This window comes from Malaya genurostris, chromosome 3 (assembly GCF_030247185.1).
Source record: "Malaya genurostris strain Urasoe2022 chromosome 3, Malgen_1.1, whole genome shotgun sequence".
NCBI classification, from domain to species: Eukaryota; Metazoa; Arthropoda; class Insecta; order Diptera; family Culicidae; genus Malaya; species Malaya genurostris.
The window spans coordinates 284651833-284907756 of record NC_080572.1 but is presented as its reverse complement, the minus strand read 5'-3'; the positions used below and the strand labels follow the sequence as shown (position 1 = coordinate 284907756).

At 37.3% G+C, this 255924-nt stretch overlaps 1 protein-coding gene across 1 annotated transcript; it reads left to right on the top strand.

Annotated features, from left to right (window-relative positions):
• Nucleotides 1-22468: 22468 nt before the first annotated feature.
• Nucleotides 22469-133667, top strand: LOC131437135 (putative uncharacterized protein DDB_G0291608). Its single transcript, XM_058606302.1, has 6 exons — nt 22469-22908; nt 22969-23534; nt 70455-70988; nt 71056-71160; nt 80097-80200; nt 132508-133667. Exons 1-6 carry the CDS (start codon nt 22904-22906, stop codon nt 133162-133164), a joined length of 1971 nt encoding a protein of 656 aa, XP_058462285.1. The 5' UTR covers nt 22469-22903; the 3' UTR covers nt 133165-133667.
• Nucleotides 133668-255924: the final 122257 nt, after the last annotated feature.

Sequence of the window (255924 nt, the reverse complement as noted above, 5' to 3'; positions counted from 1 at the left end):
GAAGAAGAGTTCGCAAACACAATTCCTGGTAATGATTGTGACTGCCTTCGGTGAAATGAATCCGATCCAGAAATGGAACTCAAAATAATTCCCAAGTGATATTCGGACACATTTTGATTAATTTTCAATTTTTATCAGTGGGACACATTTAAGGATTTTTAAACCTAAGACATTTTATGTGTTTTTGAACGAATATTGTGAGAATAAGAGGATTTGTTTGTGATTAATTGTAATAGACCCTGGTTGGTGGTTCAATGGTCGTACAAGCCAGTTGTTGTATGTTCGAGGCCCGACCTGGAAGCTGATTCTGTACGTTAATAATCGGCTGCGAAGTCTGTTGAAACAGAAAGGCCAAATTCCACAAAAGGAATGTAATGTCAGGACTTTGCTTTTTTTTTGTAATTATCTGAATGGATAGTGAGTTTAGGCATAAAACTTTCACGTTTATTGTTTCGTAATAATAATATTTTCTTAGATGGAGTGTTTCACCCTCACTTCCCCTACGTTTCATAGTCTAACTTAGTTCGCAGTTGCTCAACAATTTTACTCAATTATGTTTCTTCGTTTGTACATTATTTAAAGCTAATATACTAATTTATTCGTAAAGTCGATAACCATACGATTAGAACATTCAAAAAAACATTTCTCATCGAACGTTCCTTTACGATGGAACAATTATTTAAAACTATCTTCAAAGGCGCATTTATCACTAGAAAAGTATTACATTTAATATGTATCATAAACGAAACATGCATGCAATGGATGCTAAATAATCTCGTTAATTCAGCTCCGTTAAGCTATATCCAAGCACAAAACATCAACTATTATAATGCCAAACGCAATCCGCCGGCGTTCCCCCTGCCTGTCCCTAACGATCTGCCAAATTGATTCCTAAACGGTGACGACCTCGTTTTCAAGCCCGAAAAGATAAAACGATTAGCTCTTTTACAGGAACGATGCCACTGCACCGCTACTCGATTGTATCCCGTGTCGGATGTTGTAGCAGATGCTCGTCGTCGTCGTCAAAAAAAAAACCAATCCGGTAAAATAGTCCGACGCTGTACGCTATACGGCATCATACGCATGTGGACCTAAAATGAGGAAAGTACTCTACACCCTCTAGATTCGTGAAGACAGAAAGTCAAAGATATCGCCCTGTGCGGTGGGTTGTTAGTTTTTTCCCCTCGGTCGAAACCTACCAATTGGCTACGGTTTCATCGCTATTGAATAGCTTTTCATATTCCATTATATTGCAATTACATGCATCCGAAAGTCTGGAACGCTTGACCGGGACGATGAACTGAGCTGGCAACTATTCAGCGATGGATGATAGTTTTGGGAAGGCTCGTGTTGATTTTGAGAATATTAACAGTGTTGTTTTTTTTTGCTCTGCAGCTGATCATCGCCTTGCACTCTTTGCGAAATTATGCGAGTTGACTTAGGGGGCGGGAAGGGTCTAACACTTTTGAAAAATCATTTATTTTTTCTTTGTATTTTCTTATAGCGAAAAATTTCAAGAATATTCTGTGGAATTTTCAAGCCTAAAACAAAACAAAACTCAGCAAGTTATCTATCCTTGCTTATCTCTTACTGCCCAAGATTTCTGCTTCGAATGACTTAAAATCTTGACAAAACATTCAAGTTTTAGACCCTACGGGCTCCCTAGAGTAGTAAATTGCTTTCTTCGGTTTTTAGACAAAAAAACTTCAAACGCGTTTTTCTCGAAAGCAACTTTTGAAAGTCCGTGTCCATCACCATTCGAAAACTACTGCACCATTTTTTTTTAATTTTGAACACACTTTCTATTTGTGAAATATCAGACCCAAACGTTTTCCTTCTTGTTGTTTGTTACTTTGGGAAGATTTTACAGCTACAAAATAACGGATTTTTTCATGAAAAGTGGTAGTTTTGACTTTAAACAACCAGCAGAAATTTAAAAATAAATTAAAAATAATCAAACAGAAACGTTGGATTCTAGAAAAACATCTACTCTATCTATGCTGCCTTGATTTGTTGACTTCTGATTAGTCTGCGGTCTCAAGACGAGCTCTTCTCCGACTTATTTCTCAAAATTTTTCCATGAAAAAATTACAAAATGCTGCTCGAATAATGCTTTGTATTATGCAAAACGTTGGAAATTATTTTGTTGAACGTAGCTCTGAAGAAAACTCGCAAAAATGATGTATTTTTTTCATCATTTTAACCCATTCGCTCATCCATTCGCTTGCTGGATAGTCACTTTTGTATGTGTGCGGTGTGTTGATGCCGTGTTCACTTGAGTATATTGAATACCAATTAGCTGTTCATTTTTATTCTCCGGTAACTAACAAGCCAATTTAGAACAATCGACGATGGATTTTTCGGTGATTTTTTAATGGATTTGTCTCTTTAAACTTGATTGGAAAGCATTACTTCAATATTGCGTGTGTGTTTAACCTATTCCAAGCCTCACCTTCTGGCAGTGGTTCATAGAAAAAAGATCTTTCCATGTGTTTTGTTTATATATGCAAATAACTTTCAGGACCCAGGGAGGTATTGATTCAATCGAGTTCCGATGACCCATTTCATATATAGTATATAGTTCAATTTGAACTGCTCTGCACTGACGAGTCTAAGACGAAACGTAAAGATACTGAAATTGGTTATTTGCCCTAGCACAAAATAAAGTTAACCCCTAAATGAATATTCAAAAGTATTTTTCATGTTGAGTCTTTTTATTTTCTCACAACAGTGACCACGCTTTTATGTAACAGACTGTAAATATTACTTCATTTGATACATTTATCTAAATAATCTGATTTTTGCTTTCTCATATAGAAAGCCTATGCAATCGCTGTAAAAACCGACTTTACAACCAAGGCCCGGAGGCCCGGATGCTAAACCATTTGAGTCAGTTCGCCGAGATCACAAAATGTCTCAGTAATTACTAAACCGATTTTCACAAACTTGAATTCAAATGAAAGATCTTATGGTCTAATATAATTTTTTTGAATTTTGTCTGGATCCGATTTTCGGTTCTGGAATTATAAGATAATATGTGCAAATGTATGAAAAAATGCGCCCTCAATTTTCTCTTAAACTTAAAAGGACTTGAAAATTTTAAAAAAGTCCCAGAGAAGTTGATTCAGATCCGACTTCCGGTTCCGGTATTACAGCGCGATTAGTGAAAATTTTTAATTTTATGAGTATTTGTTCACAAGTAATGGCGAAACGAGGTGCACATTTTTTTATGTGGAACACATCTTTATTTTCTATATAGTGGTGCAAATCAGAAACTCAAAAAAAACTACACGTAGAAATGTGGTCAGCTTTTAAACACTTACAGCTCAGTCTATTTTGTATCAATTATTAATATTATTTCATCATTTGATAGGAAATATTTCTACGTTTCGATTTGAATGTTTCAAGCCACGTATTTTCAATTATATATGATAGAAATTTTGATTAGTAGCGAGCAGTGTCCTATTTGGCTGCTAAAAATCTTTGGTATACCGCATTTCCCTGCCATAGACGACGGTTTTGAAGGAGTAAGCGATGTCTCAAAAAGAGAGCATCGCTATGATTGGTCAATCGATGCAAAAGCGAAGCTGTTGGAAGCACGCGAATCTATAAATAGAAGCGAAATTAAAGCTAAAGTTTCAGTCGTACTCGTAGCATGCTAGAGGTAGGTTGGTGCTAGACAGCAAGATAAAAACGTGCCATAAACCGATTTGAAGCTTTGTGAGCTGAGGCCAGTTGTTAGCGTAAAACCGTGTGGCTCGCTGTGCGTATTACATTTCTCGCCATGCTCTCTAGTAAATGTGTAAAAAGACTCTCGACGTGGCCAGGTGGCCAAGAAAGTTTTGATATTTTCAGTTACAAGTTTGACTACATCACATAAAATCCATTAAAGCTATCGCTTGTTTGGCAGCCTTGCTGAGCCGATTTTATTTCTCTCTCATGTTTCGTTACGTTACCAGGATACAAGAGCAGAAAAAAAAGTGCCGCCATAGAAATGGACTTAACATTACAAAAATAACATTCACTTAATTTTTATCGCGACAACATATATGTTTTTATGCACTAATCGCATCTATACTAAATTATCTAGACATTGGGCCGTATGAATAAAATGTAGTAAAGTCTGTTGTTTGTAGTATCTATTCAAAACAAAGTCCACAGAGTATAACGCGGTTTGGTATGAATAAAAAACAAGTTCGAACATGTAGTTAATGCTACTTCCGAATTTAAGCATTTACTGCATATCGTATCGACACAGAGCCGGAAAAGCTGGCATAAGCATGCACAAAGCAAAACACGTACTTACATCTGTAAAAATGCCACTTTTTCATTTCTGTACTTCACTTTATCAGCAAACACACGAGTAGCAACCTCTAGAGCTACCTACCGAAAATTTGTAGTAAATACTACAGTTTGTAGACTGTTTTGACAGGAACGTGATCCACACGTAGCATTTACTACCGAAATTCAAGCATGCTACGTTTTATTCATACGGCTCATTGTCTGGATAGATTTTTCATCCATGCTTTTGAAGGCGAGATATTCAATGAACAAGTTGAAAGTTGTCGTTTTCAGCTATGCAATTCTTCCTTCAGAAAAAAGACCTTCCCGACCGCTAAAGTCAAACAATCATTCTGAAATTTTCACAGAATAACTAATTTTCTAAGAGATTGTCAGTTGGGTTTTTCGATATTCGTCACCGTTTCTGAGAAAATCAGATTTGAAGCGAATTTTCACGCTTTAAAGACCTTTAAATAGTCCTATACACACTGGCCTCAGCCCTTAATTGGTATGCTCTGATCTTGTGTCATGCAAGCTCGGAATTCCATGTTAAGTCGTTTCCCCGTGAGAAATTGACAACTACCCCTGGATAAATTTTGAGTGCTTAAGATTAATTTCTAATTTATATAAGATGAACTCGATTGATAATGAGAAATAGTTTATCGCTTCAACCGAAATCGCAGAATGGCAGAGAAACTTAACGCTAAAAAAACTGCTTGCATAAAAAACTTGACTGGTACAAGAAGAAGAGGAGCGCAGCGAGCAAGTTGCATCGATCAAGTGGAGGGTGATCTCAGAAGCATCCGTGCCTTGAGTGGCTGGCGACGATGTTATGTGGAGACGTATGCTTGATACAACAAAGGACACCCCATGCCTATAGCTGTTAGCAACAATAAAAAACTTGAACACAAGCTTGGCGAAGAGAAGCTTAATTATCGAAATCGCAAGTATGCATGCATTTGGGATAATGGTGTAATTTCGTCGGTTATAAAACAAATGCAAATCAAGACAAATGATGTACAATGTTGGTTCGGATTGTTTGAACATTTTGATTGTAGATCATTAGAAATTTTGGTTGCCTTGTTCCATATCAATGGCTCGAACATCCCCATGGGGCTGATCGTTGTAGTTTTTATTAAACTTACAGATAAATTCATCTAAGTAGCAGATCTTGTTAGTTAGTTAATGTACGGAACTCACTTCGATTTCTCAGCAACGGTTAAGTCGATTTTCACGAATTATAATTCAAAATAAAGCTCTCATTGTCTTTTAATATACTGTGCAGTTTCATCCAGGTCCGAAATTATAGGGCGGTGAGTGTCAATACATTTAAACTGTAATTCAAAATGACGATGCAAAACTAGTACGCATCGAAACGTGCGGTTTTGCTCCGTTTGCAGTGGGCTTTGCTCCATTTCGTGTAGCGTGCAGGGTTGCCACATTCAAATTTATATTTTTCAGGTGAAAAAAATGTAAATTTCTTATTCTTTTATTTAATTTGTACCTACTTGTTATTGTTATTACAAGATCATGCTTTTCTATAAAAGTATAATTATTGCCTCATACAGGAAGTTTATGCAATCACTTGAAAAATTGACTAGTGAAAGTTTATCGAGCTGAGCAATGTATGCGTCTGTGCGTGTATGTGTGTGTCAAATAATGTCACTCATAAAATAAAAAATCTCGTAGTCCCATAGATTGATATTGAATTTCACTCCGTGATTTAGAGCGACGATGCAAAAAAGGGTACAATTCTTCTAGATTTCTCTTAAAACTGATTCAATTCGTAGGCTATATTAGTTACTTACTAAACGAACCGACTTCGACTATACTGGTTCCAAGTTAACGGTTCCAGAAGTACCGGAAATAGTGGCCAAAAAGTTTAAAACGAGACTCACTCAATTTTCTCAGCGATGATGTGAACGATTTTCACAAACTTAGGCTCAAATAAAAGTCTCATAGGTTGCTGTTTAATATCATCCGGGTCCGACTTCCGGTTCCAGAACTATAGGGTAAAGTGTGTTTAATAATTTAGTGCGGGGATGGAAAATAATTCTTATTAACTTGACATAACTGTTTACAAATTGAAAACGTTATGCTAGTTTATACCAAAAGAAAGTTTGTTATTTTATTCAAGATTGAAAAAAAATTCTTCACAAAATCGTGATATTATTGAAAATATAAGCCTTATGAGAAAGGCATCATTACACCACTAGGTGGATTAAAAAAGGTTTTGTAGTTTTGGCAAACGACTGTTTTCCTAAGATTGTAAATAGAACCTTAGCTTATGATCTTGCTTAGCACAACTCAAAAAAGAATCAATTCTTCTGACCTACATCGAAGAATTCGGTTTCACCAAAATCGACACGTAGGATCCACCACTCGGCGAAGGTGACTCTTGCGTTTCAGTTTTTGCTATCTTTTTTTTTATTCCTTTGCGTCGTTTCTGTTGTTGAACCGGATCAGTTCGGAACAATAAAAATTTCATTTCATATTTCACGCAATCGTCAGATGTTGGCAAGAACCGAAGCGAATCAGTCAGTCGCTTCCAGGCATTATCCTAGAAGGGGCAAAGTGACAGCTTGGAAGATTCTAATTGAAAAGCTCGACTCAACCGGATGGTGATAGAAAGAAGGATGAGTAAGAGAGAGAGAGAGGGAGCGAAGAAAAAAAAAGAAAAAAATAACTCGCACAATTGTATAATTCAATTAACGTGCAAGCGAAAAACTTTTGCGGTGCGCTTCTTTGGGATATGCCACTCACCGGGGCACTGCAGAGAAATGCAGATGATGTATGATGAATAATTAGATTGATGATGTTACGGTCGTCAAATTAGTGTTTTGTTCGGTTTCCGAGTGAGCGCACTGAATTCCGGAGTTAATTTCCAGTTTTGCGAAACTCTGTGCTGACAACTGTCACCGATCGATCGACGAACCGACCGACCGACCGAAGGGACAGGAGCCGGGATTTTGGACGCCGAACATACGGGTGCAAATTGAAAAACTGAATCCCGGACTGGGTGCGGCGAACTAAGTTAGTCATAATGAGGCGTAAAATTGCGAAAGATTGATTGTTTTGCGTTGCATTATGTCGAGTCGGTGTCAGAGACCATTCGCTAGAAGATGATAAAAGAGGCGCCTAACCATTGGATTGTAGAGATTGCTGATGTGATCGTTCGAATGTGACTAAATTGAATGGAGTGGAACTGTTGAATTCTGGTTCACCGCGACAAAAAAAAAAAAGCTGAAATTAAACATTTTCCTTCATCGTGGAAATTTCATTTTTCCTCTGGCAGGAGCACGTATGATAAATTAAAATGTAAGAATAAAACAGGAAGTGAAATCAAATTATGTTTCTCAAGCAAGCCTGTCGCTGGTTTTTTTCTTGCTACCACTTCATCTGAAGGTTCCATATTGAGTAGAAATAAAAAGTCGAAGAACACAGCAGAAGCAAATTAAAGGCAAGGGATCAACTTTGCCGTAGTACCACCGCACCGTTCACAAAAGGTAGCCACCCACTCACCAGCTCACATCAGACGGTTTGCCACCCAGCATGGGCCTATTGCATGGAAAGTTTCAGCCACCAAGTTGTAACGAGGAAATCCGATTGTGAAATGCGTGACGCTTCCTTGCGGAATCACTGGAGGAAGGAAAAAGAGCGAGAGCGAGAGAGAGAGAGAGAGAGAGAGAGAGAAAAAAAAAGATTATTTGGCGACATCTGTTGTAGACATCTTTTAATAAAATTTTCATTTTTATTGCTATTTAAGAGGGATGATAAAATATATTATTATTACAAAAGTTGAAGTAATAATAACTGGCGCGCTGATGGTGCGGTGTATGACTATACTGGCTGCCTCTTTTGTAAGCAAGAAATAAACGATAACAATAATAATATGACGAGGATATTCGAGGCAACGATGATGACGACAGTCGACAGGACAAAATAAATACATTTCCCGGCAGTCGGAGCGAACGTTTGACGTTTGGGCTTTTTTGGGGTCAGCAAGAGGGCGGGGAGGGCGGAGAAAGTTTTCCGAAGAAATCGGAAGTTGGGTACAAGCCATAAGACGGCATAGTTATGAATTGCCAATGGACATATGCTATAGTTGCGAGATTTACTCACTGGACAGTGCGAGGGAGGGGGTGCAAAAGTTACGGATTATGAGAGCGGAACGTTTGCTAGAAGAGGGTTACGGCGGTGACAGATGCTACTGACTTATTATTACGAGTTTCTTCAGCTGACAATTGCAATGATTTGATGTAGGTTGTGCTGCTATTAATAACTAATACTTCCTCGTCTCACTTCGGAGATACATTTTTGTTCTCGGGGAAATTAGAAACAAAATTGTGGCTCGCTGGAAATACCAAAGTAATATTTTCAGGCTACACAAAAAATTACATTTACTTTTAACAAAAAACCCGTTTTATCTTTGCCGACATCCGGGTAGTCAAAGTTGTTCATAACAAACTGTTGAGCTAGTGAATCTCTGAACTGTTTTCCAACAACTGGTCTCAAAAACCGAACGATGTATGTTTCGGCTTCAGCCTGAATGGGTAAAATCTGAGCAGTTGTGCTGCCCACAGCAACATGGTTGTAAACTTTAGCGAAATATTAACTTAGACTTTGTGCTTATGGAAGAAAAGTACACAGCTTTCATTACCTTCCATTAGACCAAGTATGTAACGAAATCAGCAAATGACTGAAGATTTTCATTTCGGTAATTATCTTCAAACTTTTACAGTAGGTATTTACAAGTGATTATCTACGAACACACTAAAAACTAAAAACATAAGACGTATTTAATACATTCGTGTCAGTTCGTTGAGATCAGCAAGAAGTAATGTTATCTAGATCCGGCTTCCAATTCCAGAGTAATGAGATAAAATGTTAAAAAAAATAAAAAGAATTGCACTGAACACTTTTTCACAAGCATAAATTTCAATATTTCAACGTTCTTATAACTTCATTGCCTGCTACTGAATTTTATTCGAACTCAACTTCCGGTTCCGGAGTAACGGGGTGAAAAATAGTAACAAAAATAATTGAGGGCGAGTTATTTCGACGGAAAGATTTTTTTTTTTTCAAAAAGAGCCATTTCACCCACAGAGCCTTTTCACCGAAAGAATCATTTCGCCGAATGAATTGTTCATTCGACTACTGATTTTGATCTTTATGAAGCAGTGTTGGTGATTGCCGAAAATTTCACAGAATCTGCTATATTGCTATCTATATTGTATTAAAACATTTTCAATCCGGTAGAAGATGCTACAAGAACTCGAGTCTCTCAATGCATGAACCGCGAGAGAATTTTTCTACATTCCTTCGCTCCACTTCATACTCTGAGTATTTCTCGGCCCTTAACAAAAAATTACAGTCTGATAATGATCGTTGCTGTGTGAAATTTCCCAAGAGAGAATCGCAAGTTCACAATTATCGCAGAAAATCATGTCGATGATTCAACTTGATGATTCTCATACTAGGTTGCAATATTTCAAAACCCTTGTGTGGAGCATTCACATACATTTTCATAAACACAACTTATACAAAGATTATATGCACATAGTTAGAATAAGCGGCAATAGAAAAATGATTCTATCGCAATTATCAACTGCCTGTAGAGAATCGGATCGCGAAACGAGAATAAGCGACCGTTTGTTGCTTCAGAGAAGATCCCCACAGCGGCGTGCTAACCTTTGATTCTCAGAAATGTCATCGAGAGAAATTCGCTCTCGCACTGGTGTCGATTCTATGTTAAATGAGCCATGCCGGGTTTTTGCTGTTGCGATGATTTCCAACTCTCTTTGATGGCACTGATTCAATCGTTGAAGAGTTGCCAGCGATCGTTCTTTGATACGATAAAAGCAATCCTTGTTTATGAAGGCTAATATGTTAATGTAACTTATCTGAAAATGGTGTGTCCCCAAAAAATCATCTTTGGAAATTCTTTTAGGAAGTATAAAATGGTAAATATATATATTTTTTTTGGTAAAATTTTTATTGGGCTCATTTGCGTAAGCTTAACGTGGCCGATTGTCTTGTTGTTAGGTGGAAAAGAGTGGAAGCCAGATTATGGGGCGGCCTGCTCCCCTAGGGTTAGTAAAGGAGTGTTAGGAGGATGGGACCTATACTGTATTTTTATTACAAATCATTCATTAATAGCTTGCGTCTTTTAAAGATCCTTTGCATTTCCGGGTTCTCGACGTTCTCCATATTGTGGTAAACATGTATGTATGAACCAATTGTTTGTATTAATATAATCGTGTCAGTTAAAGTTTGATTCTGAAAAATGTTAAAATATGTCTTGCCATAAAAATCAAACCCAGAGGTCGAAAGGTCGCACAGTGGTCCAAAACTGAAAAGGTGGTCAAAAGTCTGTATTGACTTTCACTGATTTCTAAAACCTGACGTTTCTTCGAAGAAGTATCACAAAATTATAGAACGCTTCTTTTGAAAGTGACACCTTAGTTTTAATTGAGGAAGTAGTACCAATTTCGAAGTACATTTTTTTTCTAGCGATTTTTTTATATTGCATTTTGAAGAAACAAACATTTTAAATATTTTTGCTTGAGATATAAATAATGGTAGAAATGCATTATTTTAGAAATATTCGCTTTATTTTAAAAACAGTTTTTTGGAATATCTACTAACAGTTCGGCTGAAAAGTTCGTATCGTTTAATAGAAACACACATTTTTTTGCCAAAATTCGTTTTTATTATTCAACATAATTGCCATCAGAGGCGATACAGCGATTATAGCGATCTTCCAACTTTTCGATACCATTTTTGTAGTACGATTTGTCTTTTGCCTCAAAATAGGCCTCAGTTTCAGCGATTACCTCTTCATTGCTTCTAAATTTTTTACCAGCGAGCATTCTCTTGAGGTCTGAGAACAGGAAAAAGTCACTGGGGGCCAAATCTGGAGAATACGGTGGATGAGGGAGCAATTAGAAGCCCAATTCGTTCAATTTCAGCATGGTTTTTCGTTGTTGTTTTTGATCGATTGTGGTCTGCATCTAGGCTAGCTAAACAGCTGAAATTGCCCAGAATTGCCGTATGGCGCGTTATCAAACGGTATAAGAAAACATTGACGACGATTCGGAAGCCTCAAGCCGATCGTCGGAGTCGAACTGACGACCGGAAATTGCGTGGTAAGATTTTGAAGATGATTAAGAGGAATCCTAATCTGTCGGACCGTGATCTGGCCAGAAAATTCGGTGCTGCCCATAGTACCGTGAGGGGAACTCGAATCCGGGAAGGAATCAAGTCGTATCGAGCTAGCAAACAGTCAAATCGGACCATGAAACAAAATAGTGTGGTCAAAATTCGTGCTCGGAAACTTTATGACCAGGTGCTAACCAAGTTCAACGGGTGTCTTCTGATGGACGATGAAACCTGTGTCAAGGCTAACTTCGGTCAAATCCCAGGTCAAAAATTTTACTTGGAAACGGCTGGGGGGGATGTTCCAGCCAAATTTAAATTTGTTTTTGCAGACAAATTTGCAAGAAAATTTATGATTTGGCCGGGCATTTGCAGCTGCGGCAAAAAAACGAAAGTTTTCGTTACAAATAAGACAATGACATCGGAACTATACCAAAAAGAGTGTCTCCAAAAACGAATTTTGCCGTTCATTCGATCCCACGACCATCCTGTAATGTTTTGGCTAGATTTGGCAAGCTGTCATTACAGCAAAGCCGTTCAAGAATGGTATGCAGAGAAAGTGATCCAGTTTGTTCCAAAAACCTTAACCCACTCAACTGCCCCCAGTTCCGCCCAATTGAGAAATACTGGGCAATCATGAAGAGGAGACTCAAGGCAAAGGGAAACGTTGTCAAAGACATCAATCAGATGACGACCTGGTGGAATAAGATAGCTAAAACGATGGACGAAGAAGGTGTGCGCCGCCTACTGAGCCGTGTTACAGGAAAAATTCGAGAATTCCTTCAAAACCGTGACGAATAATTTTATCCGTATTTTTTCTTAAAAGTTTGAAGAAAACGCTACATTTGTATAAAAAAAGATCTTGAATACAATAATAAATAACTGAAATACAGGCAATTGTCTTTGTTCCAATTCTATTTGAAGCAAGCTTTAATATGTCCAACACGTTCCTTTGATATCTTTAGGGTGTCAGCTATCTCGATCAACTTCACTTTACGGTCATTGAAAATCATTTTGTGGATTTTTTCACGTTTTCATCGGTAACAGCCTCTTTTGGACGTCCACTGCGTTCATCGTCTTCGGTGCTCATATGATCAGTACGAAATTTTGCAAACCACTTACGAATTGTTGCTTCGCCCGGTGCAGAGTCTGGATAACACTCATCAAGCCATTTTTTGGTATCGGTGGCACTTTTTTCATCAAAAAGTAGTGTTTCATCAACACACGAAATTCCTTTTTTTCAATTTTTTTCACAATAACAAAAGTAGCTACACTCAAAATGCAATATCTCACAAACTAATAATCAGACAGCTGTCAAATTTATACACGTATCTTTTGAAGGTTGGTACTAACTGAAAATGGTATGGATTTAATTCTAGTGGCGCCCTCTCATAGAAACGATACGAACTTTTCAGCCGATCTGTTACAAAGCTTTAGATAATATTTAAATAAGTAATTTTTTCAAGTAACACGACATCACCATCAGAGCATAAAATAAATTTTATGCGAAACACGAAACTAAGCATGCTTCTCTGTACTTAGTCACCACGTTAACGAAATTTGGAATTTATTACGTAAAATAAGTTGACGTTATTTGGAATTTTCAAAATAAAATTTTTATCGTAGGTTGCAAACATAGTTTTCCGACTTCTGCTCATCGAACCCAATAGAATAATACTCAAATTGTGATAGTTTGCAACGAATGGGGCTACCCCGTTTGGTTTGTCAAAAATCCATTTGGCATAATGGATATTTGGCAAATGACTATTGGGCATAATTGTCATTTAGCATAACAGTCATCTGACATAGCAGATCAACATGCTGCATTTTCGCGCGCGCCAAAAGACCATTATGTCAAATGACCATTGTGCCAATCTTAATTAGCTGAAAATATTTGGCCAATAATTAGCTGAAAATATTCGTATAAACCCAACTGTTTGTCCCACTGATAATGTTCGTCGTGTTAGTGACTCTATATTCCTACGTCCGTCATCTTCTAGCGAAGTCATTCTACTGATACAAAATTTGGACAATTGAAAGAGGCCCCGACATCATCTCTGCAAGTGTGCAAAAAAGTAACCCTGTTATATTTTCTAGAATTCTCTCTCAATGTTTCAATGTAATTGTTCAGACTGGCTATTACCCTGACTGCCTCAAAATGGCTAAAGTTATTCCTGTTTACAAGTCTGGTGATCGTTATGATTGTAATAATTATCGTCCTATATCGACTCTGTCTGTTTTCAACAAAATCTTCGAAAAACTATTGGTTAATAGACTTCTCGAATTTTTAAACAAACATAGTGTCTTTTATAAATTTCAGTATGGCTTTAGACAAGGTTCTAGCACACACACTATCATAGAATTAGTAGACAATATAATGAGCGAGATTGACCAAAAAAACATGATAGGTGCCTTATTTTAAGATCTCAAAAAAGCCTTTGACACTTTGGATCACAGTATTCTCTAGGACAAACTTCAGTGCTACGGCATCAGGGGCATCGCGAACTCTCTTATCAGTAGCTACTTGACAAACAGAAAACCATTCGTGTCCATCGAGGGCGACTGTAGCAATCTTACAGGGACTCCGCGGTTATTTGCCGACGACACAGCTCTATTTTATCCTAACAATGACATCAATGTTATTATAAACTCAATGGAGAGCGATTTAAGTAGTTTAGATCAATATTTTAGTGTAAATTTATTGTCCTTAAATCTTATAAAAACTAAATATATGATTTTCCGGTCCATAAGGAAAATAATACCAATCCATCGTCATCCTAAATTGGGACATTATTATAATTGAAAAAGTGGACTGTTTCAAATATTTTGGGTTTTTTTTTACCCCACGTTAACCTAGATTCACCATGTGGAGGGTCAAGTCATATGTTCCTAAGCGTGCACTTCTAAACTTTTATTTTGCTTACATCCATTCACAGCTCGTTTATTTGGTATTGGTGTGGGGTCGCGCCGCTAGCTCTCATCTAAAACAAATCCAAACTCTACAAAACAGATGTCTCAAAATCATCTTCAATAAACCCTTGCTGTTTTCAAGCTTATGGTTATACTCCGATAATACCTATAACATCTTACCTCTGGCATACTTATGTGATGTTCAAACAATACTGTTCGTTCATGATATCCTACACAACACCTCAACTCACCATAATTTACAGTTTCCAACTTTAACTCACTCTCGAACTACACGTCGTATTGGTAAAAGAAGGATTCTTTTTGTTGGTCCAAAAAAATATAACACACTTCCACTTGACATTCAAAGAACATCCAGCCGTGCCTTATTCGGGGCTAGACTGAAGTATCATTTTAAGCATAGACTGAACGAGATATTTAATTAATGTAGTTCTTTAATGTATTAATGTATTCCTTGTTTTACAAACTGTCAACAGTAATTATTTCTTGTATTTTTTTTAGTTAGCCTGTATCATTGTGAATCCCTTAAAAGGAAATCAATTCCACTGGGATTCCGCAATACTTTTATTAATAATGTTTAATTGCACATAATGAAAATACAAACATCTCAGCGTATTGTAACGTAAGACTTTCTTTTAGTAGAATTTTGCCAGATTATTTTTTTTGAACTGAGATTAGTTTGCGTCCACTACCAGGGTGCTTCACAAATTGAAGCTCTTTGGTGTGGGGGAGTGTGATGGGCAAAAAAAAGGCGGGTGGGTAATGTCAGAGACATAACTGGATGTCGTGAATACGAAAACAACTGACATGTTACTTAACACTTCCGAATATCAATTAGTTGATCAATTGCATGAATTATGCAAGCATTCCCCTTTTTCACATTTTTCGCAAAAACAAAGAAGGCTTCATTTGATCTCGATTACTATGAATTTCACACAGCGAAAAGTGCACAAATCAAATCAAACTGTTCTAGATTTGCACAAAACTAAAGTTTTTTACCTTCAATTTGCGAAGATGAAATTCTAATAGTTCTTTAGAAACTTTTAGAGCCATTAGAACGGCTCATTTTGTGCGATGCTCCCCACTATTGTCTTCTTTTCGTTGTTTTTTCACCAATGCAAACGACTAGCAGCTGTGACTTGACGCTCTTGTCGGAAGCGAAACTAGCTTTACAAACGACCCGCAATACATATGCTCGCAGTGGCGATAGAATCCAAACTGATCTAATTTTTGTTTAAAGGTTTCTTTTTACGTGTTTTTGTTTGTAGCTTTTTCACTAATGAGCGGTCCTAACGGCTATAAAAATAGCAGCATATGGAATTTTTAATGTCGATTATCTCATTTCGGATTTGCATTTCATTGAAAGAAACTATCAGGACGCTTTAAAAATACGAGAAAGGCCAACGCGCCTTATGAATACTCGTTTATACCTAACATTTCAGAAAAGTTTAATTTTGAATTATTTGGGATTATGTCACACAACTAAAAAAATTGTTATTAAATTGTGATCATATTTCCGATGGCATGTAGCAAAAATTATGTTGATTCGTTAGATACTTTACTGAGAAATCGAGATCATTCAGGTAGAGTAAAAATATAAACTGTCAGAAATTGCTTCCTTGAGGTACTCCAGGTTTTATGACAAAAAATTTCACTGAAAACGACTACGATCATTTTTTTGATTGCATTATAAGATAGCTTTTTTGGTCATTGGTTGCTTTATGAATATTTGCTTCAAATTAGTGGACAACGTTTCGAAAGTTTACTCCTTCATCTTCAGGGCAAAACGACTACAAATATAGTTATTATTATACGCCAAGTAGATTGCAGCATTTAAAACAACTGATACATAAAATGGTCAATCACAGCGGATTGGCGTGGGATGAATTTGTTGTAGATTGGCCGTTTTCAAATCAGTTATTTTGAATAATGAGTAATTCTGCGCCAAATCTTCCATAAAATACAAAATTCTGGCACGACACCATTCGATTTCCATGAAACTTTGCATGTGTGATCGGAATGGCAAATAAGGTATTTTTCACTAGTCTAGAGATTTTTTTCGTTAAATAGGGACTAGGGTCCACTAGGAGATTGATAGTAGCTATTAGCTCTCTTCGGACAGTACCAGGCCAAGATGCCGTGTGGAATCCGGCGGAAAAAATGAACCAAGAATAGATCCACTGGGTTCCTCTTCCATGTCGTAAAAGGAGACAATTGCAGGAGTTTCTTTTTCCTTTCAGATATCAGATATTTTCATTGTTTCACTTCTGATTACTCTATTTTATTAAATTATCTTTTCATTCAACCTATCAATTTCCGTTTTGCTTCGAAGAAAAGTTTTATTTGGAATGTTGTCTTCTTCCATGTTATTGATTGTCTTCCAGGATTATAAATTGAATGATAAAAATCAACTATTGCGCAAGTCCGTTGATATTACAAAGTTAATAACAGAGATAACATATATTGATATATTGAATACATAGTAATAAACACTTGATATTGATATTTCAAACAATAAATTAATATTTTTCTCGGTAGCCAGCTGCCCAGATCAACCAATATTACCAATTAATAATTTTAATAAATAATTAAAATAATAAAGCGGAAATAATAAAGAATCAAGACGCGCGTGAAATCTGTTGACCTTTATTTGGTGACTTAAAATGATTTTATAACAACTGTTTAGAATATGTCAATGCAATGAATAAACTATTTTGTCTAAATCCTATTCACTCGTTTATTTTGTTTTACGTAATTTCATTTATATAAAACAGGGCAGTTTTTATTCTTTACGCGATCGTATTGCAAATTTTTCTTCAGTTTCCACGAAGAAGAACTGTGAATCAAGACTTCCAGGGACTTCAATATAGGATATTGTTGTTGAAACGTTCACTCGGGAAGTCAGTGAGTTTAGTGGTGCATCCGAGCATCTTGAAACCGGAACATACTGAGTCGTGCGCGAATAGTACCAATACTGAAATTTTTACTAACAAATATCCTTCTCCCGTGACACTTGTGGAGTGCGCAGTAGTATATACGACCTCTAGTAACAACAAGTGTTGGACTAACATCCCTTCCCATTCCTTAGACGATCTACGTTTAGGCCTGGCCGACGCCGGTGCTGATCCAAGAATTCTGTGATTAACAGAAGATGTACATTGAAGGATGATTTACCAATCCCAGGTCGGATCATCTCGAAACTCTCTGTACAATTTCAGCTAATCCCGATCAGTAACTGAGTAGCAACCAGGGGTGGTCGCTCAAGCTCAAGTCTAGAGATTTTTTTCGCTAAAGACTAAATTTTGAAAAGTGTGTATGTGTTTTAAGCATCATTATTTTTAAACAATTATAACTCGAAATCTACAGCTTCTTTCAAGATTTTTTCAAAGAAAAAGTTGTAGAAAATCAATTATACTTTAAAAAAACTTATATTTTCAAAAATATCACTAATATAGTAATTAATATAGCCTTCAAATTGAACCAGTTTTTAGTCAAATCTAGAAGAAATTTATCCTTTTTTGCATCGTCGCTCTAAATGATGAAGTGAAATTCAATAGCAACCTATGGGACTATGAGATTTTTTATTTCACACACACTCACCCACATACACGCACAGACACATACATTGCACATACATTGAAAAATGTCAAATTATATAGAACACTTTTCACAAGTCAATTTTTCAAGTGATTGCATAAAGCTTGCTTCGTTTAGAATTGGAACAAACTTTTGCTCATATTGTTGTGCTCCTGGTGGACGGAATTCGGAAGCCTCAAGCAAATCGTTGGAGTGGAACTGTCGACCGGAAACTGCGTGGTAAGGTTTTGAAGATGATTAAGAGGAATCCTAATCTGTCGGACCGTGATTTGGCCAGGAAATTCGGTGCTGCCCATAGTACCGTGAGGAGAACTCGACTTCAGGAAGGAATCAAGTCGTATTGAGCTAGCAAACAGCCAAATCGGACCATAAAACAGAATAGTGTGGTCAAAATTCGTGCTCGGAAACTATATGACCAGGGTCTGACCAAGTTCGACGGGTGTCTTCTGATGGACGATGAAACCTATGTCAAGGCTGACTTCGGGCAAATCCAAGGTCAACAATTTTACTTGGAAACGGCTCGGGGGGATGTTCCAGCCAAATTTAAATTTGTTTTTGCCGACAAATTTGCAAGAAAATTTATGATTTGGCATTGCATTTGCAGCTGTGGCAAAAAAACGAAATTTTTCGTTACAAATAAGACAATGGCATCGGAACTATACCAAAAAGAATGTCTCCAAAAGCGAATTTTGCCGTTCAATCGATCCCACGACCATCCCGTAATGTTTTAGCCTGATTTGGCAAGCTATCATTGCAGCAAAGTCGTTCAAGAATGGTATGCAGAAAAAGGGGTCCAGTTTGTTCCGAAAAACCTTAACCCACCCAACTGCCCCCAGCTCCGCCCTATTGAGAAATACTGGGCAATCATGAAGAGGAGACTCAAGGCAAAGGGAAAGGTTGTCAAAGACAACAATCAGATGACGACCTGGTGGAATAAGATAGCTAAAACGATGGACGAAGAAGGTGTGCGCCGCCCAATGAGTCCTGTTACAGGAAAAATTCGAGAATTCCCTCGAAACCGTGACGAATAATTTAATCCGTATTTTTTTCTTAAAAATATGAAGAAAACGCTACATTTGTATAAAAAAAGATCTTGAATTCAATAATAAATAACTGAAATACAGGCAATTGTCTTTGTTCCAATTCTACCTGAAGCAAGCTTTAAACTTTCTATACGAGAAAGGCAATAAATGTACTTTTATAGAAAAGCATCGTTATCGTGATCTTGTAATAACACTAACAAATTGAATAAAAGAATCAGAAATTAACATTTTGTTCACCTGAAAACTATAAATTTGAATGTGGCAACCCTGCACGCTATACGAAATTGAACGAAGCACGCTGCGAACGGAACAAAGCCGCACGTACCGTCGCGTACTAGTTTTGCATCGTCATTTTGAATGACGATTTGAATGTTTTGACACTCATCGCCCTATAATTTCGGAACCGGAAGTCGGATCAGGATGAAATTGCACAGTATATTTAAAGACAACGAGAGCTTCAAATTGAATCATGATGGGTGAAAATCGGTTTAACCGTTGCTGAGAAATTGAAGTGAGTTCCGTTTTTGGAGATTTTCTTCACTATTATCGGTGCTTTCGGAAGCGAAAACCGGGGACTATTAGCCCCATAGTAGTTTTATATATTCACTAACTAGCAATATCTGTCAACTAGAATAATTTAGCAATAAGTTTTATAAAAATGTCCACCTCGTTTCGCCATCGCTTGTGAAAAAATCAATAAGAAATTGAAAATTTTCACTAATCGTACTGTACAACCGGAACCGGAACCGGAATCTGAATCAATTTTTCGGGGGTTTTTCAAAGAATTTTAATTTGATTCTTAGTTTGTGAAAATTGGTTAAGAAATTTCCGAGCAAATTGAGTGCGCATTGTTTTAATAAGTTTGCATATGTTTTCTTTTCATTTCGGAACCGGAAGTCGGATTCAAATGAAATTCAAGAAAATTATATGAGGCCATAAGACCTTTCATTGGAATCTAAGTTTGTGAAAATAATAGTTCTGAGAAAATGTTACATTATTTGTCACAAACGCACACTCACTGAGTCGAATGGTATATGACACTCGACCTTCGGGTTGTAAAGTTAGTTTCCACAGCGATTGCATAGACTTTCTATATGAGAAAGGAAAAAATATACACTGCAAAAAAAATCTTCCGAGTTTTCAAAAATAAAAAATAAAAAAAAATTCAAAATTACTAGATTTTTTGTCATATAATAACACGAAAAACGTTAAGTTACAAGGAAACTAATAAATAATAAAAAAAGTTAGAGAGTTTCTTGTTGATTTTCGAAAAACGATGTTTTTATAGGCATAAATGTGTCCGAGCAATCAAATATTGTTCTTCAAGCTACGTTCAATGAAAAAGTTAGTAGAAAGCTACTCCCTAAATACAGCCATGATCTAGATATATGAGAAACAAAATCGAGAAGATTGATATTTCATGAGAATACGCCCTTTTGATAAGTTAGTCTTCATCGTCAAATTTATTATATTTTTAATTTTGAATAAAGTTTTCTTTTACATCAAGACAATTGGAGCAGTTGTTACTTGACAAAAAAAATCACAGTTTTGAATGAAACCGGTAAAATTACACTAAATCAGCTGTAACAAAAGGCATCCATCATACATGCCAGAATGGCTAGAAAATGAATGACATATTGGTAACTACTGGGACTTGAACTGAGAATCATTAGATCGCAAAGAGCGTCAGTGTATCGACTGAGCCACAGAAGGACATATCTGCTAGGCAGGTAAATGGTAAATTTTCAACTGTTTTTACAGTGTTTGTAGTCATTTTGCGCTGAAGATGAATGAATAAACATTCGGAATGATCAAACATCCTCTTTTAATACAATCATTTTTTTAGTTTTATAGTGCACGATAACGAAATGCAGAAATGTATGCTTGGGTAATAATTAAATGGACTGCATAACAATAACGACAATAATAAATCTTCTTGTCATGTGCTTTTTTCATTGGTATCTACACAAATATACCAATATTTACAAATATGACGAAAAAATAAACGTACTGTTTGACAGTTTAGAATGTTAAACGCCGTTAGACGAAGCTCGATGGGACATTTTGAATAATTATCCCCAGCCCAAGCACGAACGATCCACAGGAAGTGCTCCAGATCACGTCTAGGGATAGTTTATTTTTCTGTTAGCAAAATATAACCGAACATACCGACCCATCATGAATTCATTCAATTTTCATCCTCACCAACCTCCTCCAACCCCGCCGATAGTACATCTGCACATAAGACGAGAGAACCAAGCGCCCGCCGAAGCAATAACAATATCAATAAAACGACATAACAAACATATTAGCAGATAGCAAGCAAACGATGATCTCGGATTACTTCCCACTCTACCAAAGCAATGGCGTAGGATCCACGGGGGCGGGAAGGGGGATTTCCACAAGATGGCAGGCAGAGAACGATAAAGTATTATCGCACAGGAAAAGTTAAATGAGATTATGCAAAACCCTGTCTCTATTGGCAGAACGCCAGCAATGCTAGGAGCAACAAAGAAAAAAAAACGAAAAAAGAAAAAAGAAATGCTCGAAAAAAGGATAAATTTTTATTGGAACATATATAAATGGAAAGGACTTTTCCCCATTGCCATCATTATCAGTTCTCACACACTCACGTCACGAGTAGGGGATTCTTATATTTATCAGCGTAGCGTAGGGTAGTCAAAGTCAGAGCATCTAAACACGTGCTCTTGTTCGTGTGAGCACGGCTCTTGCCTTTGAATGAGGTGCGATTGTGTAAGTTGCGAAATAAAAATGAAACCCTTAAAACGATATCGGAAGTGCGATACATAATAAGACGACTGGCAATGGCTTGCGAGAGGTGCACGAGGGATTTGACGTAGGCTCCGCCCAGTTTCGTCCTTTTTTTCAGCGAGCGTTATTATACCAATGGGAGAGTGAGAAATAGAGCGAGAGAGAGAATGTGCGCGTGTTCTAATTCTGAGAGAATGAATGTTTCACCCGGCTCTTGTCGAGATCCTTTTCATTTGTATTTCCGTTCACCAGAGCCTACTGTTCGGCTAGTGGATGGCTTAGAGCGGAATTCTCTTCCGTGCTTGAACAAGAAGGATGGGTGAATTATGAAGACGATGACTGCTCGCAGTAGGCGCAGTGATCTTTCGATGATTTGGTTTTCTACTCGGTTATGATTGGCTTTGGGAGGTGCCAGGAAGTTTGTTTTTTTTTCTCAACAGAGAAGTGATGTCAGAATTGTTTTTGACTATCGTTCCGAAAACCACGGATTTCCTTAGCCCTTTAGCAACCCGGTTCAAACTCGGCTTGAATATGAATATCAATACACTCGATCTCTCGAGGATAATCATCGACACCATCATTGCTGCCGTCATTACCTCGGTAAGACACCGATACCGATGCGAGCTTAGAGTGGGGAAGGGCGTTGACAAAGCGGAAGCACCCCTCATCGTCCAGGGTGGGAAGGACTACCGAACTGAACAGCGCAAAGTTACGTGTGATGGCAGCAGGCGCCGTTTTGTTGCAGGTCAGATGCTGTTTATCCTTGCTCCTATGTGCTGCGACCGTTTGGTTGCACGCGTGGTGAAACCTCCTTGTTTGAGCCTGTCGTGATTTTGTGCCGTTTCGACTTTCGACCCTCGGCACTACGGGTGAATGCAACCAGTGTGAGATCAGCTTTTCCCGGGAATAGAACCAACCGACAAATCCTGGGTGCAATCAGTTGACAATCGGACAATCGGAGAGAGAAAATATGTGTGTGCGCGAGGAGAAGTTTGATGCAATTTTGAATAACATTTATTATTATAGTTATTAGATTTTATTGATGCGGGATCTGTTAACGTGAAGGGTGGTACTTTCGATGACAAAAGGCGACGAGAGTGCCGTTTAAAGTGATTACTACGAGTATGAGGTATTTGGTCGGAAGTGTTTCTAGTGGTTAAATCGTTTCGATTGGTTTTTTCTGATTCAGGATGTCCACTGCGTTCATGGTCGACAGTATCCTACAGGAGAAGGATGTGGAGCATTGCTCCCTTAATCGGTTGCACTCGTCTAGCAGGATCAGTGCCGGCGGAGACTCGTCGATTGCTTCCGTGTCCGGTTCTGATAGCGAGTTCGAAGAGCACGTGTCCGATCTGAAGGATTCCAACAGTTTGTGTGATTCCCCGAAGAGTTTCAACAGTTGCCTCAATGTAAACAATTCATCCTTTTCCGACGATGAGCTGGGCCCGACGACGGTTCTCCGGTCCTACCACGGTCCCAGTACGAACGATGAAAACAATATGCTGATGGATTATTGCTGTGGCAAGTGTGGCCACTACCAAGCGGAACCGAACCCGTTGGCGGGTCGGAACGGTGCGAACGAGAAGGTTAGCTTCTCCGGTGAGAGTGATTACGAGTTTCGGTGTCAGAGGTGTGGTTTTAGTGAATTTATTGCTTCCAAACGGACCATACTGAAGGAGGCATCCAAGCCGGTACTGAAGTTCAGCGTATCGGCGATTCTGGGTGATAAGAAGGAGTGCGTGAAAGTACGAAATGGTAAGTTCCCATAGTCGCCTGTAAGATTTCTCGAAGTGACAATCATTTTGAGCTTGAAGTTTTAGCTTTCCCGATCATCGAACAGTAACAAGTTCATAACAAAAAAGGTTCTGATATAAGTCTGGTTTTGTTAGTAGTTCAAATATTGATTTTTTTTACAAATATCAAAAAGAAAAATAGTTTAGATACGATATTTTCATCGAGCTGTTTATGACACTTGTTCGAATACTGAATACAATGTAATACAATCTACTGAAGGTTGGAAAAATTTAGATAGACAAGATTTCACTCACCAATATTTAGAGGTAAACAGGACGTTCTGAATTACCGTTGGTCAATCGATGTAGGTCCATCTCAATGTTATTTTGTTTCGATTTTGGATACGGTAATACCATGCGAAGATAGACTGATTGCATCAAACTCTGATCGATTCAGGACCGATAGAGTTACCGAAAATGTCATTCAAATTAATTCGGATCACTAATCCCAACGCTGTGTTGCCGAGTAGTTTAATTGGCAGAACGATTCCCGTGTGGATTGGAGTCTTGTCTCCGTGACATTATTCGCAATATATTTTTGTCGTGAATACGACTTACTTTACTATGGGGCGCCTTTTCAAAATTTACCCTCTGAGAGTGATAAGTTTTTGATCGTGAATATCTCTTGTTGTATCTAACGAATCAACATAATTTTTGCTACATGCCATCGGAAATATGATCACAATTTTATGACAAAATTTTCAGTTGTGTGACATAATCTCAAATAGTTCAAAATTAAACTTTTCTGAAATGTTTGGTATAAACGAGTATCAAAGAGGATAATTCATAAGGCGCGTTTGCCTTTCTCGTATTTTGAAAGCTCATAGCTCAGTGATCTGTGGAAGGATTTATATATTCTAACTACCATTAGAATCGAAATTTTTCAACTTAAACGTGTATAGCAAAAGCATTGAAGTATTTCAATAGTACACTATTGAAAAACCTATCTCATTTGACCCATGTCAAGACCAGCCAATCAGAACGCGTTCTGAGGTAGAGAACAAAATATCTGCTGCTGCACAACAAATCGTTCGAGAAAAATGTTCCGAAAAGTGGTGAAAATCGTAGTGAATTCCTCAATTTGTTCCTTCTGAATGCTAGAAACGAATCCCTAAAGCACATTGATAGTTTCTTTTAATAAATTATGCAAATCCGATATGAAATAATCGACATTAAAATCCTGTATGCGGCTATTTTTATAGCCGTTAGGACCGCCCATTAGTGAAAAAGCTACAAACGAAATCACGTAAAAGAAAGCTCCTAACAAAAATTGAATCAGTTTGGATTCTATCGCCAATGCGAGCAGATGTATTTAGTGCCGTTTGCAAAACTACACACCAAAAAAATTTGAATTTTACAGGTGACCTAATCCCTCATACGATGTAATTCATAAAGACCTAATTTGTCAAATAACGGAAAATCTCATTTGTAATGACCTAATGTTAAATGAGCTTGAATTTTACTGGTTTCGACTGTAACTTGCAATCTGCTAGCAGGTGCGACTGTATGAATTGAAATGCACCTTTTACCAACCAAGCAGATGCATGCTCCTGTGGCTCAGTCGAATAACAGACGAACTTGTGATCCAATGATTCTCGGTTCAAGTCGCGACGGTTGCTCTCAGTATTTTTTTTTTATTTCAATGAATTCCATGTATGGTGTTTTAGACACAATATTAAATGTTCTTCCACGTAAATTTGCGTAAATTGCGACGCTCCATTTATATGCATCTAATAAGATGTAAAAATTTTTAAGTGTGTAGTTTCGCTTCCGACAAGAGCGATTACGTCACAGCTACCAGTCATTTGCATGGATGAAAAAGCAACGGTGGAGAGCATTACACCAAATTAGCCGTGCTAATGGCTCTAAAAGTTTTCTGAAGAACTATTAGAATTTGTTGTTCGCAAATCGAAAGGAAATATCCTCAGTTTAGTGCAAATCTAGAACAGTTTGGTTAGATTTTTGCACTTTCCGCTGTGTGAAATTCACAGTAATCGAGATCAAGTGAAGCCTTCTTTGTTTTTGCGAAAAATGTGGAAAAGGGGAATGCCTGCATAATTCATACAATTGATCAACTAATTGATATTCGGAAGTGTTAAGGAACATGTCAGTTGTTTTCGTATTCACGACATCCAGTTATGTCTCTGACATTACCCACCCGCCTTTTTTTACCATTCCACTAAGGAGTATATCGAAAATAAGCTATCCATAAAATTTTCTTTCAAATTATGATAGAAAACGATATTTTATTCAAACTAAAAATTGATCCTTTATTGTACGAGGTTAAACTTGAGCATAACGAAAACCGGCTGAAATTTTAGTTATTCCTTCACGAATTTTCGAACTTTTGATCGAACGCTCTTCATCAAGTTCCGGACAAGTGTTGCATCGCATTTTTTGGATGCTTGAGCCCAAATTTTTTTGAACTTCTGCATGTTCCCAGCTGCCTAACCAGTCTTCTTGAAGACCCTCTTCCCGACTGCTTCCCGAAATTTATACCCTTTTACACAAGCCAATTGAGAGTGGTTTCGGCATAGTGAGTCGACGCTAAATCCGGCCAAAACAGTGGAGGTGTACTATGCTTCTTACATAAAGGCAGCAATCTCTTCTGGAGACACTCAGATCGATAGATCTCTGCATTTATAGTTCCGGTAGTGTAAAAAATGGTTGACTTCAAACCACAGGAACATATTGCTTGCCATACCAGTACCTTTCGACTGAATTTCTCCTGTCCGCATCGCTCACATCTTCCCTAACGACGACAGTGAAGTATTGTGGACATGGAAGGATTTTTGAGTCCTCCTTTACATAAGTCTCATCGTCCATCAAAAGGCATGCATCCGGACACTGCAAAAGACGTGAATATTATTTCCGGGCCCTTGTTGCTGCTCGTTTCTTCTGTTCTACACTTTGTTTCGAAATTTTCTGCTTATTGTGATTTCGCCTTTTGATACGCTGGATCATTTCGACACTCGTTCCTGTTTTTTTGTTGCTAAATCACGTTTTGATATTAATTTGTTCTCATGATTAGAGATACCACTTTCGGGTTGGAAGAACCGAGTTTTCTGACTCTTCCTGGTAGCTCATCCGAAGAATAGTGTTCCCCAATCACATTAATGATGATTTTAACACTGGCATGATGAACTCCAAACCGCTTCGCCAATTCTCGCATAGTAATACCCTTCTCACTTAACCATGTGTCCAGAATCATAATTTTCACCTCCTTTTCAATACGCGACATTTTGAAAACGCAGAATTTCAACCGCACAAACCAGTAAACAAACGAAGGCTGGCAGCCAAACGCACAGTATGCTGTGATCTGAGCATAAAAAATCACAAATACATGCGTACAACACAAATGTATGTGGAAAGCTTATTTTCAACACACTCCTTAATCATCTTTTCTGAAGTTTTTTGTTCATTACAATTGTGATAAAAGTAGCAAAAAACAAAGACGTACGGCTATAGGAAACTATATGTTGAACAGTATTTTTGAGTCTTTGAGAAATTTATATAATTTTTGTTTACTTTTTTTTTTTATTAAAGGCCTTTATAAGTGAATGCCGTGGTGACCAAGTACAGCGAAGCATGCTTGGTTCTTCAAATTAATTGGGTTATCTCTTCATGTGTTTTCATATGCAGGGTAGTTTAGTTAGTAAAATAGTTTCCCCGGTTAAGAGTTTGCTACGGGTTCGAGTCCCGTCTCTGCGGTAACATTTTTGCGGTTCTCATTACATAATTGTATTCTGATGTCAATTTTCCAATCTGTTTTTCCCCCTTAGATACTGATCATATTTTTGTCGTGAATACGACTTACTTTACTATGGGGCGCCTTTACAAAATTTATCTTCTGGGAGAGTGATAAGTTTTTGATCGTGAATATCTCTGGTTATACTTAACGCAATAACATAATTTTTCCTCCATGCTATCAGAAATATAATCAGGAATTTGTGATTAAATTTTCAGCAGTGTAAAATAACCATAAATAACTCAAAATCTATGTTTTCTCAAACTTTTGGAAACAACGAGGAAAACTCATCACGTTTGCTTGCCTTTTTCGCACCAGGACGACGGTTTTGAGATAGTCAGAAACATATCTGTTCCGATGTTCTACTGGCCGAGTGCTAAATCTTAACCGAGAATTGTTCATTTTTTCTAGTACGTTAGACGGAACTGGATATCGTGCTGAGGTTCTTCCACCTCAAATGCTCAGGTGGAATCAATGTAACTCTTCTTCGCATTCGGACCTCGTGGCTAGCAGTAAACCAGCAGTAGCAGAGAACTGAAATTTTAGTTAAATTCAAGAACTAATCTCAGAAACTAGATTCTGGTCCACCTGAATTCTGAAGTTAATTTTAATCATACTTCTATTTAAAAATTTAATTCCAGATAATAGGTTCAGAATATAAAACTATAACTCTAGAACTGAATCCTATTTCTGGATTTTGAAAATGGTTTCAAATTTAGTACCTTATTCAGGGACTCGAATCCAGAGATATGATTTAGGATTTTGCAGAATTCATGAACAAAATTCAGGATATGAATTTTAGATCTGGATTCTAAAACTAAATATTAGGTCTGAACACCGAGCCTTGATTTAAAAACTGAATTGAAAACTAGAGTATTTCTGAATTTAGTTTCAGAATTTAATTCATCATTTCAGTTTCAGCGTTCATTTCCAGAATTCAGAACCTACATGTTTGAACTAAATTTTGAACATGATTTCTGGAACTAGATGCTGGAACTGAATTCAGCGGTTTTTTAGAACCACTAAAAGATTTCCAAAGGATTCTGAGAAGTGTATTTCTACTAATATCTAAATCTACAAAACTGTATTTGTTCCGTGTTATTTAATTGTATGGTAGAATAAGTTTGAAAAATGAAAAATATACACATGATCTTTATTGGCACATTGTCGCAAAGCTGATTTACCGGTTGCGACACCTGCCAATGAAAAATGGAACCAAGAAAAAGAGGATTCTTTCGGAAATTTTCATATCGGCAGTAGTGATTTGCAACATTTTTCTCGTTTATTCAATAGTACAAATAGATATCAGCAATAAAAGTACACTCGGAGTAGAAGAAAATCGATTTCAAAGTGATTACTAATACTTTTTTAGTTTAAACTACGATTAAACATGGAAAATCTTCAGAAATGTGTGAAATTGGGTAAGGTTAGGTTTTTTCGGATCAAAGTTTTTTTAAACAGAAACCAGTGTAATGTTGATTTCTCGAGTACTAGAATGTATAGCGATCGAGTACTATTTATTTTGGATACTTTACTTGTTATTTCCAGGCATTTGAAAAATGGTATCAAACCAAGTTTAATGCTCTATTCTGAATAAACGATAGATTTCGCACAATGAACTAAGATCAACATTACCACCTCAGAGTAAAAACTTTTTCTTCAACTTCTACTATAATTTTTCAAATGAATTTGCCCGTTTTCAAAAGAAATCGTTGAAAAGGTGGAATAATTAGAAATTTTCCTACCGATTTGACAGCACTTGCTGAAAGTATCATCTCTAAACAAGCAGCGCCTCTACATTTCAGTTTTGCGACAATATGCCAATCCAGAAGTGAGAAAGAAACATGTCAGTTTTTTTCGTATTCACGTCCTCCAGTTATGTCTGTGACATTACCCACCCGCCTTTTTTATAAAGTTTTTTCTCTTCGCTCTTTTGCACTTAAACTTCTTAACACGGTCGTTTAACAATAAATAATATTTTTTGTTGTATTTTTCCCTTGGAGGAGAAGTGCTTTCGCTGTTATCTAGCGAATGAAGGGGGAGCAGTGGTTCGCTATTCACGCTCCCGTCCATTGGTTCGGCATCACTGTTTTTGGGAGCAACAATTGTTACTTATTTCACAGGCGTTGTAGGTAGGTTGTTATCTTCAGCTGGTGTACTTTGTTCTATAGGAAATGGTTTCGTTGAGGGGATGAGGGGATGCTTCATTGTTGTTGGTGGCTGTCACAGGTGTGCTGGGGTTGCTTGGGATTAGTGTGAAGAAATCACCGTTGTCCTTTGGTGTAGTTGTCTCCTTGTTCAGTTTATCACATGGCTTACCGTAGAGAACAGCTTTTTGGCAATAGTGACATGTGGCCATCTGATTGTCATAGGTAACAAGTGATTTGCACGGGATTCTTGTATCCTGACCGAAAGTCACATAAGAAGGTATAGGCCTCTTCAAGCGCATGCGAAACAAACGTACGCCATTTAGAATACCGAGGAAAAAGTTCTTCCACTTTTCTTTTTTTATAGAGAGAATCTCTGAATATTGGGACATAATTTTGCGAATATGAAAATCGATGACGCTTGAGGGAAAATCATGCACACGCACTTCTTAAGTACTATTTTCCATATATACTGGAATGTTGTACTTAATGTTTTCGTGCTCCACATAGTGCACATTGTTTTTATAATACATTGTGCGAATTGAATTGCATCCAACTCATTATAAAACTGGATGTAAACAACAATATGTGTCTTATTGCATTGAAGTAAATGCACACGTTTAATGTCAAGATGCATTTGCTTCTTAAGCAAACCTTCAAGTTCTCGTATCGAAGGTCGAATTTTGCACTGCCTGAGGTCAACAATAATTGTATTCTTTCGTAGTGGCGGCGGTAGCTTTTGTTCGCTTGGTTCACTCATTTTCGAGGTCGTTCTGTTGTTCACTACACAATACTGTACTTGGTTTCTTCCGTCCCGAACGTAAGCGGTTTAGTTTTATCGACTGACTTGGATGAAATGTGAATGCAAACTGACTGATCATATTTAAAACTAGGTCAAAGTTCTAGGTGATTTTATTTTCAATATTTCCTGTGATCTTTGAACTCTTTTTGCTTTATACAGGACTCTTTAAAAATATTATTCGAATTTCCTAATGCTTCTGTTGGAAAATGTTTCTAAATTTTTTTCAAGGAAGCAGAACGCATTCTCGAAAATTTATAATTTTTTTACAAAATTTAGATTGATTATTTTTCTTGAAGACATAAATTATGTACTCACAAAATAAAACCTATTTTAATCCACCTAGTAGTGTAATGATGCCTCATATTACTCAGACAGAGATGGCATTTCACCAGAGTGATACACGCTAGAGTCAGATTTTTGCCACACTGAGGATGCAAAAAACGAAGCACCGCACAAAGAGGAAAGCGCACTTCTTCTCAGTGTCGAATAGACAGCATTTGAGTGTGTGCTTGTGGTTAAAGCAGCTGGCGCGAGTGAAACACATTCCCTTCGCATGAATCGCTCACACGCGCTCTCGTCAAAATACACCCAAGTGACCACTGGCGCGTGATGGTGAGCGAACACTTCTGTAAACTTCAATTAATAGAGAGTAGATCTGGCCTTGCTATGAAAAATTTGCAAGGAAAACCGAAAATTTTACGATAAATTGTTTTATTTTGCTGATTTTGCGTGTCCACGCTTCATCTACGAAAACCATACAGCAGAGTGCTCACCGGGGTGTACACCTCTGTGAAAGTATCTGCATCCACCTCAGAGAATTTATTAGCTAATGCTCTAGCACTTTGGTGCGATTCAGTGGAAGAGGTAAAAGTAAATAAACAAACGCACTCATGATGCGTACACACTTTACACAACAGTGTTGTATAAATGTGAAAGAGAAGAGCTCTCGTTGAAGTTGTCAGTGCGAGGGAAGAAATTTTGCTTGCTCTTCGTCACACAGAGGAGATAGACATCTCTGTACTCAGACCATCATAAATATTACTGTGGAATTCGCAAAAACAACTGTTCATTGAATAGAAACAGAAAAGTTTGTTCGAACGTAATCTAGCAAAGTCTATGAATCACAACAGCCCACAGTTCAACGAATTCAGGGATTCTGTATGAAACCGTAAGACTTTTCTTTTGAAACTATAAGTTTGTGCAAATCGATTTGGCCATCTTGAAAAAAAGTGAGATAGTTCCTTTTTACAGTTTTTGACCACTATTTCCAATGCTTCCGAAACCTACTTTCGATTACCGGAATAGCCGAAGTTGGTTCGTATGGCCAGCAACAAACATAACCTAACGAGTTGGACCTGTTTTGAGCCTAGTTAAAAACTTTTCCTAGGGCTAAGTGTTAAAAGCTATAAAGTTTTTAACGCTTGGCCCAGTAGTTCCGGAACCGAAAGTCAAATTCAGATGAAATTCAGTAATTTCATTTGGAATTATTAGACTCTCTACTTGAACCTAAGCTCTTGAAAATCGGCCTAACCATCTCTGAATAAATAGTCTGAGTTTCATTTTGGAGTTTTTGAACACTATTTTCAATCGGGAGCCAGGATAGTCGAAATTAGTTTGATAGGCCGTCTACTAATAATGACTAAGGGTTACAATAGTTCCGAGCCCAGTTTAAAAGTTTTTTTCCGTTTCTACAATGACCTCAGCATTTAACAAAAATTTCGTTCCCTGGGGAAACCTTTTCAGATTTAAAAATAGATAATAGTCGCTAGGGGCTAGGTTTGGACAATACGGGGGATGGTGGACCAATCTATACCACAAATCATTCGATTTTATCAGCACATGAAACTCGTCTTTTTTCATAGCATGAAGAAAACACGTTCAATTGTTAATATTCAAATACTAGTGGATAGATTGTCATTAAATTTGGCATTGGGCCAACTAGATGCTTGCTCTCAACACAAATAAACACGGTTCGAAACTATTCACGTCTTTTTTTCTGTGAGAGACGGAAGTGTGATGTCTAACCTGGAAGACGTGTGACAAGTATGGTCTCATTTGCAAAATACGACATCTCTTGGGTTCAACGCTTGCGGCACCCATTTTACAACCTTCTGAATGAACCCGAATGCTTTTCGATGCAGATAAATCTCTTTTTGTGTTACACCTAGTATTCCAGAAATCTTTTCTTGTCTCTAGCACAGATTTTCATGGAGTAAAGTCTTCAATTCTGCAAGTTTAAAAAAATTGGTCTTCCGAAACGCGTTCTTGTCTACAACAATGAAATTGCCTCATTTGAACCGTTTTAAACACTCAGCAAATTCATGTATTCCGTCTCATCGGTTTTCAGGAGGCAATGATGGACTTCCGTCGACTTATTTTCATATTGTTAGGTATAGAAACAGCGCTTCCCATGAGTGCCTGTAATTGAACGTAAAACTTGTCGGATTCGTGGTTGAAAATACGAGAAATGCAAAAACAGAAAGATGCAATGTTGGATGTGTGTGCGAATGGTTATTTATTCTTTTCTTCGAATAAATCTCAATCGTTTCTTTTTTTACTGAAGCGTGACTATTAATGCATAAAAACTGTGAGAACTCATCATTTCATCTAATTATTTATTGAATATCTACCAAGAGTTCATAATCGTAGCTTTACTTATCGGATTTGGTAATTGCAATGATCTCCCTTTAGTGATGCACTTAGAGTTAATTGAACCAAATTACTCAACATACTGCCACAGTACGAGCGGCAGCTGTTAGTAACGACAAAATTACGAATAATTAACCAACCACAACAGCTCAATAATCGGCGGTCGCTGCCCAATGACTGGTCGTGCCTCGTCGTACGTTGGCCACCCTCCAATCTGTCGCCTGCACTTCTGCACCCACCCACGCACAAACACACATTCACTGACATCTCGATGTCATCATTTAAACGCGAAAATTTTCCGTCCCACCACCTTTACTGGCTGGCCCGATTCGGTGACTGTACTGTCTTATCTTGTGCCGATAATCGAGAGCACGATGTTCATTTGTTTGCATTAAATGAGGTGTTAATTGCATACAAATTATATCTGCATGGAATCCCTCCGGAGTGGAAAAGTGTCGGCCGGATGCACAGGAACAAGTGAGTCCAGCTGCGCAGCGTGTTAACCTGTGCTGTTGTGGACAACGGAACGGTTTCGATGGTAATGACGTTTGTCGTTTCGCCGTTGGTTGGTTTTTGACCCGTACGACTGCCAGCTCAGGTCAGTGTACGGATGATCCGTACACATCCGCTTGAGACCCTTCGCTAGCTGAGGCGGATGGACGACGTTGACGCTATGACAATGCGATACACTGCCAACACACTCTCTGTCCGCGATGGAGTTTATAATCGGAATCACAATACATAATTATGGCTTGTTGGCTGGATTCGGTTGTTCGGTGGATTTAAGTAGCGCTGGTCTGTCAGAACAAGGGCAGTGCACTTTGTTAGCACCGTCGAAGAATGATGTGACAATTACCGTTGTTAATCCAGTGGTACGGGAACTTCGTTCAATGGTCGTTTCGTATGGCGATCCTTAGCATTTTGGTAATGATGTATAAATGCATTTTAGGATTCTGATATGTATTGCTCCGAAGGTCAAAATTGAAGGTCATGATTAAAAGATGAAAACTCCATGATTTTCTAAGTCAGAAAATGGTAGATAATAAGTAATTATCATTTCGGAAGCTTTTTCCACATGAATTAAGCAACTTTTGACTGTGGTACCGCCATCTATTGAAGCATTAGATTTAGTGGAACCGAAACTAATTTGGTAAGGATTCTCGCAACTCAAAATGACTTTCTCCTAGGCAAAAGCTGACAACTAGATCCAACCATACGAAAAAATATTTTTCTATTAATGTTAAACGGCCAAGTGAAGCTTAAGTGCATATGAGCCATAATAAAAAATCCTCACGAAAACAAAAAATTGACACTAATTTTTCTCGGAGATGGCAAAACCGATTTTCACAAATGAAAGGTCTTATGGTGATATGTGTTGTGATTTAATTCCATCATAAAACAAACCGTGAGATGTTCTCCTTCAACTATGCCATCGCAAATCATATATTGAATAGAGTTGAATGTTGAATGTGAAACTATCAGTCTATTGTAGAAAAAGCTAACAGACGGTTTTATGTTTGAAATTACCATATGATTTGATCATTATACTGTGCACTTGTTCGATCGCATTTGAAGTCTAGACCGGGTTTCTTTCATCGGCCTAAAGAAAGTCTCAGTCACAAAGAAATTCCCCGTTCCAGTCGATGTGTTGTTCTTTTAACGAATTTTTTCATTTATTTGAGTTAAATGAACCTACCAGAGGTTTTTATAATCTGCTGATACAATTCCTGGAAACGGCTAAACCGATTCCCACAAACTTAGATTCAAATGAGAGGTTTTGAGATACAATAAGAATAACCCAATTTTCATTCGGTTTAAGCATCTGGATCCGGAGGTACGGTGCGTAGTGTAAAAATGTCAATTTCACGAATATTGTTTTCATAAGCTAACTCTTTATATTGGCTTGAGAGTTTCTCTAGTTTTCTAGTTTGCATGACAGTCTGTAACCAAATAAACCATTGATAGTCCCATAAATGATCTACTGATTTTTATCCAAGTCCGACTACCGGTACATATTTTTCCAAAATGCAAATCATAAAAATAAATTTGTAGGTCATATTAGTGTATGGTTGAATGAACCGAAAGTCACTATGCCGACTAATAATCAAATGTGATAAAATGGAGCTCACTTCGCTTTCTCACATATGATTGAATAGATTTTCACTAACTTAAATTCAAATGTAGTATATCAATACAGTAGTAACACATGGATCAATAAGTCCCGAGACTAAAGCAGAGATGGCGCTCGTAGTAAATCAGTAACCACGTCTTTCTAGAGTACTAACCTTTGCTTGAAACGGGTCAAAATTTTAAGTCGATCCAACCAGAAACAGCTGAGTTATCGAGTTTGGAGTAAAGTCGTTTTGTAGTTTGTTTAAAAATGGAAAAATCCGAGTTTCGTGTTTTGATAAAACATTGTTTTTTAATGGGTAAAAACACCGTGCAAGCGAAACAATGTTATCCGGACTCTTGTCTATCAAAAGCAACTATTTGTCGGTGGTTCGCCGAATTTAAACGTGTTCGTACCGACACAAATGACGCGGAACGCTCGGGTAGACCTGTGGAAGCCGTTACACCGGAAAATGTGAGTGAAGTGACAAAAATTATAATGAAAGATCGTAAAGTGAAGCTCCGTGAGATTGCTGAGATGACACAGATATCAAATGGAAGTGTATTTACTATCCTTCATGAAAAATTGAGCATGAAAAAGGTTTTTCCAAGTGAGTGCCGCGATTGCTTTCGATGGAACAAAAACAGCAACGAGTCGATGATTCAGAAAGCAGTTTATCGCTATTTACTCGCAACAAAAAAGATTTCTTGCGTCGTTACGTGACCATGGACGAAACATGGATACATCACTACACTCCAGAGTCGAAGCGGCAGTCATCTGAGTGGCGCACAGCTGGCGAATGCCGTCCGAAGCGTCCGAAAACGCAGCAGTCAGACTTTGCCATGGCGTCAGGTTTTTGGGATACGCATGGCGTGATTTTCATTGACTACCTCGAAAAAGGTAAATCGATCAACAGTGATTATTATATTGATTTACTGGTGCGTTTGAAGGAGGAAATCGCAAAAAAAACGACCGCACATGCAGAGAAAAATAATCCTTTTTGATCAAGACAATGCACCCTGCCACATGTCGATGAAAACAATGGCGAAATTGAACGAATTGGGCTTTGATCTGCTTCCCCATCCCCCATACTCGCCAGATTTAGCCCCCAGTGACTACTGGCTTTTTGCTGATCTTAAAAAATGCTCCAGGGAAAAGATTTGGCTCAAATGAGGAAGTCATCGCTGAAACTGAAGCTTATTTTGAAGCGAAAGATAAATTTTTTTATAAACATGGTATTGAAAAATTGGAAAAACGTTGGAACCATTGTATCACCCTAAAAGGTGATTATGTTGATGAATAAAAAAAATTTTGCAAAAAAAATGTTGTTTCCATTGCTAGTCTCGGGACTTATTGGTCCATGTGTTATTATGCAATAGTAATCTTCGAAACTCTTTGATAAACATTTATAAATTATAGTATTTTGATGAATTTCTGCTGTAATTATTAGGATAAAATGAATAATATGAGAAAGGCATAATTAAACCACTAAATGGAATAAAACAGTTTTTTTATGGATTAATTCCTACGAAACCTAAGTAATCGAGGTAAGGGAACGGGTATAGCGTGATGGGTAAGTCGATGCCTTTCACGCTGCCCGCCTGGGTTCGATTCCCAACCCCGCACATAGGGTCAGAAAGTTTTTCTGGCCCGAAGAGGTGAATGACATTAATGTTAAAGCCTCTATAATTGAAACAAAAAAAAAAAAATAATCGTGGTAAATCTTTTTCGAGATAACCTAGGTTGTTGGAAACCCTAGAAAATTACAACACAATTCATGTTTGCAATGAGATATGATCTTATGAAAAATGATAGCAAGTAATCGCTACTTGCATTCGTGCCGTAACTATCGGATCGATCGGACGTAAATTCGCCTTTCTCCAATCGTGTATTGAGTTGATTTACTCCGTTATCAAGGTCATTCCATATTCAATTGTGTCTGCATTAGTGCGGTCGAGTCCCTTCTCAAGGCCGACTGTGAGCTTGTGTAAAGCAGCACTGCGTGTGGTACCGTTAGCCAGCGCCAGCTGGGCGCTGCGTATATATCGTTTACATATACATTAGAAACAGTGATAAATATATATAGTGATAACAAAAGAAACGTTTCATTGGACAGTGTAGTGAGAGACTGAAAAACGTGCTTTTTCCTCAATGAGGTTTTTTGCACTCTACTGGAAGGAATATTTACCGATTGCCTCGGACCGGGTCTTGGCAGCCGTTCACTGTTTTTGGAGCTTAAGCTAAGTAAAACTTTTTTTCTGTTGAATAATACCACTTTATTTGCACCCCGATTTTGACCGCACGGACACAAGTCCGTGATATGACAAGCTATATAAAATTGCCTGACCTTCGCCCAGATGATCGAATGGATGCTTCTGATGGCAATAAAGCTCGCATTAGAAGCTATCCCGATGGGCTTGCACTCCCGGCCGGACCGTATGCGGTTTACATCCGGACCAAAGCCAATGGTAAAAAATTGAACCTTCTAAGACTTTCAAAAGACCTGTCCTCGCGATACAATACTGTACAAAAAATTGAAAAAGTACGCCCGGACAAGCTTAGGTTCTTGTTAGCCAGTGCAAAACAGGCTAACGAGATCGTTCAAAGTGAGCATTTCACGCGGGAGTATCGCGTATACGTACCAGCTCGCGAAGTCGAGATAGACGGCGTGATCACCGATCCGAGTCTGACTTGCGAGGACGTTCTTAAGCATGGGGTAGGCGGTTTTAAAAACCACCTACTCAAGAATGTAAAGATACTGGACTGCAAGCAATTGCGTTCAGTATCGACCGCTGAGGATGGGACTAAGTCCTATATCCCATTGGACTCGTATCGGGTGACTTTCGCTGGCTCGGCTTTGCCTAATTACGTCCTCCTGGACCGAGTTCGTTTACCTGTTCGCCTTTTTGTGCCGTGGGTCATGAACTGCACCAATTGCAAACAGTTGGGACATACAGCATCCCATTGTTGCAATAAATCCCGGTGTATAAAGTGTGGAGGGAGTCATGCGGATAACTCCTGCAGTGGAGACAATGAAAAGTGTCTCTACTGTAAGGAGGGGCCGCATGACCTCTCTGATTGTCCTGCGTACAAATTGCGCCAGGATAAGATGAAGAGTTCACGCAAGCAACATTCCAAACGCTCATTTGCGGAAATGTTGAAATGTGCTACCCCACCTACTGAAAATCCTTACGCTTACTTGTCAACTGACGAGAGCGAATATGATGACCCCCTCGAAGGTATATCCTCTCATAAGCTACCTAATAAGGGTTCGAAGATGTCTTCAGAAGGGGTTCCTAAAACTACAGCAACAGGAAGTGATGGCAAAAAACCGGAGAAAAAAGATCCAGGCCTTGGAAAATTAAATTCCGAGCAGGAATTTCCATCACTTCCTGGGACTTCAAAACTCCCGAAAGTCCCTAAAGATCAGTCAGAAAATTTACTAGATACTGGGTTTGTTAAATTCTCTGATATCGTGGACTGGACTTCCTTCAATATTTCAGAACCTCTTAAAAGTCTATTGATGGCTTTTATTCCTACAGTTAAAACATTCTTGAAGCAGTTTACTGCCAAATGGCCCCTTCTTTCAGCGATCGTATCTTTCGATGGCTAAGCCACCCACCGAGGTCACGGATACATTCACTGTTATACAGTGGAATTGTACAAGTATCATCCCAAAAATAGATCCTTTCAAATTTCTACTAAAAAATCTGAAATGTGACGCATTTACATTGTGCGAAAATTGGCTAACTTCTGAAATACCCTTAAACTTCCACGATTTTAACATTATTCGTCTGGATCGAGATGATCCCTATGGAGGAGTACTTTTGGGGATCAAAAAGTGCTCTTCTTTCTATCGCATTAACCTCCCTCGATACCAGGTTGTCGCATGTCATGTTACAATCAAAGGCAAGGACCTTTGCATTGCTTCCATATATATTCAGCCAAGAGCCTCGGTTGGGCATCAGCGGCTCAGTGATATCATTGAGCTTTTTCCCGCACCGACGTTGGTTTTAGGAAACTTTAACTCACACGGTACGGGATGGGGCTGTCTTCACGACAATAACAGATCAGCTATGATCCATGATATCTGCGACAACTTCAATATGACAATCTTGAATACGGGAGAAATGACACGAATTCCTGCACCACCAGCAATACCAAGTGCGTTGGATTTATCCCTTTGCTCGACATCGCTACGGCTGGACTGCACGTGGAAGGTTATCCCTGATACCCACGGTAGCGATCATCTACCTCTCGTGATTTCAATCACCTGCGGATTGAGACCATCGGAGACAATCAATGTTTCGTATGACCTCACAAGAAATATTGATTGGAAATGCTACGCAAATTCGATATCTGAGAAACTAGAAACTACACAAGAATTTCCTCCGGAGGAAGAGTACACGTTTCTGGCTGGCTTGATTCTCGACACCGCGACTCAAGCTCAGACGAAACGAGTACCTGGCGCGAAAATTGAACGAACTGAACGCGGAGAGAGTTTCATCATTTATCGAATTTAGTAAAAACGGAACACCTGATAATTTTAGAAACTACGCGGCATTAGACACTAAAATGAAAAGCTTGATTAAAGCGAAGAAAAGCAGTTATTGGCGTAGATTCGTAGACGGATTATCGAGAGAAACATCAATGAGCACTCTTTGGAACACAGCCCGACGAATGCGCAACAAAAACACCTCGAACGAAAGCGAGGAATATTCTAACCGCTGGATATTCGATTTCGCTAAAAAAATATGTCCTGACTCTGTTCCGGAACAGACGATCATGCGCGTCGCCACATCTAACAGAAACGAAACACCTTTTTCGATGGTCGAGTTCTCACTTGCGCTCTTATCGTGTAACAATAAAGCTCCGGGGTTAGACAAAATCAAATTCAACTTGTTGAAAAAATTGCCTGACTCTGCCAAAAGACGTTTATTGAATTTATTTAATAAGATTCTTGAGAATAATATTGTCCCACATGACTGGAGACAAGTAAGAGTTATTGCCATTCAAAAACCAGGGAAACCAGCCTCCGATCACAATTCATATCGGCCGATTGCTATGCTTTCCTGTATCCGCAAGTTGTTCGAAAAAATGATTCTGTTTTGTCTAGACAATTGGGTCGAGAATAATGGCTTACTTTCAGATTCATAATTTGGCTTACGCAGAGGCAAAGGAACGAACGATTGTCTTGCGTTGCTCTCAACCGAAATTCAAATGGCATTTGCTCGTAAAAAACAAATGGCGTCACTTTTTGTAGACATCAAGGGGTCTCTTGACTCAGTTTCCATAAACATCCTATCCGAGAAGTGGCATCAGCATGGTCTTTCACGCATTTTGAATAACTTTTTGTACAATCTATTGTCCGAGAAACACATGTACCCGCATGGTGATTTGTCGACAAAACGATTCAACTACATGGGTCTTCCTCAGGGCTCATGCTTAAGCCCCCTTTTATACAACTTTTACGTAAACAACATTGATGAATGTATCAACACGTCTTGCACGCTAAGACAACTGGGGATTTCCTGGGGAAATACGGGAACACTTGCGAACATTATCTGAACGGTCTTATTCAAAATCTTTAGTCTGGGTCCCTTCGCATTGTTCCATTCCGGGAAATGAGGCAGACTCATTGGGTAAGGTGGGCGCATTAGAAGGTGATATTTATGAAAGACCAATCTGCTTCAATGATTTTTTTAGTATCTCCGCCCACGGAAGACCGCTCCAATCGATGACCAGCATGCGGGCCACCCGCCGGGCCTTCGTAGCCTGGGGGTGTTTCCCGCGGACCCACACGAACCGAAGGAGGCTACCATAGATATTTAACAACGCCATCTGGAAGACTCATGCAACATTCAATTCAACGACCACTGCCGATCGCCTGCTGAAAGCTGGATTTTCGAAAATCCGAGACGACATAATCTAATGATACTCTTCTAGTTTTAAGTTAGTCGTTAATTGAGATTAGAAAATACTCTTGGCATCTTAGAGCTTAAGAAGTGTGCCTAAAATACATTATATTATTGAATAAAAAAATTGCTACTTGCAAAAAAAATGGCGTCAAGGGACGCAGAAGAAGTGAGCTCATCACCGCATTTTCCAGATAAATATTACAGTCGGATTGCAAGTTTGTAATGGTGTTGGGAAGAGATGTGGAACTACTTTACATACAGCAGGAAAAATACTTAGCTTTTCGAGTATAACAATCTTATGCGTTATCGAAATACAAAATTATGGAATCTGCCAGCGATCAATTGTGTACCCATTATTTCAAAACTTGAATTCAAAGATGCTTTCATGATTAATAACAATTTTCACGTATTACCAAGAAAAACACGAACACTCAACGAACAGTAGATCCCGAGAGCACTCTTCGAATACATAAATAATATTCACCACATGCCGGCTAGCAAATTGTACCGAATTGCGGTTTCCCGCGTCGGTGAGACTGAGTTGACAGCGGTTTTTTTTTCTCCACGGTACGCATCCTTCCGTAAATTATTCGCACCGAAAATTACCATCGAAATCATACTTCCGTAGGTGATTAATTCTGGCAGCAAATGAAAACTCCATTCCCCTATACTTTCAATGGATGGTACAAAACACTTACGGCAGAAACATGATTTTTCCGGCCCATCAACGGACCAATACGCAAAAAAATCAAAATCCATTCATTCATTCATCCATTTCGGCAGCACAAATAAATTGTTTCATTTTTGTCCACTTTACAAGAGTAGAATATTGCGTGTTGTTAACACACATAAATTGATTCGCTTTGGACACCCACACCCAGTCGTGGTCGGGGGCGTTGGGAGGGTGTTGGTGGAGTTGGCGGCAGTGTCATAATTTTCCCACCATAAAACACAACCGTTTTGCGTTCGAGATTGTAACAAACAAAAGCGGGCAAAAATGATTATAATTACAGGCAGCAGCCATTTGCAGTTGCGCGAGTAACTTTCCTCTTTTTCATACTCTTGTTGAGTGAAGTGAAGTGCTATGCAGATTGGAAACAGCGAGTTTTAATATGTGTTTTTGTTGGCTGACCGCGGGTAACAACAACAACAACAACAACAACAACAGTGGCAGCGCAAATTGTTATGGGTTCTGGTAAAATTGTTTATGATGTGAATAATAAATTTTCTGTCCAATTTAGAGCTGAAACGCGGAAACGGAACCGGAACTGACGGTTGGTGCATTGTGGTTTACCACCCGAAAAACAAAAATTTGCTGGAAGTTGAAGAAAAAAAAACCGAAACAAAACATTCGCCCGAATAGCACTATAGTTTCGTTCCTGGGGGGTGCGAAGGTGGAGCGTTAGGCGCCGGAAGTGGATGTAATTACGTGTACATAATTTGCTTCCGGTCGCCTGGTCACCCCTCTGCGGGCTGTTTTTGCATTGCTTAAATTAATTGCTTATTAATTGTGTTGTAATTTGAATTAAATTATGCCGGGATGCCAATGTGGTGTATTACGAGTGCTTGAATTGATGAACATCAGTTTTTACATTCCGTCGTGCGGACGAAATTGTCCGATTAGGAGTCAATGAATTATTTTTTTGTTTCTTCCCAACATTTTCTCTTCTCATTCAGTAATAGCCGTTCAACCGAGAAGGTTGTGTATAGAAGCGTACAGTTTAATAACGCTGGTTAGTTTACACGCGTTAAATACGACAACGGTTGAACTACAGGTAGAGACCTGTTGGCAGCAGCCGTTAAAACGTAAAATCGTGCTGCATAAGAGAGCCCTAGTGCTGGGCCAAGCTGGTGAAGGAAACAACAAAGGGCGTTTCCCAAGCTCTACCCAGGCCACAATATACAGCCACAAGTGCTGAGCAGGAGAGTGCAAAGGCACATTGAAGAAGAAGAGTGCAAAGGCACACAGAAGCAGGAGAGTGCAAAGGCACACCGGTGCGAAGGCACTTCGGTGAAGAAGCATATCGGTGCGGAGCACAAGGAAGAAGGAGACAAGACAACTCGGTCTTTCCACTGCCATACAACACGCAGGTATACACCGGTGACCTGCGCTGGTTGCAGCTGGCGAAGACAAAAGTAAATCGGAAATCGAGTGGTGCTGGATGTCAGGTAGCAATAGCATCACATCCAACAATCAGCATCCAACAAGAACATCTAGAGCAACGAGGATCTACACGGCAGTGCAACGGAGATAGACAACAATTTCAAGGTAGAAGTTTTTTCTTTTCCTTTTGATTGAGTACTGTGTAGTGTTGGTTTCATTTTTTACTTTAAAGTTTGATTAAAAATTTTAATGTGATGGATGAATCCATGGACCTAAATCCTAGCATGAATCCTATACCCCCACGAACGAAAAAATATCAGGAGGGCTCTTCTGGGCCTTGGATAGTCTTTTTTAGACGTATATCAAAGCCATTAAACATTTACCAAATTTCTAAAGGTTTGACATCACGATTCTCTTCAATCAAAGAGATCATAAAAGTAAATAACGATAAAATTCGTGTTGTGGTAAATAATTTGAAACACGCGAATGATATTGTCTCTTCGGAACATTTCAATAAAGAGTATAAAGTTTACATACCCTCCAAAGATGTCGAAATTGACGGTGTTGTTACCGAAGCGAGTCTTTCGGTAGATGATTTACTCAAGCATGGTGTTGGTCGTTTCAAGAACTCTATGCTTGAGGGTGTGAAAATACTGGAGTGCAAACAACTGTACTCAGTAGTTTATGAAGAGGGAAAAAAAGTTTATCGCCCATCAGACTCGTTTCGAGTGACATTTGCCGGATCTGCGTTGCCGTCCCATGTCTATGTCGATAAAATTCGCCTCCCTGTTCGGCTTTTTGTTCCAAATGTAATGAATTGTACGAACTGCAAAAAATTCGGACACACAGCTACTTACTGTAGCAATAAACCAAAATGTATTAAGTGTGAAGGACCTCATAAAGATAATGATTGCAACAAGGAAATTGAAAAATGTATTTATTGTGGGGAAAGTCCTCATGAGGATATTTCAGTATGCACTGCATTTAAAGTGCACAAAGACAAAATTAAGCTTTCTTTAAAAGCACGGTCTAAGCGCACATATGCAGAAATGCTTAAAACGGTCATTGATGTCCCCCCTTTGGAAACCGAAAACGGGTTTTCAAATCTAGAGGAACCAGAGGACTCTGACTCTGACGAAAATAGTGAAGGTAATTCGTTTATCACTACCCAAGGGTCAGTTAAGAGAAAGAAGTCTTCTTCCAAATTACCAAAAAAGACACCTAAAGTTTCATCTTCAAAAAAAGATCCCCGTGTTAAACAAAAAAAGTCAAAACCAAAGACTGTGCCTCCTGGTTTGTCAAATTCACAAACCAATCCAGGATCTAGCACAGAAAAAGGTAATAATCCTGTGGGCTCCATTTCACAGCCACCAACAGGATTACTGAAGTTTTCGGAAATTGTTGAATGAATTCAATATATCTGAACCCTTAAAGACCCTCATAATGGCATTCCTTCCAATAGCTAGAAATTTTTTGAAGCAGTTATCAGCTCAATGGCCAATTGTCTCAGGTTTTGTATCTTTTGATGGATAATTTATCACCCGCCGCAAATGATACAATCACTGTCCTGCAGTGGAAGTGTCGAAGCATCATGCCAAAACTTGATTCATTTAAAATTTTATTGCATAGTCAAAAATGTGATGTATTTGCTTTATGCGAAACATGGCTTACTTCAAACATAGCTTTAAATTTTAATGATTTTAACATTATACGTCTCGATAGAGACTCTCCGTATGGTGGAGTGCTTTTGGGAATTAAGAAATGCTGTTCCTTCTATAGATTAAACATCCCTTCAACTTCTAGTATAGAAGTTGTTGCTTGCCAAATAAACATTAAAGGCAAAGATATTTGCATAGCTTCGGTTTATATTCCTCCAAAAGCACAAGTTGGACAGCGACAGCTTAATGAAATGGTTGAAGCCCTTCCTGCTCCACGATTGATTCTGGGGGATTTAAATTCGCACGGAATGATGTGGGGTTCCGTTTACAATGATAGCAGATCATCTTTAATACAAAACATTTGTGACAATTTTAGCATGACGGTATTAAATATGGGTAGCATGACACGGATCCCAAGACCTCCTGCACGCCCAAGTGCATTAGATCTATCTCTTTGCTCAACATCAATTCGACTAGATTGCACCTGGAAAATATTGCCTGATTTACACGGTAGCGATCATTTACCAATCATCATCTCAATTAGCAATAGCAATTGCATTGCTACTTCAGCTAGTATTCCATATGATTTGACAAAAAATATCGACTGGATTAAATACCAAAGTAGTATCTCTAGTATAGGGTGATTTTTTAAGAGCTTGAGAACTTTTTTAAACAATAAAACGCATAAAATTTGCAAAATCTCATCGGTTCTTTATTTTAAACGTTAGATTGGTACATGACATTTACTTTTTGAAGATAATTTCATTTAAATGTTGACCGCGGCTGCGTCTTAGGTGGTCCATTCGGAAAGTCCAATTTTGGGCAACTTTTTCGAGCATTTCGGCCGGAATAGCCCGAATTTCTTCGGAAATGTTGTCTTCCAAAGCTGGAATAGTTACTGGCTTATTTCTGTAGACTTTAGACTTGACGTAGCCCCACAAAAAATAGTCTAAAGGCGTCAAATCGCATGATCTTGGTGGCCAACTTACCGGTCCAGTTCTTGAGATGAATTGTTCTCCGAAGTTTTCCCTCAAAATGGCCATAGAATCGCGAGCTGTGTGGCATGTAGCGCCATCTTGTTGAAACCACATGTCAACCAAGTTCAGTTCTTCCATTTTTGGCAACAAAAAGTTTGTTAGCATCGAACGATAGCGATCGCCATTCACTGTAACGTTGCGTCCAACAGCATCTTTGAAAAAATACGGTACAATGATTCCACCAGCGTACAAACCACACCAAACAGTGCATTTTTCGGGATGCATGGGCAGTTCTTGAACGGCTTCTGGTTGCTCTTCACTCCAAATGCGGCAATTTTGCTTATTTACGTAGCCATTCAACCAGAAATGAGCCTCATCGCTGAACAAAATTTGTCGATAAAAAAGCGGATTTTCCGAATGGACCACCTAAGACGCAGCCGCGGTCAACATTTAAATGAAATTATCTTCAAAAAGTAAATGTCATGTACCAATCTAACGTTTAAAATAAAGAACCGATGAGATTTTGCAAATTTTATGTGTTTTATTGTTTAAAAAAGTTCTCAAGCTCTTAAAAAATCACCCTGTATTTTGAATTCAATGGAAGAGCTCCCTCCACTTGAAGAATATGACTTCCTCGTTTGTTCGATTCTGGAGGCCGCAGAACAATCCCAAACTAAACGCTTTCCTGGGCCAACGACTAACAGAAGGCCTCCCAACCCCTGGTGGGACAAAGAGTGCTCAGAGGCTAAACTCGCAAAACAAAATGCTTGCAAGACGTTTCTAAAACGGGGAGGAGGAACTCCTCAGAATTTTGAAAAACTTATGGTTTTAGAAACCAAGTACAAGAGCATACTTCGAGCCAAAAAATGTAGCTATTGGAGACATTTTGTCGAAGGTTTGTCAAGAGATACCTCAATGAGCACTCTTTGGAACACGGCCAGACGAATGAGGAATCGTAACGTGGGCAATGAGAGTGATGAATACTCGAACCGATGGATATTTGACTTTGCTAGGAAAGTTTGCCCAGATTCTGTTCCTACGCAGAGCATTATACGGGAATCTCCTCCAAATAATGGTTTTATTAATAACCCATTTTCAATGATGGAATTTTCTATAGCACTCTTGTCTTGTAACAATAACGCTCCAGGGTTGGACAGAATTAAATTCAACTTGGTGAAGAATCTGCCCAACCTCGCAAAAAGACGTTTGTTGGAATTGTTCAACAAGTTTCTTGAGCAAAATATTGTTCCACCTGACTGGAGACAAGTGAAAGTTATCGCCATTAAAAGCCGGGGAAACCAGCTTCCAATCACAACTCATATAGACCCATTGCGATGTTGTCCTGCATCAGAAAATTGTTCGAAAAAATTATTCTACGACGTCTCGACACTTGGGTCGAGACGAACGGTTTGTTGTCAGATACTCAGTTTGGCTTCCGTAGAAATAAAGGGACGAATGATTGCCTTGCATTACTTTCGTCTGACATCCAAATTGCCTTCGCTCAAAAGCAACAAATGGCATCTGTATTTTTAGACATTAAAGGAGCATTTGATTCAGTTTCCATTGATGTTCTTTCAGACAAGCTTCACCAACATGGACTCCCAGCGGTTATAAATAATTATTTGCACAACCTTTTGTCAGAGAAACGCATGCATTTTTCACATGGCGATTTGGCAACATTCAGAATTAGCTACATGGGTCTCCCGCAAGGCTCATGCCTCAGTCCGCTCCTCTATAATTTTTACGTGAATGACATTGACAGCTGTCTAGTAACCCCATGTACACTAAGACAATTGGCAGATGATGGCGTGGTTTCAGTTACTGGGCCCAAAGCTATTGATCTGCATAAACCATTGCAAGATACCTTAGATAACTTGTCCGTTTGGGCTGTTCATCTTGGTATCGAATTCTCTGCGGAGAAAACAGAGTTAGTCGTCTTTTCAAGAAAGCATGATCCCGCGCAGCTTCAGCTCCATATGATGGGAAGAATGATCCAACAGGTTTTAACTTTTAAATACCTCGGGGTGTGGTTCGATTCCAAATGCACGTGGGGAGGACACATTAGGTATCTGATAACGAAATGCCAACAAAGAGTAAATTTTCTTCGAACAATAACCGGATCTTGGTGGGGTTCTCATCCGCAAGATCTAATAAAATTGTATCAAACAACGATACTTTCAGTGATGGAATATGGATGCGTTTGTTTTCGTTCCGCTGCAAACTCTCATATTATCAAACTTGAGCGAATTCAGTACCGTTGTTTGCGAATTGCCTTAGGCTGCATGCATTCGACACATACAATGAGTCTTGAAGTTCTGGCGGGAGTTCTTCCATTAAAAGATCGATTTTGGGAGCTTTCATCACGCCTGCTAATAAGATGTGAGGTGCTGAATCCCATGGTAATTAATAATTTCGAACGACTAGTCGAGCTTCGATCTCAAACAAAATTCATGACAGTATATTTTAACCATATGTCACAGGAAATCAACCCTTCAAGATATATTCCTATCCGTGTCAGCATCCTAAGTGCCCCTGACTCAACTTTATTTTTCGATACATCCATGCAGCGTGAAGTGCATGGAATCCCGGATCATCTACGCTCGACGGAAATCCCAAAAATATTTTCAAGTAAGTTCAGGCATATTGACTCTGAGAAAATGTTTTATACGGACGGATCGCGAATTGAAGAAGCGACAGGGTTTGGTATGTTCAACAATAATGTTTCGGCCTCATTTAGGCTTCAAGAACCTGCATCTGTTTATATAGCAGAGCTAGCAGCAGTTCATTATAGTTTGAGTGTAATCGTCACATTATCTCCAAACCATTATTTCCTCTTCACAGATAGTCTGAGTGCAATTGAAGCCATTCGCTCAAACGCTGCTGGCAAAAATGAACCGTTTTTCCTGGGCAAAATAAAACAGTGCCTGAACGACATATTGAACAATAATTATCTAATCACTATAGTCTGGGTCCCGGCTCATTGCTCCATTCCTGGCAATGAAAGAGCCGATATTTTAGCCAAACGTGGTGCTATTGAGGGTGAAATTTATGAGCGACCGATTGCTTTCAACGAATTCTATAGCTCGTCTCGCCAAAGAACACTTGCCAGCTGGCAAGCATCTTGGGATAGAGATGATCTGGGTCGGTGGATGCACTCAATTATTCCGAAAATATCGACAAAGGCATGGTTCAGGGGACTGGATGTGAGTAGGGATTTCATTCGTGTGATGTCCAGACTCATGTCCAATCACTACACGTTAGATTCACATCTCCTTCGAATTGGGCTCTCCGAGACTAATCATTGTGCTTGCGGAGAAGGTTATCGGGATATTGATCATGTCGTTTGGACATGCGTGGAGTATCGTGATGTCAGATCTCAACTAATAAATTCTTTGCGTACCCAAGGTAGACTATCCAATATCCCAGTTCGAGACATTCTTGCTTGTCGTGACCTTTCATACATGAAACTTATTTATCATTTCATAAAGAAAATTGGAGTTTCAATTTAATAAAGGCCCCTTTTAAGACTTAGTTCTGCTTAGTTCCCAGCTGCGTCCATGAGTTCAACCAATAGCTAAATTAGAATAAAAATTATGTAATGATACAAACAAACTCGAAACAGTTTATGAAATTATCAACAAAATGTCTGAAAATAACAGCTTTTTTTTATAATTTATAGAAGTTAATCGTTTGGTTCAAATAATATTTCCGAGTAGATTTCATAATTAATGACGAGTTACCTAAGATGATATTTAAGCTATAAGAGAATATGTTTTAATAAATTCAAAACGTTGTGACTATGTTAGAATTAAATTAGGATAAGAATATTATGTAAAAGTGATGCTACGGCGAAGAAAAACTTATGTAAACTGCCTTAAGAAATAAAGGTATTTATGGAAAAAAAAACATTTTCTCTTAAAAGTTCTATTAATATTTCAACTTTCCATTGCACAAGTATACAACAATTGACTATGTGCTAGTGACATTAAATTGTCATTAATATCGATCCGAAAGCATTCTCCTAGCCAGCTTCGGGAAGTGTCCCAAAAAAAGTTTCCTCTATTGACGCACACTTCTCCGGCACATAAATGCGTCTCAATCTGTTCCAAGTCCCCCCTCCCAAACCTATCCAACCTACCAAGCGGTCGTTACCACAGTTTCTATTGTTCACATAGATAGCATATTCACGGGCATCTTCGCCTAACAACGACGACCCGCCTAAATTGAGTTAAATGCGAAAAACACTTAGCACGTAAACTGTACCAGATTTCGGTAGCATCAGTGACTCGTTGCAGCTAATATTTCCTCCTCCGAAGAAGAAGAAGGCCTAGCCAAACAGGATGATCCAGGCCAGGATGACTACTACTACTACTACCACGACAGACGCCCGTAAGTCGATGCTGAAATGAGAGAAAAACTGTACACCATTAGGGAGGCGTTTTTTCCGCCACCAAAATCTAACTGCTCCCCCTCCACCCGAGGAGAATCGATTTCGCACGCCTGTCGTCCCCGACTCAGTTTCACAGCCGGTTAGAGAGATCGTGAGGGGTACCGACGAGTGACTGCTTTTGGCTGGAAATAATATAATTTGCGTCAGCTGGCAGCTCACTTAGAGAATCATCCACCTTCCAACTTTTCCCGTGTCGTCGTCGTCGTCGTCGCCTTCAGTCACCGGCAGAGGAAAATACAGTCGTTTCTTGAGCCTGTCCGTGCGGTAGACCTTGAGTCGAGGTGAGGTTGGCGGTCGTTAGGAATATAAACATGTTAGAATGGTGGAAAATTCGGCACCCAGCTCGGGCGTAATTCGGTGTGTGTGAGTGCGTTCGAGTTAGGGGGTGCGATTTGGGCAAGGTAAGCGGATAAACACCGATTGCAACATTGGAGAAGTCGTAGTTGAATTTTCGTAAATCGATTTATACTACTGGTGCGCTAGCTTCGGGATCCCGTTTCTCTCCCAAAGGCTTGCTTGTCGAACTACCGAAAACGTTTAGAAAGATTAAAAAGAAGCTGGAAACGAGTTGTCCCTTGTTGAACGCTTGGTACAAGATTTGGCAGGTATGTTCCGGATAACAGTGCGGGTAGAAATTGTTTTGCATCGGACGTAGTCGGGATTCAAGAGAAAATGATTTTGATTTGCGTTTCGAACTTAAACACAGCTCCCTTCTTTGCTTCTTTTAATAGCACGTGCAATGCCTCGTGTATGCTTGATAAAACTATTTGCCTTTCTCATATAGAAAGGTTATGCAATCACTGTGAAAACCGACGTTTTACCCGAGGCCCGGAGGACCGAATGTCATATACCATTCGACTCAGCTCGACGAACTGAGCAAATGTCTGTGTGTGTGCGTGTGAATGTATGTGTGTATGTAACAAAAATGTGCACTCGATTTTCCCGGGGATGGCTGGGCCGATTTTCACAAACTTAAATTCAAATGAAAGGTCTATTGGTCTCATAGGTTGCTACTGAATTTCATCTGGATCCGACTTCCGGTTCGGGAGTTATAAGGTAAAATGTGCAAAATTAACTAAAACCGTGCAATCGATTTTTTTTACAAGCGAAGGTCAAATTTTCAAATGAAAGTTCTAAAAACCCCATATAATCCTACCAAATTTCATCCGAATCTGACTTCCGGTTCCGGAGTTACAGGGTAAAGTGTGTTAGATATTAACAGTTCGGCTGAAAAGTTCGTATCGTTTAATAGAAACACACATTTTTTTGCCAAAATTCGTTTTTATTATTCAACATAATTGCCATCAGAGGCGATACAGCGATTATAGCGATCTTCCAACTTTTCGATACCATTTTGTAGTACGATTTGTCCTTTGCCTCAAAATAGGCTTCAGTTTCAGCGATTACCTCTTCATTGCTTCTAAATTTTTTACCAGCGAGCATTCTCTTGAGGTCTGAGAACAGGAAAAAGTCACTGGGGGCCAAATCTGGAGAATACGGTGGATGAGGGAGCAATTCGAAGCCCAATTCGTTCAATTTCACACTGCTCAGAATCATCAATTCGTTGTTGGTTTTGATCGATTGTGAGCTCACGCGGCACCCATTTTGCACAAAGCTTTCTTATATCCAAATATTCGTGAATAATATGTCCAACACGTTCCTTTGATATATTTAGGGTGTCAGCTATCTCGATCAACTTCACTTTATGGTCATTAAAAATCATTTTGTGGATTTTTTTCACGTTTTCATCGGTAACAGCCTCTTTTGGACGTCCACTGCGTTCATCGTCTTCGGTGCTCATATGATCAGTACGAAATTTTGCAAACCACTTACGAATTGTTGCTTCGCCCGGTGCAGAGTCTGGATAACACTCATCAAGCCATTTTTTGGTATCGGCGGCACTTTTTTTCATCAAAAAGTAGTGTTTCATCAACACACGGAATCCCTTTTTTCCATTTTTTTCACAATAACAAAAGTAGCTTCACTCAAAATGCAATATCTCACAAACTAATAATCAGACAGCTGTCAAATTTATACACGTATCTTTTGAAGACTGGTACTAACTGAAAATGGTATGGATTTAATTCTAGTGGCGCCCTCTCATAGAAACGATAAGAACTTTTCAGCCGATCTGTTATACACAGTCATTTAAACCGGCGAAACAAAATGCGAAAAAAGTTTTCGAAACTGGACTAGCCATTATCAGTAGGCAGCTAAACAAACCAATTCCGGTTATCCTGGTTCCCGGTTTTCGATGAACGACCGGAGATAACAGTTATATGCTCCAAAATGGATCTCACTCACTCAATTGAACGAATCCTCGCACAAAGCGAATCGTGCAAAACCAACACATTGAAATCAGTGCTTGAGTGCAGTGGGCTTACGGCCTGTTTTGTTCGCTGGTAAAACAGACGCTAACTATGGATGGTTATAACCATGAGTATATTTAATTAACTAATATGAGTGAGGCATATTTGTGCATGTTGTTAAGGACGGTCAATTTATTCATTTAATTTAATGTATGTTGTGTTATCATTTTTGTACTGTTTTTTTTGCACTGTTTTTTGTGTTGTTTTTTTTTGTACTGTCATTTTTGTAATGTCCTTTTCTACTGTTTTGTTTTGCACTGCTTTTTTTGTACTGCAATTTTTGTATAGTATTTCTTCTACTGTTTATTTTTATACTGTCTATTTTGTACTGTTTTTTTTTTGTACTGCCTTTTGCACCATCTTTTTTGTACTGCCTTTTTAGCACTTTGATTTTTGTACTGTTTTTTATGTTCTGTCTTTTTTAAACTCCCTTTTTTTACTGTGTTATGTTTTGTACTGTCTTTTTATACTGTCTTTTTTGTACTGTCATTTTTGTACTGTCTTTTTTGTACTGTCATTTTTGTACTGTCTTTTTTGTACTGTCATTTTTGTACTGTCTTTTATGTTCTGTATTTTTTATACTGTTTTGCCTTTCTCATATAGAGAGGTTATGCAATCACTGTGAAACCCGATTTTTGAACCGAGTGTCATGTTCGGCTCAGTTCGTCGAGTACGCAAAATGTCTGTGTGTGTATGTGTGTGTGTATGTGCGTATGTGTGTATGTAACGTTTTTTTGCACTAACTTTTCTCGGAGATGGCTGAACCGATTTTCACAAACTTAGATTCAAATGAAAGGTTCTGTGGTCCGATACAAAATTTCTGAATATTATTTGGATTCGACTTCCGGTTCGGGAGTTATGGGGTAAAATGTGCAAAAAAAATGAAAACATGTGTTCCAACTTTTCTCATAGATAGCGCGACCGATTTTCGCAAACTTAGGTTCAAATGAAAGGTCCTGTGGTCCCATGCGTAATTCCTGAATTCCATGTAGATCCGACTTCCGGATCCTGGAATATAGGGTAAAGTGGGTTAAAAATTGTATACCATCACTGAAAATGGGGAAAAACCTTAAAAAATTTCTAAATCGACCTCAATTTTTTTTCCAATTGATGGTTTTTATCAGTAGACGTTCAAACAAACCGATTTCGGTTCTTTTCGAGAATCGAAGAAAATTATTTTGAAGAATACCACAGAATTATATACGATAGAATGATTGATATGAGAAAGGCATCATTTCACCACTATGTGGTTTAAAACAGGTTTTTGTACTGTCTTTTTGTACTGTCTATTTTGTATTGTATTTTTTTGTATTCTCATTTTGTACTGTCTTTTTTGTGCTGTCTTTTTTGTACTGTTTATTTTGTATTGTCATTTTTGTGCTGTCTTTTTCGTACTGTCTTTTCTGTGCTGTCTATTTTGTACTGTAAGTTTTGTACTTTAATTTTTGTACTGTCTTTTTTGGTACTGTCATTTTTGTACTGTCTTGTTTTTGTAATGTCGTTTTTGTACTATCTCTTTTGTACCGTTATTTTGTACTGTTTTTTGTACTGCCTTTTTTGTACTGTCATTTTTGTACTGTCTTTTTGTACTGTCTATTTTGTATTGTATTTTATTGTATTCTCATTTTTATGCTTTTTTGTACTGTTGTTTTGTTGTAATTTTGTACTGTCTTTTTTTTATTCGTGTTTTTTTGTATTATCATTTTTGTATTGTATTTTATGTACTGTCTATTTTTTATTGTCCTTTTTGTCCTAATTTTTTGTACTGTCTTTTTCGTACTGTCTATTTTATACTGTCGTTTAGGTACTTTTTCTTGCACCATCTTTTTTGAACTGTCTTTTTAGTACTGCCTTTTATGTCTTTTCATACTGTCTTTTTTGTATTGTATTTTTTGAGCTGTCATTTTTTTTATTGTCTATTTTGTACTGTCTTATTTTACTGATTTTTTTATACTGTATTTTGGAATTATTCTTTTTACTTAAAATGGTTTTAAATCAAATATTATATGATGATGATATTATTTGATGATTAAAATGATTTTGAATCAAATAATACTTGATAAGGAATGTAATTTTACCGCAGTAACCATGCAACACAAGCGATATGTTCCACAATTATTCAGGAAATTTCATAAAAAATCTAGATAAATCAATAAATAATATATAAATAATAAATAATCAATAAACTGGATGTAATCTGAAAAGCAAGGTTTACTTATCTGAATCTAGTTTTAGGTATCTGAAAAGCAAAGTTTACTTTATGATCTGACTTTCGGTTTTGGAATTACAGGGTGATTGGTGTAAAAATTCCAATTTTAAATTACTTACTCATTTTTCTCAGCCACATGTGCAGAGACCGCTTTCCGCGAGCCCAACACGCCAAAGATGTGGGTTGAAAGTATAGTGAGGTGACATGAGCCGCGACATAAAACGAATGCAATCGCGACTCACGTTTATCCCCCTGAACCAAGGTTTCGTTGATACCCTAGGAATAATGGAGTGTAGACATCGTCCCAGTTTGCCATTGCTCCATGAAGTTGAAGCTGTAATTGTGCTGGTTCTCGCTTCCTTGAAAATACAACCATCTCAGTTATCTCCGTACAGAACTCGATACCCATTTGAAGAGCCCATTTCGATAAGTTGTCGAGGGTATCTTGCAATGGTCCTTGGAAATCGGCAGCTTTGGGTCCTATAATAAACACAACGCCGTCGTCGGCAAGTTGTCTTAGTGTTCAAAATGAGTTGATATATTCATCAATGTTGTTTACGTAAAAATTGTATAAAAGGGGGCTTAAGCATGAGCCTTGAGGAAGATCCTTGTAACTGAATCGTATTGTCGACAAATCACCATGCGCGAAATACATGTATTTCTCGGACAATAGATTATACAAAAATTTGTTCACATTGTTTGTTTGTCTAGGAAAACTGATGCCATTTGTTCTTTGCGAGCAAATGCCATTTGAAGTTCTGTTGAGAGCAACGCAAGAATATGTACCTGAAAGCAAGCTATCAGTCTCGACCTGATTGTCTAAACGAAAGAGAATAATTTTTTCGAACAACTATCGGATACAGGAAAGCACAGCAATCGACCGATACGAATTGTGATCGGAGGCGGGTTTCCCAGATTTTTGAATGACGATAACTCTATCACTTGTCTCCAGTCGTGTGGGAAAATATTACCGTCGAGGAACTTGTTGAATAACGTCAACAAGCCTTTAGGTTGAACTTAATTCTGTCTAGCCCTGGGGCTTTATTGTTACACGACAAGAGTGCAAGTGAGAACTCTACCATTGAAAACGGTGTTTTGTTTGTGTTTGAAGTCGCGATCCGTTTCCGGAATATTTTTTTTTGGCGAAATCGAATATTCCTCGTTTTTGTTCGATGTGTTTAGGTGGCGCATTCGTTGGGCTGTGTTCCAAAGAGTGTTCGTCGATGTTTTTTTTGTTAATCCGTCAATAAACTGTAATCAGTAACCAGAGATGCCAGTTTTGCAGATTTGTCTGTAAACCTGCAGAGTGCGGCAGACATTTCTTGTTGTGCAGACTTTTACAGACTTTTGAATATCGTGTTTTTCGCAGACTTTCGTCAAAATTAACAGACTTTTGAAATAGTCGGCGAACTTTTTTTTTTGCTCACCAAATCAGTTTCGCGTATCATACGTTATAGAGATATTGATGCCACCAAGACATACCTGCTGACTACAGATTGTTTTTCGAATATACAGACTTTTGCAACCCTGTCTGAAGATATTTGAAATTTTTACCTGGCATGTCTGCCAGTAACCGAGTTTCTTTGTGCTAAGTAAGTTTGCCAATTTCTTGTCGAGTGTTCCATTTTTTCTGAACTTTTTGAATGCTAAAGATATTTTCGCGTTCAGTGATGAGCACTCTTTGTCCTACCACGGGTTGAGAGGACGAATGTACACGTTTCGTCTAGGGTTGGAGGTTGGTAAAATCTTCTACTTAGCAGGTCTTGTTAGTTGATGGCCAAATAATTCATTTCGGTTCCCGTTTTCGGAGAAGGTGTTAAAAATCCCAAAATTGAAATTACTTCAAGAAGTGTATCGAAAATAAGTTATCCATACATTTGTGTTGTACGCATGTATTTGTGATGGTTTTGTTATGCTCAGATCACAGCATGCTGTGCTTTCGTTTGTTTACTTGTTTGTGCGGTTGAAATTCTGCGTTTTCAAAATGTCGCGTATTGAAAAGGAAGTGAAAATTAAGGTTCTGTACACATGACTAAGTGAAAAGGGTATTACTATGCGAAAATAGGCGAATCGGTTTGGAATTTCCATGCCAGTGTTAGAACCTTCAATAATAAGTTTGGGGAACACTATTCACTGCCAGGAAGAAGTAGAAAACCCGGTTCTTCTATCCCGAAACTGGACCAGAAAGTAGCATCTCTAATCATGGAGAACAAATCAATGTCAACACGGAATGACCTACAAGAAGCAGAAAATCTCGAAACAAAGTGTAGAACAGAAGAAGCGAGCAGCAACAAGGGTCCGAAAATTGTATTCTCGTCTATTGCAGTGTCCGGATGCATGCGTTTTGATGAACGATGAGACTTATGTAAAGCAGGATTCAAAACCCTTCCAGGTCCACAATAATTCACTGTCGTCGTTGGGAAAGATGTGAGCGGACAGGTCGATTCAAGTGGATAAATTCGGTCGAAAGGTACTGGTATGGCAAGCAATATGTTCCTGTGGTTTGAAGTCAACCATGTTTTACACTACCGGAACTATAAATGCACAAATCTATCGATCTGAGTGTCTCCAGAAGAGATTGCTGCCTTTATATAAGAAGCATAGTACACCTCCACAGTTTTGGTCGGATTTAGCGTCCGCTCACTATGCCAAAACCACTCTCAATTGGCTTCCGGAAAAGGATATAAATATTGTTGAAAAATATCAATCCACCAAATTGCCCTCAGCTTCTACCCATCGAACGGTACTGGGCAATCGTGAAGAGGGTCTTCAAGAAGACTGGTAAGGCAGCTGGGAACATGCAGGAGTTCAACAAAAATTTGGGTTCAAGCGTCCAAAAAATGCGATGCAACACTTGTCCGGAACTTGATGAAGAGCGTTCGATCAAAAGTTCGAAAATTCGTGAATTTCATCCGGTTTTCATTATGATCAAGTTTAACCTCGTACAATAAAGGATCAATTTTTAGTTTGAATAAAATATCGTTTTTTATCATAATTTGAAAGGAAAATTTGTGGATAGCTTATTTTCGATACACTCCTTACTTCGATTTTTCGAAGACTGTTAGACCGGTTTTCGTAAACTTAGGTTCAAAAGAAAGATTTTATTATCGCATACATTACTATGAAAATTCATATGAATCCGCCTTTTGGATTTGGAATTATATACCGAAAAATTCTGGCTACTATGCAAACAAAGCGGAAATTTTGAGAAACCGTGCTAAAACTTCTCCAATATGTAAGTTCTGGTTCATGGGATGAAACTTACATGGGGATTGTTCATATGACGCGGGTACTTGTCGATGGTGGCCATACTCTTTTGTTCCTGAGGACCCGCGGGAAACACTCTCAGGTTAAGACAACCCGGCGGGTGGCCCGCATGTTGGTCATCGACTCCCAAGTAGCAATTTTTGTTATGCTAGCTTATTTGTGACTAGTTTGCAACCACAAGTTTAAGTTATTGTTACTAACATCTAACCACTAGCGTGATTCAAAAAGCGCAGTTTCTACTAGTTTCTATGTCGGTTAAAAATAAGTTGTCGTTACGTTGTAATGCCATACTGAAATAACTTATTTTCCATAACTTGAAAATAACTTATTTTCAAGTAAACTAGTTGAAACTTTGTTGCCATCGTCATTATAAACATTGAATGAATCCATAATGTTTTTCTATCAACAATAAAAAGACAGTATAGTATTTGAAATTACAAATTTGATGCAAGGTACAAATTTCACAACGATTTAAAAACTATCGAGCGGAATTAAATTTTAATTAACTGTTTTTTATGCGCCTTCAATCAAAATCTGTTTATGAAGATATGAACAATAAACAACGAAAAAACCTTATGCTTAGAATGCTCGAAATTAATCCAAGTAGAGTGATTTCTTATTTTTTCAAATTCATATATCATGATAATTGTACTATCACAATCGGTGGTTAATCCCTATATTGTTTTCTTCGAGTTTATAATAGTGCATAGAACAAAAATGACTATTCTGCCTTTCATTATTTTCGCCAAAAAGTAGTTTTGAAAAAAGTAATATCCTGGTTTTATCAATGTTTTGTACACTTCTTGCGACTCCATAGTGTGTTTGCCATATTCAAGCCAAAAAAAGTTTTTTAAGTAGCATTTCCGTTATCATTACGTTGGGAAAACCTACCAAGAGCTATCTGAATCAATGAAGAAATTGTATGTTATAATCTTGTAATATCTATGTTATTGCTTATTTATAATGGTTTTGCAACCTTTTTTCAACTAGTAGCTGAAACCATAGCTGTGATTAAAGATATGTTAGAATCAAGTAACGATAACTTACAAATGATAGCTAGTTCAATGTTTATGTTATAAAGAAAGACGGCCGTCACCTTGTTTTAACCAGCATAACATAAAAAAACATGTTTGTGCTCTTGTTGTAACATAGTTGGGCTAAGTGGTATCAGAACTAGTTACGGGTTGCTACTATTGGAGTCAAATAAACTTATTTTTAACTAGTAGCTAGAAGCATTTTTGTTATTAAAGATATGTTTGCATTAAGTAACGATAGCTTATAATTTATAATTAATTCAATATGACAAAAAGGAGTGGTGATTTGAAACCTAAATAACTATTCGTAACCAGTTATGTTATGAAGAAACATTGTTGTCACCTTGTTTTAACCAGTATAACATAAAAAACATATTCGTGCTCTTGTTGCAACATAGTTTGGACTTAGTCGCATCCGAATTAGTTGCGTATTGCTACTTGGGCTGGAGCGGTCATACGTGGGCGATGATGGTGATGTTACGGAAGAGAACGAAAGAAACATAAAGAAGTAAATATGATGGAAAACGGGTATGAGAAAGAAATGGCTACGAACGATAAAGATCTAATAAGTTGACATCAAGAGGGTGAAGAGACGGGTGAGGGGAGACGGAAACTAATTTATCATGAATTCGTTGGGGAAAAAGGTAATTAAAATTAATACCCAAGAATTTTATTGATTCTGTGAACAAAACTCACAGCGAGTAGACGTATTTGGTCTAGCATTAAAATTTATATCTTACCTTGGTTACGTCAAACACCAAAAAGCGAGTTGAACTTTAGCTCTTCCGAACTTTTCTCGTGACGTTTTTCTTCAACGAGTAACGAGTCATCTGAACTTCCCTGTATCGGCCCTCGAAAATGCCTCGTTCGGTGCTCGATAAGAAGTGTTTATAATTTTATGCATATGGCTCCGTGCTGCTAGACTCAATTCAAGAACCTAGTTAAACGATCTCATTTCAATTTTTCATGAGAATCGTGCGGTGGCAGACGTTCGCTACTTCCACCGAGCGTTTTTCGCATACATACATACATACATACACACATACATACATATCTGTAACACATTTGTATGGCTTCAGTATCCCGTTCTTGCACTACTGCTGGCGAATATGTCGGTAGGTAGGTACTGGAAACGGAGTCCCCCGATTTTATATCTGCGAGAAACTTGCATAAAGGATCTTCCTCCAAAACATGGTCCAGCAAATATCTGCGCGAACACATACGACAGCTCTCCAAAGGGGAAGGAACGAAGTGTCAGTGTCGCTAACAGACGACCATAATCATAAACGAGCTCACTTTTCTCGATTTGCTTTCCCGTACGCTCGGGAGGAAAACCATAACATCGTCGTCGTTTTCATCCTAGTTTTTCTTGTATGTCGCCATCTGCTCGCCTCGGGAAATTGCCGATGGGACAAGGCCGGTAGACGGTAGAAATCAAAGCGATATAAATTGGATGTACCCCCACCACCAAAACGGAACCATTCCAGGGTTCGGTTTGGTTTCTTTCGGCAGCTACTGGATCGATTACCGAGGTGCCCTTTTCTTATGACGACAGTGTCCCATTCAAAAGATCCAAAGCTGGAGGAATATTGATTCTTTCGGTTTCGATCTGAGGGGGAAAAACTTTTTCGGGCTTCGCTTCGAAAGTCAGTCGGAAGCAGTTTCTTCTACGAGCTTCTAATGATCCCATTTACCGTGGCTAAGTGTCGAATAAATTATTTCATGGGCACATAATCAATTGGCAGCTTGAATGGGGGGTGGATTTGGGGAAGTATGATGAAAAGTACCCATCGTGATTTCATAGGCAATAAATTTCCGATTTGGTGTACTTGTGAAGTGCATTATTTTTCAATCGAATCGGATCTGGTGCTTACTTGCTAAGAAATACGATCGCCAACTTTCCCAATAAAGTAACACACATCAACACCTTTTCATCGACAGAGCAGACAAGAGAGGCTGTTCGCGGGTGGCTGCTTCGCTAATCACATTGTCTTATCTTAATTGAGGGAAACTTTTCATACGTCAGTCACCTTTATTCACACAGCCAGGATAAAGGTAGCACTTTGGCGTCTATCCTGCTGAGAAAGGTAAGAATTCTTCTCACATTGGAGGTAAACATCATATCTCGTTTTCTACCGCAAAGTGGTTCAAATGTCTACGGGGAAATTTCTCTGCATTGTCGAGAACAGCTGGATTGGTTGTTATCGTTTATAATCCAATCAGAGTACCGAAGCACAAGGTAAATTACTACGTCTTGTCTATGCTAATGAAACAAACCTAGCTTTTACGTTTCCGAGAATTTGCTAGCAGGGACTGGATATCTTTACATGTAAGCCGATTAGAAGAGAAAAGCAAACCTGTTTAGATCTCATAATGGTTTTCAAAATTTTGCATGAATAGCTGAGAATAATCAAACGATGAATAAATTTGGAATGACAGATTTGGTTTTTATTATTTTACTATCAGTATTTTCTATCAAATAAAAATAAATAAATATTTCCTACAATATAAGAAAACTCGAGTCTTGATACTATCATGGATTGAAAATTTTAAACCCACTTTGAGATTTTGTTTGTGCGTTCGATTCATTTGATGCAATTTCTCTTAACTGGAATGTACTTTCTTTGCTAAAATCCAATATGATAATGATATGATATGATCTCTAATTTCTCGATAGTACGCTGGTGGAAAGATTTGTCCGTTACATTAAAATTGGCTTCACATTCAGCAATTGCATTTTTATTTGAGTTGAATTTCTTACAGGCGATCATTTTTTTTAATCAACGAAAAGCCTATAATCACTGGGGGCAGATCTGGGCTAAACGATGGATGAGAAAGCAATTCGAAGTCTGATTGGTTATATTCAACCATCCCATTCCCATCAGTTTGTGAATCGGTGCATTGCCTTGGTGAAAGAGTGGTTTTCGTTTCAACATATGAGGTCGTTTTTTCATTCAAAAGATCTAACAACGCTATGTAAACGGTTATATTTTTGCTGAATCATATCTTGTGTCATTATCAAAATTGTTCAGTTTGGTCTATAAATTAATCATAAATCGTCGTTTGATCTATAATTTAATCATGAATGGGCAATGGCAAAGTTGGATACGTCAACAAGCAAAATTGCCGCATCTTGAGTGAAGACCAGTCAGAAGCATTGCGATATGTTATATTCGAGTGTCAAAGTTGACTCATATTTACAGTTGAACTAAAGACTGTCCAAAAACCGCTATCATTTCGCAATGGTCCAAAATCTGTCAATTTTTATGGATGCGTCCTGTTGTTTACACTCTTCTCTAACCAACGTCAGCCGAAATCATTCAACAGTTCGAAAAAGATTGGAAAAAAGTGTCAAAACTTGTCGCCAAGAAGCCTGTACGGAATTTAATGAGGAACGTTCGCAAAAAGGTGCGCCAGCTAGTCTACAATGGCTAAGTAGCAAATGTTGAGAATAATATTCTGTTGTTGTAGTCTAATATTATCAGTATATCGAATAAAATTTGAATATCTAACTCTTGTGAATTATTTATAGCGAAATCAAAGTGCGTCCATACTTTCTGGGGCAGTCTTGACAACATGTTTAATGCATTCTGACATAGTTCCAAAAGTTGAAACTTGTGAGTATACACGTTTGCTTGAAAGACTGGATATGTTGGACACATATTTAAATGTTTTTTTTTGTGAAATTCGATTCTACATTCTTTTAAAATAAGTCATACACTGAGGTCTTTCTACGCAGTTTTTTATGCCGTTCTCTTCGCGGATCTCCGAAGTTACGCGTTTTTTTTATCGCGAATTTTCAAAGTTAAGTTTAGTTTAAGTCTCAGAAATGCAATGTCGACGTTTCACGAGATCTGGTTAGTTATCCCGAATTTTTTTCTTAAGTCAACTCTCAGACACTTGAACAAATTTCGCCTTCGATGAACGACCAAAAAGGTTGAAGCTGGGGTAAAATAAATGATATGAAAAAAATATTTAATATAACATAAAGTAAATTTCAACGATCACGTCGAATCTATACACGGAAAGACCGAAATCAGCGTTTTGCCGAAAAAAAAGTTGATTTTTTTTAATTTTAGTTAGTTATTTTTTGAGACAACCAAAAAAACCTTACTTTTGCTAAATTAAATTTTTTTATTTTTCATTCTCTTAATGATAAAAAAATATTTGTTAAATGGCTATTTTTTTAGTTGAATTCACCAATCAAACGTGCTGTCATTTCTTAGCTAAGACACATTTAATTTCCTTTTAACTATTTTTTTAGTTGAATTAGAGAAATAAAACGTTGTTTTGAACCAACATAAATGGTTGAATTGACTTCTGCAATCTGCAGCTATATGGCGCACTGTCACCGAAAAAACGTTAACACCGTAATGACTACTAGCCACTAGATGGCAGGTATAAATACGATGTTGTATTGGAGAAAAAGACATAAACGAAATATAAACTTCTATTTGAAAATTTTTCTTCTAAATCGCTGTTTTCTTCATTCGACTTCGCGAAATCGATTCTCTCACTGAAAACTTTGGGCACTCGGAAAACAATAACCGAATACAAGTAGTACACCGAACGGCGTAGCCCGGAAGGTTGAAGATACAAAAAACATCATTTGACATATCCAATTAGAGTGCAACATTCGAAACTCACTTCACTGTTCCTCGCAAAACATTATTACACACAATCGCTTCAAATGCCCACAAATTCTGAATAAATACACTTTCTACTAAGAGTTTACTCCTTTTTTACACATCGGTTTGGAAATTTATATATGGATTGTTTTAATGGATTGTTTTGATTTGACACTTCTCATGAGTTTTTGGCTAACAAACTTGTTATTAAAATCCAATTTCGTTTTTGTTTTCTTTGTGCTGTCTTTCAGTAATGATGGTGATAGATAAATAGAAACAAATTTTCTGATTTTAATAACAAAATTAGTTGTCAATGAGAATTTCGTGTTGGATTGAAATATTGCTGATTTTTGTCCAAGATATTCGCCAACTAAACTCATTCTTAAAAATAAGAGTTTTTTTCAGCAAAGTGAATTCTCAATTTTAAATAATTTTATAGTTATTATGGAAATTTTGTTGTTAAAATCAACTAATTCAAAAACAGTAATACGAATTAGGCGCAGAGCTGATTTCGGTCGTTCCGTGTATGATCTCAAAGGCTTCTAAGACACTTGGTTTTTGCCTTTCTCGTATAGAAAGGTTATACAATCACTGCACAGTGGTTCGAAACGGGAAATTAGCAAGACAAAAATATTTATGCTATTGCACAGTTCACACCAAATCGAACTGCACAGTATGAAAGTGTGCTGGATCAGAAGTGTGATCATAACTGCAACTGCTCTGTACTGACAGAACTCTGACGTCTATAACGACAACACAATCATATGGTTGTGTTTCTTTCTTTGTTTCTTTTTTGCTCGTTGTCAAATTTGTAAGCAGGGTTATCAGTTTTGCAGATATTGAAGAAAGCTGCATAGAAAAATTATTTTTTTCGTTGATTTTCTCAACTTTTTTTCGGCAATCATGATTGAACGAAAAGGATTGTGGTTAAGAAACTGTGTCAAAAGTTCAGCTTAGAAAGCAATCAGCAATATTAAATATTATTTTTTTGTATTTGGTGACTTAACAAAATTTGTTTCTATTCAACTGGTGCATCTTTTGATGTAAAAAATCATTAGGGTGACCCATGTTTGGATTTAAATCTGAATACTTACTTTCTTAATTGGATTTAAAAATTATTACGCTTCACAGTAAAGTTGTAGGAAATTTTATTCTAAGCAACTTTGCTGAAGAATCCATCCTCCTATCTCTTCATTTGACCGAGTTTCATCAATTTTTCGGAGTAAAGTAATACCATTTTTTGTTCTAACTTATTAATGAAAAGTTTTAGGAGAAATTCCCAATTTAGCCCAATCAAGAGTTCAGTATAAGCTACCGTTCAAAAGTTATTTCGTCCAAAACTAGTCCACCTTCTATTATAAATATTCAACAGGTTCCAGATCGATAAAAACTTATCTTATATGGTTCCTGAAAGGTCATAAAATACGGAAAGGTATAAGAGAAAACAGGGAGTGTGTTATTGTTTTAACCCTTTCAAATTGGTGTTCAAATTGCCTTACAAAAAATCGAAATAGTCATATAACTCTTAAACGCCAAAATGTAGTAACATACTACTTTCAGCAAAACGATGATTACAAATAAGCCCTATAATTGCCTAATAGATAATTTATCTAGAAATGATAAACAAGAAAACTACAGCCGAAACCAGATTTTTAACTTAACAATTTAAACTAACTCATTTCCAAAATGGCTGAGAGTTTAATATCATTTTTTTTAAATAACTATTTATTGGAATATGAGTTATAATTAAATTATTAAGATTTAAATTGGGTGCTCAGTGGTGACTTTTCAGCCCTAGTCACAAGTGGTGAGTTTAATATCATTGTTCCGAACTAGTAGGCCATGACCAGAGCTGCTACATATCACTATCAGGGCATATTCAGTAGTGTTCTAGTTCCAGATGCATAATTTATGTCAGTTTTAAAATTTAAATCTGGATATTATAACAAGAAAAACTGGCAGCTCCAGTGGCGTTTTACTCGTGTTTGAAACATAGAACAAAAAAGAACGGCAGCGTATGCTAGTTTTAAATTTGACAGAAGAACTCTTCGAATAAATAAAACTAAAACGGCATGCTGTGGATACGTTTGCTCCAATTTCAGTTCTATTATAAATCTTCCATATGAAACTTCCAGCTGCTGAATTTGCTCTCAACTAGCACCTTTGCACGATAAAGATTGGAAAGTTTATGGCACTGGACTGCTGCCAACCAGGCTCTACAAATCACTAGTGTCTGAGAGCCGATATGTCAAAATTTAAATTCTCTCGAAATTACACTCATTGATTGGCGATGCGATTGATAGCAAAGCCTTGTCATAACATTTCCTTTTGTGGAATTTGGCCTTTCTGTTTCAACAGACTTCGCAGCCGATTCTTAGTGTACAGAAGCATTGAATGGCTAGTACTATGGATCCTACTGACACTAAGAACCCTTCCAGGTCGGGGCTCGAACATACGACAACTGGCTTGTAACACCAGCGTCCTATGCATTGAACTGAGGAACCGGGAGAATCTTATGATATTATCTTGATTTCTCTGCTAGATAACGATGTGACTGAATATTAATCAAACAGCATAAACATTGAATTATATTCATTCTTACACCAATAAACTCCGAAGTCGGATGACTTATTTTTTGTTTATGTTAGTACTCCCATTGATTTTTTTTTACTTCAACAGAAAACAAAAAAGTCGCCTGTCTTTGACTGAGTATACTTCTACTTTGTAATAGAACTATCGAGTATCTCATTTGACAGACACTTTCACCGTACCGATTACAGTTGACGATGATTCTAGTCATTTGACATGACTGACAATTTGCAACTCTGGCTATGACATTGCTATTAACAGACATTTTCATTAGCTTGACCACAATTAGAAACAATCAGCTGCCAAATAGAAAAAACGAGACGCCTGTCGCCATTGTGCAATCTTTCTCTTTTTTTTTGGTACACAACTGCATCCATTCAACGCTTCATTCAACGTCAACAAATTTCAAAGTTACACTAAAAACAAATGAGCTTTGTATGAATCATTGTTTGGTTGGTATTCGCGATCACCAACTTCTCATATATTATTAACACTCGGTGCCACGATAATTAGGCATACAATTTTACCATTTGGCAAGCTCAGACCTGTGAAGACCCGAAAGAATAGTATCCAGAACTTCAGAGAGCATCGTGATAATAAATTAGTGATTCTTGGAGAGCCAACCTACTTTTAATCCGAAAAACTGATGTAACTCGATCAAATGAAGAGGTAGAAAGATGGCTTATTCAGCAAAGTTGCTGAAAAAAAAAAAATTTCCTACAACTTTGCTGTGAAGTGTAATATTTTTTTAAATTCAATCAAGAAAGTTAGAATGCAGATTTAAATTTAAAAATGGGCAACCCTAACGATCTTTGACATCAAAAGATGCACCAGTTAGACACAAACCACTTTTGTGAAGACGCCAACTACAAAAAAATAATATATAATAGCAAAAATATTTTTGTCTCGCTAATTTCCCGTTTCAAACAACTGTGCACTGTGAAACCTGGTCTTACGGTCCCACAGTCTGCTACTGAATTTCTCTCGAATCCGACTTTCGGTTTCGGAGTTACATGGTAATATGTGAAAATTAGAGAAAAAATGTGTATTCAATTTTCACGATAAACGGTTTAACCGACTTTTGCAGATTCAAATGAAAGGTCTCACAGTTTCCTAAAAATTTTAAGAACATTCTATCCAGATCCGACTTCCGGTTCCGGAACCAAAGCGTGATAAGTGGAAGACGAGTGATGGTCAAAAACAGGTCATCCCATAAAACTTTCTCACAAATTCTCCTAGATTGCAGAACTTGTTGGTTTGTGGATATAAAAACCTAACTCCGGCAGTACTGGTCCCCCTTTTCCTGTTCCGGAAGCACCGAAAGTAGTGAAAGAAAACTCCCAAAATAGAATTCACTTCGATTTCTTTGCGATGCGTGAGCCGATTTTCACATAACTTGATTTGAATCAAAGCTCATGTTATCTTTAAAACTACACAGATAAAAATATTTTGTGATTTTTACATTTATTTTTATGCACATATTTGCAGCAGGCAATTGAATGGAAATTTACATTACAAAACGAAGCGGTTAGTAAATATACAGTCTTGTTCAATGAAAAACTAAATGAATTTTAATGTAATTTTACATCAATCATGGTTTTAAATCAGATTTTCCGTTCAACTGATGTCTATTTCATAGTTCGGTTTACATGTCGTGTAAGTTTTATCTTTTCTTTCTGTGTACTGTGAAATTTCATACGAATCCGACCTCCGATTCCGCAGTTACAGGGCAATGAGTGTCAAAGTGTTCAAATCGCAATATATAATGACAATATGTACAACACCGATACGTGCAACGTGGAAGAAGAAAACACAAAACGAACGATGCGTGCTTTGTAACATACTATTTCGTACACGCTATGAAGAAAACGAAACGATAACAGATGTCTGCTACTGGTGTGTGATATTGGTAAAAAACGGGGCTGTGGTTGATACAAATTTTAGCTATTTTATGATAAGTGCAAACGAAAGAATAAAATAATGTACAGCCGGGGTCAAATAAAAGATATAAAAAGAAACTAAAACAATGTCGATGAATTGAAGTTTATTTGAAAAAATATGCAATTTTTACATCCGGTAGTGCAGTAATACCGTGCCAGAAGTAACAGAAATGCAGGTTCGCTTCGTTTGTTAGAGTTCGTTTAATTGGTCTAATCGAAATAGATCGTGAGATAGTAAGTCTAAATTTAACTAACTTCAAAACTGTTCCAATTTGGTCATATTTGTTGTGTTTTTCAGGATGGCCAAATCGATTTTCACAAACTTAGAGTTTTTAAACGAATAGTATTACAGTTTTATACGGAATGCCTAAATTTGTTGAGGATACTAATTCCGATTTCGGAACTACAGGGCAAACCGGATTTGTAGATTTTGTTAAATTAAGTCCGACCAAACTTCCCAAGTTCTGTTTAATGAACAGTTGTTTTTGCGCATTCCACAGTAATATTTATGATGTTATGAGTAATATGAGAAAGGCATCATTACACCATTAGGTGGATTAAAACAGTTTTTTTAATTAACCTGCCATCCTGATGTAAACGGCAGGTGACATTTGTACTAATATTAGTTCGCAAAAAAAGCAAGCCTACGATGGAATCGTAGCATTATAATTTGAGTAAAATAAACCAATCGAATATGAAACAATGCTTTTGGGCTATTCATTTAGTATTAAAAAAAACTTTTTATGAATATAGTACCAATGGTATAAATGTTTGAAACTCTGCTCTCAATTCAACCTTATTAATATTAAATAAAACTATTTTGCTATTATGTAACGAATGACAAAGTATGATATTTTTCAAACATTCACTAATGATCGAAAAGTCCCGTCGGTACTAACGGAACGAATTAATAAACGAATTTCCAGGTTATGAAGTCCATTTGTAATAGAAGAAAGATTTCAACCCAACAGTTTGCTATTACCAAACTGCAACAGTTACGGGTTACAGCTAGTGGATTCTTTATTCGCAAGTACAATGAAAAACCCAACCAACTTAATCCGCCTGCTGCGAATCCATCTCGCTCACTCACGTCTGCCCTCCACAGCCGGAGCCCTATAAAACAGTTTATTAAATCTTCTAATCCCAAACAAAAATAAAAGGCGTATCCGAAGTGGCGGTATCTCTCTGGTTGTGGTAACCAACCAGTACTCGAATGTAGTCTCTCTCGTCATCATCTTCATCCTAATCATCATTACCACCGGTTTCCACCAATGCAGTTTAAAACACGTTGAAAAAAAAAAGGAAACACAAAACCGGGGTGCGCAATTTCCGTAGGAACCTTTTTGAAGAACCCAAAAACGTATGTAACAACATTGCGTCAAACAACAAAAACATAGCATACTGACACAAATCCTTCGAGAATTGAAGTTGAAGAAAAACAATGCCGAACTGCACCGGAGGACAAAAAGCAGGCTGTAAAAACATCAATTTATAATCATGTTTAAATTATTGGCTAAGGGCTCTACGATCTACGAATATGGTTCGGTTGAAGACAAAAAAAGTGCAACTGTTTGCCAGGTTTTCTGGACCCTTTCACGCCTAGGCTAAACTACTAACTGTTACCGATTGAGCTTTTCCTCCCCTAAACAGCTAAACGGTTTTTCGAAGGGATTTGTTGTTGCTTGTACCGCTGGGAAAGGTTGCAGAGAGCGTGAGCAATGATCATCAATTGTTATTATTATTTTATTTTATGCTTTATTGAGAGTGATTAGGTCTATCATATTTTTTTTTTGGTTGTTGCAGTTTCAACCTAAGCCCAGACAAATGGCATTCAATCAGAAAATATGTGCAAGTTTTTTTTCTGTCATTCTTTACGGTCTCGACCGGAGGTCCTGTCAATTTTTCATTCGATTCCTTTTTTCGTTCCTGGTCGGATGGGATTGTCTATGTGGCGTGTCGAGGTGATTATCGGCTTGGGTGTATCTTTTTTATTGCCCATCTATTAAATGACACTAGTCTATTGAAAAGCGATAAAAGAACTGGCGAAAAGTGGGACGCATAAATTGTTGTCCCTGGTTCCCGGTGTTGTGTGTGGGACAATCGATAAAAGGGCATTAAACACTTCGCTTTTTTTTATCCGCTCCGCGTATGAGCGGCTGTGACCGACAGCCGAAAGTGGGCAGAACTTGTCGAATATTTGAATGATATTTTATTGCTGAAATATGTTCCATGGAATTGTTTTTTAGGCGTTAATGGTAGAATTTCTTTTTTCCCTCGTTTCAGAATTTATTCAACCTCAACATCTTTGGCCTTACATTCAACAAAACCTTATCCAACAGAATCATTTAGTGAATCCTGCGTTCTTCGCAAACCATCTGTCCCCCCATCACTCCCATCCTCAACAAGCACAGTCTCCACACCATCATCCTCATCATCATCTAGTCAACGGAGCAAGTCCCCCATCGGGAAATAACAACAACAACATCATCAACATCAACAACAACAACAACAACAACAACAACAACAACAGTAGCAGCAACGGCAGTAATTGCAATAGCAATAATAGCTGTAGTAACACCACTAGCGAAGCTGGCAGTTTACCTAACAGTCCGGACCTACAAGATGAAGGCTCTCGTCTCCAGCAGCAGCAACAGCAACAGCAACAGCAACAGCAGCAGTCAGCATCCCAGCAGCCCCGAGATAATAAAATCATTGCGAAACCACTCCCAAGCCGGCCGATGCCTTTCCTGCAGCATGGACTGAACCATCCTCATCTTCACTCGTTGCTTGCCCACTGCCGGAATCCTTATCTGCCGGGTAAGTACGGCCACAGACAGAGACACACATATTCTTACGTTTAATGTATGCCTTTCTCACGCCACAGGAGGTCCACAAGTGTTCCCACTGCCGCCGGGTCAGGGCTTCCCATGGGCACACTCGACACGAGGGAAACCCCGACGGGGGATGATGCGACGGGCTGTGTTCTCCGGTAAGTTTGGGTGTGGCGAACAAAAAAAATCGAATCAATCGTAAAGGTCAATCCAGATAGTGATCAAACTCAGATACTGATTAAACTCACAGAAAAGACGTGAATAGTTTTGTTGAGAACAAGCCTCTAAATGACCCAATCTATCCACCAGTGTTTGAATAGCAGCTGATTGTGTCATCATGACAGCTGATCGATTCAGAATTCTGCATAAAAGCAACGGTGATATTTAATGATTTGCCGTACGGATTGGTCCACCAACCCCCGTATTCGCCGGACCTTGCCCCCAGCAACTATTATCTATTTCCAAACCAGAAAAGGTTTCTCCAGAGAAAGAAATTTTCGTCGGATGCTGAGGTCATTGCAGAAACGGAAGCCTATTATGAAGGCCTTGAGATTTTTTTATTTTTTCAAAGGGCATGGATTATACAAAGGGCATGGAAGAACAAAAAAAGTTTTCACTGTAAAAAATGTGACTTTTTCTTAGGCCCAAGAATTCTCATTTCATGTAGTATCGTGAAGAAAGTGATAGCTAAATTTATCATTACAACAAACATATCGAATCTAAACTAAAATTAGGAGCTTTTCTTCTCTTATTTGATAGATCACAATGAAATAGAAACAGGCGACATGAAATAAAACTACAAGGATCAGCTCCATGGTGTTGTTCGAGCCATTGATGTGGAACAAGGCAACCAAATTTTCTAATGATCTGCAATCAAAAAGTTCATTCAATCCGAACCAACACCGAACATCATTTTTCTTGATTTGTATTTGTTTTATAGAGGACGAAATTACACCAATATCCCAAATGTATGCAATTATATTTTTGTACATACTTGCGATTTCGATAATTAACACTTCTAATACCAAGCCTCAAAAAAAGTTGGAACGGTAACTTTGAGCTGTCATAGCTCAGCTGTTTTTCAACGGATCTCAATAAATTTTACACCCTCAAATTTTGTACAGTTCGCAGATTATTTTAAGTTTGTCATTTTCGACAATCGGTTAGTAGAAATCAATGAAAATGTGATTTTTCCCGTTCCAAGTTTTTTTTTCACGCACAAAATATGCCTTCAACTTTCTATGAATTTTGAGAACTTCAACTTTCTCGCGTCATAACTTTGTTGTTAGTCAACCGATCTTCGAAATTTGTTCACTATTGGAATGGTACTAGTTTCAGAAATGAAATGCACTAAAACATACGTAAAATAGAGTTGTCTACCTGAAGTTATACAGAAAATTGTAAACAGAAGACCACAAAAAAGATGGGATTTTTTACAATGGTCGTAAATATCTCTGAATTCAAAACGATGACCTATATGTTTTTATACATTATTCGATTGCTAGTCAACCCAGCTAAAATTTATGCTAAGCTAACGATCAAAAACAACCTGAAAATATACAGTGTAAATGTAAAAATTGATAAATATTACAAAAAAAATATTTTTAACATATAAATCAAAAATGAAAGCGATGACATGTACATTTTTTGCTCTAAATTGTTAGAATCATTATCATAAAGATTGTTTTGATGAATAATATTATATTTTCTCTCAAAACAACTAAAAAAATTGGTAGAAATACATTCAATTTCTATCAGCGGAAATATATTGCCTAAAAATTTCAAGCGAGAGCAGTTACGTTATTGGCTAATAAAATTTAAATTTTTTTATATGAAATCAATTTATTTACAATTTACTCAAAATGGAGGCTTCGATTTTTTTCGATTTTTGTGCTGTACTAAAGAATGAACACATAGATCCAAATAATTTTTATGTACATATAAAACAAACTCAATTGATATCTACTACAATTTTGAATTTGTCTAACATTTTCGTAGAACCTAAAAAATCGATGCAGGATCGGAAATTTTAAAATTTTTGTTATGCCTTCAACGTTTCAGTATACACTCTAACCTCAATTTACGTGCAAAGCCGTTGGTGCGTAAATTAAATTTCGCGGAAATTGAGATTTTATTTGATCAAAATATGTTTTCATACTTCTATCGTTTGCAATCAATAGAAACTATAATTCTTAGAGATTCATTATTTTAATTTCACCAATAGATTTTTAGTTTTTAGATAAAACGGAAATTCTTAATTTTTGCGATGGCTTTGTACAATAAGAAAGTAGAACTTGAACTGAGTATTTTACATACTAACCCATCGCAAAAGAAATCAACTACTATTTAGGAAAAAATATTGTTTGATTTTGTTTCAAAAAGATCTCAAGAAATTAAGTGAAGTTTCATAAAAGTTTCCTATGATGCCTAAGAGTTTTCGTCAACGAAAAAAAAAATCTAAATTTATTGGTTCATGTTTTAGGAACAAATGTAACAGTTTTGGTGGTATACTATTCTGCTGTTTATTTCGCATAATCAGAAAGCAGTAAGATTCCCATGGCTTCGAGTCATTGTTTCTAGCCGTTGTTGTAAACATTACTTGATTTATATTTCGCTCTTCATCAAAGCAGTTGTGATAGCCAGAACCGGTTTATTTTATTTGTCCACTGATAATTACTACCGATTGGAATAGTCACGCGGTTAGTCTAGAATTTGATTTATGTTTTTTTTTGTTTCGCCACTTTAAGTTACTGTATTAATTTTCAACATATTTCACCCTAAAATTCCGGAACCGGAAGTCGCATTCTGATGGAACTTTGGAGTTTTATATAGCACTATGAGACCTTTCATTTGAACCTAATTTTGGTTAAATCTGCCACGCCATCTCTGAGCGAAGTGATGAAATAATTTGAAATTGTAATTTTTTTACTAATCACCTTGTAATTCCGGAACCGGAAGTCGAATCGAAATGAAATTCAGGAACTTTGTATAAGACATTTATACCTTTCATTTGAATCTAAGTTTGTGAGAATCGGTTCAGCTATCTCTGAGAAAAGTGATTACAAAAAAAAAGTTGCATACATACATATATACACACAAACATACACACAAGCATTTTGTGTACTGAGTCGAATGGAATATGACACTCGGCCCTCCGGGTCTCGGCTCAAAAGTTGGTTTTCACAGTGATTGCATAACCTTTCCATATGAGAAAGGCAAAAAGTTTTGAAAATGTCTGTATTTACGCCGTTTGTTTTCAGATTCTCCTTAAGAACATTGAGTTTAATTTGTTATAAATAATCGTGAGTATTAATAACAATAATTAAGTGTATAAAAAGTGTATGTCACCGCTTTAATTTCTAAGCATTTTGTAAAAATAACTAAAATTTGAAATTTTTTAGTGTTTGTCATTTATTTTTAGATGTTTTTGAATATAAAAAAATTGCTAGTTTAGCCCTATTTGTAACTGGTTTTATTAGCAATCCAATGATGTATAAAAACATATAGGTCATCGCTTTGAATTCAGAGATATTTACGACCATTGTAAAAAATCCCATCTTTTTTGTGGTCTTCTGTTTACAGTTTTTTCTATAACTTTAGGTAGACAACTCTATTTTACGTATGTTTTAATGCATTTTATTTCTGAAACAAGTACCAGGAGCTCTCAATATTCAATCGCAACGTTGATGCCAAAGGAAACAAAATTAGATAACAGATAGGGCATTTTTTGCGCCTGAAAAAAAACCTGGAACGGGAAAATTCACATTTTCATTGATTTTTTCTAACTGATTGTCAATAATGACATACTTAAAATAATCTACGAACTGTACAAAATTCGAGGGTGTAAAATTTATTGAGATCCGTTGAAAAAACAGCTGAACTATGACAGCACAAAGTTACCGTTCCAACTTTTTTTGAGGCTTGGTATTTGGAGTGTTAAGCTTCTCTTCGCAAGCTTGTGTTCAAGTTTTTTATGCAAGCGGTTTTTTCAGCGTTAAGTTTCTCTACCATTCTGCGATTTCGGTGAAAGCGGTGGAATTCCGAGCTTGCATGACGCAAAATTAGAGCATACCAATTAAAGCTTCAAATCGTTTTATGGCACGTTTTTGTCTTGCTGTCTAGCAACCAGAGTTTAAAATTGTCACGCATTCTCAATGAAAGAAACCATTACAACAGTCTCATTTTCAATGTATTACTGTCTCATTCGTAAATGACTGACAGCAGAACAAACGAAGAGAGACAAAACATTTTCGTTTCTCATCGAAAAAATGAGAGAGCATAATCGCCAACGTCACTCTTTCCTCTGTGACAAGACGAAACCAAACTAACGCCTTCAGGTAGCAACAGCAGAATTTCAATTCTCATTCTTTCATCGATGCATTGAAAATCTGTGACGCTTGGCTATAAAAAGTGACTAAAATATGGCAAATCGAAGTAATTACATCCCAGAATCTCTTTGGAATCCAAAACTACTACATATTCGAGCACCAACGGGTAAAAGTCATTGTGAAACCTTTTTCTGTCATTTTCGATTCTCGAAGGCTCGGTTGAATAACGACACTGCATACTATGGGATTTTCACTGAAAACTGCAAATGACTTAAAAGGGCAAATGAAAGAAAAAACACAATTTTGAAACTACTCTCCCGCTTATGTCATTGACTGAACATGGATTTCGTTCTAATGGTTTGCAAGCGAAGCTGAGAGTGACAGTAATTTCTTGTCATTTTCGTCTATTTATCAGTCAATGAAAATGTCTTTTATTAGCTCGTAGCAACAACCTACCTCTAGCATGCTACGCGTAGGACTGAAACGTTAGCTATAATTTCGCTTCTATTTATAGATTCGCGTGCTTCCAACAGCTTTGCTTTTGCATCGATTGACCAATCAGAGCGATGCTTTCCCTTTGATATATCGCTTACTGCTTCAAAACCGTCGACTATGGCAGGGAAATCCGGCATGCCAAAGATTTTTAGCAGCCAAATAGGACACTGCTCGTTACTAATAAAAATTTTAATCATATATAATTGAAAATACGTGGCTTGATACATTCAAATCGAAACTTAGAAATATTTCCTATCAAATGATGAAATAATATTAATAATTGATATAGAATAGACTGAGTTGTAAGTGTTTAAAACCTGACCACATTTCAACGTGTATTTTCCCTGGAGTTTCTGATTTGCACCCCTATATAGAAAATAAAGATGTGTTCCACATCAAAAGATGTTGCATACAGTTTTCAAGTGCGAATTAAAAACCTTGTTTCACTTTGCTTCCATACTCAAATTTCACTTTAAGTATACATTTTCCGGCCTCCGATAAACAATGCATCATATCTCGATACCAATCCATTTTAAAAAGTTCATGTGTTCGGCATGTTTTGCCTTTCTCATATAGAAAGGTTATGCAATCACTTGAAAAACCGCCCAGTGAAAATTGGCCCAGAGGGCCAAGTGTCATATACCATTCGACTCAGTTCATCGAGCTGAGCAATGTCTCTCTGTGTGTGTGTGTGTGTGTGTGTGTGTGTGTGTGTGTGTGTGTGTGTGTGTGTGTGTGTGTGTGTGTGTGTGTGTGTGTGTGTGTGTGTGTGTGTGTGTGTGTGTGTGTGTGTGTGTGTGTGTGTGTGTGTGTGTGTTTGTGTGTGTGTTTGTGTCAAATAATCTCACCAGGTTTTCTTGGAGATGGCTGAACCGATTGTGACTAACTAGGATTCAAATGAAAGGTCTTCCGATCCTATACGAAATTCCTGAATTTCGTCCGGATCCGACTTCCGATTCCGGAGTTATGGGGTGCGTACTAGAAGAGTTTGTGTGTCATGTTAGTTGGTGGCCGTACGAACCGACCTCGATTATACCGGTTCTCGGGTTCCGGTGCCGGAAGTGCATATAATAGTGAACCCATTTCGTTTTCTTAAGGATGGCTTACGCAATCAAAGCACTGTTTTATTCTGTATGTTATGCATAAACGATCTATTATTTTCTTTCAAAAATCGAAGAGAAATTTTTTGAATAGAATACCACAATATTATCAGGTGTACAACTTTGCTTCCGCCGTTTTTTCTCCAAAATTAAAAGCTTTATTGCGAAAAAGTGCTTACAGATGTATTATTCTAAGTCCGCAGCTAGCGGCAACTTTCTCCCATCTTCCCGGCTATTTTCGGATCCCGGCTCGAAAATAGGAGTCCTCTTTTGACGCTATCCATGAAGCAATCCATTTTTTCCAACTCTTCGAAGGATTGAAAATGTTGATCTGCCATACCGTGTGCCATCGAACGGAATAGGTGGAAATCAGAAAGGGCGACATCTGGGGAATACGGCGGGTGGGGCAAGACTTCCCATTTCTGCGTTTCCAGGTACTTTTAGACCACTTTTGCGACGTAAGGCCCAGCATTGTCGTGTTAGAGGATGACTTTGTCATGTCGCTCTTGATACTGTGGTCGCTTTTCTTTTAGCGCGCGACTAAGGCGCATCAGTTGCGTTCGGTAGCGATCTTCTATAATGGTTTCACCCGGTTTTAAGAGCTCGTAGTAACTCACACCGAGCTGATCCCAACAAATACAAATCATAACCTTGGCGCCATGAATATTCGGTTTTGCCTTCGACGAAGTAGCATACCCGTGCTTTCCCCATGATTTTCTGCGTTTAGGATTATCGTATCGAACCCACTTTTCATCACCGGTTACGATTCGATGTAAAAACCCTTTACGATTTTGACTTCGAAGCAGTTGCGCTCGATGTCCCTCGGTTTCAACTCGTACGGCACCCAGTTTCCTTCTTTCTGAATCATGCCCAGGGCCTTGAGACGTTATGAAATGGCTTGCTGACTCACTCCCAACGATTCGGCAAGCTCTTCTTGGGTTTGACACGAATCTTCATCAAGCAATGCTTCTAGTTGTTCATCTTTGAAGGTTTTTTCTCTTCCACCACCATGTTTGTCTTCGACATGGAAATCACCATTTCTTAAACGTTGAAACCACTCCAGACACGTTCTTTTACTCAAAGCAGCATCACCGTAAGTTTCTGAGAGCATTCGTTGCGCTTCAGCTGCATTTTTTCGAATTGTAACAGAAAAGTAAAACTTCCCGCAAATGGCGAGAATTGGGCACATAAACAGACACTTTCAAGCGTGAATAATACGAAAACAAGAACAACTTTTACTGAAACGGCGATGACAACTCGTTAGGCACTGTACACACTCACACACACAGGCATTATCATCTATGTATTTTAACCAGCCTCAGCCGGTTCAGCCACCTATCGGAAAACGGTGGAAGCAAAGTTGTACACCTGATATATGTACATGAGAAAGGCATCATTACACAACTAGGTGGATTGAAACAGGTTTTTTTGTAATAATATGGTCTAAGATTTTGTGTCGTCTCGAAAAAAAATTTAAAAAAAATCGACTTTTTGGGACTATCAAAATTTCCCAGAAAGCTAATTTTTTCAAAAATTTTTTTTTGAGATGACACTAAATCTCGACGTTTCATGCAATTTCAAGATTTTTTGGATCAAAAAAAATGTTCAATTTCGGAAATTTCATGTACTCCCCCCTATGGTGCTTTTTCAAGATCGAAAATTTTCAAAACTTTACCGCCGGGCAGCACCTCTTAAGCATGTCCGATTTAGCTCAAATTTTGCATGAGGGCTTTTTTCGAGGTGCTTAAACTTTTGAGCACTAGAGCTTTACGAAATTATAGGTGATCCCAAAATATTGGCACCCTTATATATATAAGAGCGGTAAAAATCAACGTGTTTTGTCGGTTACGTCACTTATACCATCATATCTCCGGAACCAAAAGTCTCAGCCGTTTGATCTTTGAACTTGATCAATGGCCTAATAGTAGCTTTCAAACGAGTCCAAGTTTGTTAAAATCGGTTCAGCCATCTCTGGGAAAATTGAGCGGTAAAAATATCTTCGAAAAGTGCACACACACATTTTCTGATCTCGTCGAACTGAGTCGAATGGTATATAACACTATGAGTTTCCGAGGCTCCGCTCGAAAGTCGGTTTTTCCAACAATTCTAATACCTTTCTATAGAGAAAGGCAAAAAGGTAAAACAAATGTGAGTGACAAATGAGTGGCATTATTTTAATTTCATTACACATATCATCCCGTAGTTCCAGAACCAGAAGTCGGATCCAAAGGAACTTCAGGAACCGTGTATGAAAGCATAGGGTTTTCTATATGAATCTAAATTTGTTGACATCGGATCTGCAATCTCCGAGAAAATTGGTGAAATCATTTGTCACACACCTTTGTTTGGTGATTTCAACGAACTGATCCGAATGGTTTAAGGGTGCAAAAAGCTGTGTTCTTCTAGCAATTATTGCTGCAAGCAGTGTAAATCAATTTAAATATGAAATGGTTTTGAATTTGAAAATACTGCCATTTTTCTAAATCGTATGTCATACTCGACCGATTATGTTGCCAAAACGAACCGTGCTAAAATCGAAACGAGGCAAAATGTCATGATGAAAATTCTTAGAAATAATTGCATACCACAGTATAAAAAATTGTGTTTCGCTTTGCTTTGTCATGCTGCGCACAAAACTCTTACTACTGGAATGAGGGGGAAAAGTCACTTACTCAAACTATTGATGTTTCCGTTAAAAATGAACAGATTTTTAAAATCTTTGGCTGGTTGGATAGGTTTTGTCTGGATTGGTGAAATCGAAGTCACAAAACATATTTTATTTACAAGATCGATTGTGACAGATATTGTCAAAAAACAGGCTGACTGATGAGATGAGACTGGGCCCTGCGTCCCTCGGAAAAATTTTCTAAAGTTTGAGCGAGTTATAAACCTTTTACTCAATTTAATAAAAAATAAAGTAAAAACATTGATAAAAATATTGAGTGTCCTAAGCCGGACGTGGATTTGACAATGCAAAAGGCATTTGAAAAAAGGTTTAGCAAAAAAAAAATGCCAAGAAAAAAAAACTTCCTATGCCAATATTGACTGAAAGCATAACCGATTCTCTAAGAACAAATGTTATTTTGTGTGTGAACTAAACTCACATGTACAAATATCCGTCGGAAATAAATTAACCTCGATCCACTATGATTTTTTTCTCTCTCTCCGCAGACTCCCAACGGAAAGGACTGGAAAAGCGGTTTCAGTTGCAAAAGTACATCAGCAAACCGGACCGGAAGAAACTGGCCGAGCGACTTGGTCTCAAGGATTCTCAGGTTGGTATTTTCTTCGGCCACAGAAAACAAAAAAAAATAAAACAGCACACGTGTGAAAATGCTGCTTTCCACACAAATGTCTGACTCGATATCACTCTAAAGTTGTTGCGACTCGGCGCAGCATCTGCTAATGATTTATTCATCTGTTTACACTAGTCTTGTTGTGATTTCTTGCTTTGTCGTCTAATTGAATTTCAGCCGTGAATAGTGGCGTACAGATAAATATCAAACCTCCGGATCGCTTTTTTTTTTTGGTAAACCGGGTTGAGAGGGAATGAATTTTATAGCAGTTATCCGAATTGTTCGTCGCGACGGCTTCTACAAGCAGGATTATGTTCCAAACTATAAACCAATGGATTTATGTGCCAAACCAGAAAAACAACCACCGAAGCCAGATGGGCGGTTGTTAACTATCAATTTCATGAAAGAAGCAAAGGCGAAAAAATCACGCTGTTCAAACATAAAAGAGCATTGCTCCGCCTTGCTTTTACATAGAATGGGCTTCGTTTATGTGTGTCGAGTCGAGTCGAGCTAGCTGAGCTGAGAGCTAGAGCTATTTGCGATGATCACACAGCTGTAGCCTAGTTTTTTTTTTATTTTGCTGCCGTTGAAATAAGGCATTCAATTCACCGAAAAAAAAAGCATTGCGAGAACCACAAAATCCTGTTCATCTCTCCGAATTCAAGTCGTTTGAATATCGTCGTCCTCACAGAGTGGAGTGGATCAGCTTTCCGGCACTAACACAAGGATGGCCACGGCCCGTTGAGTTATGTTTTAGTATGGGAAAATGTCCGTTTTGTCCGATTGTATGATGCCGGAACGCGTGACGGGGAAATTCCCTTTCCGTTCCGTATGCTCGTGGTAGCCCTCGAATTGAGTGATTTTGGAGTAAGAGATATAGAGCGTTTCCTCCCACCTTCGGAATCGCGCAGGCGCTTTCGTCATGGCGTATCCAGAACAGATAATGACGAACGATGATGACGATGATGATGCTAACTTGTTCGCTCACTGGTCCTGGTCCTGCGATCATTTTGTTGATTGGTTGTTGTTTTTTATTGCTACTGAAATAGGATTGTGAGTAGATACTGATTTCATTTTTGTCGTTTAGTACTATGTTACATGTTTTATAGACGAACTAGTAGGTCTATAGAGAGTATTTCGCATGAACAAAATTTATACAGAATAATCCAGTCAGGGAAACATTCGGATCCATTGTGCGTGGTTGAGAATCAGATCCTGGTTAGCTGCCTGCTCCAATTTTGATGAAAATTTGCACAAATCTTCAGTATGAAAAACTTTTGGTTTGCTTGAATGAAGAGACCAATTTGACTTACTTAAAACCAATTTCTAAAAATAGGCGATATTGATTTAAACGATTTTAAATATAAAAACTCATTCCGCGTTTTATAACAAAAAAAAATATGCAAAATTTCGATATGATGCTAAGTTTTCATTCACACATTTTTTCACGCTGTTCGTTGAGATAAATTCTCAAAGAAATCAAATTTGGAGTAATTATCGCAAAACTGATTAGATAATACGTTATTTTAAGCGTGGTCGTACTTCAAAAACGCAATATTTTAAGTGAAAATTAAATGATTCAGATTAAATGAATTGAATTAATCTACAAAGGACATTCGCTATGCACTTTGCATAATGTTAGCATTTGAGACATTATTAGTTAATGTCAAAAAAATAAAAAATGAGCGAATCAAGATAAGGAGTGTATCGAAAAAACGCTATCCACAAATGTTTCTTTCAAATTATGATAAAAAACGATATTTTATTCAAACTAAAAATTGATCCTCTGTTGTATGAGGTTAAACTTGGGCATGATGAAAACTGGATGAAATTTAAGTTATTCCTTAACGAATTTTCAAACTTTTGATCGAACGCTCTTCATCAAATTCCGGACAAGTGGTGCATCGCATTTTTTAGACGCTTGAACCCAAATCTTTTTGAACTCCTTCATGTTTCCAGCTGCCTTACCAATCTTCTTGAAGACCCGCTTCATGATTGCCAGTAACGTTCGATGTGTCGAAGCTGAGGGCGATTTAGTGGATTGATATTTTTCTAAACAAAATTTATACCCCTTTCCGCAAGCCAATTGAGAGTGGTTTTGGCATAGTGGGCCGACGCTAAATCCGGCCAAAACAGTGAAGATGTACTATGATTCTTATATAAAGGCAGCAATCTCTTCTGGAGATACTCAGATCGATAGATTCCTGCATTTATAATTCCAGTGGTGTAAAAAATGGTTGACTTCAAACCACAGGAACATAGTGCTTGCCATACCAGTACCTTTCGACCGACTTTCTCCACTTGAATCGACCTGTCCGCATCGCTCACATTCTCTCCAAGGACGACAGTAAAGTATTGGGTACTTGGAAGGATTTTTGAGCGCTCCTTTACATAAGTCTCATCGTCCATCAAAACTCATGCATCCGGACACTTCAAAAGACGCGAATACAATTTCCGGGCCCTTGTTGCTGCTCGCTTCTTCTGTTCTACACTTTGTTTCGAGATTTTCTGCCTCTTCCTGGTAGCTCATCCAAAGAATAGTGTTCTCCAAACATATTAATGATGGTTTTAACACTGGCATGATGAATTTCGAACCGCTTCGCCAATTTTCGCATAAAGATATCCTTCTCACTTAGCCATATGTCCAGAACCTTAATTTTCACTTTCTTTTCAATAAGCGGCATTTTGAAAACGCTGAATTTCAACCGCACAAACAAGTAAACAAACGAAAGCTGGCAGCCAATCACAGCATGCTGTGATCTGAGCATGAAAAATTATCTCAAATACATGTGTACAACACAAATGTATGTGGATAGCTTATTTTCGATACACTCCTTACAATTATCACACCAGATCATTTAAATTATATCTTAAATCTTCATTTTTTTAACATAACGCCTGAATTTATGTTGCAAAGGTCACCATTGTAGCAGAGACACGCCAGTAGTTATACTCATTAGTGTAAGGTGCGCTTAAATTTAATCGAAATTGATCCAAGTGGTTCATGACCCCGAGAACTTTAAATCATGGTGCATTACCATAGAATGAAAATACACATGAAAATGACTCGTTTTATAGAATGGAAATTTTTCCCGTGTACCGAGTTTTGTCTTTCTTCCCTATCTCTTTCCAATAGAATTGTTGGAAAATCGACTTTCGAACGGAGCCCATAGTATTATGTGTCACTCGACTAAGCTCGACGTCTGTGTGTGTGTACTTTTCAAAAATGCTTTTTCGCTCATTTTTCTCAGAGATAGATGAACCGATTTTAACAAACTTAGGCTCGTTTGAAAGCTACTATTCGATCATGGATCAAGTTTGTAAGGGAAATGGCTGTAACTTTTGGTTCCGGAGATATAATGGTATAAGTGACGTGAGCACTTTTACCGCTTAAATTTCTGGGTGATGGTTTAGCCGATTTTTCAATGCTCAGGCACTTTTGCAAGCTATTATTGAATTGTAAATTTAGTTGAAAGATCAAGTGATTGTCACTTCCAGTTCTGAGGATATGACTTGTGTAAGTGACGTAACCGACTAACCGCACATTTTTCAACGGCTCAATTCACTTGAAAATTGCTCAGCGAATTTCGATAAACTTAGGCTTCTTCCAAAGCTAACAATGGTAATCAAATTTGGAAGGCGAACATTTCCGAGAAATATGACGTAATCAAAAACGTAATTAATTGTGGAATTGTTAAAAAATGATCTTTCTATAATATACACATCACAAAAATTTGAATATTACAGGTGATTTAATTCCTCATACGATGTAATTCATAAAGACCTATTTTGTCATATGACGGAAAATTTCATTTGTATCGACTTAATGTTAGAATAGCTTGAATATTACTGGTTTCGACTGTAACTTGCATTCAGCTAGCAGGTGCGACTGTATGAATTTAAATGCACCTTTTACCAACCAAGCAGATGTATGTTTCTGTGGCTCAGTCAATTAACAGACGTACTTGCGATCCAATGATTCTCGGTTCAAGTCGCGGCGGTTGCTATCAGTATTCTTTTTTCATTTCAACGAATTTCATGTCATGGAGTTTTAGACACAATATAGAATGTTCTGCCACGTGGATTTGCGTGAACAGCGACGCTCCATTTATGTGCACTTATAAGATGTAGAATCACATTTTTTTTAAGTGTGTATGTACTACTTTTGTGTCAAATTCAAAATGAAATATTCTTCTTATTTTTTACAAAAGTTTCAGCTTTAACTCAAACCTCAAATATAAATTTAATGTTAATAAAATGGAGAAATAATTACCTCGCATTTTTCAAGTTTTAAATTCCTGATTAAAACTATTCATTTGAATAATAGAACTAGATTCTGCATATAAGAAGCAACAAATTTAATTTTATCGACTTCTGTGTTATTATATATAAGTTTAGCCGTTTTTGAGGTATGAACTGCAAAGAGCTCATAATTCTGCCATTTTAACAAGTTACTGGTAGTAGTTGTACGTTTCATTCAGAATTACTTTTTTTTTGTGAAATCAAAGTTCTTCTAATTTCATGTTTAAATATCTCGACCACGAGTTCTTTTAGGAGGATTGACACTAATGATATTAACAAAAAAATATCGATTTTAAGTTCAAGTTTGAGATTAAATTATTAGAAAAGACGTTGTTTTTTAATTTGATTGTTTCGGTTAATTTTTTATATCTTGAAAAAGTGTTCGACTTCTTCGTTCGGTGTTTTCAGAGTGTTCAATAGATTTCATAGAACTTTTTCTACGACACCAGCTTTTCGCAATTAATAGTTTCCGAACGTCAGTGACATGCAAAAAGTGCATACAAAACATCGTGTGCTTTTTTAAAAGTCACTCTTAAGTTGGATTGGTCTCTCCTTTCGTTAAAAATTAATAGTTAGTCATAAGGATGGCTTTTATCGAATCAAAGAACGCTCACCAGCAACTCTTCACACGATTGAATCAGTGCCATCAAAGAGAACATAGAATCGACACCAGTGCGAGAGCGAATTTCTCTCGATAACATTTCTGAGAATCAAAGGTTCGCGATCCGATTCTATACAGGCAGTTGATAATTGCGATAGAATCATTTTACTATTGCCGTTTATTCTAACTATGTGCATTCCACTTTTGTATAAGTTGTGTCTATGGAAATGTATGTGAATGCTCCACACGAGGGTTTTGAAATATTGCATCCTAGTATGAGAATCATCAAGTTGAATCATCGATTCGATTTTCTGCGATAATTGTCAACTTGCGATTCTCTCTCGGGAAATTCCACACAGCAACGATCATTATCAGACTGTAATTTTTTTGAGGACGTGAAATACTCAGAGTATGAAGAAATGTAGAAAAATTCTCTCACGGTTCGTGCATTGAGAGACTCGAGTTCTTGTAGCATCTTCTACCGGATTGAAAATGTTGTATACAATATAGATAGCAATATAGCAGCTTCTGTCAAATTTTCGGCAATCACCAACACTGGTTAGTCATGCTGACGTGCGAAATGTTATATTTCTGAAATGGCTCAATAAAAAAAATATGCGTGCATGATTTGAGCGAATTGATATTCGGTGGAATAACATTACGATAAAAAGGCGGGTAGCTAATGACAGAGAAAAACTTGGATGACATCGATACGATTGAAATTATACAAACTTCCACTTCTTCGCGTGCAGAATTCTATCAGTGCCAATATTCTAAAGCACGATATGTTCGCATTACACTTTTTTCAAAGTTATAAAAAGCGAAACTCACAACTGCACATCGTGCGAACTACACGTCAGACACTTGCATTTCAATGGAAGAAAATATCAAATAGTCTTCGGGTTGAATTTTTTATTATTGTTATTATTTTTAATATTTTTATTAATATTTTTATTATTATTATTAATTATCATTATTATTTAACTTCTTTAGTCGTTCGCTGGAGTTTCAAGCCATTGAATAGCTTTCAGTAAAGTCTGACGTATCCACATAAAAACGATCCATCCTGTGAAACGGTTCCCACTGTCATTGAATGACACCGGGAAGTGATTCTGATAGCTGAGAACAAGATTTCGCCAAAGGAATAATAAAAGTTTTTAACTTTCTCAACAGAACAGTGCTGGAAAACCGACTTTTGATCGGAGCTACGGAGACCCCTAGTAATACATACCGTTCGACTCAGCTCGACGCTATCGGAAAGTGTATCTGTTTGTGTATGTCTAACGGTATAAGTGATTTAAACGACAAACCCAATATTTTTCATTTTCACTAAATTTTCTCATAGATAGTCAGACCAATATCAACAAACTTAGCCTCATTTGAAAGCTTCTATTGAGTCATTGATGAATTTCGAAAATGGCTGTTAGTTCTGTTTCCGGGGATATGATGGTATATTTGACGTAACCGTATCTTATCACCGTTCATTTCTCTCGATGAACGGTATAGTACCGTACATTTAGGTATAGCAACGGATTGCTAATATTTCGTTTAAATTGACGGTGGCCAAGTAGCTTGAGTCTTCTTGGTAATGGTACTTCTTTCACTTTTGCAGGTAGTACTCCACAAATGATGCCTCCTTGTCTATTAAGTGATGTTTTTTTTAAAACAATCTTACACAGAATTTCATCAATGAGAAAAACAAGTTTCTCTGAATATCTTTCGCAAAATTATTGATGAAATTTTCTATCAAGTGTGCACAAAATTTATTTCTGGACTCAACAGGAATGTCCAATTTAGATAACAGGTGGAGTAGTTTTCTTTCTTTTCAAGAAATGTAACCGAAATTCTGCTGCAATTGTCTGGAATAGTATAAAGTATCAATTGCAAGCACAAACGGTGTAAAAAACCATTGATTTTGAAGATACTATGATTTTAATGTGTATTCTTATTCTAACTTACACAGTCATTTACCACGCAAAATCAAACCAGATTGAATATTGAAATTTTTCAGTCATGGCTTATAATAGAGCAAAAATCAGAAAGAGAAAAGGAGGAGCAACCGTCCGGTTTCTCAAATATTTTCAATGACGCAATTGTATAGTGTGAAAATTGTAACTAATGTATCATATAGTTGCCCTGAAGATGAAGGGATATTCTTTCGAAACGTCGGCTTTTAACGAAAAAAAAAAATGCAAAGTAACACTTGACCAAAAAGCCATCCTTCAATAAAATATTGTCTGGAATTCTTCAAATGGATTTAGAAGGTCAGAGAAATCATTGATACGAATATCACCAAACTGCTCTTAAGTATCATAATTCATCTTGTATTGGCGTTCAAACACTATTGAGACTTTTAAATTTTGTAAATATTTCCCCCGCTGGTCTTGACCGGGCTAAAACATTGTATTTGTTCTGACTCATTCGTTAGTAGCGTGCATGGAAGGGAAAACGGACAAAATACGTGACCATGAGTATTTTTTTTCCATCTCGACAACGATCGGCCACATTTTTTGGCTACAGTCCCATTTAAATAGTGGTGTAAAGAAAATTATACCTTGCACAGGAATTTTAAATTTCATGGTTATTTTTGTGTGAGTTTTTATTTTAATAGTAGCTGACAACTAGCTACAACTGACTAGTAAATTCTATTTGTTTGCTGGTCTTGTTAAGGGGGGTAGGGTCCAACGGATTAAAAAAAAATTACTATGTTTGGCATAACTTAAAGCATTGTTTGAAAACAACATTTTGTTATTTTTTTTGTGAAAAAAATGTTGAGACATAAGTGGCGAAGGAGTATTTTTGAGGACACTTCTAAGAAAGCATGATTTGCGGTATCCAGCGCAGACTTATCAGAATTCAACGAATCAAAGCAGATGTTTTTCTAAACCCCAACGTTTCTGTTTGTTTTTTTTTTCAATTTTTTTAAATTGTTGTTTAAAGGCATAAATACAATTTTTCATAAAAAAAAATCCGCCATTTTGTAGCTGTTAAATCTCATCAAAGTAACAAACAACGAAAACGAAAACGTTGGGGTTTAATAATTTATTCGTAGAAAGTGTGTGCAAAATTTTGAAAACAAATGGTGAAGTAGTATTTGAATGACGATGGACTCGGACTTTCAAAATCTGCTTTCGGGATAAACGCATTCAAAGTTTATTGTCTATAAAATCGAAGGAAACAATCTATTTTTCTAGAGGGCGTGGAGGGTCTATATTTTTTCTCTGCACTTTGTTATAAAAAAACATTTTATTAATGTTTTGTCCAATTTTCAAGTCATTCGGAGCAGAACTCTTGAAAACCTCCAAAAAGTTACCGCAGAGACGGGACCTGAACTCTTAGCTTTGTTGTAATCGGGGAAATCGTTTTGACAATTAAACTAGCCTGCATGTGAAGCACACACAAAAGAAGCCTAATTGAACTGAAGAAGCCGAGGTCTTGTTAGCTCATGAACAAATAGCTTACTCCGTCCAGAAACGTCTAATGTTTAAAATTTGTAACAGTCGCGTGCTTCTTTGGAATGGAAATCTAAAAAAAAAGACTCCCGTCCAACAAAGGAAACTACTCTTGATTTTCAAATTTCGCATTTATTTATCATTGTATTATCTTTGAAGCGGAATACAACTATTCCAATTTTCACTTTTGATGTGAGCTTCTCTTAACCACAAATAGCTCAATATTGAAGTATAAATCTTTTAACGACTGGTTTTGGATGGTTGTATTGTAATGGACGGCTTTTCTCAGTATAAAAAGTGAGGCAGACGATTTGTTTTTAAATTTGCCCGACGTTTCGGCCGTATAATTTTATATTGTAAAAACATATTTTTATAATATAAAATGCATTTTGGGAACGAACTTGGTCTTGTCGTCTTTGTCGATCTCGTTTATTGCAAACGGCTATGAAGTTTGTTGTAGTCTGTGTTTTTTTTTTCGAAATAATGGAACGGATTTAGTATCAACGGCACTGCTAACTGCTTTTTGAAGATGGTGAATATGAATTAACTGTGGGTAAAATTGTGTGCGCAGAGAAAAGTGTTGTGACCATCAAAAATACATTTAAAGAAAATTTAATGCCGTTGATACAGAATCCGTTCCATTATTTTGAAAAAAAAAAACAGACTACAATAAACTTCTTACCGTTTGCAATAAACGAGATCGACAAAGACGACAAGACTAAGTGAGTTCGCAAAATGCATTTAATATTGTAAAAATATGTTTTCTCGAACAACCGAAACCATAATAAACTTTACTTTCGTAGTTTTCCCTTGAAAAAGGCCATCAAAAACGGCTGAAACGTCGGGCTAATTTAAAAACAAATCGTCTGTCTCACTTTTTAGGCGGAGAAAAGCCATCCATTACAATACAAAATTTTCTAAAAAGGTTTGGTATAAACGAGCGTGAAGATGAAGTTCAATAATTTTCACCGCATGATTTTGGTTTGTAGAATCGTTGGAATAATTTGTATTTTTACAACGGGTTTGACAAGTAAGTTTTTGAAATTATTGTCCTATTCATTCTTAACATAAATTTAGAAATTTTTGACGGTCAGGATTCTGCAAGTGAAGCATTGAAAGTTTGCAAAATTCACACAAACAATCAACTAAAGACTGTCCCAGAAAGTATGGACGCAACCAAAAACCGCTGCCATTTCGCAATGGTTCAGAATCTGTCAATTTTTATGGCTGCGTCCTGTTGTTTACACTCTTATCTAACCACTTGTGCAGTTGTTTATTCGTTTTCATTAGTTTGTTTCGAAATGCGTGGACTTTCAGCAGAACACGTCGAAAAATTGTGTTTAAATGGTGCACAGAACGCGGACTGTCACTGAGAAAGATAGCAAAAATTGAAGGAATAAGTGAAAAAGCCGTGCGAAATGCAATCAGGAAGTTCGGTGAGGATAACACCTTTTAGGATAAACGTATACAGAAGGCGTTTGAGCAAAAGAAGCAGAAACAACCAAAACGTAGTCCGAAACAAGAAGCATCGATCAGGCCGCGGGGTTCGAAAGCTGTACAATATGATTCTTGCTGGAAATTTGAACTGAATAATCATGAACGACGAAACCTACATGAAACTCGATTACAAATCCTTGCCGGGACCACAATATTATACGGTGCGAGAAGGGCAAGTGTTAAACCAGTCCGAGACATCGATTGAAGTCGAAAAATTTGGTAAGAGAGCTATGGTCTGCCAAGCAATTTGTAGCTGCGGTAAGATTTCGAAACCCTTCATAACCACTGCTTCAATGAACAGCGAAATATACATCAAGGAATGTTTACAAAAACGACTTCTACCCATGATTCGAAGCCACAAGGATCCTGTTGTCATCTGGCCAGATCTTGCTTCTTGCCACTACTCGAAATCAACGGTAGAATGGTATACTACCAAAAATGTCATTTTCGTCACAAAAGACATGAAACCACCAAATTGCCCACAACTTCGACCAATTGAGGATTTTGGGCATTAACGAAGGCACATCTTAGGAAACATGTCTCGGCAGCCGAAAACATTCAACAGGTCGAAAAAGATTGGAAAGAAGTGTCAAAACTTGTCGCCAAGAAGTCTGTATGGAATTTAATACGGAACGTTCGCAAGAAGGTGCGCCAGCTAGTCTACAATAGCTAAGTAGCAAATGTTGAGAAGAATATTCTGTTGTTGGAGTCTAATATTATCAATATATCGAATAAAATTTGAATATCTAACACTTGTGAATTTTTTACAGCGAAATCAAAGTTCGCCTATACTTTCTGGGACAGTGTTTAGTACGATTATCGATATTCGGAAGTGTGGAAAACGCGTGTCAACTCACATCATCCAGTTACGTCTTTGACATAATTCACCCGCCTTTTTGTACAGAGAGTTCAACTTAACCTTGAAATAAAAATTCTTCAATCGCAGCGATGATCCCATTATTTGGTGTGAATGTTTTTGTTGCAAGCTCTTAGGAACGGAAATTAGTCGCCTAGGCCCGAATTCGATGAATATGATGGATGCGGTTGCTTTTTGAATTTCAATTAATGAAATTCAGCCACAGTCACGTCATTTAATCAGTTGTGCGAAAGTATCTATTTTTTCGTGACATGTTTCAGTAGTGAAAGAAAACGAGTTTTAAACTTCTATCATCAAATCCGAAAGCTGCAGCACCCAGGACCCACTACTTCAAAGCAAAAGTAGTTATTTCACGTTGAGTTAGTCTCATCAATTGCAATGCAGTAAACTCCGAACATGTTTTTTTCCCTTCTATCGCTGCCAATCGTTTTCGGTGAGCAGCAATCCCAGAAACCCAGACATGAGTGCATAATCAATTAGCATCGAGGTGGAAGAAAAAGTGGAAAAGCTATTAAGTGCACACAAAGCGATTCCGAACTTCACTGCATCCGCCCGGTTTCGGAACGAAATCCAACGAATTGGCACAATAGAGTGAAAATGAAAGAAGCAAAAAAAATGAAAAAAAAAGAGTGGTATTCTCACAAGCTTGCAAACGAATTGACGATCTTCTGACATCGACCGGCAATCGATGGATTGCTGCCGGGGCTCTCTGGAGTTTGGGGGCCGCCCCAGGAATAGAAAATCCCCGTTCGGAAGCAGTCCGTTCCGAGTCGAATCGAGTGAGATCAAATTTTCACCCAGCCGTTTTCCGTTGGCGAACGAAACAATCAAGATTGTACAACATGACAAATAAAGAAACGATTTGCGAACCACCACCACCATCACCCCCTTCCTCGGTTTGTTGGCATGCGTTCAGTCGTTCAGTTCCCAGTTTTTCCCAGTGAGTGAGTGAGTGAACGAACGAACAACGGCGATATGGTGGCGAGAAAAAATCAACCATCCAACCAGCGACGTCTGCAGTTGACATTTTTCCGACTTTGATGTTTTCTCTCTTCGGTCCGGGGCCAAGAGTTTGAAATTGATTTAATCTGATGTTATCGGGGATCGTAATGAATATTTCCCGCTTTTTCTCCGTTCATTCGTTCCGATTTCCCAGCTCGGTCGGGACTCGATTATTCGGCACTGAGGAATCGTCTAAGGGCGTCCACCCTCGCTCGAGGCTACGAAACGCTTCTATAGATGCTCATGAGCCGTGAAATCACCAGCCCGCTTCGGAGGGATCATTAGTTTCAGACTTCGGTTGGTGGGGAGAGGGGATGAATTAGGGGGAAAGAACTCCAAACTCTCCAGGGTGGGTAAAAATAAAAATCATGAATTTGCCTTTCCGATGCGATTAATCTTCAATTAACTTATCATCCCTTCTCTTTATCCCTAGCTCATTTTTTCAGTTTTTTTTTGGCGGTGGTGGTGCGGTACGCAGTGTGTGAGTAAACTTACTTCATTGTGTTTGAAGCCCATTACCATCAGCATCACTTTCCGGTCGAAAGAAGTGCTAACGAGTGCGGTTGGCGATTTTAGTGGAGGGGATTTTTTCCAATAAGGGGGTTTGTAATTTTCTTCTTCCGTTTTCAATAAAGTTCCTATCGGGGGAAAAGTTTTTCGCGGTACCGGATGACCGGAAGGAAGAACAAAAACTGTTTTTAATAGGGAATGAGGTTCAATTTGATCAAATTGAATTGCAATAAGTTGCGAATAATTTGAATAATCGTAAGATTGAAAACTCTGCTATTAATGTTTATAACATTACCGAGTTTATTGCACTCTTCAAATGACTCCTTAGGCGAGTACAAATCCGGTAACGGCAATGTTTTGAATAGTTCTCACATTCATCGTCATCTGCTGCCGCCACCGCCATGTCAGAAAAGATGAAATTTCCTGCTTCCTAACAGAAGAATATAAGACCCAACATATTTACAGCTCGAGCAGCAGTCGTTCGGAGTTAATCCTTCCCCCGGGGCAGGCAAATGATTGAAATGATATCCTCTCGAAACATGTGTACATTTCGTACATTCACCGGATCCCACTACTGCCTTTACTCTCGGGAGGGAGCTGTTTCGGATATCTGTCTGTGAGATAACAACTTAATCCTGTTTTATGAAATTTTCATTCTCTGTACCAGACATCGTCCATCAGCCGTGCCAATCCCACGGCTTTTCTACATTCAATATTCAGAGTAACACTACTTACTGGTACTGGCACTGGGTACTGGATACGACTCGGTTCGCATCGTCCCGGACTGGCCCACGGGAATTATTCAATGGTATCTCTTTTCTCTGGTATTCTTGTTGTTGATGACTATGACACTCATAAAATGTCTCACTTTTCGACACGGACACCGGGCGGCAATAATGGGGGGGGTTCGGTGGCTTCACACAAAATAGGCAACTCTTTCGAAAGTGTCGAGTGCCACAGTACATTCCTTGCCCCTTGCACACACGTGCACCTCTTTTGGTGGGGGGGGCTGGACTGTCATAGAAAATTACATTACTGGCTGCCAGTGTCACCTTCCGACTGCAATTACTCACAAACAGACATCGATCTCTCCGGGACAAATATTTGTCTGGGCACCGAACATGGTGAATAATAAGAACTTTGCTTCTTGAATGGGAACAGAATGGCAGTGTTGTCAAATTTCACCAATGTTTAACAATTATACAATTTTTATCGTAAATACGAATTGCTTCACTATGGGACGCCTTTTTCAAAATACAGGGTCCGGCACTCGAAGTGTAACAAACTTCAGACCGCTCGCGCAGCTGACGCACAGGCATCAGCTCTCTAGAAATTTGCTAAGTGACAGTTCGGAATTGTATTGTTTACAAGCGCAAGAAAGCATTTTGCCAAAAGTGAACGCGAAAAAAAAATCAGTGATGGATTTAAAACGTAATAGTGTGATTGCTTTATATTTAGATGGAAAATCACAACCAGCGATTGTTCGTGAGCTCAAACACCTTAAAGTGAATAAAGTTTTTGTTTATCGCACCATAACTCGTTACAATAATACTGGTAGCATCGCAAAACGTCATGGAGGTGGTCATCAAAAGACTGCAACGTCACGTGAGATGGTTCAAAAAGTGAAGAAGCGACTTGAACGAAATCCTCGACGAAGTGCCAATCAAATGGCAAAAGAACTGAAAATATCCGACCGTAGCATCCCCCGCATACTGAAAAATGATCTGAAGGTCAAGCCTTACAAGATCCAAAAGGCGCATGATCTCACACCGAAACAGCAACTAGTTAGACTTGAGAGAGCGAAGGAGTTGCTTCGTTTGGCCGAAAGCGGTCCATTTCCGAACATTGTATTTTCTGACGAGAAAATTTTTCCAATTGAGCATTTCGTAAACTCTCAAAACGATAGAGTTTACTCGATCGACCGTTCATACGAGAGTTTAAGTCATCGATTGGCCACCAGGAGGCAGCACCCGCAACAGATAATGGTTTGGGCCGCTGTAACCACAGATGGGCGCTCTCCAATCGTTTTCATCGAGCCTGGCGTCAAGGTAAATGCGACATATTATCGGGAAAGTATTCTGGAGGTTGCTTTGAAGCCGTGGGCAGACAAACATTTCGGTGGCAGACCATGGACGTTTCAGCAGGACTCGGCACCGTCTCACAAAGCTCGAGTGAACCAAGAATGGCTGAAAAACAACGTTCCGAACTTCATCACGTCCACACAATGGCTCTCGAATTCACCAGATGCGAATCCAATGGATTATTCTCTTTGGGCCATTTGGGAGAGCAAAGTCCGAACTAAAAGATACACCAGTCTCGAGGCGCTGAAAAAAGTTATTGTCCGCGAGTGGGCCTAAACATTCGGCAACTTGCGATTCGTTTTTTGACCGTCTCTAGGCCATAGTCAAGGCAAAAGGTGGTCATATCGAGCAAAAGTGAATTGATTCTGAATTTTGTATTATTTTTACACATTTTGTACTTTGAATTAAGTAAAAGTAATTTTCCAAACTGAATTTATGGCCTTTTTAATTGGTTACACTTCGAGTGCCGGACCCTGTATATACTCTGGAGGAGTGAAATTTTTGAACGTGGGTATCTTTTGATTTTAACAGAACGTATCAACACTAACTTTTGCTACAAGCCATCGGAGATATGATCAGCTTCAGTTTCAGTTGCATGACATAATCACAAATAATTCAAAATTAAAGTATTGTAAAATGTATCAACGAGTATCAAAGCGGAAATCTCATGCTGCTCTTCCTTTTTTAGGTATTTTCTGAACAAAAGTTTCATCACTAACACTATCTTTTCGTAAGATCTTTCTTACATGGAAGTTTGGTAGTTGTCGTTTTCTGAAAAATATGAAAAAAATACTGAAAATATCATTGAGCAGCTTTTTGATGTAAGGTTTTGCTTCGACTAAACAAGCGTTTTAACCGTATAAAACGTCTAATGACCAGTTGCTACTTAGTAAATAACTTTTAGCAGTGCTAATATCTCTATTAAGAGTATAAAAATCCAGAGAAACTAAGCCATTTCTTTGATATACGAATTTTCTCATAACGACCTCGAAAATGAGTGTACCAAACGAACAAAAGCTACCGCCGGTACGAAAGAATACAATTATTGTTGACTTCAGGCAGTGCAAAATTCGACCTTTGATACGAGAACTTGGAGGTTTGCTTAAGGAGCAAATGCATCTTGACATTAAACGTGTCCATTTACTTCAATGCAATAAGACCAATAATGTTATTTATATCCAGTTCTATAAAGAGTTGGATGCAATTCAATTCGCTAAAGACAATAATAATGTGCACTATGTGGAGCATAAAAATATCAAGTATAACATTCCAGTATATACGGAAGATAGTGCTATAGAAGTGCGTGTGCATGATCTTCCTTCAAGCGTCATCGATCCTTATATTCGTAAAACTATGTCCCAATACGGAGAGATTCTCTCTATCGAAAAAGAAAAGTGGAAGATTTTTTTCCCCGGTATTCTAAATGGCGTACGTTTATTACGCATACACTTGAATAGGGTTATACCTTCTTATGTGACATTCGGTCAAGATACAAGAATCCCGTGCAAATCACTTGTTACCTATGACAATCAGATGGCCACATGCCAATATTGCCAAAAAGCTGTTCACTACGGTAAGCCATGTGATAAACTGGACAAAGAGACAACCACACCAAAGGACAACGGTGCTTCCTTCACACCAACTCCAAGCAACCCCAGTACACCAGTGACAGTCACCAACAACAGTGAAGCATCCCCTTCAACGAAACCATCCAACGTAACCCCTATAGAACAAAGTACACCAGCTGCAGTTAACAGCATACCATCCAACCAACCAGCAACTGCAAACAATGTACAACAAGGCACATCTACAGCAACTAGCAACGAAATCAACAGCAATACCACGGCAATGAATGACGAGACGAATAACGAGCAAACTGACCCTCAATCCTCGCAGGAGGGAAATGGAAGCTCCTCTCGCCCTAGAAGAAGGGTGACAACGAGATCCAAGGCAAAAAAAATATTAGCTAAAAATTCAGCTCAATCGGCCACGTAAAGCTTGTACGCAAATTGGCCTGAATAAAAATATCTTTTATAAAAAAAAGTGTAAATCTCATGCTGCACGGTTGTCTTTCTCGCACCGCGACGCTGATTTTGAGGTAGGGGAAAGTAATATAAAGCGCCCCTGATGGCCAGAACGCCCTTCTTCCTTTTTGAAGTATTCAAGATTTTTCTAAACAAAAGTTCCATTACTGACACTTTCTTTTCGTTAGATCTTTCTTACATGGAAGTTTGGTAGTTGTCGTTTTCTGGAAAATATGAAAAAAATACTGAAAATATCATTGAGCAGCTTTTCGATTTAAGGTTTTGCTTCGACTAAACAAGCATTTTAACCGTATAAAACGTCTAATGACCAGTTGCTACGTAGTAAATAACTTTTAGCGGTGCTAATATCTCTATTAAGAATATAAAAATCCAGAGAAACTAAGCCATTTCTTTGATATACGAATTTTCTCATAACAGCCACTCTAAGGACATTATGCCCCACCTTCGAATCAACAGTATACTTCTAGTTGAAATAGTTTTTTTTAAAGATTTATAACGATTATTAAAACAAACTGTAGCGTTGGGAGGATCAAAAATGTTGGTTTCCAATTGTAATTAATTGATTACGCAATTGATTTCTGATGCAAAGAATATCTTTTTTATCTGCTTTTCTTCTATATCGACATTTATAGAGACATATTTGATCATTGTTGTGGGACATACCACATGTTGATTTGTTGTGAGGCTTATTATACGGTTGCTGGGGCATTATGCCCAGGGCAAGCGAAAAAACTGAGAATGAGGTCGTTTTGGAAAATGTATATGTATCACTCAATTCTCACCACTTCTACCGGAATCATTGAAAATTATGTTCCTCCGGTGTATTGCAACGAAATACCTACATTTTTGAAGAAAATATATCAGTATATTTAGAAATATTTCAATGTTTTCTTAAGGGGCCACTTTATAACACTAGTAAGCGACATTTCATTTCTGCGTTACCTTATCTACTGGCAGTGATGCCACCTTTCCCTGAGATCAAACCCGTAGATTTGGTTTGAAGTGTACACTCATACTATTTTAAATACCCAAGCATCACGTTAAGTTGCTGCCCTGTATTTTTCTACTGATTGTGCAATTTTTCAAGTTAGTTTATATTACTATTCAGAAAACTGTTGTGTTATGTAAAAAGCGCAATTTTTCTGTGTTGTGCAACATATCTTCAAGTTCATCCGTTATTACGAACATTTTTTTACAACTATTGTGCAACTAATACAAAAACTCATGCATCGATCCCATCACAAAGGCATTAATAAAGTCAGCGAAAAAACAATTGTGAAACTCGTAAGAATTACTACGTAATGTAAACAAGAAATGGAATGACGTTTACAAAAACATGCAAACTTTATTTCGAATGAATAAGTTTCACATTTGATTTTCAATACAACTGCTCTTAACACAAACATGGATCTTGTAAAATAATCTGCACATGAAAAATGATAATCCTACATATTGTAGAATTGATCTTTAGTGTCTTTGTCGACAACGAACTGCATTTTTATGGTGAAACATGTATTCGTACGGCCGAAATTTTCAAGCGCCTTTGAATTAACGTGTTCTACTGATTGTGCACCAATTACAATATATTATTTTTATTGTGAAAATAACAGTCTATTATTTTTAATGAGAATCATCGGAATGGTGTTTAAAATACATGTATTCAAACATTCTTAAAATTCTCAGACGATTTTGATCAAACTAATGTGTAATTAAATCTGAAAAATCTCGAAATGAATTTTGCTTGAATATTTTCCAATATGGCATCGATGGTAATAGTGAGTTGAATAGAAAATGGTTCACCCAACGTAATGACATATATTATCTAAATAACAGGAAACATTAACATGTTAATATTTCGGAAAGAAATGCTCTACGTTTTGTTTTTTTGTCAGTAATCTTCTAGTTGAATTAAACAACAGTACAGTTTAGTCACTTATCTTAGTGAACCCGACATTTGTGATACGCACTGTAGGTATTATTTTGATACGCTCATGTGCTGCAGTTGCAAAAACAAGTTTTTTCGCGAGATGGAAACCGGATACAAATTATCTGATTGTTTTTTGTTTTCATTGCGTATGTAATGCTGTATTCCTGCAACTTTTATGATAATAATCTCATGTCTGCAAGTTTTACGTTCAATTCAAACCAATAAATCTTGCACAACTTTTTTGCAAGTTCTGAATTTTATATCATTGTTTTTCTAAAACTAAAGAAAAACTGCACACACTGACCTAAAAATTCATGAAGCAGCCAAAACTATGCGGACTCAGCAGAAACATATTTTTTACAGCAAGGTTATCAATTCGGCTAATCATTTTTTGCATTGCGGAGAACATCAATCATTTCACTAATTTTTCTTCCACAAGAGATTTAAAGCAATTTTGACGTATATTGTGTCCGGTACAATTATGACAGCCGTTTGGAAAGTTTTTGATCAGTTGCTCAATTGTTATAGTTACTCCCGTTTCACATGACGATGTGAAATTTTTTGTAGAGCTTCTAGTGAAACATTAACAAGTTGGTGATTTACTGCACAATTGTTTTAGATGTACTTAAAGTTGTTCTACAGTGATTTTGTCGGTAGTATTGTGAAACTTAACAGTGACAAGTTGCACAACCAATTTTAATATATTTCAAAATCTTTCTGAACATATTTAACATAAATAACATTTCTAAATCAATTGTAAAACATCTTGAATGTTCAATAAGTTACATTTGCTACTTGGGTATTTAGATACATAAAATTAAAAGTTTGTAACTCTATACCCTTAAAATAAGGCCCCCAAGTAAAAAAATTTTTATAATTGGACATGCTAAAAATTATTATGGAGAGATAATGGCCAGTAAGCCATCTGTGAACATGTACTTTGAACAGTGTTGGTGATTGCCGAAAATTTGACATTAGCTGCTCGATCTCTATGTATATTGAATACAACATTTTCAATCCGGTAGAAGATGCTACAAGATCTCGTGTCTCTCAATGCATGAGCCGTGAGTGAATTTTTCTACATTTCTTCATACTCTGAGTATTTCACGGCCCTTAAAAAAATTACAGTCTGATAATGATCGTTGCTGTGTGGAATTTACCAAGAGAGAATCGCAAGTTGACAATTATCGTATTTAATCGAATCGATGATTCGACTTGATCATTCTCATACTAGGTTGCAATATTTCAAAACCCTTGTCTGGAGCATTCACATACATTTTTATAGACACAACTTATACAAAGGTTATATGCAAATAGTTAGAATAAGCAGCAATAGTAAAATGATTCTATCGCAATTGTCCACTGCTCATATAGAATCGGATCGCGAAACGAGAATAAGCGACCGTTTGTTGCTTCAGAGAGAATCCCCACAGCAGCGAGCTCACCTTTGATTCTCAGACGGGTCATCGAGAGAAATTCGCTCTCGCACTGGTGTCTATTCTATGTTAAATGAACCATGCCGGGTTTTTGTTGCTGCGATGATATCCGTTTCTCTTTGATGGCGCTGATTAAATCGTGTAAAGAGTTGCTAGTGAGCGTTGTTTGATACGATAAAAGCCATTCTTGACTTTGAATATTAATTTCTAAAGTATTGATTTCAACACCAGACGAAAGATAAAACATTTACATTTGGATTACTATTATGACTGGTAGCCAACCAGTGAGCGCCACTGAGTCATCCAGAACCATTCTTCAAAGTGAATTTTGACAAATGGATTATTGGCCTTTATCAGAAAAACGCGAATTTTTTTTTACTTCCTGTAAATATCTGAAGAAATAATGCAAAATCCGTAGATTTCAAGAGGTTCATCCGTATATCCGTTGAAAAGATGGAAATCCGTAGGGTTGGCATCACTGCCTACTGGATAGACATAAAACACTAGATATATTTCATTCGTTCTGGCCTGCGCAGTTGACTGAGCAGGAAGCAAAGCATGTGGGTCTTGAGCTCTGCATTTCAGTTGGTTCAGATCAAGGCTCGGTTCCAGAATCCATTTATAGGTGTTACAAAGCGTTACATGCGTTACTTTTATTTGTTATGAGTGTTACGAAGCGTTACATGTGATGATTTTTTTATAAATTATAAGCTTTACATGCGCGATATTTTTGTAAGTTATAGATGTTACAAAGTGTTACATGCGTTACTTTTTGCAAGTTATTGTAAGCGATGGATGTTACGTAGCGTTACATGCTTCACTTTTTCTTAAGTTATAGGTGTTTCGAAGCGTTGCACAATGGGGAAAAAACGATCAAAAACGTGACTTTGCTCAATAATTTCATAAAAACCTCAGCGAATATTTTTAAAGTATTTTGAAGCAAAATTTACCGTAGAATCGATTAATGAAGATCCGCAAAATTCACTATCATGCTCGTTTTGCTCCAATTTCTCTGTTTTTTTCTGTGAAACTAAAAAAATGAATTCGATAAATGGATTGTTTATAATTAGATTGGTCGCAATTAACTGCATTCGGTTTTACCCCAAATCATCTTCTTCCATGAATTTACTGAGCGAAAAAGTTCTACTGATCGATGTTTGGACCAATTATGGTTAAACAAGACAGTTGTATGTTTCGCAGATGACCTCAAAAAATAGTTAACAGATAGTTTCCATGATCGCATGATGCATCGTTTTTTTAATGTTGAATTCAAATTTCCAATTCCAACGCAGATTTAATATGACCTATTTGTCCATAACACCGCATTCCGATAGGAGACTGATTGCGGTTGATTAAAATTATGCTACGAAGAAAGGCCTACACATAAGATTACAAATAGTTTCAATGACTATACGAACCTTGTAATACCGTTTTACCTCATGGCGTAGCCGCATTAGATATTTTTTCATTTTCACTTAATAAACGGAAAATACCACCTACATACTGCCTATACAATTGATGCTTAGTAGCTAATAGTCAACAAGTTTTCTTGGGAACTACTGAAGGTTCATGAATCAATCTTTACTCAAGAAGTACAATGGTAGGTGTGACGTAGATAACCATCACCTTGATACTCATACATTTACATACTGTAATAAACCACATCTGAAGACATATAATAAAGACAACGCTACATGGTGTCAGAAGTGTGTTTTTTTATTTAACGACAAAAATCGGAAAATTTATAAAGTATAGATTCCGGAAAGTACAAAAAAATATCGCAAAACCCAAAAACTGGTATCGGATCGCGGAATCATTTATTATCAGTAGTATCGAGTCAATCCGCAGAAAATGACTAGTACACGACAGGAAGTCGTACCTAACATAGCACCAGTGCAAAATTTTTTTGCTCACCCACCGGAACATATTCACATGCAAAACAATTCCGACAAAGCCCGAATCTGGAAGGATTGGATTCAACAGTATACATGGTTCGAACAAGCATCCGGAATTAAGGACCTACCAGCAGCACGCCAAGTGGGAATTCTAATGAATAGCCTTGGTCCAGGTGTCATCGGAACATTCAAAGGCTTGCAGCTAACGGAAGAGGAAAAGAACGATCCGGAGGCTATCAAAAAAGCTTTTAATGATGCATATTGTCCAACAGCGAACCCGACATATAGTACGTACATTTTCCTGAAAACGGATCAACAGCCGGGTGAAAGTTTTGATGATTTTCTAATCAAACTGCGAGCGGCAATCCGTGATTGTGATTTCGGTACAGTACATGAGGGCATGGATATCAACGATCGTTTGCTGAAAGACAAAATCGTCCTCGGAATTTCCTGCCAAAAGGTACGCGAAAAATTGTTGAGTGACTCAAAACTAACATTAGAAAAAGCAATCCAGATCTGCAAGTGAGAAGACGACCGAAACTTTGAAGGAAATAGATGCCGAAAATCGGGGCTGCAACACTGTTAGATCGGACGACGATGATAAATTATTCCACTGTAAACGCTGTGGCTCGAAACACACTAAAAAAAGTTGTCCAGCTTACAAAAAAACAGTGTTCTAAGTGTCAAGGATTTGGTCATTTTGCGAAGTGTTGCTTTAAAATAAGGAAGAAGGAACTAGACAAGAAAAATCCCAAGGAAAAAACAGCTGCCACAATACTGAAAAATTATGAAGAAGACTCTTCCGAGGCAGAGGTCGATCTGTAACTGCACGCAGTCGATACAGATGATGATGATGGCGATTGGTTCGAAGATATAATAATTGATAACATGAAGGTGAAATGCAAGCTAGATTGCGGAGCACAGTGCAACGTACTACCATTAAATGTTGCAAAGAAAATTAGTAAACAGTTCAAGAATTCGAAAACAAAGTACATCGTTTCGTACAACGGAGAAAAAACTAAAGTGAAAGGCGAACTAACGGTGACAGGGTTCGTGAATAAACGCAAAGCCGATATTACTTTCAAGGTAGTTGATTTGAAAGTCGTCCCGATTCTGGGCAAAAAATCCTGCGTAGAAATGGAATTGATAAAGCGCATTAATTCCATCAACAGCCAAGATGATCTTTTCCATGGACTGGGTTGTTTCAAGAATTTCGAGTACAAGTTAGACTTTAAACCGGAGGCAACATTCGAGATCCGTCCAACACGAGCAGTTCCGCACAAGATACGCGATGAAGTGAAGGCAGAGTTAGATAGAATGGTCGAAATGGGTGTGATAATCAAGCAAGATGAACCTACACCAGTCGTTAGTAACATGATCGTCGTACGCAAAAACAACAAAATCCGTTTGTGCATCGATCCGACCGACGTAAATAGAAATATTCTTCGTCGGCATTACCCATTACGCACCGTCGAGAAAACTGCAGCCAGAATTAGAAAAGCTAAGTGGTTTACTATCCTCGATTGCAAAAAAGGCTTCTGGCAAGTTAAAGTAGCACCGGAATCCCAGAAGTATCTGACATTCGGCACCCCGTGGGGTCGTTACTCATGTTTGCGTCTGTCGTTTGGTCTAGCATCAGCACCCGAAGTCTTCCAAAACCTAATTGCAACATTATTAGACGGAATTAATGGAACTGACGTGTCGATGGATGATATCCTGATCTATGCAGAAACACAGGACCAGCTGAACGAGATCACCGAGAAGGTGCTCGGCAAGTTAAGAAACGCTGGTTTGAAACTGAATTCCGACAAATGTCAATTTGCCAAAAAATCAGTACGCTACCTGGGACATATCGTATCAGCGGAAGGTCTCCAATCTGATGATGAAAAAATTGATGCGATTCGAAGATTGAGAGTACCTAAAAATAAGAAAGAATTACAACGCCTCCTGGGAATGGTAACATATCTGTCAAAGTTTATCATTAATCTCTCCCAAATTACAGCACCTCTAAGGCAGCTCTTGCAGAAGGACGTTACCTGGCAATGGGCACAGGAACAACAAGCAGCGGTCAATAAAATAATGCATCGTTTGACTTCATTACCAGTCCTGAAATTTTATGATGTCACCAAGCAAAGCATACTCTCGGTCGATTGCAGCTCTCATGCTATGGGAGCCGTGTTGCTGCAAGATGGACATCCAGTTGCATACGCATCAAAATCGTTGACCTCATCCCAACGAAATTACCCACAAATTGAGAAGGAGGCATTTGCAATTCGCTTCGGTTGCCAAAAATTTCACGCTTATATTTTTGGAAAACCAGTGACGGTACACACCGACCATAAACCATTAGAGTCGATATTCAAAAAACCTCTCGACAAAGCTCCTCCAAGACTTAAGCGGATTATTCTTGACGTACAACCCTACAGGGCCGGTGAAAGAGGTGGGTACGGTGGGTAGTACTACCCACCCGAAAATTCGAAAGGTGGGTAATTACCCACCTGAAATTTTTAACGAAAAATAGTAGTAATATTAATAAAATCAGAATTATAAAATGCTATTACTCAAGGTAGAGCAAGGATGTGAAGATATACAACAAAAATGTGAGGAGTGACAATGGTCATTTGAGCAAGCAGAAATCTTTTAGTGATTTAATTTCTACCTTCAACCAAAGGGGTCGAGTTTAAGCATCTCATTCATGCAAATCACTCGAGTCTCTGGTATGCCGGAAAGAACCAAAAAAGGTATTCTACCATTTACTATACGAACCGGTAAAAGGAAAGTTACCAGAAGTTGTCAGTCTCTACTTGCGACAGCATTCTTATACACATTGAGTTCTTCACTGTATGGATATTTTTCTCAATCTCTGTACAGCTAGTTGAACATCAGAACGAAAGGTTTGTTCGAACTATTGCTTATGCTCCCAGAGTCACAGCGTGCTGGCTGTTTAGCCTAGGTTGTAAGCGGTATTCAGTAGCGCTGCACTCACCGCTACCTGATGGCAACCCATCATGCTATTTTTACTTTTTCACTATTAGAGATAGTGAAGAATGAATTGTGTACGAGAATGCAGCCGCAAGTAAAGAGTAACAACTTCTGATAACTATTGTTTTGTCGGTTCGGATAGTAAGTGGTAAAATACCATTATCGGTACTTTCCGGCATACCAGAGACTCGAGTGATTTGCATTGATGAGATGCTTAAGATCAACTCCTGTTGCGAAAGCTACGTTAGTAAAAGATTTCTGCTTGCTAAAATCAACCTTGTCACGTCTCACCTTTCCATTCTTTATCTTCACATAAATGAAATCACTCAAAATATTTTGATGTAGTATTGCGTCTTTGTTTTCTATACCCGGGTACAAATTCAAAATATAGAAGTAAAACCATATAGACAGTGGTTAGGTTTTGAATATCTACAACTCAACCACGAACAATGTCTAATTCTCCCTGTTTTTCAAACCATTGTCATTCCTCTAATTGATTCGACGGTTTCGTATACATAAGTTCACGGTTTCCATATGATTTCTGCTATTCAATGAGTGCGTTCGCATTTGAGAAAATTACTCACAGAAAACAAAATTCAGTTTCGAATCGACTTGCACTCTGTGCGGTTCGACACTGCCGTAGAGAAGGTTGATTCCACATGGCAAAAAGTCGAGGAACTAACTAGGAAAACAACATTTCTTGAGCAAAATTTCTTTATTTATTATCTAAATTTTTTATATCATACTTATAGAATGATTTGTCCATGGCCTTAAAATAGGCTTCAGTTGCGGCGATGACTCTCTCAGATCATCAAATGACAAGTAGTCGCTGGGGGTTAGGTTATTGAGAATATGAATACATCAGCGGCTGGATTTGTTTTGTGCGCCGTTCGATTCGCCCGAGTTTGCGGTTCAATGCATACGGTGCTGGTCTTATAAATCAGTTATATGTTCGAGTCCCGACCTGAAATGTTTCATAGTGTCAGTAGGATCGTAGTACTAGTCATGAAATGATTCTGTATGCTAAGAATCGGCTGCGAAATCTGTTGAAACAGAAAAGCCAAATTCCACAGAAGGAATGTAATGCCAAGACATTGCTTTCGATTCATGCGAGACATCTTTCACCATCAACCCCAACCAACTAAACAATCAGGGTAATCAATATTATCAAAGAAATAATTTCGAAAATTTGCAAACACAAATAAGTTTATACGGAACCTAAAAGACTGCTGACTTAATATTCCAAACAAATATTGGCAGAAAATTTGTAGTTTGATATTGTATTTAACCCTTAAATGCGCAATTTTGTTTTACAACAAAATATCGAAAAAGCTTCAAGGTTCGAATTTACGCGTCTCATGCAAAGCTATATCGAAACAAAAACAATTATTTAAAAATCGACTAAATAATACTTCAAAATAGTGGGTCGTTCTCCCTGGTAAGAAAAATTACCCACCTGGGCTTAACATGTTTCCCCGGCTCTGCAACCCTATGCTCCAGAAATAATACATGTTCGAGGAAACAACGTGCCTATTGCTGATACCTTAAGTCGAGACGTGGACAATCCAATACCGGAAAACGAAGATCAACTAGAAGTGCACGTCTGTCTCAACGTGTCCAAAGCTTGGATGAAGGATATCGTGGAGAAAACTAGTGAAGATGCCACTCTTCGGAAACTCATTGAAACCATTAATGCCGGCTGGCCAAAACTTTCTGAAACGATCGACCCAACGCTCAGACAATATTGGAATTATCGCGATGAGCTTTCTACGTACGAGGGTATAATTTTCAAAGGAGACCGTTTGTTGATTCCAGAGAAGCTACGCAGAAAGGCGTTAGACATAGTACATGCTGGTCATTTCGGTATACAATCCAACATCAAGCGGACAAAACAATTAGTATTCTGGCCATCCATGGGTCGTGATATTGAACGGTTCGTGGAACAGTGTGGAGTTTGCAATAGGCATAGCCACAGCAACGTGAAAGAGCCAATGATAATCAGGGAAGTTCCAGAATACCCGTTCCAAATTGTGGGCTCAGACATATTCCATTTCAATGGCGCAAATTACATAGTTATCATTGATAGCTATTCTGGATGGATCGACTTAAAAAAACTAAGATCGTTGGAATCTTCGGAAGTGATCGAACATCTGCAATCATGGTTCGCTGTTTGGGGGACGCCTGAAGAATTTAACAGCGATAACGCCAAACAATACACCTCGCAGCTATTCAAGAACTTTTCGGTAAAGTGGAAGTTTGAACACATAACTTCTAGTCCTTACCACCCTCAAAGCAATGGGTTAAGTGAGCGTGCTGTACAGATAGCGAAAAATATTCTGAAAAAGTGTCATGAAGACAACAGCTCAGTGCAGTTAGCGTTACTTAACTATCGCAATATTTCACGAAACTTGAAACTCCAATCTCCAAATCTACGACTGATGAGCCGAATCACCAACTCACCTTTACCGGTTGCTAGTCACAAACTCAAACCAAGGGTGATAGAAGACGTCAAACAGAGTTTGGAAGCGGAACGATGTAAACAGAAGGCCTATTACGATCGTTCAGCTCACGTTCGTCAACTCCTCGAAATAAATGATCGCGTGCAGTTGCAGAATCCTCTCACGAACACATGGGAATCTGGACGAGTAATCGCAAGGTCAGATACGCCGAGGTCGGTCCTCGTCGAAAATGATCAAGGAGACATTTACCGCAGAAACACAAAGCACGTGAAAAAATCAAGTACACTTATCAACGCTCAGCCCGATGTCAGTTGTGACGTTCCTGTTACCCCAGAGGCAAGACAGGTCTAGGAGAGCAACGACAGCAGTATAAGTTCGGCGAGAAAACTCAACTAGCGGAGATGGAAGCAGCCAGAGGTCAGAACAACACAGATCACGTGCCGCAAACCATAACAAGATCTGGCAGATTGGTGAAACCGATTGAACGACTAAACTTATAAGTAAATTCACATTCATTTTTTTTTTCGAAGGGGAGATGTGACGTAGATAACCATCACCTTGATACTCATACATTTACATACTGTAATAAACCACATCTGAAGACATATAATAAAGACAACGCTACAGTAGGTAAACAAAACGGGCGTTAACGCTATCATCTTTCGTTTGTCTTTAATTTAAATCAATTCTAATTACGATTTCAAGACGATTTCAGGATTTCGGCGAAATGGCTTTCGGTGAAATGACCCTGATTCCATTTCAACGGTTTCTTCGTAATATCAATAGATTTTAATTAACCACAATCAGCCTTCTTTCGGTATGTGAATGAAAATTTTATCAGAAATACGACTTTTGAAATAAATTGGGGTAAAACGGGTTAAACAGGCTACCACAATCACTCTCATTGTATTTAATTGGATCACACATGTTTTGTACGTAATATGGCCCAATTGATAGATCGTATTGGATCGGCTTTTGTATTGTAGATCATATTTTTACTAAATATTTTAACTGCTGTCGTTAAAAATATGTGCAATCGATTTGTTAGACTTTTTTACATCAAAAGCACTCTATTCGCTCTTCTGCAAGTACTTCGGTTTTATGTTAGTTAGGATTGAATACAATACAGTACAAAACGGGATCTTGTGATAAAATGAACACGATAGCGTTTTGTGCGGTCCTTCTAAATACATGGTATTGATTTAAATGACCACCATTTGACACCAAAAAAGTGTTTTGTGGTTGTGCATTGTATGCCCTACTTTTTGTGTGTTATAGGTTAGTTCTTGAGCAACAAATTGTTGTGATACTAGTAGCAACCTTCCTCTGACATGTTTCATGTGAGACTAAAATTATAGAAATAATTTTGCTTATTTTTATAGAATCGCGTGCTTCCACAGTTTCGTTTTTTTATTGACTGACCAATCAGAGCAATGCTTCCCAGGTGATAAATCGCTCACTCCACCAAAACCATCGTCCCCGTTAGAGAAATCCAGTTAACCAGCGTAGTGTCTTAAATTTTTAGCAGACAAAATAGGACACTGTTAGCTATTAAATAAAATTTCAATAATATATAATTGAAAATATGTGGCTTGATACATTCATATCGAAACATAGAAATATTTTCAATTGAAAGGAGAAATAATATTAATTATTGATACAAAATTGACTGAACTGTAAGTGTTCATAACCTGACCACATTTCTACGTGTATTTACCCTTCCATTTGTAATTTGCACCTCTACTCTATGTAGCAAACAAAAATGTGTTCCACATCAAAATTACGGTGGGGTTTATTTTACGCATCGTTTGGAGGGTAAGTTTCGCTTAAAACAAGGACAGCATTTAGCTGCTGGTCGTTTGCATTGGTACCAAATACACCGAAAAGTAAAATACAAATCAGACATACTTAGGGCTACAAATGTTCTGAATTATTCAACTGTTGAAATATGCAAATCAAATAGTAAAAATATCCAGTTTGGTGAACCATTCACAATGCGAACTTCGCAACAAACGAGCGCAATTGAAATCAACATTCAGCTGCTTTGCGTTCGACTATCCGTTGTTCATATTGATGACTTCAGGATATGCAAGTGGTGTTGAAACTTTCATTGTTCATAACATCTGAATTGAATTAGAGTAAACTATTCGTTTTTACGTTAATTCTTTTATGTCTATGAGATTACCCACCCTCATTTCTTACGCGGGGATACATACAATTTCGATATTCATCGTTGCAGTCTTCGTTCACATCCTTTTCTTAGAATTCCCGCTGCTAGAACCAACTACGGATATAATGAATTTTATTTCTAGCATGTGTCGTTTATTTAACAGTTGCTCTGAAGATTTTGATTGTTATCTTTCCCGAAATGCAATAAAGGGACTGTTCCGTGATTCTTTATCTATCTAGTTTTAGAGTTAGGACAATTTTACAAGCAAATCCTATACAACTAATTTATAATTCAGTTTAATCTAAGCCTTAAATTGTACCATTTGGATATTGTAAATTTGTTGGTATAAAAGATAAGGAGGTTTTATGCCTTTTGGAGCAAGAAATTATAAATTTCATCCCCTGCTCCCAAATAAATGAATTTGTTTCCTTGCATTAATGGCTATCTAGAATCAGGACTGGCATTTTAAAATGGTTTCAGTTATAGAAATGAATTTTTGTCAACTGCAGTTGTTATCATGTTACCAACCCAAATTATAAACAAAGTGAAGTATTGCTGATTGCCAGAAATATTTGCGTCTTCATGAGTTTTATATAAGAAAACACCACTGATATGGTTAGGAATTAACTTACAAATTTCTGAAGCGATTGATTTTTTTATCAATTTGCCAAACGACATGAAGAAGACCTGGTTCATAAAACCTTAACGATTTGTTTTGAGGGTAGGTTGACTGGTAGACCTACTAGAGCACTGTAAAGACTTTATTTAGTTATTTCTCATTTTACAGACAAATGCACTACGTTATTTATTGAAAAAAGAGCACTTCTCAAATATTTTCAAAGCCATTCTTTCGGTACATTTATAGAAACTTTTAATGTTGTTGACAAAATAGTATAAGTTGGCAGGGAACATTTCTTCTTAGGAACAAACTGGACATTTGTGCATTAAGCGAAATTTATTAAAGGCAAAGTAAATAAATTACAATTATTGCCAGATAGTGAAACCTCAACTACATTCATTGGATTACGTAACTATGATTCAATGCAGATGAGAATTGACGAAATTTCATAGAAAAACTTCCAGAATTATCAGAAACAGAGTGTCACCTTCGTGGAACCGAGTTGAGAATAACAAGCAAAACATTTGGCCGTAGATGATGTCAGTAGTTATAAATGGCTTATTGATTTTACCGCACCTACAAACCGCCTGTCGCACCAAGTGTTTCTTTTCTTTCCGAAATTTCAAGGCGGGATTTGCTGACGAGACAACTCAGGCCTCGGATATGCTTGGAGTCCACCTTAAAGTACTTTTCGTTTTCGCTTTTGCCTAAAATATGTGCAATATTATTTGGCAACACAAACCACTTCCGAATTAAGAGTTTTCTCTAGCCAATATCCGACAGAATGCTCGACCGGTGCCGTGCTCTACCTCAAAGTTCTTTCAACCGCGTTTGTATCTAGCTGAATGTCTTCTGCCTAGAGGCAGCAGCAGCAGCATCATCAACAACAAAAACCTCACCCAGTTCAGGGAGAGTGTGTGTGATGCTTGAAATCGAGAAGGACGTTTCAGGCTATAATTTAAAGTGAAATTGTGATGATGCGTTTCGGGCAAATGGGGTGTCAACGCCAGACACTGGATGCCACGCGTGCGACAATTATTTGTGAGAACAACAGGGAAACTGTTCTCAATTTAGATCGTTCTGCTGTTAGCAGTGGGAATTTATGTGATTTTTTTTTTCTGAACATCATTTCTTCAACCTGCTACAGTATTTCACAATTACAAACTTGTAGCGAGTTCTGCTATTTCATTTAACATGACAACACAAAAGTATGAAGTATGAAATAACCACCGTAAGATTTCCGTGCAAAAGCAAAAATTTCTACAACCCAAAGATTTTCCCACACAGATTTCCCAGCTGCTTGAACGCCTCTCCACTTATCATCTAATCGGATTTAATCCAATCAACAGAAAACATCTTTCGCCGGCATCAACAAAAGTAAATCCCTCAACGATCATTAATTTACATTCGCAAACAAATAAATAAATAAATAAACCTTCCGCCGACGAATCGGAAAAAATACGTTAAATCCACCCCCGATCGGTTGGTGGATGGATGGTTCGGAATGTCTTTCCCTCGGGGCGTTAAACCACATCTTGAAATAAAATAAAGATTTGAAATTTGCTTTCCCGTGAACCGTGGAACCTTCTGAGAGGGGGGTGGAAGGTAGTTTAAATATGTATGCTGTTTGTTACGCACGCATTGCCTGCACATTCAATTGACACGGCCATCACCGCAGGGTGCGGCTTTGGGTTTTTTGTTCCGGTTCCGGAGAGGATTTACGGCGCATGTAGAGTAAGTGGTCGCGTGCAGTGTATTAGACCGGTGACAATGGTTATGATGGTGGACTTTGCGAGAGGGATTTGAAAGGGTGGATGTTGTGATGGAACGTTATCCAGTCAGGTTGTAAATATTTTGATTGTTGTTGTTTTTTCAATCAAATTTGAACGAAAGAAAAATATCAATGACCTATTCAATGTTTCAATTCTTTTCGTTGTGGCCTGTTTCAAGGAACTCAATTTTCATCATTGAAGTTCGAAGCTAATGCATGAACCGGTTGGATCTTTAAAAAATGCAAAATTTTAATAAAAATAATTAATGTCAGGCTTAACGCTTGCTTCAGACTGCCCGTTTTCGTATATCAGTCAAATTTCGATTCTCGCCATTTTGAGTTTGCTTGATGAATGAAGTCCAACCTCTCTTTCAACTAATGTCTGTCCCGTTTGCAAAGTACTCGTATTTAGTGCAACTTTAATTAATTTCGTATATTGAAATATTGACACTTTATTAACGATTTCGGAAATTTCATTTTTCTAGATTGAAAATTTTCATATCTTAACCGCCGGGCAGCACCCCTTACCCATATCCGGTTTACCTCAAATTTTGCATGGCGACTTTATTCGAGGTGCATAAACTTTTGAATAATAGCTCTTTACGAAATTAGAGGTGATCCCCAAAATATTAGAGCGGGTAAAAACAACGTGTTTTGTCGGTTATGTCACTTATACCATTATATCTCCGAAACCAGAAGTCGCAGCCATTTGATCTTCGAACTTCGAAATCTGTTCAACCATCTCTGAGAAAATTGAGTGGTAATAATACCTTCGAAAAGTGTACACACACACGCACACAGACATTTTCCGATCTCGTCGAACTGAGTCGAAAGTTATACTATGGGTTTCCGAGGCTCCGTTCGAAAGTGAATTTTTTCAGCAATTCTAGGTTTTATAGAGAAAGGAAAAAATGTAACTACGTTCATACGCAAAAGCATCTGGAACAGGTGCATATACAGGAAGAATGGGGTTTAGAGGCTCAAACCCCCCCGAACTCAAGAAATTATTAGGTGAGATAGAGGCTAGATCGGACACGTGGTTGAACCGGACAACTTAAATATCTTATAAATCTGCAATTACCTCGATTCATGGAATAATTTTGTAAATCCGCTTAGAGATGACTTTGGCAAAAACTCAGTTTTAATGGATGTTTTTTTTCTAATTTCTAAGAAGTGTCTGATTTAGCGCCGGTCTTCTCTATATTATGAAAACCAACCCGTCTCTGGGTACGCGCCTGATCTAGGACCATCTGAGTATATTCTGAGACTACATAAGTACGTAAGAGAACCAATTGGATTATTGTCCTTAGAAACAACACTGTGCCAACACAGCAAGAACGACAACGGCTAATATCTATTTCTTTTGTTTGCTGTTCATATTTTTAGAGACACACATTGATTACCTGTCTATTTATAGCTGTTCCAGGTATGTTCTCAGTAGTCCAAGAACTACAGTGAAAACAGGACTTAAGATCTTAAAGAGCAATCAGCAGCTTATGCATAATTTTTCAATGCTGCTCATAGTTCTAGGAGCAACATATTGCTTACTTGTCTATTCTGATTTGTTTTAGGAATATTTCAATTCGCTGAGGCTTGTTGGATTGTTCTTTCATAATGCGAAAACTTTTTTCACGCGATCATTAAATAAATAAAACGCGTAAAAAAGTCACGTAAATTAAATTTACGTAAGTTAAATTCTCGTAAATTAAGGTTTTAGTGCACTTACAATAATAATACCAATTTTTAGGAATATTTTAAATTACCCAGTTATTTAAATTGTCTCCTAATTGTAGGTGGAATCTCAATAAGTTCGTTATTGCAGTCGGTTATGCTGGTAGCTCTTAAGACCTGAACTCCAGCTAGATTTTTGATGACCAAGAATATTCACAATAAGCAAATGATTTGCATGTACATGAACATGAACCGTATTAAAGGATCTTACTAGTTCACTTGGTTACGCTGGTAGATCTTGAAGCCTATACTCCAAGTAGTTTTTGGATGAACAGGCACTACCTTATAACTCATCACAATGATGCAATTATTTGAATGTGATACCACGAGTATGGACCACAAAAAGGAAACTCACTAAGGTCACGTTTCGTTGGTATACCTTAAGGCCTATATTCCAAGAAGGTTTTGGATGGACAATAACTTCCACATACATTACCACAGTATGCCAATTGTCTGAATATACTACTTCGAGAACATACCGCACTTTTTCACTTTTATTTTAACTAGATTCTATGACACCAAATAATTCCGTAATGCGCATTTGATAAACCTCAATTAACATGTTGGATTGTTTTGCATACGTATCAATAGAAATTTCCTTCCTCATGCAAAAATTTTTTTACGCGATCATCGCGTTAAATAAATAGAAAATGATGCTATTGAAAAAGTCACGTGTATTAAATTCGCATAAATTGAAGTTTTTGTGTATGTCAATTTGCTACGAGTATTTACTGATATCATATTTTTTTCTAAAGAATCCATAGATGCTTACGATCCTAGCAGTATTCCGTGAAACTAATCAATTCATTACACCCCAACCTCCGTTTACAAACACTTTTTTTTACGTTTCCTCTTTTTACGTCACTTTTTATCGAACCAAATCCCAAATAAAGTAAACTTTTCGTAACCTGCTTCGTAAAAAGAGTGTTTTGCTATAATGGAAAAGATATTCAGCTCATTTATATTCCACATAAACTACTGCAATATGGGTATTTTTGGAATGGGTTTAAGGAGTACATTCAGGAAAATCATGTTTCAGGTATTTTTTAAAATCCAGGATGGCGACTTCCGGTTTATTTATAATCCGTGAATGCTACTACAATATGAATATTTTCCGGATCAGACTTGATAATTAGATACCGGAAAATGATGTTTCAGAAATCAATATGGTGAGTTTAGGTGTATCGATATAACTTGAAGACCATTACAATATGATTATATGCCATTTGAAAAGTAGATGTGTTCCAGAAAACGGTTTTTTACTCCAGTTTATCGATATTGTTTGAATATTGTTATATATGAATAGTTTCGAAACAACACATGCTGTGCGTTTAGCTGTCAGCTTTCGTTTGTTTACTTGTTTGTGCGGTTGAAATTCTGCGTTTTTAAAATGTCGCATATTGAAAAGGAAGTGAAAATTAAGGTGGCGAAATCACCAAGAAGCAGAAAATCTCGAAACAAAGCGTAGAACCGAAGAAGCGAGAAGGTACTGGTATGGCAAGCAATATGTTCCTGTGGTTTGAAATCAACCAAATTTTTACACTTCTATTCATAACAAATTAATACGAATACGAATTGTAATAGTTCAGTCATGCTGTATTGTTCATTTTTATTACTTTGTCAGGCTTAAACCATGATCCCGAAACTGACACAGAAGCGCATATGTAAAAGAGCACGAAGATTCGTCGGTTCTTATCCGAGGGATCGTTTGTCTAAGAGCGATTTCGATGAACTTTTGGAAGAATTCACAAAATCCTTAGATGGATTCCCATTTCTTTTTAAGAATTAGCATAGCAAAAATTGCCGAATACTGTTGTTTTCAACCAGCGAAAATACGACGATTCGTTCCGCTGGTCAACTTCTTCTTACCTAGCAAAACCGAGCGAACCTATACAGGTGCCCTCAATGAGTTACCGGAAATGGCAAAATCTATCAATGTTACTATCAATACAACACACACAGATTTTGAAAAGGCAACAATCAATAGTTTGGCAAAAGTATTTCCGGACTCGTAGCAAAAATAATGTTTTTTAATCTCACACAAATTTCTTTAAAATGAGTACAGTGCACTAGATTTCGCTCACTGTACATAGAAAAGAAATATGTTTCTATGGCATACAAGAAAGTAGAAGCATTGGCTTTTGTAACACAAGAGCACGTACAATTATAGAATGTGATGAAAAATTATGTTCTCGGCAATCATAAAAAAGCTCAGAGCAATGAAAAGTAAAGTAAACCATTATTTGAAATAAATTTGTGGAATGTGCACTGAAGTGTTCTAAAGAGCCTCGAATAACTAATCCTTTGAAAGGTTGACACAATAGAAAGATTGGAAAACAGATGGAAAAGTATGACAAGTTATTTCATATTGTGGAAAAGTTTGCAGTAATAGACAACATTTCTGATTACATTACGGGTGTTGCATTAATATTAGAAGACTATCAATTACAATAATTACATTCTATTTGTTTCATGAACGTCTTTTTTTCTGTGATTTTCTTGTTTACATGTTCAAGAATGATCTTTATCAACTTCATGAAGACATTATTTTATGTTACAAAATATCACACGAGCCGCTTACGACTCTCACCATCCACCATTTTGTCGTATTCGACCTTCAGTGGCAGTCCACCTTTTAATACATTCGACGTTTTGTGACTTTCGATATTTTGTCATTCGACGTTTTGTTATTCGACCTTTTGTCTTTCGACGACTTTAGTATAAAACCGCACCAAAAAACTCATGGACTGTGAACGTGAACGTTTCAACAATATACGATATTGAAGACCCGGAAAGTCTTGATTCACAGTTCTTATTAGTGGAAACAGAGGGAAAATTTTAAATACTATCGTGGAACGAATAAAAACTTACCTATTTTTTTCTAAATGAAAATGCCTACTACAATATAAACGAGTGAATGGGATTTAGACCAAATAGTTTATTAGTTGTAGTGACATATTGAAATCATGCGTGAAATAATTATTTTATAAATTATATAATAATATTTATAATCACCAGAAAAAAAAAGGTCAGCAGACTTCACGCGCGTCTGGATTGATTGTTAATTATATTTTCACTTTATAATTTACCGCGAAAAAAGGTTAATTAAATTATTTATTTATTTACTTCAAATTTATCGGAGTTAGGTAGCATTTTCCTACTATTTATCCGATCTACCTTATGTGATGTGATGTGATGTGAAGTGAAGCCACCATCAGTTCAAGGACTTGCCAGTGGATGCGGGTAGACTTACAGTAGCCCCGATATGACTCATCCACTCACCTTCTTACTATAGCTGTTACCGAAAAGCGAACAAAAAGGGTTGGGCGGATACGTAAGTAGAGTCACTTACTCGTATTCCGCGGGAATAAAAGATGCTCTTCCAACCATAATATCCAGTGCATGGATGAAGCATATCGCTATACATGCTTGAACCCGCCTGATGGTTTGTTTGAGAAGGGCGCGTCAGACTCATTTCAAACCTTCAGAAGGAAACAAGTTTCCTTCAAGTGACTTGGGCTGGCTATCCACAATCCCTCGTCCAGTCATCAATTCGTCCGATGCCCTCATGCTCCCTCCCCTTTACGCCTCCGTGCAAAATGTTTTATATTGATAAATACAATGAAACATAGTGTAATGAAATTAATATAACATAAAATGATATAATAGATTACAAAATAATATAATATAACATAACATAATATAATATATTTTAATTTAATATAATATAATACAATGATATAAAATAACAGTTAATGTAGTGTAAGTTATGCTCTTATCTTGGCAATACTGCAGGAAGTAGAATATTTCTCTTCTAATAATAATAATAATATCCACATCTATAAAAATAATATATGTTATTATTATTGATGACAAATTAATAATAATAACAATAAATATAATAATGAAAATAACAATAAAAAACAATATAATATAGTACAATGAATTATATAATAAATAATAGAATAAATAAAATGATATGTTGCGATATGCTATGATATTATATTACTTGAATTTATATGTCATTTCTCATCCTCTCATTCTGCCATCAACGCATTCCATCGACCATTTGTCACCACAGACACACGTGTAGGCATGAAGCTCAGCTTGTGACGACCTTGACATTTAGTTGAAAGTTACTTTAAAAATGATAACTTATAAGGAAAACAAATTTATATTTTGCGCAGAGGTACGTAGTACTACTAATAATAAACCCTATAATATAATATAATATAATACAACATAATGCAATACAATATAACACAATACAATAGAACACAATATAATATAATATTATATAATATAATAAAATATAATACAATATAATACAATATAATATGATATAATGCAATGCAGTATAATACCATACAACATAGTATATAATAACATAAAATAGTGTAAGACGATAATATATGAAATAATATGCTATGATGCAATATAACAGGTAATATCGCAGTGTAAGTTACGCTCTTCTAATAAAAATAATAATAATAATACATGATGTAATAAACAACACAATTATATGTTGTAATATACTATGATAAACACTGCACTTTAGGATGGGCTTCAACCTACAATCCATTTCGCACCCTCTCATTCTGCTACTAACGCAGAAGGCGATAGCACCCAGTCGACGCCGTTCTATTGACCAAATGTCATCATAGACGCTCGGGGAGGCATGAGATAGGGACTTGTGAGGACTTAGTTATCTCACCATTTGACGACCATTTATCCGATCTACCTTATGGTCAAAAATAAACCGGAATTTTATTAAAAGCCAAATTTCAATTTTTAATAAATTTCTATATTATAGCCTTCAAAGTACTCTCCTCCTGCGGCAATACATGCATGCCAACGCTTGATCCAATTTCCCATACAAGTTTTATAGGCCACCGAAGGTATGGCCTTTAGTTCACGTAGCGAATTCTCTTTTATGGTCTTTATGGTCTCAAAACGCGTTACCCGTAATGGCAATTTGAGTCTGGGGAAGAGGAAAAAGTCACACGGGGCCATATCTGGAGAGTACGGTGCTTGGTTGATGATATTGGTTGAGTTTTTGGCCAAAAACTGCGACACAACACGACGCTGTTTTTGAATGAAATTAAGCTTTTTTGGCACCAGCCGAGAAGCGACGCGTTTCAAACCCAAAACAACAATTAAAATGTGTTCGGCTGATCCATAAGAGATGGCCAACAACACAGCAATCTCTTTAATCGGTACAAAACGATTTTGCAACACGATTTGCTTCGCCGATTCAATGTTTTCTTCAGTAACAGATGTTGTTGGGCGGCCAGGGATCTCATCATGATCCAAGCTTGTACGACCACCTTTGAAGCGTTTATACAACTCGTATGCCTGTGGTTTTCCTAGACACGATTCACCAAAGGCCTTTTCTATCATTTTCAACGTTTCGGAACACTTAAATCCATTTGCAACAGAAAAATTTGATGCAAGCACGTTGTTCTAAATCATCATCCATTATAAAAATCGTCACACGAAAATTTTTCAACTTCTTTGTATAAACGCCAAACAAAAACTAATCGTACGATATGCGTCAAAATTTGACAGAATGTGTATAAAAATTTTTCCATCGTTGAGAGAATAAAAGTTTACCGATTGGACAAGCGCGAGAATTTTAAAATGAAAATTCCGGTTCTTTTTTGATCATAAGGTATGTTATTAAAAGTGTAGTATTAACGGATCTTCGCTATAGTTGATTTTTATCATTCAATTTATAATGTTTAATAACAAGTAATAACATGTAAGTAAAAAAAAAACAGACAAAGCTCAGAAGCTAGATGGAAATAGATGAGAGATCATATTGTCGTGAAATGATGAGAAAATATTTTTAAACAAAACTCTTTATTGAATGAAGAGATAATTCAGTAACCATATGTGAAACGTAGAACGTTGACGTGTCTCGGGTTGGCGGTTCAATGCATAGGGCGCTGATCTTACAAACCAGTTGTCGTATGTTCGAGCCCCGACCTAAATGATGACACTAAATCTTGACGTATCATGCAGTCTCAAAAAAGTTTTCGATTTTGGAAATTTTATATACTCTACCCTATGGTGCTTTTTCAGATTGAAAATTTTCAAAACTTTACCGCCGAGCAGCACCCCTTACGCATGTCCGATTTAGCTCAAATTTTGCATAAGGGCTTTTTTCGAGGTGCTCAAACTTTTGAGCACTAGAACTTTACGAAAATAGAGGTGATCTCAAAATTTTGGCACCCTTATATATAAGAGCGGCAAAATTCGACGTGTTATGTCGCGGTTACGCGGTAAAAATATCTTCAAAAAGTGCACACACACAGACATTTTCCGATCTCGTCGAACTGAGTCGAATGGTATATAACACTATGGGTCTCCGAGGCTCCGTTCGAAAGTCGGTTTTTCCAGCAATTCTAATACCTTTCTATAGAGAAAGGCAAAAAACTCCTGCAATTGTCGCCTTTTATGACATGAAAGCAGGAAGCCAGTGGATCAATTCTCAACTCTCAATCTACATCTAATTGATCGTCCCGCAAAGGGTCATTGGTCATAAAAATGATTCTTAATGGATTGAATCCTTACGTCTCCCCCCACGCGTTAGAAATGTTTACCAAAATTGAACATCTCACATTTCACATTTAAGAAAAAGTAATTTTGATTTTGGCGTCCTAGACGACCGCCTACTTTGCCTTTTTTTTTTTATTCGGAAGGTTCGGGCGACGACACGACCTGCCACTCGGTTATCAAAACTGTATCGCAAATTTAACTACCCCTCAGTAACTGGTAATGTCAAAATGACATCTCCTGAAAAACTATTCAAACTGGCAACACAAGTTGATGAATTGTTGATTTTGAATAACAGTTACCAAAACCATGGTTACTGCATATTGAAGACTTGAGGAATGTAAACATAAGCTGCCACGGGTGGAAGATCTTTATTTCGCGCAAAGATGTCGGTTTCATATAACATTTCAATATCCGTTGATACTTGTTAAATAATTCAACGTAATCAGGCTTCAGATCAGATCTATGACATGAGTTTTAAAATGTTAGCAAACTAAATAAATGAGTTTTAAAATGTTAGTAAACTGCAAGAGTCATTGAATCCGTCATAATAAATCTTATTATCAATCTGATGATTTAGTACCGAAATATGAATGACAAAGCTGAGTCAATCCGGTATATCAGTACTATTCTACGAGATGCAATCGCACTTCATATGCAGATGCGAATACAAATACAAATAGAATTCATGTTTGTTCTTTTATAATGAATTTCTAAAGTATTCACTATATTTATGTATATTCGTCACTTCTGAAATTTTTCCAAATCATTCAACCCAAGTTTCTAATCAGCGTATATGTAAAACAATACTCCGTCATATTTTGGACGTTCGAGAAACTCCTTTACATCGCAAAACGGGTGAAAAATCTGATGAACATGAAAGACTCTTGAAAAGCACGGGAAACCAGTTTTTTTAGGATATGTGATCTGATCAGAATTATGACCTGTAAAAACTAATTTACTTTAAATAATTTTATAATTGGTTCTCAAGCAGAACATAGGCCGTAACTTGATGATTATATAGAATGAAGCCTGTCTATCGTAGCACTACATTTAGTGTAAGATTTGGATATTGTTCCGGTCGGCGCGAATACAAAAAGAACGTTGTAACATTAACTTGATAGATGAATGTATCTTTTAATATTAAAATTCTTTCATTATCAACTATTGAACGTGGGCTTTGGCGCAGGATAATTCTGTAATTCATGATAAATTATATATTAGTTATTTTTAATTATTATTAATTTATTCCTCGTACCTAGCATATTGTAAAATCGTCTAACTTTGTCGTATTTATTGATTAAATTTTTCAGGGGTACCAGTCCCCGGCCGATAGCTCGCGGTGTCTCGTGCAACTTTCACAATCTTGGTTTCTGAGTTCTTTTAATTTTACGCTGATGGCACAAAATTTAAATTAAAAAACTATTTCAAATCATTCTCGACTGGTTTGTTTATTTATTATGGGGCTCCTTGGTAACTAGTTCGTAGCAACTTAAACAGTGTTGCTCAAGAAGTTTATTTTGATAGTCATCAAGGGGTCGCTATATTTGTGGTAACTGGCGGTAAATCGCTCACGAACACTTTTCATTCCGATTTTTCTTCGAAGTGCCTGGTCGTGTCGTCGGTTCGGGTAAACAAGAAAGTGAATCTGTTAACAGACAATTTTATTTCTGTCAGTTCAAACTGAAAAGGGCATATTACATTATTTCGAGGTTATAATTCAGCTTCTATGCTGACAATTTAGTATTCTTCTCTCAATATTCAAACAGAATTTTGTAATCAACGCGGAGTGTATAAAATATGCAAAAGAAAGGTATTGTTATAAACGGCAATCGCCTCCTGATCGGAAGCAGTACAATGTGGTTTCACTGTTCTAGGAGAACTATTAAACTTCAATTGAATTCAATATTGGTTTATTTCTAGTTCTTTAAGCTTAATTATAATAATATTGCTTTAAATAAGTTCCCGCGCTAGTTCACCTGAGGTTTTAGTTTTAATTGGTTGACATTAGGTATGACATATTTACTGTTTATCGAAACAGTAGATCTTTTGATCTCTCAATTGTTTGTTTCTTAGGTCTTGTTGATTGTTGCTCATAACCACGAACTACCATGACAGCATTTCTTTTCGTCAAACAATATTTCCCATGCTGATCCTCGTTTGAATGCTGAAGTAACTTTCTCTCTAACAAATGTATTTTCGTTATGAAGCATGAATTGAAAAAGGAAAGAAAAACATAATTACATCCTTACACAACAATACATAAAAATCTGTCAAAATGTAATCCATCAATCGATTGACTAACTGACTTTGAAAAACCCAACGTGACAATTTGCAACCCCTGGGCACAGAACGGCTTCATCACACAACCGTGTCAAATTAGGCGAAGATAATTACCCATACCGAAGTCATGGGATAATGAAAATTGATTGATCTTTCCGTGCTCGTAGCACATCGCAGTCATCTAGGAAGTTCTACGCGGCACCTCAGTAGCGATTCGGAGAAAACAAAAAAGAAACCTTTTGTCGAGATGCTAATGAGCCCGAGGTCCACTCACGGCGCGCCCACCAGTCTGGGCATTAATTGGGATTCGGTCACAGCACCTGGACGGGTTTTGTCAATTTTTGCTAATATTTTTAGGAGATGAGTCCGACTTTTTTCCTCTTCTTCTGATTTTCGACGATTTGCGTCAGTTCAATCCCAGCGGTGGCAAAAACCGGAAACGAACCGGCTGTTTGCGAGTTTAATTAGTGGTGATGGTCGGTGGTCTCTCCCAGGGACAGGGGACAAACAATCAATATTATCACTACGCAGATATTCGTGGTTGAAGGTTTTTGATTTTGTCAGATGCTTTTCGGTCCTGTTCTTGTTGTTTGCTTTCGAACTGTTTGTTCGGTCAATGAGCGACGACAGAATGAATTTATGTACACACTCACCAACCCAGAAAAGTTTGGACTTTTACCACTGTCGTGAATCAATCGAGACGACTTTACTTGGGCACGGCAGCACAAGCAGATGACGACATTCGCAACCGGATCCGGTTTCCAATCCCCGGACTCCCGAGAACTTGTGATGATTTGTAACTGTTAAGTTGTTGTTTACCAATTCAAAAATGCAATGTTTAGGCAAGATTCGGTTTCATTCACTTAAACTGAAGTGATACGGCACAAGGAAGAATTTGATCTTTCACGAAGGACAGCTTCCGTGAAGGAGAGAGAGAGGCAGGCTGTTCCTACGCCGGCATGACACTGACAAAGAGGGTAGCCAAATATCTGGTATTTATCGATTTTTCTACTTTCTCGAATAAAACCAACGAACGGTTCGGGGAAGAAAAGGATGAATAGGGACGCGTAGAGATTTTTTTTTGTTTCCATTCGGAACATTGTTGGCTTGATTGATATTTCAAAATTTGTTTTCAAGGAATTAAGTAAATGCGGAACGAATTGTGGTTATATTTTTGTATTGTAACAGGAGGACACTCGGATGAAAATGTGGACTTTTAAATGCAGCGTTTAGTACGCGGAAAGAAAAAAATATAGTTGATTTGAATTTATTTAGTTATTGTTTACGACAACTAAAATATCATTGCACTTGCAAATTTAGATTTGCCTTTTCTCAATCACTTAAAGTCTCTTTTCCAATTCTTTGGATGCTTTCGCTATTTCTGAGATATGTTCCTTGAAACGAATGTCTAGTGTTCTCTTTGTCCGATGTATATTTTATCGCAATGAGGACACGAGATTTTGTATACCCCAGACTTTTTCAAATTCTCAGTAGGATCTTTTGTAGAACCTAGTAAAGTTTTCAATTGGTAGTTCATACTGCTGAACACTAAATCTAAACAAAATTTTTTTAGTTTTGATTTTAATGGGTGTGAAATATTTCGATTGAAGTCCACCGATATTCTTTTAAAATTTTCAGAAGGGGGGGGGGGGGGGGGGTCAAAGTTGTAAGTGATTGTTTTTTCAACAGTCTTAATTTTTTATCGAAGATGGTTTGAATTGTATGCTCTGGATATCCATTGAACTTTCCAATTTCGAAAATAAAGTTTTTCTCCTTTATCGCAGCATCTTTTCTAAGGGGCAAGGATAGCATTCTGTGAATCATATGGTGGAATGCTGCCATTTCGTGTTGATGGGAATGATTAGAAGTATTTGGTATGACACGGTCCGTATTGGTAGGCTTTCTATATATTTCGAAAGTTAAGGATGTTGCCTCCCGGACAATAAGAATGTCCAAGAAAGGTAAACTGTTGTCTTTCTCTTCCTCATAGGTGAATTTAATATTTTTATGTAAATTATTAATTATTCCTAAGAAGTTTGATAAATCGTTGCGTTAGATGATGCAAAATATATCATCTACGTATCTCCACCAGCGATTAGGTAATAATCTCTGCTTATTTAAAAGCTCTTCAAGGTTTGCCATAAATAATTCATATAAAAACGGGGAGAGTGGATTACCCATTGTGCTCCTTGTAATTGTTTATAAAATTCCCCTCTGAATTTTAAATAATTTACATCCATGCAAAGCCGGGTTAGAGTAAGATAAGATAAGTAAGATAAGATACTTTGCATTTCCATAAACTACTACTATTTTGTTGAAGTAACCAATCTTCCAACAGATTGATTGAGTCCTTCACTGGGACACTTGGGAATAAGGCGGTTACATCGAAAGATACCATTATTTCGTCATCTTCGATTTCGCCTGAATTCTGAAGTTGAGTAGCGAACACCTGTGAGTTAGGAACTGATTTACTGAAGAATTTTTTTTGGCATAGATAGGAATTCTTTTACTAGCCATTTGGAGATTTTTTGTTACTATCGCTACTAAATGACAGTAAATAGAAAACAAGAATAAAACTTGTTCTAATCCACCTAGTGATGTAATGGTGCCTTTCTTATTAACATTTCACGAGAAATTGATGATACCTGTTTCCGGAACCGGAATCGGGAGCCTGCCACAGTTGTAGTAAGTTTTAAGGGCCATTTAATCGACAGGCCTACAAGCTCGAATAGTTTAACAATCTGAAATTCGAAAATTTCGTTTCGTCAACTGTATGATGGTTAGACATTTTTATCTTTCATTATCGTTGATCCGGATAAAATTTAAACTCATTCATTTATTCGTGATTCTGATCTCTTCAAGACGGTTGAAAACTTGTGCTCATGTGTGCCAATGGTCTCGCTTGTGTTTTCAAAATCGAGCTTTGGTGTTGGTTCTCGTTGTCCTTGACTGCGTGTATAAAATCAAACATCACACACGCAGCGTGCATCGTTCGTAGGAGCGGTGTTGTGTTTTCTTTTTCCGTAACACCGCATGTACGAACCCGTGCGCTTTATAGGACGGTTTGAAATTTTGGGTGCCCATCACCTTGTAATTCCAGAATCGAAAGTCAAGTCCGGATGAATTTCAGGAGCTATGTATGGAATCATAAGTTTCCATTTCAGAGTTTGTCACCACTGTTTCCGGTGCTGATAAATTCGCGCTGAGTTCATGAGTTCTAAAACGCGTCCTTGAAAATATTTTTTCATCGACTTATTTCTTAATATTTTCCTTCGAAAACTAACTTGTACTATGAAAAATATTTGAATATTTTTTTGAACGAAAGTTCTGAAAAAAATAGCAGAAATGGTGTTTTTTACATCCGCTAAACCCTTCAGATCGGTCATTAAGTTCTGTAAGACCTTTAATCTAAGTTTATAACAATTGGCCTAACCATCTCTGAGAAATTTAATTAAGAATCATTTTTAAGTTTCTGATTACTTTTTTCAGTGCTTCCAGAACCGGAAACGGGAGACCTGTGTGAATGAAGTAAGACTTGTAAACAGCTGACAAACTAGAGAAAATGATGAAAAATCTTTAAAAAAAAATATGTCAGCTCTTTACATGACTCTCTAAGAAAGAACACCCTCGAAATCTCAATTTTTACACTGATCGCCCTGTAATTACGGAATCGAAAACTGCGCCGAAATAAAATTCAGTCATTTTATATTGCATTTCAAGGCCTGAAGCTAATCTCATGAAAATTGCGGAAAAGCGATTTCCGAGAAATGTGAATACACCGTAATATTACAAACACACTTAAAGACTGTGCACGAAAAAATTGGTAAAACTTAATGAAATTTCGGATAAAACTAGTTCAGAGTGTAACTTTTGCATGTGCAAAATTTCGTCGCAACCTGCTTATCAAGATGGTTTCCAAGCAAGAAGTGCTCCAACAATAAATTTCGTGCGTGTTTGTGGAAAGATAAAAAGTAAAGAAACAAATGCAACCCTATGAACGCAATCTGAACCTTTTGATTCGAAACGAGGCCAACAAGCAATGAAGCGGGTCGGATTTGATGCCGTCAAGTTAACGAAAGGGTCCAATTGTACCAATAAACAGAATACGATGGCCAAACGTAATGAACAATCTGTTGAGTTTTTCTTCAGCAAGTCCCGCTTGAAAGTTTCGGAAAAAGAAGGTCAAATAATTAGCCAAGAAATCCTTGGTTTGTCAGGCGATCTGTAGGTGCAACAAACTCAACAAACCGTACATAACGACCGGCAACCTAAGCGGCCAAATATATTTGAAGCAAAACTCCTCCGGAAGCGCTTATTGCCTGTTTTACCGGGCCCCCAAAGATGACACTCTATTTTGGGCGGAACTGGCGTCGTACCATTGAGCGAAACCGGTGCCGGAGTGGTACGAAGCAAGCAATGTTGTTTTTGTAGTGAAGGATGAAAATTCACCAAACTCGCCGGATAGGAAAATTCTAAGTAATTATGAAGGGTAAGCTTCGGCAAACAGGGAAGGTCTTCAAAAACGATAAAGATTTGATGCAAGTGTTTAAGAAAGATGGCCCATGTGTTGCACCAAATTTGATGGGTAGTGTAAAGTCCAAGCTGCGGTCCTTTACCAACTCTTTGCAAGAGCATAGCTAATTTGTGTTAATTTATTTTTTGGTACTTTCAAAAATAATCGAATCTAAACTAATTCTTGGTGATCATTTTCGACAGCTGCATTTTTTTTGTACAGTTCTTATACACACACACGGACATTTTACGTTCTCAACGAATTGTTTCGAATTACATATGAAATCCATCCCTCTGAGCCTCGACGACTTTCACAGTGATTTTATAGCCTATCTTTATGAGTAAGGCGAAACAATTTTAATTGAAACACGCCTACTTGGATTTAACTCTAGTTGAATCCGTGCACGCTCATTGAACATAACTGAAAATTGAGTGACACACCTCTCAATTTCATCAATACTTAAGGCCCTAAAATGCCATATAAAATAGCTAAATTTTATTTCGGCGATACCGAAATTACACGGTGATCAGTGTAAAAATTGCGGTTTCAAGCCGTCATTTTTTTTTTTTTGAAAGATTTTTCATACATTTTTCTAGTTTGTCTAAGTTATGCCGGTCTCCAGTTTTCGGTTCGGAAAGTACGTAAAAGTGATCAGAAACTCAATAATGAATTTTACTTACATTTTTCCGAGATGGTTTGTTTGACTGTTTATTATAAACATAGATTAAAATTAAAAGGTCTTACAGAACTTAATGAACGATCTTAAGGGTCTAGCGGATGTAAAAAAACACTCTTTCTGCGGTTTTTTTAAGAGCCTTCGTTCAAAAAAATTTGCATAGTTGAAAGGCATCCTTCGAACAACATTTTGTAATTTTTTTGAAGAAGAATATCGAGAAATAAATGGTTGATAAAGAAGTATTTTCGAGGACGCATTTTAGAAATCATGATTGACGGTGTCCACTGTACCTCAACGTGGAATCATCAGAAATAAAACAATCAAAGTAACATAGTTTTAGTAGATGTTTTTCTAGACCCTTACGTGTTGATTTAATTTTCTGAATTTTCGGATGTTGGTTAAGCTCAAAATTGCGATTTTTCACGAAAAAATCCGCCATTTTGTAGATGTAAAACCCTCTCAGATAAACAAAAAAAAAGATGGAAAGGAAAACGCTGGGGTAGGGTTTTTTAAAATGTAGAAAGTGTGTGAAAAATTTGAAAATAATAGGTGCTTCTCAAAAAAAAAAACGCACTTTAAATTTATTATCACTAGAATCGAAGAAAACGATTTTTTTCCTAGGGAGCGCTAGTGGACGGGTCAAACACTTTGGAAAAAATGTTATTTTTTTCTTTGTATTGCGTTATATTAAAAATCATTTCAAGTATGTTTTATAAAATTTTCAAGTCACTCGAAGAAGAACTCTTGGGCATGTGCATCGAGCTTTTGTCTTTTCTTTTACCCTTAGCTACCAGGGATTAGTTCCAATAGGCTTACAAATTTGACGAAATATTGTTGAAATTTACTTTTCAAAAACGACAAGTAAACGACTTTTCAAAAGTTTTAGATGAACGTTAAACGTTAAAAATTCAAATCGTCATTCAAAAGAACTTTGCAAAGAGCTTATACACTCTTCAAAAATATGCTCTGAACTATTCTCTTCTGCGCCTTATCAATTGATCGAACAATCGAACCGACTTTGGCTCTACCGATCTTCAGTTTTCAATTCCGTAATTACAGAGAGAATTGTAAAAAATTCAATTTCAAATTACCTATTCATTTTTCTTAGAAATGGCGTTACCGATTTTTGCAAACTTCAATTCAAATGAATGATCTTACAAAAATTTCTGAATTTCATCTGTATCCGACTTTCGGTTCCGGAATTAAAGTATAAGGGCTGTTGAACATTTTAAGCAGTTATACAAAGCAGTGATGCAAAAATTGGGCTTTGTCAGTTGACTGCCAAACGTATCTATTACGACTGTATCAGTACCCGGTTTCCGGTTCAAATACAACGGTGGTCACAAATTCTAAAAATGAACGAACTCACTTTTCTCGGCGATGGGCCGACTTTCACAAACTTAGGTTCAACTGAAAGGTCTTATGATTCTACACATAACTCCTGAATTTCATCCGGACCTCACTTCCGATTCTGGAATTACAAGGTGATGAGCGTTCTAAACTTCAAGCCGTCTTATAAAGCACACCGGTACATACAAGCGATGGTTCGGAAAAAGAAAACACAACACCGCCTCTACGAGCAAATCACGCTGTGTGTGTGGTGTTTTATTTTATACACGCAGTCAAGAAAACGAACACCAAAACCGAAGTTTTAAACCATCTTGAAAAAATCGGAATCATGAATAAATGAATGAGGTCGAATTTTATCCTGATTCGACTTCCATGATAATGAAAAATAAAAATGTCTAACCGCCAAAAAAATGTACCGGAACGACAATGTACTAAATTTTCGAAGCAGATTGTAAAACAATTCGAACTTGTAGGCCTGTCGATTTAATGTCCCTACAAAACTTACTGCAACTGTGACAGTTTCCCGATTCCGGTTCCGGAAACAGATATTCAAAATATTCAAAAAGAAACTTGAATCGATTTCTCGTGAAATGGTCATAAGAAAGGCTTCATTAAACCACTAGGTGGATTAAAACTGATTTCATTCTTGTTTAATATGTACACCCTTAGAAAAAATGAAATTTACGCTTGACGTAAATTCAGGTATGCCGTAATTTCTTCGGTGATGACACAATACTACATGTACTAACATGTAAAAATAAATTTTGCGTCTGTATCGATTTAGAGTTCAGCTAAATTAACTGTGCAGTTAATTATATGAATTATCTTTAAATGCTATGTATTGTGAATGTAAGTGAATCGAGACGCTCCTTTTATGTGCATCTAAGAAGATGCAACATTTTTTAAGTGTGTACTGTCATTCAGTAGCGTAAAACGTAAAACGTAAAACGTAAAACGTAAAACGTAAAACGTAAAACGTAAAACGTAAAACGTAAAACGTAAAACGTAAAACGTAAAACGTAAAACGTAAAACGTAAAACGTAAAACGTAAAACGTAAAACGTAAAACGTAAAACGTAAAACGTAAAACGTAAAACGTAAAACGTAAAACGTAAAACGTAAAACGTAAAACGTAAAACGTAAAACGTAAAACGTAAAACGTAAAACGTAAAACGTAAAACGTAAAACGTAAAACGTAAAACGTAAAACGTAAAACGTAAAACGTAAAACGTAAAACGTAAAACGTAAAACGTAAAACGTAAAACGTAAAACGTAAAACGTAAAACGTAAAACGTAAAACGTAAAACGTAAAACGTAAAACGTAAAACGTAAAACGTAAAACGTAAAACGTAAAACGTAAAACGTAAAACGTAAAACGTAAAACGTAAAACGTAAAACGTAAAACGTAAAACGTAAAACGTAAAACGTAAAACGTAAAACGTAAAACGTAAAACGTAAAACGTAAAACGTAAAACGTAAAACGTAAAACGTAAAACGTAAAACGTAAAACGTAAAACGTAAAACGTAAAACGTAAAACGTAAAACGTAAAACGTAAAACGTAAAACGTAAAACGTAAAACGTAAAACGTAAAACGTAAAACGTAAAACGTAAAACGTAAAACGTAAAACGTAAAACGTAAAACGTAAAACGTAAAACGTAAAACGTAAAACGTAAAACGTAAAACGTAAAACGTAAAACGTAAAACGTAAAACGTAAAACGTAAAACGTAAAACGTAAAACGTAAAACGTAAAACGTAAAACGTAAAACGTAAAACGTAAAACGTAAAACGTAAAACGTAAAACGTAAAACGTAAAACGTAAAACGTAAAACGTAAAACGTAAAACGTAAAACGTAAAACGTAAAACGTAAAACGTAAAACGTAAAACGTAAAACGTAAAACGTAAAACGTAAAACGTAAAACGTAAAACGTAAAACGTAAAACGTAAAACGTAAAACGTAAAACGTAAAACGTAAAACGTAAAACGTAAAACGTAAAACGTAAAACGTAAAACGTAAAACGTAAAACGTAAAACGTAAAACGTAAAACGTAAAACGTAAAACGTAAAACGTAAAACGTAAAACGTAAAACGTAAAACGTAAAACGTAAAACGTAAAACGTAAAACGTAAAACGTAAAACGTAAAACGTAAAACGTAAAACGTAAAACGTAAAACGTAAAACGTAAAACGTAAAACGTAAAACGTAAAACGTAAAACGTAAAACGTAAAACGTAAAACGTAAAACGTAAAACGTAAAACGTAAAACGTAAAACGTAAAACGTAAAACGTAAAACGTAAAACGTAAAACGTAAAACGTAAAACGTAAAACGTAAAACGTAAAACGTAAAACGTAAAACATAAAACGTAAAACGTAAATTTCATAGAATCTTCAAAATTTATAGAATCTTAAAAACTCAAATAAAGATAGTCATAGTCGGATCCTAAGCGTCGGAATTTTTCACGAACTCAATTTCCGGATTAGGATACAATGTGACGAATGTTTAAATTTGCTCGTTGCAGTTTGAAGCGACAATGCCAAAAAGTGTTCTAAATTGGACTCAAAACTCTTTCAATTTGTAAGTCAATTTTCAATTGAAGACCACCTAATGATATCATACACAAATTTTTAATTGTAGTTAAAAACGATCTCCGAATCCGAATTTACAGGGCGGTGATTGTTTGAAATTTCTTGCCGCAATTTACTGCTACGAAGCGGTATGAGATTCTCCGGTTAAGGGCACATTAACACTAGATTGCCCAAGGAAGTCATTTTGATTGCTTTTCGATTTCAATGAGAAAGAACAATATGTACACAATGACACAAATTTTGTGATTATTTGTAGAACATAACGTTTTGTATGACTGTAAATATAATAAAAAATATGGAACATTTGGTGTAAGCAAATTTATTTATATATTACTTATTCTATCTCATTTTTTCCTTATTTTTCTTCCAGTCATTTTGACTGCGTTTGGGTAATCCAGACTTTCTAATGTTAATAGAACTTAATTGGGAAATATTATCGCACCCGCTTTACTCTCTTGACCTGGCTCAGTCCGACTGTCACCATATTTTGGCATCGAAGGGACATTCACTTGCAGATTAGTGTATCATAAGTTTTGTAGCAGTCGAAAAACAACTCGTCGAATTGTTGGCTTTGAGAGGATTAACAGATTTTTGGGACGGTATTCGGTAATTTGCTTGATGGATCAGCGAAATGTAAAGCATCCTAGAGTTGATACTTCGAGTGAAATTATTTTCAGATTCCCCTGAAGATAACTGCTTTTAACATCTTCAATACCTTTGATCGAATCATTCTTAAATTGTGTTGAGTACGTGAAGAGAACGAGTAGCCAATGAGCTAATTTGTTTTGAAAAATTTTTAATCAACAAAAATGTCATTTAGTTTGAAACACAATATAATAACTAATAAATGACGTTCAACTAAAGAGCGTTAGTTTATGGCCTAAGAGTGCCTCTGATTACTAGATTTTAACAATAGCCACCGCATCATTAACGAGATTCTTCTTCCTTTGCACTTTATTTCAGGTGAAAATTTGGTTCCAAAACCGTCGCATGAAGTGGCGCAACTCAAAGGAACGTGAACTTCTCGCCAGTGGGGGATCCCGCGATCAAACGTTACCGAACAAGAACAATCCGAATCCGGATCTGTCGGATGCCCGCGGAGATCGAGCTCATTCGCTTTCGCCGCCTTCGTCGCCGCCACCAACAATTTCTGATCAACAGCAGCCGTCTCCGCAGCAACAACAAGCGCAATCTCCCGGACAGCAACCATCGTCGCCATCCGTAAAACCTGCGCTCATGTCAGGAACGGGGAAAACTGCTGCACTTATGAACTTCAAACCGAAATTTGATCTCGCGAAACCCGCTGGTATTGGTGTGGAGTTCAAGTACGAGTTTGATGACATCAGTGCCGGAGGTTCCGCGGCTAATCATCAAAACCAACAGCAACAACAACAACAACAACAACAGCAACCAAGGCCACCATTGATGAACAGTTTCTATGGCAACGCGACGGACCGTGAGCGAGAGATTCTGCTGGGCGGTGGAATCGGTGCCAGTAATCCATTCAATAACCGTACTAGCAGTAGCTGCTCTTCTTCCGATAACATTCCGGCTGCGATGTACTACGACGAGTACGATTCCAATTCCGACGATTCCGACGAAGAGATCAACGTTACGTGACCTGACAGTGAGGTGGACTCTAACTAAAAAAGGGGAATTCGGCCCAACATCCAGTTGATTTGTATAGATTTTTATTCACCTACCAGTGTTTTGATTTTTGTTTTTTCAATCTCGAGATTCATTTAGTTAGTAAGAAACATACTAATTGTAAGTCTTGTAAATTTGTAAAAGCAAACTCGAACGGTTTTAAAGCAACCCTAAAATAATAGTGGATAGTTGAAGGTTGAGTCAGTGATGTAATTCAAACTTGTACATAACCGATAATCATTCACTGGTTCATTGATTGGAGAAACACAACAAAAAAAAAACATTATTAACATTTTTCGAAAGTCCCAATCCTTGTAACAAGCTTGTCTTTGAGCCACTTTCGATGGTCCGAAGGTCCTGTATCCGAAGCATTCATAAGTAACTTATTATAAAAACTTAAGCACCGTCACTTTAAAAGAAACAAAAAGTCATCTAGCCTAGCAGTCTATCGAAAGAGAATAAATGTAATTCTGAATATGGAGTATGTGGTTGTTGTTTTATTACTGACAGATCGAATCACTGAACAAATGTTGAAGATCGGCATGAATCTTGGGCCAGTTGTATTGCGTTGTTTTATTAATTTATTGTGGCTCAATGCAGTCCTCTGTAGACCGTACTATAACAAATAATTTGAGATCATTAGCGTATATCAGATGGAATAATATAGGAGACGTCGGTAGAAAACAAGGAGAAAAGTGAAGGTCTAAGACTGCTCCCCTGAGGCACTCCAGATGTGTTGATACAACTGAAAGATTATGTGAAGCTTAACAGATAGAGCGAGACGGCTCTAACTCATTTTTAGTGGGTAGTAAACTCAAAATTGACTACAGGTGGACAATGAGTCCCAAGAAGTGGGCTTCGCTAGTTAAATAAATCTTTCCGAGATAGCCCCTGAGTAAATGTGGAAAACTTTTTTTAAATATCAATGCGAAATACAACCCAGAATCAAGCCAATCTATTTGTTGTGAGAAAGATGTGATTAGTAAATCATAATTTTTGTGAGATTTGTGAGTTTTCCAAAATCTTGTTCATAACCAGAACTAAAGTCTCGAATTCTGCTTCCCGGATTAGAGGATAGGTTACAAAATTTCTCCAGATATTCAGATTTAAAATCTAGGACTGGGATAAGAATTCAAGTACAAAACTGAAATCCAGGTTCATGTTTAGAATTCAGGTTACGGAACCTGCCAGGAGTTCAAGTCTAGAACCCAGGTACAAAATTTAGACCCAGGATTCGGATCCAAATTTCCACTCAGGAATCCAGGTCCATGTTCTGAAACTAGGTCCAAAATTCAGGTGAAGAGTCAATACTCAGGATCTAGTTTGATGTTCCAAAACTCTGTTAGGAGTTCCGGTCCAGAATCCAAATCCGGGATCAGGATTTTAGCCTAAGTTCTGGTAAAAAATCCATCAAGAGTTTTGGTCCAGAATCTGAGTCCAAGTCTAGAAAGCATATCCATAGGTCAATAGTTGAGGTCTAGCATCTCGTTCCAGAATCCAGATCCAGACTAAGAATTCTGGTCAATAATCGAAGTCCCGAATTTAGGTTCAGAATTCAGATTCTGCATTCAGATCTCAAATTCATATTCAGGTGTAATGTCAAATTACTTCATTCAGGTCCAGGTTCTGAATCTAAGCAGAGAATATTGGTTTAGGGTCAGAATATATATCCAAAGTCAGAATTTTCACCCAAAATTCAGGTACAGAATTAAAATTCTTAATCATGATACAAAATTCGGACCTAGAATCCAAGTTCTGTTCCTGAATCCTAGTTCAGCTTCAGAATCCAGAAGCAGGAGCAAGTACCAGGTACACGCATGTTAAATTATCAGAGTAAAAAAATCTAGTTTTGAATCCTGAATCCAGGTCAAGATTTAGACTCACAATCTACGTCAGTAGTTCAAGTCAAGAAACTAGGTTCAGGTCTAGAATCCGAATCGTTTCTCAGACTCCAAGTGCAGGTTTCTGCTTCAGGTTCAGAATTTTTCCGTCAGAATTCTGGTTCATAGTCCATGCCCAGATTTAGTCATAAGATCCAGAAAACTCGTCGGGCCCTGGGGTTCAGAATTCTGTTCTAGGCTTAGATTCTCCATCAATAAGCCAGGTTCAAGTTCAAAATTCTTCAATTCCATAATCTAGATTCAAAGTTCAGTTCCAGAAACTCTGTCAAAAGTTCGGAAAACAGAATTCTAGCCAGAATCCAAGTCCAAGCCTATGTTTCGATTTCAGATTCAGGTTCACAATCTCGGTCCAGGTGTAGAGTTCAGATCCATGTTCCGTAACCAAGTACTGAATTTTGCTTCAAGTTCATCCGCATCCGGATAAAGAAACAGTCCAGAATCCAGGTTCAAATTTAGTATTCTGAAACCTTGTTCGGTAACCAGATCCAGTGTTCAGGACCAGAATACAGATCTAGATATCGCTTAATTACTATTGTGTGAGAGGACTTTCCTTGTTTTCCTTGCAATCATAGAACCAAACTACTAACAAAAGTAATACAAACAATCATTCACACCTTCATCCCCAAAACTTAATTTTTGTCTTTATTTTCTCGGTGGAACCTTGTGGGTCACAAATAAACTGTTTGCTTTCAAATGTTTTCGTTTTTGTCACTTAAGGAGTGTATCGAATATAAGCTATCCACATACATTTGTGTTGTACGAATGTATTTGTGATGGTTTGTTATGCTCAGATCACAGCATGCTGTGCGTTTGATTGTCAGTTTTCGTTTGTTTACTTGTTTGTGCGGTTGAAATTCTGCGTTTTCAAAGTGTCGCGTATTGAAAAGGAAGTGAAAATTAAGGTTCTGGACACATGGCTAAGTGAGAAGGGTCTTCATCATGCCAGTGTTAAAACCATCATTAATAAGTTTGGGGAACACTATTCTTTTGATGAGCTACCAGGAAGAGGCAGAAACACCGGTTCTTCCAACCCAAAACTGGACCAGAAAGTGGTATCTCTAATCATGAAGAACAAATCAATGTCAATACGTGATTTGGCCAAAAAATCAGGAACGAGTATCGGAATTATCCAGCGTATCAAGAGGCGAAATCACCTGAAGACCTATAAGAAGCAGAAAATCTCGAAACAAAGTGTAGAACAGAAACGAGCGTAGCGAGCAGAAACAAGAGCCCGGAAATTGTATTCGCGTCTTTTGCAGTGTCCGGATGCATGCGTTTTGATGGACGGTGGGACTTATGTAAAGGAGGACTCAAAACTCCTTCCAGGTCCACAATACTTTACTGTCATCGTTGGGGAGAATATGAGCGATGCGGACAAATCGATTCAAGTGGAGAAATTCGGTCGATAGGTGCTGGTATGGCAAGCAATATGTTCCTGTGGTTTGAAGTCAACCATTTTTTACACTACCTCCAGTCTCCAGAAGAGATTGCTGATTTTATATAGGAAGCATAGTACACCTCCACCTTGCCCTCAGCTTCGACCCATCGAAGCTTACTGGGCAATCGTGAAGAGGGTCTTCAAGAAGTCTGGTCAGGCAGCTGGGAACATGCAGGAGTTCAAAAAAAAAATTGGGCTCAAGCGTCCAATAAATGCGATGCAACACTGGTCCGGAACTTGATGAAGAGCGTTCGATCCAAAGTTCGAAAATTCGTGAAGGAATAACTTAAATTTCATCCGGTTTTCTTTATACTCAAGTTTAACCTCGTACAATAAAGGATCATTTTTTAGTTTGAATGAAATATCGTTTTTTATCATAATTTGAAAGAAAAATTTGTGGATAGCTTATTTTCGATACACTCATTACACAAGTTAAACCAAAACCATAAATGAATCGAAAAATTACTTTTTGGCGAGCACCAGGAAAAGAATTCGCAGTGTTGTCCTACATACGCCACAAGAAAACACACCTAAGGTAGAACTTTTCTCTATTACCTAACGAATGACAAAATCAAAAAACGAAAAGAAAACGAAATCCAAATCCAAAAACTGTTGTCACAAGCTCTCAGAGACAGTTAAAAAACGAATCGTTCTGCTAACTGAACTACTGTGGATGTGATGATACACAACATAGAAGATTTCCTGGTAGCAAAGGAACTTGGTATTTGTTCTGACTGTGCAGTAGAGATGGTCGGGTCTCGGGTATTTTAACCGAAACCCGACCCGTACCCGTATCCGACGGGTTTTTGGTCGGGTACGGGTAAAAAATTTTATTTTCAATCGAGTACGGGTCGGGTACGGGTAATTTTTTTTTTTCTGATCGATTACTCGACCAGTTCTTCACATAAATATGTCTACACGTTGACGAGAATTTTTTATTGCAAAACAGTTCTTCCGAAAAATAAACAATTTGATTCAAGGGGTTTTGACATTCGCGCCTAGGATCAGACCTGACAACTGGCATCTTTTCTTCATTTAAAAAAAAACGATTTTCATAGTTACGTGAATAGTTAGGTGAATATTTTCCACCCTAATTTTTTATAACATATTTAATAAGACACTGCCTTAGCTCTAAGATGTTGCGGTCATACCCTACTTTTCACGTAGATTTTAATGGACTGCCATATTAAAGCTGTTTAATGCACAATCCAGTAAAAATTATTTGATTCACATATAAAATGTAGTGTAGTACTCATATCACATTCAGATACCAGAAAACTGTTATTTTAAATACTGGTTGGAGATTTTTTTAAAATTTTCATATAAATCATTAGGATTCTAACCATAAAAACATGAACATTTATTTAAGAAAATCTGCATAGAAGTTCTTCTTATTCTTCACTTCTGGGTGGTGTCACCTCACTTGAAATGGGGCTATATTGCCAGTTAACTTTCATTTCTTTTCACTGGACTACAAGTGAAAATCTCGATGCGTGACAACGTGGAGTCGCAAAAGTACGGGTGAAAATCTTTTCTCGCGAAATTCTCAAATTTTCACCGTGTTCACTCGTTGAGGGTTCCACCGGAGGTAGCACAGAAGTTCAATGACTGTAAGAACCACCAGCTACCGTTAACATCGTGGGTGTAAGTTTGTGAGGCTTACAAAACGGGCATATTTGACAGATTAATTTAAATCAAAATCATAATCCGTTTTGTTTTGTAGTAAAAAATTCTAACAAAAAAAAATTCTCTCGCATATTCAAACTACTTACACTTGAAGGACTCACTGTTCACCATTTTCAAAATTGAATTTTTCACACCGGGAATACACGTACATTATTTGATTTTTGGTCAATTCACGTAAACAAACTGATGATACTCTATTCTTTTTAGAGGATTTTTGACATTTGGAACCATTTTACGTGATTTTTCAAGTGATTAGAATGTGAATATTTATTTGTGTGTCAAGATAATGAGCACGTTTACTTGTGGTTCTAAAGAATAGAATCAAAGTAGCACTGTTTCGTAAAGCAGAAGCATCCGTGCCTTGAGTGGCTGGCGACGAGCAGCCATGGACCGAGTTATGTGGAGACGTATGCTTGACACAGCTAAGGACACCCCAGGCCTATAGCTGTTAGGTTAGGTAAGACTGTTTCGTAAAAACCATACCAACCCAAAATAGAATACAACGGGTATTACGACATTTTGGGTAAATATGCTTCTCGAAAAATTTGAGTAGATATTACTCTCTTTTGTTGACATTTGTAAATGAGTATAAAGTAGCAAAGACATTGGAAATCTATTCCTGCTTCACAGTGTATTTATATGTTTAAATGTAAACAAGCATTTTAATGTATTTTACTTACCAACTAGAGCCTGATAAGGCTCGCTATCTAAAGCACTTTATGTTCTCCATCCTGAATTTCGGTAAAATTTTTACTACTCATTCGGGTCGGGTACGGGTACAGATAATTTTTAATCGGGAACGGGTAATTTTTTTTATTTTTTATCGGGTACGGGTAATTTTTTTTGCTGATCACTCGGGTACGGGTCGTTTGGGTTTGGGTATAAGAAATTCTATACCCGACCATCTCTACTGTGCAGGGCCGGTGTGGTTCACATTTTAGTCAATCCCCCGCAAAAACTTATCGCACATTTCCCCTACCAGACTATCTCTCTTTAGTTCGTCGGCTGAGCAATTGTGTGTTAGATTTTGTTGTATCTCTATTGACTTCCATTTTACTTACCCAATGTTTGATCGATAGGATCTTGAATTAACAATTACCGCGTTGGGATTGGGAAGAAAACTATTTTTTGTACCATTTTTATCTATTTTATATTTTAATCTTGAGTTTACTGTAAAATGATTATTCGATTGCCGGAGAATTTTAATAATTGTTTTTCTACTTGGTGGGCAGTAGAACGAATATTGTATTGGCATTCGACCAGAAAAGTTTGGGAACCACTGATGTAAAGCGTTCGAGAGAAGGATTGTCGATAGAGCCATAATAATCGAAACTGTAGCTGTGTAAACAAAGAGAAACTGTCATTTGCTCTTCGGACTCCGGACCTTTTCTAGTGTTCGTCTTCAGTTACTCGTTCTGAACACCCCGGTGGTGCGATTGTCATCTGCATACAATTGGCTTGAAGCCGAAATTTTTGGTTCTTTTGGTTCTAGTACGCTGCCAAATGCTGTGTTTAAGCAGTGTTCACATCTTTCTTCATGCAGTTTGCAACAACATAATGAAATGATTTCTATGGAATATATTATAGTTTACAAACCACTTTTTTTCTTATTCAAAAAGAGGTCAAATTACTTGTTTTGCAGAGAATACTAGACAAAAGTTATATTTATATTGGGTTTGAAGAAATTAACTTTTGACACCAGTGTGGTTTGATTGTATGGTATGAACGTAGCTTAAAATATTGTTGACCAGCTTCCATAGCAGGGGGTGGTTCTGAAACACATTTAATCGCCTTACATGTGATTACCTATCATTTCAAAACCATTTAGACAAATGTTAATTCAGCCAAAATCATAGCACTGAACTCATTTTGATCAAATGCTTGTTTTAAAGAAATCGGTAAATGAAAAAACTTTATTTTCAAAAGAGTATTTTCCGGTAATCAGTTTATGTCGTTTTATAAACTAAACTGTCAAACAAATGCTACAACTCGAAAAAAAAATCCTCGTCTATAAGTATTTGTAGCCGAAACCCGATCCTAGCCCGTACCCGACTGGTTTTGGTCGGATACGGGTAACCATTTTTACTGCTCACTCGGGTACGGGTCGGGTTCGGGTATAAGAATCGCCATACCCGACCATCTCTACTGTGTGTACCTCCACTCTCCCACTCGCAGCAGAGATCAAGTTATTGACAAAATCCTTCGTTTCGCATGTAATAGTAATCTCACCCCCATCTCTTTACCGAACCTTCTTAACGGTAAACTTAACAACTTGATCTTGAATTTCCCGCTTGGTAACATCAGTCGTTTGATTCTGTTCAGGTTTGAACAAAACTGTCTGTTCTTGTTTGAGTAGCTACTCAAGTCTTTTTACTTTTCGGTGAGCAATCTGAAAAAAAATATGTATTACCTGTACTGCTCATACTTGCATATCAGTCCCATATGGAAAATCAACATGTCGAGAAAAAGACGATTAAAATTTTATTTTCGATTTGTTTGATTTATTATGCCACCTGATGCTAAATCATGGTATTATTACATGAAATATCGGTAATACACCTTTGCTATTCCTATATTGCAACAAATTAACTACGGGTACTGTGCATATGGGACAGATGTGAGTTGATATTTTACTGAACAAACCCTCAACTCTTATTGCAATTTCTGAGAGTATATTGAGGATAGATTTCATTCCTCCAGCCACCTCAAAATTGGCGAAAATCGATATGGGACTGATATGCGAGTATGGGCAGTGTACAAATGCAAAAGTGGAAAGGGGGCGACTCAGTTTGAGAATGGCTTACTACGATTCAATAATGAACGTGGTATCAGCATGGATACAAACAACACATTACTATAAGTACAAACATCACAATATCTAATATAAAGGGTGATTTTTTAAGAGCTTGAGAACTTTTTTAAACAATAAAACGCATAAAATTTGCAAAATCTCATCGGTTCTTTATTTTAAACGTTAGATTGGTACATGACATTTACTTTTTGAAGATAATTTCATTTAAATGTTGACCGCGGCTGCGTCTTAGGTGGTCCATTCGGAAAATCCGCTTTTTTATCGACAAATTTTGTTCAGCGATGAGGCTCATTTCTGGTTGAATGGCTACGTAAATAAGCAAAATTGCCGCATTTGGAGTGAAGAGCAACCAGAAGCCGTTCAAGAACTGCCCATGCATCCCGAAAATTGCACTGTTTGGTGTGGTTTGTACGCTGGTGGAATCATTGGACCGTATTTTTTCAAAGATGCTGTTGGACGCAACGTTACAGTGAATGGCGATCGCTATCGTTCGATGCTAACAAACTTTTTGTTGCCAAAAATGGAAGAACTGAACTTGGTAGACATGTGGTTTCAACAAGATGGCGCTACATGCCACACAGCTCGCGATTCTATGGCCATTTTGAGGGAAAACTTCGGAGAACAATTCATCTCAAGAAATGGACCGGTAAGTTGGCCACCAAGATCATGCGATTTGACGCCTTTAGACTATTTTTTGTGGGGCTACGTCAAGTCTAAAGTCTACAGAAATAAGCCAGTAACTATTCCAGCTTTGGAAGACAACATTTCCGAAGAAATTCGGGCTATTCCGGCCGAAATGCTCGAAAAAGTTGCCCAAAATTGGACTTTCCGAATGGACCACCTAAGACGCAGCCGCGGTCAACATTTAAATGAAATTATCTTCAAAAAGTAAATGTCATGTACCAATCTAACGTTTAAAATAAAGAACCGATGAGATTTTGCAAATTTTATGCGTTTTATTGTTTAAAAAAGTTCTCAAGCTCTTAAAAAATCACCCTTTACAATCACGAGTTATTTCCATGGCTGTATTGATCTTACTATTTTTCTTCTAACGAATGTCGTGATATATTAAGGAAGGTATTCACAATCCCCACCGTACCCACCACTTTCACCGACCCTGATCATTTGTTCTAAAGAATTTCGAAGGTTTGGGCCTACGTCCATCTGCTTAGCTTAGCTTTCTATGGAAACTATGAGCATAACACAGGCCTTCAACGCAACATTGCAAGCAAGCTTCCTTAGAATGTTGAAAAAATATAACGTTACTTATTGTATGCAAACTCAATACGAGATCCGAAATATTCGAAAATATAAATTGTATACAGCATTCTTTCCAAGAAATCGTTAGTACGCATGCTGAATAACAGATGGTTCGATACCAAAAGCTGGACTTAGATAATGAGATCGTTTCGTGCCGTTACATTTACACACTAAACGTAATAAATTTGATATACAGATTGAATTCAGCACAAGCTTGACATGCATACCAGAAGAAACTTTCGCTGGGCAAATCGTTCGAATATCCCTGTGAGAAAAATGTGCCGAGTTCATTTGTAGTCCAACGTGTTGAACCAATGAGTCCGGGCAGAGCTAATAGAAGTCATTTTCATTGACTCAAAATAGACGAAAATGACGAGAAATTACTGTCACTCTCAGCTTCGCTTGCAAACTATAAGAACGAAATCCATGTTCAGTTAATGACATAAGCGGGAGAGTAGTTTCAAAGTTGTGTTTTTTCTTTCATTTGCCTTTTCAGTCATTTGCAGTTTTCAGTGAAAATCACATAGTATGCAGTGTCGATATTCAACCGAAGCTGTGAGAATCAAAAATGACAGACGTTAGCTTGGTTTCGTCTTGTCATAGAGAAAAGAGTGACGTTGGCAATTATACTCTCTCTTTTTTTCAATGAGAAACGAAAATGCTTCGTCTCTTTTCGTTTGTTCTGCTGTCGGGTATTTACGAATGAGACTGTAAAATATTGAAAATGAGGCTGTTGGATTGGATTCTTTTATTGAGTATGTGTGACAATTTTAAGCTCTGAGTCCGGGACTTACGTTTGGAGTTTTTTTTTTAAAGGTTTTCTGTTTTTTACAACGCCGCTCAAAATGACGGTTGAAGTTGTAAACACACTTCACCCTGTGTTTTCGGAAACGGGAGTCAGATCCGAATGAAATTCGATAGCAGCCTATGAAGCCTTTCATTTAAACCTAAGTTTGTGAAAATCGATTTGATCATATCTGAAAAAATGTCGTGAAATCCGTTTTGCAGTTTTCGACCTCAATTTCCGGTAGCTCCAGAACCGACATTTGGAAACCGATATATTCGAAATCGATTTGTTTGGCCATCATAAAACAAGACGTATACAATATAGGAATTATATGGCTAGTTCAATAGTTTCAAAGGGAATATATCGCCACGTATAGAAACACGCTTTTCATATTGATAGTTTTACTTATAGCCCTATAATTCCGAAACCGAAAGTCGGATCCAGATAACATTCAATGGCATTCTATGGGTTGGTAAGAACTTTCACTAGAATATACACACCTAAATTTTATGACTGAATCTAGTCGAAATAATTGCCGAGATTTGCACAGCTGAGCGTTCGTTAACTGTCTCGGAAAAATGCGCCAATCCAGAATTTGGTAAAAGTCAATAATTGCCGAGCTTGTCAGCAGCAATGAGTGTATATTAATAATGCTCACGTCAATTCAAAATAAAAAATGCAAATCCCGAAAAGAAATATTTCAGATAAAAACATATATTTCTAGTGCTTCTTCTATTTGGAAATGAACAAATATTCAAAAGTAGCTTCAAGTTTTTTACGCAATATTGAAATCTCTTATTTTGGCCCAATTCGAATAAATTTTTCACCTCCATGGGAAATGGCGACGTCAGGTGCTATACAAAATCGATATGTGACATTAGATGACAACTGTCTCGCCGAATTTCAGCAGAAGCTAACACACTGTTTTAAATCTTGGATTTATTGATTTCGGTAAATTTGTTGTTTACGGAACTTCGGCAAATAAAATGCCTTTTACCAAGATATCAGAACTTAACATTAACGAATTTCGACAGTGAGTCTGTGAATTACTGAACAATCAGTAAAATTTCGTGTTGCCGATCTAATTTCGCATTTTATAATGTTGAGCTCGAGAATCGGTGTCAAGAGTGCAAGTTTGCGAAAAACGGTTTGGTTATCTCCGAAAAAAAACAAGTGTATATTTATTGCACATGCACACACAGAAATTTTGCGATCTCGACAATTCTTCGGGTCTCGGTTCAAAAGTCGGTTTTTACAGTGATTGTGTCCTTTATATGAGAAAGCTAAATAAAATGATCTTTGAATTGATTACATTTACCAGTCGTGACCATTCATGACTCACTAAAGTTCTATTGATTGCAGTTGTTTCTATACTCGGCTTGGAAGTAAAAGTTCATAGATTATGAAATTTAACTAGCAATAATTTATTAGCTATGATAGAATCGATTTCCATTTGAACTTCAGTTGGTAATTTTGTTAACGCTGGAGTCCCTAATGGAAGTCACCTTGGACTCTTTCATATTTTTACTCTATCTTAACGATCTAATTTGAAACTTTCGTTCATCGATGATTTCGAGCTATTTCATATCATTAAAAACACAACTTATATGGATTTTTTACAAGAACAATTAAATAATTTAATTGTTCCGCCATCTCTTTTAGTTGAAAACAGTCAGTAATAAAGTTCGACTATGATATATTCCCAAACTGTTCTGGAACGCACATTGTCTGTGGAGGACCTTTGTTGGACCTCCTAGATTCTTAGTTAAATTTTTAGGAGCACATTGAGATTACTATCTCCAAATTCACTAAACTACCAGGTTTCACTTTCCGCGCTACTGAAAAACTCGATGATGTTCATTAACCGACGCAAACTGGTTGATCTCTAATTTCGATCTGTTCATTGCGATGTGAGTAAGTCTACTTTTGGAACGGATCTACTTCATTCGCTAACCAATTGCTCCAAGCTTTTGCAATTGGATATACATTGCCGTTATATTCGTAGCTATTTTTTTTCTTCGGATTCCATATGCTAGAAATAATTGTGTGTAAAACTAGTCTTTTGCTAGCATGAGATCTTTTAAATTCCTACTTTAAATGACGACAATTAACTGCATGGAGTGTCACAACCAATTCGTGGAGAACGGGAAACATTTTCTAAATTTATAGGTCATATTAGTAGATGGTCAAACAAACTTACTTTGGTTATACTGGTTTCGGATTCTATGGTAGTAGTGGTCTGAAATTCTAAAACGAAACTCACATAAATTTTTCACAGGTAAATTAACCTTTGATTACAGATAATTCGTACGAGGAAGCCAAATCAGGTGAACGAAGGTGATGCCCAAGTAATTCAAACCTAAACTGTTGATTTTAACCATGGTAGCGATGCTCATGTGCTTCATCTAAGGCCATTTCACAGCGATTTCGGTCTTTAATCGCTTCATTGATGCACGCTAATTCTGCCTTTTTTCGCATTTGAGGTAGTCCTCCAAAAGTATATAATGCCGATTTCAGAAAACCGACATTGTGCTCTCTCCGTCCCATTGAAACGCCCTTCGAGGCACTCGTGGTGACTTCAGTCCATTGTCGGGTAATCATTCTGTTCTCTGGCGTATAATAATGGATTCCACCAAACATGTACTCGAAGTGCGCTAGCGTTTGTTTTTATAGTCCTAAGTAAGTATGTGCGGGATTCAGCGGCAGGATATCTTTCTCATCTGCAGAACCTTGCTTAACTAAAGCATCGCGGGCACTTTCTCTTTCCGGTCGTCCAGTTCAATTTTATGGATTATTATTATTTTCATTTATTTTACCCCCGTTTTTTATCCTCTATCTCACAGTGTAATATACAGGACCAACAGTACCATAATATTTCTCAAACTTGTGTTTCGTTTCTGTTTCTGATTTCGGGAGTGACCAGGGTCCCTCGACCCCCCTCTCGGTACGTGGCTGTCGGTAACATTTAGAACATTGAAACCGTTGAATCATGTGAAACAACAGTTTAATTGATTGAATACTCTCCTATCAAGAAAAAAACTAATAATTCCTTCATGGATAGAACAGAACAGTAAATTCACTTGAATAAAATGTATGGCCATTTTCCTTCAACATTAGATACAAGTTTTCGTTTCGATAAGATATGCCATCGTACTAATTTTGATCAGTGTATTCCATGTTGTTATACGTTCATTTCTAATTATTTCGTTAATTTTGACAGTTCCAGTAGATTTTACAAATAAGTGGTTCTTTAATATGTTAAATTTGGGATGCCGAAGCTCTTGTAACGCATTTTATAATCCATAATTTACAAAAAGTAACAAATATAACGCTTCGTAACACACAAAACCTAGAAAAGAGTAACGGATGTAACGCTTGTATCATTCAAAAATGTAACACATGTGACGTTTTTTTAATGCCACAAACTTACTCAGAGTAGCACAAGTAACATATGTAACGCTTCGTAACGTGTATAATTTACAAAAAAAGTAACGTATGTAACACTTCGTAACTACTATGACTAACAAAAAAGTAACGCATGTAATGTTTCGTAACATCTATAACTTACGAAAAAGTAACGAATGCAACACTTTGTAATGCCTGTGACTCACAAAAAAGTAACAAATGTAACGCTTCCCAACGCCTAAAAGTTATTAACAAAGAAACGCATGTAACGCTTCGGAACGCTTATAATTTACAAAAAAGTAACGCATGTGACACTTCGTGACGCCCTTGACTTACAAAATAGTAACAAATGTAAAGCTTTCTAGCGCCTATAACTTATTAGCAAAAACTTACTTACTAAAAAGTAACGCATGTGACACTTCGTAATGCCTATGACTCACAAAAAAGTAACGCATGTAATGCTTCGAAACGACTAAAACTTACTAAAAAGTAACGCTTCGTAACGCTTATAATTCACAAAAAAAAACTATTACTTTTACACCCCTCTAGGTACGTGACTGACCTCGGTTACTCTATCTAATTAGTTTTAGTTACTATCGAAATGTTGAATTTAAGTAAAATTTATCATTTGGGTGATTGTAATCTTTTGATGTAAAATAAGAGGAGGTTTTATGCCTATTGGAGAGCCAGTTGGACAGAAACTCACTCCACCGGGCTATCTCTTGTTCCAAATTAAAATAGAACAAGTTAGCTGCTGCCCATTCTTACTGGCTTCTGTTGCACAAAAAATTGAAAAGTATAGAAATAGAAAAAAACCTGTTTCTACCTAGTGGTGTAATGATGCCTTTCTCATATCAATCATATTATCATATATAATACTGTGGTATTCTTCAAAATAATTCTCTGCGATTCTTGAAAGAATAACCGAAATCGGTTTGTTTGGCCGTGTACTGATAAAAACTATCACTTGGAAAAGATTTGAGGTCGATTTAGAAATTTTTTAAAGGTTTTTCCCCATTTTCAGTGATGGTATAAAATTTTCAACACACTTTACCCTATATTTCCGGATCCGGAAGTCGGATCCGCATGAAATTCAGGAAGTACGCATGGGACCACAGGACCTTTCATTTGAATCTAAGTTTGTGAAAATCGGTCGCGCCGTCTATGAGAAAAGTTAGAACTCATATTTTCTTTTTTTTGCACATTTTACCCCATAACTCCCGAACCGAAAGTCGGATCTAAATAATATTCAGGAATTTTGTATGGGACCACAAGACCTTTCATTTGAATCTAAGTTTGTGAAAATCGGTTCAGTCATCTCCGAGAAAATTTAGTGCAAAAAAGTACGGGTGTGTAATGTCAGAGACATAACTGGATGTCGTGAATACGAATATGACACGCTTTATTTATACTTCCGAATTCGAATTGGTAGTTGATCGATTGTTTGAATTGTGCAACTTTCCCCTCTTTCATTACTAGAATTCTAAACGATGCGCCTAGACTAAATTACGGATTAGTTACATTAAACATTCTGAAACGCAATTAAATATTATGAAATAAGCAGTATAGTTCTTTATAATAAAATAATGGTGGCTCTGAGAAGAACCTTTTATGAAAGCGTAGTTCTTTTTTTTCGCCATGAATAAAAAATGGGTTGTATGAGGTACAGTAAAGTAAATTCCGCATAATTCTTTAGGAGTATTATTATGGTTTTAAAAAGAACCGAATAGAAGTCTGGAATAGAGAACCGGACCCTGAGTTCAAGACCTAAACTTAGATCCAATAACAGACTCAGAATCCAGTTTCAATTCTAGAACTGCAATTTCGAAACTCAAATCAGTTCCGGAATACAGTTCCAGAATCCAGTTCCAGCACGCATTGATGGCCAGCAAGCGAATGAGAGATGCGACCTGAGCGTTTGAGGTTTTAACCACGCAGAAGGTGCATTCTCCGGCGCTGTTGGTTGAAAGTTTAACTCCCGCGATGCCAGCCCTCTCGCCTCGATGGCCAGCAAGCGAATGGGAGATGCGACCTGAGCGTTTGAGGTTTTAACCACGCAGAAGGTGCATTCTCCGTCGCTGCTGGTTTATGATTCCACTCCCACGACGTCTGCTTCCACCTAACGCACGAAAAGAAATGATCGATTTTCGACCACGGGCCCCTCTTTTATACGCATTTAGTCGAAGATATGTGCCTGACTACCTCAAAATCGTCGTCCTTGCGCGAAAAACCCAAGCGAAAGTAAAGAGTTTTCCGCGTTGTTTTCAAATTTTAAGAAAACATTATTTTTGAGTTGTTTGTGGTTATCGCACACTGTTCAAAATATTTTCCTAAATTCCTGATCATATTTTTGATGAAATAGTGAAAGAATTATGTTTCTACCATTAATACAAGTCGAGATATTCACGATTAAGTTCTGCCCATTCTTCCATATGGCTAATTTTGAAAAGGCACCCCATAGTAAAGTAAGTCGTATTCACGACAAAAACGTTTCATACACACATACGCACATACACACACACAGAGACATTTTGCGTACTCGACGAACTGAGTCGAATGGTATACGACACTCGGCCCTCCGGGTCTCGGTTCAAAAGTCGGTTTTCACAGTGATTGCATAACCTTTCTATATGAGAAAGGCAAAAACAATTGGTGCTGGAACAAGTTGAGGTGTTAAAGTGGATAACTGCTGGAAGGAGAATATCACAACAAATTGCATGATGACAGATAGAAAAGGTAGAAAAGAAACCTTAAAACTAATAGGTAACAGGTGATTATCTTTACTATAGGTTGGAATGAAAGAACTTTTCCCTCTGTTGTTCTAATTTCATTCCGAAACGACTCTAGGCTTCGGAGATACGGGTCGATGGGAAAGGAGTACCGTTGATTTGAAATAAAAAGTCTTATCCAATAATTCTCTCTCTTATTCTGTTTATTATTCGGTTTTCACTGTAATTGCATAGCTCTGCAACTTGGAAGAAAAACAGTTTCAAATAGTTCATCATTGCGTTGATCACTTCAATATTTCCCCACTGCGGATACCAGCTAACGAATTGACTCGAATGAATCACTGGAATCCCTCATCGGCAACACAGCTTTCAGGAACCCGTACCCGATTGGATTGATAAAGTCCTGTATGTCGGTCGATTTGATGATTAAAATAGCAATCCTGTACCTATAGGACAGAACTGAAATCGGTCTGAAGTCGTCTGAAGAAGCCCATCAGAGCAGCCGATGAAGTCAGCCGAGAACCGAACTCGTTCGGGGTCTTTTGGTTATTTCCCATTCATCGGAAGAATGCGTCTTCCTTTGGTTTTTTTTTTTGCTTCTGTTATTCCTCTCCCTGCACGCAACCGATTCGTTATCCTTTGGATCTGAGATTACTTTCCTGTCGGTTTTCCTCCCACCGGCAGTGGCTCATCTTCCACCTTTTTGACTCCATCCGCATCCGGCGAGTCACTGATCCTCGAGTGTATCCCGGAGTTTCCAAATCTAGATTTATTACATTTGCCGGAGTGACGTGAGAACTCATTCCTTTGTTTCACGTCTGTTCCGGAATGTGCCGAGTGTGGGTGTGTGTGGTTGTCTTCTTGTTTGGATTTTTTTTCTAGTTTTCTTCTGTAGAATCGTTAGGAGGACGCATGTTTTAAAAAGTCTTCGGAGGTGGGAGTGACGGTTGCCGGAGCTTTTCCAAGCTTAGATTTTTATTTCTTTTTTTTTTTGTAGCACGCTGCTGCTCACGCTGTGCTGCAGTCAGTACAGTCATCCCACCCTACCCCAAAACCATCTTGAGCACTGAAGTTTACCAGATCAAAACCGTGCTACCATTTGCTAGAGAGCAAGTGAATCCAGTTTATGTTTTGCCACGGTCGGGTTTTGCTATTGTCACATAATTTCTGTGCAAATTTCACAACAACATCGAGCCCAGTCTGGTCACACTGCTGCAATTCACACCGTAGAGTATTCTTGTTAAGCCCTGTTATCTCCACAAAGTAGTCTGAGATGTGACAATCCTAATGCAATGTGATGGAAGTGGGAAGATTTAATGAAAATTCTTCTAAATTCATTTTGTCTGATTTTAGGCAAGGTACACAACAGCACATTTCATTTTGCTGTTTTCCTATTTGTGTTTTTGTCTCCGAGCTATGCAATGCAATGTAAGACTGCTGTCTCTTGAGTCTAATTCAACGTCAGTTACTCGTCGTACTGATGCTTGTATATTTGCATTAACAAGTTGTAGGTTATTGCAATGCTGTTGTGAGAGGACAGCTATCCGTTCTCAGTAACACCCACAACTTCAAGGATCTCGCCGGGAACTGAAGTGGCTCCGATGCATGGAACCGAAACCGAAAGGCCTACTTAATCTTAGTGGCGTACTTCTAGCGTTCAACCGTTCCCACTAATGAAGGGTAATCGTCTCGAGTTAACCCCTAATTAGCTAATATTTGCACCATAAATATAATTTTTCTGTTTCGTTTGTTTGCTTCCCTTTGGACAGGTTTGCTCTACCGACAGGACTTGAGATGAATGTTTGCTAGTTAAGGCGCAGGTTAACTGGGTAGAATTTTTCGTACGTCATGCAATGGTATGTGGTAAACCTATAGCACTAGATGGATTTAGTTTTAGTTTAGTTTTTTTTTGGGTACTACAATGAAAGTGTTTATTTGTCATATTTCAGGTTAGCTTGACGGTTATTGAAACTGGAACAAGTAATTTAAGAAGGTTATATAGGTGCTGTCGTTAATCCACTGTTGGAATTATTTCAGATTGACTCATTCTATAGGTTGAGATGCAATATTCGTTGGCCATGCGTTTTAGCACAGATAATAGTAATGGTAATTGAAACCTAAACCGATGATTTTAACTATGCTAACAATGCCCATGTTCTTCATGTAAGGCCATTGTACAGCCATTTCGGTCTTCAATCGTTTCATTAATGGACGCTATTACTGGCTTTTGTCTGATTTGAGGTAGTCCGCCAAAAGTATACCATGCCGATTCCAGAAAACCGACATTGTGATCTTTCCGTCCTATTGAGACGCCTCTCGAGACAATTGTTCCGCTTCGAAACACTCGAGCTGATTTCAGTCTGTTGTCGGGTAATCATTTTGTTCACTGGCGTATAGTAATGGATTCAGCCAAACATGTACTCGAAGTGCGCTAGCGTTCGTTTCCCTAGACCTATAAAATAAGTATGTGTGGCAGAATATCTTTCCTATCATTTCAATTTTCTAATTTATTCATGGATAGAATAAAACAATTATTTCTTTTGAATACTACTTATATTCATTTTCCTTCAAAATTAGATATGTTCAAGCTTTCGTTTCGATAAGATACGTCATCGTGCTAATTTTGATCAGTGTATTCCATGTTGTTGTAGGATCATTTGTAATCATTTCATAATTTTGCAGTAGATTTGGCAAATAAGTGACTCTTCTATATAATAAAAACGCTATACAGGGTACGGCACTCGAAGTGTAACCAATTAAAAAGGCCATAAATTCAGTTTGGAAAATTACTTTTACTCAATTCAAAGTACAAAATGTGTAAAAATAATACAAAATTCGAAATCAATTCACTTTTGCTCGATATGACCACATTTTGCCTTGACTTGATGACTTGAGAGAGCGAAGGAGTTGCTTCGTTTGGCCGAATGTGACTTGCAGGTATTTTGGCCCACTCGCGGACAATAACTTTTTTCAGCGCCTCGAGACTGGTGTATTTTTTAGTTCGGACTTTGCTCTCCAAAATGGCCCAAAGAGAATAATCCATTGGATTCGCATCTGGTGAATTCGAGAGCCATTGTGTGGACGTGATGAAGTTCGGAACGTTGTTTTTCAGCCATTCTTGGTTCACTCGAGCTTTGTGAGACGGTGCCGAGTCCTGCTGAAACGTCCATGGTCTGCCACCGAAATGTTTGTCTGCCCACGGCTTCAAAGCAACCTCCAGAATACTTTCCCGATAATATGTCGCATTTACCTTGACGCCAGGCTCGATGAAAACGATTGGAGTGCGCCCATCTGCGGTTACAGCGGCCCAAACCATTATCTGTTGCGGGTGCTGCCTCCTGGTGGCCAATCGATGACTCAAACTCTCGTATGAACGGTCGATCGAGTAAACTCTATCGTTTTGAGAGTTTACGAAATGCTCAATTGGAAAATTTTCTCGTCAGAAAATACAATGTTCGGAAATTGACCGCTTTCGGCCAAACGAAGCAACTCCTTCGCTCTCTCAAGTCATCAAGTCAAGGCAAAAGGTAGTCATATCGAGCAAAAGTGAATTGATTCTGAATTTTGTATTATTTTTACACATTTTGTACTTTGAATTAAGTAAAAGTAATTTTCCAAACTGAATTTATGGCCTTTTTAATTGGTTACACTTCGAGTGCCGGACCCTGTAATTAAACCTATACCTATAACTGAGCTGAAGTAGATAGCCCAACTACGGGCAACTTCGTGAGTGACCGAATGAGTGGAAATGTACAGTGAACCAAGAAAATGAAGCTTGGGAGAAGCAAATCATTTTCACTGTACATACCCACTCACGCCTAACTTTTTATTAAATGATCAATAACGACGCTGGCTACGACCAAAGGCTGTGCTACTGAGGGAAAGGAAGGAATGTTAGTCCGATACTCGTTGTTTCTAGAGACCGCGGGTACCACTGTATCTCCACGAGTATCACGGGATAGGAGTTTCGTTAGTAGGGAGGGAAAAAGATCCGAATATGTTTTGGTAAACAATATGATCTCAACAAAACCTGATTTTTGATACTCAGGAGAAATATAATAGGTAAGAAAAAGAAAAATATAAAATATCTCCCAGGAACGATCTCACCAGTATCCTTTTTCTCCCACTCGCTCTGCTGTCAGCAACGCGAGATGAAACACGACCACTGGAAGAATAAAATAAAAACACTCGCGAATGGGTCCGCTCCAGACCAACCCTAGACATTCAGTCTGAATGACACGATCGACTTGTAAACTTTCACACATTCCATAGAAATCCGACAACACCGACAATGACATGCAGACGGCGCTTCGATCGGTTAACAGGTTATCATCGTTGAGTTTTGGGGCGGTAAATTCTCAGTTTCCTTCGTTTGAGCATCTTTAGTTTTGCGAATCAACATTATTCAATGGATAGCACTCTCACTACTAAACACACACTTGCCACACCTGCACTATCACGGAAAATAACTGTTTCAATCAAATTTTTAGCTATACGTATCAAACAACACACATAAATTATACTTTTTTGAGAGTAGCACCAGGACACCGCATCGCACTCCCAGTGATGCCAACTTTCCTCTCCCCCTGCTTCGAAACGCCTATGACTCTCGAAAAGGTAATACATGTAACGCTTCGAAATGCCTATAACTTACTTAACTAACTTATAACTAACTTACGCATATGGCTCACAAAAAAGTAACGTATGTAACGCTGACGATTATGTAACAAAAAGTAACGCATGTAACAGTTCGTAACGTCTACAACTAACGAAAAAGTAACACATGTAACGCCAGTAGCTTACAAAAAAGTAACGCATGTAACGTTTCGTAACGCCTATAGCCTATAAAAAAGTAACGCAAATAACGCTACGTAACACCTATGGCTCAAAAAAAGTAACGTATGTAACGCCTACAACTCACGAAAAAGTTACACACGTAACACCGGTAACTTACAAAAAAGTAGCGCATGTAACGCTTTGTAACGCCTGTAATTTTCAAAAAAGTAACGTATGTAACGCTTATAGCCTACAAAAATTAATGCATGTAACGCTTCGAAAAGCCTATGACTCACAAAAAAGTAACACATGTAACGCTTCGAACTGCCTTTAATTTACTAAAAGTAACACATGTTGCGCTACGTAACACCTGTGGCTAAAAAAAAAAGTAACGTATGTAACGCTGAGTAACGCCTTTAAATCACAAAAAGTAACGCATGTAACGTTTCGTATCGCCTACAACTCACGAAAAAGTTACACATGTAACGCCGGTACCTTACAAAAAAGTAACGCATGTAACGCTTCGTAACGCTTATAGCCTACAAGAATTAACACTTCATAACGCCTATAACTCACGAAAAAGTAACCCTAACCCTCATAACGATTTTTAACATTCATAATTTTCACAAAATAACGCATACGATTTGTAAATCTCAATTTAACAAAATTATCGTACACACCAAAGAAATCTGAATAATACAGGAGACTTAATTCCTCATACGATGTAATTCATAAGGACCTAATTCGTCAAATGACGGATAATTTCATTTGTATTGACTTAATGTTAGATTAGCTTGAGTTTTACTGGTTTCGACTGTAACTTGCATTATGCTAGCAGGTGCGACTGTATGAATTTAAATGCACCTTTTACCAAGTAAGCAGATGTATGCTTCTGTGGCTCAGTCGATTAACAGACGTACATGCGATCCAATGATTCTCGGTTGAAGTCGCGGCGGTTGCTATCAGTATTCTTTTTTTATTTCAACGAATTTCATGTCATGGAGTTTTAGACACAATATTAAATGTTCTTCCACGTGAATTTGCGTGAATTGCGACGCTCCATTTATGTGCATCTAATAAGATGTAAAATCACAGGTTTTTTCTTAAGTGTGTATGCAACGCTGTCTAGTTTTTCTAACTTAACGTGAAGCTTCTCATCACACGACAATATCGAGTGAAACGCTTCGTCAAATGGAACATTTTTCCATATTTGGTACGGATATAGCGTAATGCGCAAGTCGATGCCTTTCACGCAACCCGCATGGATTCGATTCCCAACCGCGCACATAGCGCCGGAATGTTTTCTTAGCCTTAAGGTCGAAATCTCTCTAATCAGAACAAAAAAAATCCATAGTACCTTTACTCAGGCCATGACTCAAAAACAAAACTACCATTTTATATATTATTATTGTCATTTACTTTACCCCGGTTTCATCCTCCATTTTATGTGGTTTTGACTCTGTTCTGCTTCGTAGGGCCTACCGCTGCTGAAGTGGAGTTTTGACCATCACGTTACTCTCAAAACCGCTATCTCCCGGTGCAATCAGCCCCATAATATTTCTCAAACTTTTTGTTTCGTTTCTGTTTCTGATTTCGAGAGGGGCCAGGGCCCCCTTCTTTGGGTACGTGGCTGTTTCTGATCAATCATGGGAAACTAAACTAATCTAACCTAAAACTACAAATTATATAATCTTTCAACTATACGCTCTTAGAACCCAAATCAAGTCGTTGAAGAAACATTTTGTTGGAGGCAATTCATCCGAGCTCTGAAATAAGATATTCATGCTTTACCACCTGTTTGTGATAAGTTGGAACAATCTCAAAGGTTAATTTTCCACCGACAAAAAAAAAACCTGGTCACTGGTTAAGCGAAACAAATTACAGTCTCACAACTAAAGTTTGTGTGTTTTTTTTTGTTTCACCTTGGCACAAAACACACAAAGCGATCCAACTCTCCAGACACTAATTTTACCATAAAACAAACAACACTAAAGTTGTCGCCTCTTTTTCTCATCTGCCATCCGGCGGTTAAGCACTCACTGGGGCATGTTTTGAATTATGAATCGCGTTTTGGATTTTGCCAAGATCCAGAGGCTTCTGCTGTTGCACCAATTTTCCCAGCCCTATAGTTGGAGTCGGCGGTGGTGGTGGGGACGAGACGACGGTTGGCGACTGCGGTGCTTTTGCGGAAAACAGACCACTGTCGGGAGCCGTCGCGGCTGTCTGGCGGTGCGGCTTTTGCTGCTGCATTCAGTAAACTCACCAACACCGTGCAAAGCGACATCCGAAGTTAAGATGATTCGTCTCTGGGTTCACAATTTTCGGGGACGATTTTGTGTTCCACTCGTCGTCGCTCGTTGTTCCGCCTGGGTGCAACAAAAACACCATAATTAAAACATTACAGTGAAATGTACACATTTTTCGGCTGCTGGTGAAATTGTAATAAGTATCATGTTATTTCGCAGTCGAAGTAAGTCATCTCGAGATAGTTGGTTCTAGTGGGGGGATTGAATGACTGCTTCCGGTTCTAAGTTTATCAGTGTTGATTCAAAACAGAACCTGGTCCGCAGGTTTGAACATGAAGCCATTTGTGAGAACATAAAAATCATAATAAACTCCAGCATTGGGCGACAGAACAGACTGCGATCCATGCGACATTGGCCTGAACGGGGAAAAAAATTGTCCATCCCACAGGGCACAGACATAAAATTCAATTACTTTGTTGTCGTAATTTAGTAGCACTCTCGTTTCCTCTCTGCAGCTGCCACGGTGGGGTGTTTCATTCGGACGACAATTTCATATTTATAACACTTTCTATTTCGATCCATAAATTATTTCCATTTAGAGAATAGCCAACTCGGTAGCAGTGACCGTCAGCCGAACAGAGAAACAGAGAAACAAAAATACACTGCCACAGTGCACACATGCCACTAAATGAACAAGACTTATAGGTTCCTGGCCACAGCCCAGAGCAGAACAAAAGTCAAAGCTTAGCGAACTTGAGCCTGGCATTCGCTTTCGGTCTGACCTTCTGCCGCCACTTTTCGAAAAGTGCAAAAGCGAAATCCAATCCTCGGCACTCGACGACGGAACGGGAATGGGTGGAGAAAATAGAAGCAGCTGGCCCCGGATAGCACTGTTCATTGCCATAGTAATATTTATTGATAACGTGTTGAGTATCATCATTTCCGATGAGCATCAGTTCGCTTCCGGTTGTGTTCTGATGAAGGGAGGGAAAAACAAAAACAAAACTCATCACTCATTCATGGATGTGCTGGAGAAGATTTGTGGTCGTCGTCGTCGTCATCGTCGTCGTTGTGCCAGTTCCGCTATGCTAAATGCATGACGATCAAACCAATTCAGAAAAAAACGTAATCCGATGCCATTCCATAATTTATTGTGAATAGTATTTGTTTGTTAAGTTTATGAAATGCAATTCCAGTCAGAAAGAAGGAATAAAAGTGTCTGCAGATGAAAACAGACGTCTAACTCGTTTTATGACAGAATGCTGTGCTGTGGTTTTGGATTACGTCTTATTGACAATACAGGGTAGAGAGAAAAGTAATTTCCTTAACACTCCAAATACCAAGCCTGAAAAAAAGGTGGAACGGTAACTTCGAGCTGTCATAGCTCAGCTGTTTTCCAACGAATCTCAATAAATTTTACACCCTCGAATTTTGTGAAGTTCGTAGATTAATTCAAATCAAAGGGAATATATTGCAATTCGTGGTTTCATCTATTTCATAGAGACGTCGAATTTGAATTTTACTAATAAAAGAAGCTTTGTGGCAACACAAATATTTTAAATAATTCCATTGGCCCTGTACAATAATAGAACATAAAAATAGAGAGAATTTTATATACTAATCCATGGTAAAGGAAACCAACTACAATTTAAAAATAATACACTACTTGATTTCTGTTTTACAAGCAACTAAGAGATCAACATATATCTTAAATTTCCCGCTATCTTAAACGACTTCAATCATAGTCGACAGAATATTAAAATTTTAATTTCACACACTTAGAATTATTTCGGAATGTACAGAATGCGAAAATTATTTGAATTTTCTATTAGTAAACTCCACTCATAAATCTATCATATATGTACATGTTTTACAATTCCGAATTTAGCACAAAAAATATCACGCAATTAAGTAAAACCTGTTTTCATCCACCTGGTGGTGTAATAATGCCTTTTTCATATCTCGTTTATCTATATATATAAAAATGCAGAGATCATTCTTTGTAATCGCATCACGTAAGAACGGATGGACGGATTGAGATGCTTTTTTTTGTTTGATCAGTTTTTACCCCCACCGGGTTCGTACATCAAAAAAATTAGGAAAACTTACCGGAAAAGTGGGAAAAACCAATAAAGTTATTTTGTATGGACAATGGAATTTTCCACTGAAAATGTTGCCAATGATTGCTAGATTTACGATTGATGTTTGGCGCGTAATAAGATGCTCAGTATTTCGGTGGAGATGTGATTCGTTATTTTGAAACACGTACTGAATAGGGTATCACAACCATTGCTTGCCAAATGACTGGTGGAACGCATTTGACTGTTCTTGATATATCGTAATCAGGATCAAAAGTTCTGACATCGTTTACCAGCTGATGCATTGTGTACAATGTGATCAGTTGGATAAATAATGTTGACTATTGTGAGTTGAACATGTAAACATATAGAACGATTTTTAAACGAATTAATGACAGGATTTTGCTGCTGAAATAATGAGGTCAAATAAAGAGATTTTTCTTTCATTTGGCATGTTGAAGTTCCTTCAGTCGCTTCGAGTAAAAATTAAAGGGTGGATTACAGGATGCTTAGGCTGCTCATGACATCAGGACATTTGTAAGCTGCTTAAGCCAAATCATTCCATTTTTCGAACTTTGTATTACTTGACCAATTACCAAATGCAAATCGCGAATACCATATCTGGAGGAGAATTCGAGGCATTCAAAAACCATTACTACTACTGATTTATGGATTGGTTTGAACGATAAGAAGAATACTGGTATAATCACTCCTCATATTCACTCCGCTAGAACAGAAAAATTGCACATTCTTTCATATAATTCTTCCTGATATTGACTCTCAAGGCCGAACTCAACGCCATTCGTTAATTATAGATCGAGTACTAATTAAAATGATGAGGTGACTCAACTAATGAGACGACTATTGACACAATTATTTAAAAATTTAATTTAATTTAATAAAATGATAGTTTGAACTTTTGAATGTTCAATAATTTCTTATTTCATCGCTAAATTGTTAATCGGAAATTGATTCTGTGATTGTCATGCTACGAACATTCATCAAACAAGATTAATTATTATCATCAGACTAGCGGTGAAGCAGCGTATGGACATCCGCTCAAAACAGGTTTATTCCTTCCGATAATCCATTATTATTTACCATTAAATTTTTTAAGGTCTTCAGTCTACAATTAAGCCTTACAATGACAAACAACAAGTCGCTTTTGAAAATTTGCGGAATCAATTTCAAGTATTCATCTTTGTCATCTCTGCTCCACCGCTCATTTCATATGTCGAAACAATTAGTTTAAGGTTCTACAAACAATCTCCGGGAAACATCCATTGTTGAAAACTCAATGCCAGTTTCCTCCACTATTGCTTGATGAATCGAAGAAAACATCAGTTTATTCAGAAAAAATGTGCCAAACAAATTGATATTTCTGTTTTGAATTTCTGCTCGAAGACAGCTAAGAAAACTACTTTTGCGTTTGCAACAATGGCTGTTTTTCTGAAAAGGTAAATTGCCCCATAAGAGAGATCTACAATCTCTTTCAATGCACTGACTCAAAGGATAAGATGGCGATCGGTGCATTCACTTAATTTTTCCGTAACAAAACCTTTTAACATGTTTGCAATAATTTTGTCTGAAATTTCTTTTTCGGGCCGAAGTTAATGTGTTGGATACGAATTCGTCGTAATTCGTTTATTTTGGGCTAAATAATCAGTGAAATAATAGAAAGAAGCATTACCGTTTGACAATTCTACTGTCAGGAAAGCTAAATTTAAAAAATAATTTCAAGCGAGACGAAGTTCGACGGGTCAGCTAGTTCTCATATAAAAAAGGTGGGTGGGTAATGTCAGAGACATAACTGGATGTCGTGAATACGAAAAAACTGGCACGCTCCCATTCCGAATATCAGGTAGTTGATTGATTGTATGAATTGTGTAAGCTTTCCCCTTTTTCACTAATAGAATTTGAAGCGATGCACCTACATTAAAGTACAGATTAGTTACATTAAACAGCTACTATTCTATAACTATATATTCCAAACCTGAAACAATTCCTTTTTAATTTGCTGTAGTTTATTTTTATTGAAGCTATGAAGTTCGAAGATATCAGATTCTTCTCGAAATTTCAGTACGAGATAATTGCATTGGCCTGGTCTGAAAGTATCGGCGATCTTCGGTATGCAAGAGTAATTTTAATAATAATAATGATAATAATAATAATAATAATAATAATAATAATAATAATAATAATAATAATAATAATAATAATAATAATAATAATAATAATAATAATAATAATAATAATAATAATAATAATAATAATAATAATAATAATAATGTGTAGGAAAGCGACAAAATTCAACTAGTTATTTATGATGATCTTTAGCACTGAAAAGTGCCTTGAATTGTCTGAAACCACCGCAAAGTGCTTTGAATGGGCCTTGCTGGACTTTTTGGCTGCCTTTCTACCGGTTTTCAGTGTCATTGTGCTGACGGTGTCTCGTACGTTCAGAGTAGCTGCTTTAACTTAAATGACGCTATTTCTCACATCACATTTCATTTTATACCTGCTACTGGCAGCGGTGTACGGACAGCCTCTTTGCCAAAATTTCTTTTCCTGTTCACAGAACGGGAAACAGTGAGACAACAGGTCCTCGATGTTGCTCTCGTGTGTCTTGTTTCGAGAACAGTTGCTCAGCAAATTGCAGGAAAAATGAACCACTCAACTTTTATATGGATGCTTTTGTATAGATGCAGACATCTTGGGTTCTGATTGGCTGGTGCTGTCATGGGTTAAATCAAACAGGTTTTTCAATAGTGTACTACTGAAAAACTTCAATGTTGTTGCAATACACGTTCAAGTTGAAAATTTTTGATTCTATTGGTAGTTAGATTATGTAAATCCTTCCACAGATCACTGAGCTATGAACTTTCAAAATACGAGAAAGTCAAACGCGCCTTATGAATTATCCTCTTTGATACTCGTTTATATTTTACGCTTCGTCTTAGCCTTGGCGGTTTATGTTGAGCTGCAGGTGGCATAATAGTTCAACATAAACTGCTATACACTGATGAGTCTAAGACAAGACGGAAAGATAATGGTGAAAGTTTGAAAATTTTCAATTTGAGGGCGATTTACATGAAATTTCCATCGATTTTTTCAGTTCCAAATATCTTAGAATTGATTAAAACGTTGAAATCACACCAGATCTCGACGCTCGATTTCGGGTATCTAAAAATTCAATGTCCCAGAGAGTCGATTAAAAGAAAATTATAGATGACTCTTGATCTCAACGTTTCATGCCTGAAGCGCCATGATTGCAAAAAAGTATGCAGTTTGCAATTTTTGCGTAAAATGTGAGAGATAAATATCTTGATAATGTGTGTGTCTGTATGTGTGTTGTAAACTAAGAGGTCGAGATTTCAGAGATGGCTGGACCGATTTTGATCAAACTAGTCGCAAATGAAAGGTCTTCCCGTCACCCAGAACGCTACTGAATGGTTTTGAGATCGGATGTTTACTTTTTGAGTTATACAAAGTTTTATGTCAAAATTTCCAATATTTCGACAATATCTGGCACAATTGTCCTTGAAAACAGAATATATTTTTAGACTTAGATTCCGCACGATAATAGCTATCCAACAAGCCATAGATTGTTTAAATTCATCGATTTTTAACGGAAATAACGATATTTTTTGTGTAAGCGACTTTTCCCCCTATTCCAGCAGTAGAAGTTCTGAGCGTTGTATGGCAAAGAAAGGCTTGGGAGCAGGCTTCCCAGCAGTACTGCTTTTCAATGACAGCCGCCACGAGATAGCATGAACTGTCTGAGCGCAAAGTCGAAAGCCTATAGTCTACAATATGTGTGAAGCATATGCCGAACTGTAATGGCAACAGCGCTCGTATGCCTAAATAAATGCTGTCACTGAGACAGTTTCTACTCGCCAGTTTGATGAGAGTATTCTATCCTGAGAGTAGTCAAACCGAACGGGTTGTTTGTATCCTGTTTCTTTATGCTCGCTCATTCGCATAAAATGTTACGGTGAGAGCCTTTGAAAATCGATGACATCCTTTGATTTTTAGGGAAATACTGTTACGACGGGCTGTCGCGAGCCGGCTGTCTCATCAATGTCTCTTGAAGTAATAAACCGGCTGTTTCTGGAGACGAGCTGTGATTCAAAGTGCGCTCGCACTATTTCGGCTGCCTCAATGAAACAGTGCTAGTGCATTACGATTGCGTTGTTGGGATTAGTTTTGAACGAAACATTAGGATTACATTACATATTACCATTTTGAAATTGTTTTAGATTTATATATACTATCGGCTAAGGCAATGAGTTTTAATATCTAGCGAATATTGAAAAATAAACATTGAGTTTTGTGTAACGGCTCATATATCTCAATTTCTAAAGTATTGATCCTTAGTACTTCCTTCTTATTCCTTGAGAAACAGATACAATACTTCGAAAATGTCTTATGCACCCTTATTCTGAATAACGACGTTTTGATTTTTCGATCGAATCGTTGCTACCTTCCTCAACTATTAAATTATTTAGTGTTTTAACGTCACTCCACCAATTGTCGGCACATTTTGGTACGTACACCGTGACGCACCGATTTCGTTTAAATTTTAGAATATGATAATCTGAACCAAAATAAGATGTTTGGTGCACTTTGAATATTTTTCGACCATAAAATTGAATGGGAAACTTTTACGAAATGCTTATAAGCAAGGATGGCTTCTATCGTATCAAAGAACGCTCGAATCACTGGCAACTCTTTACACGATTGAATCAGTGTTATCAAAGAGAGACGGATATCATACCAACAACAAAAACCCGACATGGCTCATTTAACATAGAATCGACACCAGTGCGAGAGCGAATTTCTCTCGATAACATTTCTGAGAATCAAAGGTTAGCACGCTGCTGTGGGGATCTTCTCTGAAGCAACGAACGGTCGCTTATTCTCGTTTCGCGATCCGATTCTATACAGGCAGTTGATAATTGCGATAGAATCATTTTACTATTGCCGCTTATTCTAACTAAGTGCATATAACCTTTGTATAAGTTGTGTCTATGAAAATGTATGTGAATGCTCCACACAAAGGTTTTGAAATATTGCAACCTAGTATGAGAATCATCAAGTTGAATCATCGATTCGATTTTATGCGATAATTGTCAACTTGCGATTCTCTCTTGGGAAATTCCACACAGCAACGATCATTATCAGACTGTAATTTTTTTTAAGGGCCGAGAAATACTCAGAGTATGAAGTGGAGCGAAGGAATGTAGAAAAATTCTCTCGCGGTTTATGCATTGAGAGACTCGAGTTCTTGTAGCATCTTCTACCGGATTGAAAATGTTGTATACAATATAGATAAATATCGAGCAGCTACTGTCAAATTTTCGGCAATCACCAACACTGCTTATAAGTGAACAGATGCTTTCAGATTTTCGATCAAAGTGTTAAAAAAAAATACTATGAAAACGAGAACCTATTTTGGAAGAACTATTTTTAGAGGAACCGGAAGTTTTCATTCAGTTTTTGCATTCAAAGCTTTGTTGTACGGAACCTACAAATAAGATGTTTCTAAATGATTTATGCATGTCAAATTCCGACTCCAAATTTTGCACTCAAGGTTTTAATTCGATTGGTGGTTCAATGCAGAGGTGGAAATAAGTCCATTTTGCGCATGAAAATGTTAATCAAGATTTCCGATTGTGAATCAAAAAACCGAACACCGTGAATTAAAAAATTGGGTCACAAAACTAAAATTGCGATTATGTTTTAAATAGTGGAAAATGAAATTGAAGACTTTTTTAAATTCTAAATAAAATATCTACAATAAACATGTGACATGAAAAAAATAATACTGACTATTTTTATTTACTGTGAATCTAAATATTTGTTTATTTCCACCCCTGGTTCAATGTATAATTCGTCGAAGGCAATTCAGAATCACTCTAACGAGTATCGAATACGGAATCTTCGATTTGAATATATCTTTCTCTACGAACATTTATTTACCGTTTACATATAAATCTTAAATCTGATTCAACTGACTTATACACTCTTGTATAAGAAACGATCGGGCCTTTACTATCCTGAAGAAAGAGATAAAGAGAATGAAAATAATGATCCACGCACATCAATACGAGCATACACTATGAATGTTACAGCCCACAAACCGAACGTAAACTGCCTGAAATGAGCACGCCGAACTGTCTCAGCTGTAGAAATACATTGCTCTTTAATTATGAAGATAATTTCTTGAACACAGCCTTTTCTTTCTATTGAACTTCATTGATCGATCTATTCATAGAAAATTCGATCAAAACATAAAAATTAACTATCCATTAAAACCAAGGTCTGTTCTTCAATCCATTTCGTATTAGGAGTTTCATATATTAATAATTATCAATAATATTGTTGTCAATATACTAACAACAGTGATTGCTGTGCGCAACGGTCAACAATTGCGCATAGCAATCACCAAAGGCATAACTAAAAACCCACATGCTTGCCTCGAATTTTCATAGCAAACCAAGAGCAACAAATTTAAACCGCACCGGCTACTGTCGCAGGCGGTCAAGGGAGAGTAATATTTTGCTCTCGACAGAAACAACGCAGTGACTGATACCCGTAGTTTACTGTCGCAATAGCGAAAACTTCATGCTTCTTCGGCTGTCGTGGAGCACGAGAAAATGTCTTGAGATAGCATGAACTGTCGAACGAAGTGAATGACGGCAACGTTGACTGTACAGTACTTTTTTGCTAAGGGCTGTCGTGAGGAAAACTATCACAAGGCTGTCATGGAAAGAGAAGCATGGCATTTGCCTCGGACCGATTTTAGCATGGTTCATTTTTGGCAACATAATCGTTCGAGTATGACATGTAAACCAGATGACGGCAGTATTTTTTTTTCAAGTTGAAAGTAATTCCATAATTATATTTATTTGAGCTACTTACAGAAATAAATGTTGGAAGAACATAACACCCTTATACCATTCGAATCAGTTCGTCGAGATCAGCAAATACAAACAACAAATAATTTCACTCAATTTTGTCGAAGATGGTTGAATCGGTTCAACAAGGTTCCTGAATTACCTCCTGATATGTGAAACGAAATTAAAATAATGCAACTCATTTTTTCTCTGAGATGGCTGAACCGATCTAAGATTCAAATGAAATTTAAATACCATCTAAGATTCAAATGAAAAGTCTTAAGATCATATAAAACTTCTTGCTCTTTAGTCAGATTCAACTTCTGGTTTAGGGGATACAGGGTGATTAGTATAAAAATGTCTATTTCACATAAATTCATCTGGTTTATCGTTTTTGCAGATTCGGATAGTCGATAACCAAATAAACTTATTTTAGTTTTAGTGGTATTCAGTTTTCGATTCGGCAGGTATTAAAATATTTATTTCGCCCTTCGATTTCTCAAAGATGCTTACACTGATTTTCAAACATTTTGAATCAAATGTGAATGATACAGCTTCTCATGTGAATTTAACTGACTTCGACTACACCGATTTTCAAATTTCGGTTCCAGTTTCGAATCGTTTCTCAAAGCTCAATCGTTTTATCAAACAAAGGTCAAATCGAATTTCAAAAACATAAATTCAAACTAAAGAATTTATATTCCCATACTAAATTAATGAATTTTATCCAATTTTGGCTTCCGATTCTGGCATTACAGGGTGATGAGTTTTTAAAATTCACACCGATATAGAAGATTAACATCCCGAAAAAGCTCAAAATTATTGCAATGCATTCGTCATATTAATTTATGGCTACATGAATCCTTTTAGATTATGCTGGTTCCTGAATACCGGCTCTAGAAGTACCGTAAATAACCGTAAACTCTAAAATGGCATCTCATGGAATGTTCAATCGATTGTCACACGTTTTGATCCCGATTTACAGTTTCGACATTACACGGTAATATCTGAATGACTAAAATCTCAAACTGCATTTTAAAATGACGGTCATCAAAATAATGTCATGAAAACTAAAACACCGAAGAATATTCATGCAAAAACACACGTGAATTGATAAAAAAAAGTATCATCTCACTGCTAGGTGGATTAAGCATGTTTTTTTTTTATAGGTAAGGTAAGGCAAGTAAGACGAACCATAAATCGTAAAAGCTTTATAAACTATGAACCTTAACTTCGCTATACAAGTTCGAATGATTGATATATCATAATACATAAACTAATTTTTCGACCAAAATGCTGTTCTCGTTCTTTCCGTCTAGTTTTGCTTCAGTAGTTTTTTTTCCAGTTTTATCCATTTTCGGTCTAACGTCCTCTTTCAGTGTATCGACAGTGTATATTTGAACTGATGTCATCCTTCGATTTAACTTTATGCTCATTTATGATATTCTGACCCTAGAATCAAGAATTGAGAATCGAACTCAGATGATACATGCTTTACTGGCTTGAATTCCCATTTTTCTTTCGGGGCATTCAGCTGTTATTTGCTTAACATATTTACTTAGTTATTAAATTTCACTGAACGACTTCCGATGTAGATGTTGTCTTCTAACAAATAGGTTCCTGTTGCCCTTGGCTCGATTGGCCCTAATAAACAAAACCCGCGATGCTCTTCTTCATAAACGTGTCACAATTTTCCCACCTACACGATCTACCGTCCTCTCACATTTTTTCACGTCCTATTTATTAAATTTTCCAGCATTACCATAGTTTGGCTAGGCACCAGGCGATCGCACGGTCGGAGAAGGAACCGCTGCATTTGCATATCTTAATAGGAGTCATAAATTCAGCGACTGAACTAACGAACATCCTGCCTCAGACCTGTGTCTTACAGTCGTTGCTACTCTTTGGGGTAAATCGATAATTTAATGTTTTTTTTTCTCCATAATTACAGAATGAGCATTGCACAATAATCGCGTTGCTCCCACCCGAAGTGTTTCCGCATTACCGTCCAGGAATTTTAGTATTATTGTGATCCGAAGAAAGTAACTTTTTGGTGATGCGAAAAAAAAACATTATTCACTGTGGATTAGGGTGTCTCTGAAGGTCAGTACATTGGTAATATAATCCAGAATTTGGACGATCGTTTTTATACGGCTTCCCAAACTATTAACAAACTTTTCGTGTTTGATGTATGACAGTTTAACTAGCCCAGGGCATTCTATCACTAGGTTAGGTCTGTCACTGTAACCACATCCGGGGCCACAACAACCGCGGTCGAGTTGGGGACGAGGTAAAACAACTCGAATGCGAAGGGCAAGTGGAGAAAGTTTTGCGAACTTTGTCTGAAAATAACTGAAAACGCAATTAAGTGAAAAAGTTTTCTCCGGGAAGCATTCACGGAAATGGGATTAAAAAGGTTTGTACAATAGGTCCTGTGGTGCTGGCAATTCCCTGGGGCAAAACCATCTCATCTCTACCATCAATGGGAATGAGAATGGGAATGGGAAAGGAGGGGGTGGCGAGCTAGCGACAGTTTATATGCCGGAGTGCTGTGCGATACGAGGATTATGTGTTTGTGTGTCGGCTGAAGTTGCTGGGAGGCCTCAAATAGTTTAGAATAGTGCAGCTCGGGGAGGCTAGCTTAATGATTGTTCGTGTTGTTGGATAGTAAAATTTTTCGGATTTTACTTGCTCGATGAACAAAAGCAAAAGTTGCAGATGAATGCTGTTCAAGATAAAGACGTTAGGCGCCTGATGAATGGACGTGGCTACGCGCCTTTGGGGGTGCAAACTAAACTTTTGGCATGATATATTAGGACAACTAATCCAATTACTTGATCTACCCGAATAAGGATCGATACTTTAAAGCTTGGATACAATTTTCTTAAAAATAGGAATCTTAAAGTATTATATTCCTCTTTTGAATATAATTGAAACTGAGGTATCGAGGCATTCAATAGTGTGAGGAGTGTATCGAAAAAAAGCTATCCTCATACATTTGTGTTGTATGCATGCTGTGCGATTAGCTGTCAGCTTTCGTTTGTTTACTTGTTTGTGCGGTTGAAATTTTGCGTTTCCAAAATGTCCCGTTTTGAAAAGGCAGTGGAAATTAAAGTTCTGGACACATGGCTAAGTGAGAAGGGTATTACTATGCGAAAATTGGCGAAGCGGTTTGGAATTCTTCATGCTAGTGTTAAAACCATCATTAATAAGTTTAAAAAACACTAGGAAAATGCAGATTGCCCGGTTCTTCCAACCCGAAACTGGACCAAAAAGTGGTATCTCTAATCGATAAAGAACAAATCGATGTCAATACGTGATTTTTCCAAAAAAGCAGGAACGAGTAACGGAATGATCCAGCGTATCAAGAGGCGAAATCACCCGAAGACCTTTAAGAAACAGAAAATCTCGAAACAAAGTGTAGCACAGAAGAAACCATCAGCAACAAGGGCCCGGAAATTGTATTCGCATCTTTTGCAGTGTCCGGATCCATGCGTTTTGATGGACGATGAGACTTATGTAAAGGAGGACTCAAAAACCTGGTCCACAATACTTTACTGTCGTCGTTGGGGAGGATGTGAGCAATGCAGACAGGTCGATTCAAGTGAAGAAATTCAGTCGAAAGGTAATATGTTCCTGTGGTTTGAAGTCAACCATTTTTTACACTACCGGAACTATAAATGGAGAAATCTATCGATCTGAGTGTCTCCAGAAGAGATTGCTGCCTTTATATAAGAAGCATAGTACACCTCCACTGTTTTGGCCGGAATTAGCGTCTGCTCACTGACAAAACCACTCTCAAATGGCTTGCGGAAAAGGGCATAAATTTCGTTGAGAAAAATATCAATCCACCAAATTTCCCTCAGCTTCGACCCATCGAACGTTACTGGGCAATCGTGAAGAGGGTCTTCAAGAAGACTGGTAAGGCAGCTTAGAACATTCAAGAGTTCAAAAAAATTTGGGCTCAAGCGTCCAAAAAATGTGATGAAACACTTGTCCGGAACTTGATGAAGAGCGATCGATCAAAAGTTCGAAAATTCGTGAAGGAATAACTTAAATTTCATCCGGTTTTTATTATGCTCAATTTTAACCTCGTACAATAAAGGATCAATTTTTAGTTTGAATAAAATATCGTTTTTTTATAATAATTTGAAAAAAAAATTGTGGATGGCTTAATTTCGATACACTCCTTAAATAAAACAAGATAGAAGCAAAGCTGAGAAAAAAAGATCGCTTGTAATATTTACCAACAAAAAGATTACTACTGTTCTAATCTTTGAATCACAGCGATCAAAATCGGTAGTGATTTTGAGTTAAAATGATTCTCAATTCATGTAAGATCAATCATTGGATGATTCGATCAGCTTGGAGCATTGTGGAAGAAAATCACATATGAGCAAGATCAGACATGAGTGCCGATTGATTTACGTTTAAAATCGTTAAGCCCCCGATGAGGGGTGTGAAAATTGGTGACAACAGTAATCTTACAGTAATTTATTACTAAGGATAACAAGTGTCAATAATATTTGAAAATTATGGATGGAATTGTCAATTGTGTACTTTTGGGGAATCTAGTTATGGGTGAATATTAAAGAAACATATACTGCAATAACGTGTCATTTTATATGCGTGGGGTGCTCAAATCGGGGAACACTGTCAATTTGTAACTTTCGGGAATGCTTCTTATCACCAGTGTTGTAAAAAATACCGATTTCGTTGCGGTACGGTTGACGCAGTTTCAACACATGTTCTCGTTTGATGCTTTCAACACATGTTCTCATGTTCGCTTTCGCAACCGGTTGTTTAATTCGCTATATACCAGGTGAATCGTAGTCACACTGATATTGTTAATTTGACAGCTTTCTCTACACAATAGTACGTAATACAAAATCATAAAGAAAAATATTTCATAAATAATAGTGATTATACGTATAGAAGACTTTGATTTACTTCCAGCTGATTGCTGCTGATGATGATGTTCACGCCAAAAGTATGAGTTTCGTTTATAGAAGTAACAGGAGCGCAGGGTTTGGCATGATTCAATCCCAAAGCAGGCCTTGCGGTTGAATAGCACGTTGGAATTGGTGCAACGAAATCTGCACTCCTGTTACTTCTGTGTAAGATATTAAAAACTAAAATGGGTAAATTATTCAGCTGCATAACATGCTTTGTGATTAAACATGTTTTTCTTTTAATTATAATGATTATTAATAACAGCATATATGTTAATATTATTTACTGTTTTACCTTTCTCATGTAGAAAGGCAATGGAATATATCATTCGACTCAGTTCGTCGAGTACGCAAAATGTATGTGTGTGTATGTAACAAAAATCTACACACGATTTCCTCGGATATTGCAGGACCGATTTTCATAAACTGAGATTCAAATGAAAGGTCTCTTGGTATCATAGGTTGTTATTGAATTTTACCAGGATCGGACATCAAGTTCGGGAGTACCGGAGTACAATGTGCTAAAAATGTTTATTTATTTATTTATTTATTCCTTCATCTGACCACATATAGTCTACATGAAGCATAGGAAGGGGAAAAGCCCAATTGAAGATCCAAACAGAAACTATCTTCAATTTGGCATAAAACCCCCTTTTCTAATTTCTATGGTTGGCTGAGCTGACAGTATAATCACATCACAAACAGTTTCACATTACATAAATTGACATATTGGTTTTTACCTAAATTCTTATACACTAAGTAAATCTTTTAAGTCTATCTTCAACATTATCACATGAAATGGAAAAGTCGAAAAAATCATAGACATTGATAAAAATACAACACATCCCCCTTATGGTTACGTTTTGTCCATAATCAGTACGTTGATGGTCAAGTCTTGAAAAGTTCCTCGATCTTAAAGTTCAAGGTGGTACGTTAATATTAACTCGAGAAAGTATATATGGAGCGTCAATTTGACCGATTAATAATTTTCCAATAAAAGCGACTCTAATGATATTCCTCCTTTTGGCAAGCGTGTCCATACCAAGCAATCTGCAGCGATTTGTATAGCATAACGAATGAACCTACACACTAAGATTCAATTCCTTTGTTCGGTAATATTTTTGACGAGAACTTTCGGTAATATATAGAAATAACCGATATTTCGGTACATGGGTTTTATTTTACAACAATTATGCAAATTTTCACCGAACGATCAGTTTAATGTAAATTTTCATTACAGAATTCTGTATTAGATATACAATTGATACGGTAAACCTGAATAGTCGCCGAGTACGGTAAAAACCATACTGTCTGTTTGGTAAAGTTATCTTCCAATAACCGAACTTCTGTGAAAACTGATTGTCATGAAACTAACTGTCAAACAGTTATTAAAATATTCAGTGAGTGTATTTTTATCAACCAAACGAAAAAAATGTTGGAGGGTTCATCGAATGGATTGAGGTACAGGTGATAAAAGTTTTTAAGACATTAGAGCCACTAACAGCTTTTTGTTTACTTATAGGCAGAAAATAATTTTGTATCACTTGTCCACTCGCTGCCAACACAAATCGTTCAAGGGTAATTTTTGTTGGACTCGACGGATTGTGCAGTGTTTTGGAAGGCGCTCATAACTCCGGTCAGTCGGAACATCTGAAACTTTTTAAATTTCTCGTGGAATAAAACCATTTTCTTCATTCGTTTTTGTGAATATGTGTTGTTATTTTAAATCCGAAAATCCACAATTTTAACCAAAGGAAAACAAACAAACAAAAATTACCGAACAATCTGTTAGATCCATTTGGTTTACAGTTTACGGTAGTTGCTTGACAGTTCAGCAATTACTGAAAGATCGGTAATCAATTCAATTACCGAACTGATTACCGTACGTTCAGCTGTTGAAAATTCGGTAAAATATTACCGAATACTGCGAAATTTTCTAAGTGTGTAGCTTGAACTGATTCAATTCGGTTAATCCAGACATCTATGTAAGGACTCCAAACTACAGATGAAGTTTCTAGGACTGATCGCACAAGGGTGAAGTACTGTGATCGAAAGCAATATGGATCTTTGAACTCTTTTGCTATTTTGAATATAAATCCAAGATTTCGGTTGGCTTGAGCAATAATATGCACGGAACGACCGAAATTAGCTCTGCGCCTAATTCGTATTATTGTTTTCGAATTAGTTAATTTTAACAACAAAATTTCCAAAATAACTACAAAATTAGTTAAAATTGAGAATTTAACTCTTATTTTTAGAGAATGTGTTTAGTTGGCGAATATTCTGGACACAAACCAGCAATATTTCAATCCAACACGAAATTCTCATTGACAACTAATTTTGTTATTAAAATCAGAAAATTTGTTTCTATTTATCTATCACCATAATTACTGAAGGACAGCACAAAGAAAACAAAAATGAAATTGGTTTTATTAACAAGTTTATTAGCCACAAATTTCATGAGAAGTGTCAAAACAAAACAATCCATTAAAAAGCTAAAAGGGACAGTCTTGTTGAAACTGCTTGCAAATTGTTCAGATGTTTTACGCATGTGTTACGAAATATCCATATATAGATTTCTAAACCGGTATGTAAAAATGACGTAAACTGTTAGTGGAAAGTGTATTTATTCAGAATTTGTGCGCATTTGAAGCGATTGTGGGTAATAATGTTTTTACGCGGAACAGTGAATTGAGTTTCGAATGTTGTACTCTAATTGTACATGTCAAATGATGTTTTTTGTATCGTCCAACCTTCCGGGTCACGCCGTCCGATGTACTACTTGTATTCGGTTTTTAATTTCCGAGTGCTCAAAGTTTTCAGTGAGAGAGTCGATTTCGCGAAGTCGAATGAAGAAAACAGCGATTTAGAAGAAAAATGTTCAAAAAGAAGTTTCGCTGTTGTTTCGCTTATGTCTTTTTCTCCAATACAACATCGTATTTATACCTGCCAATATACAGGGTCCGGCACTAGAAGTGTAACCAATTAAAAAGGCCATAAATTCAGTTTGGAAAATTACTTTTACTTAATTCAAAGTACAAAATGTGTAAAAATAATACAAAATTCAGAATCAATTCACTTTTGCTCGATATGACTACCTTTTGCCTTGACTTGATGACTTGAGAGAGCGAAGGAGTTGCTTCGTTTGGCCGAAAGCGGTCAATTTCCGAACATTGTATTTTCTGACAAGAAAATTTTTCCAATTGAGCAATTCGTAAACTCTCAAAACGATAGGGTTTACTTGACCGACCGTCATACGAGAATTTGAGTCATCGATTGGCCACCAGGAGGCAGCACCCGCAACAGATAATTGTTTGGGCCGCTGTAACCGCAGATGGGCGCTCTCCAATCGTTTTCATCGAGCCTGGCGTCAAGGTAAATGCGACATATTATCGGGAAAGTATTCTGGAGGTTGCTTTGAAGCCGTGGGCAGACAAACATTTCGGTGGCAGACCATGGACGTTTCAGCAGGACTCGGCACCGTCTCACAAAGCTCGAGTGAACCAAGAATGGCTGAAAAACAACGTTCCGAACTTCATCACGTCCACACAATGGCTCTCGAATTCACCAGATGCGAATCCAATGGATTATTCTCTTTGGGCCATTTTGGAGAGCAAAGTCCGAACTAAAAAATACACCAGTCTCGAGGCGCTGAAAAAAGTTATTGTCCGCGAGTGGGCCAAAATACCTGCAAGTCACATTCGGCCAAACGAAGCAACTCCTTCGCTCTCTCAAGTCATCAAGTCAAGGCAAAATGTGGTCACATCGAGCAAAAGTGAATTGATTCTGAATTTTGTATTATTTTTACACATTTTGTACTTTGAATTAAGTAAAAGTAATTTTCCAAACTGAATTTATGGCCTTTTTAATTGGTTACACTTCGAGTGCCGGACCCTGTAGAAAAGACAACCGCGACTGAATTTTTTTCGGTAATAGTTTGCCATCTAGTGGCTAGTAGTCATTACGGTGTTAGCGTTATTTCGGTGACAGAGCGCCATATAGCTGCAAATGGCAGAAACCAATTCAACCATTTATGCTGGTTGAAAACAACGTTTTATTTCTCTAATTCAACTAAAAAATTAGTTGAATGGATATGAAGTGTGCCTTAGCTAAGAAATGACAATTGGTGAATTCTACTAAAAAAATAACCATTTCAACAAATAATTTATTATTATCAAGGGAATTAGAATTAAAAAATCTAAATTAGCAAAAGTAAGATTTTTTTAGTTGTCTCAAAAAATAACTAACTAAAATCAGAAAATCAACTAATTTTTTCGCCAAAATGCTGATTTCGGTCTTTCCGTGTGACAGTAGTGGTCTCTGAAGGACAGCTGTGTATCCAGTAGATACATTCAAACCGTATAATTCTTCAATCAGGCAGGTTTGGTTAGTTTATGACCAAATACGTTGACTTTGAGTATAACGGATCATCGTTCCTGGTTCCGAAGTACTGGGAAAGTGCTCGTTTGTTCCAAACCGGAAATCATTCCAATTTCTCAGAAACGGCCAGACCGATCTTCGCATACTCATACTTATTTTATTCATATACATATTTTATTCAATTCTTGCTTCCGGTTCCGGAAATACTGGCTAGTGTGTATAAAATTGCAACCTGTCATTTAGAGCGATAATGCAAAAAAACGTAAAAAATCTTCTAAATCAGTTCAATTTATATGTTATGCTATTCATGTATTTGATTTGCAGAGGATGTCAAAGTCCGTGGGAACACAAATAAAATTTCCGTTTGTTGTATTTTCTTGCTTTTGACTTGAAAAACGGAGCCATTGACTAAGGTTTATGTTCATTATCATCACATACTGACAGCTAGACTGACAGTTCAAGCAAACTGTCATACACTGAAAATCCGGTTTACTTATTTTTTGAGAAGAAATCGCTCATTGTCGAGCTCTTCTTTGAGATACTCAAAATTAGGTCGTTATCCGCTCAAGCTTTAACTTGATCGTAAAAGTAGCCATGACAACATGAAAACTGACATTTACCTAAATATTGAGGCCATCACTCGTTACTTAAAATTGGGGAGATGTACTTTAGTTGATTTTAGGTAGGGGTTGACCCAAAATTAGGTAGCGGCTGGTAAGAGTGTAAATGATTTTCGAGGTTATACACACCCCCAGCTATGGAAGCTGGTTCCTGAAACCAACGCATTTTATTTTGGTGGCGTTGTTGTCAACAATATGTTAAGCTACGTTCATATCATACAATCAAACCACACTGGTGTCAAAAGTTAATTTCTTCAAACCCAACACAAATATAACTCTAGTCTATTATTCCCTATAAAATAAGTAAATTGACCTCTTTTTGAATAAGAAAAAGAAATTGTGGTTTATTATAGTTTGATTATATTTCATCGAAATCGATTCCTTATGTTGGTACAACCGCATGAAGAAAAATGTGAAGGTGTGAACACTGCTTAAACACAGCATTTGGCAGCGAACTAAAACCAAAGAACCAAAATTTTCGGCTTCAATCCAATTGTATGCAGATGACAATCGTGCCACCGGGGTGGTTGTACAACGATATTTCTCATAACGGTACATTTTCATAATAACTTACAACAGATGAAGTTTACTGAATTTATTTCAAATGAGTTGATCATTATATATATATATATATATATATATATATATATATATATATATATATATATATATATATATATATATATATATATATATATATATATATATATATATATATATATATATATATATATAAATTAATGAATATAATTGTGTAATAGTCGAATAACTATTACGGGCAAACTAGAAAACAGAATCTAAAATCGTCGGAGTCGCAACGCTACTGTTTAAGAGATATCATTTATTTATTTATTTATTTATTCCATTTATTCATCTGACAATATAATAAGTCTTAATGAATATATCAGTCAAGTTATAAAATATTCGATCGTAACACTTTCTGAATAAACTTATGTGTCGGTTCATTAAAATCGAAAAGATTTTCAACAGTGGAAAATGTTCTTATACATGTAGTTATCGGTTCATGGAATCCGAACGTCGTTCGATGATATCTCGGTTGAAGTAGACTAGTAGAACGCAGCAATCGTTGCGTGGCACGGAAATCAAGTAGAGACAAAAGTTGCGGTGAGTCGATATCGCCATTGATTAGTTTTGCCACAAACACAGCTTGTTGAATTTTCCTGCGCCGTTCCAATGAATCAAGACCTATCAGACGACAGCGATCGGGGTACGGTGGAAGGTCAAGCGGGTTTTACCAGGGAAGATTTCTTAGAGCCAGTCGGACAAATCTTTTCTGAACACGTTCAATCCGTAAGTTCCAAACAATCTGATACGGGCTCCAAACTAAACTAGCATTCTCAAGTAGCGGTCGAACCAATGAACAGTATAATGCCTTCAAGCAATGGGGATCTTTGAAATCACGTCCGATTTTGGCAATAAAACCCAGTTGCCGTGTTGCTTTTGAAATCAAAGTTGAGCGATGTAGGTTGAATGTAAGTTTGGCATCCAACAAAACACCAAGGTCGTTAACATGATCAACTCTTTGGAGCGTTTGTCCGTCAATTTGATAATCAAAATGCAATGGATTCTGTTTTCGGTGGAACGTTATGACCTGACATTACGCAGTACTGATAATCAACCAGTTTCTTTTGCACCAAGCAACAAATGTATCGAGGAGCTGTTGGAGCCGGACACAGTCGTCAATAGATCGAATTACATGGTACAATTTCAAATCATCAGCGTAAAATAATCTGCAGCCGTTACTGAGCAGCAAAATAGCATCATTGAAAAACAAAGAGAAAAGAAGCGGCCCCATATTGCTGCCTTGAGGTACTCCTGACACATTCGTAAACTGAGATGAAACGCTCGAGCCCAATTTTATTCGTAAAACTCTACTACACAAGTAAGAGTATAACCAATCAATGAACTTTTGAGTTCCACCTAATCGCGACATCTTTCGAAGGAGTATTCGGTGGTCTATTCGGTCAAACGCTGCTTTTAGATCCGTGTATACCGCATCGATTTGTACCTTTTCCTCCATACGCGAAATGCAGGTCGAAGTGAAATCTAATAGATTTGTGCTGACCGAGCGTCCAGGCATAAACCCATGTTGTTCAGTTGAGATATAATGTTTAGTGCGAAAGAGCATCTCATTGCTTACAATTGTTTCAAAAAGCTTTGAAGCAGCAGATAAACTTGTTATGCCTCGATAGTTTCTTACATTACGACGGTCACCACTCTTGAATACAGGGAACATGAAGGATTGCTTCCAAATCTCAGGAAAAATGCCTTGCTCGAAAGATTTGTTGAATATAATGCACAGAGGCTCAGCTAAAGCAGCAGTACAATTAGTGTAAACTGCAGCGGGTATTCCATCAGGTCCTGCTGAATACGATTTTTTCAGTTTCTTCGCAGCAGCAAGAATCATTTCAGGAGTAATTATAAACGTATCCATACGCACTAAATTTTCAGGAACGCTCATAGCAGCGACATCAGCTTCGGCGTCGGAAGCAGTATTTTCAGCAAATACCGAAGCGAAAAATGTTGCGAACAGCTCGCACGAATCCACCGTTGAGTTAGACTCCACGCCATCGAGACAAACATTTGGAGGTATTGATGAACATTTTCGCTTTGAGTTGACAAATGTCCAAAACTTCTTGGGATTCCGTCGAAGGTCAGTTTGAACTCGCATGACATAATCTTTGTATAGCCGCGCGTTCAATTTACGATAACTTTCACTGGAGTATTTGAACATTCTTTGTGTCTCAGCATTATGAAAACGACGATGTTTGCGTTGCCAGGCATTACGATCCCGCTTGAGTTTACGTAAGTACGCTGTAGTCCAAGGAGTAGCAATGGGTCGTTTTGCTAATGGAAGATTAGAACTGAGTCATTGAAACAAAACATCACAGAATAGCGAAGACATCTCATTCACGTTATCAATTTCATACAAAACAGACCAATTAACATCCTGCAAATATGCTTGAAAGGTAGTAAAATCAATTTTTCGGTAGTTCAATGGCATTGATTCGACAATAAGCTGGGTATCACATGAAACGCTTTCACAATCAACGGGCAATGAAACAGCTAAAGGCGGATGGTGAAGGTCCACGGGTAGTAGTGGGGCAACACAACGATCAACTACCAATTGGCTCTCTAACGAACAGAAGATCAGGTCGAGCGTTCGTCCGAGATGATTTTGATGGCGATTCCTTTGATATAAATTTAAATAATCCATACCATCTATCAGTGTCGTACTGGCAGCGGGTAGAAGAGAGGAAGGAGATTGTGTTTCGTCTGATCCATGACCCCACGTTATCCGTGGCTGGTTGAAATCACCGCACACAAAAACAATATCACTTGCGGAACTTTTGCTGCACAGCTCCGAAACAGTAGAAATGTGCTCATCGATCACACCAACTTGCTGGCTTTTATCGGGAGGGATATACACACCGCACAGAAATATCTTTAGGTCCCGGACGGTAGCACATACACACACTTGTTCGAGGCAACGACCATTCACCGTTTGTACAACAGTGCTGGCATATTTTTGAGAAACAGCAACTAAAACACCGCCAAATTTTGATTTGACACTGTTTGCTAAGCTGCGGTCGCAGCGGAAAACGTTGAATGCATTTCCAAATAACTGTTGGGAATTGATCCGATCGTCGAGCCCGGTCTCGGTAAGAATGATGATATCGTAGTTGCAGTCACACACTGCCAGGAAAAGCTCGTCGATTTTGGTCCTTAAGCCGCGAACGTTCTGGTAGTATACCCATATTTTATATTCATTTCGTTCATCCTTCTGCAACACGGGATCATTTAGTGAAGCGATAGTTGAGTTAATACAAAAATACTCACCTCTGGTGGAAACCCGAAGGTTTTCATGATTACAAATAGAACTAAATTCAATTTTCGCTATCCCAACTCATCATTATGCATTTTCCAATCTGCCTCTTGTTGATTATTAATTGATTGTTAAAAAAAAGTTCAAATAGTTCAAAACCGGGCGAAGTTCATGAAGTTCGTGGCAACCCTAATCATTGCCCATTTCTGTCATTTTTTATGAAGGAAATCAACTATGCGGTTAAAATCTGAACGGGATTCAATCCAATTGGTTGCCATCATCAGTACCCCTGTCTGACGTTCGAATGGTTGTTCCAAAATCTAAATTATCTGCAGGAAGTCACTTGAAGTTAATACCGGCAGCAAGTACACACGTTTCGTCTGGGAGGGATCCATAGTTCAAACCGGTCCCGGTCGATCCCAACGTATGCATGTTGAGGGTAACAGTATTTAGACTGTTCCGGGATAATTAACTAAACTTTTTTAATTATTTATTTTTGCATACATTACCCCAGCATCAGTTCCGGCGCTTCGGTGGAAAATGTTCGTCACCAAATGAGACCAGTGACAGCTGCGAAAAATATAGCCTTCTTCGACGTTCTCCAGACTCCTCGCGGAACCATCGAAATAAAGAAAGGAAGCGTGTTAAGATTAAGTAGTGAAGTAACGCCTCACTGCAATCGATTCGGAATGTCTTCGGAAAACTGTCTGCGGAACGGAACTGCGTTACCGAACTGGTTAAGAACGATATTGAGAATGACATGAGAATTCTATCTCGATCAATTTAATCAGTTGTCTCGTACAATGAAGACCATTTATTTGTTCATTGTGCGGTTGAATTGAATCGTATTCGGGCACCGCGACTGGGTGGGACTGACGATTAATTATGTGTTAATTGGAAATGAATGGAGCAGAGCACCGATCGATCGGTATCATTCTTTACGTGTACCTTCCCAGATGAGTACATCAACTTGAGCAACAGCATTTGCATATTAATTTTGGCTTTCGTTGCCGGTGGAAACTGCTGTCCGCGATTTGATGTCCCAAAGTGATTTGCATGCATAAATCACGAAATTAATTCATTTTACTCCGAGTTCGACTTCGCATTCTGTTTGCTGAGAGTCTCCGCAAGATTATTAAAATAACATCCAATTCCGCAACATTGACGTTTATAAAACGATTGAAGACTTAATTGTTTGATGATTGAGTCAAGTTTCCTATGGGAAATGGTTAAGTTTTGCTCACCCCAGCTTCCGATTTTGATAAACTTAGACTCGTTTGAAAGCTACTATTGGGTCAAGTTCGAAGATCAAATGACTGTTACTTTCACGGTTCTAGAGAGTTGATATTATAAGTGACGTAACCGACAAAACCGTTTTTTTTGTCGTGAATACGACTTACTTTACTATGGGGTGCCTTTTCAAAATTTACCCTCTGAGAGAGTGATAAGTTTTAGATCGTGAATATCTCTTGTTGTATCTAACGAATCAACATAATTTTTGCTACATGCCATCGGAAATATGATCACAATTTTATGATAAAATTTTCAGTTGTGTGACATAATTTCAAATAGTTCAAAATTAAACTTTTCTAAAATGTTTGGTATAAACGAGTATCAAAGAGGATAATTCATATGGGGCGTTTGCCTTTCTCGTATTTTGAAAGCTCATAGCTCAGTGATCTGTGGAAGGATTTATATAATCTAACTACCAATAGAATCGAAAATTTTCAACTTGAACGTGTATTGCAACAACATTGAAGTTTTTCAATAGTACACTATTGAAAAACCTGTTTGATTTAACCCATGACAGCACCAGCCAATCAGAACGCGAGATGTCTGCATCTATACAAGAGCATCCATATAAAAGCTGAGTGCTTCATTTTTCCTACCATTTGCTGAGCATCTGTTCCCGAAACAAGACACACGAGAGCAACATCGTGGACCTGTCGTCTCACTGTTTCCCGTTCTGCGTACAGGAAAGGAATTCTTACAAAGGTGATGTGAAAAATAGCATTTAAATTAAAGCAGCTACTCTGAACGTACGGGACGATGACAGCGAAAACCGGGTGAAAGGAAGCCGAAAATTCCTGCAAGCAAGGCCCATTCAAATAGCACTTTTAAGTGCTAAAAATAATCATAAAGAACTAGTTGAATTTTGTCGCTTTCCTACCATTTTCCGAGCCACTGTTGCCGAAACAAGGCACACACGAGAAGTTAAATTAATTTGCACCGTCACTAACACATTCAATTACGAACGGCAATGCGAAAGAAGAAGTGATGATGTTAAATACATCTTTATACTAGTATACAAATATGCCGTGCGAAAGAGTTGCCACGTACAGATCAATATGTGTTTCTTTTTGTCGTGAATTCTTTAGTATGGGGCGCTTTTTGATAGTGATATCTAACACATTCAATTACGACAGTAACGCTGTCTCGCAATACGAAAAAGAAAATTTTGATTTAGAAACATCTTTATACTAGTATACTTTATACAAATTGTTAGAACAAATGTTTCCACTTGATTTGCGCATTCTACTTTCCAGGCGTATCAGAACTGGCAATCCTAAATATTTCTTTATCACAGTAATGTGATCGTCCTGAAAAGGACGGGGTTTTCAACTCCTCGTCGTTACGGATGGCCAGCTGCAGATGGCGAGGGATAATTTTCGTTTTCTTGTTGTCACGGGCAGCGTTACCGGCTAATTCCAACACTTCGGCAGCCAAGTACTCCATCACTGCCGCCAGATAGGCTAGTGCACCGGCACCGACACGCTCGGCGAGGTTTCCCTTCCGGAGCAGACGATGAATTCTGCCAACTGGGAACTGAAGACCAGCACGGTTTAAGCGGGACTTTGCCTTGCCCTTAACTGTTCCTCCTGTATGCGTGTTTCTGCGTCGAAATCCCACAAGATACTGTTAAGAGCTAGACAGTCAATTCAATATTACTAGCTGCCGCTCTGCTAACTCTCTCTTTTATATCGTCTCACTGTTTCCCGTTCTGCGTAAAGGAAAGGAATTCTAACATATGGGTGGTCCTTACACCATTACCAATAGCAGGTATAAAATAAAATGTGATGTGAGAAATAGCATCATTTAAGTTAAAGCAGCTACTCTGAACGTACGGGACGCTGTCAGCACGATGATAGCGAAAACCGGGTGAAAGGAAGCCGAAAATTCCAGCAAGCAAGGCCCATTCAAATAGCACTTTTAAGTGCTAAAAATAATCATAAAGAACTAGTTGAATTTTGTCGCTTTACTACCATTTTCCGAGCAACTGTTTCCGAAACAAGGCACACACGAGAAGTTGAATTAATTTGCACCGTCACTAACACATTCAATTACGAACGGCAATGCGAAAGTAGAAGTGATGATGTTGAATACATCTTTATACTAGTATACAAGTATGCCGTGCGAAAGAGTTGCCACGTACAGATCAATATGTGTTTCTTTTTGTCGTGAATACTGATTTAACCCATGTCAACACCAGCCAATCAGAACGCGTTCTGAGGAAGAGAAGAAAATAGCTGCTGCTGTACAACAAATCGTTCAAGAAAAATGTTCCGAAAAGTGGTGAATATCGTAGTGAGTTCCTCAATTTGGTCCTTCTGAATGCTAGAAACGAATTCCTACAGCATATTGATAGTTTCTTTCAATAAATTATGCAAATCCGAAATGAAATAATCGACATTAAAATTCTGTATGCGGCTATTTTTATTGCCGTTAGGACCGCCCATTAGTGAAAAAGCTACAAACGAAATCACATAAAAGGAAATCTCTTAACAAAAATTGAATCAGTTTGGATTCTATCGCCACTGCGAGCAGATGTGTTTTGTGTCGTCTGCACGCTTTCGATAAGAGCGATTACGTCACAGCTGCCAGTCATTAGCATTGGGGAAAAAACAACGGTGGAGAGCATTACACAATATCAGCCGTTCTAATGGCTCTAAAATTTTTTTAAAGAACTATTAGGATTTGTTTTTCGTAAATCTCAGGTAATTATCCTCAGTTTAGGGCAAATCAAGAACAATTTGGTTAGATTTGTGCACTTTTCGCTGTGTGAAATTCACAGTAATCGAGATCAAGTGAAGCCTTTTTTCGCGAAAAATGTGAAAAAGGGGAATGCTTGCATAATTCATACAATTGATCAACTAATTGATATTCGGAAGTGTTAAGGAACATGTCATTTGTTTTCGTATTCACGACATCCAGTTATGTCTCTGACATTACCCACCCGCCTTTTTTCTACCGCTAAATTGGCTTAACCGATTTTAACAAGTCTGGGCTCATTTAAAAACTATTGAATTATAGACTTATTTAGAACAGAACCTTTTTTTATGCAAAAAATGACCCAAGCTGACGTCGTCGACATTTTTCACCTCTTTAAAACGATTCACCAACTTACTCACAAACTGTTTAGACATTTGCATACATTTCGTTGCGGTAGCTAGGGTTATTTTGGGACCTTTCGGGTGCTAGCACAAAAAAAAACTGCTTCGAAGCGCGAAACGTACGCGGCACTTTAAAAAAAAAATGGCTGAGATCGAATTGTAAACAATAGTCAGCTGATTTATTCTCGCATTGCATGAAGGACACTAATGCCCTCTGTGTTGAAAAAAAAGGCGGGTGGGTAATGTCAGAGACATAACTGGATGTCGTGAATACGAAAACAAATGACATGTTCCTTAACACTTCCGAATATCAATTAGTTGATCAATTGTATGAATTATGCAAGCATTCCCCTTTTCCACATTTTTCGCAAAAACAAAGAAGGCTTCACTTGATTTCGATTACTGTGAATTTCACACAGCGAAAAGTGCAAAAATCTAACCAAACTGTTCTAGATTTGCACTAAACTGAGGATATTTTCTTTTGATTTGCGAACAACACATCCTAATAGTTCTTCAGAAAACTTTTAGAGCCATTAGAACGGCTGATTTTTTATAATGCTTTCCAACGTTGCTTTTTCATCCATCGAAATGACTGGCAGCTGTGACGTAATCGCTCTTGTCGAAAGCGAAACTAGCTGTGCAGACGACACAAAACACATCTGCTCGCAGTGGCGATAGAATCCAAACTGATTCAATTTTTTTTTTCGCATTGCATAAATATCTGTTTATTAATCTTATTTTTGTGTATTACATCAACATTTTACAGTACAAGTGTTTTGACCCTTTGGCCTTTCATCTTTGTTGTTCATACGATTCGTTATTAATAATAGGTGTTTTAGTTACTCTTGTTTTACATACTAATGTTTAATCATAATATTTATTTTAATTATTTATAAAATGTCTACCTACTTATAACTATCCCTAACCTAATACGTACAAATTTTGAATTATTTGTATTTCAGAGATTGAGCACCTCTCTTCAAATTTCGTGCAGTATTGTTCGAATTTTTGTTCTAGTATATCCAGTGAGGCCATCTCATGTACTTCACTAGTCCTTGTCCAAGGGGGTAGATTTAGAATCATCTTTAAGATCTTACTTTGAATGCGTTGAAGCCTAAGTTTGTGTGTTCGTGCACAACCCCGCCAAACAGGGACTGCGTATTCAATTGCGGGGTAGATGATTTGTTTATAGACAGCCATCTGATTCTTCAGGCATAGTTTAGATGTTCTACAAATCAGCGGATACAGAGACCTAATGAGTATGCTGCATTTTTGAACGATTTTGTCAACATGTGACCTGAATATCAGATGTCTGTCAAAGGTGAGTCCTAGATAGATAACTTCATCGGACCATTGAATGACCTCATCACCGAATCGTATTCTGCATTCGTCTGATGGAACAAGTTTTGGAGATCTTGAATGTGGAAACAAGATGACCTGAGTTTTTGCTGCATTGATCACAATTTTCCAGCTTGTAAAACATTCTGTTAAAGCGTCCAGACCTGCCTGTAGTTTATTTTTCAGAGCATTAATGACACGACCTTTGTAAAGAATGGCAGTATCATCAGCAAATTGTGACAGAACACCACCACCTGGAAGAGGTGGGATGTCTGATGTGAAAATGTTGTATAGAATGGGACCTAGGATACTTCCCTGGGGTACACCAGCAGGAATAGTAAATCTTTCTGAAAGTACATTATTCAGAGAAACCTGGAATGCTCTATCTGCAAGATAATTTTTGATAATTTTAATAAGATACATGGGAAAATTATACCGATGCAGTTTAAACACCAGTCCATCGTGCCACACATTATCGAATGCCTTTTCAATATCCAATATTGCCATGGCAGTCGTTTTGGACACTGATTTGTTTTGCTGGATGACGTTGTTAACCCTTGTGAGCTGGTGGATGGTGGATCTTCCTTTCCGGAACCCAAACTGTTCTTCCAGAAATATATCCTGTTCATCTGCAAAAGCAAGAATTCGCCTTTGTATTGACTTTTCAAACAGCTTGGATAGGGCAGAGAGTAAGCTGATGGGCCGATAGCTCTTGGAAAAGGAAGGATCTTTCCCCGGTTTCAAAACTGGGATAACTTTAGCTAACTTCCACATTGAAGGGAAGTAACCAAGCTCCCAGCACCTGTTAAAAAGTTTAGCTAAGAAGACAAATGAGCGAATACTCAAATGTTTCAGCTCAATGTTGAATGTGTTGTCGAAACCGGGGGCCATCATATTTTTGGATTTTTTCACAAAAGCCATCAGCTCATTCGCAGTGACTCTACTTTCCTCAGGAACTAAGCTGTCTGATTGGTCAACCTCAGCTACGCTATCAGCAACGGCTCTTTCTTATGGACTAACAATGTTGAGTCCTAAATTGTGAGAACACACAAACTGCTGGCCTAGCGCATTTGCCTTCTCTACTGGTGTGATTAAAGGTATTCCTTCAGCTGCGTCCTGGGGTGACATCAGAGGAGGAATAGGCTTCGGTTTTTTCTTAAGCACCTTCGTTAAGGACCAGAAGGGCTTTGAATGTGGGAGAATTTCTCGAAGCTTTTGCTGGAAGTTCCTGTTGCGAAGCTCAGATATCCGTTCCTGGATTATCCTAGTTAAGTTGTTATAAGTAGTCCTCCTATCTAGGATGCCAGTTCGTTGATACTGCCTCCGGTAGATATTCCGAAGTCGGATGAGTTTCTTGGTGACACTGTCGATTTGAAGAGAGGAACTCGGCATATGTTGTACTGGAACCGTCCTATCACGAGCGACTGTGATTGAATGCTGGAAGGAAGATAGGGCCGCATCGATTTCCATCGGGGAATCTAGTGGAACATTGATATTAATAAGTTGGTCGGCGATTTGTTGAAATTGGACCCAATCGGTGCGATAATAGTTCCTCCGTGGTTGAATAGGCACTGTTTCTGGTGAAGATCCCAACGTCAATATTACTGGAAAGTGGTCAGAAGAGAGCTCGTAGAAGACAACCGGAGAGCTGTCTATGGCGATGTTGCTGATGAATATATCCAAAATGGAATGAACTCCCGATCTGGAAAGTCGCGTTGGTTGATCCGGAGCGAAGATGTTGTATTGTCCAGCTTCGTAATCTTCGGCAAGTACGAATCCGTTTCGATTCTGTCTTCTGTTTCCCCACAGCTCATGCCGTGCGTTCAGGTCCCCAGCAATGATGAATTTGTTCTGTCGTCGAGTGAGCATAGCCAGATCTCGCTTCAATGATGCACACGTACCATCTCGAAGATTGGCTTGTTTGGGGCAGTACGCTGCAATGATGATGATGGGTCCCATCGTCGTTGTAATCTCAATTCCGATGGCTTCTATGAGTTGCAATTTAAAGGCTGACAGAAGCCTGTGCTGAATGGATCGTTTAATGGCAATGGCAACTCCCCCTCCTCTGGTAGTTGCCCTGTCGAGCCTGTGAATCCTGTAATTGGAAATAAAAATAGAAATTTCAGGTTTAAGATGAGTTTCAGTTAAAATAGCAATATCGGCATTCTTCTCTTGAAGAAAGTCGGACAATTCAGCAGTTTTGCTCCTGAGTGAGCAAGCATTCCAATTTACTATAACCAACTCATTATATTGCATATTCGATGATGAATTTGCCTAAGGCGTTGATTTGCTCTAACCGCGTTCTGCAGTTTCGTAGTTTTGTTGTCATTGTTTCAGAAATGACGATCAGTTGTTCAGCAGAAAATAAATCACCAGAGTCATCCTTTGCTTGTGGTTGATTATTGCCCCATCCAGGAGGGATTCTTGAGGAAGATTCTTTTTGAGATCCAGCGGCTGAAGTCTTTGGATTGCTGCGAGGAAGTGGCGGCAAATTCGGAATATCCCTCTTCGGTGGGAGCCGTGGGAAATTAATTTCATCCTTCTGTGGAACATTCTTGCGCGTTGATTGTTTACGGGATGCCTGTTGTCGAATTTTTGTGAATTCAGCACGTTTGGGACACGATTTGCTAGTAGATGGATGGTCGCCATCACAGTTCACACATTTTACAGCGATGTCATCTAGTAGGCAATCATTGGTATTTTGTGGTTCGGCACATTTCCCGCACCGACTTTTCATGTGGCAATTCCTCGCTCCATGGCCGTAGTTCAAACAGTTCGTGCACTGTGTGACATCCCGATGTACCGGTTTATACTTTTGCCATTCGATGATTATGTGAAATAACGATTTAATCGTTTTCAGTTGACTCATGGTGATGGAGCCCTTCTCCAGATGAATCAGGTACAGTTGATCTCTAAACTTTTTATCCGTATAATGTCGCTTCATTTTGAACACCATCAAAGGCTTTAGTCCAGCCTCCGACAGTGCCTGCTTTAGTTCGGCTTCCATCATGTCGGGTAGTCCTCGAAGTACAACCTTCATAGGTTTGTTGGCGGCAATATCGTGTGTGAAGTATTCCGCTTTTGTCTGCTTCAGATAACATTCCACTCCTTTGTAGTGGTTCAAAGCCGGAACAGTTATTTTGTAGCCTTCAGTACATAAACGGATTGTTGCCTGTAGTCCTTTGCTGATCAGTGTGTTGAAATCCGAGCGTAGAGTTGGTGGGAAGCCCTTCAGGTAGAAAGGCGGCATTTTTTCCTTCTTCTGCAGTTCCTCTTCGACATCAACTGGCAGATCAGCATATTGGTTTTTACTCAGCAAACGGTCGTTTACCTGTACATCACTTGGCTTCAGACGCTTAGCATCCTTTGGATCCTTCTCGGATCTATGGCGGTTTTTACCCATAGCTTGGGTAGGTAGACAACTGCGAATAAAAAATAAAACAAAATCGAAATTAGTCGTTGTAGGTTATTCGTCTATCCACATCGAGTGTTAGATGACGAATGATGGTAGGAAAAATGAAGCACTCAACTTTTATATGGATGCTCTTGTATAGATGCAGACATCTCGCGTTCTGATTGGCTGGTGCTGTCATGGGTTAAATCAAACAGGTTTTTCAATAGTGTACTATTGAAAAACTTCAATGTTGTTGCAATACACGTTCAAGTTGAAAATTTTCGATTCTATTGGTAGTTAGATTATATAAATCCTTCCACAGATCACTGAGCTATGAGCTTTCAAAATACGAGAAAGGCAAACGCCCCATATGAATTATCCTCTTTGATACTCGTTTATACCAAACATTTTAGAAAAGTTTAATTTTGAACTATTTGAAATTATGTCACACAACTGAAAATTTTATCATAAAATTGTGATCATATTTCCGATGGCATGTAGCAAAAATTATGTTGATTCGTTAGATACAACAAGAGATATTCACGATCTAAAACTTATCACTCTCTCAGAGGGTAAATTTTGAAAAGGCACCCCATAGTAAAGTAAGTCGTATTCACGACAAGTCGTATTAGCGGTCGGGAAAGTCTTTTTTCTGAAGGAAGAGTTGAATAGCTGAAAACGGCAACTTACAATTTGTTAATTGAATATCTCGCCTTCAAAAGCATGGATCAAAAGTCTATCCTGACAATGTCTAGATAATTTAGTTTAGATGCGATTAGTGCATAAAAACATATATGTTGTCGCGATGAAAATTAAGTGGAAGTTATTTTTGTGGAGGTAAGTCGATTTCTATGTCGGTTCCATTTTAGTTCCCTGGTAACGTAACGAAACATGAGAGAAATAAAATCGGCTCATCAAGGCTGCCAAACAAGCGGTAGCTTTATTGGATTTTATGTGATGTAGTCAAACTTGTAACCGAAAATATCAAAACTTTCTTGGCCACCCGGCCACATCGAGAGTCATTTTACACATTTACGAGAGAGCATGAAGAGAAATGTAATACGCACAGCGAGCGACACGGTTTTACGCTAACAACTGGCAGCAGCCCTTGAAGCTTCAAATCGTTTCATAGCACGTTTTTGTCTTGCTGTCTAGCAACAACCTACCTCTAGCATGCTAGGAATAGGACTGAAACGTTAGCTTTAATTTCGCTTCTATTTATAGATTCGCGTGCTTCCAACAGCTTCGCTTTTGCATCGATTGACCAATCAGAGCGATGCTTTCTCTTTGATACATCGCTTACTCCTTCAAAACCGTCGACTATGGCAGGGAAATCCGGTATGCTGGAGATTTTTTGCAGACAAAATAGGACACTGCTAGCTATTAATCAACATTTCAATGATATACAATTCAAATTACATATCTATAAACATTCAAATCAATACGTAGAAATATTTCCTATCAAATGATGAAATAATATTAATAATTGATACAAAACAGACTGAGCTGTAAGTGTTTAAAACCTGACCACATTTCTACGTGCAGTTTGTGATTTGCACCCCTAATAAAGATGTGTTCCACATCAAAAACTCACATCATTTCATTTTACCGATCGCGAGTAAACGTGACCACGCTTTCATGTAACAGACTGCATCACACCACTAGGTGAATTAAGGAGGGGTTTTCAAGTATAATGTGGAATCTATATAAGCTTCTACATCGAAAATGTGAAATCCGTGAGACTGTGAGACAACTCAGCAATTTGCCATAATTTCCAAGATTCGTCATAAAGATTTGATTAAAATATTAGACAATTTAATCGCTGATGACTTTCGATAATCATCAGAAACAGCAAACTTTTCGGTAAAAGCAATTTATTTCACGGAAGTTATGTGAATTATTGCATTAGTTTCCAACATGAACTCTGTAAGTAAAAACAGGGGAGACCGGGTTGAACCGGACAGTTTTAATATCATCTAAATAAATATCATATAAATTATTTCGATCCTTGGTTTAATTTTGAAAATGCGCTTTCGTGTGATAGGCAGACGTCAGTTAGCTAGCTGGCGCTGAGTCAGTCCAGTTTGGCTCAAGTCGAAACGTACACATTCTTTATCAACGTTGAACCTTTTTTATGAATAAAAAATAGGTATAGAATTCGCTCAAAATTTAGAAAAATCTTCCGAGTGTCATATACCAATCGATTCAGCTCGACGAACTGAGCAAATGCCCATGTATGAAAGCCTCTTCCCATCACCCTGAGCGCTATTGAATGGTTTTGAGATCGGTTGTTTACTGTTTTGAGTTATTTGAAGTTTTATGTCAAAATTTTCAGCTTTCAGCACCTTAAAAAATAAGCACAGCACTCTATTTCATGACGTTTCGATTTGAGCACGGTTCGTTTTCGGCAACATTGTTGCGTACGTCGATACTGGGACTGGCCGCGCGATCGAGTACGACTTAGCTATCACGAACAATTTAATGATCTTTTCTTAGCTGTACTAACGCGATTGCGTTTGGGGTTCGGATCGAGTGACGAACAAACACGTCTGTCCAGCTTTCACGAAATTCTATACTGATCTTTTATTTTATTTTAAAGGTTGGTACTGCGATCATATGGTGACTCTTCATGAGTATTGAGAATGTGGTGCGTTTAGTAGCACGATGGCATTGTAAAAACATTTAGGATAACGAAATGAAGTGATTGTTTAAGTGAATTCAATTTAACAAATAATAACAATTGATTCTAAATTGATTAACTACAAATAACTCAAACATCCTGGGCCCCGTTGAAGCGCAGCATTCAACACGATGGCTCTCATGAATGGGGTTTGACACCACTGTGTTCACAAAGCCTTGCTCCTATATCGTAGTCCACATCGACCGGCATGAGACATAGTTCTGAGGTTGCGCGACGTAAAGTTTTCCCATTTGGAGTACGGATGTCAACAACTCGTACAATGTTGTCTGGACCTGGATGTGTTGCTACGACACGGCCGAGTGGCCATTGCTTAGGCGGAACGTTTTCCATTTTCATGAGGACTACGGATCCAACGCGGTACTGTGTAGGTGTAGCCCTCCATTTGGCTGGTCTATTGTGCAGGAGACCGATATATTCCTTTGACCAACGTTTCCACAAGTCGTTTACTGATCGCTGCATTGCCTGGAAACGATTAAGGCGATTAATAGACACATGAGAGTGATCTGGTTCTGGAATCTGGAAGGGTGGTTCGCCAAGAAGGAAATGACCAGGAGTTAAAACGGAAAGGTCTAACGGGTGATTGGATAGAGGTGTTAGAGGCCGAGAATTCAGCATGCTTTCAGCTTGGGCGATCGCTGTGCGAAAGTCGTCGAACTGGTATGGTGCTGTGCCCATAACTCGTTCAAGATGGTGCTTAAACGACTTCACTGCCGCCTCCCATAAACCTCCGAAGTGCGGAGCACGGGGAGGGATGAATTGAAATTGTATTCCCTTTTCCAAGCACTCATTTGTCCAACTGGAAGATTTGAACTGCTCCAAAAATTGCTTTCGTTTTTCTTTGATGTCACGGAACGCGCCGACGAACGCGGTGCTGTTGTCACGCGCGTCCGACGCGACCCACGAAGCGTCTGAGCGAATTGACGCAAGCGGCTGTCGATAAACCGGCGACGATATCGAGAACCACGGCTTTTACGGCGAAACAAACATACACTGCGACCCAGACTTTTACTGATGCTCCTCTTCCCGCGAGTGGTCGAACGAGGAACGGCCCACAATAATCAAGCCCCGTGTGTTCAAAGATTTTTGATGGCATCAAGCGATTCTTTGGTAAAGGTGCCATGAATAATTTGCTGGTCTGTGGATGGCATCTGAAACACGTCACGCAACGATGTACTGTTCTCCGTGCTAAGTTTCTTCCACGAATTGGCCAAAATCGCTGTCGGAGAGCAGCTAATAACTGTGACGGACCGGCATGTAGCGTCTGGTGGTGAACCGATCTGGCTATGAGCTCCGATAGATGATGGTTTGGTGGCAATATGATCGGAAATCGTCTGTCTAGTGCACTTGGTAGATTTGCAAGCCGTCCTTCGACTCGTAACAATCCGACTGGGTCAAGCATAACACTTAAACTCTTGAGAGGAGTAGAAAATTTAACATCATGTACCGAACGTCGATCATTTTTGGTTTCCAAATGTTTAATTTCGCGAGAGTACACATGCAACTGAGCAACGCGAACGAGAGAAATGAGTGCGTCATCATACTCTTTTGGAGATAAATTTCCTGTTGATCGATGTGGGCTGGTTGTTCGGCAGTTTCTTATAAATCGTTGACAATAAGCCGTGACCCTCAGAAGAAGTGCTAGCTCCGAGAAGTTCTGTATTATTGAATCGGCATCAGTTACTGTAGTCAATGCGACTGTTTCTCTTCGTTCGGTATTTTGTTTCACCGTATTATCTGGAGTTAGCAAAAACAAAATATTCGGCCACGACGTTCTACCCGAAGTTAGGAAAGATGGACCACACCACCAAAGTTGCTCATGCTGCAGTTGTTTAGGTTCTATTCCTCTAGAGATCAGATCTGCCGGATTCAAAGCGGTAGGAACGTGTCGCCATTGGCAGTCCGCTGTCAGGCGTTGAATTTCTGCGACGCGATTCGAAACAAAAATTTTCCAAGATGCTGGAGGAGATCTTATCCAGCTCAAACTATTGTGGAATCTGACCAGTAGAATGCTTCTCCAGTAAAGTTTGTTTCTTGTAACACGTAGGACATCAACTGGGCTCCAAGAAGGGCGGCGCAAAGTTCAAGGCGCGGTATTGATATTCCACAAGACGGGGCAACGCGAGATTTTGCGATGAGCAAATGACTTGCTTCTGGTTGACCATTTTTCACCGATACAATGTAAATGGCACTTCCATATCCTTTGCTAGAAGCATCAACAAAGCAGTGGAGTTGATAGTTTGTAGCATCAGCCGTTATAACACATCTAGGCACTCGAACCTCCTTTATGCACTCTAAAGTTTCCCGAAATGCTAGCCACCAACATTTTAGCTCGTTCGGGAGCTCTTCGTCCCAGTCCAATTCCTTGTACCACAAGCGTTGAAGAAACATTTTTGCACTAATGACCACGGGCCCAACCAGACCCAACGGATCGTACAATTGGGCTAATTCGGAAGCTACTATGCGTTTTGTAACACTTCCTAAAGCTGGGAGCTTGGGGATCTTGAATCCTAATTTGTCCTCCATTGTAAACCACAACAGACCTAGAGTTTTTATTGCGGGAGACTGGTCCAACTCTAACTCCTCTAATGTGTCCCTATGATCAGCTGGTATATGAGTTAAGGCCACTGCATTATTAGAGCTCCATTTACGCAAGGACATTCCAGCTCGTTCTAGAACTTCAATTAACTGCTGACTTGTTTCGACCATCGTTTCGAGATTGTTTGATCCCATGAGCAGATCGTCGACGTAAAAACACCTTTTGATCACTGGAGCTGCCAGCGGGAAACTCTGATCTTCGTCGTCTGCCAGTTGGTTGAGAACTCTTGTAGCGAGGAACGGGGCACATGAGGTCCCGTAGGTGACGGTTTTTAAACGAAAAATTTTAAGCGGATCAGATTCTACTTTGCGCCAAACTATCTGTTGCAAAGATTGATCGTCAGGGTGAACCCAAATCTGGCGATACATTTTCTGGATATCCGCCTTCATCACGAATTGAGGTAAGCGAAAATTCAAAACAATCGTGAGAAGCGTTGGTTGTACGGTAGGTCCGGTGAGCAGAAGATCATTGAGTGATACATGATTCGTACTCTTTGCTGATCCATCAAAAACTATTCTGGTCTTTGTGGTTGAGGAATCAGGACGGTGAATGGCGTGATGGGGCATAAAAAATTGGGGCAACGCGTCACGTGTCGACACCTCCGCCATGTGTCCGAGCTGTTCATATTCCTCCATAAACTGCTGATAGCTAAAACGTAAGGCTAAATCCGAACAAAATCGTTTTTCAAGTGCAGTGAATCGACGAGCAGCAATTGACCAAGTTTCGCCAATAGAAGGTAGCATCTCGAAACGAACTGGTAAGCGCACCACGTATCGTCCGTCGGGTGCACGTGTGTGGGTGTTAACGAAATGATCCTCACACCTTTTCTCTTCAGCGGTTAACGCCTTTCCATGGTCGAAATCCTCAACTTCCCAAAACCTTTTAATCTGAGAGTCAATGCCTTCCAGCGTAGCTGCGAGGCACGTAACAGCAATCGGTGCTTGTGTCTGTACTTTTCCTGCGATTATGTATCCGAGACTGGTCTTTTGGAGAGGCGGAAGATTTTGATCGAAGGTGATTTTTTCGGCCTCTAGCAGAATGGGAAACAGCTCGGCACCTACAATGAGATCAATGCCGTGATTAACATGAAATTGTGGATCGGCAAGTGGAAACTGTTTTGGAATCTTCCAGCTGCTTATGTCCACTGTTGTGGTGGGGAGGTTGGTGGTTAATTTTGGCAAGACCAAGCAATCCAAGTTGTACTTATACGATCCGAACCGAGACGAAAAATTAATGTTCACTTGATAGCGCACATTAACAACGCTTTGACCGATTCCACATACTGGCACATTGATCTTACTTCGATTAAGCGATAGCCGTTGGCACAGTGACTCAGATACAAAGTTTGACTGTGATCCGCTGTCCAACAAAACACGGGCTAGTTGATGCTTTCCAAATTTGTCCACAACGTTCACAAGTGCTGTGAATAACAAGACTGTGGAATTACTTTTCAGGGTAGGTGTAATTGTTTGGCAAGATGTGGTCAGAGAGTCGACTAAACCGACCGACGGTTGGAAGGGAGCATCTACCGACGACGACGAATACGGAAACGATTGTTCGATCGGAGCAACGATAGTGTCGCTATGAAACGCGCGCGAAAATTGTGGCTGTTGTTGGATTGGAAATGTTCCAACGCGGCTGTGCGGTGAGGCCTCTGTCGCCGTAAAAGCAGAAGATGCATCAAGATGTAGCAAGGTATGGTGTTTTTTGTGACAATATTTACAACAACTGCTTGTGCAGGAATTAGCCAAGTGTGTTGTTTTTATACAATTGATGCAAAGATTATGTTTTTTGACGATGTCAAACCGCTGCTGGGGCGTTTTGCCACGAAATTGCTCACATTGAAACAAGTAATGATTCTGCTTGCACACTGCGCATTTTATACATGGCTCCGATGAATGGTTCGATACTGAACGTATCTTTTGTATCTTGATGACTTCAGGTTGAGTAAAGGCAGTTTGAGAAAGTTTTAATGACTGGAGCGTGCGCGAATAGTCTTGAATGAAGGAAACCAAACTTTCGTATGACGGACGTTCAGATTTATCCCTACGATTCTCCCATTCTTTCTGCGAAGCAGCATCCAATCGACTAAGTAGAAGCTCCACTAACACGGAATCCCAATGTTGTGCCTTTGTTTCGAGTGTATCTAATATTTTCACGTGCTTTTCGAACTCATCAGCAAGTTCGGAAAGTCCATTGGCCGACTCCTTGCGAAGTGGAGCCACCGCAAAGATAGCAGCGATGTGCTGCTTGATCAAAAGATGTTTGTTTTCGTAGCGATCGGAGATTAATTTCCATGCCACGGCATAATTATTAGCGGCAATGGGAAGTGAACAAATAATGCGAGCTGCGTCGCCTTTCAAGGACGCCCGCAGGTAGTGCAATTTTTGTATGCTCGTTAATTGTGTGTTATTGTGAATCATAGACAAAAAGAGATCATGAAACGCAGCCCAATCAGCCGGATTTCCATCGAATTCAGGCATTTTTAACTCGGGTAGACGAATGCCCAGGGAGGTCATAGATTGTGGGACGGAAGAAACTGCTGGCGTTTGTGGAATTTTTCTCGATAATGAACCTTTCAGACGGTAGTAAAGGTTCTGGAATTGGGCATGCTCATCGGAGAAAACTGGTTCCCCACAATTGTGAGAGTCAAGCTCATTTTCTACATTCTCATAATCTTCCCACAATTTATCCAACATTTGCAAACGGAATGGGACTTCTGCGGCTTGTGACACATCGTATCTTTCGTCAAATTCATGAATCAATTGAGCGGAGCCAAGTATGCTTGTTCGGCGAGCTCGTAGTTGTTTGATTGAGCTGGCCTTTCTGTTCCGCGTGGCGGGCGCCATTTTGTTCAATCGCATACACAAAGAAAAGTTCACTCACCTTGATCGATCGTACTTAACCTCTTTCTCAACGATCGCTACGGCGTGGCCGAAGATTGTTTCGTAGAATGGTGAAAACGATGAACACCGACTTTAGATACAGGTATTTAACGGGAACGGCCTCGGTTTGTAATCTCCGCAATGAATTGATCTCCAACGTCCGACATCTGACTGTTGCAGCAACGAATCAAATAACCTGCAATGTGGAAGTATTCTCCTCGCTCGATGTCCAACTTGATAATACGTCCGTCCACAAATTGGCTTCGTTGGTGGATCGGTAGGTGTTACAATAAACGATGGTTCGGTTTTATCGATAGCGTGGCCGTTCAATAGGCGATATCACAAAAGAACAATAGCACTGTTTGCCGCGTGGCAGAATTGTCTAATCAAGCGGGACTTGGTCCCGGGTTTCGGCACCAAAAAATCTGTTGCGTACGTCGCTACTGGGACTGGCCGCGCGATCGAGTACGACTTAGCTATCACGAACAATTTAATGATCTTTTCTTAGCTGTACTAACGCGATTGCGTTTGGGGTTCGGATCGAGTGACGAACAAACACGTCTGTCCAGCTTTCACGAAATTCTATACTGATCTTTTATTTTATTTTAAAGGTTGGTACTGCGATCATATGGTGACTCTTCATGAGTATTGAGAATGTGGTGCGTTTAGTAGCACGATGGCATTGTAAAAACATTTAGGATAACGAAGTGAAGTGATTGTTTAAGTGAATTCAATTTAACAAATAATAACAATTGATTCTAAATTGATTAACTACAAATAACTCAAACAAACATAATCGTTCGAACATGATATATGTGTTAGAAAGATGGCAGTATTTTAAAATTCAAAACAATATTCAATATTTATATTGATTTGTACTGCTTGCATCAAATAATAGTAAATTTGTGAATAATTATTTGTGATAAATAATTTCAATAATTTTTATCGGAGATGGCTTAACTGATTTCTACAAATTTAGATTCATATGAACAGTCCCATGCTCCCTTATAAGGTTTCTAAATTTCCTTTGGATCCGACTTCTGGTTCCGAAACTACAGGATATGTAATAAAATCAAAACAATGCCATTAATTTTGCTAGTATATGGCTGAACCGATGTCGTCCATCTAACATTCCAAGAAAAGATCTTGAAGTCCCATAAGAATTACTTGTTCTTTAATCAGATTCGACTTCCGGTTCAGGAGATACAGGGTGATTAGAAAACTTCACATAAATTTATCGGGTCTAAGGGGCGGGTAGGGTCTAGCACTTTTGAAAAATATTATATTATTATTTTATTCATATTTTCTTATAGTAAAACACTTGAAGAATTTTCTTTTAAAATGTTCAAGCCTATTGGAACGAAACTCTGGAAGTTATGGACCTTTCTTTATTGCTATCTCGGCGCACAGGTTTCTACTTCGATTGACTTCAAAACTTGACAAAACATTCTTGAAATGTTTCGTTATTATAAATTATAAAAGAAAAAATCTGATTTTTTGAAAATATTAGACCCTACGGGCTCCCTGGAGTAATTAATTGTTTCCATTGATTTTATAGACAAAAGCCTTTAAACGCGTTTTACTCGAAAGCAGGTTTCGAAAGTCCGTGTCCATCGTCATTCAAAAACTACTGCACCAATTTTTTTCATATTTTACACACACATTTCAAATATAAAAAACCAGACCCCAACGTTTTCCTTTTCGTTGTTTGTTATGCTGCGTTCATTTGTTCACTTCTGATTAGTCTGCGCTGAGGTACAGTGAACGCCGCAAATCATGATTTTTAAGAAGCGTGCTCAAAAATACCTCTTCACCGACTTATTTCTAAAAATTTTCCACGAAAAAATTACAAAATGTTGTTCGAATGATGCTTTTTATCATGCAAAACATTTGAATTTATTTTGTTGAGCGGTAATTCTGGAAAAAAAACTCGCAAAAATAATGATTTTTTTTATCGTTTAGACCCTACCCCCTCCTTAACGGTTTCACAGATTTCGAGAGTCGATGACCAAATAAACTTATTTCAGTTTTAATCGTGTTCGGCACAAAAAATTTTTATGTGGAACGTACTACGATTTCTCTAAGATGGCTACACTGGGCGAATTTAACTGACTTCGGCTACACCGATTTCCGAATTCTGTGTCCGTAAGTATCGGAAATAAAGAAGCTAAAAGAAGGCGAAAACCAATTTGAGCTGAGCTGAGCCAGACTCTGTCAGCTTGGAGCGAAATCAATCTTCAGTTCAGCAACATATCGTGTCAATTGCATGGATGCGCAGTGCTGTTGGCGCGCACGAATTTGACATTTCTCTCTCCTACTTCTATGAACGAGATTAGATGCGAACACGCCTGAGGGCGCCATGCTCGCAAAAAAGAATGTTGCGAATGATTTGTTCGGGAAATGAAAGAGCTGATTATCTTGTTAAAATGGGGAGCGGGTCATTTCGCCGAAAGTCGTTTCACCGAATGTCATTTCGTCGAAAGTCATCTCGTCGAATGGGTCATTTCGCTGAAAGTCGTCTGAAAGTCGCCGAATTACCTGGTAGATAATTTAGTATAGTCAACAAGTTTCCTTGGAAACTTCGTTCTGAGGATTAAGAAAATAAGAAATACAATAAGTCTTTCTTGATTATTTCAGAAATACGAAAGTAGTTCATCAAAACGTGAGTAGATATTATCAATTGTCATTTGTCTTTATTTTAAATCATTTCCAAACACGATATGAAAACTATTGAAAACTTCGACGAAATGACATTCGGCGAAATGACCCTGAACGGTTAATATGATGTCTTCGGCTGAGCCGAAGTAGATCGCCCGTAGTTGCACTTCGTGATTGACCGAATGAGTGGAAATGTACATCACTCACTGTACTATCACTCAAAATAACTGTTTCAATCAAACTTTTAACTATACGTATCAAACAACACATCGAAAATAGACTTTTTAAGGAGCAGCACTTAGACACCTCATCGTTCTCCCAGCGATGCCAACTTCTTTCAAAAAGAAGACGGAAACGAATTTAATAAACAAAAACTCAAACTGAAGTAAGCTTATGGTCCCATACAAAATTAGTGAATTTTATCCGATTCCGGCTTCCAATTTTTATATTACAGGATGATGAGTTATCAAAATTCAAACCGTCAAGGAAGATGACGATACCAAATTAAATACCGATTTTAATTACGAGTTTGAGACTTTTTCCGAACGTAAAAACTTTATGTGCTTTTTTTTATCGTGAATGTATGAATAAAAATAAAAATTATAACCAATCACCTTGAAATAAATGCGGTTTTTGCGAAAATCTCCATGATTTATGAAAATAATTTTTTTGTGATTCATCGTCATTTTTGTATAAAACTTTGTTGTGTTAAAACTGGTGCATACGTTCTGAAAATGAATCATGAAAGTCCATCATATTTCCTCGTTTTTGCATTTCGAAGTTTATTAAATTATTACAATAAATGCTACGGTATAGAACATCATAATGGCGACCATGAAATTTTCTTTGATGCAAATTACACTTCACCAAAGAAGCCATAAATCAAATAATCCACACTAATTGTGTCATAAATGTACTTTAGAAACCCTCAAATTTGCTCTGAGTGAAACTGTCATCCAATTAACATGCACAAGAACACAAAAGTAGATTTATGAAGGAATTTTACTGACAATAATGTTTTAAAGACAATATTTGAAAGCAATATTGAGAGCGTTTTGCATGGTTTTATTCTATTTTTAGTCCAGTTGTTAGTCTAGGTAAAGGGTGTTATATAAGCATCAGAAACTATGATATTACTTGTCAAAAGAGACACTTAAAGACTGTCCCAGAAAGTATGGACTTTGATTTCGCTGTAAATAATTCACAAGTGTTAGATATTCAAATTTTATTCGATATACTGATAATGTTAGACTACAACAACAGAATATTATTCACAACATTTGCTACTTAGCCATTGTAGACTAGCACAATTTTGTTTATTACGCGCACATTTCGTTTGGTTTTGATTTCCTTCACTTTTGAATGTTTAACTGGGACCAGGTTCTGGGTCCTAAGCTTTCGTTTGGAAATTTGTCTACAGAAAGCCAAATTGCACCTTCTTGCGAACGTTCCTCATTAAATTCCGTACAGACTTCTTGGCGACAAGTTTTGACACTTTTTCCAATCTTTTTCGAACTGTTGAATGGTTTCGGCTGCCGAGACATGTTTCCTAAGATGTGCCTTCGTTAATGCCTAAAATTTTCTCAATTGGTCGAAATTGTGGGCAATTTGGTGGTTTCATGTCTTTTGGGACGAAAATGACATTTTTGGTAGTATACCATTCTACCGTTGATTTCGAGTAGTGGCAAGAAGCAAGATCTGGCCAGAAGACAACAGAATCATTGTGGCTTCGAATCATGGGTAGAAGTCGTTTTTGTAAACATTCCTTGATGTATATTTCACTGTTCATTGAAGCAGTGGTGATGAACGGTTTCGAAATTTTACCGCAGCTACAAATTGCTTGCCAGACCATAGCTTTCTTGCCAAATTTTTCGACTTCAATCGATGTCTCGGACTGGTTTAACACTTGTCCTTCTCACACCGTAACAGATCGGCAGAAAAGTTCGTATCGTTTCTATGAGAGGGCGCCACTAGAATTAAATCCATACCATTTTCAGTTAGTACCAACCTTCACAAGACACGTGTATAAATTTGACAGCTGTCTGATTATTAGTTTGTGAGATATTGCAGGTATAATTTTCATCGACTACCTTGAAAAGGGAAAAACCATCAACAGTGACTATTATATAGCGTTATTAGAGCGTTTGAGGGACGAAATTTCAAAAAAACCGGCCTCATTTGAAGAAGAAAAAAGTTTTGTTTCATCAAGACAATGCACCGTGTCACAAATCGATGAAAACCATGCTGAAATTGAACGAATTGGGCTTCGAATTGCTCTCTCATCCACCGTATTCTCCAGATTTGGCCCCCAGTGACTTTTTCCTGTTCTCAGACCTCAAGAGAATGCTCGCTGGTAAAAAATTTAGAACCAATGAAGAGGTAATCGCTGAAACTGAGACCTATTTTGAGGCAAAGGACAATTCGTACTACAAAAATGGTATCGAGAAGTTGGAAGTTCGCTATAATCGCTGTATCGCCTCTGATGGCAATTATGTTGAATAATAAAAACGAATTTTGGCAAAAAAATGTGTGTTTCTATTAAACGATACGAACTTTTAAGCCGAACTGTTATAATATTGTGGTCCCGGCAAGGAATTATAGTCGAGTTTCACGCAGTTTCACGAAGAGCCCACTTTTTTGGCCACATCCCCAACTGAAACCTCCTTCTTTTCCTCGAACGCCTTCAGTATACGTTTATCCAACTGAGGGTTAGCAGCACCTTTTTTTCGACCCGTATTCGGTTTATCCTCAAAGGTGTTATCCTTACCGAACTTCCTGATTGCATTTCGCACGGCTTCCATTTTTTTTACTCCTTCCATTTTTGCTATCTATCTCAGTGACAGTCCGCGTTCTGTGCACCATTTGTACACAATTTTTGGACGTTGTTCTACTAAAAGTCCACGCATTTCGAAACAAACTAATGAAAACGAATAAACAACTGTACAAGTGGTTAGAGAAGAGTGTAAACAACAGGACGCAGCCATAAAAATTGACAGATTCTGAACCATTGCGAAATGGCAGCGGTTTTTGTTATTATTATTACCTTTTTTATATATAAAGGGTGATTTTTTAAGAGCTTGAGAACTTTTTTAAACAATAAAACGCATAAAATTTGCAAAATCTCATCGATTCTTTATTTTAAACGTTAGATTGGTACATGACATTTACTTTTTGAAGATAATTTCATTTAAATGTTGACCGCGGCTGCGTCTTAGGTGGTCCATTCGGAAAATCCGCTTTTTTATCGACAAATTTTGTTCAGCGATGAGGCTCATTTCTGGTTGAATGGCTACGTAAATAAGCAAAATTGCCGCATTTGGAGTGAAGAGCAACCAGAAGCCGTTCAAGAACTGCCCATGCATCCCGAAAAATGCACTGTTTGGTGTGGTTTGTACGCTGGTGGAATCATTGGACCGTATTTTTTCAAAGATGCTGTTGGACGCAACGTTACAGTGAATGGCGATCGCTATCGTTCGATGCTAACAAACTTTTTGTTGCCAAAAATGGAAGAACTGAACTTGGTAGACATGTGGTTTCAACAAGATGGCGCTACATGCCACACAGCTCGCGATTCTATGGCCATTTTGAGGGAAAACTTCGGAGAACAATTCATCTCAAGAAATGGACCGGTAAGTTGGCCACCAAGATCATGCGATTTGACGCCTTTAGACTATGTTTTGTGGGGCTACGTCAAGTCTAAAGTCTACAGAAATAAGCCAGTAACTATTCCAGCTTTGGAAGACAACATTTCCGAAGAAATTCGGGCTATTCCGGCCGAAATGCTCGAAAAAGTTGCCCAAAATTGGACTTTCCGAAAAGACCACCTAAGACGCAGCCGCGGTCAACATTTAAATGAAATTATCTTCAAAAAGTAAATGTCATGTACCAATCTAACGTTTAAAATAAAGAACCGATGAGATTTTGCAAATTTTATGCGTTTTATTGTTTAAAAAAGTTCTCAAGCTCTTAAAAAATCACCCTTTATAAAAAATAGGTATAGAATTCGCTCAAACTTTAGAAAATTTTTCCGAGGCCCGGAGGGCCGAATGACATATACCAATCGATTCAGCTCGACGAACTGAGCAAATGTCTGTGTGTGTGTGTGTGTGTGTGTGTGTGTGTGTGTGTGTCTGTGTGTGTGTGTGTGTGTGTGTGTGTGTGTGTGTGTGTGTGTGTGTGTGTGTGTGTGTGTATGTGTGTTGTCAACTAAGAGGTCGAGATCTCAGAGATGGCTGGACCGATTTTGATCGAACTAATCGCAAATGAAAGGTCTCCCCGTCACCCAAAACGCTATTGAATGGTTTTGAGATCGGATGTTTACTTTTTGAGTTATACGAAGTTTAAAGTCAAAATTTTCAGTTTTTTGACAGTATCTGTCACAATTGACCTTGAAAACAGAATATGTTTTCAGACTTAGATTCCGCACGGTAATAGCTATCCAACAAGTCTTAGATTGTTAAAATTCGTCCATTTTTAACGGAGATATCGAAATTTTTGTGTAAACGACTTTTCCCCCTATTCCAGCAGTAGGAGCTTTGAGCGCTGTATGACAAAGAAATGCTTGGGAGCAACGGTACACGATTTTTTATACTGTTACATACAATTGTTTCTAAGTACCAAAAAGACTGTGTACAGCATCCTTTTTCATGACAATTTGCCTCGGACCGATTTTAGCACGGCTCGTTTTTGGCAACATAATCGTTCGAATATGACATATATAAACCAGATGATGGCAGATTTTTTTAATTATATTGTTTTCAACTACTTACAGCAATAAATGCTGGAAGAACATAACATTCATATACCATTCGAATCAGTTCGTCGAGATCAGCAAATGCGTGTGTGACAAATAATTTCACTCAATTTTCTCGGAAAATTTCTTCTCTGAAAATTCAGATTCATACGAAAAGTTGTATACTCCCAAACTAAGTTCCTGAATTATGTTTGGTTCCGACCTCTGGTTCCGGAACTACAGGATGATATGTGAAACGAAATCAAAATTGTGTAACTCATTCTTCTCGTAGATGGCTGAACCGATCTAAAATTCAAATGAAAAGTTTCAAGATTCTATAAAACATCTTGCTCTTCAGTCAGATCCAACTTCCGGTTTCGGGGATACAGGGTGACTGGTATAAAAATGTCTATTCCACATAAATTAATCAGGTTTATCGTGTTAGCTGATTTGGATAGTCGATAAAAAAAATTACCTTTTTTCAGTTTTAGTGGTATTCAGTTGTCGATTCAGAAGGCACCTAAAAATTTAATTCGTGCTATGATTTCTCAAAGATGTCTTCACTGATTTTCAAATATTTTGAAACAAATGTAAACTATACAGCTACTCAGGTGAATTTATTTGACTTCGGCCATACCGATTCTAGAATTCCGGTCCCAGTATATAATCGTTTCTCAAAGCTCAATCGTTTTCTCAAAAAAAGCCTAATCAAATTTCAGAAACAAAAGTTCAAACTAAAACAAACTTATATACAAAATTAATTAATTTTATACATACATACAAAAATTAATTAATTTTATCCAATTATGACTTCCGGTTGTCGAATTACATGATGATGAATTTTTAAAATTCAAACCAAAAAAGAAGATGACAATCCCGAAAAGCTTCAAATTTGGACTCAAAACTTTTGTAATTTATTCGTCATATGGCCATACGAATCGGTTTGGGTTATGCTGGTTCCTGAATACCGGCTCTGGAAGTACCTTAAATTACCGTAAGCTCTAAAGTGGAACTTACATATCATGGCATGTTTGATCGATTATCACATTTCTAGATTCAAATTAGATCCGATTTGCAGTTTCGACATTACAGAGTAATGAGTGATTAAAATCTCAAATTGTCGCTTTAAACGACGGTCACTAAAAAAATGTCATGAAAACTTTAACACCGAAGAATATTCATGCAAAAAACACATGCGGATTGATAAAAAAAGGTATCATCTCACTGCTAGGTGAATTAAACACGTTTTTTTTATTATTCTTACGTTTCGTCTTTGACTCATCGGTACATAGCAGTTCAAATTGAACTGCTTTATGCAAAACTCGGCAGTTCAATTTGAACCGCTAAGCAGACGTAAAGTTTTTGCTACTTACAGAGAACTTTTTGTTTTGCAACGGAGTGCAATGTCTTTTCTGACGTGCCGAACGAAAAAGTGTTTTCGACTATTTCTGGCCGATGCAGGTATGGTCATTTAGGGGTTAGCGGTTTTTGGTTGCGTCCATACTTTCTGGAACAGTCTTTATTATAGTTGTCATAAAACAGGTAGTGATTGAAAAATCAATTACAAAACCATATGGCATTCGATCTGTTACTTGGGATGCTTAATCGATTGTCACACGTTTAGATTGAAAGGAAAAATTTTAAGGTTTCGTAAAATTTCTATCTTCGATTCGTCTTTCAGTTCCAAAATTTTTATTACAACTCATTTAAAACGAGGTATTATCTGACTGTTAGGTGTAAACTACCAGTAGCAGGATGACGCAATCGCTCGAACTGCTCACAGTGCCGATTGATTCCAAACTGGAACAATTTTGCGAAGAGCTGGTTTTTAACGTGATTTCGTTTGTTGTTTTTTCACAAATGGGCGGCCGCTACAATAGCAGCACATTGAATTTTGATGTCGATTATTTCATTTCGGTTTTGCATATATCAAGGAAAGAAACTATCTAAATACTGTATGTGATTTGTTTCTGGCATTCAGAGGAGCCAAATTATGCAATTCTTTACAATATTAAAAACTTTTCGAACATTTTTTCTCGAACACGAAGCAGCTAAGTGCTAGCTTTATTTGCGCTCGTTTGTTGGGAATTTCGTACTGCGAATAGTAGCAAAGCCTTGGTATTACATTCCTGTAGTGGAATTTGACCTTCTGTTTCAACAGACTTCGCAGCCAATTCAATGTGTACAGAACCATTGCATGGCTGGTGCTACGATTCTACTGACACTACGAACCCATCCAGCGGTGGCATTATGTATCTCGATTCGACTGAAATTTTATCGAATCGACCACGTTTCGTATTATGGTTCTCGATTCGAAGTCGATCATCGAGCTTCGTTCGACTTCACTCGAAGAAGTATTAGATTATCGAGAAGTTTTGGCATTATGGAACCAAAACAATCGAGCTCGTAAACGACTGAACTCGATAAGAAATGGTCGAAAGCCTTATTACTATCGACTATGAGTTTTCGAATACGTTTCTTTTTTATTTAGGTAGTTATCGATATCATCTTAGATTTTCATAAACATATTAGTATTGTAAATCTTTATTTTAATGCATTGTTTTGTATATCGTTGTATATATTTTGTGTGTTTGGCATATTATGTACAAGTCGAACTGTTTAGAAAGCATATTAATTGAAAGCTGCGTGGTGTTTACTTAAAATAACAAAAGTAAGTCGAAACTAACCTATGCCCAGTAACTGTGGTTTGTAATAAAATTTCTGAATCCTGTGGACAGAAAACGTCGCTCAAACGGATTGTAGGAAAAAGCTTATTCGCTCGATAACAATGAGCCAATCAGCCATTTTTACCCATATATCTAACTCAAGTAAATTGAAAAATTTGTCCAAACACCTTGAAAGTATTTAGAATATGCCAAAAGCATCACAATCTCGTGCTATTAGCGTGTATTTGACTCTTCAATAGTACCTAAATAGATTATGAAGACTACAAAGAATGGATTGCTCCTGGTATATTAGCTAAAGCAATATCTTCTAATAAATATGATAAAATACTACAAAGAAAGCTGCAAAACCTAAAAGCCTTTGATTAAAACTACACATATGGATGACGTAAATTGTATTAGACTTGAAACAATACATGAAAAATGCAGAATTTTTTTTATTATAATTTCAAAAGTTCATCGATAAATTGTGTACTAGAACACGCTTGAAAAAATTCTTTACGTTTTCAAATGGAGTGGAAACGAATCTGCTTCTTGATTTAAATTTCAGAAATGTGTTCATGTTAATTTCGAGCGGCAACTTAAAACCGCATTATTACAAACAGTTTGCTTCTTTTCAGTACTTGAACTGAATAAATGTAATCGAAAATACTCAAACAATAATTCAGTTTAATTTTTTTTCATGATTGCTATGTATATGGGTTTGTTATGTATGTTATGACCAGAGATGCCAGATATTTTCATAGAAAATCTGTATTGATTCGTATAAAATATCTGTATTTATTAAAATATCGCTAATAAAATGAAATTTCTACAATACAATTATGTCAAAAGGTGTTATTCCAATAGATTATGGTTATAGAGTGGTAGATTAAATTTCATATCTTATATTATATTCATCGACGAAATTTTATAGTTTTTTCCTATCAACAACAATTGAATTATGGTGCCATATAAAGGGTGATTTTTTAAGAGCTTGAGAACTTTTTTAAACAATAAAACGCATAAAATTTGCAAAATCTCATCGGTTCTTTATTTTAAACGTTAGATTGGTACATGACATTTACTTTTTGAAGATAATTTCATTTAAATGTTGACCGCGGCTGCGTCTTAGGTGGTCCATTCCATTTTTGGCAACAAAAAGTTTGTTAGCATCGAACGATAGCGATCGCCATTCACTGTAACGTTGCGTCCAACAGCATCTTTGAAAAAATACGGTCCAATGATTCCACCAGCGTACAAACCACACCAAACAGTGCATTTTTCGGGATGCATGGGCAGTTCTTGAACGGCTTCTGGTTGCTCTTCACTCCAAATGCGGCAATTTTGCTTATTTACGTAGCCATTCAACCAGAAATGAGCCTCATCGCTGAACAAAATTTGTCGATAAAAAAGCGGATTTTCCGAATGGACCACCTAAGACGCAGCCGCGGTCAACATTTAAATGAAATTATCTTCAAAAAGTAAATGTCATGTACCAATCTAACGTTTAAAATAAAGAACCGATGAGATTTTGCAAATTTTATGCGTTTTATTGTTTAAAAAAGTTCTCAAGCTCTTAAAAAATCACCCTTTACTTGTATAATTTGAAAATGTTCACTTCATAAGTTGATATGGATTTCCAAAACCCAATATGCAACATCAAGTCAGGTAATACAACTGTCAGTCTGGCAATAAGGTTTCATGATGCCAAGAGTTGTTTAACTTTTAAGTTCAATTTAGTTACAAATTTTAATATAAATGAATTTCAGTGTTCTTCATTAAATATCTGCACAAAAAATATATATTTTAAAAAGTGATTTGTACGTTGATTCCTAAACGTTTATCTCGTCATTGCAATCAAATACTAAAAGATAGCTCAAATACTAATAGATAGTTTAATTTTTTTCCTTAATACTTTTGGTGAAATCTGTATAAATCTGTATTAAATTTAAGAAATCTGTACTCTGTATTAAATCTGTATGCGCATGTAAAAATCTGTATAATACAGACAAATCTGTATAAATGGCATCTCTGATTATGACAGTTCGAGCAGCGTCAGTCGAAATCTAGTACCACATTGTTAGGATCTCGATCACGAGGTCGAAAGCGATACGTAATGCCTCAGTTCAGTCGAATCGACTTCAAAAATAATCGTTTCGAGCAACTCGATTCGAGATTCATAATGTCAGCCCAGGTCGGGGCTCGAACATACGACAGCTGGTGTATAAGACAAGTGCCCTATGCATTGAACCGTCAACCCGGGACTGCGAATAGTGCACAAAGCTAATCAAATTATTCTAGAATTGCCCTCAACTGGTGTTTTTTTATCTTCGATTGGCAAAGAAGTAATCTAAATAGTTCTCTAGATAATATCTAGAGGCATTCGAACGACTGATTTTGTATAATGTTTTCCATCTTTGTCTACTTTTAGTTTCCTTTTTCTCCAATGCAAATGATCATCAGCAGGATGACGCAATCGTTCTTGTTTGAAGAGAAACTGGCCAAACGAACGTCTCACAGCAGAACTGATCACAGAACTAGTTGGTGTTTTCTTTGCTTAGGCTTGAGGATCGGAGCTTCATATTCACCATTGACTGAAGCGCCAGTTGAATAACGCCAGGTGTAGTTCCACTGTTTTGACGTAGATGGCAGCTTACGCACTCGATGTTCATAAACTGAAGCTTACAATCGTGCAACAGGGCCTATTTATAGATTCGGCGACTATTTAAACTTTCGTGTTGTGAAATTTTGAAAATGCACCCAGATGAGCATAGATAAGAAAGACGTGACATTTTCTTCTTCTAAATATGAATAGAATAAATAACACTATAATCATTTTAGCGATTGCAGCGCATATTGGCGGTAAACGGAGCTGCTCACACCGCCAGGGATGCCAGGTTCACAGATGTTGGTAGTGAGACCATTTTTTTTGCTCACCAAATTGAATTCGATCTGCTATTATGGTACGGGCACAGATTTTCACAGACAGGTTTTTGGCTTGATCACAGATTTTTGAAAAAATGACCTGGCATCCTTGTTCAGCTCACCTAGTGCATCACCAGAATATTTATCTTTGCATGGAAGTTCTTTACCTCTCTACTTGATTGTATGGTTTTTGTTGCGGTAATACAACGTGGAGTTATAAACTAACCGTTCCGTGGTTACAGGTAATATAAACTTTACCGCACCAGGAACTTCAGAGAGGTTTTCCATTGCAGCAATTACCACAAACGCACCCCTTCAACCCTTTCGCTAAGTTAATGCGTTCTGGCTCGGCGTTTAAATAACAATTGTCATGCCTGCTCCTGAGACTTGTAGTTTTTGTTTCAACGACATTTCCGATAGTTTGGTTTTCAAGGCGTTCGCATTGTACAATGGCCGAGGGAAACGATGAAAGGGTTTTTTTTCCGCAAATTCCAGCAAAACATTCTCTAGAACATTTACACCAACGGATGCCCGGTTTGGTCGGTTGTTCACTGCATGCCTTGCGAGTTCTGTCGTTTTTGCCTTTCTCTATAGAAAGGTATTAGAATTGCTGGAAAAACCGACTTTCGAACGGAGCCTCGGAGACCCATAGTGTTATATACCATTCGACTCAGTTCGTCGAGATCGGAAAATGTCTGTGTGTGTGTGTGTGTGTGTGTGTGTGTGTGTATGTGTGTGTGTGTGTATGTGTGTGTGTGTGTATGTGTGTGCACTTTTCGAAGATATTTGAACGCGCTCAATTTTCTCAGAGATGGCTGAACCGATTTGAACAAACTTGGGCTCGTTTGAAAGCTACTGTCGGGCCATTGATCAAGTTCGAAGATCAAATGGCTGTGATTTTTGGTTCAGGAGATATGATTCTATAAGTGACGTAACCGACAAAAAGCGTTGTATTTGAACGCGCTCAATTTTCTCAGAGATGGCTGAACCGATTTGAACAAACTTGGGCTCGTTTGAAAGCTACTGTCGGGCCATTGATCAAGTTCGAAGATCAAATGGCTGTGATTTTTGGTTCCGGAGATATGATTCTATAAGTGACGTAACCGACAAAAAGCGTTGTATTTGAACGCGCTCAATTTTCTCAGAGATGGCTGATCCGATTTCAACAAACTTGGGCTCGTTTGAAAGCTACTGTCGTGCCATTGATCAAGTTCGAAGATCAAATGGTTGTGACTTTTGGTTCCAGAAATATGATTGTATAAGTGACGTAACCGACAAAACACGTTGATTTTTACCGCTCTTGTATATATAAGGGTGCCAAAATTTTGGGATCAACTCTATTTTCGTAAAGTTCTAGTGCTCAAAAGTTTAAGCACCTCGAAAAAAGCCTTCATGCAAAATTTGACCTAAATCGGACATGCTTAAGGGGTGCTGCCCGGTGGTAAAGGTTTGACAATTATCGATCTTGAAAAAGCACCATAGGGGGGAGTACATGAAATTTCCAAAATAAAAAATTTTTTCTGATGCCAAAACTCTTAAAACTGCATAAAACATCGAAATTTAGTGTTATCCCGAAAAAATTTTTTTTTGAAAAAATCAACTTTCTGGGACTTAGAAAAATTTTCATATTTTTTCTAAGTCCCAAAAAGTCGACTTTTTCAAAAAAATTTTTTTTCGAGATGACACTAAATCTCGACGTTTCATGCAATTCTAAGCCTTTTGGCATCAAAAATTTTTTTTCGATTTCGAAAATTTCATGTACTCCCTCCTATGGTGATTTTTCAAGATATATGAAAATTCCACTAAGTGGACTAAGAAGGGTTTTTGCCTTTCTCTATAGAAAGGTATTAGAATTGCTGGAAAAACCGACTTTCGAACGGAGCCTCGGAGACCCATAGTGTTATATACCATTCGACTCAGTTCGTCGAGATCGGAAAATGTCTGTCTGTGTGTGTGTGTGTGTGTGTGTATGTGTGTGTGTGTGTGTATGTGTGTGTGTGTGTATGTGTGTGCACTTTTCGAAGATATTTGAACGCGCTCAATTTTCTCAGAGATGGCTGAACCGATTTGAACAAACTTGGGCTCGTTTGAAAGCTACTGTCGGGCCATTGATCAAGTTCGAAGATCAAATGGCTGTGATTTTTGGTTCAGGAGATATGATTCTATAAGTGACGTAACCTACAAAAAGCGTTGTATTTGAACGCGCTCAATTTTCTCAGAGACGGCTGAACCGATTTGAACAAACTTGGGCTCGTTTGAAAGCTACTGTCGGGCCATTGATCAAGTTCGAAGATCAAATGGCTGTGATTTTTGGTTCCGGAGATATGATTCTATAAGTGACGTAACCGACAAAAAGCGTTGTATTTGAACGCGCTCAATTTTCTCAGAGATGGCTGATCCGATTTCAACAAACTTGGGCTCGTTTGAAAGCTACTGTCGTGCCATTGATCAAGTTCGAAGATCAAATGGTTGTGACTTTTGGTTCCAGAAATATGATTGTATAAGTGACGTAACCGACAAAACACGTTGATTTTTACCGCTCTTGTATATATAAGGGTGCCAAAATTTTGGGATCAACTCTATTTTCGTAAAGTTCTAGTGCTCAAAAGTTTAAGCACCTCGAAAAAAGCCTTCATGCAAAATTTGACCTAAATCGGACATGCTTAAGGGGTGCTGCCCGGTGGTAAAGGTTTGACAATTATCGATCTTGAAAAAGCACCATAGGGGGGAGTACATGAAATTTCCAAAATCGAAAATTTTTTTTGATGCCAAAACTCTTAAAACTGCATAAAACATCGAAATTTAGTGTCATCTCAAAAAAAAATTTTTTTGAAAAAATCAACTTTCTGGGACTTAGAAAAATTTTCATATTTTTTCTAAGTCCCAAAAAGTCGATTTTTTCCAAAAAATTTTTTTTCGAGATGACACTAAATCTCGACGTTTCATGCAATTCTAAGCCTTTTGGCATCAAAAATTTTTTTTCGATTTCGAAAATTTCATGTACTCCCTCCTATGATGATTTTTCAAGATATATGAAAATTCCACTAAGTGGACTAAGAAGGGTTTTTGCCTTTCTCTATAGAAAGGTATTAGAATTGCTGGAAAAACCGACTTTCGAACGGAGCCTCGGAGACCCATAGTGTTATATACCATTCGACTCAGCTCGACGAGATCGGAAAATGTCTGTGTGTGTGTGTGTGTGTATGTGTGTGTGTGTATGTGTGTGTGTGTGTATGTGTGTGCACTTTTCGAAGATATTTGAATGCGCTCAATTTTCTCAGAGATGGCTCAACCGATTTTAACAAACTTAGGCTCGTTTGAAAGCTACTATCGGGGCATTGATCAAGTTCGAAGATAAAATGGCTGTGACTTTTGGTTCCGGAGATATGATTGTATAAGTGACGTAACCGACAAAAAGCGTTGTATTTGAACGCGCTCAATTTTCTCAGAGATGGCTGAACCGATTTGAACAAACTTGGACTCGTTTGAAAGCTACTGTCGGGCCGTTGATCAAGTTCGAAGATCAAATGGTTGTGACTTTTGGTTCCAGATATATGATGGTATAAGTGACGTAACCGACAAAACACGTTGATTTTTACCGCTCTTGTATATATAAGGGTGCCAAAATTTTGGGATCAACTCTATTTTCGTAAAGTTCTAGTGCTCAAAAGTTTAAGCACCTCGAAAAAAGCCTTCATGCAAAATTTGACCTAAATCGGACATGCTTAAGGGGTGCTGCCCGGTGGTAAAGGTTTGACAATTATCGATCTTGAAAAAGCACCATAGGGGGGAGTACATGAAATTTCCAAAATCGAAAATTTTTTTTGATGCCAAAACTCTTAAAACTGCATAAAACATCGAAATTTAGTGTCATCTCAAAAAAAAATTTTTTTGAAAAAATCAACTTTCTGGGACTTAGAAAAATTTTCATATTTTTTCTAAGTCCCAAAAAGTCGATTTTTTCCAAAAAATTTTTTTTCGAGATGACACTAAATCTCGACGTTTCATGCAATTCTAAGCCTTTTGGCATCAAAATTTTTTTTTCGATTTTGAAAATTTCATGTACTCCCCCCTATGGTGATTTTTCAAGATATATGAAAATTTCACTAAGTGGACTAAGAAGGCTTTTTGCCTTTCTCTATAGAAAGGTATTAGAATTGCTGGAAAAACCGACTTTCGAACGGAGCCTCGGAGACCCATAGTGTTATATACCATTCGACTCAGCTCGACGAGATCGGAAAATGTCTGTGTGTGTGTGTGTGTGTGTGTGTATGTGTGTGTGTATGTGTGTGTGTGTGTATGTGTGTGCACTTTTCGAAGATATTTGAACGCGCTCAATTTTCTCAGAGATGGCTCAACCGATTTTAACAAACTTAGGCTCGTTTGAAAGCTACTATCGGGGCATTGATCAAGTTCGAAGATAAAATGGCTGTGACTTTTGGTTCCGGAGATATGATTGTATAAGTGACGTAACCGACAAAAAGCGTTGTATTTGAACGCGCTCAATTTTCTCAGAGATGGCTGAACCGATTTGAACAAACTTGGACTCGTTTGAAAGCTACTGGCGGGCCATTGATCAAGTTCGAAGATCAAATGGCTGTGACTTTTGGTTCCGGAGATATGATTGTATAAGTGACGTAATCGACAAAAAGCGTTGTATTTGAACGCGCTCAATTTTCTCAGAGATGGCTGATCCGATTTTAACAAACTTGGGCTCGTTTGAAAGCTACTGTCGGGCCGTTGATCAAGTTCGAAGATCAAATGGTTGTGACTTTTGGTTCCAGATATATGATGGTATAAGTGACGTAACCGACAAAACACGTTGATTTTTACCGCTCTTGTATATATAAGGGTGCCAAAATTTTGGGATCAACTCTATTTTCGTAAAGTTCTAGTGCTCAAAAGTTTAAGCACCTCGAAAAAAGCCTTCATGCAAAATTTGACCTAAATCGGACATGCTTAAGGGGTGCTGCCCGGTGGTAAAGGTTTGACAATTATCGATCTTGAAAAAGCACCATAGGGGGGAGTACATGAAATTTCCAAAATCGAAAATTTTTTTTGATGCCAAAACTCTTAAAACTGCATAAAACATCGAAATTTAGTGTCATCTCAAAAAAAAATTTTTTTGAAAAAATCAACTTTCTGGGACTTAGAAAAATTTTCATATTTTTTCTAAGTCCCAAAAAGTCGATTTTTTCCAAAAAATTTTTTTTCGAGATGACACTAAATCTCGACGTTTCATGCAATTCTAAGCCTTTTGGCATCAAAATTTTTTTTTCGATTTTGAAAATTTCATGTACTCCCCCCTATGGTGATTTTTCAAGATATATGAAAATTTCACTAAGTGGACTAAGAAGGCTTTTTTTAGATTAGCATCATTGTTCTCATACAAATAGGCAACGCAAATGTCAAGCACTAGTTTGGAAAAATGATGCTGACTGTGTGACATAAACACTGAAGCATGCTTTTGTGAACTACTCGAGTCAATCTGAATCAATTGGCGTCTAAAATTATTTAATAAATGTATGAAACATATTTTCATGAGACTGTTATGAAAGAAGAGAAAGGCATTATCACACCACTAGGTGGATTAAGAAGGGTTTTTTCTATCCTTTTGAACCGTTGTCTTGCCAAATGCAGTCGCCCAACTTGACAGCTTAATTTGGTTTGCTTTGGCATTTTCCATCCCCCGTCATCATTGCGGATTGTGGCCACCATTGGGATCCGGCGGCTGGCAGGAGCTTTGTTGGAAATTTACCGTTTTGTTGGGTGTAAATTTCGGTTTCGCTTCGCTGACTGTCCCGGGAAAACTGGCGTCGGCCAGGGATGAAGCTATCTTCGCATACTAATGTACCCATGGACTATAAAATTTGACTGGATTTAGTTGACTACAAACAGTAGTGAAGAATTTCAATTTATCGATTGTTGGCTATCTGGCATTTATAATAGTTTCACATCAAAGGTAACTTGAACATAGGTTAAAACAAAATTCCACGATGTTATTCTTGCCAGTCGACGGAGCTAGCGAGCTGTAACTGGGAATTACAAAGTCATCGTTTTTTTGTGTTGCCGGTACCGGAAAGTTAGACGGTATAGTGAACAAAAATTGGTGATCTGCGGCTTACGGTCTGGGATCGAATGCAAACTTTCCTTTTTGCGTATTCAACCGAAGTATTTCACGGCTCCATTCGGTTTCCTTTTTCACAATTAACTTTTACTTGTCACCACGGTTGACATTTTCTTAGATGTTCTATCCAGATAAAACTGCTCGTTTTGAAAATGTAATTCTTCGGGGTTCGCGATGTGCGTGTGAATGAAATCTTGCTCTGATGCGATCCTTGCTATTCCAATGAACCTTACTCCAATGGAAGAAAATCAACTTCATTATTTGTCCGGATTGTTGTTGTTGCGGAAGATTTTGTTCGCTGACCGAAAATTGTTGACCGAACTTTTATGAAACTCTTCACTGGTGAGGTGACGCTGAGTCCAATTCAATGGAGGTGTTGGCACTTAAAACATGAACTGTCAATGGTGGCTGTTCATCAGAAGTTGTTATGCTCTGACGATTAGAAAACGAAACATAAAGTCATATGTCCTGTGCACAATCCCGAAATTACTTACAAATCGCACGGTTTTTCTCTACAAGAATTTAGTTTTGCAATGGAGCAATTTCAGAAATGCTTAGCAGATCATCAGACTCGACCTTCTCCGATTTGGATGAAACTTTACACATGGCTTCAGTATGGCAAACCATAAGTTTTGAACTGATGGAGAGGTCAATTCGACTCACGACTGATTTTTCAAAAGGGTGTATGTATTTTTGCATTTCACAAAAATTGCCTTTTTCAAATCGTTGTAACTCGGAAACCGTTAATTGTACAAAAATGGCATTCAGGAAGAAGTTGTAAAGCATCGATTGGGCACTCTAAAAAAATATACACTGAAAAAAAACAGGGTTTAATTTTTTTTTATAATTTTTATTTTAAAACTCTTTTCAAAACCTACAGATTGATGGCTATCCCATCCGTGCCTTTTGAAAAATGAAGAAGTTACAGCTAAAACAATTTACAGATAGATTCGAACTTTCAAGTTCTCGTTGAAAGATAATCATTTAAATAGTAGAATATTATTCTACATGTTAAAGGGAATACATTTTTTTCAGTGTATATTTTTTTTAGAGTACCCAATCGATTCCCTACAACTTCTTCCTGAATGCCATTTTTGTACAATCAACGGTTTCCGAGTCACAACGATTTGAAAAAGGCAATTTTTGTGAAATGCAAAAATACATACACCCTTTTTGAAAAATCAGTCGTGAGTCGAATTGACCTCTCCATAGGTTCAAAACTTATGGTTTGTCATACTGGAGCCATGTGCAAAGTTTCATCTCTGATTTTGTCACTTTTTCATCTACTTATTCCTGGAATTGCTCATCGGTACCATTTTTCCGGGCAGTTTGTATCAAAAATTATTCATTTCTCGTGTTGCAAACTGGTCACCAACTTTCAACTGATGGCTTAGAGTAGCGTCCCGTAGAAAAAATTATGTCACGCTTCAAAGTCGAAATCCCCAAGAGATATTATTCTGCTACATGTTTGGCAAGCGATTTGCGAACTGTGGACGAAATCGCAAGCTTTCGTCACAAAGAAGTCTATGAAATCGAAGCTCTTCGCAAAAGCGCATTAACGATTCGAATACCAAGGAGGTAAAAACAGTGGGAACGCTAGTTTTGACTGACTATATCTTGGCCAATTTTGAAACGATTTCTAAATTTTTTTACCAATAGAAAGATAAATTCGTTCAGAATAAAATCCATTTGAAACGATGGAAACCCGAATATTCTACTCAAAGTTATTATAAAAAGTTCCAACTACAGTTTGTTGAAAAAAATTTAGAACGCTTATTTTGGCTGGCCATATCACATATGTTAGAAGTCCGTTTTTTAAAATCAAGTTATCATTAGACAGATACGCCTATCACAACATAAATGGAACAGGAAATTTTCCAATTACACTTTGTTAATGAAAGTTATGAGCAAAAACGTAACCAAAAGTCCAAGCAAAAATTATCTAAATCTTCGTATTTTCGACATATCTTTAAATTCAAAGCGACGACATATGCATTTTAATATACCAATAGATTGAAATTTTAGAATACATTCCAAAAAAATTTGTATCCTACAGGTGACTTAATCCCTCATACGATGTAATTCATAAAGACCTAATTTGTCAAATGACGGAAAATTTTATTTGTAATGACCTTATGTTAGATTAGCTTGAATTTTACTGGTTTCGACTGTAACTTGCGTTCTGCTAGCAGGTGCGACTGTATGAATTTAAATGCTCCTTTTACCAGTCAAGCAGATACATGCTTTTGTGGCTCAGTTGATTAACAGACGTACTTGAGATTCAATGATTCTTGGTTCAAGTCGCGGCGGTTGCTATTAGTATTCTATTTTTTTTATTTCAACGAATTCCATGTCATGGAGTTTTAGACACAATATTAAATGTTCTTACACGTAAATTTGCGTGAACTGCGACGCTCCATTTATGTGCATCTAATAAGATGTACAATCACAGAGTTTTTTATGTGTGTATTAGAAGTATTGGAAGAATGCTATTGATTTTCTTTAGTAAATTTGAAACTATTTTTATCCCGTACATTATAACTGGTATCAAATTCAATAGATTGGTGCACAAAAATGATTCGCTGTATTTGGGAAATTTTCTGTCCCATTCATGTTGTGATAGATGTATCTGTCTAATGATAAACAAATTTTCGAAATCGGACTTCTAACAGCTGAGATATGGCCAGCCAAAGTAAGCGTTCCAACTTTTTTTAACAGACTTTAGTTGAAACTTTTTGTAATAACTTTGAATATTTGTTTCGAATGAATTTATAAATTTTTGTAATAGAGTAATGTCACCGCAAATGACAGTTTCGTTTTTGAAATTTCATTTTTGTATATTTTTTATTTGGCTCAAATTTTGTATAAGCGTTATTTCGGGAATCAGAACAAATTGGCTCAGATGTCACGTTCCCCTTATTATGTGGAGATTCGTGCTTTAGTTTTGAGAAGGGACTAATAAAAAATCCCTTGAAAATATTCAATAATATTTATTTCAGAATAGGTGAGTCTGACCGATTTGGTACCTTCTGCAATGTTTTAAGTGATGTGATGTGAAGTGAAGTGAAGCCACCATCAGTTCAAGGACTTGCCAGTGGATGCGGGTAGACTTACAGTAGCCCCGATATGACTCATCCATTCACCTTCTTACTATAGCTGTTACTGAAAAGCGAACAAAAAGGGTTGGGCGGATACGTAAGTAGAGTCACTTACTCGTATTCCGCGGGAATAAAAGATGCTCTTCCAACCATAATATCCAGTGCATGGATGAAGCATATCGCTATACATGCTTGAACCCACCTGATGGTTTGTTTGAGAAGGGCGCGTCAGACTCATTTCAAACCTTCAGAAGGAAACAAGTTTCCTTCAAGTGACTTGGGCTGGCTATCCACAATCCCTCGTCCAGTCATCAATTCGTCCGATGCCCTGATGCTCCCTCCCCTTTACGCCCCCGTGCAAAATGTTTTATATTGATAAATACAATGAACATAGTGAAATTAATATAGCATAAAATGATATAATAGATTACAAAATAATATAATACAATGTCATACAATATAATATATAGGGTGATTTTTTAAGAGCTTGAGAACTTTTTTAAACAATAAAACGCATAAAATTTGCAAAATCTCATCGGTTCTTTATTTTAAACGTTAGATTGGTACATGACATTTACTTTTTGAAGATAATTTCATTTAAATGTTGACCGCGGCTGCGTCTTAGGTGGTCCATTCGGAAAGTCCAATTTTGGGCAACTTTTTCGAGCATTTCGGCCGGAATAGCCCGAATTTCTTCGGAAATGTTGTCTTCCAAAGCTGGAATAGTTACTGGCTTATTTCTGTAGACTTTAGACTTGACGTAGCCCCACAAAACATAGTCTAAAGGCGTCAAATCGCATGATCTTGGTGGCCAACTTACCGGTCCATTTCTTGAGATGAATTGTTCTCCGAAGTTTTCCCTCAAAATGGCCATAGAATCGCGAGCTGTGTGGCATGTAGCGCCATCTTGTTGAAACCACATGTCTACCAAGTTCAGTTCTTCCATTTTTGGCAACAAAAAGTTTGTTAGCATCGAACGATAGCGATCGCCATTCACTGTAACGTTGCGTCCAACAGCATCTTTGAAAAAATACGGTCCAATGATTCCACCAGCGTATAAACCACACCAAACAGTGCATTTTTCGGGATGCATGGGCAGTTCTTGAACGGCTTCTGGTTGCTCTTCACTCCAAATGCGGCAATTTTGCTTATTTACGTAGCCATTCAACCAGAAATGAGCCTCATCGCTGAACAAAATTTGTCGATAAAAAAGCGGATTTTCCGAATGGACCACCTAAGACGCAGCCGCGGTCAACATTTAAATGAAATTATCTTCAAAAAGTAAATGTCATGTACCAATCTAACGTTTAAAATAAAGAACCGATGAGATTTTGCAAATTTTATGCGTTTTATTGTTTAAAAAAGTTCTCAAGCTCTTAAAAAATCACCCTGTAATATATTATAAAACATGATATAAAATAACAGTCAATGTAGAGAGTCAGTTATGATCTTCTATCTTCGCAATACTGTAGGAAGTAGAATATTTCTCTTCTAATAACAATAATAATATCCACATCTATAAAAATAATATATGTTATTATTATTGATGACAAATTAATAATAATAACAATAAATATTATAATGAAAATAATAATAAAAAACAATATAATATAGCACAATGAAATATATGAATGAATAAAATGATATGTTGCGTTATGCTATGATATTATATTACTTGAATTTATATGTCATTTCTCATCCTCTCATTCTGCCATCAACGCATTCCATCGACCATTTGTCACCACAGACACACGGGTAGGCATGAAACAGGAACCAGTGAGGACCAAGCTCACCTTGTGACGACCTTGATATTTAGTTGAAAGTTACTTTAAAAATGATAACTTATAAGGAAAACAAATTTATATTTTGCGCAGAGGTACGTAGTACTACTCATAATAAACCCTACAATATAATATAATATAATACAACATAATGCGATACAATATAACATAACATAATAGAAATATAATATAACATAATATAATAAAATATAATATAATATAATATAATACAATATAATATGATATAATGCAATGCAGTATAATACCATACAACATAGTATTTAATAACATAAAATAGTGTAAGACGATAATATATGAAATAATATGCTATGATACAATATAACAGGTAATGTCGCAGTGTAAGTTACGCTCTTCTGATAATATAATAATAATAATAATAATAATAATAATAATAATAATAATAATAATAATAATAATAATAATAATAATAATAATAATAATAATAAAAATAATAAAAATACATGATGTAATAAACAACACAATTATATGTTGTAATATACTATGATAAACACTGCACTTTAGGATGGGCTTCATCCTACAAGCCATTTCGCACCCTCTCATTCTGCTACTAACGCAGAAGGCGATAGCACCCAGTCGACGCCGTTCTATTGACCAAATGTCATCATAGACGCTCGGGGAGGCATGAGATAGGGACTTGTGAGGACTTAGTTATATCACCATTTGACGACCACCTTCTGCAATGTTTTAAGTAGGTATTATTTAAAAAAATTAGTACTATTGAGGAAAACTTTTTGTTTATTTTTATTTTAAAAACTACCGCAATAATATTAGATTAGATGGAAATAAATGGTCAATGTCAAAAAGACGGAGCCGCTTTATATCGCGGACCACAGGTTGAGTGTAGATATTCTGCGATGAAAAACATTTTTTTGTTTCTCCATTTTCGGCAAAAATATGTCATGCGAACAGGCAACATACAATTTTCCATGTAAAAACTCAAGCTTCATGACACAAACTCCTTACGATTACCCTTGTTCTTTATTGACAATAACACAAAAGCTAAACGAATTGAAAAATAACGTTTAAATTTAAATGACATATCAGTAAAAGCAAAGTCCTGGCATTACATTCCTTTTTTGGAATTTGGCCTTTCTGTTTCAACAGACTTCGCAGCCGATTCTTAGTGTACAGAATCATTGCATGGCTAGTACTATGGATCCTACTGACACTAAGAATCCTTCCAGGTCGGGGCTCGAACATACGACAACTGGCTTGTGAAACCAGCGCCACCGCCACCCGGGACAAACGTGGGTATCATTGGAATTGTTTCCTCGCTATCCCCCTTTTAACTTTGAACTTTTTTCTGTACTTTATGTAGTTATTGCTGTACTTTCTTAACCTGTTCCTGTAATTTTTGCTTTTGTTTCTGAAATTCATGTACCATTTTCTGTACTTTCTACCTGTTTCAGTACTTTGTATTTGTTCCTGTGCTTTCTCTACATGTTGAGGTTTTCTCTGCACTTGTTCAAGTATTTTCAGTATTTGTTTTCGCTCATGTCTGTACTTCTTCCTGTACTTTTGTACAATTTGCACTTTCTGTACCTGTTCCTGTACTTTTCACACTTGTTCCTGTGCATTCTGCACTTGATCCCCTCATTCCTGTACCCACAGCTTTCCGGCTGAGCTTCGTACCACAAAAAATTATCTTTGGATGGAAATTATTTCGAGGACTCACAAAATCAGAATAATCAAACGACCTATGTGAAAGTCGGTTTCAGAAGAGTGTGATCATGATTGTTCGCGATCGATGAAGTTGAATGATAAAATGAATAAACAATTGTTAAAGTGAGTTTTTTTTAATTTTTTTGTGATACAAAGTTCAGCCGGAAAGCTGTTGGTACAGGAATAAGTGTGAAAAGTATCACATTGAAGGAATCCAGGCAAAGTGTAATAAATATATTAAATGTTTATATCCTCTTATAAACAGAAATCCAAGTTCCGTCTAAAAAACAAATTGATTATTTATAAACAAATTTTCAGACCAGCCATGCTTTAAACAGTGCCAATTTGGTCAAGTTGTTGTTCCACCAGGAAGAAAACGCTTCAAAGGATTCAGAATAAAATTCTAAAAATGATTTCGAAGCGTCCTCCCTGGTTTAGAACAAATGAGTTACACAGACTCACAAATATAGATTTATTAGATGCAATCTTCAATTGAATCGCTTCGCTCTCTGTATTGTTTCGTACTTTAGTATATAAGTTCCTTTTCCCCATTACACAATACAAACCCTTTCTGTCGATGATAACCGTAAAAGCGGTAGAAGTGTTGAAATTTGAATTTTTTTTTACTCTGCAAAAACCAATGTTTAGAGAATAATATGCCCAAAAACGTTTCTAGCGGGTTGATACAATTTGGATACGTGCAAAATCTCCAAAGGTATCAAGCCATTATTGATGCTGAAGGTGAATACATTTACAACAAATTACAATTTGCCTGAAAGTACTCGATTCAATGAAGCGATGATATTTGAAATGAGTTTCGCATACTCGTAACAGCGAACTTATGGTTTTTGTACAAATAGTCATCTCAATACTTTGTCGATTTCTAGACTTTCATTGAATCACGAATTGAGATATAAAATTAAAAAAAAACATAACATCGAAAGCAACAGCGCGACTTGAACCGAGAAACATCAGATCACAAACCACGTCAGTTATTCGACTGAGCTACAGAAGCATATATCTGGTTAGGGTAATAATTGATATATACACAGTTCGAAAAATTCTTGTGATTTTACATCTTATCAGATGCATATAAATGGAGCGTCATATTTCACACAAATTTATATTCAAGAACATGTAAAATTGTGTGATTTGAAAATTACATGGCTTTAAAACGAAAAGATTAAAAATCAAAAGATCGACATCAACAACGCGACTTGAACCGAAAAACCTGTAATTTCTTTCTGTGTATAAATCCAAACAGCGGCACTTGGTAGCCGAATACAAATTACCCTCGAAGCCTGTAAAATTCTGCACGATTGGAATATTGTGCCATTTGACAAGTTAAGTTGTTTTGAATTGTATCGTTTCTAGAACTGCGTCACCTGTAGAATTCATATTTTTTTTGTGTGTTTGCTTCGACTATATAAAGTAATACGACAGAATTTTTTTTTGAGATTATACCAGATCTGGATTTCTAAGACATTTGGCATCAAAATAAAAAATTTTTCAGTGTTGTGGGTTTTTTTTCATGCAGATTTTCGAAGTTACCCATATTTTTTCGTGACTTTTTTACGCGGTACGTATTCCCCGCGTAAAAAAAGACCTCAGTATATTTGAAAAAGTTCCATATTCATCAAATGAACGCAAATATTTGATAATCACGAAAAAAATTTCAACGTTTTACTACGTCTTCCTTTACCATACTCACCTGGGTGCATTTTCAAAAGTTCACAACACGAAAGTGTAACGAAATTACTCCAGATTTGATTTCTTAAAACATTTTTCCCAGCTTGAGAATTTTTTTTTCTTGAAACAAATGGAAGAAAGTGTATGATTGTTGTCAATACCACGTTTATTAAGTAAACATTGTTTGAATATTGAAAACAATAAGCCCAAATACAAACCATAAAAAAACAACCTAATCTATAAATAGACGCTGTTGGAAATTTGATAGCCTTTGTCTATTATAATCCATAAACGGTGACACATCAAGTGCGTTGGCCTCCATCTACGTCAAAACAATGGAACTACACCCGGCATGATTCAACGGGTGCTTCAGTCAATGACGAATATGAGGTTCCATTCCGCAAGACTAAATGCAGAAAAACAACTAGTTATTCTGTGAGGATATCTGCTGTTTAACGTTCTCTATGTGAGTTCCACTTCGAACAAGAGCGATTGTGTCATCCAACAGCTGGTCGTATGCATTGGAGAAAAAGGAAACGAAATAACATTAAGCAACATCAGTCGTTCTAATGGCTCTAAATGTTATCTAAAGAATTATTGAGATTATATTTTTAGAATCGAAAGTGAAAAGAATAATTTGATTAGGTTTGTGCACTTTTTGCAGTGCGAAATTCCCTACAAACGAGCGCAAATAAAGCTAGCACTTGTATACTATCAAATGTCCCAGTTCGCGACATTTTTGCTTGTCGTGACCTTCCTTACATGAAACTTCTTTATCATTTTATTAAGACCATTGGCTTCCAATTTAATTTATATTAGACTCCTTCCTCTTCCATGAGTTATACCAATAGCCAGCTATCTAAAGGATGAGAGTTTGTATGTTTGTAACGGCATAACTCCGGAAATACTAAGCGGATTGTCACCAAACCTAGCACAGGTACTTTTTGCGCTTCAGAGATTGTGATAGGAATATTTTTATAGAAGAGGGAGCGAAGAAAGTGTCATTAACAAGGGGGGGTCATGGGAAAATTCATATAACCTTTCGAGAATCAATACATTTTGCAGACCTTTGATATGACTTTATGGGGGGTGGATGTAGAAAGTGCCTTTAAAAAGAGGGGTATAATGTTTAAAACGGTGCAACTCCGAAGCTGCTGAACGGATTGTTATCAAACTTGGCACAGATACTTCTTGCTTTTTAGAGATGGTCATAAGCGTATTTTTATAGGGAAGGGATCGTAGCAAGTGTCATTAGCATGAAAGGTCATGAAAAAATTCATATAATTTGAACAGAATCTATACGTTTAGAAGACCATAGAAACATTTTGCATACCTTAGATATAATTACAAGGGGGGTAAAAGTAGCAAGTCCCTTTAAAAAGGGAGGTTATAATATTTGTAACGGCCAGTCACGTACCCAGAAGGGGGGGGGGGGGGGGGGGAGGTTCAGAGGCCCTGAGGCTGTTGATCCTATAGATAGCCGTGAGATAGAGATTTTTAAAGAACAGAGTCACAATCATAAAGCATAAAGAAATGACAATAAAAATAATACATAAAGTACCTAAAATAGTAGTAGATATTATCGTGAGATGGAGAGCATTACGTTAAATTAAAGAAGCTAGAAAGTGTTGCATACTAGAGTTTTCTTAAATTGAGGGTTACAAATAGTATGAGTTATTTTGTGGAAATCATGAATGAACCGTTATAAGGGTTAGATTCTTGCGGTAAACGAGTTACGATGCGTTACTCTAGGTGTTCAAAAGTGTTATATACGTCGCTTACGAATTATGGTATTATGTTATTGATGTTGTTGATATTATGAAGCGTTACATTCGTTACTTTTTTGTGAGTAACAAGCGTTACTTTTTATAAGTTTTGGGCATTACGGAGCCTTACACGCGTTACTCTGTTGTGAGCTATAGGTATTACGAAGCGTTACATGCGTTACGTTTTATGAGTTATTGACGTTACAAGCGTTACTCGTTTGTAAGTTAAGAGCGTTACGATGCGTTAATTTTTAGTAAGTTTTAGGTGATACGAAATGTTACCTTTTGTAAATTACAGGCGTTACGAAGCGTTACTTCTTGTAAATTACAGGCGTTACAAAACGTTACCATAAATAAATAATAGGTGTTATTATTCTGTTACTTCTAGGCCTTACGAATCGTTACATGCGTAACTTTCTTGGTAAGTTTTAGGTGTTATAAATCGTTACATGTGTTACATTTTTAAAACGTACAAGCTTTACGTGGCGTTACATCCGTTAGTTACTCTCTTGTAAGTGCTGTTTGTTAAAAAGCGTTATATGTGTTAAATTTTTTTCATGATATGACCTATATATTTAGAAGATGTTTTCCGTTCTTCACGAATCGATTGTGTTACTCTATGCAGTCATTGACGTCATTTTAAGTAGGGATGTAAATGATCTCAGAATATATGGCATCATCACAAGTCTTGTGCTATATGAATGTTTAGAAGGTCTTAGACATGTGTTACAGGAAGAACATGACAATAAAAATAAAGTAATGTAATACAATAAGCTTCTCTCGGGCACAATTACAAATTTTATTCGAACACTCCATAATGACAGCTCCAGTGGAAAAGTTTAAAATGTCTATTAAAAACGTCGGTAAAAGCTACACCGAGAATTAGGTACGTAAATAATGTTCAGTAACGTTTGCGTTTGTTAGCAGGAATTTGAGCAAAACGCTTAGAATTTTGCAAAAACGAGATTTTTTGACTGACACAGATATTTATAGCAACTTGAAGACTTTTTGCATTTCAGAGGGAACATTGTACAAAATCGTCGCTTTCTAAAGAACTGCTAATTTTCCTCCCAAATCGATGGTAAAAATAATCAGTTTAGTGCAAATCCAGAGTCATTTGATTAGCTTTGTGCACTTTTCGCACGTTATAGGGGAATAGTTTTCATCTACTAAATCATCGATTGAAAAGATTAAAAAACGTCTATGGAAATTTTCGTGAAGCGAAACAAACCCGCTTAATCTTATAAAATGAGTCCATAAAGAGACGAGCAAAGATGAAGAAGCGAACCGTGAACCCACGGCTTCCAAATCTCCGCTGTATGGGAATGCCGATGCATCTTCACCGATAAAACGAGTTGCAAAAAAGATCTAATAGCGAATATTTCATTGATGTCTAAGTAAACACAATGGGATATGATAAATCGTCTGTGGTCATCTTTTAGGATCTGAGTCGAATAAAAAAAAGTTTCCACGGTAAATTTTGGAACGGTTCAACTCCACATTAAAGTTTTTGTTATCCATTGAAATTTCATGTAGCGATCAAATTTCTTCCTTTTCTGAGAAAGCTTCCTATCACAAACAGAATGCTGAAATGTGCTGTAACTTTCAATTACCTCGTCATTTCCTCCTTCAGCTTCCCATCAAGTACGAAATATAACGCCAAAACAAAACAAAACAAAAGAAAAAAGCATAAATTCAGTTCAGTTTGGTGATCGTGTCGAACGGGCAAATTTTTAACGGATTGCTGATTCTTTACCAAGTCGGTTCCCGTTCCGAGGGGGTTTCCGTGTTTGATGAAAATTAAAATACTGATTCGATGCAAGATTGCATCCTGCAAACGAACGATGACTGGTTGCGTGCTTTCCCAAACAGGTATTCGAATGCGGACAGAGAACTTAATGTTAATTTACACATTCCTTCAATTATTTGCATACCATCGTCACTTGGCACTGCGAGCCGAATTGTACATTGCTCCAGTTTGTTGTTGTTGTGAAATGAATGTTTCATTCTCGGATTTCTCATTACACATTTTATGCGCACGTTTACGAGCAGGGCAGGACCCATTTCGGTCGGAATACTAGCGCCAGAAATGCACATATTCAATCGTGCGTGCTGAAAACCAGAAACAAGGACCGGTGCAGGTTTGATGAAAATGTATGACTTGAGTATATTTCGAAGCACTCGGTCACAATCCTTCACGATTCCGATTGCTGTTTGCTCGGTGTTAACAGTTCAGTGACTCGGTGAGCTCGCTGGATAAATGGAAAGATGAATTTTAATTTTACGACAAACGAATTATTGAAAAGATATTTAGTCAGCATCGTTCTGTTGGATTTTTAAATCAATCCCTATCAAATGAGTCTGTATGAAAGAGAATACAGACTAATCGAACAAAGTGTTCAATTATCAAGATTTGGGCTTGTGTAGAATTTGATATTTTTGGTTTTACCAGCTGGTAGTAGTTGTATATTTCGATTACTCATTTTAGGCTGACAAAATGCACACGCACGAATTGACTCTTCTCTGTATTGACGGCTTGGTTTGTTAGCTCGAGAATTTATTACAATCGATTTTACTGATTAAACAAGGAAGAAGAGTAAACTATTGGCTCGAAGTTTTGTGAGTTGTCAGTATTTTTTCCCAAAATTAATTCTTATTGAAGTTTGAATTCCGAACCTAGAAATTATCTCTTCTTTTAAGCCAGTATTCGAATTCCACGACAGAAGCGAAGTATATTTCGGTATCATGCATTGATCCAAACAAGTGTTAGTCGGATGGAGCCAAGTCTGGACTAAAAGGATGCTGAAGTAGAATTCAAATAGTGTTTGACCGAATCCGTATCATGCAGCTGAGTGTTAAGCCGGTCGCTTCTTCTTCAATACCCGCTTTCAATGATTTTGTTGGGTTCGATGCCATGTTGATGCAACATTTCTGATTTCGGATAACGCCTTTCGATATCTCTCAGTTTCAAATAGAACAATTTGTAAATGCAGTAAATCTATGAACTAGCTATTGGTGTTTGTAGCATCTATTGAAATCTATCAATCGATTTACAATCCTTCTTAAAATATTCCGAGATGAATTATGTGATATTGTATAACAACACATTTAGACACAAATCTTACTTTCAATCGTGAGGTTTTGAAATCGCAGATTCTTTTTGCCTTTCTCATATAGAAAGGCTATGCAATCACTGTGAAAATTGACTTTTTAACCGAGGCCCGGAGGGCCGAATGTCATATACCATTCGACTCAGCTCGACGAACTGAGCAAATGTCTGTGTGTGTGTGTGTGTGTGTGTGTGTGTGTGTGTGTGTGTGTGTGTAACAAATAAATGCACTCACTTTTCTCAGAGATGGCTGAACCGATTTTCACAAACAAAGATTCAAATGAAAGGTCTCATAGTCCCATAGCCTGTCTCATTCCGATCCAACTTCCGGTTCCGGAGATATAGGATGATATGTACCAAAAAAGTGAAAAAAATATGCACTCACTTTTTTCAGAGATGGCTGAACCGATTTTCACAAACTAAGATTCAAATAAAAGGTATTATGGTCCCATAGCTTGCTATTGAATTTCATTTGAATGTGACTTTCGGTTCCGGAGTTATATGGTAAAATGTGAAAATTTGAGAAAAAGTTTACACTCAATTATCTTGGGAACAATTCAACCGATTTTTGAAAACTAAGATTCAAATAAAAGGTCTTATAATATCCTAAAAAATTGTGGAACATTTTATCAGGATCCGACTTCCGGTTTCGGAACTAAAGCGTGATAAATGGAAAATTGTCAATTTTATTAGTATTTCTCAACGAACGATGGTTAAAAACAGGTATAAATCCCATAAAACTGTCCGATAAATTCTTCTTGTTTGCAGAGCTTGTTAGTTTGTGGGCAAGAAAACTTAATTCGGCACTACTGGTCCCCTCTTTTCCTGTTCCGAGAGCACCGAAAGTGGAGAAGAAAAACTCCTAAAACTAAATTCACTTCGATTTCTCTGCGATGCTTGAACCGATTTTCACAAATCTTGATTTGAATTAAAGTTCATACTGTCTTTAAAGCTACTGTGAAATTTCATCCGGATCCGACTTCCGGTTCCGCAGTTGCAGGGCGATGAGTGCCAAAATTTTCCAACACCGAAAGAAGAAGAAAACATTAAACGAACAAGGCGTGCTTAGTTCTATTTCGTACACGTGATGTCAATAATAATAATAATAATAATAATAATAATAATAATAATAATAATAATAATAATAATAATAATAATAATAATAATAATAATAATAATAATAATAATAATAATAATAATAATAATAATAATAATAATAATAATAATAATAATAATAATAATAATAATAATAATAATAATAATAATAAAAATAATCCTATTACATGTTTCATGCTGTTTAGTTTGACTTACATATGCAGAAGTAACAGAAATGCAGGTTCGTTTCGTTTGTTAGATTTCGTTTAATCGAAATAGAGCATGAGATAGTAAGTATAGGTTTAACTACGTTCAAAACTGTTCCAATTTGTAGGTTATATTTGTTGGCAGTAAACGAACCAACTTCAGCTATTCCGTTTATCTGAATCCGGTTTCCGAAGAATTGGAAATAGTGATCAAAAACTACAAAAATGATCTCGTTCACTTTTCTTGGAGATGGCCAAATCGATGTTCACAAACTTATAGGTTCTAAAGAAAAGTCTCACAGTTTCATACGGAATTCCTTAATTTGTTGTGGATACTACTTTCGGTTTCGGTTAAACAGGATTTATAGAGTTTGTGAGATTAGATCCGAACAAATTATCCTATTCCTATTAGGGCCTCTCCTTTTCATTTTACATATAAACGACATTTCCTTCATACTCAAAAATCTGAAAGTGCTTATATATGCAGACGACATGAAACTCTTCATGGAAATAAAAAATATCAACGACGCTGTAATATTCCAGAACGAAATCAATCTATTCTACATTTGGTGCTGCAAAAGTTTACTCCAACTTAATGTAAAAAAATGTAGCTCAATAACTTTCAGTAGGAAAAATGAAACTATACCCACAAACATACATCTAGGAAATCAACTTGTAGAAAAATGTAAAATTGTAAGAGATTTAGGCATAATCTTAGACTCCAAGCTCACTTTTGTGGAACACTACAATACCATAATCAATAAAGCAAATAGCATGCTGGGCTTTATTAAACGCTTCAGTCATAACTTTCAGGACCCATACACAATAAAATTATTATACACTACATATGTCAGACCTATTTTGGAATATTGCAGCCTAGTATGGAATCCATATAATATTATTCACGAAGAACGCATCGAATCTATTCAAAAACAATTTCTTTTATATGCACTTCGTAAATTAAACTGGACAGCATTTCCTCTACCATCATATGAAGCACGCTGCATGCTCATCAATATACAAACACTTAAAGAACGCCGCGACCTTGCAATGCTTTATTTTATCAGCGACATTATTTCTCAACGCATTCAATCACCTTCTTTATTATCGCAACTAAATTTTTATACACCTAGCCGTCAATTACGAACCAGGAAATTATTTTTAGAAAGAAACACTAGAACAAATTATGCAAAATACAGTCCAGTCAATCGAATAATGCGCCATTACAATCAATACTGCGAACATCTTGACCTTACTATGTCAAAAAATCAAATCAAATCTCAGCTTTGTCGTAGAAATAATGCGTAGTATGTAAGTGAACATTGTAAACAATTTATATGTAGTCTACATTTGCTTGACGAAATAAATAAAAATAAATAAATAAATTCAATAAACAGATATTTTGGCGAATTTCACGGTTATATTTATGATGTAATAAGTAATATGAGAAAGGCATCATTACACCACTAGGTGGATTAAAATAGGTTTTTAAATTTTCAATTACCATAGCGACTTTTCAGGTTCAATAATGATGATATTCCTCTGCTTTCCTCTGTTCCACGTTAGAGTTTTTGCCTTTCTCTATAGAAAGGTATTAGAATTGTTGGAAAAACCGATTTTTGAACGGAGCCCCGGAGACCCATAGTGTTATATACCATTCGACTCAGGTCGACGAGATCAGAAAATGTCTCTGCGTGTGTGTGTGTGTGTGTTTGTGTGTGTGTGTTTGTGTGTGTGTGCCAATATTTTGGGATCACCTCTAATTTCGTAAAGCGCTATTGTTCAGAAGTTTTACCATCTCGAAAAAAGTCCTCATGCAAAATTTGAGCTAAATCGGACATGGTTAATGGGTGCTGCCCAGCGGTGAAAGTTTGAAAATTTTCGATCTTGAAAAAGCACCATAGGGAGAAGTACATAAAATTTTCGAAATCGAAAATTTTTTTGATGCCAAAAATTTAAAAATCGTACGATACGTCGAGATTTAGTGTTATCTAAAAAAAAATTGTTTTGAAAAAATCGACTTTCCGGGTACTTAGAATTTTTTTTAAATTCTTACTAAGTCCCAGTAAGTTGATATCTTCAAAAAAAAATTTCGAGATAACACTAAATCTGGACGTTTCATGCAATTCTAAGACATTTTTTTTCGATTTCGAAAATTTCATATACCTCATACCCTTCCAACCCTCCCCCCGTTAGGTATTTTTTTAAGATATATGAAAATTCCACTAAGAAGGGTTTTTTTAGATTAGCATCACTCTTCTCATACAAATAGGCAACGCAAATGTCAAGCACTAGTTTGGACAAATGATGCTGACTGTGTGATATAAACACTGAAGCATGCTTTTGTGAACTACTTGAATCAATCTGAATCAATTGGGGTCAAAATTAATATCCGAAATTATTTTATAAAAGTATGAAATATATTTTCATGAGACTGTTATGAAAGAAGAGAAAGGCATTATCACACCACTAGGTGGATTAAGAAGGGTTTTTGTTACGGTACTTCCAGAGCCAGTATGCAGGAACCAGCATAACTAAAAACGGTTCGTAAGGCTATAAATTAATATGATGCGTATATTGCAATAGTTTTGAGTCCAACTGTGAAGAGTTTTGGTATTGTCATCCTTTATATCTGTTTGAATTTTGAAAACTCATCACCATTTACAAAAAAAAGTATACACCTACCGGAATCGCATAAAATTCATCAATTATGTATAGTACCATAAGTCTTGTTTACAAAATTCGATTCGGCCGGATCTTAGTAAAAAGCTAGATGTTTCATAGGACCTTAAGATCTTTCATTCGAATCTTAGATCGGTTCAGCCATCTACGAGAAAATTGGGTTACATTATTTATATTTCGTTTCACATATCATCCTGTGGTTCCGGAACCAGAGATCGAATCCAAATGAAATTCAGGATCGAAATGACACGTTTGGAAGTAAACGACTGTTCATATGAATCTGAGTTTGTAGAAAACGGCTGAGCCGTCTCCGAAAAAATTGAGTTAGATTAATTGTTACATAAGGATTTGCTGATCTCGACGAACTGATTCGAATGGTACATGGGTGTTCTGTTCTTCCATAATTTGTTGCTGAAAGTTGTTTAAACCAATATAATTGTGGAGTTGCTTTCAACTCGAAAATGCTGCCATCATCTGGTTTACATATGTTATATTCGAACGATTATGTTGCCAAAAACGAACATGCTAAAATCAATCCGAGGCAAAATTGTCTTGAAAAAGGATGTCTTTTAGGTACTTAGAAACAATTGCATGCAACAGTATTAAACATCGTGTTTCTCGTTGCTCCCAAGTATCGCTTTATCATACAGCGCTCAAAACTCCTGCTGCTGGAATTAGTGGGAAAAGTCACTTACACAAAAATATTGCTGTATCAAATCTGAGTCTCAAAACATATTCTGTTTTCAAAGTCAATTGTCAATGCAACATCATACCATTACTGCTTGTGATAAGTCGGCGAAAATAGGAAACTGCCCAAGTAGCAATGGGCAACTAGTTCTGATACGACTAGTTCAAACTATGTTGCAACAAGAGCACGAATATGTTTTTTAAGTTATATTGGTTAAAACAAGGTGACAACAATACTTCTTCATAACATAACTAGTTACGAAATAGTGATTTAGGTTCCAAATCACCACATATTTCTGTCATATTGAATTAATTATAATTTTTAAGCTATCGTTACCTAATCCAAACATATCTTTAATAACAACTATGCTTCTAGCTACTAGTTAAAAATAAGATTATTTGACTCCATTAGTAGCAACCCGTAACTAGTTCTGATACCACTTAGCCCAACTAGGTCGCAACAAGAGTACGAACAAGTTTTTTATGTTATACTGGCTAAAACAAGGTGACGGTAGTATTTTTGCCTTTCTCATATAGAAAGGTTATGCAATCACTGTGAAAACCGACTTTTGAACCGAGGCCCGGAGGGCCGAGTGTCATATACAATTCGACTCAGTTCGTCGAGTACGCAAAATGTCTGTGTGTGTATGTGTGTGTGTGTATGTGCGTATGTGTGTATGTAACGTTTTTTTGCACTAACTTTTCTCGGAGATGGCTGAACCGATTTTCACAAACTTAGATTCAAAAGAAGGGTCTTGTGGTCCCATACAAAATTCCTGAATATTATTTGGATCCGACTTCTGGTTCCGGAATTATGGGGTAAAATGTGCAAAAAATTGTGAAAATAAGTGCACTAACTTTTCTCAGAGATGGCTGATCCGATTTTCACAAACTTAGATTCAAATGAAACGTCTTGAGGTCCCATACAAAATTCCTGAATATCATTTAGATCCGACTTCCGGTTCGAGAGTTATGGGGTAAAATGTGCAAAATCAAGAAAATATGTGTTTTAACTTTTCTCATAGATGGCGCGACCGATTTCCACAAACTTAGGTTCAAATGAAAGGTCCTGTGGTCCCATACGTAATTCCTGAATTTCATCCGGATCCGACTTCCGGATCCGGAAATATAGGGTAAAGTGTGTTAAAAATTTTATACCATCACTGAAAAGAGCGAGAAACCGTAAAAAGTTTTCTAAATCGACCTCAAATCTTTTCCAATTGATAGTTTTTATCAGTAGACGGTCAAACAAATCTATTTCGATTATTCTTTTAAGAATCGAAGAAAAATAATTTTGAAGAATACCACAGTATTATATATGATAGTTTGATTGATATGAGAAAGGCATCATTACACCACTAGGTGGATTAAAACAGGTTTTTATAACACAAACAATGAACTAACTATCATTTGTAAGTTATCGTTACTTGATTCTAACATATCTTTTATCACAGCTATGGTTTTAGCTACTAGTTGAAAAAAGGTTGCGAAACCATTATAAACACGTAAGATTCAGATAGCTATCGATAGGTTTTCCCAACGTAATGATAACGGAAATACAACCAAAAAAACTTTTGTTGGCTTGAACATGGCGATCACACTATGGAGTCACAGGAAGTGTATAAAACATAAATAAAACCATGATATTACTTTTTTCAAAACTACTTTTTGGGGAAAATAATGAAAGGCAGAATAGTCATTTTCGTTCTATGCACTATCATAAACTCGAAGAAAACAATATATGGATTGAACATCGATTGTTGTATTACAATTATCATGATATATGAATTTAAAATAATGAGAAATCACTCTACTTGGATTAATTTTGAGCATTTTGAACAAAGAGTTTTTTCGTTGTTCATTGTTCATACCTTCATAAACAAATTTAGATTAAAGGCGCATAAAAAAAAGTTAATTAAAATTAAATCCCGCTCGACAGTTTTAAAATTGTTGTGAAACTTGTACCTTGTATCAAGTTTGCGATTTCAAGTAATCTACTGCCTTTTTATTGCTGATAGAAAAGTTCTCTGGATCCATTCATTGTTTATAATGTCGATGGTGACTAAGTTTCAACTAGTTTACTTGTTGTTATTTTCAAGTTATGGAATGATAAGTTATTTCAGTATGGCATTACAACGTAACGACAACTTATTTTTAGCCGACTTAACAACTAGTAGAAACTGCGCTTTTTGTGTTAAATATTAGTATCAATAACTTAAATGTCTAGTTGCAAACTAGTCAGAAGTAAGCTAGCGTAACAAAAATTGTTACTTGGGTGCATAGAAACACCGTTTGCAGTTAGCTTTAGAGTGCCCCGAGGAAGTCATTGGGAAACGTTTATATGTTTACTCTATCTCAATGATCTAAACTTTTTACATTCCACTTTCAAATTATTGCTTTCGGACTTTTACTACAACCTGAAAACATCTGATAAAACAAAAACAAACGCAATTGAATACATTTGTGGAATGGACAGGGTGATACTGAACGCCTCTTGCAAAATGTTCTGACCGTGAGCCATTCACGAAGGACTGAGGAGTTATTCTTGATGACAAACTTGATTTCATAAAAAAACATTGACTACGTTATTTCGAAGGTGTCTAAACTTTTCGACTTCATATTGCTTATCAGTTTCCAATCGTTATCGTACTGTGCATTGGCAACATATCATATATGTGTGAAATGTGCAAATACTAAAGGGTGTTTTTTTTGCTGGTATCTGTTTGGCAACAATATTTCTGACAGATCACGCGTGAATCGTGTCTTGTGTCATTGTCAAACTTGTTCAGTTTGGTCTAAAATTTTATCATGAATGGGCGCTGAAAGATCCACTTTTTGCCTTTCAAAAAATCAGATTCATATGAAAGGTCTTATGGTCCCATAGTTTCCTATTAAATTTTATTTTTTTCCGACTTCCGGTTCCGGAATTACAAGGCAATATACAGTGGGGTCTCGTACAAAGCGGATTCGGTTTTGCCGGTATTCGTTGTTGCCGGATTCGTTATTGCCGGATAACCGCGATAAACGGGACCCAGAACATATGGGATTTCGACTGGTTGGGGCTGTGAACGGTTTTCTCGCTTCGGTCGACAGATAGAGCCACACAATCTTCGGCAAACTTGTTGTAGATACTTAGGCCAACAATTTAGTGTAGTTTTACAGACAATTAGTTGAGAACTGCTCCGCCAGAGGCGCTTTGAAAAGAGCATGAAATAATTAATATGTTCACAATAGTGAAAACAGTTTGAACATGAAATATCGTGAATATTTAATTTTCGGTGGTGTCGGTGTTTTCGGAGAGAATGTTCCGGTGGTCAAAACAGATCAAATGGTGTAAACAGTAATTGAAATTTCACGCATGGCTGGCTCTAGTGTGCAATTCAGTGTTCGAAATTCCTGCAACTTTCTTAATCGTTCAAAGCAAGTTTATAAACTCAATTTTTTTTTATTTCCTTTTTAGGGTATTTTAACATTTTAAAATTTGTCAAAAACTGAAAAATGTGCGAAAGTAATAATAACATTTTTTGAGAAGCGGATGTTTTTGATAATGATTTTGATTTAGAGTATATTTTCTTTTTGGTTGAGAAATTTTTCTTTTTTTAATCATCAATGTTTCGCTTGATTGTTGTGACGTGCTCTGAACAAGAATCAATAATAATAAAATTTGTGTGTTTTGTTGTTGTGTTCTCATTCACATTCGCTACGTGTTGTTATTGTTCTTGTACTGCCACAGATCGAAATTCGATGCGTTGAAGATTTAAAATTCTGTATTAAATTTTAGTGTGAAAAATACAGTACAAATTTAAATACAGTAGATTTGAGGGTGTAAAATAGTACACAGTATTTGAGTTGAAAATACAATACTATACTGTAAAATACAGTACGGATACGAGCGTTAACTATGTGTCATGCTGAAGCAACTCATTTCATCGGTGTAAATCATAATACTACTAGAGCTATATCATTCAAATGGGTATGAAATACTATGCTGCTCGATATGATGAAGAGCTTAAGTAAATTTGACTAGTTATTCAACGCTACGAAATTCTCGATGATATCAATGACGATGCTAACATCATACGCCACAACTGAGCGGAAGAGACGTTGTCGTGTAATTTACGACAGGGGTTCAAGATCTGAAGACTGATTAATCATTTTATGGAACGACAGTCAATACTCCCGTGAATTGTTGAATGAATGATTCACTTTCAAACTTCAAATTAACTCTCATAATCGTTTTCTTACAGACAACCTGTTCCCTTTTTGAAAATTTTTCTCAAAAAAACAAATGACAGTACTTTTTAAACTCTCATCAGAAACCGTGTTAATTGCGAAAACCGTGTAAATAAAAACCGTGTTAATTCCGGAATCCGTGTAAAAAAAGTCGTGTATAAAAAAACCGCGCGAATAAAAACCGTGTAAAAAGAGACCTTAGTGTATAATAAAATTCAATATTACATGATATGATATAATATAACTACAGAGAATAGACATCCAAGCTAGTACAAACTTTTTCAAAAAGCTGTGTAAAGCATACAAGTGAAAATCCGTTAAAAATCACCGTTGCACACGACTTTGCACGCATGAATGTCTGTTGGATATCTGTTCTCTGTGATATAACATAATATCAAATGGAAAACTGTAAAACGGCTGTCCCAGTCTTATAACACAAACGAATGTTTTTTTTTTATTTATAACAATTTTTATTCAGGCCAATTTGCGTATAGCTTTACGTGGCCGATTTACCCATGTTGTTGTTACATAAAATTATTTTTTTATTGTTGGATCTCGTTGTCACCCTTCTTCTAGGGGGAGAGGAGCTTCCATTTCCTTCTAGCGAAGATTGTCCGTCATTTTGTCCGTTGCTCATATCATCCATTGCTACATCGTTGGAATTGTGAGTGGTTTCCGTTTCCTTGTTTTCATTGTTGATCGCAGTCTTGGGTTCATTTGCAGTTGCTGTAGATGCGCTTTGTACATTGATTGCCGTTGATAGTTGGTTAGATGGTGAAGGTGCTTTTGAAACAGGAGCACTGCATTCACTAGTTTCCGTTGTCGGGTGGTTGTCCTTGTTTTTGTTTGTTTTGTTTGTTTTCGTAGTTTCAGTGCATGGTTTGCCGTAGTGTGCAGGTTGTTCACAAAACTGACATGTAACCAATTGATTTTCATACGTAATCAACGTTTTACACAAATGTATCCCGTCTTGATCACAAAAGCTGTAAGATGGAATAGCTTTACGTAGTTGCATATGTACCACTCGTACGCCATTCCGGATACCCGGGAAAAAATTCCGCCATACTTCCCTTTCGATGGCAAGAACTTCATCGTACTGCGACATACATTCCCGAACATACCCCTCGCTGGTCTGCGGGGGAAGGTCATGCACGCGTACTTCTATGGCATTGTCCACCATGAACACAGGGATTTTATATTTAACATTGTCATGATCAATACTGTGCACCCCGTTATTACCCGAAGCAAATGCAATTGCATCTTTTTCACGTTTAAACATAATGTACACACAGTTCGACGCCTTGTTGAATTGAATCTCACTTACATCATTAACGTTTAGATGCATTCGTTCCTTAAGCAAGATTTCAATTTCGGTTGCTGCAGGTCTAACTTTGCAGCGCTTGAAATCAATACAAATTGAATTTGGCCTTGTAGGCCAAGTTTCAGGCTTTGTTAAATCGTATTTGCCCATTTCGTACACTCTATTGTTCACTGCACTGTATTGTCTTTGTTTCTGTCGTCGCGACCGTAAGAAATTTTCGACTGTGTCGTTTGCGATGCGAGCACGAACTGACAAACGAATGTTGCTTACTGTCCGACGTTTCGGCCTTTGATGTAGGCCTTTTTCAAGGAAAACTGGAAAATTTATTGTGTTACATTGACAAAAATATAGAGCGTTGAACAAATAATACAATGAAAAAAACTTACTAAAGTCTATCGTTTATAGTCAAAATATGTCGATGTTGGACGCTACGTTGTCTGGTCAATTTTAGAACATGCTTTAAGATACTATGAGAAAATGGTCATTTACATAAATACTGAATCAAAATTATTTAAAACAATTCTTACTATTGACTGCATAACAAATATTTTGTTTGCATAAATTACGTACAGTGCCACAGAAATACAGAAATCAAATACAATATAATATGAAATAATATGCTAGGATACAATATAAAACATAATAATAATAATAATAATAATAATAATAATAATAATAATAATAATAATATTAATAATAATAATAATAATAATAATAATAATAATAATAATAATAATAATAATAATAATAATATTAATAATAATAATAATAATATGATAACAGGTCGGCTGAAAAGTTCGTATCGTTTCTATGAGAGGGCGCCACTAGAATTAAATCCATACCATTTTCAGTTAGTACCAACCTTCAAAAGATACGTGTATAAATTTGACAGATGTCTGATTATTAGTTTGTGAGATATTGCATTTTGAGTGTAGCTACTTTTGTTATTGTGATAAAAATGGAAGAAAAGGAATTTCGTGTGTTGATGAAACACTACTTTTTGATGAAAAAAAGTGCCGCCGATACCAAAAAATGGCTTGATGAGTGTTATCCAGACTCTGCACCGGGCGAAGCAACAATTCGTAAGTGGTTTGCAAAATTTCGTACTGGTCATATGAGCACCGAAGACGATGAACGCAGTGGACGTCCAAAAGAGGCTGTTATCGATGAAAACGTGAAAAAAATCCACAAAATGATTTTCAATGACCGTAAAGTGAAGTTGATCGAGATAGCTGACACCCTAAAGATATCAAAGGAACGTGTTGGACATATTATTCACGAATATTTGGATATGAGAAAGCTTTGTGCAAAATGGGTGCCGCGTGAGCTCACAATCGATCAAAAACAACAACGAATTGATGATTCTGAGCAGTGTTTGGAGCTGTTATATCGAAATAAAACCGATTTTTTTCGTCGATATATAACAATGGACGAAACATGGCTCCATCACTTCAGTCCGAAATTCCCACTTCACACACGAAATTCCTTTTTTTTCCATTTTTTTCACAATAACAAATGTAGCTACACTCAAAATGCAATATCTCACAAACTAATAATCAGACAGCTGTCAAATTTATACACGTATCTTTTGAAGGTTGGTACTAACTGAAAACGGTATGGATTTAATTCTAGTGGCGCCCTCTCATAGAAACGATACGAACTTTTCAGCCGAACTGTTAATAATAACAAGATATAATATAAAGTAATATAATTGAGTTGTCTCATTGACAACTAATTTTGTGATTAAAATCATCAGAAAGTTTGACTCTATTTATCTATCACCATCATTGCTGCACGGAACGACCGAAATTAGCTCTGTGCCTAATTCGTATTACTGTTTTTGAATTAGTTGATTTTAACAACAAAATTTCCAAAATAACTATGAAATTAGTTAAAATTGAGAATTTACTTTGCTGAAAAAAACTCTTATTTTTAGTGAATTTGTTTAGTTGGCGAATATCCTGGACAAAAACCAGCAATATTTCAATCCAACAAGAAATTCTCATTGACAACTATTTTGTTATTAAAATCAGATTTCTATATATGTTTCTATTTATCTATCACTGTCATTACTGAAGGATAGCACAAAGAAAACAAAAATGAAATTGGTTTTATTAACAAGTTTATTAGCCAAAAACTCATCAGAAGTGTCAAAGCAAAACATTCCATTAAAAAGCTAATAGGGGCAGTCTTGTTGAAACTGCTTGCAAATTGTTTAGATGTTTTTCGCATGTGTTACGATATATCCATGTATAAATTTCTGATTCGATTTGTAAAAATGACGTAAACTCTTAGTGGAAGGTGTATTTATTCAGAATTTGTGCGCATTTGAAACGATTGTGCGTAATAATGTTTTTACGCGGAACAGTGAAGTGAGTTTCGATTGTTGCACTCTAATTGTGTATGTCAAATACACATGATGTTTTTTGTATCTTCCAATCTTCCGGGCTATGCCGTCCGGTGTACTACTTGTATTCGATTTTTTTTCCGAGTACTCAAAGTTTTCAGTGAGAGAGTCGATTTTGCAAGTCGAATGAAGAAAACAACGATTTAGAAGAAAAATTTTTTTTGTTTCGTGTATGTTTTTTTCTCCAATACAACATCGTATTGATACCTGTCAATATAGAAAGGACAACCGCGACTGATTTTTTTTCGGTAGTAGTGTGTTATCTAGTGGCTAGTAGTCATTTCGGTGTTAACGTTTTTTGGGTGACAGTGCGCCATATAGCTGCAGATTTCAGAAACGAATTCGAAAATTCATGTTGGTTGATAACAACGTTTTATTTTTCTAATTCAACTAAAAATTAGTTGAATGGAAATAGAGTGTGCTTTAGTTAAAACTAAAAAGATAGCCATTTCAACAAATATTTTATTATTATTATTAAGGGAATGAGAATTGAAAAATCTAAATTAGCAAAAGTAAGAAAACTAAAAAATAACTAACTAAAATCAGAAAATCAACTAATTTTTTCGTTAAAATGCTGAGTTTGGTCTTTCAGTGTACAGTTGAAATTGTTAGCATCGATAAAGAAGATATTTGCATTATTTCTGCCTTTATAATGCACAGGTCCCTGTCAAATCTTGGAAGAGTCTCATAATCCTCTTTTCAGCTTGATTGTAGCATAATTGAAGCTTTCATAACTCTATTGCATTTAATCAATATCTTTATCCGAATTTTCAAAGCTGATATAATGCGTCGTAGTTCCTTGGGTTGGACAATTTTGGGATTTTTAACATAATCGTTGAATTCCGCAATTGCGAAACACATTGCTCACATTTTCATGGTGATTCAATCGGCAGAGTTGTTCTATGTTCGGATGATTACTACTGGTTCGCGTCAGCCAAATTATAACATTAATAAATAAAATTGAATCATTGGTCTACTGAGACCCAATCACAAAATAAGAAATTATCTTTTAGGAATATTTCAATTTGCTGAGTTGAAGACTTTCCCTTACTCTGAATATATTGAAAAATGAATAACCTCTCAACCTTAATTAAAATGTAGCCCGATTTGGCCCCAAACAATTACTATCTCATCGTTTGTGTTTTACACGGAGATATGAACCGACGATATCATAACCAATTAGCATAACCGCCTTCAACGAGGATTTGGTATTATAACAAATCGAGGAAAATTAATTCCATTTTCTGGCAGACTCTTCTTCATCCAGTTCTTCGTCGTCTGGTGCCGCGAGGAATGGAAATTAGACGAAGCTCTTGGAGGGGAACCCCCCCCCCCCAAAAAAAAACAATGGAAACAAATGTTCGAATGGAAACAAATGTGGGATTATGACGCTTCCAACTTTTAATATTGCTTCCGATTGCATTTAAACAGGGGGTTCCTGCTCTATTCCGGGTTCGAGAGGTCCCCCCAGGGGAGATGTACGAAATAGAAGGGAAAGTGAATGTATGAGCCGACTCTTGATTAGATTGGTTGGAATTCTAGAGAGGTTCATATGATGATACATGCTAGCAGACGCTGCAGTCGTTTAAGGATATACAATCTGATTTTTTTTTGGGTGCACGATGCACCAAAACACGTGATGTGTATTATGGTAAATTCGATTGAATCGAAGGCATGTCGGATGGAATGGAAAAACTAAAAAAAATTCATGAACATAAAATTGAAGTCGAACATTTCTCTATAGGTAAGTATATAACAGATAGATTTAAGCGATCGAAATTTAAATTATGTAAAAAAACACGATTTGATAAGGAGAAAAAAATCATCCGGCATCCCCCCCCGGGTTGGTAGTGAATGAAAACGAGCCAGTCTCCAGTGATGCGAATGCGAATTTCGGTTATCATACCGATGGAGCAAATGCAAACATCATCATCTGGAAGGCATCTTTGCTTCAGTATTCCGGAAATACTCCAGACTGGTTGCACTCATGCAGACAAGCATAATTCAGAAATATAGAAATATTTCGCCTGTGCAACGTAGTTAGTGCAGCAGTTTTGGCACGTCTCTTCGGGGCTAAAGTAGGGGATTTCGGTGTGTTTGCCTGGGAAACATAATCCCACGCCATATTGCCTCCCGGAACATCGGAATGGGAGCCCTTCGGAAGAGCTTCGGAATTGGATAACAGCTGAACCAGAAGATACACACAGGACGCATATCAAAAGGAAGGGAAGTTTATGGTCAAGGACTAATATCTTCAAGCGATTCCAAGTTTGCTCATGGTGAAACACAATGAAACTCGTATTTGCATATATTGCCATGCAGCAACGAAGTGCGGTCAGATGCATTCGGGAGACTTTCCCATTTGGGCTTACGATGTGCCATGAAAAAAGTTTCACGGAACTAGCTATCGTACAAATCTTGGGATTAAATATGAGCAATGCCGATCTGATGCAGTTGCACTCAATGGTAAACTTAACATATTCAATGTCACATTCCAAAGGCAGAAACCATTTTCTGCATCGTTGTTCAAAAATTGACCAAAACTCCTTGAACTTTCGCTGTCGAACCATTTATAACCGAGTAATAGCTGACTGCAGTGCAATTAATTTTATTGCGTAATCTCGTAATATTTTTTTCCATGCCGTGCCGTCAGTTACTAAGAACGAACCCGACTATTGAGCTTTACCCGACTCGATGACTCGTCGGCTGTTTTTTTACCTTTTTGCCTTTCTCATATAGAAAGGTTATGCAATCACTTGAAAAACCGACTAGTGAAAATTGGCCCGGAGGGCCAAGCGTCATATACCATTCGACTCAGTTCGTCGAGCTGAGCAATGTCTGTGTGTGTGTGTGTGTGTGTGTGTGTGTGTGTGTGTGTGTGTGTGTGTGTGTGTGTGTGTGTGTGTGTGTGTGTGTGTGTGTGTGTGTGTGTGTGTGTGTGTGTGTGTGTGTGTGTGTGTGTGTGTGTGTGTGTGTGTGTGTGTATGTGTCAAATAATCTCACTAGGTTTTCTCGGAGATGGCTGAACCGATTTTGACAAACTAGGATTCAAATGAAAGGTCTCGTGGTCCCATACGGAATTCCTAAATTTCATCCGGATCCGACTTCCGGTTCCGGAATTATAGGATAAAGTGTGTTCAATATTGTACACCGTCACTTAAACCGGCGAAACAAAAAACGTAAACATTTTTCTAAACTGGTCTCAAAACTACACAAATCGATAGTCATTATCAATAGGCAACTAAACAAACCGATTCTGGCTATCCTGGTTCCCGGTATCCGGTTCCGGATTCCGGAAAGTGCATATAATATTGAACCCATTTCGTTTTCTTAAGGATGGCTTACGCAATCAAAGCACTGTTTTATTCTGTATGTTATGCATAAACAATCGCTTGGTTTCTTTCAAAACTCGAAGAGAATTTTTTTGAATAGAACACCACAATATTATATGTGCATGAGAAAGGCATCATTACACCATCATTCAGTGGATTAAAACAGGTTTTTTAGATTAGCATCACTGTTCTCATACAAATAGGCAACGCAAATGTCAAGCACTAGTTTGGACGAATGATGCTGACTGTGTGATATAAACACTAAAGCATGCTTTTGTGAACTACTTGAATTAATCTGAATCAATTGGGGTCAAAATTAATATCCGAAATTATTTTATAAAAGTATGAAATATATTTTCATGAGACTGTTATGAAAGAAGAGAAAGGCATTATCACACCACTAGGTGGATTAAGAAGGGTTTTTTGTTTTCCAGCGGCGAGCATCAATTCATTGAGTAAGTAGTCGTAAAAGACGAGTGAATAACACGTTTCATAGAAGACATAAAACAGCTTTCCGGATTCCACTTAGCCGACATTCCGCGCCAACACGACTTCAGGCTCGAATATCAGGCTTATCAGGAAATTTGGCGCGGTGGCCAGCAGAAAAGCGGATTCTCATTAATGAATCATAAATTCCATTTTGATTTAACTGCACTCTCCATTTTGAATGCGATTCTGAGGATGGGGAAGTTGAGTGCACCATTATAGTCAAGTTTCTCTGTAGTCCACTAGTCGGAACGTGGAATTCGGTGCTTTGGAACAAGCGGTGGAACAGAAAAGCCTGCCTAGCAATAATCAGCTCAGTTTGCCACCTACGAGAATTTCTACATAAAAATTTTGATTGTAGGTGGAGAAGATTTGCGAGTTTTCCAACGTTACGATCGCCCGGTGCTCGTGTTGCAGTAGTCTTTCATTTAGCCCGTTGAGTGTGACGTAATCGATGAAACATAAATCGTTTGAATAGATCATAAAATTACCGCGAGATTGACGTAGGACTGCATTTGAGATGTGTATAGATATTAATTGATTTGATACCGTTTGATCGTTTAAGGTTTGTATTCTAGGAATTAGAGCGGCAGTTTAAGATAGTTTTCTGAATAAAGTTCTTTACGTTACTTTTGGGGTACTGAAAAAGGACCTTTTCAGTGGCTTTGGAGTCCTGAAAAGACTATTTGGTCATTTGTAAGTTTGATCCTTGGCCAAGAAAAAATCATTACATCAATATAATAGTTACACAAGTCATACAATCGCTCATATATTTCAATATTTCAGTGAAAGAAACTAACAAAATGCTGTACGAAAATTAATTCTGGCACTCGGAAGGGCTGAATTGTGGAATTCTCAACGATATTTTTCTCTAATTCGATGCAGCCAAATGCTGACTTTATTTGCGCTCGTTTGGTACAAATCTCGTACAGCGAAAAGTGCACGAAGCTAACGAAAATATTCTGCACTAAACTGATACTTTTGCCTTTCTCTATAGAAAGGTATTAGAATTGCTGGAAAAACCGACTTTCGAACGGAGCCTCAAAGACCCATAGTGTTATATACCATTCGACTCAGTTCGACGAGATCGGAAAATGTCTGTGTGTGAGTGTGTATGTGTGTGCACTTTTCGAAGATATTTGAACGCGCTCTATTTTCTCAGAGATGGCTGAACCGATTTTAACAAACTTGGGCTGGTTTAAAAGCTACTGTCGGGCCATTGATCGAGTTCAAAGATCAAATGGCTGCCAATATTTTGGGATCTCTCTAATTTCGTAAAGCGCTAGTGCTCAAAAGTTTAAACATCTCGAAAAATGCCATCATGCAAAATTTGAGCTAAATCGGACATGCGTAAGGGGTGCTGCCCGGTGGTAAAGGTTTGACAATTTTCGAACTTGGAAAAGCACCATAGGGGGGAGTACATGAAATTTCCAAAATCGAAATTTTTTTTGATGCCGAAACGCTTAAAACTGCATGAAACGTCGAGATTTAGTGTCATCTAAAAAAAAATTTTATGGAAAAAATCAACTTCCTGGGACTTTTTAATATTTTTTCTATGTCCCAAAAAGTCGATTTTAAAAAAAAAATTTTTTTTCGAGATGACACTAAATCTCGACGTTTCATGCATTTCTAAGCCTTTTGGCATCAAAAATTTTTTTTCGATTTCGAAAATTTCATGTACTCCCCCCTATGGTGATTTTTCAAGATATATGAAAATTTCACTAAGTGGACTAAGAAGGCTTTTTTTAGATTAGCATCACTGTTCTCATACAAATAGGCAACGCAAATGTCAAGCACTAGTTTAGAAAAATGATGCTGACTGTGTGACATAAACACTGAAGCATGCTTTTGTGAACTACTTGAATCAATCTGAACCAATTGGTGTCAAAATTAGTATCTGAAATTATATAATAAAAGTATGAAATATATTTTCATGAGGTGTTATGAAAGAAGAGAAAGGCATTATCACACCACTAGGTGGATTAAGAAGAGTTTTTTACCTTTGATTTGCAAATAAGTAATCTTAATAGTTCTTTAGATAACATGTAGAGCCACTAGAACAGCTGATTTTGTACACTATAACCTTAATTTACGTGACTTGTTTTTATCTGTTCTATTTGAAATAACGCGATTTATTTATTTTTGTGATATTCGCGTAAAAATAAGGCTTTCAAGAAATTTCAATCTATGTACCTATACAAATCAATCCAACATGCATCAGAGAATTGAATGAACCCAAACCTCCATTTACGTAATATTCGGGGATTGGTGAATCAAGTTATGACGTAAAAAAAGTTTACGTGATTTGGAATTTTCAACGTAAAAAAAGTTTTCCTTATGTATGTGTATTATTGGATAGGTATAATATAATGGTTAGGTATGGAGTGAAAATTAACAGTACATAGAAAATAATTATGAATTTTACAGGTAACATAATTCTACAAACGATGCAATTCATAACTACTTAACTTGTCAAGTGACGCAATATTCCTTTTGTACAGAACTTTACTGATTCCGAGTGTAATTTGCATTCGGCTACCCAGTACCGCTGTATGGATTTATATGGATCAATTATTCTGGAGGCAGATATGAGCTTTTGTGGTTTGGTTAGTTAGCGATGTGCTTTTCGATCTAATATTTCTCGGTTCAAGCCGCACTGTAGCTATCGATCATCTGTTCTGTTTTTTTTTTTCATTTTATTGCTACAAACCAGATAATTTTCAAATCACACAATTTTACATGTTCTTGATTATAAGTTTGTGTGAAATATGACGCTCCATTTTTGTGCATCTTATAATATGAAAAATCACAAGATTTTTTCGAACTGTGTATTTGCAGGAAAAGGATGTTCTAAGTCGCATCAATTACCAAGATGGCGACTTCCGGTTCACCGATATTCGTTACAAACCATCAGAACCTACTAACTTTCACGACGTTTATAACGGATGCTATGTCTAAAGGTCATCAAACGGACGTTGTCTACACGGATCTCTCTGCTGCTTTTGATAAAAGTAATCAGGCTATCACAATTGTCAAATTGGACCGACTGGGCTTCGGTTCCAACATTCTTCGATGGATTCAATCGTATCTTTGCAATCGACGGCTAGCGGTTAAGATCAATGAAAATGTTTCCAAGGAGTTGTTTGCTTTTTCTGGTATTCCACTAGGCAGTCATCTCGGACCACTGATATTTCTACTGTATTTCAACGACGTGAACTTTTCATTGAAAGGTTCACGATTATCTTTCGCGGACGACCTAAAGTTATTCCAAATTATCAAGACTCTTGAAGACGCCTGTTTCCTTCAGAGTGAGCTTGAAATTTTCTCCGAGTGGTGTGAAATTAATAAAATGACGCTAAATATCGGCAAATGCTCGATTATCACCTTCACACAAAAAAAAAACACATATTCGTTTCAATTATTGTCATCGAGGATCAGTGATTGATAGAGTCAATTGTGTCAAAGATCTTGGCGTTCTTCTCGACGAACAATTGAATTACATGCAGCATATTTCGTACATCGTGGCAAAGGCTTCTCGTTGTCTAGGATTTGTCATGAGAACCGCCAAGCATTTCACAGATATATATTGTTTGAAATCTCTCTACTGCTCGCTTGTACGATCAACACTCGAATATTGTTCGTCAGTATGGAACCCTCACTTTCATAATGGAGCTTTAAGACTTAAATCAATACAGCGCAGATTCGTTCGTTTCGCTCTTCGTCGTTTGCCATGGAATAACCCTCACCAGCTGCCTAGTTATGAAAGCCGTGCGATGCTCATCGGACTCGATACTCTACAAGTACGCCGAGATCTGTTCCGTGCAATGCTGATTGCCGATATTTTGACGAACAATATTGATTGCCCTGCACTACTTAGTCAAATCAACATCAACGTTCGTTCTAGAGCTCTAAAAATATGGGTATTTTTGGAACAGGACGATAAGCACAAGTCGGACAACGTTTCGATGTTTTACAATCTGGGTATTTTCGGAACGTCGTTTCCCGACATCTACTCATCAAACCCGTTCCAAAAATACCGATATTGTAGTAATTTCCATGGAATATAGATGAGCCGGAAATGATTTTCATTCGATGCAAAAACCTCTTTTTACGAAGTAGGTTCGTAAAAAATATTTACGATATTTGGGATTTTTTTCGTAAAAATAGTTACGTAAAAAGAGGTAACATAAAAAATGGTTACGTAAACGGAGGTCTGGGTGTATTGTGAAATGTGTATCAAAGAATTTAAATAAGATTGAGGGCATCCAAGGATTCTCTGGAAAACAGATATTGTATGCAAGGATGGCTTTTATCGTATCAAAGAACGCTCACCAGCAACCAGTGGTGGTAAATTGCGAACCGAACGCCGATGCTTCTGCAAATTTACTCAAAAATGTTCACCGAGCGTAAGCATGCGATAGGTTCGAAAACTATTCCCTCGGTTAATGCGAAGGTGTTCTGTGCTCGGTGTTTGGCGAAGCAATCTGATTCGAACCGTTCGGTTGGCGGACCATCGGCGAGGGCCGAGTAAACTGCGTTCGATACGATGGTTTGTTGATCAGCACAAAAAAAATTGTTTTGTTCGATTGATAAATCGATCAATAGCAATTCAAATGGTATTATTTCGGACATTATCAGTGTGCGTAGGGTGGCTCGATATGGAAAATAGTAAGTTTTGGATCTTTTGCAAATTTCGATGTTTAATAAACTGGTGAGTCAATAGCAAAGAAAATTAAGTAATTTCAGGTATTTTCAACGAGCGTATTTAAATTTGATGTTCTATTGATTGTTGAATCATCAACTTGGATAATTTTAGACATTTTCAGAAAGCGTAGAGTGGCGAAATTTGAAAATTTGGATTTATTTTTCTAATTCGATGATCTATAAAATAGTAAAAAATCTTTGGAAATTATCTGCCACCGTAGGGTTTTTCTATTTGAAAAATTGTAAAATTTTTGACTAATACCAATTCGATGGTTTGTTGATTGTTGGATCAATAGCAGTTCGAATTGAATAATTTTGTGCATTTTTGGTGAGTGTAGGATGACGCAATATAAAAACTTGTAAGTATTTTGACTTTTGCTGATAAATTTAATAGTGAATTAATAACAATTAATTTCATATAATAGTGAATTAATAACAATTACAAATGGCTCATTTTTGAGATTTTCAGGGACCATAGGATGGTTCTATCTGTATAATGGTAAAGTTTTTGACTAATGTCAATTCGATGCTCTATTGATTGCTGAATTAATAGCAGTTCAAATAAGATGATTTTCATGATGATGATAAGAACATTTTCAGTGACCGTAGGGGGGTTTAATATAAAAATTTGAAATAATTTTGATTTTTGGTATTTTAATGTTCAATAGATGAGCGAATCAGTAGCAGGTAAAATTGGATGATTTTGGACGTTTCTAGCGAGCGAGCGACGTTTGCTAATTTTGGATATTCTCAGCGAGCGCTGGATGGCTTAATATAGAAATTGTAATTTTTTAACTATTTACAATTTCATGCCAGCGGTAAAACGGGAACCGAGCACCAATGCTTTATACATATTTGTTTAGAAATGTTTTCCTAGCAAAAATATGCAAAAGCTGTTCATTCGGTTTACGGTAAAGTTCGCTTGCTGTTCGGCGGAGCAATATGTACCAAACCATTCAGTTGGCAGACCATCGGCGAAGGTCAATTGAGCTCTATTCGATACGTAGTTTTATTATTTATGGTTCGATGAAATGCATACCCACAGCATCAAAACTAAATTCTATTTCAGTTGATGAGCAAAGCAATAGCGCGTTGAAAATTACAATCAAAATCACAGGCACTTCGACGATTTGCATGTTTAAATCCGATGGTTCACCACCACTACTATTTATATATTAATCAATACAGCATCCGATTTGGAAAAATAGTTCACAATTTCTTATATAAAGCTGCCTTACCACCGAATAAAATGCTTAAAATTCTAATATTCCAATTGCTATCTATTAAACATTGAATTAGCAAAAGGTAAAGTATTCCCAAATTTTTATATTAAGCCATTCCACGCCCACAAGATATGTATAAAATCATTCTATTCGAATTCAATTCATTCATCAATCAATAAAGCATCGGATCTGCAAATTGAAATACTAACATTTTTCAAATAGGACCACACTACGCTCGCTGCGTAAATTGGAAATCCTGTTGGAACTGCTATTGATTCACCAATTAATAGGACATTGAATCGACATTAGTCAAAAATTTTAAAATTTTCCAAATAGCACCACCACCACCCATAGCTCGTCGAAAAGGTCCAAAATTATCAAATTTACATTGCTCTTGATTCACAATTAAATGGAAAATGAAATCAGCAAAAGTCTAAATATATGCAAATTTTTTTATTGCACCACCCTACACTCGATAAAAATGTAAAAAGATATTTCCAGAATCAACAGACCATCGAATTAGTCTAAGATACAATTTTTGTCGATTTTTCAAATAGAACCACCCTGCGGTCGCTGAAAATGTCCAAAATTGTTAAATTTTAATTGGTTTTGAATCAATATTTAATAAAAAATAAAATTATAGACTTTTGGTCGAATATTGATTGGAGTGAAGTTCTCGGCAAAGACGATGCAAATCTTGCTGTTCAAACTTTTTCCAATATTTTGACGTATGCTATAGATCATTATGTGCCGAAACGACTAAGTAATGCTTTCAGACAAGCTCCATGGCAAACTACTGAATTGAAACGATTAAAATCATCTAAAGGTCTGCGTTAAAAAAATATTCCAAGCATGGCGGGTATGCACTGTGCGCAAACTACGTACACATCAACTCTTTATATAAAAGGACAGCAAAACGTTGCTACGCACGTTACCTTCGGAATGTTCAGAACAAATTGAAGTCTGATCCTAAATCTTTTTGGAAGTACGTAAACGACCAACGAAAAGAATCGAATTTGCCCTCGTCGATGGTATATGGGATAAGTGTTGGAACTAATCTAGATGAAATTTGTCAACTGTTTTCCGAAAAGTTTTCCAGCGTTTTCTCCAATGAAGTGTTGTCACCGAACCAAATCGCCCATGCAGCAATGAACGTTCCAGTATCACATCAGTTGTTGGATACTATCAGTGTTGACGAAGATTCAGTAAAAATGGCTATCGCCAAAATGAAATCTTCGAGCTCTTCCGGACCCGATGGTATTCCTGCAATCTTTGTGAAAAAAAGCTCCATTCGTTTAATTTCACCATCTGCCAAATTTTTCGTTTATCGCTAACATCTGGGATCTTCCCTGATTCCTGGAAGTTTTCATACATGTTTCCAGTTCATAAAAAAAGGAGACAAAAAAGACATCGACAACTACCGTGGAATTACGTCGCTCAGTGCTATTCCAAAGCTTTTCGAAATGGTGGTACTTGATTCTATATTCAACCATTGTAAATGGTTTATTGCAGAAACACAACATGGGTTTATGCCGAAACGGTCTACGACTACCAATCTCTTGACCTTCACGACGTTTGTGACGAATGCTATATCCTGCGGTTTACAAACTGATGTTATCTACACGGACCTTTCCGCTGCCTTTGACAAAATTAACCACGCCATTACTGTTGCTAAGTCAGACAGATTGGGATTTGGTTCTAACATGCTGCGTTGGTTTTCCTCATACCTTAATAATCGCCGATTAGCAATCAAGATAAATGACGCTGTATCCAAAGAGTTCATCGCTTCTTCTGGGATTCCACAAGGCAGCCATCTCGGACCTCTGATCTTCCTCCTGTATTTTAACGATGTGAATCTTTCTCTAAATTGTCTACGTTTATCTTTCACTGATGATCTCAAGCTATTCCAAATAGTTCGAAGTAACGAGGATGCTGTTTCCCTCCAACACCAACTTGAAATTTTTTTCAAAGTGGTGTGAGGTAAATCGAATGGCTTTGAACATTGATAAATGCTCAATCATCACGTTCACACGCAAAAAAAATCCTATAAGATACAACTACTGCCTTGATGAAGTAGTGATCAACAGAACCACGTGTGTTAAGGATCTCGGTGTAATTCTAGACGAGCAATTGTCTTTCAAGCAGCATATCAACTTTATTGTAGCAAAGGCATCTCGTAGTTTAGGATTTGTAATGAGAATAGCAAAACATTTCACAGACATTTACTGTTTAAACTCTCTATATTGCTCACTCATTCGTACAACGCTCGAGTACTGCTCTACGATATGGAACCCATATTACCTTAACGGCTCCTACCGAATAGAATCAATACAGCGCAGATTCGTCCGTTTTGCTCTTCGACAGCTACCTTGGAATAACCCCAACGAGTTGCCTAGCTACAAAAGCCGTGGATTATTGATTGGACTCGACACCCTTGGCATTCGACGTGATTTGTCCCGTGCCGACATGTTGAACAACAAAATAGACTGCCCTGCACTCCTCAGCGAAATTTCTTTAAATGTACGCAGTAGAGCTCTTCGGAATAACGTCTTTCTTCGATTGCCTCTTAGCCGTACGAATTATAGATAAAACGGTGCTATTATTGGTCTACAACGAACTTTCAATGGAGTATCTGCCAGATTCGATTTTCACATTACGCGTAGCAGAATTCAAACAAATTTTTTAAACATACTTAGAAATAGGAATAGTTTTTAATCATCGGGACTACACATTGTCTGTTGATTACATGTAAATAAATAAATAAATAAATAAATAATAAAACATCAAATTAGTAAAAATCAAAAAATTCACAGATTTTCATATTGCGCCACCCCCGCTCGCTGAAAATGTAAAAAATTATCCAATTCGAACTGCTATTTATTCACTAATCAATAGAGCATCGAAATGAGATTAGTCAAAAAAAATTCTATTTTCCATATACAACCACCCTACGCTCGTTGTAAATTCCCAAAATTATTCAATTTTAATTGCTATTGACTCACCAATTTATTCAATATCGAATTTGCAAATGTTAAAACATTTTCAATTTATCATATTGAGCCGCCTTACGCTCGCTGGAAATGTACAAAATTACCATACTCTGCTAAGCTACCCAAAAACTGAAACGACCAGCCGCAGCTGACAAAGTTCGGTTCATCCGAAGCAACAGCCTATAGTACTCGAATCGGATGTTCATGAACATACTAGTAACGAAAGGTTCACAAACTAAATCATCGGTTCTTTCACCATCAGCATCACTTCTTGGTTCGGCGATGCTTGCTCGAACGATGGTATCGGCAAATTAATACTCGCGATGGTGGTTCGCTTTTTGGTTCGGAACGAACACGTTTTGCGTGTTCGGAATCGATGCTTTACCACCACTGCCAGCAACTCTTCACACGATTGAATCAGTGCCATCAAAGAGAGACGGATGTCATCGCAACAACAAAAAACCGGCATGGCTCATTTAACATAGAATAGACACCAGTGCGAGAGCGAATTTCTCTCGATAACATTTCTGAGAATCAAAGGTTAGCACGCTGCTGTGGGGATCTTCTCTGAAGCAACAAATGGTCTCGTTTCGCGATTCGATTCTATACAGACAGTTGATAATTGCGATTGAATCATTTTACTATTGCCGCTTATTCTAACTATGTGCATATAATCTTTGTATAAGTTGTGTCTATGAAAATGTATGTGAATGCTCCACACAAAGGTTTTGAAATATTGCAACCTAGTATGAGAATCATCAAGTTGAATCATCGATTCGATTTTCTGCGATAATTGTCAACTTGCGATTCTCTCTTGGGAAATTCCACACAGCAACGATCATTATCAGACTGTAATTTTTTTAAGGGCCGTGAAACACTCAGAGTATGAAGTGGAGCGAAGAAATGTAGAAAAATTCTCTCGCGGTTCATGCATTGAGAGACTCGAGTTCTTATAGCCATCTTCTACCGGATTGAAAATGTTGTAAAAAAAAAAGTTGGTACACAAATTGCATATCAGAAGACAAGTTAAGTGAGCTTCACTGTACATGAAGTAGAAATCGATCAACGTTATTATTCGATCAGTTTTATTAGTAGTTGAGAGAGTTTGCGAATACATTCGTCTGCGATATAGGCTTTCCGGCATATTCTACGTAATATGCTTGCCGGTAGAGACAAACTTTGTTCATATAATAATGTACGCAGACTATATAAGGGCAGTGCAGATCAGATCAGATACGATACTGTTCTATCACGGTATTACGGTACTACAGTACTACAGTATTTCGATAGTACATTAAGTTTGCGTTATATTCGTCGTGATTGTCGTAATCGTATATCGATGCCGTCCAAGTGCTGTCCTAGTTCGTTTAAATATATTAGTCAGTTAATGAAGAATAAACGCGTACCAGTTTATTACATCACATCCGAAGTGTTCCGCGGTGTCCCAATCTGCATGAAAGCCGTCCCAGGCTTAAGTTGGAAAGCTGTCGCGAGCTTAATATTTCCGTACAATTTAAATACAACGTAGGGTTCATCATAATCGTGGCCTCATCATAATCGTGTGGTGAGCGCAATCAAATATAGATAGCAATATAGCAGCGTATTAGGTTTTAAGTACTATGTATTGTGGATGCCACGGCGAAGAAAAACTTATGTATATTGTCAATGAAATAAATGTATTTATGAAAAAAAAATTAATTACACTCAAGTTACGGGAATAGTACCTTCAGCAAACTTGTTTGAAATAACTTTCTGCACAACTTTGTCGAAGTAACTTAGCCCCTATGTTGGCCCTGAGCTAAAATAAAACTTTTATCTAACTTTTAGGGGGATTAATAACATAAATAAAATTTTCCAAAAGATGGCGTCTATCATTCTGAGCAACTTTGCTGAAGATACTGTACCTCGAAAACCACGTTTTTAATGAGTTATCAATTAAGAGCGTGAAATTGCACTTTTGAACCACTGTGAAATGTGGGTATTTTCAGAAC

Coding starts and splice junctions, on each gene's coding strand:
- LOC131437135 (XM_058606302.1), top strand. Junction 71,161..80,096: donor GCGACGGGCTGTGTTCTCCG/GTAAGTTTGGGT, acceptor CTCTCTCCGCAG/ACTCCCAACGGAAAGGACTG. Junction 80,201..132,507: donor TTGGTCTCAAGGATTCTCAG/GTTGGTATTTTC, acceptor ACTTTATTTCAG/GTGAAAATTTGGTTCCAAAA.